This window comes from Topomyia yanbarensis, chromosome 3 (assembly GCF_030247195.1).
Source record: "Topomyia yanbarensis strain Yona2022 chromosome 3, ASM3024719v1, whole genome shotgun sequence".
In the NCBI taxonomy this organism is placed as follows: Eukaryota; Metazoa; Arthropoda; class Insecta; order Diptera; family Culicidae; genus Topomyia; species Topomyia yanbarensis.
Window position 1 is genome coordinate 108,648,261 of NC_080672.1, and position 288,358 is coordinate 108,936,618.

The following is a 288,358-nucleotide window of genomic DNA, read 5'->3' on the forward strand; positions in this document are numbered from 1 at the left end:
CCGATTTCGTAAAAGAGAACAGTTGCTCTTTTATATACTACAGCTGGTTGCCGAGTAAAGTGTGTACAATAACCAACGACAAAAAAGCTCCACGTGAGTGACGAAGATATAAAAATCCTTACTGCCCGTCTCATACCGAACGGAAAAGTCCATCCTCAAATGGGTGTTCTTTTTTGCTGCATCTCAGTCGCTGCTAGGTACCGCCAAGCACGGATTTGACGAAGTACATGTGAATTATTTTCTATTCTAGTAGTAGTCAGTCCCTATTGTTACAGTGGAACTCCCAGAAACCTCACTGCCACTACTGACTAGGGCAAGAAATTCTCTGGGAGTGCAATGACGGTTATATAAACTGTCCGCTTTTCCAGAAAGCGTGTTTTTCTCGCTTCCGCTTCGGAACTACGAGTTTATGGCTTAAAAAGTGTGTATGTGTGTGACGGTTGCTGATATTGTTCGGGGAGGTTGGTTCATTTTCGATCGGTCGTTTTATCCTGCTCTCGCTGTGCTAGACAAGAAGCTCCTGCTTTGTTGGTGCTGTTCGTTGCATGCCTGCAAGAGTTTTTGAACAGATGAACGAAGTTTTTGATCTGTAAGATGTATGCGAGGACAGATACTTTAAATGAGAACATGCTATTTGACTTGACACGGATAGATAAAACAGTTTGAACATTTTTGTAATTTCATTTCGAAATAGTATTTTTCATATATTCAAACATGAGACTGGGATCTGATACAGGCACGTGTCAGAAGGGAAACCCTTTTTAGCACAGTCATCTCATTTTATTTCGGATTCAGTGGTTTGTTGTACGCTCAGTTCATTTTGAAATATAAATAACCCATTTTCAAATTTACGATCAAATCATCCCGAACACTACTTTGCACATCTTAGAAAACATGCTCTGAATCCAATTGTTGTATGTACTCGAAAATAATACTACAAGCACTGATTCATATTTCATTTCACCATCCCATTTCAAGATTACACCATGTCTTGAGAATCTAGTAGCTTTATGCCACAACTAGGTCTGTAACTTACTTAAGGAAAAAACATCTGCCAACAAACAACCATGGTTTTGTAAGTCTCTATAACTATGTACTCGTGCCTGTATCATCCTGAGTAGCGTCGAAGCATATATCCTACAAATGTAGACCCCCAACAATAGCACCAAAAATGGCAAGAGTTGTGACCAGTGCCATAAACTAAATAGGATAAGCGTAAAAGTGATTTATGGTGCACACATGTGTTTACTCTACTAACTGACATTATCTCTCTTACTATGTACCGTTGATTCGTGTAGGCTGGTCTAACTGCTTCCGATTTCGCCTTTCCCTTGTAGTTGCTTACAACTTAGGAACTATAAGGTGCTGATGGAAAGTAGCACCGCAGAGGACGAGTGTTGCCCGTGTCTAGTCTTGTCTTGAACTGGAAACTCGTCTATTGCTAATGGACCCGACAAGGGAGTATGTATTTCTACATGGAAAGATTGACACTTATCCGATAAGTTACGATAAGATGTTGCCTCTGTCTTTTTGTCTGGATGCTGCCTGTGAGTGTTAATTGCTGGAATTATTAGTTTTTCAAGGATAAGAAAGTTAGCTTGAGAAAAGTACTGTGGTCAAAGTACGATTGACTATGCAGGGGTGGTTCGGAGTCAACGTCAGAGAAACAAGGTTTATTCGGATATTGGTGTTTTATTATGTGTAGGACGTAAGGAGATTAGTTTGATTAATATTCTTCTTATACTCTGATTTGAAACTTTTTACCTTTCCGGTATAAATGAATTGTGAAGTCTGCTGTACAATTTAAATTTCTGGATGGTTTGCGTTTCCATGCATTTAGCATTTTTTTTTAAAAGATTCATGCATAAATATTGAATCCAATAAGAACTCGATTGTGGAAATTTTTAGTTTCATTGAGAGAATAAACCCGATTTGGCAAATTTTTCAGAATGCTAACCGGCGGTATTCTCGCATGGTATATTAAACGGGAATAAGCAACTCTTAGAAAACAGTAAGGAATAGACAGGATGTTCAAAAAAATTTCATCTTGTTGTATGTTATGCTGCACAACTTGCATGATACTACTTTTAGAGCAAATTCTCTACTTTTAATGTTTTTATATTTTATCCAGTCCGTCCAAGATATCTTCGTTGCACAAAGCCTAGATAACGAATCGCATGTGCACAAACTCGTAAAGGGTTAATTATTAGGTATTTTACATCCACAATTCTGCCCATAAAAGCATAAGAGTCCCATATGGATTTTCGTCGAAAATGTGTTACCTGTTGGATTGTATTCTGTATCACCACTGAATCACAATTCGCAAATAAAATTATCAGGTTTGTTTAGAAAATATCGAAAAAAATACCAAAACACGTTTGTCCCATCCATAAGGCTCAATGAAAATGTAAATCTTGAACAGCGTTTTTCTCGGCTTGCTGTTTTTGAATATGGGACTCTTATGCTTTTATAGGCAGAATTGTACATTTACATTTTACATTTTCATTTTTTACCGCTTTGATTTTGCTACATCGTGGAAAATGAAACATGTTTTTCTATTTTTCAATGCCCCAGCATTTTCACTTAGGCGCGTACTTCATATTCAAAAGCAATTTTTCGAAATTCTTCAGGTGATTGGTCTAAGCAACTGTTCTTTGCATTGACGAGATACATAAGAAAAAGGTTTAACTTTTGTTCGGGGTTTAGGTATAATATCTATACGGATACTAAAAGCACTTTTTAGGCCCTATCGAACAATATAATCATTCGTTGAATATATTAAATTTCCTAATAAATATCACAAAATGTTTATAAAATTTTCTTTTTAGGCTCGAAAACACAATTTCGCTCAGAACTTGTACACAACAAAATCTTATGCAACATTAAGACACTGGAGAACATATTTCACATACACACCAAGAAACCATATTGCTAATAGAAAAGGAGGAAAAAAGGGACTCCGCCGGCTTACCTCTACCGCCAACTGATTCTGGGTTCCTATAATTTTAAATTTAGCGAAAATTTCGGATGAGAATATAAAAAATGCGTTTTCGCCAACATTGACAGCAGCTCTCATTCATCAAATCGTATGAAAAAAAACAGATTCAATTAGTCAAAATTAGAAAATTGAGAATTTTCTCCGTTGCTTTAAATAATAGTTAATAAAAGCAAAAAGTTATCAAAGATTTGTTCATGTTGGATTGAACATTCGTTTGATTTGGGAAGAGTACTTAACCCATTCATGCCCATGTTGTTTGTGGACAACAACGTTTTTAAACAGCTATAACTTTTGATTGAGACAATATTTGCTCACAAAAACAATAAATGTGACTATTGCCTTTCATTTTAGTACTAACAGTTACATGGATCAGCTCTAGAACTGAAGTTATTGCAGTTAGTCTGATTGCATTCCATAGGAGCAGTGTTGCCACGGACAGTTTACGTTGACGACGAAAAATGAATTTTTCATATATCTTCGTTTTGTTGCAATATTATTGAAAACTGACAAAACTTATCAATTTATAGTGCCTTTGGCTACGTTTTCCACACAAGTGGACTATTGTAAATATTCTAGGAGAATTGTATTGAACATTAGAAGGTAAAAATTGAGCAGCTTCTATCACTGCGTGGGAAACACCTATCTTTATGAAAAATGGCTTTTCGTGTTTCTTGACTCCACCGTTTGCAAGGAAAAATATTTTTAAAATCGTACATGCACTAGAAAAAAGTTGGGCATGAAAGGGTTAATAACTCTTGGCTTAACTCTTTTTTAACAGATTATCAAGTTCTTCTTTTTCTCAATTTCAATTTTTTTTCCAAATTTTATTTATTTTTTCCATTTATTTTCCCTGAATCAGTCTCTTTCAATACAGTAAGATTCCGTTTTTGGCACGTTCTGTTTTTGGCATGCTCCCATTTTGGCACACTCTGATTTTGGCAACAAAAGGGTTCCGTTTTTGGCAACATTCTTGTTGTGCATAATAAATCTTTGAAAAATGTGAAGTAGATATGTTTTTTTGTATCAATTGACATCACATTTGACTTTATTTCCAAACATGGGAATCATATCTTGACAAACATATGATTACGACGTATAAGCCAACTGTCAAAATTCACTTTGAGAGGAAATTCTGGACAAACCGCTACTCACCAAGCACCAATGGTGATAGTAAACGTAAGAGAAAAGTTTTCTCTTTCATTAACTGATGTGAACTGTATTCAGCCAGTAACGGTATATCCGGAATTACCTTTAAACGAGAATTTTGACAGTTGGCTTTTACGCCGTAATCATATGTTTGTCGAGATATTAACCCTCGAAGGTGCAATCATTTTTTTTTTAATTTTGTCAAGATTGTCTCATAGTTTCAATACATTACTGGGATAATTTTGAGATGTTTTTCGCAATGTTGTTTTAAAACAGCGCTATGCATTTAAGGTTTAACTATATTTTACAGTATACGTGTCCTATTTAATGATTACAATAAGTATAGAAAGGCATTATTTATGTATAATATAACTGGTAACAGTGTAACTAATGTCTGACGGAATCAAGTTTTATAGTAAGACCCAGAGTCTGTGCTTTTCAAGAGTCAAGTACAGAGGAATGCACTACACTGCATAAGACTAGTTCTAGAAATAATTGTCAATAGAACCTTAGTACCATCGCGAGCCTCTTTCTCTTTCGATTGTTACGACGTCACTACAAAACTTGGCACTAAATTTTCAGTACATATCGAAAACCCGTATTTAGGAATACAAAACTGATAGCTCCCAAATAGTTTGTTTTATCTTGATGATGTCTTTGGCAAATTTGTTTTTTTTTTGCGATTTTTTCAAATGAATGCAATTGGGGTGGTCCTTGTGGTTAGGGTGTTCAAAGTATCGGCTGTTTAGATGTGTGAAGTTTAGCTGTACAATGCCCTACAATATAATAACACAAATACATTTAAGCAAGATTTGTGAATAAACAAGGCTATCTATAAAGATTAATTTATTATGATTTTTTTAAAGATTTGGGGTAGGGTGGCTCTTGAAAAATTGTTCATTAATTTTCAGAAAGAAGAGATAACAGCCCCAGTAGCGAAATCAACACTACCACGCAGTAAATCGTTTGAGTTTTGACGTCCAGTGGACCGAAGAAATGCGTTTCAAATTAAATGATATGTTACACCTCCGTAATGAGAGGCATTTTACCGGAGAAGTGCGCAAAGATTGTGAGAATTTTACTGGATTACACACAGTGTCGCCTAGCCGTACAAAACCTCAAAGTTTTATTTTGGATTTTTCATGATTTAACATTTTTCTCTGTTTGTAAACATGTTTAATAGAGTCTTCTCAAAATATTAAGTTTTGAGGACAAAAGATAGATTTTTTACAGACCTTCAAGGCTGAAATAGATGATCAATTCTGGAAAAAAGGAGAACGAGACACATGGTAATGTTTGATTCCCCAAGGTTCGCAATATAACTTATAAATGTCTCTTAGTATTATCAACAATTGAAAATAATGTGCATTCTGCTAAAAATTCACTAAACCAATTTTTTTAAATGAATTTTTAGATACTGCACTTTATATTCGTAAATGTTGAATTTTCAAACTTCCCTAGGTGCCAAGATTTCAAGGCAAAAAAAAATAGAAAATAACACCAACTATGAATTCAGCGACAAAAAATTACCCCAATGTAAAGTTTTCATCAAATTCGTACCCCTTTTGAGGTTTCGTCCGACTTTTGTATGGAAGGTGCGACAACTGAATATGATAAAAATATGAATAAAATTTAATTTTCTTATTTTTTTCTTTCATCTCATTCCATTTTACACATGATTAAAAATCCTTGAAACATTCTTGAAGTCGTAAATTTAAAATCCAAACTTCAAAAATAAGGTTCCATTTTTGGCACGGTTCCGGTTTTGGCAACTGAAAAAAAAAATTGTTGCCAAAAACGGAATCCTACTGTACTAGTTAAATTGTGTTATAACTGTGTTCTCTGTGCCCTGTTTGGCTTCGCTGCTATAGCAGGGTATGAAATCAAATTTACCAGTGCAGCGCCACTTTATCTATTTGCAAAAGCAAAATTTGATTCCCTCTACCTAGTATGTGAAACGTGAACAAACAATGAGAGACAATGCAAAGCCCAGTTACATCCCGATGCGGTCAAACTGTGGTGCTGTTGACTTTTCGAAATGTCTGGTAAGTATATCGACGGAGGATTTTCTTTCCAATTGACCATTATATATAGTCTGCCAACATTGGTCACTGCCAATTCCAGCCGCTACACCACGATCAGTCGCTACACCACGGAAAACCTTGCGCAAAGGTTGCTAAGGAAATTCCGTCTGTTACGAGCAAGAATGATACACAGTCGTCGTATGCTAAACAACAATCGGTTGCTAAAGTAACGAGAATTAACAAAAACTAACTCAACAATGATCGTTTCCAGCATCGCTAAACCAACTGCCATTACCAACAGCGAAGCAACAACGATTACGCCAAATGCCTCCAAACTAATAATCAACACCACCAATATATGTACAAAATATCAAATTGGAGAGAAGACGGATTTACAACAGCGACTCGTAAGTAGTAGAAGATGGGGTAAAACGCACCCCCTAAGGAAATATGATCAGAACTAAGCTATAGAACATCAATTGGGAGAATTTAATTAATTTGTAATTTGTAATTTATTTAGCATTAACGATACCCTGGTGGTTGTACCATTTGTCAGGTCAAGGAAGCTACGATTGAGATACATACATTTTGAAAACTAGTGGTTACAAATGATATTAGTTTAGTTTAGTTTAACGCCTTCTAAGGGCAGTTTTGAACGCGACAGCGTTCGGTTGTTGCCTCAGGGCTAGAGGTAGTTCATTCCAGGCGATAGCACCAGCAACGAGCACGCTTTTTCTTCCCGAAGTGGTGTGTTGTGGAACGATGAAGCTTCTCGTACGGTTTTGTTGGCCTCTTTGCAGATGTTGTTGGATATATTCTGGTAGATTGCCGGAGTATCCTTGTAGCATAAAACAGAGGATTCGGTGTTGATAGTTTGTGTCGAGTTCATGTCCAAGTATTGAACTACGCACCGTGTCGGTAGATTCTCTTCGACGCAAGTTGTAAACAAATCGAACGGATGCTTTGAAGCAACGGTTAAGCTGTTCTTTTTGTGCTACTGATAGACCCGGATAGTACACGACATCACAGTAGGTCAGGAAAGGAACTATGACGGCTTGAACAAGTTTCTTCCTGGTGGCGGTTGGCAGAACGGGAGCAAATTTACGGAAAGTGTGCAAAGTCCCGAAAATTTTTGCAGTGACGCTGTTGACTTGAGACGACCAGCGAAGATTGTTATCTATATGCAGACCCAGATTTACAACTTTTCCTGCTATCTGGATGGTTTCTGAGCAAAAAACTATTTCAGTGTTCGGGGTTACTGTGCCTGTTTTACAGAAGATTATGGCCTGGGTTTTTTTCGGGTTCGGGAACAAAGCATTTTGTCTCGCCCAGCTCTCGATAATGTTCAGGTCGGCATTTACTGCTGCGATAAGCATATCTACATCTTCTCTTGGTCCAGAAATGTATATTTGCAGGTCATCAGCGTAAAGTTGATACTGACACTTCAGATCTCGTGGCAGGCTGTTTATATATAAACTGAACAGGAGGGCGCTCAAACATGATCCCTGAGGTGTACCGTCAGTAACGGGGTGAATATCGGAAATTGCATCGGTGGTTTTCACGACTTGCTTTCGGTCTGTCAGGAACGAGTTAATCAGACTGCAGGCGTTGGGTGTGAAGTGAAACTCTTCCCGAAGTTTGTTTTGAAGTTTGCGGTGGTTGACGCAGTTGAATGCAAGCGAGAAATCAACCAGAACCATCACAGTGCATTGGCCTCCATCGAACTTGTTGTAGATATCATGAGTGACTTTAACGAGGGCTGTAGTTGTGCTGTGTCGTTTGCGGTATCCGGATTGATTCCTTGCCAGGAGCGGGGGATTCGCATTTTCCGTATATTCAATGATCTGAGCTAACAAAATCTTTTCAAATATTTTGGAGATGGCAGGTAGTACAGAGATCGGTCTGAAGTCCTTAGGTTGCGTTGGGTTCGATATTTTGGGGATGGGGGTGACAATTCCTTTCTTCCATATAGCAGGAAAAATATTGGTGTCAATTATTGCATTATACAGATTCACTAGCGTCGGCAGAATGAACGGGCAGAGCAGTTTTATAAAAGATATTGGGATGCCATCCTCCCCGGTGGCACTTGATTGTATCTCTGCAATCTTTATGGAGACCTCTTGGCTATTGGTGTGTTGGAAACTGAATCGATTTTCGCCATGTACATTGGTTCTATCTACTACGTCGGTGTTGTGAGGTTGCGCTGAGTGTTTTAACCGACGATGGCCGTCACAGAAGAAGCGGTTTAGCTGGTTCGGCTCAATTTGTTCCGTTGGTGCGTTTTGCTTACTGTTGTTGTGGATGCCTTCGCGACGCAGATTATTCCACAGTTTATGAGCTGACAGGTTAGGCGAAAAATGCCGTTCTCCGTACTGCCTCTTCGAAGTTGAAATGAGAGTGGCGGCTAAGTCCCGCTTCCGTACGTAGTCACACCACTGATTGTCTCCTTTTACACGGTTGGGGTTGCGTGAGTAGAGGGTGCGAGCCAAATCCCTGATGTAGATGGCCTGTTCGATTTCTGCTGTGATCCATGGTGATTTCCTATTCTTGACTCTAATAACCCTTTCAGGGGCATGCCGATCCATTAGGTTTTGTATCTTGGAAGTAACACGCTCAGCTTTTAGATTGATATTTACGATGTCTGCAATATTTTCGAAATTGTTGCTCTGGAAGTCTGCCTGGAGTCTGGTGATATTTACGGCACGGAAATCTCTAACTGTGATTGGTTGAGCTGGGGGCCTTCTGATTTTTACGTCGGAGATGAGGAAAACTGTTTCGTGGTCAGAAATACAGTTGGTTATTGCTTTGGAGGTCACGATAGACTGCGGGTTGTCTGTCACCAGGAGATCTATGGTAGTGGCGGAGACATCGGTGATCCTTGTAGGGGAAGTTGGTTGGCATCGTGTATTCGATTTAATGCGGCATGATTTCCCACCGGATGCAGAAGAGACACATTTATGTTGTAGTCACCCAGTAGAAACAGCCTGTCAAAGCCGAGTTCTTGTATATCCAGCAGTAGTTTTTCATACTCTTGGGCAAAACTTTGATTGCTAGCGTTAGGGTTGTAGACAATGGCGATACCAACGTTGAGGTCATTAACTCGAGTTTGTACAACGAGGAATTCAAATCTTTGATTAATTGGTGTATCGGGGTTGAAAGTAGATTTCAGGATTGGTGTCGCTTTTATTCCTTTCAGAAAATACAGGCCGATTCCGCCGCAGGCCTTGCTGTGTCGACCTCTAGTTGATGGTAGGCTGTGTTTGATAAAGTTGTAGGATGGTAAACGTACTGGTCCGATTGGGCTGGATGACTTCATCTTAGTTTCAGTTACACCGAAGAAATGGTATTGATTTTTATGTAGAGCAAGTTTAATGCCGTCGATATGGCATTCCAGGCCACGCACATTAAGGTGGCCGATTCGTAAGTGGGAGTAGTTGTTTGGCATGTAATTGTTTTTATACGGGATCGTTAGCGCTTAGTTTTAGTTTGACTGCAGGGAACATTCAGCAGATTCTGCGTCAAAGAATATAGAAGACTCGTTGGTGCTGGGGTCGTGTTGGAGCAATGCGAGGAGATGATATCGATTAATGATATCGTTTAGCCAACATTTACTTCTGTTTTCAAAATTATAACGCTTTGCAAAGTATTCAAAAACATAAAAATAATTCAATTCTTCAAAATCATTAGAAATCACCTTTTGAAAAATAAGCGGGGCAAAATGCACATGTGCGGGGGTAAAATGCACCACAACAACGGGGCATAATGCACTACAACAACGGGGTAGAATTCACTGCAACAACGGGGCATAATGCTCGACGAACAAGCAAGTAGTTTTGTTTTCTGACGAGATTTCACAAAAGTGTGCCAATAAATAGCCTTAGGTTATGCAATTGGCAGATTTTTCTGTTTTCGATTAAAAAGCAGCAAAATCAGAGATGAGGCCATTCTGCCCCCGATGGAGCAGAGATATTAATTTAGGAAAAAGTGAATTATTTAGTAGATTTTTCATATGTAGTGCAATAGAATAATGAACAACGGTATAAATAGAACTGGAATGCTCTAATATAATAGTAAAACATTATTTATAACAGCGGAAAATCCTTGTTGCACGAGCCATAGTAATTACATGAGAAGAGCACGTTATTGTGTTTTGTTTATTTCTTGAGCTGCTACTGATGTACGTTTATCAAACTTTGACAGTGTATGTTTACTATGGCGCACTTCCATTTGATGTTACCGTTTTCTAGAAATTTCCAGCTGTTTTCGATATAAGCAAGGGGTGCATTTTGCCCTGGGGGTGCGTTTTACCCCATCTTCCCCCACAAGAAACAAATAAGAACATCCGATCGTGAGCTGTACCGTCCGGTGTGCTGTACCGATGACAACATGGACGTAAGCAAATGAGAATGAGAAAGCAAACCGAATGGGCAGACATTTTGAAAGCTAATTTTTATTTTTACTATTGTACAAATCATTAAAGAGCAACGGCTCTGTTATGCTAACGTATTGAGCTGTGTCAAATGAACAAAAGAAAAAAATGTCAAAGTAAACTCAGATGCCAAGTTTCACACAATTTGGACAATTTTAGGCTTTCGCCCACTTCGATTGATGTTGTTGCTGTTGCTATATGGGCAAATATGCGGGGATATATACTACCCATGCTCGCATAGTTGTCCCGTTTTCTAGGGGATTTCCTAAGATATATCTATATGGGACTGATATGCGATCATAGGCAGTATATTTAGAGTCAGTTTTTCAAAATTTGGCCACTGGTCGCATTGGGGTTCTCCGTTTTTGATGAAATCTTCAGCGTTTGTTTGTGCATGTGTGGGATGGACTTCGGTTAAATATTAGATTCCTATTTTGGCTGGAACAAGGGTAACCGGGCATTGAAAATCCGAAGAGATCGGTCGAAATTTTAAAATCATTCCAACTCTGGTTAAACTCGATGATCTAATTCTATTTTAGTTTTGCATGGATGAATTTTAGAGTCAACTTAGGGCTACTAAGCTTGTGGTAATTACTACACCTATTTGATGTAATATAATCATATGTTTTGTGGAAAAACTGGGATTTAGCATGATCAAAAAAATTTCCGTTGAAAAATGCACCAGAAGCGCAAAATGTGCCAAGCCCGATCGGAACAACTTCCAAGCTGTTCTAGCTTTGAAAGACAGAGTGGCTCAGCTGATAAGGCGAAAACAGAGAGATAAACTAATCTCTTTCGATTTTGATCACGCATTCGATTGAGTTCGGCATCCCTTCCTGTACTACAACATGAGAAGAGTCGATGAAGCTTTCAATTTTCAATCTTCTTGGTGTTTGGACACCCGACTCACTCTGGGATGAACTCGATGAGGAGGTGATCAGCAGGCAATGATGATCCGATCCCTAACGCTCACAAATCCTATCCCATACCACTGCTTTCGCCCAGCCATGCGATAGCGTGAACCGTCTGTCATTTGACAGACAATCGATCATCCGATCGACAATAGCGGCTTGGAAGAAGCCGCCGCAAGTGTGTTCGATAAAAATCAGAGGGCTTACCGGAATCCACCCGTTGACCGCAGCAGTCGAGCCAGCCGGAAGTGGCCAGTGAGCAGAAACCGAGCAGGGTAAGTTTGATCAAATGAGACTTTTTTCAGTAACGTGCGATAAGATGATTCCCTCTAACAAAATCATCAAAACAAAATATAAACCATATTCTAAACATGTTCAGCATGTACTGGCAACGATTATTTTGTCATTTATAGTACCTCTTATGAACATAAATTCAAATTGAAAATGATACAACTTTCACGCGTCGTTTCAATCTGTTCAAAGAATTCCTGTAAATCAATCAACTTTAACTGAACTAATCACTTTTTTAGATACCGTAAATATTTTTGTCCAATAATTTATCTGAAAAGTCCGAGATTTTTACTGCTAACTATTTAATTTCGACTATTTACTCGAAAAAGTTCGATAAAAGTCGGCCGCATCCTTCCAGGCAATTTTGTTTTCTTACGAGACGACACAATATCGGGCCCTAAAATTGCCTGCAGATATGCAATTTACATAACATTTGGAGCGTTATTTCTTATTTTGATGTGCATATCAAAGTTACCCCGAAAGCAACGAATGAAAATTTACAACAAATTTATTTTATTTTTATAGTAAAACGCAATAAATTATCAAACAATTTGGATGTTTTCAATCTACGGATACCAGAATTAGTTTTAAAAATGAAAACAGTTGTGTCTACCTGATTTGAAGAAAGTTATTCGGAAAACTGTAAAAAATTGATCAAAGTTCCCCCGTTTTACGGTAACCCACATTTTGCACATTTTTTAGAGTTATGGTGTCTTTGGCAAAGTTGTCTAGCGCTTCATTTGATCATTTAGTTCGGAATTCAGTCTTTAGTGCGGCGCTGCACAGTGGGACGAGCCCGGACTTAAGTCCATGTATGAAAGTTATGCGATATTCTCACTAGTATTTTTCTCGCATCAGCTGAGCCATCAGAGACATTTTCGCAAGATTTTAGGTGATTTGAATGGAAAATGAATTTTTGACAGCTTTTTGAAGGGCATAACTCAAGTGTTTTTGCATTATTTGACCATAGGAACTACATACGGTTATTCTCGGTTTTCAAAAAAACGGTTGATTTTATGAATTGCATTACTTCACCAAAATTATCCGTGTGATAAAATTACATCGTAGAATCGCCAAAAATAAGTCACTAGTTGGTTTAGTTAGTGTTTAGATAATTGTTTGTCATGAATTTTTATTGAAGTAGAACTTCCAAAGCGATAACAACAACGATGCCCGTGAATGCCCGCGATCACACTATGCTCATTCGAAAACTTTTCATTTTCTCTTCAAAATGAGCCTATGCTAGTTTTGCGAAAACTTCCGATAAGCAGTCAAAATTTGAAAAAACTGTGAATGGAGACGCTTGGTTCTTACTGATATTTAATTTGAATATTCACTTTATGACTAGAATAATGACACTAATTTATGCACAACTTTCAAATAGCATTAAGAGCATGATCTACAAGGGTTTTACTAGTGATCAAGAGTAAGGAGCCGAATGGGAAGTATGGTTTTTAAGTGGTAAAGGAATTAAGAATGTTTAAAACTTCAGTAAATATTTTCAACCATCTGAAATGTGTCATAAAATGTTTCATGAACTATTTTTGCTAACTTACGCAATAACTGTCAAATTGAGTGAACACAGTTGAGTTCTAGTCATTTGGTGAGACTATTTTTTCCGAGTTTGCATAGCGCTGATATAGCTTAAGGGTATGGGATATTATCCTAATAAAATGAGGCCATTTTTAAATGAACCATATACGCGAAAAAAGGATTTTGGATTTATTTTAATTTAAGGTATGAAATAAGCAATCTAAGCAACTTAAAACACACTTGCGAAAACAACATCGTTAACCATCTTGTTGATTAGTGAATGTAAATCAATATTCCACTAAGACGCTCAAAATGTTTGTTTTGAAAATGAAAAAAAAAATGTAGTTTTCATACCAAGTAACCCACTAATAAATTAAACTTTCCAAAATTAGTCAATCATATCTTATTTGATCCTTAAAAATAATATAGTCATTTCTAAAGCCACATAATGGGAATCAATTCGTTTCAATACGAAAAAAAAATTCCAAAATTACAATTGAAAGAAATCTTTATAAAAGACAAAATATTTACTTTTGGGCCACTCTAATAAGTAGTAAAATTAATTTCTATTTTCTATAACCAACATAGGAATTCAGCGCACGAAAATCTCTTTAAAATTGTTTGAACCTTCACAGCAAAATAATTATTTTTGAGCCACCCTAATGTATAATGAATTTTTTTGCAAATGTTAATATCAAAAACCTGTTTTAATCCACCTAGAGGTGCAATTGTGCCTTTCTCATTTCTCCAAACTATGATTTAATAGCTGGTTCGTAGAATATAACATTATGGAAATGTCTTTCATTCTTATTACACATAGTAAGTATATATAAGAGCACGTTTTTGCATTCATCGCGGTATCGGTTTGAATCGGAGTTTTCTATGTGAACGAACTCCACAACCCGTAACTCCGGAGCCGGAAGTCGGATGGAGATGGAATTTAATATCAGTTTCCAGGGACGCAACACCTTTCATTTGAGACTAAGTTGATCAAATCGGTCTAGCCATTTTCGAAAACCAATATAACCGTTATTCTGAATTTGCATACTTCAGGATCCGTCGATGGTGGCCAGTGTGGCCAAAGAGACTTTGAATGACTGTTGGTGACCTAGATCGACAAATTCAACAGTTGTGTTTACATTTTGGAAAAAAATTCACCTTTTTACATTCATCGCACCTTACATTCATCGCAGAATTCGTTAGAATCGGGATTTGCTGCGTGATCGTACGTATCACCCTGTAATTCAGGAACCAGAACTCGGATCTACACAAAATTCAACAGCAGCTGATGGACCTTTCATTTAAAATCAAGTTTGTCAAAATCGGTTCAGAAAATTCCGAGAAACCGATGTGGACAAATCAACAAATTTTGTTTTGTAACCATGCTCTTCAACTCGTAATCCGGAACAAGATGTCTGTTGAAAATGAAATTCAATAGCAACCTATGGGAATATTATACCTTTCATTTGAATCTTAGTTTGTAAAAATCGGTTCAGCCATCTCCGAGAAACCGATGTGGACATTTTGTTAACAAATCCGCACATACACACACATACATACATACATACATACATACATACATACATACATACATACATACATACATACATACGTACATACATACATACACACATACATACATACATACATACATACATACATACTAGACCTCTCCACATTTTGAAAAAGTTTTGAAATATACATGGGTCAGCTCAAATTTTTGTTCTAGGTGTGAATTTAAGAACTTTCGTCAAAAATGGCCTTATTTGGACATGATTTAGAGGTGTCTCCAATCCAAAATCGTGTTTTTGCTATGTTTCCATAGTAACATCACTTAAACTCTGATTTAATAGGCTTTACATGCCTGCATATCATCAAAGGTTGTTCCTTACACATATCTTAACATGTTTTAACAGGTGAACATAGCTCTAATCGCAGTAGAAAATTTGTTAACTGGATTTTCATGTAGAAAAGTATATCAAAACCAAGGAAAATTAGTAGTATTTTTTATATTTATATTTCAAAACTTTTTCAAAATGTGGAGAGGTCTAATACATTCATACATACATACATACATACATACATACATACATACATACATACACACATACATACACACAGATAGTGGACAATATATTCAAAGAATGTCTGATTGGCAATCAGTGATCTAGATCTGCGATTAGAAGTAATTTGGTGACCATTTCAATAGTTTTTAGCCTCTGAGGTATTACGATTGTACCGATTTATATGGGAAATTCCAGTGTATCCTTATTAACACCTATGTAACTCCGGAAGTAAAAGTCAGAACCGAATGAAATTCAGCAGCAGTCAATGGTATTACTGTATCTTTCATTTGAAATTAAGTTTGTAAAAATCGGTAGAGAATTCGTTAGGGAATGGGTGTGATATTAGCTTAGGAACTTGGTGGGTTCCCAGGGGGCGTCATGAACCGTCATAGGTGGCCAATGTGGTCAAAGCTGCTTGAGAATCGACTTTTTAACCGTATGTATGTATGTATGTATGTATGTATGTATGTATGTATGTATGTATGTATGTATGTATGTATGTATGTATGTATGTATGTATGAATGTATTAGACCTCTCCACATTTTGAAAAAGTTTTGAAATATAAATATAAAAAATACTACTAATTTTCCTTGGTTTTGATATACTTTTCTACATGAAAATCCAGTTAACAAATTTTCTACTGCGATTAGAGCTATGTTCACCTGTTAAAACATGTTAAGATATGTGTAAGGAACAACCTTTGATGATATGCAGGCATGTAGGGCCTATTAAATCAGAGTTTAAGTGATGTTACTATGGAAACATAGCAAAAACACGATTTTGGATTGGAGACACCTCTAAATCATGTCCAAATAAGGCCATTTTTGGCGAAAGTTCTTAAATTCACACCTAGAACAAAAATTTGAGCTGACCCATGTATATTTCAAAACTTTTTCAAAATGTGGAGAGGTCTAGTATGTATGTATGTATGTATGTATGTATGTATGTATGTATGTATGTATGTATGTGTGTATGTATGTATGTACGTATGTATGTATGTATGTATGTATGTATGTATGTATGTATGTATGTATGTATGCATGTATGTATGTATGTATGTATGTATGTATGTGTGTGTATGTGCGGATTTGTTAACAAAATGTCCACATCGGTTTCTCGGAGATGGCTGAACCGATTTTTACAAACTAAGATTTAAATGAAAGGTATAATATTCCCATAGGTTGCTATTAAATTTCATTTTCAACCGACATTTTGTTCCGGATTACGAGTTGAAGAGTATGGTTACAAACAAAATTTGTTGATTTGTCCACATCGGTTTCTCGGAATTTTCTGAACCTGATTCTGATTTTAAATGAATGGTCCATCAGCTGCTGTTGAATTTTGTGTGGATCCAAGTTCTGGTTCCTGAATTACAGGGTGATACGTACGATCACGCAGCAAATCCCGATTCTAACGAATTCTGCGATGAATGTAAGGTGCGATGAATGTAAAAAGGTGATTTTTTTTCCAAAATGTAAACACAACTGTTGAATTTGTAGATCTAGGTCACCAACAGTCATTCAAAGTCTCTTTGGCCACACTGGCCACCATCGACGGATCCTGAAGTATGCAAATTCAGAATAACGGTTATATTGGTTTTCGAAAATGGCTAGACCGATTTGATCAACTTAGTCTCAAATGAAAGGTGTTGCGTCCCCGGAAACTGATATTAAATTCCATCTCCATCCGACTTCCGGCTCCGGAGTTACGGGTTGTGGAGTTCGTTCACATAGAAAACTCCGATTCAAACCGATACCGCGATGAATGCAAAAACGTGCTCTTATATATACTTACTAAGTGTAATAAGAATGAAAGACATTTCCATAATGTTATATTCTACGAACCAGCTATTAAATCATAGTTTGGAGAAATGAGAAAGGCACAATTGCACCTCTAGGTGGATTAAAACAGGTTGTAACGATGTTACAGATAGAGCCTGTTGAATGGCTGAAGTTGCTCGATCACGCTAATGTGTAAAGCAGCAATATTTAGCCCTTGTGTGACGGTAGCGCTATATGCGACTAATAGTCGAACTATTGAACCTCTTAGTCGCGAGAAAAAAATGCATCAGGTGGTACTCATGGTCATATCTTTAAAAAAATCTTTGGACATGATGAGTCCGCGAATTGGTGTTGGTGGGAATGCGAATAGTTGATGGGTGAAATAGGAAAAGATTTCTATGGTCTGAATAGCTATTCTTTCTCGATTCGTTCGGCGTACCAGTAAGACGGCTTTAAGCTGCGAAAAAAGTGAAGTTAGGAGAAGCTATCGGTTAGAAGTAACGGAATACCGTTCGAATTCGTTACGTAAGTTCAATTTAAAAAAAGCAAGATTGTATCAAGTTAATATTTTGAAACTTATAGATCGAGAAAAAGAGAAAAAAGTGGAAGTTAACAGGCCCATGTGCGGGATAGTGTAGCTCCTTTTGTAAGTCGGTAAAATGTCTATAACAGTGGAAATCTCTAAATAAGTATTTATTTCAAAATGCTAGATGAAATCCTACACAGTGTTAAGGACCGCCAATTAAGTCCAGCACTTAATAGCAATTTTGCTCGAGGTTCAGGTAATTTAACCATCGTCATGTGTGATACGCCATTTTACCCTACCGCTAACTAATGCGCACATTATATGTTCTCGCTTGAAGGATCCTTCAAGCGAAGGTGTTCCGTCCGGGTGCTATAGCATCCAAGCAGGAGTAGGGGATAGCGACCAGCCACGCTGTCTCTGGAGACGTTCCCGAAGCCTGCCGGCTTGTAGCCTAGCTCGCCGTCGGGCCAGTGTTCGACTCCCTCGCCCTGCGGGCCACCCAAAGGAGAACCACGCCTTTGGAGCTGATTCACCGGCCACCACAAGTCGGGCATCAACCACATAGCCTCGAAGCAACACCCTCTCGAGAGGCAGGAATCAAGCGTCGTGATCACGATCAGCCGATTGAGCCGCCGGCACGGAATGATAAGTCGGTATTTTCGCCGCCGCTCAGCATAGCAGTTAGTCGAGACACTGACAGCATCGGTGTCAATGTGGTAACAACGATTACAGCCGCCTCGCCTCAACTCTGAAGGAAATCACCGTGGACGAATAAGGTCAGATCTGAACATTGTAAAAACTTTTGTAAATATAGCAGTAAGAAATATCAATGGTTTGTTAGAATACGTTTAGTGCCATAGAGAAGTTTAAAATCCAAGCGCTTGGAAATAGATAGTGGAATAGGTCGGTTTAGTAGAGTTCTACGGGTAGAACAGTGATCGATGTTAACCCCTTCAAGCCCAAATACAGTTTTATGGTATTACCGAGAAGAAAGAGAGAGTAGTTATTTGGTGGGGTGTAAATCGATTCATGATTACCGTCTTCCAAGGTTTTTTCACGATATTGGTGTTGGGTGTCAGCTGATGTGTTCGCGGAGTAACTAGGGAAGTAATTCGGGGAATTTGATGGACTCGCCCTGAGTCTCGCCGGGCAAACGGAATCTTGCTGCTTCACATACAATTGGGATTCATCCCGTTGTTTGGCGCGAAGTGAAGGCAGTTTCAACCCCTGAAACACGGTTCCTTTAGTGACCTGTTACATTTGGCGCCCAACGTGGGGCTGGGTAAAGTAAATCGTATGAAGAATTTTGCGGTTGTTTCAAATTCTTGTACAATTGGTAATCAAATTAAGGTTCTACTTACGTTTAGGATTGAGTATTAAGTTGGATTGAAATCTGAAATAAGAAATTTAATTGAATTATTCGGTGGGATTGGGTATAATTTAGATTTGTAGAAAATTAGTGGAATTGGATATAATTTAGGTTATTCGATTTTTCTTGCTCACTGCAGTACCGACATTAGTGTTAGGCACACGAGTTACTATTGGAATTGGTGTTTTTTTTCTTTCAAAATAAGAACTTGTAACTCACTTAATTTGATATTATATACATTAGTTTTGGAATTGGGTTTGGAAAAATGGCGTATGCTACGAATCAAGTAGGTCTGGGAACCTACCTAAATCCCAACGATTTATTGCCGGATGAGATCAGTTATGAGCTTAATCTCAGAGGCTTGAACTTATCGGCATATAGCTTAGATGATCAGAGGCAAGCCTTGCGAAAAGCACAATTGGATGAAATCCATAATTCGAAAGTCATTCACTCCAATAAAACCGTGATGGACGATCTTACCGTAATACAAATAAAACTTACTACAGTACGGCAAGAGCTGCAGATATATGGTCGAACGAGACAGCTAATGTCGAGACTGAGGCATGTGCGGTTACGTATTTTACGTTCAAATGCGATGGATAGCTACCAAGTTAAGGTTAAGGAGGATTTACTCGAGGAGGTGGAGCTAATTTACGATGTTTTTGCAACCTCGGAGGACCAAATTTCCGAACTCAGAAGATCAACTATAGGAAGGAGATCGTTACCGGTCAGTCTAGGAACAATTCCTAGAGACCCATATCTTGAGTTTCCCCCACCGCCACAGGTCCCCCGGTCCACGGAAGTCGGACCGATAGCAAATTGTGATCCAATAACATTCAACAGACAACAAGGTACTCCCACTGGCACATCGATGTCACCACCAGGGCAAGGACTGAGACAGCAACAAGTACAAGAAAATCAATCCAGAAGCATCCAAGGGCAACTGCAGAATCCACGACAACCACAACTACCGCTACTTCAGGATGGCGTGAAGGATCAGACACAACAGCAATCGATCCAACGGATACCCCATCTGCAGTATGAACAGGAAGCGCGGGACCGAAATCATCAAGGAAACGAGAATCGGCAACGACGACTACAGAACCAAATACCCTTACCAAGGCAGGAACAGAGGGGCACTCTAGCTGTAAACCAGCCTGGAGAGACTGTTTTTCGGGACTTTCGACAGAACCCATTATCAACTGCAGCGATAGGCGGTCAACGTCAGCTCGACCAAGACCTTGTAAGTGAAGGAAGCGCGGAGCTACCTCCCTTATCGGAAGATGTCGAACACGCCTTGTCTCGAGCCGACGTCAGCAGAATCGTAGAGGAGGTACTCTCAAACCAGTTGGGACAAAGGATGGAAGAACTTCGGCAAAGTATGCAAAACTTATTGACGAACCAGGGGAGACGTAACCTAGATGCACAAGAGAGAAACGATGGAGACCGATTATTTCTACAAGAGTGTGACCGAATGAATTTCTCAATGGTTACCAATCCGCCCGTACCACCGCAATTGGAACGGCCAATCCCCAATCCAGGAGTGGCACAGAATTTTCAGGGAAGCAGAGACGGGGTACCCCCTCGTAACGTAGGGGATTTTTTTTCAGGAAATGAGTCACAAACCCGGAATAGGACAAATAATCTGGCGGGCATGGAAATGAATAATTGCTTCCGAACCCCAATTAATAAATGGCAAATTCGGTTCAGTGGTGAACAGAGAGGTATGACAGTAGAAGAATTTGTAAAAAGGGTGGAAATACTAGCTAAAAACAATCAAATTTCTGATGCAGAATTATTGAGCAAGGCCAATTTTTTGTTTAAACCAGAATCGCCAGCGGAGATTTGGTATTACACATTTAGCAGCAAATTTACTTCGTGGGCAGTACTTAAGTATCATCTGCGGATACGTTTCGAAGTGCCGAACAAAGATAAAGTACTAGAGCGACAAATTAGAGACCGAAAACAGCTTCCAAATGAAACTTTCGTCGCCTACTTAGGCGAAATCGAAAGACTTTGTCAACAGATGTCACAACCAATAGATGAAAAGACAAAGTTGGACGTGCTATTTGAAAACATGAAGGACTGGTACCGTCCTCACTTCGCGTTTTTGAATATCGCTCAATTAAATGTAGAAGCACTTTGTAGTCTCTGCTACGAGCTCGATAAGTCGGTGTACCGATCTTACGCTCCGAGGATCAGACCCTATGCTGTTAACAATTTGGAAGGTGTGGATGGCGAAGAACAGGATGAGGACGAAGTGAACGCGGTGAGTAGATTCAAACCCAACAAGGACACTAAGATAGCTGATCCACCCAAAACAATTGCAGAGCCTGTTAATGACTCCGAAAATAATGTATTGTGTTGGAACTGTAAGCAATTCGGCCATTTTTGGAGAAATTGCACAAGGGGAAAAAGAATATTCTGCCATATTTGTGGATTAGCAGAGGCGGTAGCGTACAACTGCCCAAACAACCATAGAATGATGAGACCATTAAACCAAAAAAACGACTCCAGGGAAAGGAATTAGGGAGGATCCTTTCTAGCAACGATAATTTTACTCCCACATCAAACTACTACAGCAAATTCTCAGAGGTGATGAATATAAATGTCCGCGCTAACAGATGTCCACATGTGTCGGTAACAATTTTAGGAACAGTGATGGAAGGGTTGCTCGATTCAGGGGCGGCAGTGAGCATAATAAGCGATCGTAGTTTGCTTGAAAAGCATAACTTTACGGAAAACTCATCGAATTTACGTATCAGAACAGCTGATGGAACGACTCATAAGTGTGTCAGTATTGTATACATCCCGTATACGTTCCGAGGAACAACAAAGGTCGTACCGACACTGTACGTTCCCAACCTTGCGAAAACCTTATTTTGGGGAGTGATTTTTGGAAGACGTTTAGAATTGAACCGGCAGTAGAGGAAAATGGAAATCTAACCCGCCTAAATGTTTGTAGCATAGAAAAGGACGAAGCAACATTGGGCTTCGTTGAAGATTACTTCGCAGCCGAAACGACTGAGGTTAACATTATCTTGGAACCTACCGAGGAGGTTCTTAAACCAACCGAGACAGAAGAAGATGTGAGCCTAGAGTTGCCATCCGTAGAGAATCCATCGGTTAGAAGAACCACAGATATTGAAACCGAACATGAACTCTCCACAACAGACAAAGCGGAATTAGAGAAAATCATTAAAATTCTGGAAGGAAATGGCCAACTAGGAAGAACTCATTTATTACACCACAAAATTGAAATCATGGAAGGCCAAAAGCCCAAGAAACCCCCAAGATACCGATGGTCACCTGCAATTCAGAAGGAAATGGAGAAGGAGATTGAACGAATGAAGGAATTGGACGTGATCGAAGAATCGGAGTCTGATTGGTGCAACCCTTTATTACCGGTGAAAAAAGCATCAGGTGAATGGAGACTTTGTCTCGATTGTCGGAGGATTAATGAGGTAACCAAAAAAGAGGCTTACCCATTCCCCGACATGCACGGAATATTAGGGAGGATAGAGAAGGCCAAGTACTTTTCGATCATTGATCTGTCCAAGGCTTATTGGCAAATTCCGCTAGCGGAAGAAAGTAAGGATTACACCTCTTTTCGAGCAGGAAAATCGCTTTACCGGTTTAAAGTCATGCCCTTTGGATTGACTGGAGCACCGATTACGCAAACTAAATTGATGAACAAAGTTCTAGGATACGACCTCGAGCCTCAAGTTTTCGTCTATTTAGATGACATTGTCATTACATCTCGAACGGTGGATGAACACTTAAGGTTACTGCGGACGGTAGCAGACCGGTTGAAAGGAGCAAACTTATCGATAAGCATCGACAAATCAAAATTTTGTCAAAAGAGGATTGCATACCTTGGCTACATTTTGTCAGAAGAGGGACTATCGATTGATAGCTCGAAGTTAGAGCCGATTTTGAGTTACCCTTCACCAACCACATTGAAGGAGGTAAGAAGGTTAATGGGTATGGTGGGATTTTACAAACAGTTTATAGCGAACTACAGTACTATATTGGCACCTATTACTGATCTATTGAAGAAGTCAAAATCGAAACTTATTTGGACACAAGAAGCCGAAGCGGCGTTCAACAATGTTAAAAATATACTCACGTCACCACCAGTTTTGACTAATCCAGATTTCAGGCTAAAGTTCGTCGTAGAATCCGATGCATCAAAAGTCGCCGCAGGTGCAGTACTGGTTCAGTACCAAGAAGGAATTAGACGTCCAATTGCATTCTTTTCAAAAAAATTTTCGGCCACGCAAAAGAAGTACTCAGCAACAGAGCGTGAATGCCTTGCTGTAATCTTGGCGATTGAAAAATTCCGTCATTACATCGAAGGCACACACTTTACAGTCGTTACCGATGCCCAATCCTTGAAATGGTTAAACCAAGTAAGTGTCGAAGGAAACTCCGCCCGATTAGTAAGATGGGCGTTGAAGCTGCAGCAACATGACATTACCCTGGAATATAGGAAGGGTAAATTGAATATTGTGGCAGATGCACTATCAAGAGCGGTAAAAGATAAAGATATACTTACAATTGATCTGGATCTGGAGAAGTTACAGAGGAATATCGAACGGGACCAGGCAAAATATAAAGACTTCAAAGTCATCCGAGGGAACGTGTATAAATATGTTCCTAGCGTTAATCCAGCAGATCCTCGATACGAGTGGAAGTACATTCCACCTAAAGTTGACCGCATAAAAATCCTGGAGGCGGAGCACAGCATTGCGCATTTCGGGTACTATAAAACGCTGAAGAAGGTTCAGGAGAAGTATTACTGGCCGAGCATGAGTGTCGAGATAAAACGATTCTGTAGAGGATGTGACACGTGCAAAACGTCAAAGCACCCAAACACCAATCGTGTTCCTCCGATGGGGCGTCCGAAACTTGCTAGCATGCCTTGGCAAGTGATTTCGTTAGACTTTGTGGGACCGTTCCCAAGGTCCAAAAAGGGAAATACAGCATTGTTGGTCATAACGGACCATTTTTCCAAATTTGTCATCATTCAACCAATGCGGGATGCCAAAACAGTAGCGGTTGCAACGTTCATAGAATCTATGATATTCCTTTTATTTGGCGTGCCCGAAATTGTTATCTCCGACAATGGGCCCCAGTTTAAATCGGCCGTGTTTGCTTCATTGATAAAAAAATACAAGATTAACCACTGGAAAAATGCCAGTTATCATCCAGCCAACAATCCAACTGAGCGAGTAAATCGCGTTATAGTTGCAGCAATCAGAACCTACTTGAAAGGAGAAGAACAGAAAGGGTGGGATGAGAATCTGCAAAAAATTGCAATGGCTATAAGGACAGCGGTACACGAATCTACGGAGTTTACGCCGTATTTTATAAACTACGGAAGGAACTACATAAGTTCTGGGGAAGAGTACTCGCGAATTAGAGAAACAGGAGAAGAATTAGAATACGAACCGGGGAAACTGAACGAAGAAATGAAAGGAATTTTTGAAAAAGTGAAGTTAAACCTGAAAAAAGCGTATGAGAAATATGGGAAATATTATAATTTAAGAGCTAACGCAACATCGGTTCAGTATAAAGTAGGAGACATAGTATTAAAAAAAAATCATTTCCTATCGAACAAAGCAAAGGGCTTTAACGCGAAACTGGCTAACACCTACTCACATGCGAAAATAACAGAAAAAATTGGATCTCACTGCTATGCATTAGAAGATTTGAATGGGAATAAGTTGGGTATTTTCAGAGCCGCCGACTTACAAGCAAAATAATGCGGCATAATTTACAAGGGTAACAAACCAAGGAGCACAAAGCCGAATTGCTAAACGTGAATTGGTTCCACTCGCCTCGCTGTCTATGAACCATTTTACACACAGATTCGGAGAAATGCGCTTCGGCACATTGAGAGCAATCAGTAAATGGAATCCAGCGTGAGTCTATGTGAGGCAACAGATTATGACCGGGTTCAGATGGCAACCGAAACAATTCGACGGTTAGACAATTGCCTTTGTAGTTCAAAACCCAAATCGAGTAACTGCCAACTCGCCGATGTTGACTCACCATCGCATCTGGCTCGAGAAGCGGATAAAAATGTAAAAATGTCAAGCTATGTACAATAAACTAAGAACTCGAAGGAGACACGGAAACACAAAACATCGTTTTGGATCGCCGTTATGGCAATGTATATAGTGTAAATAAAATAGGAATAGTAATATTAGAATAGAGAAGGTAGAACAAATAGAAATCTGAGTCGGATCGTTTGAAATGGAAGAATATTTCGTGGCGCTTAGATTCATAAGTAAGAAGTCTAAGAAGATGCCAGTCAAAACAAACTTGAAGTCGAGCCAGACGGTTAATACATAACGAGATATTCGAATCCACGCCAGACACATAAGCACTTTCAAGTTCACTTGCGGTAAATAGTAAATAAGGTTCAAAACCGGTTTTGCTCCATAGTTATTAGTAGCCCGAAGAAGGTCACTAGCACATACAGAAAGCAACACACTAGATTTTTTTTCAACAAAGCCATTAAAAGCAATAGCACACACACATTCTGTAGGCAGATTTAAACATGTTAGCTACGATTATCATAGGATACAAAATCAAATCTACTATGCATAACATACGATACTTTGAAGATGCATAAACATCTCGAGGTAGTACAGGCGATGCAACATGATTCGTTGCATTTTGTCTATAAAATATCCGACTAGTTTTCGCGGAGCACACATTAGTTCGGTTTGGGTTAACCAAGGGTACAATCGAGTAGTAGTCGCGACGGGAAACTGAAAGGATTGTTCAACATTTCGATCATGTATTGGAACGTAGGTAGAAGACTAATCGTTTGATATCGGGAACAGTCAGGATTAGCAGAGGTCGGATCATTTTTCAAAGGGGGAATCAGCAAAATTGTAGAGGAGTTTAGGGATGCGATGTAGAGATCGGTTTGAGAATTCTGTTCGGGTTGTAACCTGAACGCGAGGAATAGTTATTTATTCCAGTTTAAGTTGGTTCGTCGGCGCGTTAACCACGTAGTGCGGTCGAATTGTTATTTGACGAAGGAAGCAAGGCTTCCGTTCTTATTGGTGTAATATGGCTCGAGATTGTTATCGTAGCAAGCTAAGAAGCGAAGAAGATTAAGAAGAAGAATAAGAAGAAGGAAAGTGGAATCGTACGGGGGAAATCTGTGGAAAAGTGATCCGATGAGAATAAAATAAGTTCATAGAAAAGTTTGTTTAAAATCATAACAAGCAAGGAATAAAATAATGATTTTGTGTAGTGAAATCAAATCACCTTCGTTCGGAATATATGATGAAAATGCAAAAAGGAATAAAAGTAAATGGAACGAGTTTGGATAATTAAGAAAAGGTAATTTGTTTTAATATAGTAAAAGCTAATAGCAGTAAGGAATAAAATATAAATACCTTAACAATATTTCGAAAAAACAGCAAAAATATAAATAAAAATATTGCCTTCGTCAATATTTTTTAAATTGAGTTGGGGGTAATGTAACGATGTTACAGATAGAGCCTGTTGAATGGCTGAAGTTGCTCGATCACGCTAATGTGTAAAGCAGCAATATTTAGCCCTTGTGTGACGGTAGCGCTATATGCGACTAATAGTCGAACTATTGAACCTCTTAGTCGCGAGAAAAAAATGCATCAGGTGGTACTCATGGTCATATCTTTAAAAAAATCTTTGGACATGATGAGTCCGCGAATTGGTGTTGGTGGGAATGCGAATAGTTGATGGGTGAAATAGGAAAAGATTTCTATGGTCTGAATAGCTATTCTTTCTCGATTCGTTCGGCGTACCAGTAAGACGGCTTTAAGCTGCGAAAAAAGTGAAGTTAGGAGAAGCTATCGGTTAGAAGTAACGGAATACCGTTCGAATTCGTTACGTAAGTTCAATTTAAAAAAAGCAAGATTGTATCAAGTTAATATTTTGAAACTTATAGATCGAGAAAAAGAGAAAAAAGTGGAAGTTAACAGGCCCATGTGCGGGATAGTGTAGCTCCTTTTGTAAGTCGGTAAAATGTCTATAACAGTGGAAATCTCTAAATAAGTATTTATTTCAAAATGCTAGATGAAATCCTACACAGTGTTAAGGACCGCCAATTAAGTCCAGCACTTAATAGCAATTTTGCTCGAGGTTCAGGTAATTTAACCATCGTCATGTGTGATACGCCATTTTACCCTACCGCTAACTAATGCGCACATTATATGTTCTCGCTTGAAGGATCCTTCAAGCGAAGGTGTTCCGTCCGGGTGCTATAGCATCCAAGCAGGAGTAGGGGATAGCGACCAGCCACGCTGTCTCTGGAGACGTTCCCGAAGCCTGCCGGCTTGTAGCCTAGCTCGCCGTCGGGCCAGTGTTCGACTCCCTCGCCCTGCGGGCCACCCAAAGGAGAACCACGCCTTTGGAGCTGATTCACCGGCCACCACAAGTCGGGCATCAACCACATAGCCTCGAAGCAACACCCTCTCGAGAGGCAGGAATCAAGCGTCGTGATCACGATCAGCCGATTGAGCCGCCGGCACGGAATGATAAGTCGGTATTTTCGCCGCCGCTCAGCATAGCAGTTAGTCGAGACACTGACAGCATCGGTGTCAATGTGGTAACAACGATTACAGCCGCCTCGCCTCAACTCTGAAGGAAATCACCGTGGACGAATAAGGTCAGATCTGAACATTGTAAAAACTTTTGTAAATATAGCAGTAAGAAATATCAATGGTTTGTTAGAATACGTTTAGTGCCATAGAGAAGTTTAAAATCCAAGCGCTTGGAAATAGATAGTGGAATAGGTCGGTTTAGTAGAGTTCTACGGGTAGAACAGTGATCGATGTTAACCCCTTCAAGCCCAAATACAGTTTTATGGTATTACCGAGAAGAAAGAGAGAGTAGTTATTTGGTGGGGTGTAAATCGATTCATGATTACCGTCTTCCAAGGTTTTTTCACGATATTGGTGTTGGGTGTCAGCTGATGTGTTCGCGGAGTAACTAGGGAAGTAATTCGGGGAATTTGATGGACTCGCCCTGAGTCTCGCCGGGCAAACGGAATCTTGCTGCTTCACATACAATTGGGATTCATCCCGTTGTTTGGCGCGAAGTGAAGGCAGTTTCAACCCCTGAAACACGGTTCCTTTAGTGACCTGTTACAAGGTTTTTAACTTTCCGACCACAATGTACCGTTTTTCTCTTAATCTTCTATTGCTCAGCAAACTTTCACTAGAATTTTCAACAAAATATGCTCAATAATACACATTTGTGCAAAAAATATATATTAGTTAGAAAACAGCCATACATAGCAAGTGTATGAGCGGCACTTACCTTCAGGAACGACTTTGTGGGCTGAAACGTCAACGTACAATGCAATCCAACTAAAGGCAGTATTATATCGAGCTCACCGATATGTGAGCTACAACACAAAATTTACTGATTGCGAATCGATTGACTACTTTTTTCTTAAAACATCGGAAAACGAACGAGAAAACTTGAATTTCCATAAGACTCAATGTGGGGGTAGCCCCTTTTGGACGCCAGCAATTATCTTAGTGTGAATGAATGAGAACAGCACAATTATAACATTTGGTTCAGTAGAAGTTTGGATAGTGTTTAAAATAATTGATTGCTAGTTTATCAACACTTTCATCCATGTTTTTTTTTTTTTTATTCATTTCGTTTATTTGATAGGCACAAATGCGTTAGCTTGGCGGTGCCAAATTCTTTTGTTTTTACATTTTGGATATTTTAAAACTAGGAGGTTACAATGGTGAAATATTTTTTTTTTTTTACATTTTGGATATTTTAAAACTAGGAGGTTACAATGGTGAATATTTTTTTTTTAAAAGAAAAATTTTACAGCTATCTTAAGACTAGAAATAAGATTCTATATACAAGAGAGGGAGCAAAAGATTTTTTTTTATGAAAAATTTTAAAACAAGGAATTCAATAGTAATAGTTTTTTAGGAAATATTTACAGTTATCTTAAAACTAACAATATAGTTTGGTACACAAAAGGGGGAACAAATGTTTATGAGAAAATTCACCGGTGTTTTAAAACTAGGGATACAATTCTATTTACAAGATGGGGGACAATAGTTTTAACAAAGAGGTAAAGTTACAACTATCTTAAAACTAGGAATACAGAATACAAATTTGAACTTTTTTAGCGGAGACTTATGCTTGGTCAAGATATTCAGAGGGGGCTGTAGAATCAGTTGTATCAAGGACAGGGGAGAGAAAGCGTAGATGGTGACCGGGAGAGAAGAGCAAAACTTGCAACTTTCGGGCAAACGGGAGATCAGCGAGACAAATTAGCGCCTCAGTCTAGTAGGTCGGATTGGCGGATGGTATTCTTCGGACCCGCGGGGAATCCTTCAAAAGTCATCGGACCTCGAGTCGCTCTCGCTTCAGTTTCCGTAGTGGTAAGTGCGACGGCGGTTACATAGTTGCAGTCTGGAGCTGATCGGTCCCAAAAAGCAGGAGAAAACTTCTAAAACGAGAAATAAAAAGAGAGGGGCTAAATTGGGATATTTATCGTTTTTATGAAAGTATAAATAAGGGACATATAGGGGAAATCACGATTTGCCAGCATATCTCGGACTGGGACATTGGGTGGTCTACCTCGGGCCCGAAGGGAATCCTTTAACTGAGACCTGGCGTCCAAATACCCGGCGCACACCCAGACAACGTGCTCGATGTCGTGATAGCCCTCGTCACAAGCGCACAGACTACTCTCCGCAAGCCCAATACGCCGCAAATGCGCATCCAAGGTGTAGTGGTTGGACATAAGTCGGGACATTACACGAATAAAATCCCGACCCACATCCATCCCCCTGAACCAAGGCTTCGTTGATACCTTTGGGATAATGGAATGTAGCCATCGTCCAAGTTCACCATTGCTCCACGAGGTTTGCCAACTGCTGAGTGTCCTCTGACGACAAATACTAAAAAATTCGTTGAAGCAGATTGGTCTTTCATATATGTCACCATTTAATGCGCCCACCTTTGCTAATGAGTCGGCCTTTTCATTGCCCGGAATAGAGCAATGAGAGGGGACCCAAACAAAGGTAATTTGATAAGATTTTTCAGATAACGTACACAAGGACTCCCGTATCTTCCCCAGGAAATATGGGAATTGCTTTTTGGGCTTCATCGCACGAAGAGCCTCGATGGAGCTGAGGCTGTCCGAAATGATGAAGTAGTGATCTGTGGGCAGAGTGTCGATGATCCCAAGGGTGTACTGAATTGCAGCTAACTCTGCGACGTAAACTGAAGCGGGATCATTGAGCTTGAATGAAGCGGTGATAGTATTGTTGAAGATACCGAAGCCAGTGGACCCATCGAGATTTGATCCGTCAGTGTAGAACATTTTGTCACAGTCGACTTCTCGGAATTTATTATAAAATATATTGGGGATCACTTGCGGGCGTATATGGTCCGGGATTCCACGAATCTCTTCCTTCATGGATGTGTCGAAGAACACAGTAGAATCAGAAGTATCTAGGAAACGAACACGGTTGGGAGTATATGAAGAAGGGTTAATGCTCTGTGCCATGTAGTCGAAGTACAAGGCCATAAATCGGGTTTGAGAATTAAGCTCGACGAGCCTCTCGAAGTTTTCAATCACCAACGGGTTCAGAATGTCGCATCGGATGAGCAATCGATATGAGAGTTCCCAAAATCGATTTTTTAGCGGAAGAACGCCCGCCAGCACTTCGAGACTCATCGTATGGGTCGAGTGCATGCAACCCAAGGCAATGCGCAAGCAACGATACTGGATTCTCTCCAGTTTGATGAAGTGTATGTTCGCAGCGGAGCGGAAACTGAAACACCCGTACTCCATCACCGACAATATCGTTGTTTGGTATAACCTGATCAGGTCTCCTGGGTGGGCACCCCACCATGTTCCAGTTATTGTTCGGAGAAAATTGATCCTTTGTTGGCATTTCTGTTTCAGATACCTAATGTGACATCCCCAGGTACCTTTAGAGTCGAACCATACCCCGAGATATTTAAATGTGAAAACCTGATTGATCGTTACACCCATTAATAGAAGCTGGAGTTGCGCCGGCTCACGCTTCCTAGAAAAAACAACCAACTCAGTTTTCTCCGTGGAGAACTCAATACCCAGCTGAAGAGCCCAAGCAGACAAATTGTCCAAGGTATTTTGTAATGGTCCTTGCAAGTCGGCAGCTTTGGGCCCTGTGACAGAGACCACGCCGTCGTCTGCAAGTTGCCTTAGCGTGCATGAATTGGCAAGACAATCGTCAATGTCATTCACGTAGAAATTGTAGAGCAGGGGACTTAGACATGAGCCCTGGGGAAGACCCATGTAGCTAAATCGCAATGTTGTTAAATCGCCATGCGAAAAGTGCATGTGCTTTTCAGACAACAGGTTTAGCAAAAAGTTATTTAAAATTGGTGAAAGACCATGCTGGTGCAGCTTCTCTGACAGAATGTTGATAGAAACTGAGTCAAAAGCCCCTTAATATCCAAGAAGACTGATGCCATCTGCTCTTTGTTAGCATAGGCCATTTGGATTTCTGTAGAAAGCAACGCAAGGCAATCGTTCGTCCCTTTGCCTTTGCGGAAGCCAAATTGTGTATCTGACAGTAAGCCATTTGCTTCGACCCAATTGTCGAGGCGAAACAAGATCATTTTCTCGAATAACTTCCGAATACAGGACAGCATTGCAATCGGCCGATACGAGTTGTGGTCGGAGGCTGGTTTTCCTGGTTTTTGGATGGCGATGACCTTCACTTGCCTCCAGTCATGAGGGACAATGTTACCCTCAAGAAACTTGTTAAATAAATTCAACAAGCGCCTTTTTGCAGTGTCAGGCAGATTCTTCAGCAAGTTGAATTTGATTCTGTCTAACCCTGGGGCGTTATTGTTGCATGATAAGAGAGCAAGTGAGAACTCCACCATCGAAAACGGTGTTTCGTTCGCGGTATCGTGAGGAGACGCGGCGCGGCACGTTTTCTGTACCGGGACAGAGTCCGGACAGATCTTCTTGGCGAAAGCGAATATCCAACGGTTTGAATATTCCACATTCTCGTTGGTACTATTACGGTTACGCATACGTCGAGCCGTACCCCAAAGAGTGCTCATCGCTGTTTCTCTCGTTAACCCGTCGACGAACCGGCGCCAATAACTGCGTTTTTTGGCTTTCATTAGACTCTTCATTCGCCTTTCTAACGACGCGTACTGTAGATAGCTAGCGGGTAACCCGTCTTCCCGGAAGGCCTTATATGCAGTGGACTTTTCCGCGTACAGCTCTGAGCACTCTTTATCCCACCACAGGGTGGGAGACCGTCCATGGGTATTCGCGCTGGGTACTGGTTTAGTCTGAGCTTGATTCGCACTGTCGAGAATCAAGCCAGCCAAAAACCTGTACTCTTCCTCCGGAGGAAGTTCTTGAGTGGATTCGATTTTAACGGATATCGCGGTCGCGTAACTCTTCCAATCAATGTTCCGTGTGAGGTCGTACGAGGCATTGATTGTTTTCGATGGTCTTGAACCGTTAGCAATTGAAATCACGATAGGCAAATGATCGCTACCGTGGGGATCAGGGATCACCTTCCACATGCAATCTAACTGTAGCGGTGTCGAGCAAAGCGATAAATCCAACGCGCTTGCGCGTGCTGGTGGTGTAGGAATCCGCGTCATTTCTCCCGTGTTTAAGATGGTCATGTTGAAATTGTCGCAAAGATCTTGGATTAATGTTGATCTATTATCATCATGAAGACAGCCCCATACCGTACCGTGCGAGTTAAAGTCTCCCAGAACTAGCCGCGGTGCCGGTAAGGATTCCGTGATATTACAAAGCGTTCGGTGCCCTACCGAGGCTCTAGGAGGAATGTAGATGGAAGCAATGCAAAGGTCTTTACCTTTGATTAGAACTTGACAAGCGACAATTTCAATGCCTGGTGTCGAAGGGAGGTTAATTCGGTTGAAAGAATAGCACTTTTTGATCCCCAAAAGTACTCCTCCATAAGGGTTTTCTCGATCCAGACGGATTATATTAAAGTCGTGGAAGTTGAGATTTATATCGGAAGTTAACCAAGTTTCACATAATGCGAAAACATCACATTTTAAACTGTTTAGTAAGAATTTGAAGGAATCGATTTTCGGGAGGATACTTCTGCAATTCCACTGTAGGACAGTGATCGAATCAGTGACCTCGTTTGATGACTTAGCCATCGAAGGATACGATCGCTGCAAGGAGGGGCCATTTAGCAGTCAACTGTTTCAAAAATGTTTGCACCATAGGGAGAAAATGTATCAGAATGCTTTTAAGAGGATCAGTAACATTGAAAGCTGTGAAAATTAAGTCCACTATGTCAGAAAATTTCATTAGTCCGCTACTGGACTGAGTATTTGTTTGAAAAAAGGGAACACTTGGGGTTTTTGGTGTCCCTGGAAGTGGTGGATACTCTTTGTTAGAATTAAAATTTCCAAGTCCTGGAGCAAATTGCTTCGGCTTTAGTGCATCACTTCCGTTGGATTTATTGATTGTAGTTGGCGCACTCTGAGTGGACGACACCTTGGCACCCTTACGAGGCAATCTAGGAGAAGCTTGATTTTTCCTCTTCCTGGACTCCCCTGGGTTAACCAAAGATGTTCCCTCTTGTGGGTCGTCAGATTCTTGCTCAACGCCAGCCAAAAGAGCAAAGGAATTTTCGGAAGGGACAGATGGCGAAGCATTCTTAAGAATTTCTGCATAAGAGCGCTTCGAGCGTTCCTTAAGGGAGCGCTTAATTTTATCCCCGCGCTGTTTGTACGCGGGGCATGATTTAAGATCATGCGGAAGGCCCCCGCAGTAAATACACTTCTCAGTTTCTCCACTGCAAGCGTCATCCTCATGTTCTCCCTCGCATTTGCCGCACCTTTTCTTATTGCCACAATAGGTGGCTGTGTGGCCCAGCTGCTTGCAATTGCTGCAGTTCATTACCCGCGGTACAAACAGGCGAACCGGTAGACGAACCTTATCCAGGAGGACATAGTTGGGGAGGGAAGACCCGGAGAAAGTCACCCGAATCGAGTCTGACAATGAATAAGTTGTCTTATTATTCTCAGTTTTTGCTGAATACAATTGCTTGCATTCCAGAATCTTCACATGTTCAAGTGAGGGGTCCTTAAAGCAACCAACTCCATACTTCAACACGTCTTCGCACTTCAAACCCGGTTCGGCAACGACCCCGTCGATCTCCACTGCCAAACAAGGTATATACACCTTAAATTGCTTTGTAAAGCGCTCGCTGCGAGCAATCTGGTTTGCCTGGTCGAGGTCATTCACTAATATGCGTATCTTATTAGCTCTAACACGTGTTATCTGAGCTACGGCCGGGTAGTTAGCAGTCAGCTCCCGTGAGATCTCTAAAATATTAAGCGATTTCGTAATGGGCCGGAAATAGACCACCCAGGGCCCAGTTGAACTGGGTGGGTATGTTTTAATACGAGGAGGACTGGGGGAATCAGGGGAGGGAGTAATTTCGGGTTTATCCGGTATATCCATGGGAATATCATTCCCATCCAATGTTACTTCGCCCTCGGCCATTTAGGCACGAGGATAGCACGTGGTGTAAACGAGAGATGAAACTTATATTCAGGGGAAAGGGATCTAAGAAGTAGCGACAGATCGGGGGAAAGGGAAATGAGAAAAAAAAGATACTTAGCTTATATAGCGGCTTGTCCGGTTATTGAACTATTCACTTCACCAACCTAGGCACCGGCGAACAAAGCCTGCCGCAAACAATGACTGGCCTTCACAATGTATATATTTATATTGATCCACTCTATGCACAGCACAAGAAAACGATCTGCTTCGATCGAGAGTTCAGACGATTGTGACTTTCATCCATGTTACAGCATACCTCTCTAGGAGGAGAGTTGAAGCAATTTGCAAACACTTTTTCAAAAATCTATGTATTGATGCTTAGTTATAGATATTTTGGCTATTCTGACATAACTTGATAAAGTGAGTGTTGAAGTGAGAAATTTAACCCTTTATAAGGCGGTGGAAACTATATTGTCACCTCTTTGTTTCGTTCATAACGCAGGAATATGAAGCGAGGAGTGTTCCAATATTATGAAATCTACTTGTTAGGAAATTCTTCTTATTACTTTTTATTGAGATACAGTGAAAAGATTCAGTTTGGTGAAGTTTTTTGAAAAAAAAAAATACGGTGATTTCCTTTTGAACAATAAAATTAGCTCGATTTTGAAAAAATACTCTAGACCCTATAAGTTGGTGATGCAAATTTGTAAATATATCTATTTTTAATCCGAAAACTTGGTTTATGAGTGGCAAAAATTACAAAGAAAAAATAAAATGAATAAATGAACGCCTTTAATCTGTGGTTTTATTTTTCAACTTATCCACAGAATCCATATGTTATTTACTGTTAATCAGGTAATAACCAGTAATCCACCTTCATTTCTTTCTGAATTTCTGATCCAGCTTGATTTGTCTTTATATTCGCACCAATCTCGTTGGGAATACATCAAACATTAGGAAGACTGACATTTTCTAACGGGTGGTAGCAACTATGTTCTCAAAACAGTTTTTATTACTAAATAAATGTAAATATATTCTAAGCTAAGTAAAAGATCCGTTTTTCTATTAATATAACATTCGTTAATAGCCCAAAACTCAGGGCCTTATGGAGAGTTCAAAGTAAAGTCGTCGAATAATAGTTAATATTACACACCAAAAAAATCTGAATTTTATCGTTGACGTAATTGCAAACATGACACAATTCAACAACTAGTAATTCACGAAATGACGAAACATTACCGTGTTCCGTTTAATTTTACATGCTACATATACTTTACATGCGCAATGACATAAAATTATACTTCCTACCATTCAGAACAAACGCTGTATGTGGAGTAATTTTACATGATTTACGAAATTAAACCTCATGTAAAATTAAAATCAAACGTAAAACTAAGTCATTTTTGATGCTGGTATTTGTCATGGTCAGGAGACGTAAATTTACACTATTTTTTCTAGGTGTGTATGTTTTGCTCAGAACTCGTTCTTGACGACATATTTGTAAGGTATGAATGAGAGGCTATTTTGCTTTTATAAGTGAACAAGGTATACAAATAATATAAAGTGAAACATGTCGTTCTAATGTTTCACTGCTTAAGCTCGATGCTGGAGTTGTATGTTATAAAGTCATTCTTTCAATTCCGCCTCCGCTTATGGAGAAGGTCACCGCGAATGATAGTTGACACATCGAATAACGAACTAGAACACAAACTCCATGAAAGAGGTGCCACGATTTTCACATTTTTTTCATGGAACATACCGTTCCTCACGCCATATATACATCAGCTAAGAAAATAAACGAGATGAAAGGAAACATGAAACCACTCCTTTTGTTTTCCTGAATGCGACGGTATTTGGAATGGGAAGACATGTTTTGTATCAGTACATGGAGATGCCACATTAAAACGGGTGCCATACCGGGATCAACGGGTTTGATTACGAACGTTCGCCTCCGTCGTTGTTATATTGCCGTAAGATTGAACACGACAGGGTTGTGCAAACAAACGTAGGTTTTTTGTGTGGTTCAACCTTGTTGCCCGAACGTCATTGTATCGAATTTTCCACAGGGCCACACTAACCATTGCGATTGCCAACAAATTCCTATTTTAGACCCATCCAATTGTACCATGTTTTTGCCACTTTTCTCGCTTTTGGTGGCGAAGTGAGATATGTGTGTATAAACATTTATAGCCTATCTCGTTTCGGTACATAAAGGCGTTTTATTGCTATTTTCCATCGCACAGCTTGTGCTGCTCCCTTCGCGCGGCCATATCGCTTTTCGGTGTACAAATAAGCAAGAAAATTCCGACTGTGGTTGGCAAGACCCGCACTACAGCATCGGCTATATACAGTAGCTTTTCCAACGATTTCAGAATTCACTCCACTGCCGTTCGTACTAATCCGGGTAACTTGTTCGCTTTGTCGGTATATTGATTCGGACTTCAGTTCTCTGGTGTTCTCTGCAAAATGTAGTGAAACGACTGCCACGACGAAATCCACGCAGCTGACGACGACCAGTTTGTTTGCTATGTACAGCCCCATATCCAACGGGCTTCTATGTACTCTCGCAGGCAGCGATGTTCGCACTGCTATTGTTAGATATTGGAAAATTTATCATTTCCCAAACTGTCGGTATCCACACTTTCCGGCAACTAGGAAGTTCAGTCACTTGGCAACTCGGTGGAAAACAAGCAAATAATTTAGTATTTGCTTTTGTTAGCCGGCCCGAGCTTTTCGCCATATGCGGACTACATATATTTTGGGCTGGACAAAGGAAATATGGTAGCCAATATGGCGGCGGAATTGGGTTGCTTAGAATCGGTTTGTGCTCCGTTTCGGGTAGGTATTTCAAGTAGTAGAGAAAATCGTTTGATTTGATTAGTGAAAGGGGAGCAGTTTCAAATCGATGACTATGATAAATTTATTAAACCATGTCTGAGGAAAATTGACAACGTGATAACATGAATTGTTTTCCAGTGTCCGTGAAAGCAAACATAGTTCACAAGGAACAAGTCGGCACGCCCAAACCTCCGATCTATCGATAGGGGCGGTCATACAAGAATTTAAAATCAAAGAAATTTACTGAATCTAATCGAATTCGGATCAATATAAACATTATTAATTTTCCCTGCTCCAATAAAGGAATCATGTTCCGACGGACACAAATAGTGGAACTGGTGGTAAAATGAACCCTTGAGTGACAGGAAAAAAATGACCCCTATCGGCCCACCTCTAAGTCGATTCCTAGTCCCACCTGGAGTACTTGCACCAAATTTGCAGCAAATCGGACAAGTCTAACTACCGGACCAACGTGCCTGAAGTTTGTATGGGATTTTTCAACAATTTACATGGAGAAAACCCACCAGCGCGCATTTTCGCCGCTAGGTGGCACTGTATGCATCGTATTATCATTATAAGTGAAAATAAGAAAGATAATTTAATTGTCTACAACTTTGTCGAAGACTGCTAGTAAATCCGGCGTTGCTAAAAGAAATTATTAATCTTTTAACGAAGTGATGTCTAAGTCAGTTTTGCATGGGGCCTAACAGTGCATGGTTTTGTATCAGTACTCGATTCACACGAACTAAACATTTTTGTGATATAATCGTTAGGTTTAGCTCAATGGTATGTTCTGAAGACCTATAGTAAATAATACGAGTCATGCTTTGATTAGAAAATTTTAGTTCTACATGTTACCGCATAGAGGGCGCCAACACTAACTTTTCATAGAAGAGAGATAGAGTATCAAGATGTTCGGAAGAAATCCTCAAAAATGCCTGTTCTACAACTTTGTAGAAGACACCAAGTTTATATCTCTCTTCGTTGAAATGTTAGTGTTGGCGCCCTCTATGCGGTAACAGGTGGATCTAAAATTTTCTAATCAAAGCATGACTCGTATTATTTACTATAATTCTTCTGAGCATACCATTCAGCTAAATCTAACCCTTATTTCACAAAAATGTATAATTCGCGGGACTCGAGTACTGATACACAACCATGCACTGCTAAGCTCCATGCAAAACTGACTCAGACATCACTTCGTTAAAAGTTTAATAACTTCGTTGAACAAAGCCGGATTTACTAGCAGTCTTCGACAAAGTTGTGTACAATTAAATTATCTTTCTTATTTTTACTTACAGTGATAATACGATGCATACAGTGCCACCTAGCGGCGAAAATGCGCGCTAGTGGGTTTTCCCCATGTAAATTGTTGAAAAATCCCATACAAACTTCAGGCACGTTGGTCCGGTAGTTAGACTTGTCCGATTGGCTTCAAATTTGGTTCAAGTACTCCTGGTGGGACTAGGAATCGACTTAATGGTGGGCCGATTGAGTTTTCAAAAATTCATCATTTTTCTGGGCAGTCTAATGAACACGTTAAGCAAAGTCATCTTTTTCTAACTAATAAGTGAATGAGATACTACAATCACCTTATATGTTTCTTGGTAGACATGTTTTGTACATATTTGGTGTAAATACTTCGGTGTAAGTTTTCAAACATTATTCTTGATTTCAAAACATGTCCAAAAAAGAGACAGTGTGTGGGTAAAATGAACATGTGCTGGTGGTAAAATGAACACCTAGTGACATGCAAAATGTTCTGTATGTATGCAATGCTTAGCGTTGAAAAGCATTTTCCAATGAATGTCACAAGCAAGAGGATTCAGCAATGAGAGAATGTGGTGTCTCTCTGCTCTCCTAGTTACTGGGCAAAAAATGAGCACCAAAATAAAACTCATGTTAGAGGGGGTAAAATATTTCTCTATCTCTTCGTTGCAAAGATGAGTAAAATGAAGCCTGGTCTAACTTGGCCCTAAGTTGGTGCTAGTTAATGACGAAATGAATTCGAAACAAAAAATCAAACCTAATATATTCTCATTTTTTTTGGAAAATTCTTCGAATCAGAACAAAATTTCAAATTTTTATTAAACCTATCAATAAAAATCGCAAGGTCAAATTCAATGTATATTTTCAAAAATCATTTTTCCGGTTTTTTCTGTTTGAAATGGAGGAATCACAGTGCTTGTTTCACTAAGAGATTTTTAGAGAAAGGTGAAGAATGATTTTTTTTAAATTATTGTGTAATTTTGCACGAAAAATATGTCCCACATGCAATAAATTGTGTACTTTGAGCCCTGAATTGTTTGGACTGTACCAAAAGACAGAAAAAAAAACAATTGAAATACACTAATACCTTAGCAAATTGGTAGCGTTTGAAAGCTGTACTGATTCCCCAAAAACTAAATTTCCGTTAAACGAGTTCAAAATGAGTTCTGAAACGATAGCAGACTGGAAAAGTTATTTAAGGGAAGTTTCTATTGATTTGACAAATGATGGTGACGTGGTGTGGTCATGCAAAAATAGTAGCAATAGACGAAACGAAAATGTGCAAAAGAAAATCGACTTGTCGAGGATCAATGGGTTTTTGATGGAATTGAACGAGAATCAATAAAATTTATGGTTCCTGTTCCAGATAGAACGCGTGCAACATTAGGATCATGAGACAAAATTCTCCCGTGCTCTGTGATAACGTCAGTCTGCTGGAAAGCATCTGATTGCTTGAGTGACGACGAGTTCTAACACATTACAATGAATTATATGTACAATTTTGTGGAGATAGATGCGCATGCGCATACACAGAATATTGAAAGAGTTTACCGAGACGTTAAATCGAATATTCCGAAATACTGAAGAAAACAAGAGAATTTCCACAATCGCTAAACTTTATAGCCACAATCGCCAAACTTTATAGCCATAAACATCTGGAAACAGCAGTATAAACTTTTCTACACAGTACCTAAACATTACTTTATTACTAAATAAAATGTACTCACTAATGTGGCTACGTCACGTCGCTCTTCGTGCGTGCTGTCTTAAACTGCATACTGAAGTAAACTAGGGATAGTCTCTATGTTTGAGTATACTGGGGTAAACGAGTGAATTACAAATTTACTTGCACTTACGGCAACAGGTTCGAATCCTCCTCATCCTTGGACTCGGTTATGCGGCCGAGCCTCATCGCACTAGATTCGCCCATTACGCCACTCTCTCGGCACAATAGTACTGTTAGGTACGATTTCTATTTTTCTAAATTAGATATGGAATTTGCGTTTCGACTTCATCTGATCAGAATCCGACACTGACTCAGTGACAGGACTAAGCTAGCGCCGGATCGTCTCCAAAAAACGAAAACACTATTTGTGTTTCTGAGTAGACCCCTAGTCCTGCGTGATGTCCAGCAAGAAAAAGAGTTCAGATTAAGATGATGAGAATGAATGAAATCGAAACTTGGTTTCGCTTATCAAGTCAATGTAATATGCAGTATGCTATATTTCTGCTTACTTGATGAGACGAAGTCGAGTTATTAGTTCAACAATTATATCATACTACTCGGAAAAAATTGTTCCCAAAATCGTGAATAAACTCACACAATTTTCTCAGAGATGGCTCAACCGATTTACACAAACTTAGTTTCAAATGAAAGGTATAACCCCCCCCTGCTATTGAATTTTTAGTTGATCCCTGCTATTGAATTTTTAGTTGATTCGAGTACAGGCCCGTAGCCAGGAGTTTATTTCGGGAGGGGCTTAAAAAATTATTGTATAAAGCTTTTTTATTTCGATTATACAGGTTTTAACCTTATGGTTATTCGCCTCTTTTTGGGTTAGAAAATTTCTTTAGAAAAATTTCTAACCCTACATGTGCGGGATTGATGAACGAACCGTGATGAGCTGCGTAAAAGGTAATCAATTTACCAACTACGCTTTACCCGCCCCTGCATAAAGCTTTTAGTTCTAATTACTTCATATTGTCACTAGAAACTAAACGAAATTTTGAAAAGTTCTTAATGAAAACAAAGCCAAATCTAAGACAATCCATGTTCTTTGTCACAAGAAAGGCTATAGTACATCAACGAATTATTGATGTTTAATTTGATTTTTATTATTTATTTTTATTTACAAGTTACAATTTACTCTCGTTGCAACAATGGATATTCTAGAGTTCTCAGTATTTATGCGCTAACCGAATATGACAATCCTTGACGGTGCTGGAAAACGCAAGGTGTTCTAAGCTACACGTTTAAAAGGTGTAGATGACGCTAAATCGAAATGAGTAGAAAAATATCCATAAAATGTTCGATCGAAGAGAATGTCGAAATTTGCACAAAATCTTCTGATTTAGCAAACGAATTGTAGATGGTTCAACTTCTATTTTCTTGATCTGGCGTCCTGTAACTATTACCAGTTCTAATGCATCATGCTAACATAATTTTTTGGCATACCCCAGTTAGGAAGGAGAATCTTTGGTGATCAATAGGATCAAAATATATGGGTCATTCCACGTCTGATTTACAATCAAAATTTGAATTCCTTCCATTTTTTTTTCTTGCGTTCATTAGTTAAAATAATTGACACGTATTTTTTATTTTGGCTAAATATGATTTTGAAGTTTATAACATTGAACATTTTTCAATCACTTATAACTCGGAAACGATTCGATATATGGAAAAAAATATTAAATAAAAAAGTTGTGAGCTTACTGAAAAAAATAGCAATTTCTTTTTGTTATATAACTTATGAAATTTGCAATTGTTTGAAACAAATTGAATTTTTTAAAGTTGGACCAATTTTTTACTTATTATTTTCTTTAAATATTAAAAATCATGTTAAAATAATTGTGCAAAAATTTGGGAGTGGATATCAAAATACTTTGCGAGATATTACAATTATAAACTTAAAACAAGGCAATTTTACACCAAACGCCTAGTGATAGGCCTATTGTAATTGAAATATCTCGTAAAATACTTCGAATTTCTTTCTGAAATTTGTACACAATCTTCTCGATATAATTATAAATTATTTGAAAAAGCTAAAAAAATTTTTTTGGCTCCACCCTGAAAAAAATTTGTTACTAATATTTGCATAATACATAAATTATTTAACAAAAACAAATATTACAAAAAAATCCGCCGAGATCTTCCGAAAACGCAGCTTTTATTATTTAATGCTTTTTTCCAGAAATCTAATAGTTTCTCAGTTATGAGGGAATGAAAAATGTCCAATTCTATTAAATTTATAAAACTTTAAAAAATCACTATATTATTAAAAGTCGATATTTGTATGTATGTGATTTATGGACTCCCAAACGGCTTAACCAATTGCCGTAAAAATTTATGCATAGTAGGAATTTGTTATGGAGCGTGTTTGTGTGCTATTGGTGGGGATTATCTGCCTACAAGAAGGCGCTTCGGAACAAATTATGGTTTCCTCCTATTTCGTTGAAAGTCGCATCAACGTGCGATGGGTATTAGCTAGTACTTTATAAAGTTCAAAAACTCATAACTTGAAAAAAAAATCAAATTCAGCCAAAGTAAAAAAATCGTGTCTATAATTTTCAGCTAAAGAGTGCAAAAAAATTGAAGGGAACTAAAATTATAGTTGTAAATCGTGGAATGACTCGCATTCTGCAAATTTAAGACTTTTTTGGGGGTATTCTCATGTCAAAAGCAAATATTTAGCAAGTCCCCCGAAATCAAATTTATTTTGATTACATAACTATATTAAGAAGATTATGTGAAAAATTCAGAATGGAACTCGAAGTGTTACGAGACATTTCAGTTATAACAGGCCTTTCGCTGGGCGTTTAGTGTAAAATTGCCATGTTTTATGTTTATAATTGTAATATCTCGCAAAGAATTCCACTGCCAAATTTTTACACAATCTTTTTAACACGATTTTAATACTTAAATAAAATAATAAATAAAAAATTTGGTCCAGCCTTAAAAAAATTCAATTTGTTTCAAGTAATTGCAAATTTCATAAGTTATATAACAAAAAAATTGTGATTTTTTTTGGTAAGCTTATTTGAAAACGCAACTTTTTTATTTAATATTTTTTTCCATATATCGAGTCGTTTCCGAGTTATCAGTGATTGAAAAATGTTCAATTTTATAGACTTCAAAAGTTCAAAAGCGAATAACTTGAAAAAAATATAATATTTAGCCAAACCAAAAAATACGTGTCAATTATTTTTAGCTAAAGAATGTAAGAAAACAGTTTGGAAGATGCTTGACGTTTATATTAAGCGCACATTGCTCTAATCTATTACAGAAATTCAATTTGCGTATGATTTAACTAACTTTCTTTATTCAGGCCAATATCTAGCATAAAAGGAGTTTTGTTAGATACCATTACTAGCGATAAATGTTAATTTTGGGACAGTTTTTGTACTCAGTTTTCTATGAAACTTCTAATTTTTTATTATACAATTCGTTTACTTGAGTCGGTTCAATGCATTAGCTAAATGAAGCCTTGAGTCTTTAATATATTTCCACGATGTAAACAATGAAAATGATAAAACGCTAATGGTTGTCCAACAGATCTCGTGCGATTGACCTGTTTACTGATTGAGAAATATTTTTCATAACCAACCGCGTCTTGGTGGTCGTTCATATCTATCTTGTACACTCCCGTATTATTATCGTGGTAACTGCTATGGACATGGCAGTTCGCGAATGTCTGATTTCATTTTTGTTTTGTCCCCTTACGGGCCACCAGTGTCGACTTCCTCAATGATGATGCTGACTGTTAATTTTGAGATACTGGACGCAGTTTTTGCCGTCAATATTATATGAACAGCAGCCACAAATTTGGCAATTGTTTGTTTTTCAGGTAATCGTATTGGAGACTATGGATGTGCAAAGATGTAACGTGTATGATGATATTATCGCATTGCGTTTTGTGCGTGCAGGGTCAGCTAGGACGAAATCCTAGCTGACCCTACCCGTCTAATTCCTAGATGAGTCCTTTATAATAAATTACATTTTTTCCAAATGTGACAGGAATCTTTTAATGGCCACGGTGCAAAGAAGTTAAGTTTGTTTATTGGGGCTTTAACCTCCTGGTCGTTCGCCCGCGGTTCAAGTAAGAGGTATCAGATCTTGTAGACGAACATTGATTTTCTCATCATCCATATATATGAGAATCAACCACGTATTACAAGTTGCAAAATGACTGGTTTCGCCTAGGCTAATTTGTTGAGTAACATAAGTACTGAATGCCTGACAAGGTAGAACTCGTTAAAGGCGATGTTCGTAAGCATAACCTCTATTTTCACCTTCAGCAAATATTCCCCATCATGAAATTCGGTTATGCAAAAATTCCAGAAGTCAATAGCCTCCACGTTTGGCTGGAGCACCACTTCTTGCTTCTACGATTCAATCATCCGACGGATCACCCCAGCAAGAATTAAAGTAACAGTTTCTTTTGTTCTTCCGACGAGTCACACAATATGAAAGGAAGTGTGTTATCAGACTCGGCATACTGAGTAGATATCGTGACCGATGTCTTCGGTGGCTCGAAATAGCAATCTTCCTCACCATTCTCCCATTAATTTGTTGAAACCAAACAAGATACAATTTTTTTACGAGTTACCGAAAAACATGTTGCTTCTTAAATTTATTTTTGAAAAGTTTCGGGGGGGGCTTTAGCCCCCTAGCCCCCCCTCTGGCTACGTGCCTGTTCGAGTAAATCCTTCCTTGAGCATGTTTTTCTTATCTCAGAGATCCGAAATACGCAAAAAAAATATTTTTTTTTAATTTTACACTGTCAGACTCCCTTAAGGGAAGTTTAAGCTAAATAATCAGGAAAGGTGATGAGGCTATATCTAGGGACTAAAGAAGAACATTTTAAGAACTTCGGATTCTTAAAAAAAGGAAAAATATATGTCCCGATTTTAACAACGTCTCGGTTTTATCAACCTAAAATTCACCAAGGGGCTGATAAAAACGGGTCTTCACTGCAATACATATTCAAGTGGATGCAACATTACATGGATTTGCAGGTCTAGATCACTTATGACCAACCAAAGTAGCTTTGACCACATTGGCCACCTAAGAAGGTTCTTGATGCCCCCGGGCAACCCGCCAAGTTCTTAAACTAATATCACACCGGACGAATGACCACCCGGTTAAAGCCCACAATAAACAAATTACAAATTACCTGTTTCCCAGCGAATTCTTGATCGATTTTTGCAAACTTGATTCCAAATGAGAGAAACAGTAATCTTATTGACTGCTATTGAATTTCATTTGGATCTGACTTTTGGTTTTAAAGTTACAGGTTGGTTAGTAAAACGGGGCCAGTAATTGAGTGGTAAGTGTGACCACCACTCATTCCAATCGGTCTGGGTTCAATCCCAGCCGAGGTCGTTGATATTTTTCTGAAGTGAAAAAATCTGTGGTCACGTATTCATGAACTGGTTCATGATACCTAGTATAAAAGCCACGTCGGACCATCCGTACTCGTCAAAGAGTTGACAAATTATGAAATATTATTCATGTATTCGTGATCTGGTTCATGATACTTAGCATTACAGTCAAGCCTTACCATTCGTGCTCATGGAATAGCTCACGATTTCATGAAATATTATTCATGGATTCGTGAACTGGTTCATGATATTCCCAGCACATGATTCACGATTTATTTTGCGTGCTTGTGATGTTTAGAAAATATCCAATTTTCATTTTCAATTTCATCCAAACATGGTAATGAAATTTTTTCGTGAACTATTTCACGAAATGTAAAGTACTATTCGTGGAACATTTTTTTCCATGCACATTTTTATGAAATGTCTAGCTGCTTGCGACCAGTAATAGAAATGATCAGTGGGTATAAAAAAATCTATTAGGACTTCGAACATCGTCATTAATTTGATAAGGTTCAGTGTGATGTCTGGACAAAATACGAGAACTGCGCTGAGCACCACAAATCGTGTTCGTGATATAGTTCATAGAACAAAATACCACGAATCAATCCTAGTGTCACGTTACTCCAAGTCAACAAAAATCGATAATAACCAAAAAGAAAATAACAGATCGCATTCAGGCAAAAAGAAATCACGAACACTATGATAAAATTGCTGCTGCCATGAATATAACACATTACTCCACGTGTCAAATTCGAAAGTATGCTCTAGAATAAAATGTCACGATAACGTGAACAGAAATTATGAATGTCGTTGCTGAGATCCTGAAATCATGAACATAAATCACACAACCCGCAATGATTTATCAAAAATCGTTACTAAGATCCTGAAATCATGAACATAAATCCCGCCAGTCTGACAGAAAAACTCATGAATAAAATAGCACGGTAACGTAATGAGATATCACAAAAATCGCGAATAAGGTCCTGAAATCATGAACATCGTTTAACTGTCGGGTGTGCATCCCTAAATTAAATACAAGAATCATAACACAAAACTAAACATGTTCAGGGAACAACAGTAACCCAACCAAACATTTGAATGTAACGTCATGTATATATCCGGGGCGAATGAGTTTTTGGAGTAAGTATTCAAGAATAAGAAGTATATATATAAGTTCATAATCTCAAGAACTTGGTCACGGTTTTCGTAAATCGTTCATGATGAGCTTTCAAATATTTATCCAAAAATAGTGGGTTTTGATAAGTTTACGGAATTTTGAATCAAGCATTTCTGGCAGTAAAATTTTGCTAAGTGCTTTTAGTGCATAACTAAACTGCATAACTACTGCTCATTTTGTGGTGATAATGGTTAACAATATTTTTGTTTTGCACAAATGCATGCACAGGCACACACCATGATGGCATAAGCGATTTAAGTGTGTAACACATGTAGAACCATTTTAAGATTAAAATCTAGCGATACATATTTCTTGAGCGTTTTTTCAAAAAGACATATCTACAATGAGTGACGGTGGTTTTGACTAGCATATTATGCAAAGAGTTGAGGGATAAATGTCAAAGCGACCGAATTATTAACAGAAGAGAAAGTAAACGAACAGAGTCACTCATTGTAGATAGGTCGTTTTGAACAAATGGTCTAGATTTGTTTTCTTTTCATATAATCAAAAATAAACTAAACCATGAATATCCCACGTGTACATTTGCCAATTCCACACTCCTCTCTCTTTTCGTACCCCTTACCCTCCCCGAAATTGTTCACGCGGTCTATGGATGGTTCCTAAAATGTTGTGGACACATTGGAAACTGATTTAAAATGAACCGACGGCGACAATCGGCAGTGAACCGCACACTGTCCGAGAAAATCAAACAAATCATCCACCGATGATAGGGCAGAAAAAATCCGTTGGAATTCTTGTTTGATCATCGCGTGGAAACATACCCCTGATGGATTCAGTGTCGCTTCCCCAATGTAGCGATTTTTTCATCAAATGTGTGAAAATTGGTTGACACTCGTCGCTACATTCCGTTCAACTTTTCCCAGATCAGCAGTCCATTTCTCCCTCTTCTATGGTTTCAGAATGGTGGAAAACGACAACTTTCCGATGCGCTTCATCGAGTGCTGGATGTTGTAAATTTAATTTGCCCAAACAAAGATAGGCGAAAACGGGACTTTCAGTTCTTCGGAGGGGGTGAATGAGACAAAGACAGACACCAAACACAAGCAAATATTCCTGTTTTCGGTGCCAGAAAATTGAAGAATCAGGCGAGCGAACATGCAGTCATGCCCCGACGAATCTATGTCAAACAGATATTTGGGTGGGACGGGAAGGGTTTTGTGTTTTCACACTTGATAAACGGAAGGATATGTGGTGTAAAAATTGAACCATGGGGAGAGGATGTGCATTTGAGAAACCTATTACGGGAAACAAAGCACGCGATAAAGTGGTAATTGGGCGACGCTGTGGACGCTCTTGTATAGTGATGGCATTTTACAAATTGGGACGGATCGAGAGCGGAAAATTTATCGCTGGCAATTTTTCCTTTTTAGGAAAGCTTTGCAAGCTGCACTGTAGATATGTGTATGTATATTTCATTGTCGCGATCAATGTGTTATACCATACAGGAAAACTGTAATTATTCTCTGGAACGGCAAAACAAAACATCCGCGATCCTTGCAATGCAGGAAATTTGTGCAAATTAAAAGTAAACAATGTAAATTAGCAAACTCGCATTCGGTCGATGGCAGGACGGTCAACTAAAACATGCCTAATTCGTGCAAACAAAGACCCACGCGGTTTGCCTATTCTTGGGTGGCCGTTCTTTCCAATCAAACCCACCAAGCGAATTCCCTCTTAGTAGCGACAGATTTTCAAATTGAATTCCTCGCGCTTTCCATTTTCTGATCTTTTGGTTTGAATCAACTGCAATCCCCTTTGTAAAGTGGCGACGGCTGTGACTGCCGCTCGAATGTTTTATTTACATACTCTGTTTTCACACCAACCAACCGCCCCACGGTCCATGGCCGCTGGAAAATGATAAATATTTATCAGAAGGACAGATTTCAAAATATTCAAATCGCTTGTTTGCATATTGTTTCGCGTTAACGAACGAATTTGCTTGCGATAATCCATTTTGGTCCACCGGTCGCATCTCGGTAGGTGAGAGCTGGCACACGGATTGGCTGGCTACTTCCAGGGAAGTAAGAATGTCAATATGACAAAGTGATTGTTTGACTGCAGGCATTGGGGCGAAAAATTGTGGACACACTTGGCCGAGCGAGACAATTTCAGTGCGCTTACTGCAGCTGGTACTAAGCTTTCATTATACCGCACACATAATGGCACTTTGAGGTGGTTGGTGACTGTTGGTTTTATTGATTTGCAAGGTATTGAATACAGTGAAGATCCGTTTTTATCAGCCCCTTGGCGAATTTTAAGCTGAATAAACAGGGACATTGACAAAATCGGGACATATATTTTTCTGTATTTTTAATAAAACGAAGCTCTTAAAATATTCTTCTTTGGTCCTTAGATATAGCCTCGCAACTTTTTTCTGATTCTTTACTTTAAGTTCCCCTTAAGGGGAACTTAAAGAGCAAAATTTAAAAAAAATAATATTTTTATTTTTGCATTTTCGGATCTCTAAGATAAGAAATATATGCACAAGGATTTACTAGAATTCAACTTGGTTCGTGTGCTAGAGCCCATCAAACTACCAACTATTAATTTTCATATGAAGCTGATGAAATCGGACGTAGATAAAATCGGGGGCTGATAAAATGGGGTGCTGATAAAATCGGGTCTCCACTGTATTGCCTTTCGTTTCCGATTTCTGAAATCAATATTGAGTATAACTAATAATTCAGTAGTGATTGTAGCGTTAGCACATACTTCCACACACTAACCCAGCCCAAACTTGTTCAATAATTTCTTTTGACGACTTGCTCAGTAAAGTGATATTTTTAAGGAGCTGTCAGCAAATTGTTTAAAAATTTGCAGAATAGTTTTCATTTTTAGCGATTTTCAGTATTTTTTCGAATAATTTACTGAAACCCGCAATATTTTTTACTGAATTTATCAGCTCTTCTGTTTTTTTCGGTACATAAACATTATCCAGTAAAATACTGACTGATTGTTCGGCAAAATTGTACCAACGTTACCGAACCTCGTCAAAAACTTACAAAACAGGTACAGCAAATCATCTGTCAAGTCGCCATTTTCAGAGGAAACTGCTGACTGACCACGTTTTGACGTTTGGATAGAACGGATTGCGCAGAGTTCGGTACCAAATTGTTTTACTGAATTGATTACCGAACGGTTTGCTGTTCAAAACCCCAGCAAAATTTTACTGTACCCAGTAATTTAAATTAAGTGTGCAGGGATAGAAGGAAGAGAGTAAACTGATTTTTTGATAAATAGACTCAAATCCGTTTATTTCATTGACTTCACCAAAAATCCCAAAATTTCAAGCAAATAGCTTTAGCGCTTACCGATATTCCAACATTTCTATAGCAGTACTGCCCTTGTATGCAAAAGTGACGTAAACGCGACTTTGGTCAAATTTCACTTTTTCGTATTTTGAAGTGCGCTACGAAAATCCGCATCTTTCAGTACAAGCGACTTCAAATAAAAATGAAAAATGACTTATAAAACGCGAAAACAATGTGATGAATGCATGCTCCAACCCGTACCATGTAAGACAAAAATTGATTTCCTGAAATATATACTCGATGGCGTTTACGTCACTTTTGCATACAAGGGCAGAGTCGAATTCTCATGGTCGAACTTAAATGAAAATGTCCTGCAAAAAATACTCAAACGATGTACCGTGGGGGATAAATTGAACAATGTTTCTACAAACCAATCAATTCTTGTGCTGTTTGAATCATGCTCGCAATGCTCGGTGTTGTCGTAAATCGTTGAAATTAAAATATCGCCTGTTTACTGTAAAACTCATCCGAATATTCATCATCTTTTGATCATTTTCGGCATGGCGTGAAGTTAGACTGGCACGGTTTACCAGCTTGGCTGGCTGATCCATCGAGTCACAGTGTAAACAAGCTCATAAATTTCAACTTCGATGAATTGGAAATATGACACGCGAAAAGGTCGACGGTTTTATGGTGTAATGTAACGTTCAGCGTGTGTGTCATCGACCGATTGACGAAAAAAGGGGAAGATGAAAAAATATTGGGGGAGACACACTCGAATCCCAACCCGAATCCTTCAGAAAGCGTATTTGTATTATGACACCTTATCAAATTGATACCTACCTTCAAGTTGCAACAATTTATTGTATTTTATTACCGTGCGTTTGACTTCTTCCCCATTGTGCACATATGTATGTACACAGGAGTCTGTATTTTGCTAGCATTTCATGAATTCGAAGCGCATCTAACAAGGAGAGGCGGTGCGTGGTAATTTTTTCGATACATTCAATTTACCTATGAGAACACACTTCTTTTCAGCAGTTACGAAAGAAGGGCACACTTCGAACCCGAGATTCGCCGGAGTTGTTTACGAATCAATTGGACATGGTTTACGGTGGATGTGAAAATATTTGCCGACAATGGGAGATCTCTGGTTGCACGAGGATAGATGTGAATGGATGGATGAAATATTTTACGAAATCAAATTATGAACGGTTGTATGCATTGAGAAGACAGGATATTGCAGGCCCCCTTCACGTTTTGGCATGTTATGGGATTTTGAGTATCAATTCAGGAAAGGTAATACAAGTCAAAGATTGACACTCGAGTGTTCTTGGGAATCGAGTTCTGTATAGGATGCAGGGATTTGTTTTTTTAGAATTTGATATGCGATGCCCATTTATTTTGATTAATAATTCCTTGTTATCATCCAGATGGTTTGTTCTCGTGCACTACTATAGAAACTTATTATTTGACCTCCTCTAATGAATACAAAATAGGGCAAATTTAAATATGAATTTTTGAAATATTCCGAGGCCAACAGATAAGTGAGCTTTAGTTCAGTAGCAAATTATCGTTTAATGTCCAATTACTTGTAATCCCAAAGTAATTATTGATCATTACTGGTGCCGTCACTTCAAAATTTTAACCGCGAAAGGAAAAGGAAGGAATGTTAGTCCAACACTTCTTATTGATAGAGGCTGCTGGACACATTATTTTTACCGTGAATTAGAACAAACTGCACATCTCTCATTTTAAATATGTATGTGTGTAGCATCATGCCGACTAGTTGATTTTAACATTGGATCTTCAATTGTGAAAATGGCATCGAAGCAAGAGGAAGAACGGAGTAAAATTTTGCTTGCGATTCGCGAAAATCCGAACTATTCGCACGCAAAGTTGTCGAAATGTTGTCAAATCAACTGTTGCCAAGGTAATAAAAGTGTTCGAATAATATCTGTCGACAGTAAGGTAGACTGGATAGCGGAGAAATCCAAAATCGTGGTCAAATAAGGTCCGAAAAAACAATGCTACATGAAGAGGCTGACGAGGATTGGTTTCGTTGTACAGGATGACGAAAAGTACGTCAAGGCAGACTTTAAACAGTTTCCTGGACAAAAATATTATCTGTTGACTCGAAGTGGAAAGGTGGCAGAAATTTTGCAAGTGTGATTTGGAGAAACGTCTGCTACCTTTTCTCAAGCAACACAATTGTTCCGTTTGTGCCATAATTGAAAAAGGCCATGGAGTGGTATGCTGCGAACAACGTCCATGTGGTGCCTAAGGGCATGAAAACTCCCAATACTAGGGCATGATGCTACACACATACATCGTTAAAATGCAGGTGCAGGTTTATCAATGCACGATGAAAATTATGCGACAAGGTTAGGTTGACCAATTTTTGTAAATTAACGCCCTTTATTTCCACGAAATAATTTTTTTAACGTTTGTTTTATCCTCAGAAAGTTTTTCGATTAAAATAAGTGTTCTAAAATACACGATTTTGAATGTGACCCATTTCAAAGCTAGTTTTAAGTACCCAGGCTTTACTTTTGATTTACTTTGATTTTATTTGTTGCGAAAATTGTGCGCGCGTTTGTTGACTGGTGCTCAAAAATAACCATTGTGCACAAAAAAAATATTTTGTGATTTTAAGTTTATTTTCATGCACATATTTGGAGCATGAATATAAATGTAAAATTAAGTTTTACCTCAAATACACACGATTTGTCGTGCTTTCTTCAACGAATTTTATTATAATTTTACACGTGGATTGAAAATTACAGTTTCATTAAACGGAAAACCAATGCACTTCAATGTATTTTTACTCGAATACTGCTGTAAAATGAGTGACATGTAATATTACGCGAATGAAAGTGTAAAATTGTATGCTGTTTTATGCTCCAATTGCTTTTAACGTAATTTTCAATCAAAGTTTTGATTCAATCTTTGTATGTTTACATTCGTATTGATTTACATGTCGTTTAAATTTCATTATTTTTTGGTGTGTGCTTTAGCAGAATTAGACTATGAATCCTTTTTATATGGCCTTTATGCTCTGGATTTGGTCCGGCGTGACTACTAAATATTTGTTTTCAAATCAATCAGTATTCAAAGAGCAGTTTTTCGAGTTTTGAAACATTTTCTTTGAATCAAAATTTCTCAAGCGAGCCACCTAAATTAGGTGATATCGCAATTTTGATTGAAGATCCATTTTTTGGTAGTATTTAGCATTGCAAAACCAAATGCAGATGGGTTTTTCCAAAAAAAAAATTGACATTTGATTGAAATTATCGTGAGTCACAGATTATTCGTGATTTTTTCCGATCCGAAAAGTTATTATTGAATACATTTTTTAAACAATTGTTCATAGATAAATGAAACAAAAAAGTGTTCTGTCATGTAACATTCGACTCAATTTATCGAGATCGGCAAATGTCTGTGTGTGCATGTATTTTTAGGGAGCAGAAAAAAACTTCCAAGAAGCCCTGAGATGGCAGGAAAAATGTACAAAACCCTAACGTCTCAGGGACCCGCTAAAACACTGCTCTTTTCCAGAATCTGATTCCTTTCTGGCACTACCTTACGGTAGTACGTCGGGCAGGGGTTTTTATGTACATAGCACCCACTCTAAATCAACTACTTAGTAGTTACTTCTTTCAGTAGGGATTCAGCACCGCTCCACGACACATCATCATTTCTTCACCATCCACAAAGGCTGGCAAGTTCTGCATGGCAGTCGGAAAGCTAGCTGTGGGTCGATACTTGGTGCTCTTCCCCTACGAAGACAATCTGGGTGGAAAACTTCAGATTGTCTAATATACCGAGCCCTCCGGTTCTTTTGTGCCATTCAGTACAGCAACTCTTTTCTCGTACCATTAAGCACCACTTACTCTTTGAGCTTCCGACTTGTTCGCGAGCTACTCGATCTAGTAGCCGACGATGGACCTACCAACTCCGACGGAGAATTCCTCAGCGAGAGAAGTTCCCCCGAAACCGAGTGAACCAACCAGTGTCGAGGTCAGTTCGGCGATTCCGATGGAGCGGTGATTCTAGTCCCCGGTGGTGAATCTAGCTTACGCCGACGGAGAGTTCCTCGACGAAGGAAGCTCTCCCGATATTGATTCTTCTTTGGTTTTAGTACCATAACTTCTCGAGCCCTTTGGTTCCCCGTTCGGTGCCATTTAGTACTGCAACTCCTTTAGGCCCTTTGGTTCCCCTCTCGTTCCATTTTGCCCCACTTTCTCGATGAGACATTCAGCTCCCGATTTTACTAAAATCTTGTTCGCGAACAACTCGGTCTTATCCCCGACGATGGATCTAGCCTACTCCGTCGGAGAGTTCTCCGGTAAATTTTTCCCGATAGCGATGTTCGTTTCCGTAAGTCATTTAGCTCCCCGATTCGTCCTGATTTACTCGATCTAGTCCCCGGCGGTGGACCTAGCCTACTGAACGGGTTAGCTGGTATCTGCTAAAGTTCATTTAGCGATTCCGAGTGGATCGTAGCTTCCGGTTCACAGGCGCCCCAACGACCCACTGCTAGCTATTCGACGCGGTCTACTCCGTCTAATCCACGGTGGTGGATCTAGCCTACTCACGAGCTACCTGGTATGGTGTCGAGGTCGGTCCGGTCCCGGCGGTAGGCCTAGTCTACATTGACGGAGAGTTCCCCGGCAGCGGAATTTCTCTCGAATCCAGATTTGTGGCTTCACGACGACTTTTTAGCCAATGGCGCTGCTTTGTTGGACCCTTCGCCACTTCCTGTGCAACTTGGAGAGTATACTCGTAACCACTCGGTCGCCAGCGTCTCAGATATACTCGTCGTGGCACATCTCTTCAACGATATCGTCCACTTTCACACCAGGCATACCCCTACGAACTTCTTCGAGCCTAGGGCATTCGAAAACCATGCGTTCCGGTCTCTCTTGCACGTTCACATGTCCATACTGATGCAAGTATTTCCGGAAGCATCCGTGCCCGGACAAAAACATCGTAAAATGGAACAACTCGTTTCAGTTTACCGCTCCATGTTTCCTATGCAGATAAGCCGACACATTTCGGATGAATCTGGGGATCCACATTCCTTTCTCCGCGTTATCCCACTCCTGCTGTCACTTAGCCAACGAGTCCGCACGAACTTGCATTGCGTGCATTTCTCCGCTGGTAGCATTTCACGTCCAGCTCTCCGTCACCGGTACTTCCAATTCGTCAAGTGTCTCACCCATCACGGCTAGTGACACGTCCTTCGCGAAACCCACGATTTTCACTTTCCTGGGGAGCCGCAGAGCTAAGACCCGTGTCGTACATCCCGTTCCAAAGAGTTGGACCGATGAGAGCTGCTCAGAGAAGCGCCCGCTGTGACTCGCATTGACTTGTACTCGTTGTTCGTCTCGTACAGCAGCAATTCGCTTTGGAAGTCATCGCTGCAGCGTTGCACAGAATGATGGTTCCCGACTATCTATGCCAGATCCTGAAGAGCTGGATCTGGCATAGATATTCGGGAACCATTATTCTGTGCAGCGCTGCAGCGATGGTTTCCCAGCTGGCGCTGTTCAATTCATTCTTCACGACTATCGTGACCACGGCACAGTATAGATCTCTTCTTCGTTTCTGTTTAACCCTTTCATGCCCAACTTTTTTCTAGTTCAAGTAGAGTTTCAAAACTATTTTTTCTTAAAAACGGTTGGGTCAAGAAACACGAAGAGCTTTTCTTCCATAAATATAAGTGCTTCCTTCGCAGTGTTAGAAGCTGCTAAATTTTTACCTTCCAATGCTCAATACAATTCTCCAAGAATATTTATAATAATCTAATTGCGTGGAAAACATAGCGGAAGACTTAGACTGATAAGATTGATCAGTTTTCAATAATATTGAAACATAACAAGAATATATGAAAAATTCATTTTCCGTCATCAACGTAAAGTGTCCCTGGCAGCACTGCTCCATCGGAATCCAATCAGACTAATTGCAATAACTTCAATTCTGGAGCTGATCCTTGTAACTATTTATACTCAAATAAAAGGCAATAGTCACATTTATTAGCCTTACTTGTTTTTGTGAGCAAATTTTGCCTCAATAAAAAGTTATAGCTGTTTAAAAACGTTGTTATCCACAAACAACATGGGCATGAATGGGTTAAATGCCTTCTCAGCACTCTCGAGCACTGTCCGAATTGCATTCACTGTAGATGCCCCTTTGCGGAATCCAAACTGCATCTTGGACAGCCCGCGCTCACCCTCCGTGCATTTCGTCAACTTTTTAAGGATGATGCTTTCTCGAAGTGTATCCAACAGACATATGGGCCTATACGAGGCCGGATCGCCCGGTGCCTTCCCTGGCTTTGGTAGCAACATCAGCTTCATAACCTTCCACATTTCAGGGAAGTTGCCTTCATTTAAACACTTCTACAGAACATGTCTGTATATACCAGGATCGCAGCTTTCAGCACCACATTGGGTATTCCATCTGGACCGGGCGCTTTCTTTGATTTCAGATGCTTCGATGTTCTGCTAGCTTATCGTTAGTCACTTGCCGATCGTCCATATTTGTACCTTCTTCTTCGTCGTAAGGTGTCGGTGGCACATATAGTTGGACCGTGCTTCAGTAAAAGACCCTCGACGATTATCTTCAGCTTACCCGGGCACATTTCGGCTGGCGTCGTCGAGTCCTCTACTTCTCGGCACAGTTGCTTATGGTAATCTGACTTGCTAAGTCTGATCTTCCGTTTTAAAGCGGCCCTAGCTTCCCAAAACGCTGCATTGTCCTCTTCTCTATCTGGCTCCGATATTGCTCTCTGAGCCCGTCTTCTGGCTCTGAGATAAGCAGCGCGTAGCGTATTAAGCGTCTTGTTCCATCAGTAAGCTAGACGCCCTCTATTGCATGGTTCCAGTTTTCGTTGGGTATTGTGGCGTCACAAGCTGCCGCAATCCTTCTTGTTAGGTCAGCCATGTTCTCGGTTCCGCCGTTCGGCCAAAGTGCCTGCGCGAAGAGGTCTTTGTTTAAGGCTTTCATCTTCCACTTTCGCTCGCGCGTCATCCTTCATCGTACTGTAGCAGGGTTCCGTTGATCGATACGGTAGCGAATCGCCTGGTCGCTATGCGTGTACGTTTCGCATACTCTTCAATTCATGTTTTCCGTCAATGAATGGCTACAGAATGTAACCTCGATGATAGACTACCTCCAGTCTCTCAGAAATGTGCCAATTTGCACAAACTTAGTCTCAAATGAAAGCTATTGAATCTTTTATTGATTGGACTTCCGGTTGGGGTGTGCGGCCACACATCAAATAAACCATATAAACTGGAACCACCATGATATCAAAATGATGCAAAACTTATTAAAATGGGTGTAAAATAATTCCGATTGGCAGTCTGGATCAATAATGACTAACCAAAGTTGCTTTGTCCACATTGGTCACCTACGACAGTTCTTGATTCCATATAAGCATGAACTGAAAAATGCTCAAAGGGAGGAGTAAAGGAAAAATTCAAAATCGAATTTAAAAATCTATTATGTTGAACATAATAACCCATGCAATCGTAGTTTGGACAAATGAGATTGCACCACTAGGTGGATTAAAACAGGTATGCTTATGTGTATTTAGTAACAAATGAGGCAACGAAAACAGGATGGGGAATCGAATGAGTTTTGTCGTTCAATGAATGGGTATTTCTGACGGCGCCGGTGGTTGAGTGATAAGCGTGACCGCCACCCTTCCTAGTCGGTCTGGGTTCAATCCCACCTGAGGTTGTTTAGATTTCTCTAAGGTGAAAAATTCTGTGCTTACGTCTTCCTTCGGAAGGGAAGTAAAGCCGTTGGTCCCCAGTCCATGAGTTGATAGGTCGATATCTAGTCCAGATAGTGAACACCTCTCTGGTGAAGAATTGCCCCCCTATACTTACTAAAATATATACTCCTCCCGTGATACTTGTGGAGTTCGCAGTAGTATATACGGCCTCTAGCAAAAGCAAGTGTCGGGCTAACATTGCTTCCCTTTCCTTCCGCGACCTACGTTCGGGCCGGGTCGGCGCCGGTATTGGTCAATAAACACTTTAAGATTACCAGGAGTTGCACCCCCAAGCATAATTTTCTACTGATTCCCTGTGCAACTTCAGCTAGTCCAGATTGATAACGGAGTAGCAGTCAGGGGTGGTCGCACAAGCTCAAGCTCAAAGCAAGTTCAATGAATAGGTATGAGAATTTCAGGTCAATAGCCATGAAATAATTTTTTAAAGTACTGTGGTAGAACACACAGTTTGCTCATGTTGGAAACTTCCATCAACTCCTTGCTCTTCATTGAGTACTACGGCTCATAATATTGAAAAATATGTAAATGTGAATAATTCAGAAGATCAACGGGTCGCAGTCGTAGCGTTCACACAACTCTATGGGAGTTTGCTGAACGAACGGTATGACGTAAGCAAGTCCAGTTAAGTTGATATCGCTTGTTAGTTCGGGTCTGCCACTACTTGGGTTCGAAATTTTAGCGGGCTAACAGACTCTTAATTAATTTTGCTGTGCTTATTCGTCTACAATTCTCCCAATGCTTCTGCTGCTGTATCGCCGCCTATTTGCTGCTACTGCCGGCGGAGAGGCGAATGGTTTTCCCAGCTTCCAAACGGATGGGAGTTCTCCCGGTTTTACCGTTGGCTGCTGTATCAGCAGAACTAGATTCGTTCGACTGATCCTTCATAGCGAGTGCGAAACGGGGCACTAGCTCTCGCACCACGGACCGGAAATATTCTTCCGCACACTACAAACAAGCTGGATTACTTCAGCTAAAAAACGTCCAACGGAACTTGCGGCTGGACCAAAACAAGCAATATATCTCGACCAGTCATCGCCGAGGTGTAGCCTAGTCCTCATAAATTTCACAGCAAGAGGGAAATTGTAACCTATCCAGCCATATATTACTTATACAAAACTATATAACAAAATTTATATATCCTATCTGGACGAATTACAATGTCCATGTGTACAAAATGAACGAGCATACTGAACAGTTGCGAGATATGTTTGCATTAACAACACACTCCACGAAGCAAATAATCAAACATAGGTATTTTTGTACTCAGTGCTAATTGTTACTTTTACGGGTTACACACTCACGCCGCTCATCTTGGATTTATTTTACAAATAGCAAAACATAACAGGCCACCACATCACCACTATGGTCTAGCCTATATACACTGCTGGTCAATAAAATAGGTGTGAGATAAAAGTACATGAATCTTGCTGAAACTGTCATGTAAAGACACATTATCTTTGGCATAGGACTGCATGACATCCTTTAGGATGTCCAACCTTTAGCCTTGCATTCGAAACTTGCCATTATAGTGGCGTTGCAAAGAATAGGACCTGCGCCATTCCAGGAAAAGCAAGCCTCAAACCTCATTGTTCTCGCCTCCGTGCTTTACCATATTTTGCGTGTGTCGCAGATCAAACTGTTTGCACTTTGGACGTTTAACGTTTCGTTGTGCATCGGAGGAAAACAGGTTTACCTTTGATTCGTCCCTCCGAAGGATATGTCGCCATTTTTTGATTCCTTCTGAACCAGGCCCATTAACGCTGTTGAAAAGCAAATTGCATTTTTCTTCAAAGGCTTTGGCTTCGAAATAGTGGAACCTTCTTAGTAATTCTTTCTGGAAAATTGAAATTTTACGGCCTACAGCGAACTGTTCTCGGACCTACCACTTTTCCAATTTGTGCTGAATTGGTCTTGGATGACGCGAATGGATCGGATTTCGCTAAAATTGCAATGCGAAGGTCAGCTGCTGTAGATGTCTTCTTGGGTTTTTTGCGTGTTTCCTTTTTTTAAAGGTTTTAAGGCATTTGTAACGAAGTTTTCGGAACGCCGCAGTGTATTCGCGATTTATTTATACGTCTTATCTTCTTGAACAAAATTTCTTAGCAAAACTCGTTCCACTTGAGTACAGTGAGATGCTCGACCCATTCTATAACAAATCTTTGACTTATGCAACATTTAAGTACATTTACTAACACGCAGAATTCAAACTTCACCAAATAAAACGTATAATGGAATTATGTAAAATAATACCACGTTAATATATTTCACACACCTATTATATTGACCAGACGAAAAAGCCTGCGGTAGTCTTGTTTTGCATCTTGACAAAGATTACAAATATAATCAGCGCCAACAACCCACTAGTAACTTGACAGATCCCAAGGCTTCTGTGTGCGGTAGGTGTGATTGAGACTGCTGCAACTTGGTATGCGTAATTAAGAGAAAAACAAAATAATCTATCACATACCTATTTTATTGGCCAGCAGTGTATACCAGATTGACCATTAGTAGCTAAGGTTCCACGAGTCGGGTCTGTTATTCTATCGAAAAGAAAAATTGCTCTGGTTCCGCAGTAAATAACGAAACAGACGAATTTATTTGAACAACAAATCCGATGTTTTTTAACAAGATGCTTCATGTCTACCGTAATATGGAACCATTCATGAAACACGTATACCGAAATTTGACACTTTTTGACATCTCCCTCCCCCTCGAAGACTTAAGTAGACTTTACCAACCCTCCCTCCCTCCACCAAAAGTGTACGTAGACTTTTCGATTTTTACTTGTGGAAAATGCGAAATTAACGACGATCATATTATAGTGTTTAAACGTGAGGCGTTCACATTTATTTCAAGTTTATTTCAACCCCCTTAATTGAAAAATTATCTCGAAAACTCAACATATGGGTTAGGTATTTTTTACAAAGTGTATGCAAAGTTTGAAAGAAATCGGTCAAACTGTTTTTGAATGGCTGGTAACACCGCAAATCGTGTTTTTTCCAGATACGTTCCACAAAAAGCTTCGCCACCAAGTCGCTTGTCGGTATTTTTGCATGAAAAAGTTACAGAATATTATTGAAATGATACATTATAATGTGCGAAAATTTTGATTAATTCGCTTCACCCAAATTTCTAAAAAATGCAAAGAAGTGTTTTTTTTCACGCTGAAACCCTTGCCCTTCCTTAAGAAAACGACACTATCCAAATTTAAAAAAAAAATCTATATTTTTCTTATATAATCATTAGTCATATTACCTGAGAATATTATAAAAAAGTATGAAGGGTTTACTCCGAATATTTTGGGAGATAGATATAGTAGAACTGATTAACTCGAATAAATATTTTGTTGTAAACGTTTAACTACACTGCTTAAATATAAAATTTTCAATAAATTAAACATAATAAAGTCTACTTAAACTTTTGCTAGGCCCCCCTGCCCCCGTGAGTCTACGTGGTTTATGAACGGCCCCAATGTAAAATCGGCCATCGATAAAAATGTTTTCCCTGTGGTTCAGGAAGTCAAATGGTTTGAAATCCCCAATTTTAAATCAATTCGAATTGCATTGCACCGATGTCGAAATGCGCTCTGCATTCTTTCGATCGAATAAAACAATTCGTCCACACTGTTTTATCGATGCGTTCTCATCGCCATAAGAAATATTAACATAAACCCTTTCGCGTAATGTATTCAAATTCGATACGATGTTCAACAACTTCTGAAACACTTTGCTTTCACCCGTTTACCGAAACCGGCCCGACCGACGGACGACACGGCGGAGCTCGGGAAAGCCAGCAGGCCAACAATGTGTAAATATTGTATCACGCTCTCCGGTAGCATGGGTGGGTAAACTTTTCCACACAAAGGCGCACTGCAGTATCTCTCAAAGTATGATGCTCCTGGTGTTGAAGCAAAGGAAACGAAACCCCAGGAGGGGGCACATGCTAATCCCAACTGTTTGCATGCTGAGCTATTGAATGCAAATTCTTTACAGTTTTCGCGCGCAGCATCCCTGATTACAGTGAAACCAGTTTGCTGGATTGGTATTGCACGTTTATTATTCGCATGGTCTTTCATGATGTAGAAATGACGTGGGGAAAATTGGCAGCACTGTACGCAAGAAAACAAGAACGATTCACTGCACCCCAGGTAGGCATAAATCAGGGCATCGGTAGAAGTATCAAAGTCAATTGTTCAACCTCTCGAAAGTGGAAACCGTTCAGCAGTTACTCCTCTTACGGATTGTTTGCCCATTGTTCGCTCGGCGGGCTGCAGAAGTGTGTAGAAATTATTCAAGGAATTATCATTTTGTCATATTGAGTAACAGATGAGAAGGGAAATCTCATTCCACACCCGAAAAATGATCCCATTCTCTTGTTACCTGATGGCACTTCAGCAAGCCATTGTTTCTTTCGGTGAAGTTAAGCCCTGCGAAAGGAGCAGAACGTGGTTTAATTCCTTTTGCGGCACTTCTCCGTCTTCTCAGGAGAGTCATTTTGCGGTTAATTTTGCCAAATTCGGAAGCATCAAACAGTCGATTTGGGTGACGACGTCATGAATGAAAATTTAGGTTACAAGGGTGTGTCAGGCTAATAAATTACTGCTAATTCGATTTAGGCAAACATGACGTTTCGTTACGGTGCCGTTTTTTGCCCGGACCGTGCTTTATTGTGGGGACGGCAAAGCGTGTGTTCTACAGCAGCAGCGTGTATCCCTGACCGAGTTTTGTTCGTCATCATTGCAGCATCCTTGACTTATGTTGCCGTTTGACTAACGAGCGTGATGATGTTTGAAAATGGGATCAACCCCTCAATTTAAACCGTTCAGAGAAGCCGGGTTTGGACTTGCGAGTAACAGCTGCTGTCTGGAAGTTGTTTTTGAGCATTTATGCGAGCATTTTGTAAGTTGGTGGTAACCTATACGGCGCCTTTGCGTATTACGCGAAGTGGAGAACATTGTGTTCTTTCTACCGATTGTTTATATGGGGTTAGCCGAATCAAGTTGGATTACGTCTTCGGTGCTACTACAGCTACTTTACGCTCGAATGATACAGCGTTGACAAAACAGATTTATTAATTATATAAAAAAACCACGACTGGACCTTAATATCAATATTTTTGGTTGAAAGATTATTTGATTTCCTATGTCTATACAATTATGTGTAATTGAATTAATAATGGAAACATTTTCATTTAACGTGAAATATTTCAATTTTTTGCCACGAAATTCCTATAAGGCAAAACCGCGAAAATCTTTCACGTTTCGCAGTTGTAAATGAACTGTGAGGAATATAAAAGCATGGTACGAGCAGAGCCGTACCGTGACCTTTCGGCGCCCTTGGTGAAGTCTTATTTTTGCGCCCCTTAACAACTTTGTCATTCTTGGACTTCTGAACAATAATTTCGTGGGTACATGAAAATGGCTCCGCTCTCCTAAGGAGGTGGCCACAAGGCCACAATTTGCCTTTGCCAGCAATATTTTCAGCTAATATGACGCAGTGAAATCCCTCCGAAGAAAGACTTCAGGTGTAAAGGTCTAAAGAATTTCACATAGACATGTGAATACAACACAACATGCATTTAATAACATTCCACTGACACAAACTCGAGGAACAGGTGCTTTAGTTTGATAACACAAAGTTTTTTCGTGGATTTGGAGGGTTAAAATAATGTCGTAATGCAGTCGGATGTTTCCTCGTCCATCATCACATAAATTTTATTACTGACTTAACGAAACAGTTTCGGTTAAAATCTGTTGGGATTTGTCCTTGCGGATCCCCAGACTTACCACATGTTTGCATTACTATGCTTTGACTTATTATATTTCTCGCGATTTCTGCCTCCGCCTTCGCATTCTTTAAGTTTTCACTTTTCGCCGGGCATAAATCAGCTTTCCTGAAAAGACCCTGCTTTCGACTTCCCGTTCAAAAACTTTGATTGAACTCGGATCGGATCATATTTGAATCGAAGATAATCTGCTAAGCATTCTGAAAATTTCGAAGGAACTGACGCGGACATATTCAACAGTGACAGATATCTCGAAAGCTCGGCCAGATAAGTTCAAACTTGTGATATCCGTTAGTAGTGATAAGGATTGTGTTGGTGCCAAATGCAGTATATAAATATAATTGTCTAAATTTATAAGGTTGAGCCCTAAAAATAATGTTTTTGTACTCTGTGCGTTAAATGAACTTTTTTTCATTAGGTCCAATCTGCAAATGAGAGCCCTCTTTTTTCGGTTTCTCTTTCGCTTATTACTGCGTAACCATAAAACTTTTTAAACATTTATCAGTATGTTTCGATAGACCAAGTTTTTCACTAGCTTATTATGCATAGAGTTGAAGGGAAATCAGAAAGGTGCCGAGTAATTCGCGGAAGAGAAAATAAACAAAGAGAGGCTCTTTTTTGCAAATTGGACCTATTGAAAAAAAAAGTCTTCAAATAATCATTGAACACACACATGTTTATGGTGAGGCAGTCTAGATTATTGGTTAAGATAGAAAAGTACTAAAACAAAAAGAATTAGGAAAAGGCCTCAATAGCGAAACTCGCCAGTTTTTATAATCGCAAAAATTGTCTTTTACGTTTCGTTCCGAAACATCGCGACTCCATCACCGTTCTTATCGTGAAATTATCATTAGCTCCACCGAATTGTATTGTGTTCAATGTGCAATCAGACTCTGCTTCGCCGGAAGTTATAAGGATGAAGAAAAACCTGTGTGAAATCGGCAACATAAAGATCCAGCATGATCAGCTTGTATGAAAGATTGCCGTGTCTACATGTCCACTCACAAAATTGAGATTGACGGTGGGGTCACCGATTCAAAATTGTGCGTGGATCTACTGAAGCACGGGGTTGGCTGAATCATGAGTATGATTCTCGCATTGAGAAAGTAGAAAAATAGAAGTACCTATTGTGTGGAGAGTTTATATTATCTATTCACATGCCCAGTGTACCAACCGCACCCTAGGAATCTATGGCGTTACTTTTAAATATGTTCTAAGTACATTAGCAGAAAAATCTAAAAAAAGCTACGCCACCCACCAAGCAAATCATTATGCTCTATTGGAAGAGTATCACTCTGATGATTCCCATGTGAGGATCAGTCAGTTCAAACATAAGTTGAGGTACCTTCTCAAGCAAAAACGGCATTAGTTTTGCAACTCTTTGGTGTTTACTTTCTTTTTTTATTTCGATTATAGAGGTTTTAACCTTAAGGTCATTCGCCTCTTCGGGTTAGAAAAATTTGTTTTGAAAAGTTTCCCTATGTGCGGGGTCGGGACTCGAACCCAGGTGCGCTGCGTGCAAGGCAATTGATTTACCAACTACGCTACATCTACCCCCTGTCTACTTTCTCTTCTTTAACAGTGTTCAGATGACTTAGAAATGGCACATTATCTTGACTTATCTCATGATTTATAGTCACTTATTATATAAAGCAGATCATGATTTCAGCGCCCCTCTGAGGCTGGTGCCCTTGCCGGGGGCCAGCCGCGCGTTCTGGCCTGGGTACGAGTTCAAGCAGTGTTTTTACAAAACTTCCAAAAAAGGTTTTCAGGTTGAATAAACGCTTAAGTTTATTTTCCTGAAGACAAAACTAGTCAATATATAAAAGCTTAATGTTTGGTGTGTTTGCTTTATTCTTTGCATCATGATTATAATATTATATGTAATGAAGTTTATTTAATGCCTTTCCATTTTAATGTTGACATTGTTAACATCTAACGTACTCCATTCACACACACCACGAAAATTTGCCATTTTCTTATGTTGCAGTTATAAATGTGCTTATGTGACACATAAATTACGTTTTTTTTCTTAAAATTGCAAAAAGTCTAACGATTTTTTTGTGAAAATAGACCTGAAAGTTGATTTTTGTTTGATAATTTTGGAGTTGCTTTTGTTTTCGGTCCAGATGACATATTTTTTACCTGTTTTCATAAAATTGAGTAGACTGTTTCTCTTCTATCCATCCTTTCTTTGCTGTTGTAAAGTTGCTTATGCCGGCATACTTAAATTCGAGTATTAATCTCCGGTTCAGTTTCTTTTCGGCAACTTAAATATTTTACAAAAACACGGCTCTGTGCGACACTGTTTACGTTAACATGAAAAATAGCAAATTTTGATGGTGTGAGTTCATGGAACATGGTAAATGTTTTCACAATCAGTACGCGCTTTTAAAAAAATGAATGAAAATTTTAAAAATTCATTCATATTAAAACGGAAACGGAAATTTTATTGACAATCATGATAGCGAAGCTCTTCTCAAGCGTCTCGCGGATTGCTTAGGGTTTTCATCAAACAATTATAATTTCGATATAATAAATCGATATAATAAATAATTAACAATTGGAAATTAAATAACCGCTCTTTATATTGGTGTCGTTGCGCTGCTAAGAGAAAAATTCTAACTGTCAAAAATGAAACTAAAATCATGAAGAGTAATTCATTAAGTCAGATCCCTGACTTGGTAAAGCTTACCAAAAAGCGCTTACCTAATCAAAACTACTTCAATAAAGCTTAACATGTTTTTCTAGAAACTTTCTTGAGTTTCGCAAAGCCTTGCGCACTGATAAAATACATTTGTAAATAGAACAAAAAATATTATGCAATGCACGAACTCATTCGTAATTTTCTGCAACGCAGCATTTTCGTGCATTGTAACCAAATATGGTTTTGAGTGTGTTGGTTTCTTGCTAGTGAAATTAATCATGGCGTTGGGCCAGCTGGAATAACATCAACAAAACAAACCAATCGAAACCAAGCTTGTAAGTACGTAGTGAAAAAAGTATGGCGGGCGGACCAACAAATAGATCACAAATCAACCCGAACGAGGTCAGGCGCCAAGTGATTGTTTTCTGCTTATCATTTTTCTGTTCATTCGAGAAAATATAACAGCCGCAATAGCACATAGAGATATTTGAACCCTTGATGGATATCTACTAAAACAACCGAGTTAAATGATTTCAGGGAAGTTAGTCAAGATTTTCGTAACTTTGTACTCAATAAAGACAAATCAGGACACTGTAGAGCGAGAGTGCTCGGAATCGGAGTGCAAGTTTGTAAAATAGCAGCAGAAAAAAGATTGTTTTGTGGTGAGAAAAAGTAGTTGGGCTTTGAACTATAGTTGCTGGAGAGTACACGGAAAAAAATTGTTCCCAAAATCGTTAATAAAATGCCATGAATTCTGGAACAAGTACGTTTTTACGTTACGAAAATAGGACCATGACCAAAAATCATGGCTTTTATAATTATGTTCAATTTCTTTTCAGTAACGCCCGCATAACGTTTTCATTTGTGGAAATATTTGATTTTGTTTTGTGAACTTCAGTCACGGCTTCCGCCAAGAACTAGTTCACAACTTTATGAACATTATTCATTAAACCAAAGGTTGACTTATGATTTTTTTCATAGTTATTTTTTTCATAGTCGCTGCCGCTCAGTCGGACTTAAACTAGGGATAGCCCCTATGTTTGAGTATACCGGGCAAACGAGTGGATTACAGATTTGATTGCACCCTTCGATAGCAAGACCATAACCACCTCGTCCGTCGGTTTCTCAGCGGCTTTGCACCGCTTCGAATCCTTGGACTCGACTATGCGGCAAAGCCGCATCACACTACCTTCACCCTTAACGTCACTTTCTCATGAGCAATGCCATTGTTAGTAAGGTAAGTGGGAACAACTTATTTTTCCAGTATAAACTACTTTAAAGCTTTCCCCCCAATTTTTTTCATTGCTTGTTATAAAATAGGCCATTTAGAACATTTCCAAAAGAAATTAACCCTTTTTTCGAAAAAGCCGCGATTCAGAACAATTACCATCAAAATATTATTCATGTATTCGTGAACTGGTTCATGATTCCTAACATACTAGTCACTATTCAATATCCGCACTCGTGAAGTAGTTCACGAAATCATGAAGTATTATTTATGTATTCGTGAACTGGTTCATGATTTCTAATATGTTAGTTACGATCCAATATCCGTGCTCGTGAAATAGTTCACGAAATCATGAAATATTATTCGTGTATTCGTGAACTGGTTCATGATACCTAGTTTAATAGTCACAACTCATCATTCGTTTTCGTGAAAAAGTTCACGAAATTATAAAATATTATTTATGTATTCGTGAACTGGTTCATCATTCCTAGTACATGATTTACGAACTATCTAGTATCTATTTGCGTGCTTGTGATATTTAGAAGATATCCCTAATCATTTACAATTTCATGCAACATGGTAATGAAATTTTTACGTGAATTCTATCACAAAAGTTGGAGTATTATTCGTGCAATATTTTTTGTTCCATACACTTTTAATGAAATACCCAGTTGCTAGCGACCAGTAATAGGTACGAGCAGTAGATATAAAAAAAAGATATTAGAACCTCGAACATCGTTATTCATTTTATAAGGTTCATTGTGATGTCCGGACAGAAAACGAAAACTGCACTGAGAACCTCAAATAGTGTGCGTGATATAGTTCACAAAACCAGATATCACGAATCAGTCTTATTTTAATGATCCAGTTCATATTGTCACGTTATTTCGACTAAAAAAAACCATTAGTAACCAAAAAATGATAGATCACGATAAGGCGAAGAGAATTTACGAATACCATGATAAAACCGCTGATATCATAAATATTAGTTACATTACTCTTTGAAAGTAAGCTCTAAAATAAAATATCATGATAACATGAATATATATTACGAAAATTGTGACTAAGGTCCTGAAATCATGAACATAAATCACACAACTAGTGACAAAAATATTTAAAATCGTGACAAAGATCATGAACTCATGAACATGAATCACTCTACTTATGACTAAAATATCACTATAACGTGAATGAAAATTACGAACATCGCGACTAAGATCTTGAAATCTTGAACTTTAATCCCGCTAACGTCATGAGAATTCACAAGAATCGCGAATAAGCTCTTGAAATCGTGAACAACGTTTGACTGTCGACTGTGTATTCCCAAATCATGAACAATAATCACAACAAAAACTAAACAACAACAGTAACCCAACCAAACATTCCAATGTAACGCCATGTATATATTCAGGGCGAACTGGTTTTTAGAAAACACAAATAGTATCATGAATACGAGGTATATTCATAATTTCAGGAACTTTGTCACGGTTTTCGTAAATTGTCCAGTTAATGAAATCGTGACCTTTTGTTCATGAATTTATGAACGGATTTTTTCCGTGTAGGAGTATTATTTAGTGGCAGAAAAAAGTTATTGGAATTGTTGGAGTTTTAGAGAATGAAATTAGGAATAAAAATAAAAATGTCGCCGAGTGGCGAAGCGCTAGGCCCGGCGGGAATATTATAATGGTGAAGCGTGAAAGTTCTTCAGCAGACGAGTGTACCGAAAGAGAGAACAGTTTGCCATAAACAGGAGGAGATTGGAAAAGAGAGAGAAAAAAACTGTATGTATCTGGTGTCGGTTTTTGGTAGGAGCCGAAGAAATTTATGTGCAACTGGTAGATATAGAAAAGTCGATTCGAACAAGAAGAGTCGGTTCGTCGTGTGAAGTATGTATCATCAGGAGAGAAGGTAATCGAGTCGAGCGAATACATCTCCGCGCCCTCCGCTCCTCACTTCTGCGCCGAACACCACTCATATTTTATGCTATTGTATTGGTGCATTGGGCGTAGTGGTCTGTTCACTGGTTGAGTGTTTACTAGAGGTGTATTAAATACTTCACGCTGACGTCACAAATGAACAAATCTCGAGTACTTTTTCAAATGGACGTATGTAACATTTGGTGGAAATCGAGAAAAACGGGTTTGAAGTTTCTAGCGGAAATTTTTTAATCCTATTTCAAAAATACTGGAGAAATTCCAGCATCGATTTTATATATAACATTGTTTGCTACACCTTTTTTATGTATGTAACATTTCTACACGTTTGATGCGTGTATCATGTAAAAACTAAGAAAATAAATTGATACGCCTTTTCGATTTCTTGACTGTATCATACACCGTCATAATCGTCGTCTTGAAATTTGTGTTGTTAGATACGTCAAGTCAGATTAGACTGTTCATAATTTCATTTTAATAAAGCAGTTACGTCGTTTGGTTTTCACGATGAGCGTTATTTTTATCAAATTTGAACAGTGTTAAATATAAGCAAATATCGAGTACTTTTTCAACTGGACGTATGAGATTTTGGGTAAAAACCATGAGAAATGGAAAACATCAGTTTCTTGCGTAAACTTTTAACTCTTATTTCAAAACTACTGGCAAAACTCCAACATCGATTTCACATTTACATTTCATTTTCACTCCATTTTACGTAAAGCGATCGTTTTAACTTGTCGCGAGTATTATGTTGAAATTGAGAAAAAATCATGATACGTCATTTTGATTTCTTGATTGTATCATACACCGTTAGATTCGTCGTTTTGATATTTATGTTGTATGATACGTCAGTCGCATTATACTGTTAGTAAATTCTAAAAACAGTTACGTAGTTTCGTTTTTGCTATTCTTTGAGCGTTAAAATTATTAAATTTGAACATAGTATAAATATGAGCAAATATCTGCCACAGTTACACTAGTTGATTTGCTTGCTCAAAGTGCACAGGAATAATATCCGACTTGAATAAGTGACGCTCTCACATTCACAACAACATAAGTGAGTTTATGATAACATGAAAACTACCTTGTATATATCCAGGGCATAGCTGACCGTCATTCCGTAGCAACATCAACAATCTTCCCGTTGCACTCTGGATGCACATATTCTTCAGAACCTAAAATCAGTTAGATGGTGTTGAGCATCTCACCTGCATCCTTCTCGTAGTAAATAATGCGGTGTTTCAATTTGGCAATAACCATTTTCGATCTTCGGCACGGCACGGGAACAGTAAGTCAGCTTACGAACAAAGTGCATATGTGGACAATTATCAGTGGAGAACAAAATCGTATTACCCGTCCTCGCGGTCATCGGTCTTAGCACCGAACATTCGCTTCAACTCCAGCATGCATGCGTACTACTACGGGTACTCGTACGGAAAGTACTGACGTAACAGAGCACAAAATACTTGACTCGCGTTTGTAGAAACTGTCTTGACGTATGTCGACATTGTGAAAAACTGTTTTTCCTTGTTACTTTCGTCGAATTTGTGAGAGCGTATGTGTGCTTTTCGTATTGCTGGTCAATTTGACAGTTTCGTCGGTTCGTTTTCCATATGGTGTATCCGCAAAAAAATCAGAAACGTGTGAACATGGAAGTTTCGTCGTTTTAGCTTAAAACACTTTAAATGAGGGAATGTCATAATTATCTGAAATTAGTAGTGTTTTGATGGCATTTGAAATCACATACAATGAAAATCAGCTTTGTTTACATTTTGTGACTTACGTCCATTTGAAAAAGTACTCGAGAAATGAAACATTTTTGACAGTTCGCTTGTGCTGTTTGTATGGACTTGGATTTTTTTGCGATTCGCTACGAAGGCATCTAGTGCTGGTGAACTGACAAGAGGAGTGAAGTTAACTGTGGTAGTAATGAACCTAATTCTGGTGGTGCATGTGAATCGTGGCGGAGTGTAGGCGACGGGAGTGAGGGCTGTGTATGTGTACACTGAGAAACAGAATGCACAATTTGCATGCTTTTTTTTCCGTCTCATTTATTCTGCTTTGATTTTTGTGCATTTTCTGGAGTGTTCTTCGGGTGAGTATTCGGCGGGTGGATGGACGGAGTATGTTCAATGGGTGCGGTTAGCAGGTAGGTATGCGAGAGACTCTATGTATTTTTGCTAAACTGCATCGGCATGGGGAAAGCGGGAAAGAGAAGGAATTGTTCGGGCTGTTCACTACGTGCAGGAAAGAAATCCGTCTTAGGTTTTGGACTTTTCAAAATAGAAAAACTGGTATATTTCATATCAATTAAATACGTATCGATTTCTTACCTCATGTAAGGAATCGAATGTCTTATTATTCGGAGTTTGAACGATGAACTAAATATGTCGTATAGTGTAGTTATAATTTCTTTTTAATCCTACTTGTCCATGGTGGAAAGTCTTGCTTCTAATCCTAGTAATATAGTTGGCATAATAACAAACGACGCGCGCGTTAGATAATTGGTGTCGGCATTTTACATTTTTTGCTTGTAAAGTTATCACGATTTCACCACGATAACTGGTTATCATATTGGGTAAAATTTGTACAAATAAATATTAGCAACACTCCTGGTAGCCGGCTGTCCGGAGCTTAAGATACATATTTACACCGCGAATATCAGAAGTAATAAAACAAAGAATAAATCTATTGAAAATTCTCGGTAGCTGGCTGCCCAGAGCAATTAATACATGATAACACTTTTGAGAGTTGCATAGATAATATCACTTATCAAGGTGAATCCAGGTTTATGTAACTATATATCCATCCCACTAACACAAACTCCTTCCCGAGATAAACGTGGAGATGCAGAGGTATACACGGTCTCCATAACAACGGTTGACACACTAACATTCCCTTCCTTCCCCAATGACTGTAAGGGCGTGGCCGGCGCCGTTATTGACACTTCACTATTCTGAGCTCTCGAAACGTGCACATTAAGAATGACAAGCTACTCCCAGGCTCCATTTGTTGATTCTTTGTGCAATTTCGCTTGTTCTCGTCAATCACGGAGTAGCAACTACGAATTGTATAGTCATCATGCTCATGCTCATGCTCATTTTCGTAACTTTGTACTCAATATGTGCGTTATATTGTATACTTGAGGTTACTATCGGATTGTCACACAAAGAAACGTGACTCATGTTTATGATTTGGGAGGCTGAATCACGATTTCAGCAATGCAACAATATTCGATTCTTGACCTTTCTTGCTGTTTTCTCACGTGTACTAATGTGATTCAGGTTCATGGTTCTAGGAACTTAATCACGAATTTCGTTATTTCTGTTTACATTATCGTGGTATTGTAGTTTATCTGGTATTTTTTTATATCTGCCGCTCGAATCTATGAATCAGAAATAAGTTCACGAAACAAAAATAAATCCATAAATTTAAAGCGATATACTCCGGAGGATATTTCCGGCACTCGGCTGGCCGTTAGCGCCAAAGGCTGATGTTTTCTTTTGACCAGCGTTTCCAAAGATCGTTGATGTATAGCTGAGTCGTCTGAAAGTGGAAGAGCTGATTAATGGAAATGTTTGAATGATCTGGTTCGGGGAGGCAAAAGACAGATACGCCCAGGATAAGGTGAGCTGGAGTGAGATAGATCTACTGGATTATTGAAAAGCGGTGTTAAGAGTCGAGCGTTCAGGATGCTCTTGTTCTGAACGACAGTTGGGCTTAGATCGTCCATTATAGTGCTTATCTAATACAAATAATTCACCAGGATTAATAATACTGGTGACACGCGAGCTTTGAACAGAGATGCAGCCTAAAATAGTTCGCAAAAGCAACTTGTTATAACGTCGCTACAACCGTCGTCAACAAAAAAAAAAATTCTTTCTCTCCCACCAAAAATGGCTCATCAAAGAGCCCATAAAAAGTACCAACTAAAAACATCTCAATTTCGTTTCATGTTTTCTTCCTCGATTGTCCACAGATTACCTTTGCTGATGACGGCTGATGACCGAATGTATCACGCGTGATACAGAAATGACCGAACAAAAATGTGTTTCCCGAAGGTGATATGTTTTGCGGTGATGAACTGAAAAAATTCGAAAAAGCCCAAAAAGGACTGACGTGTGCAATGACAACAACAGCCGCAGCGAAATAACATTCAATCATCCTAAAAAAATGGAGCAATTATTGTCCCCAAGTGGTCTGGACCGTGGACTGAACTGAACCGGCAAAAGCAATGCTACCATTTTTGGAATATTGACGGACGCAGGCATTCCTGGTGCAACGATGCCGTTAAAAGGGGTTATTTGGCGGGAATGTCCTCCGAATCTTGAGGTGAATTTGTGAAAATGGTGTTAAACTCAATCGAACAACGAATAGAGTAAGAGAAACAAGGTGTACATCAGTTTAATTGGCCAATTTCCATTTCGCCTGTCCGCGTTGCGATGTCCAGCGGCTGTTCGAAATGACCAAAAAAGTACCGAACTCGCCTCGCCTATTTCAAAGCGCGTACGCTGTTGCTTTAGCACACATCTCACGTAGTTTAGCCATATTTATGTATTTAATAAAAAACCCATTGAATGAAAAATTGTACCACGAACTCGTCCGTTCCGTACCTACTCTAAATTGATAACCGTGTGTGCGGGCCGGCCGGGAAAACGTGCGCACTTTTGCATATGTTACGCGTCACGTGGTGCTTCATTCGCAAAATTCATTTTTATGCGGCTGGTTATGCTTGTTATTGTACTCCTACCCGGAAATATTTGCAGCAGTGTTACGTTCCAGCCTAGCGAATCTGCAACAGTATGAAACGGTAGTTTTTTTTATTTCCAAAATCAGCCACCAAATTTCCCACTCCATAAGATTCCCGCAAAACGTAGCTACAACCACGTTTGGGTGTTTGATTTGTTACGTGCTGTTCGGATCCTGTAGCGGACTGACCAGAACCGATTTAAATTTGAATTAATTTAATTGCAATTATTATCATAATTTCAGCACATAAATTCATTTATATTTTTCTCAGTGTGAGTTTTACTGGCGCTACGTGAGGATTTACTTGGGACCTTATCTTCCTATAGTTTAAAGCTAACAACCTGGCCTGGTTCCGCTATAAATTACTGTGGTTGTATTTAAATTAAAATCTGAATTTTAGCATGGATTTTCTAACCATTGTACGAGAATGGTTAGTTTTGGTTTTGGGATTATGATCATTAATAAGATATGCACAAAATGGTAGCCTAAAAAACTATCAATTTTCTTAGGGGTTTGATACTACGATTTATTTAACAAAATTGTTGAGTAGTTAGCGGAATGCCACTATTTGTTAAAATGGGTTTAAATTGTTCTCTAGATTAATTAGGCTATTTTCGTTCTGTTTCAATAATTACTCTTCCTATTTGAAACCATTAGTTAGAGCGGCGTCTGCCACGCATTGTAGCGGTAGAAATCGAGCATTCAACGTTTATGGGTCATTTTTGCTATTGCAGGTCCGACTCGATAATCCGGGGATTTCAAAAAAATCTCACCCCGGATAATCGAATCGAACTTTTTCTTGTGTTATTTCATTAATTTTAGCTTCATTTTTTCTGCCGCGTATAGGGTTTCAAAACTATTTTTCCTTAAAACTGATGGCGTAATGAAACATTGCCATTTGCTCCGACATCTTGTTATCAGATGCCAACCATTTCTCTCGACGACGACGATAGTCGTATTTTGTGGCGCGACGCAGTTGATTCGGGATGCCTCGAATCCCTCACCACAGTCGATCAAGCGACCGTGAACCGTTCCGATACTGTTTGTGGGATTGACGAAAGGACCCCTACCCGGCAACATGGCTTCGCTCTCTGCTGTACCTGATCCGTCCTCCAACAACATCGAGGTTCACTACCAAAATGTTGGTGGCTTAAATTCATCAACGGACAGCTATTTGCTCGCGACCACGGGTTGCTGTTACGACGTTATCGCCTTGACCGAGACGTGGCTCGACAACCGTACTCTGTCTCGTCAGGTCTTTGGTTCAACATTCGATGTCTATCGCTGTGACCGCAATGTCCTCAACAGCCACAAGACATCAGGTGGTGGTGTGCTTATCGCCATTCGCCATGGTAAAAAGCCCGAGTGATCAACGATGACTGGTGGGCGAGCTCCGCGCAAGTATGGATATCAGTGAAACTTGCCGATCGCAATCTGTTCCTGTGTGTTGTGTATTTTCCACCTGACAGAATTCGTGATTCCAACCTGATCGATGTACATCTTTCCTCCGTTTCTTTTATCGCCTCGATCGCCGCCCAGTCTGATGATATTGTTATACTGGGTGACTTCAACTTACCTGGCTTGACGTGGTGCCAGGCAAGTAATGGTTTTCTACGATTGGATATCGAAAAATCTGCGCTTATTAACAATGCCAGTTGTATTTTGGACAACTACAGCAGTGCAACTCTTCGGCAAATTAATAATGTCTCCAACGAGAATGGACGCACATTGGGCCTCTGCTTTGTAAGCGCCCGGGACTACGCTCCGTAGCGTTTTTTCCAACGAGCGCCTGCCACCACAACAAGTTGCTGCCGCCGCCAATTTAACTCCTTCTGTAGGACGAACCATCAACCGAATTTGTGTCGATAATGCTGCCATTCTTGCAGCAAATGCCAAAATGAAAGCATCTTGTTCCCCGGGTCCAGATGGTGTTCCATCGTTTTTTGTCAAAAAGTGCATCAGCGGGCTTCTTGAACCACTTCGGCGAGTCTTCGAGCTATCACTCACTACTGGTACATTCCCTTCCTGCTGGAAATCAGCGCACATGTTTCCAGTTCATTAAAAAGGAAACAAATCGAACATTGACAATTATCGGGGAATCTCATGTTTAAGTGCCGTATCAAAACTGTTCGAGCTGGTTGTGTTAGATCCTATTTTCTTTCACTGCAAACACTACATTGCAGATAACCAACACGGTTTCATGCCTAAACAATCGACAACGCCAAACCTGCTCTCGTTCACAACATATGTAATAGATGGATTCGCTGACGGATTGCAAACCGATGCTATTTACATGGATCTATCTGCGGCCTTCGACAAAATCAACCATGATATCGCAATAGCGAAGCTGAACAAACTCGGCATTCATGGACAACTTCTGCGCTGGTTTCGTTCCTACCTCGATGGAATGCAACTCCAAATCAGCATTAAGGACTGTCTATATGCACCATTCTTCGCTACATCCGGCATACCACAAGGAAGCCATCTCGGTCCAGTAATATTCCTCCTCTACTTTAATGATGTCAATTTCACATTACAAGGACCCCGCCTTTCTTTCGCCGACGACACGAAAATTTTTCAACAAATACGGGATAAAACCGATGCCGAGCTTCTTCGGACGGAACTGGACAGCTTTAGTACGTGGTGTGATCTAAACAGAATGGTTTTAAACCCGAGCAAATGCTCAATCGTTACGTTCACGCGGAAACGCCATCCGACTAAGTTTAACCACAGACTAACAGACATAACACTCGAAAACTTCGCCCGCTTTAACAGTCATTTTAAATATATTTGTAGTTGGGACTGTGGCCACATTTGAAATTATGGCGCCACTCAAATATGAACAAGCATATGGGGGATAGACCACTAGTGAAATAATTGTTCCCAAAACTGAGGGGTAACCCACCAGCAAAAAAGTGTTTGGGACTGTGAATAAAAGGTGGAGCTAGTGTTCTGGGAAAATTGCCGGATCGATGTTTTTTGTGGGAATTCCCACAGTGTTATGTCTGTTAGTCTGTGGTTTAACTACCATTTCTTCGGCTCGAGTATTCCAAGACACTCTCACATCAAAGATCTCGAAGCCATCATGGATTCGGCACTAACATTCAAACCACATACTTCATACATCGTGGATAAGCCATCACGACAGCTTGGGTTCATCTTCCGAATAGCGAAAAACTTCAGGGACGTAGATTGTCTTAAATCGCTTTACTGTGCGTTGGTCCGCTCAACGTCAGAATATTGTTCGGCTGTTTGGAATCCGTACTACCAGAACGGGATTGACAGAATCGAGGCTGTTCAACGCAGATTCACACGCTTCGCCCTTCGGCATCTCCCATGGCGAAACAGATTTCAGCTGCCGAGCTGTGAAAACTCTTGCCAGCTAATACACCTCGATATAATCAGCATTCGGAGGGACTGCTCTCGAGCCTTGTTCGTCTCGGACTTACTCTCTGCCAGAGTGGATTGCCCTACAGTCCTCGGACGTCTGGATCTTCAAGCCCGCGTTCGAGCTCTACGTAATAACTCTCTTCTGCGAGTTCCGTTCAGGAGAACCAACTATGGTTGCCAGAGCGCTGTTACTGGACTCCAGCGAATTTTTAGCAGTGTGGCGACGGCCTTTGACTTCAACCGGACGCGGAATGCGATAAAAGCGAAAATGTTGGCAATTTTAAAATGTAATTAGTTTAAGAAACCACCATTGGGGCCAAGGGGCCTGTTGGTGAAGGTAATAAACATAAACATAAACATGAAAAACCTGGTTTAACAAAGATAGGTACTTCTTCCGCTGTGCCAGAAGCGGCTCAAAATTTACCTTCTGATCTAGTCCAATTGCATGAAAAAGGTAGTTGAAGGCAGTCTAAATTAGAAAATTTTATCAGTTTTCAAGAATATAGCTAGGGTATGAAAATACTCCATAATTTCATTTTTACCATTAATAGTTTCTGGCAGCACTGCTTCAGTGGAACACAATCAGATTAATTGTAATAACGTCCGTGCTACTGATAGTATTAATAACTGTTAGTGCTCAAATGATAGATATTAGCACCAGTTATTAGCCTTACTTGTCATTATAAACATATGTTGTGTAAACCAACAGTTATAGTCCTTTAGAAACGTGGTTGTTTGTCAACAACATGAAGCCACCAAATGAAGAGGTTAAAGATGCCATTGGAATTCTGAGCAGGAATCAATTCTTAAAGGGAATGATGGGAGAAGAGCAATATTGCGATATCAATATATTCAAAGAAAAAAGCCGAAATACGGATAGGATTAAATCGAAATGGGTTCCATTGAAATGATAAGAAAACTTCGATCAGAATCCTATAAAGTATTCAAACATAATTCTGAGAAGCATGTCATCATTATTCAAAGAGAGTACCAGAGTGTGTTAAAAAGGCCTGCAGTAACCGATACAGCAATGTTTCGATTATATCACGGTCGGTCTTTATTTTAGCATGATATACAGTGAAAACCCGTTTTTATCAGCCCCTAATTTTATCAGCTTTTCGACCTGATTTCGTTAACCAGCCAGAGTTATGAGACTATGTATACGGAATAATGTTAAATATTTTTACAGCTTCGGTTTAAAAAATAAAATAAATAAATATGTTTTGTCATTGCTCCCATTCTGTCAAGCAAAGTTACACCAAAAGGGCTGATAAAAACGGGTCTTCGATGTATTTGAAGCGTGATATATTCAAAACAAAACAAAAAATTACATTCAAGCAATAACCCATGTATTTCTATAAACAAAAATTCGGTGGGGTCAAGAAACACGAAAAGCATAAAGATAAGTGTTTCCCACGCAGTGCTAGCAGCTGCTCAAATTTTACCTTCCAATGCTCAATATAATTTTCCTACAATACTCACGATAGTTCAATTGCGTGGAAAACACAGTCTAAATTGATAAGTTTTATCAGTTTTCAATGATATTGCAACGTAACGACGATATATGAAAAAAATATTTTCTGTCGTCAACGTAAACTATCCCTGACAGCACTGCTCCATTGGAATCCAATCAGATTAATTGCAATAACTTCAGTACTAGAGCTGATCCTTGTAACTGTTGTTACTCAAATGAAAGGTAATAGTCACATTTATTAGCCTTACTTGTTTTTTTGAGCAAATCTTACCTTAAGGGGTTACACCACTGTAGATTCGATATCTTGTAAAATGCGTTTTATAACATACGTAATGAATCACAAACATAATATTTTTAGGGCAACTTCATCACAAGATGGCGGCGGTGGAGCATTTCCCCCATGCGCGTTTTTTTGGAAGGGGCCAACGGCCGTAATTTTTGACCTAGAGCCAAAAACTAGTTTTTCTGTTTCCTAATGTCAATGGCAAGCGACGTACGTAGAATTTTTTCGATATTTTGATTTTACGCGAAATGGCGCATTTTTGAGTGAAAAAACCTGTTTTAATCCACCTAGTGGTGCAATTGTGCCTTTCTCATTTGTCCAAACTACGATTATATGGCTCATTATGTTTAATACAATGGTGGAAATGTATATTACATATTCAATACGATTTGCACATAGTACATACAATGGATCGACAGCCACGATTTTGAGATACTATGTGTCGACACTGAAACATCGCTGGAAACCAGCGACGAATCCAGGAGGAAGATCCGTTAAGAAATTTCAAACTAGTATAATTTTAAAGCAGCAACCCTTTACTGCATATTCTTATCTAAGCCTTTACAAGCCAAAAAATTAGGTTGATGATTTTTAGAGCGATTGCATAACCTTTATACAGGTATACCTCGATAGTACGTACACCTTCGCTTCGTTTAGTGTACGTACTATCGAGACGTACGTACTATCGAATCACGAAAATAAATTTCAAAATATTATTTTTGTGTTGCATAAAATCTTACAAAAATAATATTTATTGCTAAATAAATCCTCATATTAGTGATAAATTGTTCTATCACTGGGTATTTAATTTAAACATGGTTTCCTACAACCAGAATGGTGAAAATGGCATTTAAAAGCATTTTCTTAGACTCGTACAGTTGCTTGACGTATGTACGATTTTTCTGAAGTTCGTACAAAATATTCCGAATTTGTAATGAAAATTCGAAGGCAATAAGACGCCCTGAATATTGCAGGATCTCTGAGATTTTCTGATAAATTCCTTGGATTTGGTATTCTTTGGATAAATTCTTTGGATTTGGTAATTCTTCTCAGAACAGGATTACATATTGTTTTCTATTCCTTATATTTTTGGTTGAAAAACGTTTAATTAATTATATTTACAAAGACTATTTGATTTCAAATATAAACTATGACAACATATGAGCTTATATAAACCATTGTTTCGTGTCACACCTTAATCCTTGAACCACGCCAATATGTTGAATACTTTTTTAATTACTAGCACAACATTCACAAAAGAGGTATGGAGAAAATACGCTGCGTTTATCTATATCTGTAAGTCATACGAGCCTCCATCGAAGCCGCTAGGCGTGATTGATCCGAATCTCATCCATTTCATTCAAAACATTGTGGCTCTTAGAATATAATGAAGCACTTACATTTTATGTACATAATATTTGAAAATGTACTAGGAAAAAACTTTTTATCATTTTTATTACCTTCAAAGTTGCTAAAATCTTGTTTGATGTTCGGAAAAATTCTCTGAATTTTACAGGTTATCTTGAAGTTAGTAATACTTCTCTGATACTTTAGGAACATACCGTGCATAAAAGCATGCAAAAGCTTTCGGTTAGACTTTCCCAATTTTGTTAGTTTTACTTCATTGAAGTTAACTGTAAGTTTGTAAACCTTACAGACACTTCTTGATGTTTGAAAGATCTTCCAAAATTCTTTTAAATATCAGCTTCGTGAACTTTTTAGAGATTCTAAAGATTTTATTCAAGATTGAAGGATTTTTTGTTCGCAGAATTATCTCGAGTTTGGTAAAATATGCGTGAACATCGTGAAGACTCTGTTGTTTATAGAATTTGTTTGAGCGCATAGAAATTCTCTGTAGTTTGAAGTAATTTCCTAAATTGTATGCAACCTTCGAAGTGTCAACCTTAAAGATAATTGAGATTCTCTGAAGTTTGACAAACAAACTATGAATGCTCAGAATTTCGTACAAATTGTCTAAAGTTCTACGGATCTCCTTGTAAGTTAGCAAGCTCCCGAAGCTTATAAGACTTTTAAGATACTTGTAGGACGTCCTTAAAGCTTGTAGGATTCTTTTCATAGTTCATAATTTTTCGTGATACATTTGTGGTTTACTTAAACTTTGGAATGCTTTGTTGGAGTTTGCAGAACTACTCTGAGTAGCACAGAACTCTTGACATATCGGGTAAAAAATCTATATTCGCAATTATCGTGGAATTGCCATTCTGTCTTGCTTTCCCAAACTTTTCGAATCCATCATAAATAAAACCATTTTCAACCAAGTCAAACATAAAATAACAAATTCACAACATGGGTTTTTTAAAGGCCGTTCAACTAGTACAAACCTTTTAGAATTTGTTGATTACTCGTTAAATGCCATGGATAAAGGAAATCATATAGAAGCTCTTTACACTGACTTCAGCAAAGCTTTCGATAAGCTGGACATTCCCATGTTAATATTCAAACTTGAAAAATTGGGAATCGAGATGAGACTCCTCAATTGGATTAAGTCGTATTTAACAGATCGTCAGCAAATAGTAAAATTCCATGAGATGAAATCTGATATCATTAAAGTTACTTCGGTGGTTCCTCAAGGTTCACACTTAGGACCTCTTCTTTTCATTTTATATGTCAACGACATCTCTCTAATTTAAAAAAAAAACATTAAAATTCTCATATATGCGGATGATATGAAGCTATTTTTGGAAATTAGAAATAATAATGACTATAATGTTTTTCACAATGAAACACAAATCTTTTAAACATGGTGTTGTAAATGTTTACTGGAATTAAATGTTAAAAAATGTTATCTCATGACTTTTAGCAGAAAACAAATCACGGCTTCCGTGTCAATTACATTAGGTAATCAAACCGTTCAGAAATGCGATAAAATAAGAGATTTAGGAGTTATCTTAGATAAAAAATTAAAATTTGGAACATTACAACACAATTGTTCATAGAGCTAGTAATACGCTTAATTTTATAAAACGCCTCGGATATCACTTTCAAGATCCTTACATAATTAAAACTCTTTACGTAGCATATGTTCGGTCTATTTTAGAATATTGTAGTATTGTTTGGTCACCATTCATAAAAAAAACACGAAGTGAGAATTGAGTCAATCCAAAAACAGTTTCTATTATATGCACTACACGAGTTAAGATGGACAGCATTCCCTCTTCCATCTTATGAAGCACGTTGTATGTTGATAGATATTCAAAAATTGAAAGAACGTCGGTACTATGCTATGATCTCGTTTCTAAACGATATCGTCATGCAGCGTATTGACTCATTTTACATATTGTCAAAATAAAATTTATATGCTCCTACTCGTCAATTATGCAATAGAAATTTGTTCGCGATAGGTCATCACCGTACAGACTATGCTAAATTCGGACCACTAAACCAGATGATGGCTGTGTATAACGAGCGTTGTGAAAGTATTGACCTTACCAGGCCCCTAACAAGTTTAAAACAGTTTTTCTACTCTTTATGGCATCATAGTACATAGAAATAGTATATAGGATAGTATATAAGCAATTAATATTTGTATAATGTAGTCTACAATTGATTGACATAACCTTTCTAAAGCATGCCGAAGTAACATGAAACCCGTAAAACTTCTATAAAATGTGTCGCATTTTGTTGAAGTTTAGAAAATCAAACGAATAAAAAAAAATATTGGTAGGTGTATGTACTATTGAGGCAAAATGTGCGTACTATCGAGGGTACGTACTATCGAGGGTGCGTACTAACGAGGGTACGTACTATCGAGGTATACCTGTATATGAGAAAGGCAAAAATGTGCCAAAGTCAATTTTCGTCAAAAATTTTTTTTGAGATTACATCAAATCTCAATGTTTCATGCATTTTAAAGTCATTTGGCATCCAAAATACAAATTCGATTTTGAAATTTTCCTCTACTTCTCCCATTGAGTATTTTTCATTTCTGTTTATACGGGAATTTGCAGTGTGGTCGCACTCTTCAACCCGTCACTCCGGAACTAGAAGTCCAATCAACAAAAAAATCAATAGCAGCTGATGGGAAGGTTGTACCTTTCATTTGAGACTAAGTTTGTGCAAATCGGTTCAGCCATTTCTGAGAAACAGAGGTGGCATTTTTTCCACATACACACACAGACATTTTCCGATCTCGACGAAATGAGTCGAATTGCATATGACATTCGGCCCTCTGGGCCGGGATTCGGTTGACGATTTTTGGAGCATAACCTTTCTATATGAGAAAGGCAAAAACGAAGAAAATGATGTATTATATTTATATTATATTTATTATTCTATTATTATTTTGTTAACATTTTTATCTGCGAAAACTCGGAGTACATTTGTACCCCAGTGCAACATTCTAGGGTGGAAAACGCAAGAGCAACGTTCTAGGGTTAAGTTTATTCAAATTAGTACACTACCTATGATTACGTTTTCTATGGGATTTTCTTTATGATATGACTTACGATCATAGACAGTACAGCGATCTCCTAAAAAATTATATGGATTTGTTTGCTAGAGACAGATTTCGATCTAGACGACACTCGACCGTCTGGGTCGGGGCTAGATTATCAAATTTCGAAGTGCTTGCATTACCTTTCTATGAGAGACAGGCAAAAACGAAATAAAAAATGGCGAAAAAATAACTCACTTTAGGTCTGGTGCCTCGATCGCTTAAAATAAGAAATTATAGATTTTACTGACCTCGTTGCCCTAAAAAGTCATCAACATTTTCGACGCCGCAAAACGATCCCGAACCTCAAACAACGAGCGGCATTTTGAGCATTCAGTGCAACATAATAAAGATATCACTTCAGGTGAAAAATTTCGTAGGAATCAATAAATAAAGACGCTCTGGACATATTTTCGCTGCTTGATCTGCTTGTTTTTGTGTTACTTTCCGTGCCATCTCAACATTGTTCAAACCTATCGCCAGTGTCATTCAGAGAGAGAGAGCAGGCCGAGGTCGGTTCCTCTTTCATGTAGCCAAGATGAAGTGTCTTAAATTTTGAGCTATAAGTCATCCATATAGCGATCGAATGGAAGATTCGCTGACCAGTACAATGGATGAATATGGAGTAAAAAGCTGCTGTAAAATTCATGAGCCCCGCTATATTGCATTTTAAGATCCATCAGCTAAAACGGCTGAGAAGTTCCATTCTCTCATATAATTTCGTCGTTTAATTTTAACATTTTAGTTCGGACATCTCCAACAGATTTTTTATTTTTGTTTTGCCCGAACTGTGCTCTTACTGATTCTCGACTGCCCGTTCGGCAGGAAAGCGTGTAGAACGTGTCACATTGAGTGCAAAATCGGAGACCCCATCAGCCAAGTGATGGGCATCAGAATTTACAGCATCCCGCAACGCGTCAGTTGCCAGCACCGTACCTGCAGTATCCGAAGCGACCCATTCCAATACATAATTCAAAGGAAATTCCTTCTGATTGTAGCAGCAAGTTGAGAACATCATCAATCAGTATCACGACAAGTTTTTATCAGACAAAATAATTCTGTCCACTGCTTTGGAAATGAGAGTTGCGTTGGATCGCACTTTTCAGTTGTGTTCCTGAGTGATCTGCTATGGTAGTAAACACACTACACACTAACTTCGTTCACACTTACCGAAAGTTGCAGTGCATAGAATACTTTTTTTGCAGTATTGGAATGCATTCGCAATTTCTTTGCTGCTGACAACGCACTCATAGGGCTACATCCATAAATGACGTAGCATTTTTGAGTGATTTTAAAACACCCCCTCCCCCATCGTAGCATTTCGTCACAAACATCTAAATACCCGCTGGTAATTACGTAGCTTGACGGTAACCCTCCCCCCTCACTTGTCACTGTAAAAAATTTAAAAAAATGAAAGAAAAAAAACTATGTTAGATGAAACGGGTAAGGGGCCGTTCATATACCATGTGGACAAAAAACCTTCGTTTTATCCCCCTCCTCTTCCTCGGTGGACAAGCGTGGACAAATGCTGTACCCCTACCGTCCCTCTCTACGATGTCCACGTGGACCCTCCAATTTTTTCGGTTAGTTTCATAAAAACTGGGTTTTCAGAAAATTTTCCTATGTGTTAGACTACTATGGCGAAGAAGGACTTTATAAAAATCCTTCAAACTTCAACCATAAAATATCAAATACTTATTTAGTCTTTCGTGAAATTTGCATGAAAATATCTCATTTCTGAACAACATTATGATTTTATATTTACGTTTTAAAGATCCATCAAACCCAAAATTAGTGGTATTTGACTAAGTTATAGAAGATTGAATGAAATGAGCCAGACAGAATTTATTCTCAGATTTTCGCATGATTTCCTCTGATTTTTTGATGATAGTCACCATTATACACTACACTCAGGTTTTTTTTTACGCGGGGGATACGAGCCGCGTAAATGAAAACCGCGTAAATGAAAACCGCGTAAATTTCAAAATCCGCGTAAATGAAAACCGCGTAAATTTCAAAATCCGCGTAAATGAAAACCGCGTAAATTTCAAAATCCGCGTAAATGAAAACCGCGTAAATTTCAAAATCCGCGTAAATGAAAACCGCGTAAATTTCAAAATCCGCGTAAATGAAGACCACTTAAATTTAAGAATCCGCGATAAAGGGAACCTCATTAATGGATACCGCGTAAATTCCAAAATCCGCGTAAATGAAAACCGCGTAAATTTCAAAAACCGCGTAAATGAAAACCGCGTAAATTTCAAAAACCGCGTAAATGAAAACCGCGTAAATTTCAAAATCCGCGTAAATGAAAACCGCGTAAATTTCAAAATCCGCGTAAAAAAAAACCGCGTAAAAAAATACCGCGCAAAAAAAAACCGCGTAAAAAAAAACTTGAGTGTATGCTGTTATAAGCGCTTTGACTATTTCAAAAACTTCAAACAATTTGAAGGTAAGCGCTCACACCAATAGCCTCACCCCCCTCCCCGTAGCGTGGACTTTCTCGTGACCCCTACCCTCCCCTAAATTGTCCACGTGGTATATGAATGGCCCCTAAGATTGTCGTGGTATCAGGTCAACTCCTATTCCCCTTTTAAAAAGCTACTTAGTATGACATGACCCCCGACCCCCTGTCGTCACACATCATTACAAAATACAAAACTCCCCCCTTTCCAAAAATACTACGTCATTTATGGATGCACCCTAGCCTTGGAATAAGAGAATATCTAGTTGCGCTAGTTGTTCGGATTACTTAAGGTTCCATTAATTCAATAATGTCGATAAGAATTGCACATTCAATAACCTCTTCAAAATGAGGTGCATGCAAGGGTGAATGGTAAATTCAAACCGAGAATCTAAGCTTAACATTGGTTTCAAGCATAATAACAATTAAATTAGAAACAACAATTTTGAATATTTTACAAAGTATTAACTGGGATTCTGTGCTAAGTAAGGATGATGTGAACTCCGCCGCTGAAACGTTCTGCCATATAATGAGCTACCTTATCGATCGTCATGTCCCAAAGTGTAATCAACGAAGTGATCAATCCCCCTGGCAGACAGCCGAGCTACGTCAGCTAAAAACTGCGAAAAGAGCTGCATTACGAAAGTTTACCAAACGCCGTACCTTGTCACTGAGAGCTTATTATGTAAGGCTCAATAACGATTTTAAAAAACTGAACAGTTTTTGTTTTTCAAACTATCAACGAAAAATGCAACGTAAGCTTAAGTCGGATCCTAAATCGTTTTGGAGATACGTCAATGACCAGCGGAAAGAAACCGGCTTGCCTTCTGCAATGTTTTTGAATGGCGAAGCTGGTCATGATTCACAAGCCATATGCAAATTGTTCGCCTCTAAATTTGCGAGTGTGTTCGTCAGTGAGACATTGTCCTCGCAGCAGATTGACGTTGCAGCTAGCGGCGTGGCCCAACTCGAACGGTCAGTGAATGAGATTCGTGTAGAGCACTCGGATATTGTATCAGCAGCATCCAAGCTTAAAGCATCGTCATCTCCCGGGCCAGATGGTGTCCCTGCTGTGTTTTTGAAAAAGTGTATATCTGGTTTGGTGGAACCACTCTGTCAACTATTCAAAATGTCACTGACAACCGCGATTTTTCCTCAATTGTGGAAAGCAGCTTTCATCTTTCCTGTCCACAAAAAAGGTGATAAGAGGAACATTGACAATTATAGAGGAATTTCTGCGCTCTGTGCCATTTCCAAGCTCTTTGAGTTAGTCGTGGTGGAGTCAGTGTTTTTTCACTGTAAGGAATATATTTCTAAAGACCAACATGGATTCATGCCGAATCGATCGACGTCGACGAATCTACTATCTCTAACCTCTTTTGTGTCCGAAGGGTTCGATGCGAATCAACAAACTGATGTTATATATACTGACTTATCTGCAGCTTTTGACAAAATCAATCACGATATCGCAATCGCTAAATTGGAAAAACTTGGCTTCAGTGGATCACTCCTGCGATGGTTCCAATCCTATCTCGTTGGCCGTCAACTCAGTGTGAACATAGGTGATGCATACTCCAAACTATTCTCCGCAACGTCTGGAATTCCGCAAGGAAGTCATCTCGGACCTTTGATATTCACTCTCTATTTCAACGATGTAAACTATCAGCTGAAAGGGCCACGGTTGTCGTATGCAGATGACCTGAAAATTTTCAACAGAATTAAGAGCCGAACGGACGCACTTTATTTGCAGCAGCAATTTGACACTTTCAGCAGATGGTGTGAAAACAACCGAATGAATCTGAATCCGGCGAAATGTTCTGTGATATCGTTCTCCAGAAAAAAGGATCCCATTGAGTTTGAATATAACTTGTCTGGAGCTCTTGTTTCCCGGGTGAGCTGCGTTAAGGATCTTGGAGTGCTGTTAGATTCGAAACTTACATTTAAGAATCACATTTCGTATGTTGTTGGTAAAGCATCGCGAAGCCTGGGCTTCATCTTCCGTACGGCTAAATCCTTCACAGACATTTATTGTCTCAAAAGCCTCTACTGCTCTTTAGTGCGCTCCACGCTGGAGTATTGTTCGTCAGTCTGGAACCCGAATTACATGAACAGCAGCGATCGAATTGAAGGCGTTCAACGAAAATTTATACGGTATGCTCTTCGACGCCTGCCTTGGCGCGATCCTTTTCGTCTACCAAGCTACGAGAGTCGGTGTCAACTCATCCAGCTCGATACCCTTCAGCGCCGTAGAGAAACTGCAAGAGCCTTATTCATCTCTGATCTTCTGTCAGGACGCATCGATTCTCCAGATTTATTAGAGCGAGTCAACATCCAAGCAAGGTTCAGAACGTTACGCGGAAACGTTCTTCTGAGAGTGCCGTTTCGACGAACTATTCAAACAGCTAATGCCGCTATCACGGGACTACAACGCCTCTTCAATCGTGTGTCGCACCTGTTCGACTTTCATTTGTCTCGGATAACTTTAAGAAAGCGATTCCTGCAGTTTTTTAAATGTAATTAATTTAAGTTTCCATCATTGGGACCGAGTGCGGCCTGTTGATGCGTGCGATAAATAAATAAATAAATAAATAAAGGCAACAATGAAATATCTTTTCTGTGTTATAATCCACGTATACAAACCGAACAATATTTAATAAATGTTGCACCAGACTTCAAATGAAATTCTACTCACACTCTACGTTAGAGGGAGATGGGGCAAAGTTGTTATAGTAACTAACCTATGTAGAAAAACGGCTGCTGTCGGCAAACGCAGACCCATTCCAAAGCATAGGAAAATCCCAAATTCATTCGTTCCTCTAATTGTTTTCATATTGTGGTTTAATGATTTTATATTTCAACAACTGTGTTTTCTAATGGCTTTTGGTGGGGGTGAAGCTTTGAGTCTGAACGCAACACTCACATGTTACCCTTTTGCCCAAACGAAATGCGAAGTGCCGGGTAATATTTGCTACGTTTTTGGTTTCTCTTCTCGGGAGGAAAAAAATGAAAAATGGGAAAATTATTCCGAATTCAATATCTGCTGCCCGGGGGAGTGTTTTCTGCGCTGAGGGGTGTAATTTTGGTCCAAACGAAAACAAATGGAAAAACCAATGTGTAGCAACACTAAACATATTCCATTCGATGTTCAGCATGATACGCGGTTTGTGCAATCTGTTTACACATGTTTTGGAGCGATTTTCACACTAAGATATTAAATTATCGTAGATTACTGCGAAAATCCCAAACAAACTATTGGGTGAGGGATTTACTAGCAATATTTGCACGCGAGGGATTCAACTGCACAGTTATCGGTGCTAGGACACCTGAACCCATTTTTCCCCCACGGGGCTTACCTTACGGTGGGTGGAATTCGTTAACATTCAAAAAAAGTCCTGCGAGTAAATATACACAGCGGATTCGACGCTGCTGCTAGACAGGATGCTACGCTCAATCGCAGGCTCAAGTACATTATAACTGGGAAAATTTAATTTCGGCGAGTGTCGTTAAATTTTACGATCTCATCATTTTCCCTTCAAAGGAATTTGATTTGCAAGTACCTTTCCGAAAGAATCGCCCCAAAACGTTGAGGCGTTTATCGTGTGCTAAGATGCGAACGTGAAGCTCGTTGAAAGGATATAATGTTGTGATTATTAAGCTTGATTGAGGAGGCGGATTACGGTTAAATGTTTGGGAAGTAGCGTGGGTTGACGATTTGCTTGCAATGGAATTAAGGAAATTTAATTAATTTAACAGTTTGCGGTTGTCCAATTATCTAGTGATGTTTTGTTATATTTTATCTAATCAATTGATCGATTTGACAAAAATGATTATGATAAATAGCTAACTTTCCGGCCTGATTTTTGGCTCCAGTTTAGGGCCACCTAGGAAATTTTGCTCGAAATGTAAACATATGAATGCAGATTTATAGTTCAAGAACCACTATTAATTTGCCACTAACAAGCAGGAATATAGTAAAGGGTGTATGAAAACAAATTGTATCATGTATTCCGGTGCATTCGGAGGATTAAGATCCTTTGGCACGAAACTGACCTCCTTAGCCTTGCACCGCTCCAGAATATCTTTCAACTAACGGCGCAAAGCTAAGTCCGGCGAGCAAAGCGTAGGGCTATTGTGAGAACTCAGAAGTGGAAATAGACGCTTTTGGAGGCATTTTTCAAGTAGACCTGTCCATTGACCGTCCGGTTGCACAGTGGTTTTTTGTCAAGAACATGCGAAAACGGTAAAGCGTACAACAATTATGTCCTCTGGAATGTTTTATGACGATCCAAGACCTTCGTTTTGATGCTATAGTTATAATGATTAAACCCCCTTGAAGTGAGATTTTTGACATAATTGTTTTCAATAGGTGTTCGATAATGTTGTTTGTATTATCAAAATACATATCATTGCAGAAGAGATCATCGGTCCATCTCTTGCGACTTAGAAATTATTGAGTAATTTTTGGTAAATTAGCAAAAGTTTTCAAGGTAATAACATTTGAACGGGCAAAAACAGTTAGCCAGCTCTAGTTGCCATTAGAAGTGCCGTATCAACACCATAAAACTGAATAGAGTTTCCTTGTCTCTCGTTGTCTCCAGTAGAGTTATAGATGATTTGAAAAAAAAACATTGTTTTTAAAAAACGTCCAATATCTCCGAAGATATTCGAAATAAGAGATATTATGCGTTAATAAAATTTGTGTATTTTGGCGAGAGAAATAAATTCGTAGAATAAATGAAATCTTTAGGTATAATACTTGAAAAGATATCAAAAAAACATTTTTGGGGCCATCCAAATTTAACGAGCTATAACTTCTCCAGCATTTAAAGAAGACACTTCATGTATTCAGTAAAAATATTCCTGAAAGTAATCTCCACAACTTTTTTAAAGACGTTAGATCATTTCTTTCGCCAAACAAAAAAATTGTTGAGAAATCTCACTTATAGGAGGATTAATCACGAAAATCATAGCAGCAAATGACAAATCTTGCTATTTTTGATGAGTTGTCAGAGAACACTATTGACGAAAACTCAGCCGTTTCCTCGTTAATAACCAATCACCATTTGAAACACTTTATTTTTCAAAAAATACTAAACTATTTGAAAATACACTAGACAAGCCATTGTTGTTATATAGAAAGTTTTTCATTTTGATAATTCAAACCTTTTTACGGAACATTCAGAACTTGTCAGAATGATATTTAAAAAGTTTTATAATTGAATTGGCTTCATAAGATGATCCACAAATAACCAACAATAATGTTGAAGATATTAAGAATAAATACTTCGTGTCTTGAGCAAAGTTGTTGAAAAAAGCTTGCTCTACAACTTTACTTAAAACATAATTTCAATATATGCGCTTGCACGAAAGTTGGTAAATATATCTCACTTTTACGGAGATTAACCATTAAAATACTAACACCATATGAAAGGGCTTGTCATGTTTACAAATTACTCCGAAGATGTCATTGACCTAAATTTAATGATTTAGGCGTAATCAATAGATCACACGATTTTGGCAAAAAATCACTGTGGGTTGTTAACCCTTAAAGGCGCAAAGCAATTTTTTTCAAATTTTCTGAAAATTGTCTCACAGTTTTAATACGTCATTATGATAATTTTGAGATGGTTTTCACAATGTTGTTTTAAAACAACATTGCGCATTTAAGGGTTAAGAACGGGGTACTTCACGTTCCACCCGATCAAATTGCTTGCCAAATCATGTATTTTTGGCACACTTAAACACCTTATGCTTTCTAACTTATTGACGTGGAACTTATAACACGCAGACGTGCTTTCACATAAGTCTCGTCAATAGCTGATTGTCATTCGTTCGGTGACTCTCAGACCGATAAGTCGATCATCCCAGCCCGTGCAGTGTAATGCAACAAATAATAGTACTAATCCACTTTAAATTCCTTTTCGAAGTTTCGGAATGTTTTCTCCTTTTGCATAAGCGTTGATCTTTATTCGGCCAGCAGAGCAGTGAAGCAGCAGCGTTTCTTTTCTTATAGGCCGCTTGGATACCGTTACATTTACAAGTTAAGTATCGCAATAATACTACATTCTGCATTCTTGTCTCTACTACCATCCCGCACTGGGAATTCGGCCCATGCAAAAGTGGCTTCCCCTGACAGTGATTTGTCGTAGGGCGAGATAGACAGTGAAATAAAATCGAAATAAATAGCTTGAAACCAGGCCCGTGCGTATAAAATTCTCAAGGGGGGGGTTTGATTTTTTAACGTTTATTTTAAAAGAAACGTACAGAAACCCTCAAACTTTGAAGATTTTTTCAGAGGCCTGGACCTAGTCTTGTGAACCAAACGACTCTGCTCAACAAATTGGGTAAATGTTTGTTATCGAGAAGGAGTCATCAAAAGACACCGCTGCATAGTGGTCGGAAACCCCAAAAACGTGAACCTTATTCACTAGAGGCCAAACTATCGAATATATTCACAAGGTATCTTTGGACGAATTGTTCGTAAGAATATTCCCCACAACCTGATAAAAATTAAAATTAGACATGGCTTACTACGATCAAATTAACAAAATTAACTTTTTATGCTGACGAGGTAGAAAGTTGGTGTATTCGACAAAGTTTTAGAAATGCTCGTAATAAAGAATTTTGTTGAACTAGTTGAACTTGTAGGATTTAATGTTATCGATTTGTAAAGCGTTTTCTATGGCAACACCCTCAAATTTAGTATATAACTTCTTCCACTGTGACTTTTCGTGCAAACCGTGCTCCAGACAAATGTGGAGGCATTAAAACCACATAATTTGATTGAAAACTGTAAGTAAAAATACCCAAGTAAAAAAACATTACAAAATGAGCTTAAAACCTTCTTACCTTTATTATGCGTAGTACGGACATTAAAAAAAGTGCCTGCTCGTCCATTTTGGTCTGTACCTTTCTCTCTTATACGCAATTGAACTTAGTGTAAAAAAATTTAAAATTCTTCAATAACTCTAAAACGAATGAGTATTTTTACAAGAGGTGTGCACCGCGCCGCCGATTTAAGGTAAAAATTTATATGCAGTGTTCAAAAATATTTTTAAATGTAGTCTTCAACAATAATTTAATTTCTACATGCAGTCTTCAACAATATCATATGGTTTTAATACCCCAACATTTGTCTGGAACATCGTTTGCACGAAAAGTCACAGCGAAAAAAACTATATTAAAACCTATTTTAATCCACCTAGCGGTGCAATTGTGCCTTTCTCAATCATGAATCACGAGAATGTGTGCGTTGTTTATATTCATTAAAAGCTTTTAAATGCATATATTACATTTTATTATTATACATCACATGACAACTATATACAGTAAAATAAATCATTATTCGAGTTCTAAAATTTTGAAAAAGAAAAAACAGCCACGGTAATATTGAACTAAAAAAGCTGCAAAATCGGCAAAGTCCCAAAAAGTCGATTTTTATAAAAAAAATTTTTCGAGATAACATAAAATCTCGACGTTTCATGCATTTTAAAGATGTTTGGCATCAAAAATACGAATTCGATTTCTGAAATTTCATGAGGTCCCCCCTTTGAAAAAAAAAATTTGAGTTCCGGCTTATATGGGAATTTCATATGTGACCGGACGGTTTAGTCTATATTTCCGGAACCATATAAGCGATCCGTACGAAATTTTATAGACATCTATGGGGATATTATAGCTATCATTTGGGACTAAGTTTGTGAAAATCGGCCCAACCATTTCCGGGAAACTGATGTGAGTTCGTAAATTTTGAAAGATGGCCGCTTTTTCGGGCACTTCCGGATCCGTTTATGGTGGTCAATGTAGTCAACGAAAGTTTGGTTGGCCGTCGGTGACCTAGAACAGCAAATTTAAGTTGTTTGAGAGACATTTTAGCGAAATTTTTACCTTTTTTGCTTTCATCGGAGTATCGGTTTGAATCACAATTTGCTATGTGATCGCACGCCACAACCTGTAACTCCGGAACCGGAAGTCGTATCGGGATGAAATTAAATAGCCATTTACGGGGACGCAATACCTTTCATTTGAGGCCAAGTTTAGTCGAATCAGTCTAGCCATCTCCGAGAAACCGATGTGACTGTTATTCTGAATTTAGATACTTCCGCCGGGGCTTCCGGAACCGAGGATGGTGGCCAATGTAGCCAAATAGACTTTGAATGGATGTTAGTGACCTAATACTACAAATCGAAGCAGTTGTGGTCGTATTTTGGAAAAATTTTCACCATTATACATTCATTGCAGAATTTATTAAAATCGACATTTTCTGCGTGTTCGTACTCATCACCCTGTAAATCCGGAACCGGAAGTCGGATCCATTAGAAATTCAATAGCAGCCTATGGGAACGTTGCACCTTTCATTTGAGACTAAGTTTGTCAAAATCGGTTCAGCCATCTCTGAGAAAAATGAGTGACATTTTTGGTCACATACACACACACATACATACATACACACATACATACACACACAGGCATTTGCCGAACTCGACGAACTGAATCGAATGGTATATGTCACTCGGCCCTCCGGGCCTCCGTTAAAAAGTCGGTTTTCAGAGCAATTGCAATACCTTTCTATTGAGAAAGGCAAAAAGCTGCAAAATCGGCAAAGTCCCAAAAAGTCGATTTTTATAACAAAAATTTTTTTTCGAGATAACATAAAATCTCGACGTTTCATGCATTTTAAAGATGTTTGGCATCAAAAATACGAATTCGATTTCTGAAATTTCATGAGGTCCCCCCTTTGAAAAAAAAAATTTGAGTTCCGGCTTATATGGGAATTTCATATGTGACCGGACGGTTTAGTCTATATTTCCGGAACCATATAAGCGATCCGTACGAAATTTTATAGACATCTATGGGGATATTATAGTTATCATTTGGGACTAAGTTTGTGAAAATCGGCCCAACCATTTCCGGGAAACTGATGTGAGTTCGTAAATTTTGAAAGATGGCCGCTTTTCCCGGGCACTTCCGGAACCGTTTATGGTGGTCAATGTAGTCAACGAAAGTTTGGTTGGCCGTCGGTGACCTAGAACAGCAAATTTAAGTTGTTTGAGAGACATTTTAGCGAAATTTTTACCTTTTTTGCTTTCATCGGAGTATCGGTTTGAATCACAATTTGCTATGTGATCGCACGCCACAACCTGTAACTCCGGAACCGGAAGTCGTAACGGGATGAAATTAAATAGCCATTTACGGGGACGCAATACCTTTCATTTGAGGCCAAGTTTAGTCGAATCGGTCTAGTCATCTCCGAGAAACCGATGTGACTGTTATTCTGAATTTAGATACTTCCGCCGGGGCTTCCGGAACCGAGGATGGTGGCCAATGTGGCCAAATAGACTTTGAATGGATGTTAGTGACCTAATACTACAAATCGAAGCAGTTGTGGTCGTATTTTGGAAAAATTTTCACCTTTATACATTCATTGCAGAATTTATTAAAATCGACATTTTCTGCGTGTTCGTACTTATCACCCTGTAAATCCGGAACCGGAATTCGGATCCATTAGAAATTCAATAGCAGCCTATGGGAACGTTGCACCTTTCATTTGAGACTAAGTTTGTCAAAATCGGTTCAGCCATCTCTGAGAAAAATGAGTGACATTTTTGGTCACATACACACACACATACACACACATACATACATACACACATACATACACACAGACATTTGCCGAACTCGACGAACTGAATCGAATGGTATATGTCACTCGGCCCTCCGGGCCTCCGTTAAAAAGTCGGTTTTCAGAGCAATTGCAATACCTTTCTATTGAGAAAGGCAAAAGGTGCAAAAGGTGCAAAAGTCCCAAAAAGTCGATTTCCAAAAAAAAAAAAAATTTCGTGATAACATAAAATCTCGACGTTTCATGCATTTTAAAGATGTTTGGCATCAAAAATACGAATTCGATTTTTGAAATTTCATGGGGTCCCCCCTTTGAAAAAAATTTTGAGTTCCGGCTTATATGGGAATTTCATGTATGACCGGACCGTTCAGTCTATATTTCCGGAACCATACAAGCGATCCGTGCGAAATTTTACAGACATCTGTGGGGATAATAGAGCTATCATTTGGGACTAAGTTTGTGAAAATCGGCCCAACCATTTCCGAGAAACTGATATGAGTTTGCTAGTTATGAAAGATGGCCGCTTTTCCCGGGCACTTCCGGAACCGTCTATGGTGGTCAATGTAGTCAACGAAAGTTTGTTTGGCCGTCGGTGACCTAGAACTGCAAAGTTAAGTTATTTGAGAGACATTTTAGCGAAATTTTTACCTTTTTTGCTTCCATCGGGGTATCGGTTTGAATCACAATTTGCTATGTGATCGCACGCCACAACCCGTAACTCCGGAACCGGAAGTCGGTTGGGGATAAAATTTAATAGCCATTTACGGGGACGCAACATCTTTCATTTGAGACTAAGTTTGGTTGATTCGGTCTAGCCACCTCCGAGAAACCGATGTGACTGTTAGTCTGAATTTGGATACTTCCGCCGGGGCTTCCGGAACCGATGATGGTGGCCAATGTGACCAAAGAGACTTTGAATGGCTGTTAATGACCTAGTACTACAAATCGAAGCAGTTGTGGTCACATTTTGGAAAATTTTTCACCATTATACATTCATTGCAGAATTTCTTAAAATCGACGTTTTCTGCGTGATCGTACTCATCACCCTGTAATTCCGGAACCGGAAGTCGGATCCATTAGAAATTCAATAGCAGCCTATGGGAACGTTGCACCTTTCATTTGGGACTAAGTTTGTAAAAATCGGTTCATCCATCTCTGAGAAAAGTGAGTGAGATTGTGTTCGCGTACACACACACAGACGCACATACACACACACATACATACACACACACAGACATTTGCCGAACTCGACGAACTGAATCGAATGGTATATGTCACTCGGCCCTCCGGGCCTCCGTTAAAAAGTCGGTTTTCAGAGCAATTGCAATACCTTTCTATTGAGAAAGGCAAAAAGCTAAATTTAAGGGGTTTGCCTTAGAAAACGCTTTACAAATCGATAACATTAAGTCCTACAAGCTCAAGTTGTTCAACAAAATTCTTCATTATGAGTATTTCTAAAACTTTGTCGAAGACACTAACTTTCTACCTCGTCAGTATAAAAAGTTAATTTTTCTAGTTCAATCATAGTAAGCCATGCCTCAATGTAATTTTCATCAGATTGTGGGGAATATTCTTACGAAAAATTGCTCTAAAGATAGGGGAGCCCGGGGCTAGTTGGCGGTTGGGGTAAGTTGGCGGAATCCCTTTTTCTCTGTTTCTCTTAGACATATAGCGCTGCCTCTTCTTGTGTACCTCAAGTTATGTGAAACCCGTTATCCAATGTGGTTTTGTTGCAAAACGATTTGTTTGGTGGAAGTTGTAAGTGATATTGTGTTTTTGAGCATATCAAGTAAATTTTCTAAATTTTAAATACTTTGCGTTATTTAGGGTGATTTTCATTTTATTTCCCGAATGTTTATTTTTTTCGATAGCGCGTGAAAAGAGCATTCAGTATCCGTATAGATATTACATCTATCCGCAAACAAAAGTTATTTTTTAAATAGTTTTTAATAAAATATGCGGTTGGGGTTAGTTGGCGGTGCTGCACGCGGGGCAAGTTGACGGTACTATTTACAGTGCAAAAATGTCATCAAAAAATTTTATTTCTGGAATCCACTCCAAAGTAAGAAAATCTTTTTCTTGTGTATCTCGTCAATGTAGGAGACATTTATTCCAGCTAATCGCATGAAGCATTTCTTACGAAACGACACGGTTTACACCATAGTTAGTGATCACGTTCAAATTATATCTTCATATAAACTTGCAGTAAAAAGAGAACCCGTTAATTTGACTAAATCAATAATCAATCATGAAAAACTCAATAACGACTTCCAAAATTTCATAGAAAACATCGAGTTGATTGATGATGTAGATGTATGTCTTACAAATATCATCACAACCTACAATTCTTTACTTGCGGAAAACACTAGAACAGTCTCCAAAACTTTTAAATGTAAAGGCGTTTTTTGCCCCTGGATTAATTTCGATTTGTGGACACTGATTAAAATCAAAAGTAATTATCTGAAACGAGTAAAAAATAACCCCAATGATGAAAACCTCAAAGCTCTTCTGCAACACATAACTAAAAAAGTTAATGTAATGAAAAAGCGGTGCAAAAAGGCCTACTTTGAAAACCTTCTATCCAACACAACTCATTCAAAACTTTGGAAAAATATTAATACCATTTTTGGTCGTTCAAAGTCGGATGTTCCCATCAGCCTAATTTCCAATGATATCAGAGTCACTGAGACTAAAGAAGTATGTAATGTTTTCAACGAATATTTCTCTAGTATTGGCAAAAATTTGGCTGACAATATTCCCACGAGTCCCAACTCAAATCCTATTACAAATATACAACACGTCCAAGAAACAATCTTCTTGCGTCCTGCAACCATAAACGAAGTGATCCTTTTGATTAAAGACCTCGAAAAAAATAACTGTTGTGGTCCTGATAAGATCCCCGCTAGTGTTCTTAAGAGTAACTGTACCACTTTTGCAAATATCCTAACCAAAGCTTTTAATTTAATAATTCAAACCGGCAGATACCCAGACTGTTTAAAAATAGCCGGAGTAATTCCAATTTTCAAAGCTGGTGATCCAAACCAACCTTCCAACTATAGACCAATTTCAACATTGTGCGTTTTCAATAAAATTCTTGAGAAATTGCTCATCACTCGACTACTCGAGTTTTTGAACAAACACAACATAATTTACAACTACCAGTATGGGTTCAGACAGGGCTGCAGCACTTTAATTGCAATGACCGAACTAATTGACTCCATCATTAGTCAAATTGATAGCAAAAGAATTGTTGGTGCCCTTTTTCTGGACCTAAAAAAAGCATTCGATACTCTGGATCACTCAATCCTGCTTAAGAAGTTAGAATGCTATGGTATCAGGGGATTAGCAAATCATATTATTCGTAGCTATCTGTCGCATAGGAACCAATTCGTATCTATTGGAGACTCGTGTAGCTCTTATAGACCAATAGAAATAGGAGTGCCCCAAGGCAGTAATATTGGGCCACTGTTATTTTTATTGTATATCAATGATCTAGGTAGACTCGGGTTAAAAGGGACTCCTCGTCTTTTCGCGGATGACACCGCGTTGTTCTATCCGAACAACAACTGCCTGGATATTGTACGCGACATTGAATCGGATTTAAAAACACTAACGACGTATTTCAACGAAAACCTTCTTTCCTTGAACCTATCAAAAACTAAATATATGCTGTTTCGTTCATCTAGAAGAGCTATAGGCGTGCATCTAGACCCAAGAATGGGACAGTCTGTAATTCAGGAAACTAATTGCTTCAAATATTTAGGACTTCACTTAGACCCCACACTCTGCTGGATTGAGCATATAACATCTATAGAGAGAAAAGTTGCATCGTTTTGTGGGGCTATGCGTAAAGTATGCTCTTTTGTTCCCCAGCATGTACTTCTAAAATTTTATTATGCGCACATCCACTCATTGTTGAACTACCTTGTATCTGTGTGGGGCCGTGCCAGTATTTCGAATCTGAAAAAGCTACAAACGCTTCAAAACAGATGTCTTAAAATTATTTATAAAAAACCATTTATGTACCCTACTATTTTGTTATACAATAATAATGCCCATAACATTTTACCTTTGCTTGGGTTGACTAACTACCAAACAATAATGTACATCCACAATGCTTTGCATAATACTATTGCTCATAATAATCTAGAATTTACGACAGGAATTCGAGCTTACAGCACCAGACAAGCCAATCATTTATTATACTCCAGAGTATCCACGAACCTTGGTCAAAGACGCATTACTTTCATCGGACCTAAGTTATTCAACCAGCTTCCTACTGATTTAAAGCAAATAACATGTCGCACTCGTTTCCAAGCAAAATTGAAACTAATTTTCAAAAATAAAATAGGAGAACTTTTAATATAAACTTCGTTCACCACCAATCGTGCTTATTCCTTTAGCTATAATTGGTTAACATTTTTTTTAATGAAAACAATTGATAAATGCATTTTTTATAGCAATAAGTAATAAATAAATTTAAATTATTATGAGCTTCCTGCAAAGCTACGATGGGACCCTTAAAAGGATTCTTTTCCGCTGGGTACTCGCCGTAGCTTCTTGTCAAATTTTGTGTTTTGTCGGTCTCGTATTGTTTTTTTTGTTCTCAGCGTTTCCGCGATTCGTAACTTTGTTTTGTTGTGCTGACCTTTTTTTTGTACGCTGAGAACTGATGTGTCCACTATCAGGGGGCTCCGTTTGTGAGCTTTTTGGTGTGGGGGTAAGAGGCGGGCTATTAAAAAAAAAACCTGTTTTAATCCACCTAGCGGTGCAATTGTGCCTTTCTAATTTCTCTAAACTATGGCACGGAGGCTTTTTATATTCAACATAATTGTGGAAATGTCCATTACATTCTTAGTACACTTTGCACTTATATACAATGGCATGCCAGCCACGAACTTGATGAGCTACATTACGACGGTGAAACACTTGAAATAAAAAAAATATCATACTCCATTAGCCTAATCAGCATTAGATCAATGTTATCTGCTTGCTAACTCATTTTGTCATGCGAGGGTGGGTATTTGAGGAGGGCGAAAGTCCCATGAACGAACGACTCCCCAGCTTAAATTGGTATGAGGGCTGGATGGGGTGGTGGTCTGAGGGGTGATTTAAAGAGATTTTTAAAGGAGGGGAGTGAACAGTAGAGGGGGGGGGGGTGTAATCCCTCTCCGTAAACCATCAACTAAGCCCTTGTTAAAATCCAGAAACCCTAAACGAGTCGAAAAAAAATTAGGTTTAGGGATTAGGTTGACGTTTTTCAGAGTGATTGCATAACCTTTCTATATGAGAAAGGCAAAAATGTGCCAAAATCCAAAAAAGTGAACCGTCGTCAAATTTTTTTTCCAGTTTGCATCAAATCTCGACGTTTCATGCACCTTGAACACATTTAGTATCAAAAATAAAAATTCTATTTTTAATTTTTCCTATAGTTTATATGAGAAATTTCTGTGTGGCCGCGCTCTGAAACCCGTAATTCCGGAACCAGAATTCCGATCGATCCAAAATTCAATAGCAGCCGATGGGAAGGTTGCACCTTTCATTTCAGACTAAGTTTGGGCAAATCGGTCCAGCCATCTCTGAGAAAAATGAGTGACATTATTTGACACATACGCACATACATACACACACACATACACACACATACACACACATACACACACATACACACACATACACACACATACACACACATACATACACACATACACACACATACACACACAACTCCGCTAGCGAATGACGGATCTCAATAGTGGCATGTCTGTAATAATATACGTACATGGAACAATTGAGAACCAGAGCTACAGGTCCAAAGCCCTGGTAAAGGAGGATGGTTGTGATGATCTGGGCCGAGGTCACCACGTAAAGCAAGGTAGGTCATAGCCCCAATTCCAAGGCGTGAAGTGACCCGTGCCGAGGGATGAGTGATCGAGGGGGTGAAAAAGATGCTCGATCGTTAACGGAGCCTGTGGAGTACCTGGGCAACCCCCACAGTAAGCGTCCCTTACCACGTTAATGCGGAGCTCTGGCGTGGCGGACATTTATTTCTCGCGCGACTCGTGGGATTTTACATGGAGTTAACAAAAAATAAAAATAAACAGTCGGAGGTGCCAAACCCCTTCGCTAGAGGTGGTTTGGCGAGGTCTCCCCCCCATGGGGAGAGTACTGGGGCGATGAGTGCTGCATCTGAAAGCACCAGTGACCCCCCAGCAGCGGTAGGCAATAGCCCTACCAACGCACCGGACGGGCCATTATCGGCGATGCGCAAAGTGGTGGAGCAGCTCGATGCAATAATGGAGTACACTAGCGCAAAGCAAAACATAAGCAAGGAGTTAAAACAGAGTCTCCTGGAACTCCGAAAAACTGTTCGTGTCGCAAGACAGAAACAGCAGGCTTATGCCAAGAGGGTGGAATGTCGGGAGAAGTCCGACAGAAAAACCCAGACAGTGGCCTCCAAGAAGAAGGGAAAAGAGAAGGTCGATACGGGCACTCAGACAGTGCCCTTCACCTTCTATGGAGCAGCCACGTCGCTTGAAGCGGCGGCCGAGTTCCCCTCGAAGGGAAAAGGCAAGGGCAAGGGCAAACGCAAGACGGCGTCGAATGCGAAGCGCCTTAGGAAGTCGCCAGGCGAGGGTGTAAAAAGCGACACCACACGGCGTGCAACCGTTAAGGTCAAACGCCGTTTGGGCGAGGTAAGCGAGGGCGAGAGTGACCTCGCTGAGCAGAGTGTTGGTACCAGCAACCCGGCGCGACCGGGGCAGGGGGGCCCAAACCCCTGGACGCTGGTCACCAGGAAGAAGCCGGCACCGACACCGGAGGCATCGCGGCCCGCGAAAAAGGCCAAGGACAGAGGCGAGGCCTTGTGGTTGAAAACCGACAAGGACAAATATGCCGATGTCCTAAAGTCGATGAAGGCGGCCGAAAGCCTTTTGGCCCCTGGGCAAGATGTGCGTAGCGTGAGACGCACCAACACGGGAGAAATGCTGCTGGTGCTGAAGCGAGGCGCACAATCTAGTGCGGTATACAAGGCCTTGGCCCAAGAGGTCCTTGGAGAGGGCGCCCAAGTCAGGTCGCTAGGGGCGGAAATGACTCTCCAGTGCAAGCACTTGGACGAGTTCACGACCGCAGAAGACGTCGTCGCAGCCGTTAAGGAGCATTGCGACGTCACAATCGAGCGGGCCTCTGTGCGATTGAGAGATGGACCCTCTGGCACCCAAGTAGCCTACCTCAGGCTACTGAAGGCGGATGCCAAAAAGGTAACCAAGAAAGGGAAGCTGAAGATCGGCTGGTCGGTATGCCCTATTAGTATACCCCAGCCGCCTTCAGTGGATAGGTGCTATCGGTGCCTTGAGTCCGGCCACAAAGCATACGAGTGCAAAGGCATAGATAGGAGCAAACTATGTCGTCGCTGCGGCGAGGAGGGACATAAAGAGCGGGGGTGCACTAAGGCACACAAGTGTCTTATCTGCACCGCTAAGAAGCAAGCCCATAAACATGCTATGGGCGGACCTTCGTGTCCCTTCGGTGAGTTAAATAAGAAGAAGCCGTGAACGTCACACAGCTAAATCTTAACCATTGTGCAGCAGCCCAACAGCTGCTGTGGCAGTCGGTCTCGGAGTCGAGGACATATGTCGCCCTCTTATCAGACCTGTACCGCATCCCTGCCGGCAACGGCAATTGGGTGTCGGACGGGTCTGGAATGGTGGCAATCTGTACAACGGGACGGTTCCCGGTTCAAGAGGTAATACACCCCTCCGCCGAGGGTGTGGCGATTGCCAAGATCAATGGTGTGTTCTATTGCAGCTGCTACGCCCCACCAAGGTGGCAAATAGAACAGTTCTACCAGATGATCGACAGGCTCTCGTCGGACCTAGTGTGCCGGAAACCGGTAGTCATAGCGGGAGACTTTAATGCTTGGGCAGTGGAGTGGGGCAGCCGCTGTACAAATAGCAGGGGTCAAGCACTAATGGAAGCGCTTGCGAAACTCGATACTGTGCTAGCTAATAATGGCTCCGCTAGTACATTCCGTAGAAACGGAGTGGAGGCGTGGATTGACCTAACATTTGCCAGCCCGAGTCTGGCTCCAGGCATGGAATAGAGGGTAGACGAAGGCCACACCCATAGCGATCATTTAGCAATCCGCTTTATAATCAACTATGGTGTGCAGCATCCGAGGGCGGGAGATCCCTGTCAAGTACGCGGGTGGAAGTCCAATCACTTCGACAGCGAAGCTTTCACCGCGGCCCTGGGACTGGAGGCCAACACCGACAGTCTAAGCGGGGATGCGCTGGAAGCTATTCTATCACGCGCGTGCGACGCCACTATATCGAGAAAAACACTGCCAAGAAACGGTAGATGCCCGGTATACTGGTGGAGTGCCGAGATTGCAGCTCTACGGTCAGCCTGCCTTAGAGCTAGACGTAGGATGCAAAGGGCTCGCACCGAGGATGCAAGAGAGAACCGCCGTGAAGTGTTTCGAGCTGCGAAATTGGCCCTTAACAAGGCTATTAAAAGCAGCAAGAGAGCGTGTTTCGACAACCTGTGTGAGAGTGCCAACGCGAATCCGTGGGGTGACGCCTACCGGATTGTGATGGCCAAGACCAAAGGGGGCTCCTCACCCCCAGAACGGTCTCCGGACCGGTTGGCAACGATTATCGAAGTACTCTTCCCGTCTCGAGCCACAAGCCCCTGGCTACCTGCACTACGAGACAGTGCGGGCACGGTCGAAATGGTGGCTCCAGTGACGAATGAAGAACTACTCGCAGTGGCTAAATCCCTAGCAATGAACAAAGCTCTAGGGCCGGATGGAGTTCCAAACAACGCTCTCAAGGCAGCGATCATAGCGAACCCGAACATGTTCAGGCTAGCTATGCAGAGATACCTTGACGAGTGCCGTTTCCCCGATAGATGGAAAAGGCAGAAATTGGTGCTGTTGCCGAAGTCCGGGAAGCCGCCAGGCGACCCATCGGCGTACAGACCAATCTGTCTGATCGACACGACTGGCAAACTGCTTGAGAGGATCATCCTCAACAGGCTCACCCCGTACGCGGAAGGTACGGACGGTCTGTCAAGCAACCAGTTTGGCTTTCGGAAGGGTAAGTCCACAGTGGACGTTCTCAACTCAGTGATAAATACTGCCGAGATAGCGGTCCAACGAAAAAGGCGAGGTATTCGATACTGTGCGTTAGTGACACTTGACGTGAAGAACGCATTCAACAGCGCAAGCTGGGATGCCATCGCGCTCTCGTTACACCGGCTTAGCCTACCGGTGGGTCTGTACCGGATCCTGGAAAGTTACTTCCAAAACCGCGTACTGCTATACGAGACCGATGCCGGTCAGAAAAGGGTTCCGATTACCGCCGGAGTCCCGCAGGGCTCGATCCTAGGCCCGGTGCTATGGAACCTCATGTATGACGGGGTTCTGAGACTGAAGTTCCCTCCTGGGGTCAAGATCGTCGGCTTTGCCGACGACGTAACCTTGGAGGTCTACGGGGAGTCAATTCCTGAGGTAGAACTAACCGCAGAACACGCGATTAGCACGGTGGAGGAATGGATGAGCGCGAGAGGCCTGGAGCTCGCTCATCATAAGACGGAGGTAGTTATCGTCAACAACCGCAAGTCGGCACAACATGCAGTTATCCATGTGGGAGAGGTCGCGATCACTTCACAGCGAAGTCTGAAGTCTCTCGGAGTCATTATAGACGACAAGCTGACCTTCGGTAGCCATGTCGACTATACGTGCAAGAGAGCGTCGACTGCTGTTGCGGCTCTATCGAGAATGATGTCCAACAGCTCAAAGGTGTCGCCAGTAGACGTAGGTTGCTGGCAGGCGTTGCCGTATCTATCCTCAGGTACGGCGGCCCGTCATGGTCAAGAGCACTGAGGGTAACCAGTTACCTACAGAAACTGGAGAGCACCTACCGCGTGATGTGCCTCAGAGTGATATCTGCCTACCGCACGGTATCACACGATGCATCCTGCATGATAGCGAGCATGATGCCAGTCGGGCTGGTCATTCGGGAAGATGAGGAGTGCTTTGAGCTACGTGGAAATAGGGGAGCACGCGAGTGCACCATGGTGACCTCGGTCGCCAGATGGCAGCGTGAGTGGGACAACTCCTCGAAAGGTAGGTGGACCCACCGGCTGATACCTAGCATATCGAGCTGGGTGGGAAGACCCCATGGGGAAGTTCACTTCCACCTGACACAATTCCTGTCAGGCCATGGCTGCTTCCGTCAGTACCTCCACAGGTTCGGGCACGCGGAGGTCCCAGTCTGCCCGGACTGCCCAGGTGTAGATGAAACTGCCGAACACATACTGTTCGTATGTCATCGGTTCGACGTCGAAAGAAGAGCAATGCTTGACGTCTGTGGCTGGGACACAACCCCTGATACCCTTATTCAGCGGATGAGTCAATCGGTGGAGAAGTGGAACGCAGTCTCGGCTGCTACCATCCAGATTGCCAGTAGGCTACAGGTAATCTGGCGAACCGAGCAACAGACGACGGGCACGGCTAACTAGTGATTGGTTAGCTGGAGCGAAAAAGGCCAAGCGAAAAAAAGGGAGTGAATGGTCTGTTCATGCCGAGGCAGGTTTGGCGCAGCGAATGGCAACCGCGTAAGGGGTAAACCCAGCCACCCCGAAGCAAGACAGAAGAGTGAGTGTATAGGCGTATAAGTGGACTGCCTCATGCCAAGACGGGAGGGTCGTAGCGTAGTATGTTGGAACTTAGCTATCGATGCCTCATGGCGTGGCAGAGGAGTGAAAGGGTGAGCATCCAAGTCAGTCTCACACGGCATGTTAAGGGTGAGCATAAAAGTCAGCCTCACAGGTATGGTAGAGGCTAGCACAAAATTCAGCCTAGCAAGGAATGAAAAAGGTGAGCACCCAAGTCAGCCTCACATGGTATGGGTGGGGCGAGCACAAAAGTAAGCCTAGCAAGGAACGAGTAAGGTGAGCACACAAGTCAGCCTCGCATGGAACGTAAAAGGTGAGCACAAAAGTCAGCCTCATGTGGGAGTGTTTGAGAGTGAATCAAAGTGCGATTGAGAGAGCACCCAAGTAAGCCTCATACAGGATGTATGAACGCGTGAGTGAGAGTGAATGAGTACATTTAGTACAGCCATCCCCCCAGAAGTAATACCGAGAGGTAGTTCCTGGGAGGAATGATGGCGGAGCCCAATGGAGTTTAGTCGGTATTAATGGCTGGTCACCATTCGAGTCCGACACGCCCCCAGTGCACCCCGTGTGGTAGATTGGACCCTACCAATAGCACGTGTACTGGGCTAGCACATAAAGGTATTCTCCATTGTAAAAAAAACACATACACACACATACAGACTTTTTCCGATCTCGACGAACTGAGTCGAATGGGATATGACACTCGGCCCTCCGGGCCGGGATTAGGTTGACGTTTTTCAAAGTGATTGCATAACCTTTCTATATGAGAAAGGCAAAAAGGCGTAGACAATTGTACGTACATTAATTTTAATTTTTGTTGTTCAATTACCGTATTTTATACAGCAAAACTTTCTGAGAATGAGTTATAGGGAATGAATATTTCTGTACGAAAAAATATGCACTGAAAAAAGTGTTGTGTTATTTTTTACAAATACCAAAATTGCAAAAAAAAACATTTTTTCTATTTTTTTATATTTTGTCAACAAAAACCTAAAGAGAAAATGAATAGTTTGAATATGATAATATGAAAAAAACCTATTTTAATCCACCTAGCGGTGCAATTGTGCCTTTCTCAATCATGAATCACGAGAATGTGTGCGTTGTTTATATTCATTAAAAACTTTTAAATGCATATATTACATTTTATTATTATACATCACATGACAACTATATACAGTAAAATAAATCATTATTCGAGTTCTAAAATTTTGAAAAAGAAAAAACAGCCACGGTAATATTGAACTGAAAAAAGGTGCGAAATCGGCAAAGTCCCAAAAAGTCGATTTTTATAAAAAAAAATTTTTTCGAGATAACATAAAATCTCGACGTTTCATGCATTTTAAAGATGTTTGGCATCAAAAATACGAATTCGATTTCTGAAATTTCATGAGATCCCCCCTTTGAAAAAAAAATTTGAGTTCCGGCTTATATGGGAATTTCATATGTGACCGGACGATTTAGTCTATATTTCCGGACCCATATAAGCGATCCGTACGAAATTTTATTGACATCTATGGGGATATTATAGCTATCATTTGGGACTAAGTTTGTGAAAATCGGCCCAACCATTTTCGGGAAACTGATGTGAGTTCGTAAATTTTGAAAGATGGCCGCTTTTCCCAAGCACTTCCGGAACCGTCTATGGTGGTCAATGTAGTCAACGAAAGTTTGGTTGGCCGTCGGTGACCTAGAACAGCAAATTTAAGTTGTTTGAGAGACATTTTAGCGAAATTTTTACCTTTTTTGCTTTCATCGGAGTATCGGTTTGAATCACAATTTGCTATGTGATCGCACGCCACAACCTGTAACTCCGGAACCGGAAGTCGGATCGGGATGAAATTAAATAGCCATTTACGGGGACGCAATACCTTTCATTTGAGGCCAAGTTTAGTCGAATCGGTCTAGTCATCTCCGAGAAACCGATGTGACTGTTATTCTGAATTTAGATACTTCCGCCGGGAACCGATGATGGTGGCCAATGTGGCCAAATAGACTTTGAATGGATGTTAGTGACCTAATACTACAAATCGAAGCAGTTGTGGTCATATTTTGGAAAAATTTTCACCTTTACACATTCATTGCAGAATTTATTAAAATCGACATTTTCTGCGTGTTCGTACTCATCACCCTGTAATTCCGGAACCGGAAGTCGGATCCATTAGAAATTCAATAGCAGCCTATGGGAACGTTGCACCTTTCATTTGAGACTAAGTTTGTCAAAATCGGTTCAGCCATCTCTGAGAAAAGTGAGTGAGATTGTGTTCGCGTACACACACACAGACGCACATACACACACACATACATACACACACACATACATACACACACAGACATTTGCCGAACTCGACGAACTGAATCGAATGGTATATGTCACTCGGCCCTCCGGGCCTCCGTTAAACAGTCGGTTTTCAGAGCAATTGCAATACCTTTCTATTGAGAAAGGCAAAAAACATTTTGAAAATTTGCTTTTGAATAGGGAGTACGCGTCAAAGTCAAAATGCCGGAGTATTGAAACTGAAATATAATAGCAAATGTCGGTTAATATACAGTTTTCTCGAAAAGACATTCAGCACCTTCCAAAAGGACCCTTGAAGTAATTGAGTCTCCATTTGATTGCTTAGTTTTTGGCGTACAGTCGCAAACCGCCAACTTACCCCGGGGCCGGGGTAAGTTGGCGGGTTTTCCGCGTCACATATTTTTGTCTCTAAAAATGCACACAATGCATCAAACACTTAAAAAAAATCAGAGATGTTGCCAACAGTCTGCTCTTTCATGTCGCGTGTTCTATTTTGCAAGATCTACCTACATCAAAGCGATAAAAATTGAAAACTGAAAACACCGCCAACTAGCCCCGGTCTCTCCTACCCTATGAATATATTCAATGGTTTGGCCTCTAGTGACGCTTTTGGCATTTCCGACCACCGTGCGTTGCCTGCTGGCTCGTGGTGGATTCGGATTGGTTTGTAGTAGTTGTTAAGCCAACCGACTAAACTTAAACCTCTTGTATCCCGTAATCCTCATCCATCCGGGGCAACCGTTAAGTACTACTTTAGTTGGGATTGTGTTCATGCTTATTTTGTTTTGTGTTAATCGTTATGTTTTTATCCATAGCTACTTTTCCTTACTTACTGTCAAACCTTCGCGATATATCTCACCTGCTCAGGTCTGCTGCAAATATCGTACCCTGTTGGTACAAGAACCGATCCGGGTGTGTCGACCATAAGGATTTACATCTGTTTACAACCACCTTCACCGGGTTTCTTATCCTTCTTGGTGCTAGTCGTTCCTATTTATCTGCTAGCTGGTGCTGAGAACTTCTTGGCTGCAGTATTTCACCCTATACCGATGCCCATTTTCGCGATCCATTTCGCTGCCACTCTAACGGAATAATCATCGGTGGTAAAAATTCTCTAGGCAACGATATCCCGATTTTCTCCAACTTCGTGTTCTGCTGTCTACTCACTACTTTTGCTAATATAGAAGCTTGTCGAAACGTTAACCGATCATTCAGAGAAACCGTCCAACTTGACATACATCCCTTTCCAGCCACCCTCGCAAAGTTGCGTCCTTCGTTTCTTCATTGACTTGTTTCTAGAGTGACAGAACTCAAATGACATTTTATGTGTCCAAATTTTTAAAAGTAATTCAAAAAGTTCTCCCCCCCCCCCCCCCCGTGCGCATGGGCCTGCTTGAAACAGGAAAATTGTATTGCTAGCTACAGGCCTTTTACGAGGAAGTACAGAGTATATGTACTAACAAATCGGGTTGAATGTGACGGGGTCGTCACCGATTCTTTTTTGAATTTTCGAGGATCTCCTGGAACGGTCCGCTACTGTTTTCAATTTTTATAAACGATGTCGCATCGCTACTACCATCGGACTGTCGTCTGTTTTATGCACACGATACGAAAATTTTCAAAATAATTAAACTGTCTGGAGTTACAAAGAATGTTGCATCTGTTTGAGGAATGGTGCACAAATAACTTTATGGGCTTAAGTAGTGCAAAATGCAGCATAATTTCCTTCCATAGGAAAACTCTGCCCATTATTTATGATTACCAAATCTGTGGCTGCTCTCTCACAAGGACAGAACGCGTTAAGGACCTTGGCGTTTCTTTAGATTGTGAAATGACCTTCAGACTCCACTATGACGATATCCTGTCAAAAGCCAACCGACTATTGGGTTTCATCTTTAAAATTACTAGACAGTTTCGTGATCCGTTTTGTTTAAAATCATTGTACTGCTCGCTTGTACGCTCATTGCTGGAATCCAATGCCGTAATATGGAGCCCTTAGCATGCAAACTGGATCGCCAGGATTGAAGGCGTTCAACGAAAATTCGTAAAGTACGCTTTGCGGTTTCTGCCGTGGCGGGACCTAATTAACTTGCCGCCATACGAAGAACGCTGTCGTCTGTTAAACATCGAGCCGCTGGAAGTACGAAGGATCACTTCACAGGGATTATTCGCTGTAAAGCTACCCACAGGCGATAGTGACAGCTCTGATCTGTATACTCAGCTGAATCTGTACGCTCCTGAGAGACAACTTCTTCGTCGTAACTTCTTGTTCCTGGAGTCACGAAATACACAGTATGGATAGCACGATCCGCTTCGATTCGTTTGCTCGTGATTCAACGAACTTGCTGATTTCTTCGATTGCAATGTGTCGACTAATGTGTTTCGTCAACGAGTTTTTGATAATTTTCGTGTTGTTCGTAATGTTTAAATTTTTAATTAGTTTTAACTTTTAGTTTTAAGTTTTCATTAAGACAATCTATGTCAGATGAAATTATACCAAACAAATAAACAAAATAAATAAACACGGGGTTGGTGTTTTAAATACACCATGCTTTAACCAGTGAAGAAACTGGACTGCAAACGTTTGTATTCAGCATCAGTACTGGCTGACGGGAAGAGGACATACGTAAACTCAGACTCTTATCAATGACCTTCGCCGATTTTGCTCTACAAAACTCACACCTATTTGACAAAGTTCTACCTGATCGTCTTTTTGTCATAAACTACACTAGCTACGTGGGGAACGTGCCATTTAAGCCAATATATTCTGATTCTGATTCTGAAGAGTAGAAGTCCAAGCATTTCCACGTCGAGGAAGCCCGCGGCGATAAAATTGTCTGACACAGAAAATTCAATGTGATTTATAAAGCTTAGACTTACAATTACTCGATGAACCAAAAAATAGAAAAAAGTTCAACTTTTGAAAAATGGCTTCATGAAAACTTTTCTTCAAAATAATAAGGAGAAAAAATATGTATCTGCGCTTCATCAACAGGCTACATATATTGTGCATTCTCATACAACAAATCATGTCATTTCTTTGATCAGTTTTTGAGTTATCGTGTTCGCCAATTTAAAAAACACGGTTTCGAGAAAAACGCTATTACGTTGCAGATAGATCTGCGTGTGTTACAGCAAACACGCGCGAGGAACGCATGGCTTTTTTAAACAAAAGAAGTTCAGCGTGGTCACCAAGATTGCGGGAGACTATTCTAGAGGTTCAATACTAATAATTTAGCGAATATATAAGAAGTCGATTTTTTTTAGCCCACTACACCACACGCCCCCCTTAAATATGACTATTTGGAACATGGGTATAATATCATGGATTCCTGCCCCTCCAGCTCGTCCGAGCGCACATTGGTACCTGTTCATAGAAAGTTGCGACAAAATTATAAAAATTGGTTTATGTGGCTAAAAACTGGGGCTGAATCCATTTCTGCTATCAGTTTTGAAATCCCATATTTCTTTTTTTTCGAATACTTTTATGTAATCATAGTAGCCAATCACACCAGATAGCAGAAATGATTGACAAAATTAGTAAAAATCACAATTTTTTAGTAATATGATGTTTATTTTTTTATTCAAATCGTTTATTTGATAAGGCACGTTGCGTTAGCTTAAAGGTGCCAATTTTGTTTTGTTTTACATTTTAAATTGCTTAAAACTAGGGGATTACATATTGATTTTTTAAAAATGAAACTAATGCGATTTTATAGCTATCTTATATATCTACACAAGGGGATAATATTGTTTTCGTAAGATTAGGGGGGTCATTTAGTTTTTGTGGCAATATGGTTTGACATTTTTATCAGTGAGATTATTGGAGCAAATAATGTTTAAGTAAGGGGGACAATTTTTTACGACTAACTTAAAACTAGGCATAACTAGAGGGCATGATTGAATTTTGTAAAGATTCGTAATTATAGTTATTTTTGTGGGTAGTAGAGTTGGGCAATTTCAACGAGATTATATAATATAATAGTTAAAACTAGAAGAGACAAGAAGAGCTAAATGCTTCGTGATGATATTGGGGGGGGGGGTAGGGGTGTTACTTCTGGGTATAAGAGTCAGGGGAGGGAGGGTAGACAAAGATGGCAGGGAGAGAAAATTATTTCAGTTTCAGGCATCGTGAGATCAACGGATGGATTACAAACTCGGGTGGCCTTCATCAGGGGAATCATGTACTGGGACGCCGGGTGGTCCTCCTCAAGATGGCAGGGGTTTTTCCAGACGATTTCGTAGTACGGCTCAGATGTGGATCGGCTACATTTCGAGTTAAGCGTGTTATGTTCGTGCCGTAGGTCCCGTGCTTGTTGGCTCATTCGATACAGATGGTTTGATACAGGTGGAAGAGCGTTCTGAGAATGATAAGGAGATAACAAGGGGCAGTTAGACTTGTATATTGATGGTTTTCACAAAGGTGTATATAAGGGACATATAGAGAACATCGCGGCTTGCCAGCACATCTCGAACCGGGACGTTGGTTGGTCTTCCTCGGGCCCGCAGGGTATCCATTAGCCGAGACCTAGCGGAACTGTACTCGGTGCACGCCCAGACAATGTGCTCGATGTCGTGATAGCCGTCGCCACAAGCGCAGATACCACTATCCACGAGCCCAATACGCCGGAGATGTGCATCCAGCGTGTAATGGTTTGCCATGAGTCGGGACATCACACGAATGAAGTCACGACCCACATCCATCCCCTTGAACCAAGGTTTCGTCGATACCTTAGGGATTATCGAATGTAGCCACCTTCCCAGCTCTCCACTGCTCCACGAAGTTTGCCAACTTTCGAGGGTTCTCTGATGAGTAATACTGAAAAATTCGCTGAAGCAAATTGGTCTTTCGTAAACGTCTCCTTCTAAGGCACCCACCTTAGCTAAGGAGTCTGCCTTCTCATTGCCCGGAATGGAGCAATGAGAAGGGACCCATACCAAGGTAATCTGGAAAGAGTTGTCAGATAAAGCACTCAGTAGCTCCCGTATTTTCCCCAAAAAATACGAGGAGTGCTTGCCTTGTTTCATCGAGCGAATAGCGTCAATGGAACTGAGGCTATCCGAAACGATGAAGTAATGGTCTGCGGGTAATGTTTCAATGACTCCAAGGGTATACTGAATGGCAGCTAGTTCTGCGGCGTAAACTGAAGCAGGGTCACTGAGTTTGTAGGAGGCGGTGAACTTTTGATTGAAAATACCGAAGCCAGTGGATCCTTCGAGGTTTGATCCGTCAGTATAAAACATCTTAGAACAGTCGACTTCTCGGAATTTATTATAAAAAATGTTTGGAACCACTTGTGGGCGTATGTGGTCCGGAATTCCACTAATCTCGTCTTTCATGGATGTGTCGAAGAAAACAGTAGATTCAGAAGTATTTATGAAATGCACACGGTTGGGATTGTAAGAAGAAGGGTTAATATTCTGCGCCATGTAGTCAAAGTACAGGGACATGAAACGGGTCTGAGAATTGAGCTCAACAAGCCTTTCGAAATTTTCAATCACGACCGGGTTCAAGATATCGCATCGAATGAGCAATCGATATGAGAGTTCCCAAAATCGATTTTTCAACGGGAGAACGCCCGACAGCACTTCGAGACTCATCGTATGGGTCGACTGCATGCACCCTAAGGCGATACGCAAACAACGATACTGAATTCTTTCGAGTTTGATGAAATGTATGTTCGCGGCGGAGCGAAAGCAGAAGCTTCCGTATTCCATTACCGACAGTATCGTTGTTTGATACAACCTAATTAGGTCTCCTGGGTGGGCACCCCACCATGTTCCGGTTATTGTACGAAGAAAGTTGATCCTTTGTTGGCATTTCTGTTTCAGATACCGAATATGGCATCCCCAAGTACCTTTCGAGTCGAACCAGACCCCTAGATATTTTACTGTGAAGACCTGAGCGATAGTTTGACCCATTAATAGAAGCTGTAGTTGTGCTGGTTCACGCTTCCTTGAAAATACAACTAGCTCAGTTTTCTCCGTGGAGAATTCGATACCCAGCTTAATAGCCCATGCAGACAAATTGTCCAAGGTATTCTGTAATGGTCCTTGTAGATCGACAGCTTTGGGTCCCGTAACAGACACCACGCCATCGTCTGCAAGTTGCCTTAACGTGCAGGAATTGTCAAGACATTCATCAATGTCGTTGACATAGAAATTGTATAAAAGGGGGCTTAGACATGAGCCCTGGGGAAGGCCCATGTAGCTAAATCGTGATGTCGATAAGTCACCATGCGAAAAATGCATGTGCTTTTCCGACAACAAGTTTAGTAAAAAGTTGTTTAAAGTCGCTGAAAGACCATGCTGGTGCAGCTTCTCTGAAAGAATGTTGATCGAAACTGAATCAAAAGCCCCCTTAATATCTAGGAACACTGATGCCATCTGCTCTTTGCTAGCATAGGCCATTTGAATTTCAGTTGAGAGCAACGCAAGACAATCGTTCGTCCCTTTGCCTTTGCGAAAGCCAAATTGTGTATCTGACAGTAAGCCATTTGCTTCGACCCAATTGTCGAGGCGGGATAGGATCATTTTCTCGAACAACTTCCGGATACAGGATAGCATTGCGATCGGACGGTACGAATTGTGGTCGGAGGCTGGTTTTCCTGGTTTTTGGATGGCGATGACCTTCACTTGTCTCCAATCGAGTGGGACAATGTTAGCCTCGAGAAACTTATTAAATAAGTTCAACAAGCGTCTCTTGGCAGAGTCAGGCAGATTCTTCAACAAGTTGAATTTGATTCTGTCTGGCCCCGGAGCTTTATTGTTACACGACAAGAGAGCAAGTGAGAACTCCACCATCGAAAAAGGTGTTTCGTTCGCGCTATCGTGAGGAGACGCGGCGCGGTAAATCTTCTGTGCCGGGGCGGAATCCGGACAAACCTTCTTGGCGAAATCGAATATCCAACGGTTTGAATATTCCACGCTCTCATTAGTACTGTTTCGATTTCGCATACGTCGGGCTGTTCCCCAAAGAGTGCTCATCGATGTTTCTCTCGTTAATCCGTCGACGAACCGGCGCCAATAATCGCGTTTTTTGGCTTTCATCAAACTCTTCATTCGCTTGTCTAACGTCGCGTACTGTCGAAAACTGGCGGGTAACCCGTCGTTCCGGAAGGTCTTAAACGCGGCGGCCTTCTCTGCGTACACGTCTGAGCACTCTTTATCCCACCAGGGATTGGGAGAACGTTTTTGTATGTTCGCGCCGGGTACTGGCCTAGTCTGAGCTTGATTCGCGCTGTCGAGAATCAAGCCAGCCAAAAAGCTGTACTCTTCCTCCGGAGGAAGTTCTTGGGTAGATTCGATGTTGTCGGATATCGCGGCAGCATAGCTCTTCCAATCGATATTTCGTGTGAGGTCATACGAAATATTGATTGATTTCAATGGCCTTGAACCGTTATTGATTGAGACTACAATCGGCAGATGGTCGCTGCCGTGGGGATCAGGAATTACCTTCCACGTGCAATTTAACCGCAGCGATGTTGAGCAAAGGGACAAGTCTAAGGCGCTCGGGCGCGCTGGAGGAGCAGGAATCCGTGTCATTTCACCCGTGTTTAAAATTGTCAAATTGAAGTTATCGCAAAGATCCTGAATTAAGGAAGACCGGTTATCATCATAGAGGCAACCCCATGCTGTACCGTGAGAGTTAAAGTCTCCTAAAACTAGTCGCGGTGCTGGCAGGGATTCTAAGATGTCTTGTAGCCGTCGGTGCCCAACCGCGGTGTTGGGGGGAATATATATGGAAGCTATGCAAAGGCTTTTACCTTTGGTTGTTACTTGACAAGCGACAACTTCAATACCTGTTATCGAGGGAAGGTTAATTCTGTAGAAGGAATAGCACTTTTTGATCCCCAAAAGCACTCCTCCATAGGGGGTGTCTCGATCCAGGCGAATAATATTAAAGTCGTGGAAGTTGAGTTCTATGTCGGAAGTTAACCAAGTTTCACATAATGCAAATGCATCGCAACTCAAATTATTTATTAAAATTTTGAAGGAATCGATTTTCGGGATGATACTTCTGCAATTCCACTGTAGAACAGTGATCAAATCCGTGACCTCGTTCGATGAGTTAGCCATCGAAGGATACAATCGCTGAGAGGAGGGGCCATTTAGCAGTCAACTGCTTCAAAAATGTTCTCACTGTAGGGAGAAAAGCTAACATAAGACTTTTAATAGGATCAGTAATATTGAAAGTTTTTATTATCCAGTCCACTATGTCCGAGAGTTTTATAATTCCAGTGCTGTGATTACTCTCGAACTGAAACAAAGGAACACTTGGGATTTTTGATGTTCCTGGAAGTGCTGGGAACTCCTTCTCTGAGCTTAATCCTCCGAGACCAGGAGCTAATTGCTTCGGTTTGGTTGCAACACTTCCAATAGATGAGACTTTCGGAGCCCCCTCAAGGGACACCTTCTGGCCTTTACAAGGAACTTTACGAGAGGAAGTGTTCCTCCTCTTCCTATAAATTCTAGGCACCCTAGTAGATGTTCCCTCTTGTGGGTTATCAGCCTCGCCCTCGTCAGGAGGCAAGTGAGTATAGATGTTTGCTGAGGATGGTGGCGTAGCATTCTTTAACATTTCTGCGAAAGAATGTTTGGATCGTCCCGCAAGGGAACGTTTCAGTTTATCCCCGCGTAGTTTGTACGCGGGACATGCCGAGATATCATGCAGACTCTCCGCACAGTAAGGACACTTTTCGGCTTGCTTACTGCACGAATCATCTAGATGATTCTCCCCGCATTTTCCACAGCGGGCCTTGTTGCTACAATGGGTGGCTGTGTGACCCAGTTGTTTACACTTTGTGCAATTCATGACCCGCGGCACAAACAGACGCACAGGCAGACGAACCTTGTGCAAGAGGACGAAATTTGGCAAAGCGGTACCAGCGAAGGTCACCCGATAAGAGTTTGATTGGGGGTACGTTTTTGAACCATCCCCCGCAACTACTACTGAGTGCAAACGTTTGCACTCAAGTATTTTAACTGGCTGAAGTAAGCGGTCTCTGAATCGGCCAACCCCGTACTTCAGCAGATCCTCGCACGTCAAACTCTCATCGGTTACGACGCCTTCGGATTGTACTCTTACAGCCGGAATATACACGTTATAATCCCGCGTAAAGTGCTCACAGCAAGCAATATCGTTTGCCTGCTTTGAGTTGGCTAGCAACACCCTTATCTTGTCCGAGCGGACCTTTGAAATTTCGGTCACAGCCGAGAACCGTTCCGTCAGGTCTCTAGAAATCTGAAGAAGATTCAGTGATTTAGTCTTGGGCCGAAAGAAGACCACAAATGGACCAGTTGAGAGTTCTGGATAGCATTTGGGCCGGGGGGGAGCCTTAGAAGTTGAACCCGATTCAACTTCCATTTGACCATCCGGAGAGGGAACCATAGAAAACGTCAACGCACGGGGTCAGCGCCCGCGCAGACGGAAGAAAGCAATAAATGTGTTACAAAAGACAAAAACCACTTAGCTTTAAACTGGTGTCCAACGACGAACCGATCCAGCTTATACAGCTGGCTATTGTTTAATCCTCACACGCGAACAAAAGACTGAGGACCGAACCGAACTGGCAAAATAACCTTGAATGCGGATTAAAACTATTCTTTATCGCCTCACACAGCACTACGGACTAGAAAAAACAACCTCTGTCTCGATGGAGAGCTCGAAAACGAATGAGTAATATGATGTTGTTTAGGCAACCAATTTGTAAGGAGATTTATGAGCTACAGGGCGTCTTCATATGTGTATTTTCAAAAACATAGATATAATAACTTCGGCGCAAAAAAATGCGCAAGATGAGGCCTGTATATCTTGAAACTACACTAAATTTTGAATCAGATTCATGATAAGTGACCCATGGGAGACCATCTCAAAAATTAGAAGACGTATAAAGATAAATTACTAATATGGTATTGAATTTCTTAATTGCTTTTTCTAAACTCAAAATTACTCCAATCGGCCGTGTAGTTCTTGAGATCGCCATTTGAAGTTCTAAGATACTAACAATTCTAATGAATTGAATTGAACAGAAATCACTTGCTTCAACGTCATGTTAAAAATTCATTTTTCATCCGATTATCCTATTTGAGATAATTTTATTTAGACTGAGAAAAAAATAAAATAAATATTTATTAAAGAACTACAAGACTTTGATTTTTGAGGTTTTGTCACTCGTCGTGCCACTGTGGAGCGCCTTAGACTTGCCCTTTGCCCAACATCGCTGCGGTTAGAATACACGTGGAAGGTAATCCGTGATCCGCACGGCAGCTACTATCTGTCAACCGTAATTACTTTTACAAACGGTTCGGGGCAACCGAATACAATCAATGTTCCGTATGACCTCACAGAAAGTTTTGATTGGAAGAGCTACGCGTCCGCGATTTCAAAGTCGAGTCCACACAAGAGCTTCCTCCAGAGGAAGAGTACGGGTTCCTGGCTGGCTTCATTCTCGATACCGTTTAGTCAAGCTCAGACTAAACGCGTACCAAACGCGAATTCTCGCGGGCGTCCTCTTTACCCATGAGTACTCAGACGTGTACGCGAAGAAGGCCGCCGCGTATAAGACCTTCCGGGACGACGGGCTACCCGCTAGTTATCGGCGCACAGTGATCACCTTCCATACAAAAGTCGGACAAGACCTCAAAAGTGGCCTGAATTTGATGGAAACTTTACATTAAGGTAATTTTGTGACGCTGAATTCATATTTGATGTTTATTTTTTGTTTTTTTTATTGCCTTAAAATTTTGGCACTTAGAGTAGTTCGAAAATTCAATATTTACGAATATAATGTGCACTACATCCGAAAATTCATTTTCAAAAAATTAGGTGCGATGAATTTTTTAACAGAGTACACATTTTTTCAATTGTTAATAATGGTAAGACACATCTATAAATTATATTACGAACCATGGGTAATCAAAGGCTACCATGCGTCTCCTTCAGACACATAATGAAAAATCACTTTTTTTCATAGCTCGGGGCAGAAAGGGGCAAAACAAGATATTTATTTTCGGAAAGTACACTAATTTTCAAGTATCATGAACAACAAGCGATTTTTCTGAACTGTTTCAAAAAAAAGTACAGCCACTTTGAATATTATAACTTTAATTCATTGCGTGATTTATTATTTGTTCCTCATGTCTGAGCGAGAAGAAAGGCTTGTATCAACTAAATCGAATGGCAACTACAAGTCCAGTGAATAACCTTTAAAATGAAACCAGTTCAATTCTAATTGGAGTCTTAACTAAAAAGATATATTCATTTGAATAACTTAGGCTTGAATACAGTGTTTCTCAGAATTGATCATCTATTTCATCTTTGAAGTTCTGTAAAAAATCGAACTGTCGGCCTCAATACTTTATATTTTGAGAAGACTTTATTCAACCTGAAACAGGGAAAATGTTAAATCATGAAAAATCTAAAATAAAATTTTGAGGTTTTGTCCGGCTAGGCGACACTGTGCGGCGGTACGCGATATTAGAAACACGAATGAAGAGTTTGATGAAGGCCGAGAAACGTAGTTACTTGCGCTGGCTCGTTGCCGGACTAACGAGAGAAAAATCGATGAGCACTCTTTGGTACACGACCCGGTGTTTACGAAAGCGAGACAGTACTAACGAGAGCGTGGAATATAACCTAGAAAACTCATTCCATATATTCTGGGGAAAGAATGGGAGCTCCTATGTGCTTTGTCTGTAAGATCGTACAAGACTACCTTAGTTTGGGTTCCTTCGCATTGCTCCATCCCAGGTAATGAAGAAGCGCGGGTGCTTAAGAGGGTGTCATCTACGAAAGACCATTCTGCTTCAATGATTTTTTTAATATCTTTCATCAGCGGACGATAGAAAGTTGGCAGACACCTTGGAGCAATGAAGAGTTAGGATGATAGCTACATTCTATCATCCCGAAGATATTAATGAAACCTTGGTTCAGATGAATGGATGTGGGTCGGGATTTCATTAGTGTGATGTCTCGACTCATATCCAATCACTACTCGCTAGACGCTCATCTTTGGCGTATTGGGCTGCGCTTGTGGCAACGGTTATTACGATATCGAACCTATTATCTGGACATGCGCCGATTACTGTTCTGCTAGAGCTCAACTATTGAACTTCCTTCGGGCCCGAGGCAGATCACCCCATATGCCGGTTCGAGACATACTGCAAACCGCGATCTTCTCTATATGTCCTCTATATACACCTTCCTAAAACCATCAATATACAGATTCAACTGCCCCTCTTATTTTTCTTACTATCCTCAGAAGTGCCTTCTTTCGCCTGTACCGCACACCCATGATGGTTTGATGCGACTTCAAGGCGACATAAAACATCGCTGTCGAATAATATAACAAACACGAGACCTGCAGCACAAACATAACACGCGCAACGGCGCAAATCGAAGTCCCCATTTGATCCATACTACGAAATCGTCTGGGGGAACCCCTGCCGACTCGAGGAGGACCACCCGGCATCCCAGCCCATGATTCTTCGTGCTGAAGGCCGCCCGAGCCTGTAATCTATCCCGTTGATCGCCTGATGCCTAAAACTGAAAGTTTATAATTTTCTCCCCCTGTCGTCTTTGTCCACCCTGAAGTATAACCTCATACCACCCCCCCCCCCCCCAAATATCTTCCGAAGCATTTTGCTCTTCCTGTCTCTTCTAGTTATAGCTGTCATATTAGATTATCTCGAAAATCAACCACGCCCTCTAGTTATTCCTAATTTTAAGATGGTTGTAAAATTGTTCCCCTTCGCTTACTAATTGCTTGTTCCAATAGTCTCCATGCTAAAAATGTCAAACCGCGATACTATGGAAAAAAAAACTAAATGGCCGCCCTAATCTCACGAAAGTTATATTAACCCGGTGCAGTACGTATAAGATAGCTATAAAACCTCCTTACTATCATTACAAAAAATAACGATTTGTAATCCCCTAGTTTTAGGAAATATAAAATGTGAAGCAAAAAAATTGGCACCTTTAAGGTAACGCAAACGTGCCTTATCAAATAAACGAATTAAATCAAAAAAGAAAATAAAAAAAATGTTTTAAATATAATTTCAAATAAACAAAATGTACAAATTATTATGAAGAAAATAACAATAAAAGATTTTCTAACAAAAACTTTAAACATATATTTGAAATTCATTTAATTTGCAAAAACTTTACTTATAGAATTTATTTCAAAATGTTATTTCAATTTAAAATACTCATGGAAAATTGTCCTTCAAAATGCAGCCGCTTTCAAGTTATTTTAGATTTATTTCGAAAATGCTTCATTTTTTCGAAAAATTTAACCTTTTTATTTCTTCATCAAGAACAATAGGTTTTTCAAAATAAACATGAAACTTCCAGTAAATATTCCCCGATCAAGAATTTGATGTGTCCGACTGCACTGACATCCTTCCTTCAATAGAAATATACACCTGTAACGTGACAGAGTGTGGTTGTAACGTGAAAGGTCATTAAGAATACTCCATAAAATCTAAAACAAAAACTTTATTCAGGAAAACAATGTTTCAAACTCTTCTTAATTCAACTTAGAACTGTGTTCATGCAAATTTGGGAGCCAACGGAACAGACTTTTCAACTTTGTCGTGTAACCGAGTTTTGAACTCACTGCAAAAATAGCGTAACGTGACAGACGTATCAAAATGTCAATAAAACGAAAACCGTTTATGGTAGTAAAAAAAACTCTCTATAGACAAACTGTAGGGTTTAGGGATCCTTATAATGTGCAATTATGATAGAATCTGATTTTATCGTTTTTGCAGAAATATGTGTAATCTTGTAACGTGACAGACAAAAGCCTTGGCCAGAAAAGCTTTTTACCACACTATTATTATAATTTAAAAAAACATTGGGATATTTTTTTATGAATAATAGGTCGTTGGATGCGGAATTAAATGTTCTATTTTAAATTTTATTAAAACAAAGACACTTATTTATAGAAATGTTGAGAAATTTTCTTAATTTTAATGGCAAATTCGCAAAATAATGGTTGATTTCATATCAACCGCATAGTATTGTTGACAAAAGAGCATAACCTAGTATACCGTTGAAAAGGTAATTTCTCCTTCTTTCAAAAACATCCAAAAATTTGAAAATCGGTTGAAAAAAGACAAAGTAGAAATTTTTTTAGTGCCGAAAGTCCTGAAAAATAATTTTTTGTTATAAATCAAGATTTTGGGGGTACATTAAATTGATCAAACGTGGTTTTGTGTTGTATTTCACCAGACCTACAACCTTTAACAGATCACTTGAAAGGTACATTCAACTTTTTTTAATTTGTAGCACCGTGTTATTTGCTTGATAACCCGTTCAGCCCACGAACAAGATGGTAATTGTCAGAACAATCACGATAATTCAAAATAGCCAGCTCAAAAGCATAGTGATATGCAAAAGTGATTATCACAAAATTTACAGCAGAACTCATTAATGAGAAGAAACTTTCTATCTCATTAAACTTAAACAGCCATGAAATGTCGCTATACTGTCAATATAACCGCATTTAGTCTCGAATGATTAGCGCAAAATTTTTGCTTTTATTGCTCGATGCTATTTGCTGAGTTCTGCAAGGATGGGAGGGCTATGTCGATTCGTTCAACCCAAGCTCAATTTCTACTTAAAACACACAGTTCTCGTCCCTACGCACGATGGTTACACGGAGTAGAAAATCAGTCAGTCAGGAAGTGGGCTAGCAGGAAAAGACCCATCGTCAAAAGTTGTATAAATGATAAGATTACGGAACGAGTATTACAAAGATATTTTTCAGGGGATTTTTATGTGTCGTTTTCCGCTAGTTATTAGCGCACTTCTTTTCACTTCGGTGGCATCCAGTAGGGTGGGTGATTTTCTCGCCTGTCTGAGGACCGCAACGCGGAACACGGCAACGGACTGTTGTTTTTCGCTGCTCGTTAAGAACTGATGCCGTGTGGGGGTTGTGCGTGCTAGAGAGAGAGGCAGTTGGCCTATAGCGTAAGCTACGAGTGCCAGGATTCTAGCATCGCAAACGAAGAGGGCCGACTGTAATGAGTGATTTCGAGCTATCAGGCTAACGTTTTGCGGGGAATGTCGTCGTTCATGAGGGTCGCATCTTCACGGCTGATGAGCAGCAAACCTCGGGAAGATGTTTTATTAAATTAAATTCTTGAAAATTAATATCAGAACAGCTTTGAAGGTAGATTTTTTTACGACAGTGAGGAAAGGTTGTCCGTTATCTAGCAGGGTGTAGATTGATGGAAAGAATGGTGGTTAATTGGTAAAAGAGAACATTTTTTTTCTTCCATATCATCATCGGAACTCAGAACAAGCACTTCATTACTTCCTTTTTCTTTGTGTAATTAGAAGCTGATTAAACGTTCGTGATGAAATTATTGACATACAGCAGCCTCGCCCTTCAATGACGGAACATGATATTTATTCTGTCATTTCACCGTCGTTTTCACTTGATTACTTTAAGGGAAATTAAACAGATTATTTTACTAGCGATTTGCCTACCAGCTGCAGCTCTGAAATTCTTGATGCTATTTTCACCCTCAATGAAGCAATATCAAAACGGCCAACACTAAAAGGGCAGCCTCTAGGCAAAAATTCCTTTGAAACCACCGAAATCGCTCCCACTACTAGAACAGCATGACATAGAGAAACATATTTCACACATGATTAAGCTACACATAAAATATAATTGTTGCTGGCAATAAGCAACCCCACTGACTGGCTGGCTGTCAGAGTGAAGCAAATCTCCTAACTCAACGCTCCGTGTACCGTACAGTACCAAGTTATACACATAAAAGAATATCATGTTCGATTTTAAGTAAAATAAGTTCACTTTTCTAAACAATGAATATGAAAATCTATTTGTTCTGTTTTCTTTGCTCTTGTTTACAGCTGCGCACGCTTATTATTTTATTTTTAAACATGTTTCGATATTTTCCGCGACATAGCACGGACTATGGTACCTTGACGGTATGTACCTTCATAATGCAGGCAACAGCCAGAGGAACGCGTGTATGCCAGTTTAATTTAATAATAAAAGTGTACATAAACATGACTATTAAATCTTGTATCCCACTGGCACTTCGGTTTTGGTCCTTGTGTAAGCTTCTGCACACATGGAGGTGGATGGTGTTGAAATATGAAAGATGCAATAATTTTCCTTTTGCGAATTTTCCGCCGTGAAACTGTTGGCAGCCGCCGGGTGGTTTGCGAAAAGCCTTATTTTTTCCGGACCGTTCATATGTGGAAATGAAGATGGAAGACGGCAGTTCAGTTGTGCCTGCAGTTGCGGTGAAGGTATTTTGGGGAATTAAACGAAATTATGTTTTATTACTAGGAAGATTTATTTAGTGGTCTACTGCTGAGCTCGGTTATTGCATAAAGGTGAAGCCGCTAGTGGTACGGCAAATTAAGACTTGTCATGATTCAATTTTCATTCCTCCTGGTAATATTTCTCCCCTTAAAGTGGAAAGTTGATCTTGCTCGATCAGCTTTACCTTTAATTAAATTTTAATTTTATTGTTTTACTTTTCCTATTGCCTCTACAATCCATACTAGAGTGCCCAGAACAATGATGAATTTTGGAAAGCTCTATCGGCCCACCTCTGAGTCGATGCTTAGTCTCACTAGGAGTACTTGCTCCAGATTTGAAGCAAATCGGACAAGTTTAGCTACCGAACTAACGTGCCTGAAGTTTGTATGGGATTTTTCGACAATTTACCTAGGGAAAACCCACTAACTCGCATTTTCGCTGCTAGGTGGTACTGTATGCATTGTATTATAACTGAATGTAAAATTAAGAAAGATAATTTAATTGCCTACAACTTTGTCAAAGACTGCTTGTAAATCCGGCTTTCTTAGAAGAAGTTATTAAACTTTTAACGAAGTATTGTCTGAGTCAGTTTTGCATGGGGCCTAGCAGTGCATGGTTGTGTATCGGTACTCGAGTCCCACCAACTATACATTTTTGTGTGATAATGGTTAGATTTAGTTGAATAGTACGTCTAGAAGAATTGTAGTACATAATACGAGTTATGTTTTGGTTAGTAAATTTTAGTTCCACCTGTGACCGCATGGAGGGCGCCAACACTAACTTTTTATAGAAGTGATATAGAATATCGAGATGTTCGGAAGAAATAATTAAAAATGCTTGTTCTACAACTTTGTGGAAGACACCTAATCTCTTTCTCTTTTCGGTGAAAAGTTAGTAGTGGCTCCCTCTATTCGGTAAAATGCGGTTCAAGTACTGATACACAACCATGCAGTGGGTGGGTTTTCTCCATGTAAATTATCGCTAAATCCCATACAAACTTCAGGCACTTTGTTCCAGTAGCTAGACTTGTCCGATTTGCTTCAAATTTGGAGCAAGTACCCCTGGTGGGACTAGGAATCGACGCAGGCATGGACTGACAGGGGTCATTTTTTTCCTATCTCTCTAATCCATACGCTATTTGTATTTTAACTCTAGCGCTACATTGTTTTAGAGATGTATTTATACCACTCGAGATGCCTGGGAGCAATCAAACAAAAGCAATTCTACCCCACAAAGCCGATTTTCGACTTATTAATTCCGAATTGCAGTACCCCTAATGATACATATCCGCGAATTCTTTTACCCTGAATGTTAGTATTTCGAAGACCCCGAAACCCAGTATTTGAATTCCATCACTTCGAAAGCAATACTCCATTGGTCCCACAACTTTGAGATTGATTTTTTGTTTATTTTCCGTTTTGTATATAATCTCGCAGAAAGTGAGGCTATTTAAAAATAACAGACCAACAACGGACCACCAGGGCAAATTTAAATGCGGGGAAAATTGAAACGAAAACCGGAACCACAAAAGAACAAGCGCTGGGATTATTTTTCTTCCTGGATACTCCATGATGAGGCAAGGGGGGGAGTGGAACCAAAATAATTACCAACTGGGGAAAACAACCAGCAAATCATTGTTGCTTTATTCCGATCGGGACATTATTATATTGGTTTTTGACAAACATCATTCCGTACAAGACTATTGTAGGAATAGTGCAACGATCCAATCAGGAAACTTTCCTGCAGCGAACAAATTTTAGAAGATTGGCTTATGAGACAATTTGGTAAAAAAAAATTGTGAAAATATCTGAGTCTCATTCTGTACAAATTAATCATCGCTAAACACTCTCTTTGGTTTTTAATGTTTTTTTTTGAATAACTGATAAGAAAGTTATCCAACTTAGGGAGATTTTTTTCAATGCTATCATCGCTGTAGGACAGTCGGATATTCTTATTTGCTTCTAGCGCTTCGTTTTTCATAGTCATCCATAGAGTCCACTCAACGAGCTATAAGGACCGCTGGGATCTTACGGACTGTAAGATGCTACCGAAGCAGTTTTCTGTTACAGTAACGGATTGATTGTGCAGATCTCCTGCAGCAAGCGGATTCAAAATGCCTTTTATCAGTAGTAATAATGCTAGTGTTAATTTGTACGTGTTCAATATGTTTCATTAGTGACACTTATAGAAACTTGTCTTAGTTTAGGAGGCCTATGCGAAAGCACTATACTATATTTCACCACCATAAAGAAAAATTTTGGTGTTTACCCAATTTTTCTCGTTAGAGGGGAATATAGCATAGTTCATCAACTTGTCGGAAATGCCTCAAGGGAGAAATATAGGACCGTTGTTTTTTCGTTGTTCTTCAATGACGTTTGTAATGTTATGTTATGTCTACGGTGAAAACTTATATACGCTGATGATCTCAAACTATATCTCATTGTGCGGTCAATATAAGATGTTGTTCCAGCGACCCTTAGATGCTCTTTGTAATTAGTGTAAACCCAACTTGCTGGCTCTCGGCGTGTCCAAATGTTCCATAATATCTTCAACACGCAGCAAAAATCCAATACTCTGGAGCTACACCATCTCAGGGGAATCGCTAAAGAGAATGATAGTTATCAAAGAACTCGGAGTACTCCTGGACTCACAACTGACATTCAGAAATCGTTACTCTCATGCTATAGCACAGTCAAATAGAAATCTGGGCTTCATTATAAGAATCGCCAAGGAGTTCACTGATCCATATTGTTTACGTGCACTCTATTTTTCACTTGTTCGATCTGTCCTATAGCTTTAGCACTCATTTGGTCTCCTTATACGAGCATTTGGATCAACCGAATAAAAGCAGTGCATGCAAGATTCCTCCGTTTTGTTCTTAGACCTCTGCTGTGGTGTAACCCAGCAGAGCTACCACCGTACATCGATCGCTGTCATTTGCTCGATTTGTAAACTCTAGCGAAAAGGCGAAACACATTTAGAGCAGTATTTGTTAGGAAGATAATAACTGATATCGCATAACTTCTTAAGACCACAATTTCAGCGCACAGAGTACGGTCAGAACGAACCCAGTAGGGCGATATGTAATGTTTTTAAAAATGTTTATGACCATTTTAACTTTTCTGTATCTTGCGATGTTTTCAAAAATAGACTACAAAGATTGATTTAAATTTTAAGATTAGTTCTTGTAAAATTTAAAATTTTTGTTCTTGATATACTGTGTACTATGTGATTATGTTTAATTGTACTGTAAAACCATTGTAATCAGGTTTGAAAAATATATCCTGAAATGGGCTTTTCCCATTCAAAAATCATTTCATGTAAACCAACACAGGTCAGATAAAAAATAATAAAAAAAACAAATAGATAAACCTGAAAAACTCCCAGCTTATTCCAAACTCTTTCAGAGCAAAGCGTTATGCCTAACACCTCCTTTCTCCCAAACCTCGCAAAAATTGGTCCTACATTCAGATCATGCAGATTTGTACTACTAATGTACACCACTAGTTCAGAGTCACTCAAATTAATGCCTGAGCTGCCCCAAATTATGTGATGAGCATTTGCATCACTGGCCATAATGAGCCCATTTCTACTACAATGAGATATAACGCTTTTGAAATTATCAGAAGGGAATGACTCGCTGTGCAGCAGGTATGCCGAACAAAATATATACATCCGGTCTATGTAATCAAACGTCAAAGTAACAGGGACAGCAAAAATATTGCAATTTGAGAGTGGCTATATGAGACACTCGCCAGAAGCCTTTTTGTAAGAATGCATGCACGGGGCATTTCAGGATTAGTAGGCGAGATCTGATTCGAGACAGTTCATTTTTTCTGTCGACAATTGTTCTCGCGATATTTTCTACGATTTTGATAGTTTTTTCTTAGTAACACCGGTTTAGATATTTTAATATAGGTAGTGTTTTGCTGTTTATTCTCGGAAGAAGTGGAGGGACTTTCCGGAAGAGCTGAAGAGGCAAGCGATCCAATACGACAGGCGTTCCGCAACATTACAGGAAGGCCCATGCAAGATATCAGGATACAGAAGTGAAGAAGAGTTTGAAGCCGCCTGGTTTGAATAGCTATGGACCACAAGTCTGTTTCCGGTGAGCCTGTTCCGGTTATATTTTAGGTTCCATGTAGTTTCTATTTTGTATATTTCTTTGATGGTCAATTGAGTTTCACTGTGTTTTTATTTATTTAAAAACTCCACTAATGGCTTTATAACGTCAGCTTAAATGATGTAAAATATCGGACGGCTGCAATCCGCTGATGCAATGAATTCCTGCTTCCATGTCATGGGAGATGATGGGATCATTCATTTCTTGCATCATCTGAATTTTTTGCTTTTCGGACAGTAAATTGTCAGATCCGAATTGAAAATAACATAATTAACAAATGGTATTCGAACTAACGGTAACTTTTCAGTTACCAAAATTATTTAAACTTTCCTTTATTTTGCTGATGAAATAGTATTGAAGCCCATATAAACCCATATACCAAAAGTTATTTTCTTTATCCCTTAACTGCGCAATGTTTTTTTAAATCAACATTGCGACAACCATCTCAAAATTATTACAGTAACGTATTGACACTGAGATGATTTTCACAAAGTTTGAAAAACAATGGACGCCTTTAAGGATTAAATTAATTAATTTCTTGTTTCAGAGAGCGTGAATAGGCGCTTTAACCTAGGCTCATTAGTCAGGGCAAGGTGTAAATACCTCTGTCCCATCCAAAAGGACCAAAGGAGTGACATTAACCTTCTTAGCCAAGTCACTCCCAACGATTTAACCCAACCCCCTCTAATCTGAAACGGTCGGTACGGTTGCCCTCGTTTCATCCGCATTCAAGTTTCGAAACAATTCGTTGGTTGAATTTTTCATTAAATGAATAATTCAATTGCCGGATAATATTGAAACAACTTCAAACCCAACTCTGCACAGTAGGCCTGGCCGTTTTAATATTAATATGCTTCAAATATTAATGTAGACAAGAGAAACACTAAGGTATAATTGCAGTGTTTTCCAGGATGCTTTTCAATACTGGCTGTGTAAGGGTTAGAATAGAATAGAAGAATAGAATAGAATGCATGCACGGGGCATTTCACTTGGATTGCTGATACTTGTGTTGTTGTAAGCAATAAAGGTAATATTAAGTAACTTTCCAATACAAAATCTTCCTTTAGAGAAGTCGGATTTTTTAACCAATGCTATGGAAGCTTTTCCTTCCTGCATGAGTTGAGATATATTCATAGTTGCTGTACGCTTATGCTGGATATTGGTTTGTGCTATTGTATTGACTCCTTCGTGACGTTACAACGATTTGACGAATCTTCATTCCATAAATATGTTATAATTTTACCAAATGAATTCATCAAAGCTTATTACAGATTCACCTCGAAGGACATGGAAGCTTAATACTTGCCGGATACCATACGGCCTCTGGACAGGTTTGTCTGTACACATTGAAATTTGATAATCAAAATCCAACGAAACTTCACCAAATTTCCAGCCAATAAAAATTCGGCAAAATGAATTCAATTATTGGTGGAAAAATCAGTGTGGTAGAGCGAAAATTGCTTTGTGTTATGTGGAAACAATTTTAACACTATGGAATAGGGATTCCTTGTTTGGTGGGATTGTAATTTTAGCCGATTGAAACAACCAGTACCGACACTGCACGGCTTATCTAGGCTTCTCGGAGAAAGAAGCTAACATTGAAACGGACAGCTTCCGTAAATGGCCGAACAGCCATCCCGATAATCCGGTATTACTGATAGGGGGAACTGGGTCAATTCGGATCTAGTAAGGGTTTATGAGCTGTAGAGCTGGAACGTGTCAACCGATTCACACATATATATTTTTTTTCCTGAAAACCTGATCAACTGCGAATATTTTTTCAAAGGCGATTTTTCCGGTCTTTTGCCGTATTGTGTTAAACGGTTCTGCGCAAAAGTACATGAATGGCACGAATTACCCCAACCCTGTCCCAATTCGGACCACCCATTTCTTATCGATTTTTTTTGTAATAGAAATGAATTTCTATTTCGGCCTAAGTTATTCCTATCTGATTTTCACTAAATTTCCAATTGTGAAATGAAAAGATCTCTTTGATATATAAAACTTTGTAGTAAATATACAATAAAAAGTAAGAGATGTGGCCAAATTACCTAAAAATAGGTTATGAGCTATACGTCAAAATCTGTCAACCGATTTGCGAAAACTAATGTTTTCCTGAAAGCTCGACCGACTTCGCACACTTTTCTCTCAAACGGTTTTTCGCGATCCCGTATATACGGCTGAAGGTCCGAATTGAACCAACCCATTTTTAATTATTCACACACCGATTAAATGAAAGCGGTTGATAGTCTCGCCCAAAAAAAAAGATATTAAATAAAAGATATTATCCAGCAGACCCAAAATCATGATAATGCACATGATTTAATTAATTGTTGTTGCCAACAAGAATCTTTTTTTCGGCTTACACATTTTTTAAAAAGAGCACTCCGAAACAACATTCGCCCCTAGCGCAGGCACACGAAAACTGCGAACCGCCAAATTTTGTGAGATAGAACAGAGTTACATGACAGCCATGAAAATGATATATACACTTTTCATAATATTATCATAGCTGATAAACAGCTGGGTGTCCGAATTGGCCAGCTGCCCGGATTGGTCCACTTCCCCCTAACTCTAGTTTACAAAAAAACTTAAGTAGCGTCAAAAGATATTTTCTAGGCCCATATTGGGTCGCTGAGCACGAAAACAATACTCATTATTTTTTTCAAAAAAGCGTTTCAGAGATTTTTTCGAAAAACATTTTTTTTCGTTTTCTAGTTATTGGTCAATATCTCGTGCGAAAATTACTCTTTCATTACAATCAATAACCAATTTAAAAGGTATTAGTATGCCTTTTCCAAAAATACACAATATGTGTGGATCACATCTATATTTTTAGGGTTACATGTGACCAAAATCGAAATAGTTTTTTTTTAAATTGTCGAAAATTATTCTTGCTAAGCTGATCGCTTGAAACATTAATAAATTTATATTCGATATTCGAATTGCAGGTCTGTTATGTCGACTGGATGTTTATACGAGATATTGACAAATACATAGCTGCAAAGAATCTCCAAAACACCAAAAATAAAAGAAGAAAAGTTTAATTCCACCAGGTACTCATTAAATTAAACACTAGACTGCCCAGAAAAGGGATCATTTTTTCAAAACTCAATCGGTCCACCCCTGAGTCGATTTCTAGTCCCACCAGGAGTACTTGTACCAATTTTGAAGCAAATCGGACAAGTCTAACTACCAACGTGCCTGAAGTTTGTATTAGATTTTTCGACAATTTATGTGGAGAAAACCAATTGCACATTTTCGCCGCTATGTAGCACTGTATGTATCGTATTATCACTGTAAGTGAAAATAAGAATGATAATTTAATTGTCTACTGCTTTGTCAAAGACTGTTAGTCAATCCGGCTTTGTTAAAAGAAGTTATTAAACGTTATTAGCTGTGCATGGTTGTGTATCATTACTCGATTCTCACGAACTAAACATTTTTGTGAAATAATGGTTAGATTTAGCTGAATAGTATGTTCCATTGTTGGTCGTATTTAGCGACTTAGAAAACATTTTTCATTAAGCTTATCGTGATTACCCCAAAATTTGAAAAATAGTGTAATTAATAGGTCGACGAATTGGCCACAGCAGTCGCAAATATAGAGTTTGTTAGTATCCAGCCCGCTTTGCCAATTTCAACAAGTTCGATAAAGGAAAAGATCCACTTTTTGGCTTCAGCTGAGCGCTGTTCGTATTGGCACAATCTACAAACTTGCATTTTAACAAACACTTTTTGGGAAAAGCGCGCCTAGCAACTTTGAAAAGCCTCTCCAACTTTTCGAAACAACACATGCCACGATGATTAAGGCTTTAACTGGCTACTGCAAACACAATTACTACAGCTACTATTCAGCTACTGCCAGTAACGCAATTGCGATGTTTGTTGTTCTGTAACCCGTCAGGGTAACAATTTAGTACAGGGTGGAAATATACCTATTCGTGCGTACTCTCTCCGTAGAGTGTATTGTTTACGTAAAGTTATGCTCACCGCTGTTTCGATACCGTTCACATTTAGTTTGTAAATTTTTGCATAGTTTCGCGTTTGTGAACGGTTTTGTGCGTTCAGATAGGTGTAGTAATTTTTGTTTTATATTTGTATATAAATAACATAGGGTTTAGATAAGAAAAACTAATTGTTCAGTCGGTTGCTTCTCCTATTAAGTTACGTGTTTGTAGGTTGAAATATCTCGAGAAGAATATAAATTTCCGTAGTGATTTTAACGTATCATTCCAATAACTTTCCCTTACACGTGTGTGAGAGGAGCTTCCGAAAAATATACCATTCGCTCCACTTAGCACCTGCAACGCCATCTAAACCTGACTAGTTGATGCAACGATTTTGCTGACTCATGGTAGAGAATTCTTTGCAGAAATGTCATGAAGTAATTAATTCATGGAAAGACGGTAGTGCGACAGTTTTGTAGAAAAATCAGTTCTTGAGTGTTGTAATTTAGTTTTTTTCTGGTGCTGAAAAAATAAACCGTTGATTTCGTAAACTGGGAAGTAATTTTGCACGTGTATGAAAGTGTTAAGTCCGCAAACTAATATATTTGGTCGCTTGGTGGAAGCGTCAGCTCTAGTCATTGAAATCGTTATTCTACTGATTGTGGAATCTTACCTTTCGGAAGTAGTATTCGGGTATAGATAAAAAGTGTTTGAATCGTTGAATCTTCTATTGCAATATATCAGTTGAAATGAGATCCCATGAAACTGCTGCGCTTGGAAGAGCTGCGGCATGTAAGCAGGTGCATTGGCGTGAAGCAGTTGGCTGAAGAGTAATTTGCGGAGAAGAATTCCATGTCCGCCTTGGAATACAGTAATCAACACCGCCAGCGAAATACTTGGAGGAGGTGGTTGAGCGGTGGTGCCTGAAGCAGGTGCCTTTGCAGCCCAGCCCTGCAAATTTGGTGAGATCAATCCAGCTTATTTTTTATTTTTTACTTTTTATTTTCTATTACGTTGAATATTATATAAACAGCACCAATTCCACAACCCAAATTCCTTTCCTACTAACAATATCTAGCATCCGTAATACCTATGGAGATTGCGTGGGTTCCCCGTGTCTCCTTAAGTAGGTATTCAACTAATATTCCCTTCCCTTTTGCGATCGTAAGGACATGGCCAGGTGTGCAGTGAACTATACTATTGTATAAAAAGATTTCACTGTATCAGCCACCCATGATGAGTGCGGTCGTTTTTGCTATGCTATGCTATGCTATGCTATAAATAACATAGGGTTTAGATAAGTCACCGCTCTCCTCTCGCTACAAAAGTGATTGCTAACTATGCTGTACCATAGCAATAACAGCTATGCGGCGGTGTGTTTTTGGTAGTTGTTTTATGGAGTGAAAAAGGCGGCCATCGTGAAAGAACAGAAAGTGTCGGACCACAGCCAAGAACATACGTTCGAAATTATTTCTTTTTTTGACAGTTTTGCGCCACCGTAATAGAAGTGCAGTGCGCGCGTGCGACGGCAAGTTAAATCCGTCAGTATATCGGTTTGTGGTCCGGGCATTCAGAAAAGTCCTAACCATCAAGGGGCCACTTACTTCCTCGGCTAAACAAAAAGGACCCAGGTAACACAGTGTTCTCACTGTGGAGGATCAGCCAAACGAGCCTAGCTCTCCTCCACAGTTAATTGTAAACGAGAACGAAGCAGGGCGGACAAAATTTTCCCCTGAGGTAGGTTACTGCGGAGCCTACCTGAGCCATTCTCGGGGAGTGACTGGGCCCGGTGATTATTCCTCCCGTCGCTAGGGAGGTTCCAACAAAAGAGCAAAGCTCACCACCCTAGCTAATTATCAAGGACCGCTGCCGGAGCAGCGCTCTAAAATCGGGGAAACTTGGCCGTTGTGTTCCCGGCCGGTCGGACGCAGCAGAGACCATCCGCCTTTCCGCCAGCGACAGCAGAGCATCCAGTTTCAGTAGCAAAGGAGAATCGGAAAATATAAAGTCAGTAAATTTAATTTATTTGTTTTCCCTTTTTGTTTGATGTGTTACGAAAATCCGAAATTCCGGTAGAAGCACCTAGGCCGCCCTGAAAAGACTGGTCCGCCGGGCAAACAAGAACCCGAGTAGTGGGCAAACATTAACTTACAGTTCTTACATCGTTGAAAATATATTTCAAACGCCATTTTGGGGTAAACTGAGTTAGATATGCACCATTACTCGTCTAACGAATCTCTACAAGATGGCGTTTTCAGAATTTTGAAATTTTGCTTGGTTACTGAAATATAGCGAGAAAAGTGATTAGAAATTGTGAGTTTTTTGCTTCAAATCATTATATCTTGGGATTGGCTCAAGTTATAATAAAATTTTAGTTGCTTTTATGTGTAAAAATGTCGTAGGAACACAATGGCATAATAATTTTCAAAAGAAAAATACATGTTTTGGGAGAAAAACGCAGTTTTAGCTTTAAACTGGAAATATTGCCTATTTGGCAACACTGTAACTAAAATAACTATTTTTTCTAGATTCCCTGACTCATTTTCTTCAAAATGCATCCAACCGATTGTTTATAGACTAAATGAAGCCAAAGATATGAATAGAAGTTCATAATTGGTGATTTTTTTCTTTGGAAAATTTTCCATGCACGATTATGACACGTCATACAATTTTTTTCATCAATAAACACCTATGACACGTGTGAGTGCGACTTTTGTTTATATTTTTAGTGAAAAATCGCAACATAGTCAACCGATCTTCGTAATATTTGAGAGATTAGTACATAATAGGTAGAAGCATCAATTGTCTTCTCTGAATTGTTTCTACCATTTATAAGTTTCATGATATTCGATCTCAAACTTTAAAAATCGTTTTTCTCGAAATGTGCAAAATGGCGCTTGTCATAAGATAGCACAACAGCGACGACTTGTGAGTTTTACTAATCTCCTGTATGTTATTTTGCTGTTATTTTTCCCACCTTTCCCATCTTCCCTCCTCCCTCTCCTTTCCTACCGATTAGGGAAATGATGATAAGACACGGAATTTGAGCCAATCTATTCTGATTCCTGATTCTTCAAACCTACTCTATCTGCAGTAATAAAAATGGGATCGATGAGTTGATCGAGGATTAAACAATCTTGATTTTTTTTAAGTTTGATGGTGCCACGTGGCTCGATACTGTTGGTGGCTGTTACTATGCTGGTCTCCAGGGTGTGGCTGATCACTAGTGATGGTCATGCGTCTGATAATGTATAACGTAGAATGAGCTATCACGTATTAAAATAGTTCTTGTCTACCAGAGACAAATGAACCCAGTGAAAAAATATAGTCCAAAATTGAAATTTGAAATAATTTTGTATTTTGCGCATTTCATAATCAACGCGAAATCGACTAAATTTAGCCTTTTGTTCTGGTAATATTTGTTCATCAACTATTCCCCCTAAAAATGAGATCTCTTTTATGACTTGTGCATTGGAAGACATATTTAAAAATTAACATCAAAGTATTAAAAACTGTGCTTGATCCCTTGATAGCACATTTCAAATTTAGTCTCATATGACAGAGGAACATTTAAGCTTTCGATTAATGAGTATTTCAGCTATACTGATTTTTTAGGATAATATTTTTCTATTTGTTATTCCATGACGAACTTTTGCGCATAAATTATTTTTATTTTCTCATTCAAATTTTAATATTTTACTCAATACCTCCTATCTCTATTCATCTCGCATGTGAATCCCCTCAAACGATCCTTCGTTTTTCGTGAGGGCTCGAGATTTCTAATCGTGTAAAATTTACAATTCTCTGTGACAAATTTGAGCAAAACTCAAGCACTACCAGTTGAAGAGCTCACCCAACACAAAAACACTATTGAACCAAAGAGGCTTGCCAAGCACTCGGCGATGTCCTTATCCTGCCTGTCGGCAGACTTGATGGCGAACGAAGAACGGACGGATGCTTCTGGTTTCGTGTGTGTGTGCCTGCCGATATGAATGTTGCATTCACCCGTCGACGCAGTGCAGCGACATGAAAAGGTAAATTTAAATCTTGTATGAATGAATGATGCCCGAAAGTGAAGGGTGCTCCGTTTTTTTCTCTCGACTCGACTCTTTGAGCTTCAAGCATAAACATTGACGGAAGAATCACTTGACAGTGATGGGCTGCTATCATCACTGTCATCGCAGTAGCGCAAAGTTGTCGCAGCGAATCAACTGCAGCAGCGCGCAGGGTCAAAAGGCTACAGTTCTCGTTGCATCGAAAACACAGTATTAAATGTTTGTTTTAGTTATTACATAATCCTGTGTCGCTGATCCTAATTGAACTAAGCGAATTTATAATGGCGCGCAAATGTAACTGACTTCCTTTTATTTCTTTTCATTATTTTGACATGATTCATACTATCTCTAATGCATTCCTTCATTGCTTACTTTAAATATTTGATGAAAACAGTTAAACGAATGAATACTTCTATTTCGCTATGTTAATTATTGTCCAATTGTTTGACCAAAAATTCCAAAGGAGACTCAGCAATTTGTTGTACACATTTATTCGTCTAGTGTTCAAATCATTCGTTCCGAAGAGAGATTGCGACTATTCAAGTTGCGTAGTTGTCGAAAGAAATTTTTCTGTTATTTTTCCATAGTGTCCCACTCGAATTGCTTTTCTTCAAGTACCCACGCGAAAGACTGAACCCCAAAACAACCAATATTCATTTATGCTAATATGTATGTACTTTTGTTTTCTCGCTCGCCCCGATCTGTCACATTGATTCAAATTCGCCACGAAGTTCAGGACGACGGTGAAAATCGCTTCGCACTGAGCGGAAAAATTTAACGTCATTGAGTGAGCAGCTAAAACTCCGAGCAGGAACTGATTGACGAATGGCTGCCACATTCCTCCATCCGCCTCCTCCATCGTTGTCCATCAACAGTCAGTATGCCAAGTGGATCGTTTTATGTCAGGCATATTTATTCATGCATTTAACAGTGTTTTGGCTTAGGCAGGCACACGGTGCGTTGCGTATACAAACATCCCTCACTAGCGAACGAGCCAAGAGACTTCACCAGCAACGACGTATTCGTTTCTGTTCGGCATGAAAATGGCTATCAGACAAATGCGATCTAATTGAATATAATTTTATTGAATATTTTGATAGATATATGACAAGACGATACGACATGGACGGGTGGAGTCTGGAGTGCGGTATGCGCTTTGCCGTCCCGTCAGGCGATACTTATCTACTCGCGTACATCAAGCGTTCGTCAATATGGTCTGGCTGTTTTGTGGAGGGGGTGCATTGAGCAAATGTTGCTATATCGACTGGCCCAATAATGGAGCAGCCGAGTATGGGTTTTTTTTCGCGAGATATTTAAATCACCTATTGTTAGCTTCCCTGGCAAATGGGCCCGAACATCCGTTCAGCCATTGTAAGCAACGATTAATGCAATTGTACACCTTGTAATCTTTTGTTTATTACGCGAAGGAAATCGTTTTGTTAACCAGCTGCTGTTCGAGCGACGAATTTGCATTTTAGCGATGCCATGTTGGATCGTTGAATCGATATGTAGACAGACATATGCTAAACGAAATCAGGCCAAATTATTCGTTCTGGTATCGTTAAATAGCAAAGCGTACGGGCCATTTTGTTTTGGAACAATTGAATAGAAATGTGTTCGGAGTTCTAGACCGTTTCGATTACAATAATATTGCTATCATTACTATCATAGTCCAGCTTAGGAATTGCTTAAAACTTAAGCTTTTTGGTGGTATCCAACCGGGAAAACAGATCGAAATGGTGAGCCAGACGATAGCAATTATGTGAAAAAATCCCCCCCACCGGCAGGATTCGATCCTGCAACCCTTGGGACTCCGGCACAATGCACAAACCCTTCTGCTGATCGTACCACTGCCTTTACCTTTACCGATTCCCAACCCCGCACATAGGGTTAAGAATTTTTCTTAAGAGATTTTTCTAACGTGAGAAAATAGGCGAATGACCTAAAGGTTAAAACGTGTGTAATAAAAAATACGCAGCGGAACGTTCGATCTACACACTGATTTTTTCCACAGATGGACGGCGTCATTTATTTTTTAAATTTTTATTGGTTGGAGGTTTGGTAAGGCTTTCGGCTGATGGTAGTTCGGTGTAGTTTTACTTGATTTCGATTATCAAATTTCGATGTGTGCAGACAAACCTACCCAGAGGCAGTGTGGCATCCGGCCAAGAATTGAGCCACTGCACTGGATTCTTGCTCTCATGTCCTACGATGCGACTGAAAACAGGACTGCCGAGTACTCAAGAGCTGGAGGGTTTAAAATATGCCAGTCGTGCACAAAGAATTTAAACAATTTTAAGTAATTTAATTTTAACAATTTTTATTTAAAGTAATGTTGAATTCCATGGATAATGAATTATTAAATAAATCAGAGACCTGTAGTTTCCGCAATGCATCCGCATGAATAGCAAGAACGAAATCCAGAGCGATTATTTAATGTGAGGTGTGTCCTCGTCTGTTGACAGCTTTAATTGGGAATTTCACTGATCCAGAAAATTTGTGTTATGCCATTACATCTTATAAGAATATATAGTGTTTACTGAACGAAATTCAGTAAACACAAATATTCGTTTCGGTGTTCATTTTAATTTATTCACCAAACCAAATCACCTTACTCCTAATCCTATCAAGCCAATTTATCTGCAAAATTCGAACGCATCTCCAAACAACCTATGCACGTATCGCCAAATTTAAATCTTTTTCATCTCGTAAAAACACACACGCATCGGAAGTAACCCCGAACAGCATTTTTAAACTGCTATGCAAACATGTAAAATTGATCCCTTAATTTTGAAAAGGATCAACCGAAGAAGCACCAAGCATAGGAAAAAATCAAATAAATAATGGCACACACGCGGCAATATCCTTATTTCACACACATCACTGAACTTAGAAAAAAAACTCGCCAAAACCCCCCTCTCTCTCTTTGTGTTGAATCAGCAGGGCAAAGAACAGCAGCGTCGGTCCCGTTTATGCAAAACCGAGCGCGATAAACGGTTGTGTAATCGATGGTCTCGTTTAAAATTTAAAGTTAAGTACACACAACATGGAAAGGATAGGCAACCTTATATGTTACCGACCCTGAGCAATATCTATCGTCTAGTGTCGTACAGGAAAAGGAAGAAAGCCGAAATGAATTGCATATGAGATAGTGATAAGTTACTTCCGTGATTTTGGTTCGACGAAACGACTTCCCTCACGGAAGTTTGGTGGCTTTTGTGGTAAAATCGGAGGCAGGTACGTGACAGCACAGGAAGATTGCCAAACTGTAGCATGTGTTGTGGTGGGATGAGGAAATGATGAGATTAGAAAATACGATTCGATAGTGGAGATTTTTTTTAAATCAGGTGATTTGTAAACAAGTAAAGTTTAGCCGCAAATTGTAAACCGCTTTTGTTGCTATAAATGGGTAATTTCGAGGGATATTTTCCTAATTATTAAAATCATTCATAACGTGCTAGGATATAGCACTTATGGTTAAATTTGCATAATACCAAAATACATTTAAGGGTATATATAAAATTTATTTTGACGGCTTTGTCAGTCTTTTGAGAAATAATAGATTTCTCAAAACACTGACAAATCCGTTAAAAGAAATTTAATATACACCATAACAGTCGAAATCTTCATTTACACTTCAAATAATAGATTTCTCAAAAGACTGACAAAATCTTTAAAAGAAATTTTATATACACCATAACAGTTGAAACCTTCATGTACAGTTTATGGGCATAGAAAAATATAACACTTATGTCGTACATTTGATCAAACCACCTGAGAGCATGAGAAACCGGCAGACGACAAATTATGACCATCGTCGATTCGAACAAAACTTTGAAGTTGTGTTCGGTTTATGAATCTCCAATATTTTCTCTGACAATTGCAATATTTTGATTCAAGAGCAATTTTTCAAAAGGGCGTAAACATTTGTACGTGCATCAATTTCAATTTTTTTTGTTCGATTACTGTATTTTATACAGAGAAACTTTCTGAGAACGAGTTTCAGGGAATGAATATTTATGTGCGAAAAAAATATACTCTGAAAAAAATATTGTGTCATTTTTCACAAAAACAAAAATTGATGTTAAAAATATAAATTGCATAAAAACCCATTTTTTCTAATTTTTTATATTTTGGGAACAAAAATCTAAAGAGAAAAGAAATATTATCGGTAAAAAAGTTTTTCTAACAATAACTTTATACATGTTTTTAAATTTCATACTTATTGATATACAAAACTGTAATTTTATTACAGAATATAATTCTTAGTCTTATTTTAAATCAAAATGTAGGTATTTAACAAATATCTTCCAAAATGCGATAGTTTTCGAGATATTTGGAATTTTGCTTCAACTAAAACAGTATTGTAATTCATATCAATTAGCATTATAGTAGACTATATTGAAATGAAATTAATCAATAGATTCGTTACCTTCTTTTGCATTCTCTCTTTCTTCAACAAAAAGAGAATAAGCTTCTTTCATAGAAAGTACCATATGCCCGAGCAAACGGAAAGTCCATAATACCCCTCATGCTCATGCGTGTTTGAAATGGGTTCAACCCATGAAAACACCATTACCATGGTCCGGTAGATCCCTTGTAAAATACCATATGTTGGTGTATTTATGAGTTATTGAGACACTTTTAAGGTGTCTTTATGGTTGGGAATTTTGGCACGGACCATGTTTAAGGTCTTTTCAAGGGGCTGTGTGGTGTTTGAACCCATGAGTATTTGCTCGGGTGTCTTGTTGGTACGAAAATTTCAGTTCTGGTTGTCGGACAAATGTGCGTTCGTACATCTCTCGTTTTTTGGGGAAATTCGTGAAATATCATCGCGCTACAGAAACTGGCTGACATTATATTTATCAATCTGATGTTGAAGCTTCTTTTCGGTCGGTACAAACTTCATTACATGTGCTAAATCATTTTTGTTGTTGTTATCCATGTCGAAAACGAGCTTTGCCAAAACAGCTTTCAGGAAATGCCCGAGAAACTTTCTTGACAGCTTTTCCAAGCGTTTTTGTATTGCTGTAAACTCCGGATACGATGTCATTTAAACAGAGTCGTTGTCCAATACTGGAACCATGTTTTCGTTCAATTTTACGTTGTTTTATTTTCTCTCTATGTTTTTTCACTCGTTTGTAGGTAACTTGACGTTGCTTAATAATAATATTTTCACGCTTTCTTTTCGGCAATTTGTTCACCTCATTTTTTTCTCCGAGCGATACTTCTTCGTGGCTAGTGCCCTCTTCTTCCTGTATTCATCACAGTTTAACGATTTTTTTAGCTTTTCTAAGTATCTTCGGTTTATTTGGGATTTGTTTCTGCGATATAATAATGAATTTTACTTAAATTAACAATTATGCTAGTGGGAGCTATTCAGCTTTTTGTTGGTGGCTGCGTCCCCAAATGCGCACCCCACTTTGACAAGTCCTCCATCCAATGTCAATTTTGACAAATCAACAGTCTTGTCAAATATGACAAACCGTGCTTTAGATTCAATTTTCTGATCGCGGTAGGCGTTCACTTCTGCTCTCAACTAAAATTGAACGTCAAATAAAAATATTGTTTTTCAGTTGAAAAACTAAACTGATTTCGGTACGGATCCGCACAGTCAACTGTAGTCCCATTCAACAGCGGCACTCAACTCGAAATATGGATACAGAACATCTGCTATTCAAAACTAATGCTACTCTCAATCGGCATACAAAAATCGGTCGACCAATAAGGCAATTAATCAGTCTTATAATATAATTGGGCGATTGTTATGCAGAGTAAAACCAATTAGCGATACTCAATCTAGTCGAAACTAATAAGTCAGGTGAATTGCAACCGATTTCTTCGGTAAACGCAGCTGCAGCCAATTCTTGGTGCTAAATTTTTCTACAAATTTGTATCCAAAATCAGATGCGAACAAACATTGTTTAGGTCTACTTTTAGGTACTGTATCGTTAAAGATGCTTTTCCGGGTGGTTTAAAAGCAAGTTTTATGTGCTATTATTAGTCATTTCATGTGTGATGAATTTAGGTAAGAGCAGAGGTTCTAATCGCATAATTCTCTCGACACTTTCCAAAAGCTGAGAATCTGCTTATAAATAAAGCAGGATATATGATAGCCATGAAACTCAAGGCTGATGAGACCGCTTGTCAAAATTGACACTGCTGACGAGTTGTCAAAGTTGACACTGTACAGACGACTTGTCAAAATAGAGTGCGCATTTAAAAACGCAGCCACCAGCAAAAAGCTGAATAGTCTAGAATGGAATCACCAAGCACGATACGTTTCCAGACAACTTACCTCTAGGATGGTCGATAGCGAAAAGAGGCAAAGTCAAAGGCTACTATGATTACGTCTACGTTTTGGCACTCAGAATGAATATGAGTGCACTGGATTACACCGCTGATGTTCAAGACAACACACCATATATTTGGTATTCATCCGTAGCCCACACTTCTCTGTTGCACAAAATGTCTGTCACGTTACATAAATTTGACTGCTTATTTTTCATAGTTCAAAGTTATATATTTTTTTTACAATATCCCTTCAATAAGTAGATCCAAAGTAGTAAAAGAAAATGTAGGTTATATATTTTATGAAACCAATCTATGTGGTTCAAAAAACTTTATCGAATTTTGGATCCGTCACGTTACAACTTATTTGTAGGGTAAGGTGGGGCAAATCCGACCGTTGGTTACACCAGACCCCCTCTGTTATCGAAAATCGGAAGTACTACGCGAACTAATATCAATGTTGTCAGGTAGAGCATCGAAAATAAACCATTATGATTATGGCTTGACATCATTTTATTAGTCTACATTGAGATGCTCAAACGAGAATAAGTATGTTTTTAAAACCTTTGATTTGATTTTTGTGCATCATTGATTTCAAGATATTTCTGTTTGTTAAAGTGATTGCATAAAAATATAAGTGGATTTAAATTCTTTGATTTAAGTCCTACAAAGTGCATAGATGAAAATAGTCCAACTTTTCTCATATATTTTTTTAATCGCGTCGTAATGAAAAATGACGCGGTTGGGCAAATCCGATCTCTAAATAGTGGGGTAATTCCTCCCGCTTTTGACGTAGGACTACGTCTTTGTTTTCGATATGGGGGTGCACTCTGCAAATTCTACAAAAATGGTATGTAACGAAAAGTGGTCCAATTTTAAACGCATATAATTCAGCCATCTCACGATAAATTTTCAAATTTTTTGCGCAAATCGCCCCGAAATACTTCTAAGAATAGATTCCAATAGATAAAACCAAAGATTTTTGATATCATAGCATTAAAAAATTAAATAACATACCACCTTGTCAAAATATCGCGCATTAACACACAGAAGATAGCGCTTCCCAAGCCCTGTACGACAGATTGGTGTACCTAGCGCGCTACGCTTCTATGGATGACGTCATCATCGACTATTTAAAGAACGGACTTGGCCAGACACGCTCAGTTCCCTGTTGAGCGACTGGCGAAGCAGATCACTGCGCTGTGTTTTTTACAGCCAGTGTAGCTGAGTTAGAAGTCCGTTACACTGGCTGTGGAGGTACGCTACCTTGTGTCGTCCAACAGGCGACCGCTCCAACTGCTTCCTAAATGCCGCTGTAATGTTGCCAGTAAATTTTTGGTTTAACTAGCACATGTATTTGCTATTGAAATTATTTGCGCTTGAAATTAAGTAATGTAGTGGTAGTAATAAGCTTCCCATTTTGGTTTAAACCCAAGGATAGTTTTTAAAACAGGATTTGATTAATTAGTTTAGCTCATCTAAGCAATTTTATCAATTCTGTAATTTAAAAGGAATTTTACGGAACTTGGTGAATTTGGCCCCACTTGCAACTGGTGTAATGAACCTGCACAAAGTGTTGCATAACGCAGGGCTGTTTTTTGGAACAAAATGTGTTATCATTCAGCCCTTCGCTATGCAAAATCACGATATTATGACAGATGGGCTAAGCGCGGCCGTTCCTTTCAATCGGGAAAGGCCGTGTGGAATTTTGGTGAAATGCGCTAATAGTGTCGTGGTGGTACTAGTTGTCTCTTTCGCTCTACCCATCATCATCAGCGTTGACTCATTTTGCATTGTACGCTTGGGTTCAATGTTTGGGGCGAATGTGTTGGTAGGTAGGGGAACTGGCGGTAAAATGAACACGTTAAGCAAAGTCATTATTTTCTAACTAATAAGTGAATGAGATATTACAACCACCTTATGTTTCTTGTTAGAAATGTTTTGTAGATATCTGGTAAAAATACTTCGTCATAAACACATTTTTTCAAACATGATTCTTGATTTCTAAACATGTCCAAAAATGAGACATGTTTATAGCGAGTGGGTAAAATGAACATGTGGTGGTGGTAAAATGAACAGCTTCTGGTGACCTGCAAAATGTCCTGTATGTATGCAATGCGCAGCGTTGGAAAGCATTTTCCGATCAATGCTAATATCCCAACAAATCATGAGCTTTGCACAGGGCATTTTGCAGGCAAAAAAAAAAATTGTCACGGAAGAATTGAATTTTCATGACGTAATATTAACCATTTTACAATCCTGTGGCATTGAAACACATCTACAAACTTGGGGTTATCCATGGGAGTTTGAACTTTTAGGATCTGTTTGAGAGCAACTAGAAAGCTTGGTCTATACATGAGATGTGATTATACTGTCTAAAATTTGATTTTTCTTCACCGGTCCGGGTGTTTTTTCCCACACACTAAGTACTAAGAAAATAAATATTTTACATTAAGTAGTATAGTCCTACGTCTACAGTTCGTGCAACCCCATAGGGCTGCCCCTTGTAGTTTTTTTGCTAAAAAAATATTTATTTATCAATTTGAATTTTTTTTTTATTTTCATTATTTATTATTTTTTTGCAGAATGGTTCATAATTACAAACGAAAAACACAAAAGAGTGATAAATATAGTATTGCTCCGATGCAAATGGGAATATTTTTACGTGCTACTGCTCGTGATTTTGACATTCCCAGAATGACTTTGAATTCCATTTTCTTCATGTTACAATTCAATAACATAACATTCATCGATTTATCATTGAACAACCATAAAATTTGGGTAACATCTGTACTAAATCAACCAAAAACATCGTCGGGTCGGGTTTACCTCACCATTTTTGAAAACAGCAAAAATGAAATTTTTCGCAAAACGCTTGTATCTCCAAATTTTCTAAAGATACGAATAAAATGCTATACACGAAAAGTTGCTCAGAAATCTAACCTTTAAGTCAGACCGGACTAAGTGACAAATTATTGATTTCGAGAAACACGAGTTTAAAGTTTGAATCGCAGCATCCTTTACATTATGATTGAAAATTAATTTTTGCCGTAATTCTTGTTTATTGTTACATATTTCAAATCTGGCAAGAGTCGAATGTAGCTGACGAAATTCTTTATCCATGGCTATAATTATCTCATTTTTTGATGTTTTGCGACTTAGTCCGGTCTGACTTAACACCGATCATTTGGTATATAAAACGACTTGATTCGATGTAAAATGAGCATTTTACAGCCAAAACTATTTACTAGGTCGGATTTGCCCCACCTTACCCTATCCATTACCTTCTAATGAAAAAAAACCCTTTATCAAAATTCCTCTCAATACTTTAAGTGATAGTGTTGAGTTTAAATTAGACTATGATGGGAAAATGTGTTTTAAGATAAAAAGCTGAAAATATAGTTTTTATGAATTTTTTCAACCACTTGCGATTTTTTGATCATCTACAGGCCGTGTAAGATGTATCGACAAGCATCAATCAATGACAAAGATAGACAATTTTTTATGCTTGTCATTTATCTTTTCAAATATTGGAGGTAATGAACACACGAGAAAAAGCTTTTTGACGAGAAATTTGAAAAAAAAAACTCAGAGCCTTGACCATATCTTTTCATTGAACGATGAAACCCACTGGATTTACTTTCGTCTTTTTGTTGCCTCCTTCATTACTAAATACATACAAAGCAAAACAAAAAAGACATACTGCTTCTTCTTTCGATTCTATGAAAGCGAGTAGCAGAAGCAGCGACTTTCGTTTTCCTATAACAATACTAAAATTCAATCTCGTTTTAATTTTAAATCAGCAATTTTGATATTCATTTTAATTTTTATTAAATGCAATTATAGCAATGTGCATCATAGAACTGCAACTAGAACGAGGCAACGACGGGAAATATGCACACCAATAGTGCTTCAGCCGTCCAATATCATCGCTAGCTTCTAATTCCACGAAATAGAACAACGACAAGTAAATATCGTTTATAGTGTATTTTCGTTCGCCCAGCACTACGTTCAATATCGAAGGGACTAATGTCGCTCTCAATTTTAAAGCGAAAACGAGTGTGCGTAGGAAATAATGAAATTGATCTTACTCGTACGCTTCGCCCTAGGCCGTTGTCTCATTTTCGTTTTTGTAAAGTTCCGATGCTTTAGAAAGTAGCGTCGCTGTCTCGTCATTTTCGCCTGATTTTGGTAAATGAAAAAAAAACATTTTTCGACTCTGAGTAGGATATTAGATCTAGGTTTCGCTCCAAGCAAACGATGTGACCTGTAAAGCCTAGTTTATTATGTAGTTGTTATATATCGATATATCGATCACTCGAAAAAGAAAAGATCTTGTCCAGTTTTAGATTCCTTTTAAACTCTGGGTAGCCGGCTACCGATAGTATCCTATGTTTCCTAAACAAAAGCGATTTGAACTCAACACAGCAGACCGTGGGATTATTGTCTAGAAAAGCTAAACTTATCTGCGTAATATAGGATCACTATTTATTGCAACAGCATTTGGACAGATTTCGCTATTTCTTCTCTATGATATATTTATTGGGTTGAAAACTACCGAGTTATGCAGAAAAAAATTATGATAGGGCGAGGTGATATAAATCAAGGAAAGTAATAATTTGCAAAATACACGTATACGAGCGATAATAACGAACATTGAAGGGACATACAAAGGATTGTTAACCTGCTATACGGGCTTGTTAACAATAACGTAACTTGAAATAAGATTCATAATAACAGACGGGGAAAATTTTCAGTGCGTATTGACCCGTGATCATCGATAGTATAGAATATAAAAATAAACACCCAATCAAAATCAAACAACTATTCCATTGGCAAGTCGTGATGTCCCGTATATGTCTCTTATCTACCTGTTTTTAAAGTCCGTTGATGCCCAGGTTTGGACCTCTTTTCATTCACTTTTTCAGAAGTTGCTAATCCCTATCGTCTGCGCCAGATGTCACCGCGGTCTGGAAACCTGGTCCAAAATGTTTCCCTGCGGACCCAAGAAGGACAGGCCGGCGTCTCAGCTCAATTCTCCGGTTGCCATGGGGCTGCAAGCTCGTCTTCTTCGTTATTCCCTGTCGTCGCTGTCTGCGCTCTACTTCATACCCCTCAATAGTTTGCCTTTTCCTAGTGTTAGTTGCTGAATTCATTGCTCATTTCTTGTTAAAAGTACCGTACCGCATTTCTCTTACAAAAAATGCCAATTTTAAACCATAGCTCTTTAAAAGTTGTTTTGTAAAGTGATATGCTTTCCTAGTTCTAAGATAGATGTAAAATTTTTCATAAAAAATATTGGTTCCCCTATTGTATATAAATTGTTTTCCTAGTTTTAAGATAGTGTAAAAATTATATAAAATTTATTGTCCCCTCTCTTATGTCCTGAATTGTATTTCCAGTTCAAAATATCTGTAGCTTTCTCCGTTAGATATTATATTAAAAAAATCAAAATTGTATTCTCCTAGTTCTATGACATTTATAATGTAAAAACAAAAATAACGTATTCGGCACCGTAAAGCTAACGCATTCACGTGCACTGGCTGAGTAAAACGAGTATTGACGATTTAACATAATAAAAAATACCTGAAATCATTAGGTAATTATTTGCATAGAAATGCAATCAATAATCATACAAACTCCAAACAATCGTCAATCGAGTCCCGGAATCGTCATGTAGAAGTTTAGAACCCGTTGTCCGAAAACAGTCATCCCAACCCACCGACGGTCACGAAGCATGACATCCATCTGTGCTCTATGAATATCAAAATCCCGCGAAAGCCCCTCCTCGTTAGCGAAGGCGACTGGCAGTTCGGGCAAGGCATCAGTTTTAATTGCATTGCTGTCTAAACAAGCTCCCGGTTTGTTTGCCGCCCGATCAACCAGTCAGCAGTTAAGCAGCGGCAGCAGCAGCAGCAGCCGATTAGATAATTTTGAATATGTTATTACCATTCAGGGTGACAAGCGGTAATAACTCTTACTTGGCGAATCGTACTCATTTGCTGGCTTTAGCGGCGTTCGATGGGGTGAGTAGAAGCGAACATCCGATATGAACCAGAAACCGGCACGAGATAATGATATTCGGTGTTTCTGACACGTTTATTCATTCCACCAAGCCGTCAGGATTTCGGATGTTTTTCACACCTCCTTTCGTCAGGCCCCACAGCATGGGGTGGGGAAAGGGGAAATGCTAAGCTTATCGTTGTCATCGGGTTTATCATAGCGGGGTTACACGGATATGTTACAGTTGCAATTAGAAACGATAGGGGGCGGGTGCTTTCATATTGTAGGTACGTATTCATGTTGATGGCTTAGCTTTATTAATTCAGCGCTGGAAACTTGTCCAATAATTCTGCGGTGTGACGATGACGGTGACGACGACAACACTTGGTGACGAGATTACAGCGTGATGAGAAAGTTTCCAAACGAGTACAAGCGGTGCATATTGAGTTATTCCATGTACCACGTGTCATCGTGGGACAACTCAGTGAAGATGAGGAATTTTGTTTGCCCGTTCTTGGCAGAAAACTTGTTCTCACTGCTATCAAAATGGTGTGAAATGCAAGGCCACAGCGGCGGTGACGACATATGGTTTTTCTGTCGACAGCCAAGGTTGTCGTTACCTTTATCATGTTTCTCGCCCTATCGTGCCGGTAATGATGTCAACGACTAGACAAAATAAGTTAAGAAACTCATCAATGCCAGCTGTGTCTTAGGGCATCATTTATCAACGATTGTATCAGCGTGAGTATTTTTATCAAGAAAAGTTTATCAAATAACTTGTGGTGTTTGAATTATGGTGTGAATGTGTTTACCGTCTATAACTAATGACATAGAGATTTGTTTTTCTTCACCTGGACTAGTTACAATTATATTTTATGTTACTATCAAACTACGAGTTAAAACGTGCTTCATGCTATTCGAATGACATTTTTCTTGTTGAGCTTGAGCTTGTCTAAAAACATACTAGAGTAAATAATATTAAGTGGGACAAGCGTGCCCATGATAAAGCGCGCGAAAATTGGAGTTTTATATATTTTAATGTAAGTAAACACCTGTACATTTTTATTTAAATCGATTGGAAATACTATAGAAAACACCATGAATTAGGTTTTAAATAATGTATGATTATGGTTTTTGATAATGAATCGCACTAAAAATAATCATTATTGAGACTACCAGTTTTTGCTATTAATTTCTCGAGGATCTATTTTTAATAACATTTTGCAGTTGAGTTAATGAAAAGTCCATCCCACTTGTTTTAGAATTCTTATAAAAAACGTTTTTAATCCACCTAACAGTGTGATGAGACATTTCTTATAACTCTTATCACTCTCTTCGGATATTATATCGTTTGAGAACATTTAGAACTTGATGCTTCGCGATGTTTTTGATAACACATACTACATGGGATAGTGGCAGGACTCAGAGAATCGCTCAAATCAGCATAGGACAACATCAGTGCTAGAAATCTCAAACCAAATCAATGGGAAAGCGAAAAAATGGCCCATAAAATAGACATACCAACGAATTATTGTTAATGCTCTGCTAATAAAATATCTTAATTGTGGTGGGAAAACTGAATTTTCCTAAAGGGGTTATATATTGTACTGAGCCAAAAAAATTTTTTTTGAATCGATTTGAAGTTTATACTTTACTCAAATTTCCAACGCGACTGAGAACTAAGAAATCAACGCTTTTTCTTGAAAAGGGCGATACTAGCAGTGATACCATGCAAAGAAAATCAACAGTGAATATTTCCAGACTTGGTTTTATTTCCTATTTAAGAACTATTGTGTTTTTTACATCCTAGATTGCATGATTCAGTGATCGAAACCCAAAACTTCATAAAATATTTGAAATTATTAAATTAAAATTTGTTTTTGCTATTAAAATTGACAAAATGATAGTATCGCCCCTTTGGCGATTGTTTACTTTTTCGGTCCCACCTATCAGCATTGAAGTATCGCCCCTAAGTTTTTTTACAATAACTGCCGTTCTACACCACCGATTTCGTCCGTGTTTTTTCAATAACGATCATTGTTACTATTTACAGCTGGTATCAGCTTGATAATCCTACAAAATACGAAAATAACAGCTTCGCCACTAAACTGCTAGCAAAAAAGTATCGCCCTGTTTGTTTGCATGGAGCGTGGAGGGCGAAACTTTAAATAAACAAACAAAAATACAGTTTCGCCCGTTGTATTTTTTGCTGTAGTTTAAGAAAGCAATATCGTAGAATCAAAATTTTTAGGTTAATTTGTTGCGTTTCAAAGCCCTCATTCGCATGTATGAAAAAAGCCATATGATTACATTTGTAAGTATCGCCCTTTTCACAAAAAAAAGCGTTGAAATGAAATCGCAGCTCCTGATATCACGCTATCTCTGAAGTGCATGCGTGCATAGTTCCAAATTTTACTTCGACATCGACTTTTTCTAAAGGTGACTTCCCAGTAGTATCCTTGATTTGAATTATTATCGCTAATCCTAATTCCAAAGAACAAATAAAAACCTCTCGAAAACGAACCGTTTGTGAAAATCATCATCATTACTGAAATTTTCATTTTCACGAAACTTTTCGATAACCTTCCGTTATTACGTTAATGCACTGGGTGCACAGTGCTCTGAAAATCTAGCGAAATCGTCTTAGGGCACCAGCGGGTCTAATTCAGAGCTGTAAAGAATACAAAAAATTCATTTCTATTCCATAATTTTCAGTTCAGCAATTCGAGAGATCGTGCTCACCGCAAGCCATGAAAAATAGACTACGTTGTGAAGCGATGGTCACTATTTGTTAAAAAATCACGGTTAAATAAAAAATAAAACTATTAAAAAAATTCAAATAGTTTTTAATTTTCACAAACTTTTAGGAAAAATTGTTTAATAAGCTTTCGTAATATTGTGTAAGAAAAAAGCTGAAAATTTCAGTATTTTCTCTATCTGCAACATATAAACCCTTAAGTATACCAATTAATTGGTATACGAATTGGAATAGGTTCGCCAAATTTTGGAAGAAGTCTATAAAATAACCCCTTGAAAACTACCTAAAAATTGTTGTAGTTCGAAGCAATAAAAAAATCTCCAAAAATGAAATGTACCTATTAATGTGAAACACAGTGAATAATACATACAATAAAGACCCATTTTTATCAGTCTCATGGCGTATTTTAGGCTGACAAAATGGGGACATTGACTAAAGCGGGCAATTTTTTTTCTTTATAATAAACTTAAGCTGTTAAAATATTCTTCCCGTCCCTTGATATAGTCTGATAACTATTTCTGATTATGATGAATTTTTCATTTTTGCATATTTCTATCTTCATGATCAGGAAAACATGCTCAAGAAAGGATTTACTCGAATTCAGTCTTGTTCGTCTGCTAGAGCCCATCAAACATATGTTCATATTTGGCTGATAAAATCGGGGTTTCAATGTATTATAATAGATATTCTGCATTCGAAAAAGTTTCTTGTGAACGAGTGTAGAACGACTTTGTTTCTACTTGCTTGAAATCAGCGGCGTAGCCAGAAATTCGGTTTGGATGGGGTTTGGTGAAAATCGATAAGACTGTCCAAACGGCATAATTCCGAAACCGTAATTTTTGAAGTTTTAAAATTATGCAGAATTATTTTTTCATAAAATAGTAACAGAGTGTCTTAAGCGAATTTGTTGAGACTTTATTGTAGTCATGAATATTAACCTGACAAAATTCACCATAAATACTTCTTGGACGATATACCGTCAAAATTATTTTATCAAATGATGCGCTGTTTAACGTTTGTAAAACTCATTGAAGATACTAAGCCTTCGAAATTGGCGGTTTCAAAATGATGCTATCTTGACCTTAAATTACTGTTTTTAAACATTTGACCTATACATATAATACATACAACAAAAATCAAATGCTCATCAAAATCGATCAGGACCTGCTAGAGTCGAATGCAAATCGTCATTTTTCATAAATTTCTCTCTACATTCGGAAAGTGCTATCCTCGTTATTAATCATATTACGTTTTCGTCTCAACTCGACGCATTCCCAAAATAAAAACCTGTTTTAATCCACCTAGTGGTGCAATTGTGCTTTTCTCGTTTGTCCAGACTACGATTCCATGGCTGGTTATGTTCAATACAATGGTGGAAATGAATATTACATGTTCAGTACGATTTGCACATAAATACAATGGATCGACAGGCACGATCTTAAGATACTATGTGTCGATACTGAAACATCGCTTGAAACCAGCGGCGGATCATGGAGAAAGATCCGGGAGGTTCAGGTCCTTCCGAAAATTTTCAACTTGTTAAGAAATTTTAAACTAGTTTTAATTTTAAAGTAGCAACCCCTAACTGCATACTCCCTCCGGGCTGGTATGATTGACGATTTTTAGAGTGATTGCATAACCTTTCTATATGAGAAAGACAAAAATGTACCAAAGTCAATTTTTGTCAAACATCTCAATCTTTCATGCATTTTAAAATCATTTGGCATCAGAAATACAAATTTGATTTTGAAAATTTTTCATTTCAGTTTATATGGGAATTTGCTGTGTGATTGCACTCTTTAACTCGTAACTCCGGAACCGGAAGTCCAATCAATAAAAAAATTCAATAGCAACCGATGGGAAGGTTGTACCTTTCATTTGAGACTAACTTTGTGCAAATCGGTCCAGCCATCTCTGAGAAACAGAGGTCACATTTTTTACACATACACACATACATACACACAGACATTTTCCTATCTCGACGAACTGAGTCGATTGGCATACGACACTCGGCCCTCCGGGTCGGGATTAGATTTACGAATTTTAGAGTGAATGAGAAAGCAAATGTTGAAAGTTATGCATTTTTTTGGTGAGTAGTTCTATGTTTCATAGACATTAAATCAATTTTAACTTCGCTTCCTATTAAATAAAGACCGTTATTACAGTACATTTCTACAAAAACGAGCTCAATTTGAAAATAAATCTGAGGATTATGATTTATTACAGAGCTCTGGAATTTTCTATTGGAATGTTTTCAGACAGGAATTTGATATTGATGCTATTAGACAACTGTGAAACCAAGACCAATAGATCAGTTACATAGCAGGACCCCATTCCGACAATTTTTCAAAAGTCCTCATGACGTTTACAACAACAGGTTATCAATCTACAGATCAGATAATTGTTATTGTAATATTGAATTAAATCAGTCTGCATCAATAAATTTTCAACTTCAATCCAATATTTTTTTTGGGTGTGGTGGGGGGGTTGCATGGTGTTAAACCCCAAAACTTTGTCTTGGCTACGCCGTTGCTTGGAGTTATTTTTTTCGCTTTTCATTTTCCGATATGTTTCAGATCGATCCGATGGTTATAAGTTAGAAAAATTGCAGTCAGAAGGTACGCACAAATGAACAATTTTGTACTGATAAGTTATCAGGTTCCTTCCAGACAACTTGGATGTGTTCGGTGATTATTTCTAGCAGTTGTAGATAGTAAAATGAAATACAAAATTCGTTTTATCGAAATAATGTTTGGCTTATTTCAATGGATTATAAAATAAATAGGCGACAAAGAGTAATCCACAAACAACAAGCCATAACTTTTAAAGTATTCAAAATAGATATTTGAAGTCTTCAGTAAAGTTATTCGCAAAAGTAAGAGCTACAAATTTGCTGAAGACATCATTTCGATATAATCCAAGAAAATTTGTGAAAATATCTCACTCATAGGGGGATTAATCAGCAAAAGCACAATACCAAAAGAAAGGGCATATTACTTCCATTAAATTCTCCGAAGATACTATTCACCTAAAATAAGCCGTTTTGGCGTTAATAATAGATTACATGTTTTTGGTCATATTTCAAGCAATGGGAAATGATAAAAATCTTTCGTCCGCATTTAATGTTAAATATCTCTTTTGATAATAGTCCGATTTCAACAATCTATAGCTTGTTTGAAAGGTATTCGTTGAAGCTGTCTAAAATATAAATTTTTAATCTATATTGTCAATTTCGGCAGATAATTTAAAAAAACTGCAAAAAACGCCATTTTTACGCATTCAAACATTCATATCTTCGAAACTAAACATCAGAATCAAAAACAAATTAATAGCGTTTATACTGTTTTTTAGTTCTTTCATTTAAAATTGGTTTGGATAAGATCGGTTCAACCATTGCTGAGAAACACGAATGAGAATTTGTCCGTTACACACACACACACACACACACACACACACACACACACACACACACACACACACACACACACACACACAGACATTGTCCCAAATCGTCGAGCTGAGTCGATTGGCCTCGGAAAAAATCTTGAAAGTTTGAGCGAATTCTATACATTTCTTTTATAAGAAATGTAAAAAGATCAAAATAATATAATAAGAAAAATATTCAAATGAAAGATGTAACAAAATAGAAAACATGGAATTCAAAATGGTTTAAATGGGTAAAAAAGGAAAATACTTAAAGTAATGGAACATACCAATATACAAAAATGGGAGAATTTTGAAAAAAAAATCCATACCAAAGAAAAGCATATATTTCAAACCTGATAAACGGAAAACAGAAAATTTCACAAAAAAAAATAAAATTAAAATATTTATTAAGCAAATGAGAGAAACCTAAAATGAAAAAGGTGGATAGAGAAATACTAAAATAAGTTTATTTGAAGATATGAAAATATACAAAGAAATCATAGAAAATTAAGGTATAGTTAAATAAATTGAATAAATTTAATGAAATCAGTTAAACAAACAAATACAAAAGAAACGACTAAAACGATACAAAAAATGGAACTAAACGCGAAAAGCTGAAACGAATTAAAAAAATGGGACAAATTTTAAAAGGGAAGCAAAAATGGTAAAAACAGTTAAGGGAAAATATGAGGCAAAATATACAAAAAAGGAAAATAAGATTAAATTAAGAAAATAGAAAATATGCAAACCCTGGATGAAATGGAAAAGGAAAAAATGCAAATATTAAGCAAGAGAACAAAGATTAACATTTAAATTGAGAAAGTCAGTTAAAGATGACAAAAACTTTTGGGTTCGCGTTTTTAAATAAAAAAATGCCAAGTGAATACGAAAAACTACTATGGATTGTTTTCTTCGTGGATTTTCATGTTTTGTCTTGATTTGTGGAGTTATTCATAATTCGTTTCACAAATCCTATTTGAACAGTTGAGCATTCTAAATGAACGTTGCTGAGTTTATTTCTTTCTAATAGTTTCTTTTGTGATTCCTTTAGCAGCCACGACAGATTGAAATAAGTAGAAATATAAGTCACTTATCGTCCTGGAAACATAAAACGCAATTGGACTAATGATGAAAATCTCTTTTTTTGAAACCCATCCACAGGTTGAAAGTTTCAAAATTAGTTAGTAAAATACGAATCAAAATCCGTTTCAACATTAATTGTCTCTATTTTTTAAATAGTTTGTTAAAATCCATAAAATAAATGTTGTAAAATATGAAAAAGAAAAATAAATTTCAGTTTCTTTAATACACAATTTACAAAAAGATCTTTTGTCTTTTGCCCACTGCGCGTTAAAATCGTTTTTGGGTTCTAAGTTTCAAAGATTTCTTTTGACTAGTGTTTCATACAATATAAACTTTCTAATGTAATGTACGATTAACTTTATAATATAAATTGGAGGAAATTAAATCATACCAACATTGGAACTCTTATTGAATTTTCCAATAAATTGTTATTGAAATAATATTTAACAGAGTCATTCCTCCAGTTCAAAGTCCGGGCCCCCTCCACAACTCTGGGTCCGGGCGGAGGCACCTTGTCTCCCCACCCCTCTCGACGGTCCTGCCCACACTCCTTTGGGCAGGGCCTTCGAGAGGGTTATAGTCTATTTCAAAGTGTTCCTTCTCCCACATGTTGTCCACAGATCAGAACTCTCCGGGTCTTTGCAATTTCTCGCCTGGCATACTTGAAGCATCTCTCCATTTGTTCGGAAACTCTAAGGGCAACCTTTAGTGAACACACTGGCCACCAAACCTTGATTCGGCCTTTTTCCTACAGTTAATTAGCTACTGTCTTGGAAAGCCGTATCGATGTCGTCTGTTTGCCGCCGTACGCCTTCCTCATCCGGATTACCATTGGTGTATCTCCCAGATCACATTGTTCCTTCAGCAGACTTCTTAGCTTGTCTCCTGTTGTTATCTCGTGAAGGTTCCTACACTCAATCGCTTTCTCGTGGGATAGAACCAAAGGAGCTCAGCGTACGTGAATTCTTCATTCATCTTGACGATTAATGCTTTGTCCACTTTGCCTTGGAATCTCTTTCACGGCTCAAAAATTGTCAAAATGAAGTGAAATTTGGCATCTGAGCTTACTTTGACATTTGTCACAATATGAAGGGGGAATGTGATGCAATGCGCTAGTGCAGCTATTCATTTGATCACTATTGTACGGTACTGGCACAAACGCTGACATTCAATAATAGAAAACGTTTTGCAAAAGTATGCTGTCTATTCTTAGATATTTCTGATAAAAATACGGTGCCAACAATTTCATGCGCATGGTGTGGCGTTTTTGATTGACCACTGGATAGTGAAAAAATACTCATCCAAGCACTCATTGAAATACGCAATAACGGTATATCTACTATTAACTAAGATATTTTTACAGGATACAATTGGCATGAGATGAAAAATGGGATTAAAAATGTCTAAATGGAGTTTGAAAAATGCGCCACATAGCAAGTCAACAACCCCGACTAGACTTGTCCGTGGTTTGGCAGTATTTAATTACTAGATTCAATTCTTCACCCTTGTGAAACAATGCTGCACCTAATTTATTTAATGCCAAAGCGTAACAATTATGCTTGCAGCGTTGGGGAATCTCGTCTCCCATGGTAAAGGGTTGACTTTTCTTCTACCGCCCTGCGCTGCGTGTCGGGCCCGCTGTAATTTTTCAGCATTAAACGAGTGAAATTGATAAGCTAATTTGACGGTAGACAGTCAGTCAGTGGTGGTAGCATCCTGTGCCTGAATCGAAATCACTGGAAAAGGTCGAGAGCAGATGTCACCTACACAGGCCACAGGCATTGATGGGTTCCGCTGCTAAATCCCTCCAAGGAAACCGGGAACTGCCGGGAGAATGGATGTTGAATTGTGCTAGCTGGAATGCGTTGCAAATAGGCAATTTCCGAGGTGAATGAGACTTATGACTGAAATAAATGATGTGTAATTTGTACGACATTTGGACCTAATTGCTATTTGATAATCATTGGTAGATGTGTTGGTACAGTACTCGAATACAGGTTCGGTTGTATTTTATATTAGCGATTGATTGAGTATTGTTGGTCGAAATTTTGACGATTTAGATACCAAAATCCACACATTTAGAACAAATATTTTGTTGACAGCATCAAGTTAAAATCTTAGTTTGAATATAGTTCAGAAATTCGCTAACAGGTTTTTTTTACATCTGATACTGATTTGTAATTTTCTCTTGAAGATTCCAGCATAAGTTTCCCTTTTGATATCGTAGAGTTATGCTGTTCTCGATTTTGATATATAATTCGTTTAAACGAACAAACAGGTTTAGTTTTTAAATTGATCTCAAAATTATTCAAATTGTTAGTTATAAATTAGAAATGAGTCTTACTGTATCGTTACAATGTTTGATTTTTGCACCTTCTACTTATCATAACATCAAATATTCTGAGAAAATTTTGAATCTGTTCTTAATTAGTTTAAAAAAATTGAATCGTTTTCCAACTTTGAAAAGAAAACACCAAAATGTGCCTCAAGTTTGAATGCATTTCAATATGATTTACAAATGACATTGTACAAATGGTTTAATGAATTGCGAAATGCATAAATTCTAGCACCTCAAAGTTCCCGTTATGTGGTGTACTACCTTTTTTTTAATCAAATGAATCAACACATTAATTTAAGGTTGAACAGAGAAAGGGTAAAATTCGCAAACGAAAAAAAACAGTTTTTTTCCACACCGTATGTCAGATCTTCATAAAAATCAATCAGCAGTACTGTAACAACATTCTACATACGCTGATTGATTTTTATGAAGATCTGGCATACGGTGTGGAAAAAACTGCCTTTTTCGTTTGCGAATTTTACGCATTCTCTGTCCAACCTTAAATACATTTCAGCCTTATTAACTAATAACCTGTTCTGGCACATCATAACGACGAAAGCTTGTTTTCGATTGGAACCCTTTTTGTAAACATAAATAAAAAAAAGTTCTGATTAAACCTTTATAATTGGATTGTGTTCTGCATTGATAACATTCTCAGAATTAGAATAACCAAGATAACATAAATAAGTTGTTACATTTCATCTACTGACTATTTTTAATTTCCATCCTCCTTCTTAATAGTCACTTGCGAGGGTGAAAAAATGTTGATATAGCCATTGCCCAACAAGTCCAATGAAGCCGTTATAGTGACAATAATCACGTTCGAAATCACTATCACTCTATGAAAATATTTGTTTCGCTGCCTATAAATTCCATTTTTTCTAAACCCTTACCCTTCGCAGAGAAAGTAGTCTTCAAATGAGGAACACTTCATTCTTTTATCTTAATGTGGCGCACAGGGAAAAGATGCTTCCCAAAAAAGTCAGTAAATCGTTTTAACGTTAATCAAGATAATTAAAAAGCGGCATGAAAATGTTGGGAATGCTCATACTTTTTTTTCTGTCCGCACCGATTCAGAGAAGGAAAAAAATCCCCAGGAATGATACTTTTCTCATTAACGCCAGCAAAGGTCGATTATCACTTTTTTTCGCTAGCCAACAGCGTTCCTTAGATGAGTATCGCAATTTTATTGCTTCCAGCGGAACACGGTTGCTATTCCTTCGTGACCATTCATGGAGAAATGAGAAATTTGATACCATACTGGGTGGAAGGGGTGCGACCCGTTAACCCGTTGTTGTCGAAACAACGTTCGTGAAAGGGGGAGGCGTCTTAATACCGAGCATTGAACATCACGGAACAAACGAATGAAAAGATTTTTTTGTGAAAAGGAAGCAATAATTTTGCAGGTTACACGGCTATCTAGGTAACCTTTTGAGTGAGAGATTGCAAGTGACCCTTTTAGGCACGTTTAAAATATTATGCATTCGATTTTTTTTATATTTTCTACATTTCTTACGAAAGATATGCGTAGGATTCGCTCCAACCTTGAAAAATTTTTCCGAGACCCGAAGGACTGAGTCTCATATACCACTCCATTCAGCCCGACAAATTCAGACAATGTCTGTATGTGTGTGTCTGTATGTATGTAAACTAATACCATGTAATTATCTAAACAATGGCTGAACCGATTTTAACGAAACTAGTTCAAATGAACCAACTGACAGGAAAACTCGACATTAGTACAGCAATTGAGTGGGTTATTGAAAAGACAATAAAATCGAATGTTCTATGATAACGAATGAGCGTTTTGTGACCAAATCAGTCACAAGAAGTACGATTTCAGCGAAGATCTACCGGATATCGGCGATGAAACTGTGTAGTTATGCTGCCTAAGCTCGACCCTCACCAGCAGAAGACAAAAGCTAAGCCCGTCAGATATTAAACCTGTTTTAATGACCCTGCCCTTTCTAGTTTTCCGATCTGTATACTTCACATCCTTGCTCTCACTTGTGTACTATGGCTCTAAATTTTCATAACTTTCATAAATTTCTAGCTTATTGAATGGCGTTGAAATGAAAAAACTCATATCTTTTGAATAATAGAAGCTAGAGTTTTGAGGCATTAGAAGAAAATATTTGTCTTCATAAACGCTGAACAAGATAAAAACTGAATAACTTATATTTTAAATTTTGGATTTTCATGAATTGACCCTTGATGGCATGTTTAAATTACTTTTGCGGTGGACAATATAAAAGATGTAGTTTCGTTTTCATGATAAAAATTTGCACTTTACAAGACTTTTCCATTATTTTAAATAGTGGGTAGGGCAGGGCTGCAGAGAGAATTTACTGGCCCTGGGGGGGGGGGTCCTGCATAAGCCCCCCTCCATCATTGTAGATTTTTCGAGCACAGAAGCGGTTAAGCTCGAAATCATTTAAAAAAATAGCAGAGAGGTTATTGTAGAACCAGATATTGGTTCATTTACACGTGGACCGATACCAACGGCTCTACTTCCCTTGCGAAGGAAGATGTGGAAGATGTGATACAGAGTTTTCACAATTTAAGACCGAAGAAATGATAACTAGAATGAAATTAGTTAACAGAAATAAAATAGCTATGGTAAAAAATGCACAATTTTATTTTTAAATTAAATAATTTAGAACTTAGTAAGTGCAATGGAATAATAGAAATAAAAATAATGGGGAACAATTGGACGAATGGATTAAATACAAAAAATAGACAACAGAAACCATTGGAAATAGCCCAAAAATAGACAAAAGTGAAATCATAGAAAACATGAAAGTCAAAATGGTTTGAACGGATAAAAATGAAAATGATAGACGAAATAGGAAAAAATCAAAACATTAAAAAGAAGAAAAATAAGAGAAAATTAAAAAAATAAATACGTTGAATGATAAATGATTTCATATAAAGTAGAGCTTAAAACTAAATGAAATGCAAAGCAGAAAACATTCACAAAACAAAACATGAAAATAAAATATTGGGGGAAATGTGCGAATTATAAAATGGAAAACATGTTTAAAAAAGGAAAGTGCTAAAGGTAACACAACAATAAAGAAAAATTGACGAATATTGGAAAAAATCCAAACAAATAAAACCTTAGATTTCAAAACTGATAAATAGAATTCACAACAAAATAAAAGAACTATAATGAAAAATAGAAAACATATTTTTTCAGAAGATGAGAGAAAATACTAAGGGAGACTGAGGAGACTTGATCCCCTTTTTTATTTTTCAATCCTACTCCGTGGAATGATACAAAAACTATGTATTTTTTGTAGTTTTATATTGTTTCTAGGGTTGACTGATAATCATAAAAAAATTACATGGAAATTTGGAAATTTTTGGAAAACAACAAAAAACTGGAAAAAAAATTTATTAGTGGAGACTCGATCCCTAATTTTGGGACACTTGATTATTTTTTGAAAACGTGTTTAAAAGAGCATATAGTGTAATAATCCTATTTTTACCCTTTTTCTGTTATCATTCTACCCATCTTACGCCTTTAGTTAGAGCAGCGTCTGCCATATTTGCTCAACGCATTGGCTCAAATGGTGTTGCGATAAATGGGGCATTCGATTAGAGTTTTTGCTGCGCTCAAACAGAAGATTTTCACCATTCTCAAGACAATTTTGTTATTATATTGGTTCTTAATAAGAGGCGAATGACCTTAAGGCTAAAACCTCTATTATCGAAATAAAAAATGGCTCCTAATAACAAAGCAAAGAAGCTGAAATAATAAAATTAATAATGAAATAATGTGGTACCCTCCCTAATAGGACAAAAATAGGTACCTAACCCCATTCAATGTTATAAATGTATTGTGGTATTGATTAAATTGTTGTGATTACATATTACTATTTTTGTTACTACATATTACGCATCTCTCACAAGATTTTTTTACGAATTCCCCAAATCTTTGTGCAATTATTTGAAAGCTGTCGTCATTATGGTTGAGGAACGTCAAATGTGGGATGCATGGTTGCTACGTATACTGTAGTAAACAATTACAGTTAAGTTTCTGTACGATGAAGCGTTCATTTTTGAATGTATTTTTTGTTATTTTATGGCAACAATTGTTTCAATTATTCTGGTGTGAATTTGGTTATTTTCAGTGGTGTGTATGAAGCATGGCGAAGGGGATCAAATCTCCACGAATTTGAAGGGATCAAATGAACCCATAGTATCTATTTCAGCAAACTTTAGTACAAGTATAGTTGAACAAAAAAATCAGCTCAATCATAACGTATTCATATAATTGACATTCTCCTGTAATTCTGTATGCAAAGTATAGTATGTAGTGGGTGACTTTATCAATAGTATAAAAGTTTGAAAATTTAGAAAATAAATCTTTTTCAGTTCTTCTGAGTTGTTTTTCTTTGAAGCGGTAAAAATTCGGTAACACATGTCCAATTTATTTTTTGTGTTAAAGAAACTTATGTTTAGATAAAGCTGCGCAACTTTCTAGTATATTCGATTAATGTATTCTGATCCGCCTTTGCGTTACAATGATGGGATCAAGTCTCCTCGGGGATCAAGTCTCCCCGGGGATCAAGTCTCCTCAGTCTCCCCTAATATTTCAGTTTATTGGAAAAAACAACAACAAATAAATAAAGATTAAAAATAAGTGAAAAAAATTAAATAAATTTAACGAAATCAATTGAGCAAACGGGTGTAAAAAAGTAAATAGATAAAATGCAAAAATTAAAAAAAATATGAAAAGATGAAATGAATCTAAAAAATGGAACAAATTTATAAAAAATGGCTGCATTAAAAAAAGATGGTAAAGATATAGAAAGGAAAATATGGAGCAAAAAATATAAAACAAAATGTAACATAAGAATATATGAAAGAATATAGAGAGATTAAAAGCCTGGATAAAATTGAAAAAGAAACAACAAAAAATGAAAAAATAAAAAATAAAATAAAATAGGAAACAGTATAGTAGAGAAAAAATGGAATGAATGAAAATCCTAGATTATATGGAAAATCTAGAATTTCTCCGACGATGTCCCAAGAAATGGAAAAATATATTTAAATTGAAAGGGTTAGTTAAAGATGAAAAACCTTTCGATATGTACTGAAAATTTAATGCCAAGTTTTGTAGTGACGTCGTATAAATCGAAAGAGAAAGAGACTCATAATGTTACTAAGGTTCTATTGAAAATTTTCTTCAGAACTTTCATGTACCTCAAAGACATTACGAATCAAAAATGAAAATTCTGTTTTTTATTTTTCCTATAGTTTATATGGGAAATTTCTGTGTGGCCGCACTCTTAAACCCGTAATTCCGGAACCAGAAATCCGATCGATCCAAAATTCAATAGCAGCCGATGGGAAAGTTGTACCTTTCATTTCAGACTAAGTTTGGGCAAATCGGTCCAGCCATCTTTGAGGACATTACACACATACAGACTTTTTCCGATCTCGATTAACTGAGTCGAATAGGATATGACACTCGGCCCTCCGGGCCGGGATTAGGTTGACGTTTTTCAGAGTGATATATGAGAAAGGCAAAGGTATGGTTCTCGTTTTTAAATAACATTTTTTCAGTGAACGCGAGAAATAATAATGCACAATTATCACAAAAAGATCTTATGCATTTTTGCGCCCTGCATGTTAAAATCGTTTTTGAGATCTCGAAGTTTTCTTTTGATTAGTCTTCCAAACTTTATGGTATAATTTACGATCAACTTTATGCTACAAATTGGACCATATTTGGAAATTTCTGTTTTTGTCAGAATAAACCATTGACCACAGTTCAGTTTGGATCTATCAGTTGCAATATCTTCATTTAGTTTCGGCCATAAATCCACTTACTACCTCGTCATAATTTCTACAATCGAAAATACATGGTTTTAGAGAAAAATGTTTTTTACCATTTACAAAATTCATACGAAATCAAAAAAATCTCGTGATATTTTACCAAATCATTAATATTGTGTATAAGATGAAATATTTGATCTTCTAATTGAGAAAATGATATATTTGTTTTCCAACATACTGCAATTTAGAATTTTGCTAAACTATCCTAATTAAATCATGCCAATACTGAAACTCTAATTGCATTGTCAAATAAATTGTTATTGAAATACTATTTGTCAGAATCATTCGTTCTATTAAAAGTCCGGGCTCCCTTTATAATTCCGGGTCCGGGAGAAAAATCACGTCCCCTCTCTCCTCTCGGCGGCCCTGGTGATTTCAAATTTATTAAAATCAAGAAATTAACTTTAAATGGTTAGTTTCGCTGTCTTTTATGAAATTGAAGAAAATAAAATTAAAAAAAAACTTTCTCGAAGACAATGGAGTCTTATACTTTACACTTACAATAATTAAACCGAAAAAATAGTGTCTTTCTTCAAAAAACAGTTTTCTTTACATAACTTTTTCAGCTTTGATTTTTAATTAAGATGTCTTTAGAAATACTTTCAGATGTTTTGAAGGAGACCAATCTATCTCAACATACCGAACCTCTATCTTCTTTCGTTAGAAAGTTATATATGTAGAGTAGGGTCAATCAGGCCAATTTTTTTTGGCGAGCTCGTGCGATGGTATTTTGCACTGATTTTAACAAACAAGCATTCGTTTAACTTTTATTTGAAGGGTATGAATACTGCAGATTATTTAAAAATTAATAACACAAATAATAAATGCAATTCATTGACGTCATTCTGGTATGAAAATTAGAAAGTGGCAAATGATGTGAAAATCATGAAATCGCGAAAGGAAATGTTGAAAAACATGTTTTTTCAGCAGCAGCGTCTGGTTTGTATTTGCAAATGACTTCTTCGGTGTCCTCGTCGTCGTCAGAGTGTGGAATTGAAGTTGTGCATTCCGGCCCACGTGGTTGCTTAGTTGTGCGACGATCACGTTTGCGCTTCGGAGCATTTTTTACAATCCTTTACCTTCTTTTTTTCGATTATCGTCTTCAACAATCTCAAATTAATATATTGTTAACCCACGCGAAATATCTGACGCGCTTTCATTGAAACGCAGCACATTCCTTTCACACGAGCACATAATGTTTCGAAGGGACCCTGAACTGTTTAGAGGCTGATCGAATACTAGCGCCATCTTGAACAGATGAAATTGCGTTCTTTATGTCTTCTCTACTTTATTTTGGCATTTTCGCACGAAATTTCGCGCAATTTTACTGTCAAAATAATTCAAATTTACATTATAGTAGTGCCCTATAGTGCCCCAAGCGGCTAACCTGTCGTGTCCCCAAGCGTATGTTTTATGTTGATGTTCGTATTTTTTCGTATTGAGCACTAATTTTTACGTAAGAAAAATTCCCTTAACATTTTTTTACATTGATTAAATGTACTGTAATGAGAATGAAAGATAATGCGTCTTCGCAGAACTACACGCTAAAAAATAAACGACGCCATAACTAATAGAGCTGATCCACGGTAACAGCCGAAATGACAGTCAGCAACGATGATCTGTACCGTGTAACTAATTCACGCAACACGAGCGACCTCTGCAATAACATAGCAAAGATAATGCCCTATACCTATTGTAGCCTAGACTGCCCAGGAAAATAATGAATTTTTTAAAACGCAATCGGCCCACCCCTGATTCGATTCCTAGTCCCACCAGGAGAACTTGCACCAAATTTGAAGCAAATCGGACAAGTCTAGCTATCGGACCAACGTGCCTGAAGTTTGTATGGGATTTTTCGATAATTTACATGGAGAAAACCCACTAACTCGCATTTTTCCCGCTAGGTGGTAGTGCATGTATCGTATTATCACTGTAAGTGAAAACAAGAAAGATAATTTAATTGCCTACAACTTTGCCAAAGACTGCTAGTGAATCCGGCTTTGTTAAAAGAAGTTATTAAACTTTTAACGAAGTGATGTCTGAGTCAGTTTTGCATGGGGCCTAGCAGTGCATGGTTGTGTATCTGTAATCAATTCCCACAAACTATGCATTTTTGTGAAATAATCGACAGGTTTAGCCTAATAGTATGTTCAGAAGAATTATAAGACATAATACGAGTTATGTTTTGGTTGAAAATTTTCAACCAACTATGACCGCATAGAGGGCACCAACACTAACTTTTCATAGAAGAGAGATAGACTATCAAGACGTTCGAAAGAATTATTGGAAAATATCTGTTCCACAACTTTGTGGAAGACACCTAATTTCTATCTCTTTCCGTTGAAAAGTTAGTGTTGGCGCCCTCTACGTGGTGAAATGTGGAACTAAAAAGTTGTATCCAAAACATGGCTCGTATTATTTACTACAATTCTTCTGAATATATCATAGAGCTAAATCTTACGGTTATTTCACAAAAATGTTTAGTTCGCGCAAATCGAGTACTGATACACAACCATGCACTGCTAGGCCCCATGCAAAACTGACTCAGACATCACTTCACTAAAAGCTTAATAACTTCTTTTAACAAAGCCGAATTCACTAGCAGTCTTCGGCAAAGTTGTAGACAAATAAATTATCTTACTTATTTTCACTTACAGTGATAATGCGATACATACAGTGCCACCTAGCGGCAAAAATGCGAGTTAGTGGGTTTTCTCCATGTAAATCGTCGAAAAATCCCATACAAACTTCAGGCACGTTGGTCCGGTAGCTATACTTGTCCGTTTTGCTTCAAATTTGGTGCAAGTACTCCTGGTGGGACTAGGAATCGAATCAGGGGTGGGCCAATAGGGGTCATTTTTTCCTGTCACTCTATTGTAGCCCCATACCTATTTGACCCTATTCTGCTATACTTTTAAAAACAAACTAATTTTTGAGTAAAGTGATATATGCTACAAAGCATGGTATTTCATATGACAGCAACGGTATGTAATGATAACTGCCCTAATCGCAAATAATGCAATTTGAAAAAGTTATATTTTTATATATAGTTCTCATAACTTTGAAACGAAAAAAATTTAGTAGTTAGTGTTTTAAAGCAAATTATGCGCCAAAAAATAATGTTCAAGTTGTCCAAAGGGTACTTTAGTGTAAAGTTAAAACTACAAAAGTTATAGAAATAAAACCGCTCTTGTAAGGAACACCCTGAAGCTTACATTTGTATTTTTTGTGCAATGGAAATTATAAAAGCTAGTGCTTGCCTGTCTTCGGCAGTTTTGTCTAAAATGTGTTGTTCTACAACTTCATCGAAGACAGTCAAGCTCTATCTCGATCTGTTGAAAAGTTCAATGTAAAATCTTGCTAGAATTAGAACCACCCTAGCTTCTGTTTAAACGAAAAGAAGGGCCTTGCAAAGTAAAACAACTTTCCTGAACACATTGTAAGGCGAAGGCTCGATTTCTTCACTCTCTCTTAACGCTTAAGCCAGGTTTAAACGCATTGGTTTAAAAGTTAAGCGAGGGTGAAGAAATCGGCCTTAAGTCATTTACTTCAGCAGAAGGTATAATTTCTCCTAAATTTACATTCCGGACCACTGTGCAATGGGCGCTGCAACATAGTCTTTTGGAAGAGACACAGTAGAACCTTGCGGCAATTGAAAACATAGTAACACAAACAAATCAAATGCAGTGACAGTCGGTCATGTCATAGGGTACGCTAAATTTTCACATAAAATTTTATTGAATTATCAGTGGAAAAAAACTTGCACCAAGTGTATATTATTTACAGTGCATAAAAATATTGCCGCAAAATTCTGGCATCGCTGGCTCTAGATGTGCAATATATTTCTTACAATACGAACACTCTGATATTAGCACTAGGAACTGATGCCAAATATAACAACAGCTCCGAAAGGGTTACACCCTCTCCAACGTCTTCCACCGTAAACCCTTTCTCCGTCGACGATGGTTGTTGTTTACCCTCGACCAGAATGTAATTGTCAGAAATGCCACCGTATTGCGAAACTTTGTCACCGTGTTTAATTAAATTGTAAAATTCATTCTCCGTTTGAATAATAAAATCGTCTGCCAGGCTACAACCGCCCGTTTACAGCTCTAAGTAACGATATAATTTCACAAACATTAAAAATTATTAGCTTCATAAAATTTTAAATAAAAAGAAACATTCTGCGAGGGGGTAGGTTTTTATGGATAGTCTGATTCTTCGAGTGGTCCATCTATTGGAATGTTGCGGTGTTCTTTCGTTCATTTACACCCGCAGAACAAACTCCATTCATTAGCCTCAGTCTTGCTCACACCAAATAATCCCATGCGTGTTGGGACAATTTATGTGATCATCGATTTTTCCCCGTCGTCATTTCCATGCACCCACACCGGTCGATGGGTGGACACAGCTCTCGGGACTTCAGTGCAGCGTATTGAGGCGAAAAAAAAACGCGTAACTGAAGAGTTAAACGACAGTTCGCACCCACCAAATATATTGGCCATAAATTACAGGATGTGTCGAGTTGTGCATTCGGCAGCCATGTGTCAGTAGCGAGCAAAGAACATTTCGAAAAAGCCGATAATTGTGTTCCGAACTGGGAAGTGGTGACAGAATATTGAGAGCACCCGGAATCAGCAACGTTCCGGTACTTATTCATGTGGGATTTGCGTAGAGCTTGCTGCTGTTGGCTCTGCTGCTGCGGGCTGGCCACGACTGGGTGCCCTGCGTGTATTCTGTCGAACGTTCTGCTATGTACTCAGCTATTGTTGACTGGAAGCTCTGGAATCGGTTGGTATTGACTGAGCGTTGAGCTGTGGCTGTTCAGTTAACAACAGCGGGACTGCGTTTTGAGCTGGAGGCCATTCCAATCGGATCGGCAGTAAATTTTACCTAAATGCCGGACCAGGTATTTGCGGTCGGATTCGGGTTTTGTCAATCAACTTAAAACTCTGGTCCGAGAAGGGTACAATGCAAAAGAGGATTTATAGTAGGTTTTCGTGTAGGGAGCTGGGAGTGAACAATTTATGCATTTTTGGACGGTTTGATAAGGAAACTAATTACTGAGTTGCCACAGTATGATAAAACCTTTAAATTCTATGTATGTATCAGCATGTTTTTCTTTCTCAAATAAGTATGTTAATGCAAACACTGCAGTTTATCGAAAAAAAATCTGAAAGGAATTTATGTGTAGAAAGCGCCATTGGAGTTATCCTAATTGAATCAATAAACTATATTAAAATGAATTCTAAATGCACCCCCAATTGAAAATACAGTAAATTGAAAATAAAGAAAAGTTGTTATTTTTTCCACCTAATCTTATTATTTTTAACCCAAAACAGATACTGGTATTCTAAATTGAATCGCAAACTTCTAGATTTCACTTCAACTTGCATCATGCAGATGGAGAAAAAGGCACAGATGCACAAAATGACTTAAAAGCTGCTTTCGAACTAATTGACCATCGAATATTATTTCAAATAATGTCACGACTAGGTGCATCACGGAATTTCGTTAAATGGTTGGGTTCTTACTTGTATGATAGCGTCTTACGTATACAGCTCGTCTCTTGTGTCTCCTCTCAATTTACGAACAAATCTGCAGCACCTCAAGGCTTCTGCAGCAACATGGAACCCATACCGTTTGTACTGTTCTTCAACGATGCTGCTTTGCTGCTTGGTGAGGGATGCAAACTGGTTTACGCCGATGTTTTGAAATTGTACCTCGTAATACGATCTATCGACGACTGAATCCATCTTCAAGAGCGCCTGGATACATTCGTTAACTGGTGTCGTAGTAACTGGCTAACTCTTGGCATTGCAAAATGCCAAGTTACAACTTTCCATCGCATGTTCAGTCCGATAGGTTGCGTTGCGACTACCAAATCGAAAAATAAAGGCTTACTAAAGATGATTGTGTCAGCGATCTCGGCGTCTTGTTGGGTGCGAAGCTAACCTTCAATCAGTATTCAGCATCGGTGGTCAGCTTTAATTTCGAAAGCAACCCGACAAGTTGGCTTCATTGCTAAACTTGGCCGGAACTTCAAGGATCCGCATTGTATGAAGGCGTTATATTGTTCGCTGGTTCGCCCACTACTTGAAAATGCTTCACCCAAAATCTTGGCAGATTTCATTTTCATATTGTAATAAAATCTGTAACTTATTGTTTTAACCTTGATACAAACTCTGTTATAAAGTACCACTTGCAGTTGTAGAAACAGATGCATTCAAACCAGCAACATTAACGCATCGTCTGAACTGGTCTGAGCATGATTTTTTTTGATAGGGGTAACTTTGCCACTGCGACCACTTTTCAGGTTATTTTTTGTGGCTGCCCCTTTTTGCTCTACATATTACAAATTGCCCGAATCTAATGTAGTTGGAAGCGAGTTGTTTGTTTGTACACATGTGTGGATAGTACATCATTAATGTAGTTGGGGATCCGTTTGCGACGCGTATGCCATACCTTACGAAGTATCGCTCCAATCGAAGAAATATTACTGCACAATGGCAGAGAATATGTTCCAAGCTCTCGGGCTCGTAGTTACAGAATCGACAAATGTCATCTTTACTTTTGTCAATTTTTTTCAGAGGGTAGTTAGCAGGACAATGTCCCGTAAATAAACTTGTGATTATACGTAAATCTTTTCGTTTTAGATTCATTAGTTTTTGGCTCTCGTTGTATCTGGATGAATGAATTTCTTGTCTTGTCTAGCGCCTACTACGTTACCCCAGTCGTTTAGTAGTTGTTCACTTGCTTAAGTCGAAAGTTCTAGTTTAATGGCACAGGTAGATATGCCTAGAAATGGTTCTGGCCCTACAAACATGTTTGATGAACCACGCCTGGCTATTTCGTCGGCCACTTCGTTACCATCGATTCCTTGGTGGCCTGATACCCAGAATATCATTACTTTATTCCGCGTTGACAGTTGCGGTAAAGATGTGATGAACTCCCAAACCACTTTGAACTCACGTTTCGACAACCTTAATGCCAACAGTGCTACTTGGTTGTCCGAAAAGCTTGCGATTTTTGCATGTCTGTAGTTTCGTTTCCTATAGACCTCCGAGCAGGTGTATATTGCAGGCAAAGGTGGCTGGAAAACTGTAGGCCACTTTCCCATTGATATCACTTCTTTAATTCTTGGTCCGTAGACTACCTAGCCAGTCAGCTCACCCATTTTAGAACAATCCGCAAAGAATGATATTGTACCTTGAGGTAGTATAGGACCCCTACATTCCATATCTGACGATCCACTATGTGGACCAAATATGAGATATCGAAGTTCGGTTTAGCCTCCATTTCATCTTGAACTGTAGTCAAGACAGGATTTAGTTTGAGTTCCTTTATGATGCTCAGGTGACCATTTAAATCCCTATCAAATAGTGGTTCACCCTTTAGCAATCTCAGAGAGTAGGACCAATAAGCCAACCTCGGTTTGAGACCCCAAATTTTCCCGAAGAGTTTACTGCATATCGCTGTTGTGGTTTTATTAACGGCGTATGTCAGGTGCGAGTTCCAACTCAGTTTTTTGTCTAGGATAACACCTAGGCGTTTCGCTACGTTTCTGCGTAGTTGATTGTAGTTCCACTGAGCGTTGGAGGAACCAACTTCAGTTCTTTTCCTATTGGAAAACGGTACAATGACTGTTTTTGCACGGTTCACGTTGAGTTCCTCTTTGAAACACCATGATGAAGTTCAGGGCTAATTGAATCCGATCATTTAGTACAGATTGTTTTCATGTTTTCTCCTCACAATTAGGACAATGTCATCTGCATATCAAACAATCTCGAAACCCATTTCATTCAGATCGTTGAGAAGATCGTCCACCACTAGCGATCAGAGCAGGGGTGATAGCATACCTTCCTGGGGATAAATTCTATTGGCTGTTATAGTTGCTTTCGTGTCTACCAACGTTGCTGTGATCTCTCGACTCTTGAGCATTTCAAGAATCCAGTCCCCTATCGATTTTTCCACTGCTCTTTCTGCCAGGGCCTTGTGGATTTAAATATATTGGACGTCTTATTAAAAGCACCCTCGACGTCAAGAAGTTTTCTCAATAATTGTCACTAAGGTATGTCGGACTGTTTCCGTAGATATGCCTTTTTAATTTGCAAACTGGTACTTTCGATAAGTGCTTCGTTCGAATGTAGTGATCCAGCAGTTTTTCCATCAGTTTCAGAAGTGTTGATGTCAAACTAATAAATCTAAAGACCATGGTTTGACACTCCTTTTTACCTGTTTTGGAATAAATATTACCCTGACTTCTCTACAGCTTATAGGTGTGTGCCCAAGCATGCGACTGGATCTAAGGATATTTAGTAGATCTGGAAGAATTATGTCTGTCGATTTTTGTAGAAATATTGTGAGAATGTTATCAGGGCCGCGGGGTTTGTAGGGATCGAAGGTGTTGATAACCAATTTTATTATATTTGGTGTGAAAATCTGACAGGCCAGTTTCTGTGAAGACTCACAAGTCCTGTTAGGACGGAGTCCATCACAATCCTGTCGAATTCTCATCTTTCGAAGCCGACCCAGGAAAGTGGTTATTCATTAGAACATCCGATGTTTCACTATTGCCAATTGTGAGAGAACCATCGCTTTTCACTTGCCATTTGTGTGATCCTTTGATAAGGCTTTTTGAAGGCGAACTACCTCTGGAAAGTTTCCGATGATTTCAAAAAACTCGCGCATTGATAGTTTTTTGGCCTTTCTCAACTCGGTGTTGTATTTGGTAAGAGCGGTCCTGTAGTTTGACCAGTTACCAGTAATCTTCGCTTTATTGAACAGGCGCCTAGCTTCCTTCCTAAGTGTTGCTAGATTTTCGTTCCACCCAGGAACAACACGACATACAGACCTCGTTACAAGAGGGCAACTGTTATTATAGGCGGTTATGGTCTTCTTTCGTAGGTCATTTGCCGAATTATCTAGGTCTGCCGTAGATTGGATCCTACTCCCCGTTCTTTTCGACTGTTTTCAGGTATGAGCGGAACACACACACCAATTTGTTTTCTTTATTTCCCTGTGTTTTTGCATTGTGAGTTTATTGGCTTCTATGTGTCTGTTATCCCACAGACTAGGTTCGTCAGAAACGTGCCAATTCTTTATCTTTTTCGTTATTTGAGCACTGCATAACGTGAGGTCCAGTACTTCGCATCTAACTGCGTTCATAAATGTAGGCACAACTCCTTTGTTATATACATTTACATCATTTGACGACAGGTATTGTAGTAAGTGCTCACCTCTGGTATTTATATCCATGCAACCCCATATTGTGTGATGTGCATTGAAATCACATCCAGTGATAAAGGGCTTGTTTATGCTTCTGCAATACTTTTGAGGGCATCTATTTCAGAAAGTGGTGTTGTATCCGCATCCCCAGGGAAGTAAGCAGATGCAATCACAATATCCTGCTTTCCCCTAGCCGTCGATGCCTCCACTGTTATTGCAACGACGTCTCGTTGAATGAATCCTGTAATTGGGAAGAATTTTACTGCTATGTTTCTTCTCTAGAACTTCCACGTTCAGCGCAGACCGGGCCCTCTCCAGCTGGCGCATTCTAGCTTTTCCGAATACGTAGTTCAGCTGGTTGTGTTGGGAGACGACCTTCCAGAATTCTGTGCAGAAATTGTTGTTCTGATTCTGCACCAGGTGGAGGATGTTCCCGTCGGACCATTTGATGCTGTCGGAGAAATACCCGATGAAAGGCACTCCAATGAAGCACCTTCTCAGGGCTTGATCGCAGCTGTGCCATCCTGCAGCCACTTAACTGTATCTTTGGCTACACGATTTCAAGATACCCTTGTTTGAAGGTGCACTTCCTAAACTTGGGTCTCGTATTGTTTGAGCTCTGCTCGATGACGCTATCGATCAGCGCTCATCGAGTAGCATTCAACTGTTCATGGCTATTCGCAGGGTACCCAACTGGAATGATGGCCATTTCGTTGAAGGTTGGGCGCTGCTGTGGATCCTAACGGTTGATCTTTTTCTGTTGCGGTTCCTTCCTGTACCCATTATTGTTCGGCGACTCCGTTTTCGCCGAAAGCTGTCGCTTGGATGGTGCCTACCCTATTGGGATTTTTGCCAACTCTAGCGCTTCAGTGGGTTTGTGGCCACCCATTTCTTCGCCGCTCCGCTTAAGTGACGAGTTCTTCCTGTTCCTCTTGTTTTATTCTCGGAGGCCTCCAACCCACCGGTTGCTCCGCCGGACTGGTGTGTGTCCTCCCTGTTCACTGTCCGATCCTCGTCTCTATCTGGAGAGTTGAGAATGGACGAAGTGCAGGATACATCATCCTCCAATGAGCCACTATTCAGCAGCTCTCCAAGTTGGCTTTCCGCGCAATCCTTCTCCTATCCCACCTCCATCGCCGCAATCTCCTCCAAACTCATGTTTACAGTGTTATTAGTGTTTTCCGCTTTGTCCCCACGAATGGCTATGGAAAGAAAGTCAATCCTGTCACAGCCCCGCTTTACAGAGTAAGGGCAAAAATATTGTGGGGTGTGCCCTGGTGACCCATAGGCTCCGTGCGTGGCTTGGTTTTGCTCGAAACTTCAGATCCCAGTCCTAGTTTCACGTAGGGTTGGGGTTCGAAGTGCTGATGTCCCCGCAATTCTTTTCTCGGCACGGGTCGCGTCTGGGATTGGGACATAAATTTTACGGTTCGTGTTTTGAGGCCCGCCCATTGTCACCATCTCATTCCGATGCTACAGCAGAAGGCTTACGACCAAATGTCATCGATAAACTCACGTGGACACATGAGATAGCAAACTTGTGAGTACGATGTAATCTTACCATTTGACGGCACATCTGTTGTTAGTCGCCTCTTACGACATGGAGAACAGAAACCCAGCGGGTCAATTCTTTGCTGAAATACTGCGAAAGATTTCAGTTACCACCGGATACCACACGGCTGAGCAGAGCATGCATATATTTGTTGTATCTTCCCAGATCCCAATTGGTAGTTACTTAAACTAATTTTATTTCAGTATAAAAAATATTTTAGATTTTATCGAATTTCTCGTCATGTTGGAGTCAAAAGCCGTCGCCATACTGTTAGAAATAGGCTGCAGTCCGGTAACAGATCTATGGCGACCATAGTTGGTTCTCATGAACGGTAATCGAAAGTTATTGCGTAAAGCTCGGAAGCGGGCTTGAAGATCCAGGCGTCCGAGGATCGTAAGGTAATCCACTCTGGCAGACAGTAAGTCCGATACGAACAGGGCTCGAGAGCAGTGCCTCCGGATGACTAGAATATCGAGCTGTATTAACTGATAACGGTCTTTGTAGCTCGGCAGCTGAAATCTCTTTTGCTAAGAAAGATGTCGGAGTGCAAAGCGTATAAACCGGCCTTGGAATAATTTGCTATAGAATATGTTTGTTCCTCTAGTTTTTTTTTCATTTCGCTTATAGAGGTTTTAATCTTATAGTCATTCGCCTCTTTTCGGGTTAGAAAATGTCTTTTAGAAAAATATCTAACCCTATGTGCGGGGTTGAGAATGGAACCCAGGTGAGCTGCGTACAAGGCAATCGATTTACTAACTGCGCTATACCCGCCCCTCCATAGCAATTTTTAATGTAATAAATTTTTCTTTACAATGTTCAACATACTGTGCAATGATTTATTCTAAACAACATCATCATCTACATGTTGAAAAATACTGCATAAAACTACGAACAATCGCGCAGATGGGTACGGCCAACCAACCGAACCTGGTAATCTCACAACCTACGCCTATACGCCCAGTTGTCATCAATCAACTTTCAACTAATCCCCAACTCATCGACGCAGCGTCCTCTCGATATCACCAACAAGTTTCAACTTCAACCGAGATCAACTCGGCATCCATTAAATTCTATCACAGTCGACTAAATAGCATAATTAACTAAATCCCGGAACGATCCGTTGCCGTAAAGCCGTTCCATGGTTGGGCGTAAAATTAAGGCAAATTCATCCTAACCGCACATTATACCGCATTAATTACAATCCAGTTAGGGGCAATGATCCAGTTAATAGTACAAACAAGGATTGTTTTAACTACATCATAAGCGTGGTCCATACGATACATGTGTGTAGCCCGCTGCACAAAAGAAGCACCCCTTCGTTAGCTTCACACCCTAGTCATAAGATGGTTCCAGGGCTGAGTTGAAATTACAAGGGGCCCTTACACGCGCAATAAAAGTGTCATTACTAAGTAGTGTCATTACTGGAATTGTATGGAAATTCCGTCATTACTCGCCTTACACGTTCATTAAAAGTGACATTACTGCTCAGTAATGACACTACTAGCGCCTCGTGTAAGGGGCCCTACAAGGAAGTCCCTCTGTTGTTATTGCGCTAGCTCACCCCCGTCGGTTTGCTTGAAACTGTTACACCAAGACTCGGTAAACCACTTGTTCGTAGGGGTTTTATCGTACGAGCGCCACTTACATGCGGGTATTTCGTTTGACATCACGAGTATCATATGAGATTTTTTCCAGGCAGAGTTGAAAGAAGGGAAAGTCAATTTCGCAGCTTCCGAGAAGAGACAAAAGAGAGGTGAGCCCCAAGCGAATATGTGTAAGATGGTATTAAGTAATCTTAATTCCTTTTCATTCAACTTATCCTTTCAGAAATGTCGGGATAGGGGATGTCGAGGGGTTGCAATTTGAAGGTAAACATATCAATTTTACAATTCTGGATTTTGACATTTTCCAACGTTGATCGTTATAGTGTGATCTGATTTCTGTATTGATTTTCTGTGCTGTTAATTACGATGACACACGAGTACCCCCTTGTTAACTGCGTTCAACCTGTAACGTTTTCCAAGAAAATGAATTAAGAAAACATGCAAGTGTGGGTAAATGAGGGAATAATGATTTAAGACAACAACGCGATGAGTATCGTTCTTGCGGACAAGATAGTCCCATTAATATCCAATGAGTGTCGCGTGTATTCACATGTGCTGCCAAGCTTGAGCCGTCACCCTATAGATGCGGGCTCGATGATAGGTACATACATATTTGTAAATCCAACACCCTATACCAAGAAGGGGCGTACGCAATCTTTGCTCAATCTAGCAACTGTATGTCTTACAAGAAGGAACCACTTATGTGCGTTGGTGAAACCGCTTTTGACACTGTTTTAATCGTTTTACTGTTTTACATTTATGCGTGTGACGTGTTCGTTTTCCCTTCTGGCGTAGATGGTTGACATTGGCCGAATGCGATGGGGGCGCCTTATGCTTTCTGTGGTTTTCTAAAGACGAAACTTTTCGATTTGGTGCGTAGTAGTCGAACGGTTGCGGAAATTATACGATGTTTGAGGCGTGGATAGGAAGCTAAATGAGCCGTTTAATTTTTATTGAGCTACTGGGGAAGTACGTGGCGGTTTTGTTAGCAGTTGTAGTAGAAGTCGTTGAAGTTGTGATTTATTGACTTGCGATAAATAGATGGTAGGGGATGATTGGTGACGTTAATTAAAGCTACTTGCGATTACTGAATACGGAACTTGGCTTCACTAAATTGTATGACACGTAAAAATCGCGGGTTGTTAAAATATAAAAAATTTAAAAACAGCAGTAGTTCAACAAATACTTTTATCTATATTCACGCTACCCCAAACGAACGAAACGAGTAGCTGCCAACCGATAAATGATTTATGACAGCCAATAAACCGCGACAGTCAGTGGCTTCTCCGACAGGTATCAAGTACAAATATTTATTGTTACGCGACTGATAAGCATTGAAACTATTTCGAGGAATAACGGGAGGATGAGAGTGTTACCGAGTTGTTCAGATAATCCTCTACAACCAATCACATACTTATTGTTACTCGAGTTTTTTTTTTGCTTTTTGCGTTCTGCATGTCTCTGACGTATTTAGTAGATTTATGGATAATCTGTTTGCATAGCTGTTATTGGTAAAGTATTCGGTAGAACAGAAATTAATATCGCATATGGCTCACAGTATCGTGCGCAATTAGTCAATGATTTATGATAATATTGATTAGGACACACGCGTAAGTTGATGAGTGTACGTTACAAGCCGACATATTATCTAAGTGTAAATATTGGGCCCTGCTCTTGTTGGATGATAGTACTACCTTCGTAGGGTGTAGGTGTTACTCGTAAGTAATTAAAAAAATGTTTATTTATAGTAAATTTAGCTCAAATGTAATTGTTACAGGCTCTCCAAAAAAAAAATTTAAAAGTACGGATTGGATCAAATTTTGGCAAGGTCTATTTGAAGCACTGTAACACATTCTCTATATTATCTAAATTAGATAGTTCCAATTTATTTAAGAATATACCTTACTGATAGTATGTAAAGAAGCATGCGGAACATTGCACTTGACTAGGTGTTTGCTCAGGAACACAAATCGTGGATGTGGCTTTTTGAGCTAGCGTCAATCCGGCGTTAATTTTGTCATTTCATTAAGTTATTGTCGGATTCTGAGCCTGCTTGAGCTTGAGCTTGTGCGACCATCTCTGGCTGCTACTCCGTTATTGATCACTAAGTTAGTGTCGGATTCTGATAAGACGAACTCGAAACACAAATTTCATAACTAATCTAGTTATTAGTTCTATGCCCTTCGCTTGCCAGATGGTTCTATCAAATTTTCATGTTAATGGACAAAAATTTATTTTCAAACTAAACTTTTCTCTTTAGGAAGAAATGTGGCAAAGTATATAATGCATGTTTTAGCGTCCTTTTTTACTGAAATAAAACACACACGAGTTCGTTGACAATAATTGTTTGATAATTCTGGTAGCAATTTAATTTTTGACAAGTATTTCAAATAAAAATATCGTACGAGAGCCGTTTATCTGCGGGTATTTTTTCGAAATCACGAGTATCGTATGAGATTTTTCCAGACAAAGTTGAAAAAAGGGAAAGTCAGTTTCGCACCGGGGTTCGACCCTTGCAGTTCTTTGATTCTGGGCTACTGTGTTGCGTTGTGTTGCGTAAGCACGGTATACTGCGTAGATTGGAGACTGATGACTCTCATTTCCACCCAGACTATTTGAGGGGCGTTGTTTGGGAAAAACAATTGATCCAGTGCAAGCGAGCATTTCGCCTGAGATGAGAACCACCATTGCAGGCCACGACAATCTTTCCCGATACGAGGAAGGAAATGTTGATGTGGTACTTACTTAACGGAAGGCCCCGGTACCTCGGATTGGGTTTATTAGTCAGGATTCGCCTCAAGCAAGCGATGTGATTGAGAATAATATATTTTCGTGCATAAAAAGTTTGAATAGTTTATTGACTGTAGGATACGTCAATGTTCTAGATGTCAAGGCGACTAAACTCTGGGTAACCGTTTATCGAGAGTTTGTTTCATCGAAATCAACTTAAACTGTTGTCGACAGTATAAAATGGATCAAAAACAATGAGTTTAAAAGTTGTGTCGTGGACCATTCATAAATTATGTCACGCAAAGATTGCCCAATACTAACTTTCTCTCATATTACCACGCACTTTATCCCCGGAATTTTCTATATACATCGTGCAATCGTGCGTAAAACGGCCGATTGCGTCAAAGCACATAACGTGCTCCCCATCCGATTTATGTCACTATTTGTCATAGCTCTTTCCCGTAATTTCTCGTGGCATAATTTATAAATGATCCTTTATCGGTATTATCACAAGCATATTGAGATTCCGTAACTTGAAATTTTCCACCTCGTTCGAGTAAACGTTGCGATATTACAAGGAAGACGCGAAACAGAAAAAAGATGCAGCGTTCCTAAATGATTTTAATATCATGCACGAATCAAACATACCCCGTTTCCAAATAGTAAGTAGTGTTTCTTAGCTTAGTATAATTAACTGACCATTTAATGGACTAAAAGTAAACCATTAAATATGAGAATAAAACATTAGTTCCTCTTGCTGCAACGAAGGCCGCAACTTGGTAATTGGTTTTGAATTTTTCTTGCGAATTGTCAATTCTCAACCCTTATACATAATTCAAAAATCATCATTCACTCAGACAAGACCATGCGTTTTCCCCACGTGCATTAAATACTCAGTGGATTCGTTTCCTAGTTGGTCAAATAAACACTAAACAAACAAATTAATAAACTTGCTCAGTTCAAAGAAATGTCAGCTCGATTGACATCAACTGGCGGATACGTGTTCCCTTGCAATGCCATCAAATCAAAGAACATTAAAAATTACATACGACAAAATATCTGCAATTCAGATTATAACTAAATCAAGACTGCTTAATTATACAAAATAACAAATTGGATGAAATGAATAAAAGGAGTGACTGAACAGAACCATTAACATAATAATACGAACAAGGGGGGGGGGGGGTAATTTGGACCTCCCTACGGAGTAATCCAGACCGTCATTTTTTGCATTTCTTATATAGAATGGTTGTGCAATCACTCTGAACATCCCGGAGGGCCGTGTATATCATTCGACTCAATTCGTCGAATTCATCATATTTCTGTGTGTGCGTATGTATGTATGTATGTGACCAAAAAATGCACATCGGTTACTCGGATTTTCTCAAACTTAGACTTAAAAGAAAGATACATCCCCATAGACTGTTATTGAATTTCATTTAATTTCATTTCATGACTTCTTGTTCCGGAGTTACGGGTTCAAGAATGTGGCCATACAGCAAATTTGCCATTCCCATATAAAAAGGTTATGCAATCACTCTTAACATCCTCAACCTAATCCCGGTCCCGAGGGCCAATATAGGTTTTCTGTATTTTAACATAGGTGAGGGTTTTAGCACCCCCCCCCCCTCATTCATCACACACCACCCTTACCTCAACCCCCCTTCCATCAACCCCCCTTCCCCCATCAAGTCCCCTCCCATCAAGTATTTTCTTTGCTCTGACGTGTACAATCGTGTGTGTAACCGCAAGCCGCCGAACGGGTGTTGATGGAATAGGGGATACGAATAGCCCCGTACGCTCATTTCGCACACACGTGGTGAGCGTCTTGAAAATATCTGTGTTTTCACCCAAACAAAAATCAAGGTTTCAAAAACACATACGTGTTATTTTTTCACCTTTAATTGTTGCTTTAACCACGGTTTTACCATTATAATGATTTTTGTTTCAAGGATGGCAAAAGAATGAAACATGTTGTATCTCCTTTCCAAAAAACCTGTTTTAATCCACCTAGTGATGCAATTGTGCCTTTTTCATTTATCCAAACTATGATTTAATGCTTGGTTACGTTCAATATAACATTGTGGAAATTTCTATTACATTCTTAAGCATATATAAATGCACAACTGCCACGAACCTGATAAGCAACATGTCGACACTGACACACTTGAACCAAACAAAAATATAATATTTATATAGCTTAATCAGCGTGAGTTCAATGTTATCTTTATGTTAACTTCATGGTGGAGAAGGGAAGGGATATAATTAGTGGGAGAGGGAGGATGCATCAGGAATCAACTTATTTTAGTATACGGGGTGGATGAAGGGAATGCAGAAGGGAGGTTGGTCTAAGAGGGGGAGGTGAGAGAACAGATGGAGGTTGAGAGGTAGGAGGCGAAGGGGTAGATGGAGGGTTCAACACCGAACTTCATATCGTACCATCAATTTGGCACTAGGTTAGTGAAAATTGGTTCAGTCATCACCGAAGTGGCTTATCGATAGTGGACAATATATTCCAATAATCTTTGATTCACCATCAGTGATCTAGGCCTGCGAATCGAGGTAATTTGATGTTCATTTCAATGTGACCGCAATAACCAACTTGTAACTCCGGAACCAACAGTCAGAACTGGATGAATTTCAATTACAGTCAACGGGAGTATTATCTCTCATTTGAAATCAAGTTTGTAAAAATCGGTTAATAGTTTGCTTGAAAAAAAGGTGTGGCATTAGCTCGGGAAGTTAGCGAGTTCCTAGGGGGCCTCAAGATCCCTCATAGGTGACCAATGTGGTCAAAACTACTTTGATTGGTCATTAGTGATCTAGACTCGCAAATCCGACTAATGTTGAACGTACTTGAATATGTATTACATCATTCGAACATCATAGGGTTACCAGTTTATATGGGAATTTCGGTGTTACCACACTCTTCAACCCGTAACTCCGGAACCGGCAGTCCGATCAACTAAAAATTCAATAGCGTCTTATGGGAACGTTGTACCATTCATTTGAAACTAAGTTTGTTGGAAATCGGTTCTACCATCTCTGAGAAAATTGAGTGACTTTATTTGACACACACATACATGCACACATACATACACACATACATACACATATACATACACATATACATTTTGCGATCTCGACGAACTGAATCGAATGGGATATGAGACTCGTCCCTCCGGGCCTCGGTTGGAAAATCGATTTTTAGAGTGATTGCCTAACCTTTCTTTATATGAGAAAGGCAAAAACCCAAGAATTAGATTCAGCTGTCAAAACTAATGTTTTAGAATAACGGTTCCACGAATATGCACGACAATCAGAAAGTCTGACGATTTTCTGTGAAGTCGAGGGGGTCCGAATAACCCCCACGGTTTTAAAACAGTTATAAAATTAAAACACGTTTAAAACAGTTATGAAATTAATAGAATAAATTAGTTTGCGCCAAATTAATAATTTGGATGAAATGAATAAAATGAATTAATAAAAATAATCTGACAATGAAAATGAAAAAAACTGAATAAGATATACACTGGAAAAAATGAATGAAATCTAAAACAGTAAATAAAAGAAGTTACCTGAATGACATACATAAAATGCACGAAATGAATAAACTGAACAGAATAACTCCAAAAAATGAATGAAATAGGTGAAATCAACTCAAATGAATTAAAAGAATGTTGAATGAAAGAAATAATTAAAATGAAATGATCATTTACTTAAAATTCGTCATATATTCTCAGCATAGAGCAAATATGGGCAACTGAAACCTTTGCTATAAGTTGGGAGGATAATTATACTTGCATCCCCAATCGAGAATTCAGGGACTTTTTAGGCGGATTTAATTTGTGGATATTTTTGGACTTTGATTTGTTATTGTTCATAAAAGTTCATGCCAATACAATGAATATGCAATAATAGCAGTACAAACAAGTAATATTAGTTTTCAAATGGCATACTTGAACATATGTTTTATTACATAAAAATGAACATTTTCTTTTTGGAACATCCATATTACTCAGTTAATTCGAATATTTTTTCTGACATACCACAGGTTTTTCTTAATTATAGTATAAATAAACGCTCATTATAATATTGAATTAAATTGGAGTTGATGTAGGTTTTGATTTTTTGGTCACATAGCTTCTCATAATGCAACGTTTCGAAGGGATGTCGCTTCATCTTCAGGAGAAAGCAGGATTTGAACATTAATTCGATATTATATTTTCATAACACAGATTTTCGCAGCACTCATATTTTGTTTGCCAAATAGGATTATTAAATATTAAATTTTGTTTTCGTGAGATACTCTGTTGTATACTAAATTGAAAAAAAAACAAACTATTTTCAGGAAAACAGCAGACAAAAATAATTTTGTTTTCTGACACCTACACAATTACATCGCGCACATCAAATTAGCTTGACATAAACAAATCTTTCAGATTAGTAGAAGATTTTATGACACAACTTAGAAACGGATAGGAAAAAACCAAGAAAGATGGGAGTCGTAGTAGTTGTCGCGAACACGAAGGGATAGAAGGGGTTTAGGGAATGGTAACTGATGGTTAGTGTCGTGACATTATTTTAATAGGGTACTTAGAGAGATTCCGCATATTTCTTAAAATCGATCCTGCATCAAAGTAAATTATTCAATATTTGATAAAACCATTTTTATCAATTGCGATGAGTTTCGAAAATACTGTGAAATGGTTTTTGTCATGAAAAAAAATTCTTCAAAGTTTCAAGAACATTTTTTAAAAAAGGTCATTGCGGGAGAGATGCCGCACCATGGTCACAAACTGGAAAATAGTGAACAAAAGTATTTTTTAGCTATCGTTGATATTTTTGTGATTAGGGGTCTTCAGCTGAGTTTCATGAAGTTTGATAACACCTATGAATCGGACAGTACCTTCATTTTTGTTATGGGGTAATATCATTTCTAGAAACATTTTTCATTCAACATTTTATAAATGTTTTTCTTCTGCAACCTTGTGTAACGGTTAAGTTGGAGTAGCGCAATTAAGGGTACTATTTATGTTGCTGCTACGGTGTGCTATTGGCTGATGGTGATATGCATCGCTTCTAGCAGTTTCTAATACTGATTCGAGGTATTTCGTGATGGCAATGGAAAGTGCTGGAATTTCCCGGAGCTGGCGCGAACACTAATAGAACCGGAAATCGGATCAAATTAAAATTTAATAACAGTTTTTGGGGACGCAACACCGTTCATTTGAGACTAAGTTTGGTCAGTTATCACTGAGAAATCGTTGTTATTGTTATGCTAAATTTGACAACTTCCGCCGGGGTTTCCGGAACCGTCGCTGGTGGCAAATCTGGCCAAAGGGACTTATAATGACTGTTAATGACCTAGAACTACAAATCCAAGAAGTTGAGGTCACATATTGGACATTTTTTCACCTGTTTACATTCATCGCCGTATACTTTGACATTGGTAGTTGCTGCATGTTCGTACTCATCACCCTGTAATTCCGGAAGTCGGCTCAACTAGAAATTGAATACCAGCCAATTGGAAAGTTATACATTTATTTTGAGACCAAGTTTGTAAAAATCGGTAAATAATTCGCTGAGAAATAGGTATGACATTAACTTAGGGATTTGGCAAGTTCTCCGGGGTATCAAGAACCGTCGTAGGTGGCCAATGTGGTCAAAGCAACTTCGATGGGTCATTAATGATCTAGACACGCAAATCCAAGTAAGTAGCACAAATTTTGATATGTATTGCATCATTTGAACATCATGGTGGTACCAGTTTATATGAGAATTTGCTGTTTGATTGTACTCTTCAACCCGTAACTGCAGAACTGGAATTCGGATCAATGAAAAATTCAATAGCGACCGATGCGAAGGAAGAGGATACGGAGATAAAGGAGGTTGAGGTTTAGTCTGAGGCTTGCTGGAGAAAGAGCTGCAGTAAGAATCCGACAGTACCACGGCCAAGTCGGTGGGCCTCGGTTAAAAAGTCGAAATTCCGACCGAAAGCTTGACCTTTCAATGGACCCGCTAACTTCACTGATTCCTTCATTATCTGTTGTATCATTGTTTTTTTTGAGTTCATTGTTTTTATTATTAAACACTTTTATAACTTCTTGACTGTTAGTTATTACTAACAGTCAAGAAGTTATAAAAAGTGTTTAGAATTAAGAAACCATTAGGGCTTTGAACTGCTTGTTGGTGAAAATATGACAAATACAAAATACAAATAACACTAAACCGAAAGCCGCCATCTTGGATTTCAAAATGTAGTCAAAAACCAAATTCTGGCACCCACTTGTCAAGACCATTCCGAAAATATCCATATTGATTGGGTTATAGAGAATTTCACTAAAGCGGAAGTCGCCATCTTGGATTTCGAAATGGCGTGAAAAATCAAATTCTGGCACCCACTCGTCAAGTCCATTCCGAAAATACCCATATTGTTGAGGTGCGGACCATCTGGAGTTTTCCAGACCCATCTCTTCTATCTTTCCGAAAGTCTTTTCAAAAGGACTTGGAATATTTTTGCAAAAACCATGGTTAATGTAAATATTCTAAGTCTGCTGTTTTTTATGTGGAATTTTGTTTAATATAAAATCATATCACGAATTCTGCATTACTTCTACAACTTTACAATATTCTCTCTAAATTATATTAACAGTTTAATAATTATACTTAAAAACAAACTTAGATGTTTTCGTGACAGTATTTTTTGTCGATTTTTCTAGAAAAGCAATCAAAATATTTATTAAATATCTGTAATCGTAATCGAACATTTCTGGTTAATTGCTACTGTTTATTATGCAGGTGCATGAAATCACGTAAAAATAAAATACGCATTGATCTAGCGTTTGAAACTTGTATTAGCCGAATTGATTTTCTCGTGAAAGAAAACGCCAGTTGATTTTCTCGTGAAAGCAAAGAATGTTTTTACCATAAGTTACCGAACGAAGTTACCTAGTTGTTACCAAGTTGTCGAATAATAAAAAATGTTCTTTTAATCGTCTGCTGCCAATATCTGTTATTGTTTCCAATCTTGTTTATCATTATAATTCTAATCCTGTCGAAGTTACACCCGTACTTAAGCTCTAACTGCTGAAAAATAACTAAAAGAATGTCCTGAAAAATCACGTAAGTTTAACAGTTGCCGAAAATTGCCTACAAATCCAGCACTTCGAAAAAAAAATCGTTTGTGATTCCACAAATTGCAACATGTTTGTTCACCCTAGTTTTCCTTATAAACAATAAAAAAGTTGTCCATAAATTCATCTGTTTTACTGCACTCACTAAATTCTCCAACCGTCCCGTGCCAAAAAGGAAGGGATTTATCTCGAAAATCTTGTTGTTATAACCATCACCGTCGCAAACAGGTCTTTTCCGGATCTGGATCGCGCCCTGCCGTTTATTCGTCCTAGATTGGTTTAGCTTTGGTATAAAGCAACCCAGAGGCTAGCCAAAGTCCATTTGTTAGAGATGAGAAAAATATGATGATGATTATGACGATTACCAGCAATAGTATCTTCGCGTTGTTCGATGGAGGGGCAGGTCAAAATCCAATACGCATTGCTGGGTTTGGTCAGCAAGCCGTAGTTTTGGAATGTGATTCTCCCTCTGCTTTCCCTTGATCCACGCAATTATCATATAAATTTGAAAATTATCCAATAAAACACGACTGTGGGCTGTGGCCTGTCAGCGTGCGTGAAAGGTTCGGAAGGGAGACGAGGGCAGTTTTGTTCGGGTTCAGTTCGGAGATTATGAGGTTGTGTTTTTTCGGTCCAGGTTATGCCCACAATTCGAACTCCAATAGCGATAAATCATATTTGGAAATGGTTCGGCTGCAATAATCCCGTCATGTAATCAGGGGATTTATCTAGCTTGTCTACTTTTCGGGGCGTTCTGTTCATAAACCTAACTGCAACCTGAGACAAAATGCTCATGTTGGCAAGTTGTTCTTTTTGGTAGGAATTAAAACTGATTGGGATTGAAGTTTTACTTGCCCAGTTCGAGGGAAATCGGGGGGTTTTACCGGTGGCTCTGAATGGTCAGTGTGAATAATTGTCTTGGTTCACGACTGGTGGAGTTTTTCGCACATAATTCATGCAAAGCAATCGAAATGGAAACATAAGGGGGAAATTGGTACGAACGAGTTGAGACTGCGGAAAATATATCAAAGGGGATCAACTTAAATGGGCTACGTTATTGAATTTAAATTCCTTTGTCTTATAACAGGGGAAAATAGTAAGAGTTATATACCAATGATTTGTTATTCTATTGTAAGTCTTTTATCATTTGACAAATAGAAATTGTTTTTTGTTATATTTGAATTTTTATTTACGATTCCAAACACTAGCTAGCGAAAGAAAACTTATATTTTGCACCAGAAATATAGCAAAAAAAACAATTTATGAATTTTCCTGCATTAAAGTTGATATGTAGGAAGATTAACCCTTTTACACAATGCCTTCTAAAGCTTAATGGATCCAGGATGACAGTATATTTCGTACTTACTTACACACCTAGAAAAAATCGTGTAAATTTACGTCTCCTGACCCTGACACATACGAGCATCAAAAATGACTTAGTTTTACGTTTGATTCCAATTTTACATGACGATGAATTTCGTAAAGCACGTAATTTTACTTCACATATGGCGTTTGTTCTGAATGGTAGTAAGTGTAATTTTATGTCATTGAGCATGTAAAGTGTATGTTTCATGTAAAATTAAACGGGACCCGGTTATTTTTCGTCATTTAGTGAATTGCAGCTTGTTAAATTGTGTCATGTTTGCAATTACGTCAATGATAAAATTCAGATTTTTTTGGTGTGTACGTAAATTTTCAGTTAATATGCAATTCTTTTTGAATCAGCACCACTGATTTCATCACAATTCTCCTAAGAGATCGTTTTGCAGTTCCCAAATTCGACTCAGTTAATACAGGTAAGAAAATAATTAAAAACTCCCTGTCAAACCCAAATGGAATTTGATTCGGAATTCCGAATGACTTCCGCCGAAATTTTGCTTCAACTGAAGCAACCGATCCGTGTCGGGATTGGTTCTATCATTTGACCCGAATTTCTGGCAGAAGCCAGTCAATCATAATCCGACTATCTTCAATGGAGTGTATTGAGCTTTTAACACATATGTAAAAATTATTGGAATGATTTTCGATAGGGCCTATTACAAACTGTAGTTCCGTTGAGTGGAGAAATCTCGAAAGTTACTTAATCCAGATCCAACGTCATGAATAAACCAGTCGCTGATCCGTCGTTTTGACATTCTCAAATAATAATCGTTAACTTTACATACGGGCCGCGATTACGTGGTTTTTCGTCTGTTATGAGATCAATAGAAATAAAATTTAAAATTAAAATCTCCTCTGCTTTAGGTTTATATCACATCAGTAGTAGTAAAATTGGTAGAAATATTTTCTTGTTTGAAAAATTTGTGCTAAGAATGTGATGTCTGGAATTTTCATCCAAAGTGTTGTACACTTTATTGGTTTTTAAATAAAGCAAGTAAGTTTTTTTTCATCTAATAAGATAATAATAAAAGACATCCATACAACACATGATCCGCAGAAGACATAGTTTTCGACTGACTTAGGATTAGGGCTTGAAGCCAACTGCCAAATGTCATAGCGTATCGTACATCAGATTTGAACACCCAGCACACTATGCTTCTATGAATGTCGTTATCCTCGGATATTTAAGGAATATCATTCCTCGGGCGAGTTCATTCTCCCGTCGAACGTCGGGTCGTAAAGAACAGCAGTAGCAGTCAGGCATGTTAAGACAATGCACTGCGATGAGTGCTGCATTTGATCACTGCTACCATTGGGGACGACGACATGTCTCCTTTCCATGGCTCTTGTTAGGTATTTGATTTTGCCGATGACGTCATCTTAGGATATATAACTTTCAGCATTGCTCGGGCGAGTTCATTCTCTACAGCGTTGCCAATGTTTCAGATTTATCTGGAATCTTCTAGATTTTTCCCAACTGAGCAGACATTTGTTCAAGCCAGGTATTTTGCCAGATTTTTTTAAATTTTGCCAGATTTTTCCAGATATTTTAAATTCTACGTTACACCCCAAAGGGAATCCTATTACGCCAGATTTATCTGGCACAGCTAGAGTTTTTTAAAGTTTCTAGCAAAAAGACAAACCTCTCATTCTATCAGATTTTTAAATTATAGAGATTGCTACGCACAAATTTTGGAAATCTGGATCATATTTTCCCAAACAAAAATCGAATTCACAATGTTACTGATCCTCTTAAAAGTATTCTGATACATTTTCTCCATATAGTGCAAACATTTTTGAAGCAGTTGACTGCTAAATGGCCCCTTTTTGCAGCGATCGTATTCTTCGATGGCTAAGTCATCAAACGAGGTCACTGATTCGATCACTATCCTACAGTGGAATTGTAGAAGTATCCTCTCGAAAATCGATTCCTTCAAATCTTTACTAAACAGTTTAAAATGTGATGTTTTCGACATTATGTGAAACTTGGTTAACTTCCGATATAAATATTAACTTCCACGACTTCAATATAATCCGTCTGGATCGAGAAAAACCCTTATGGAGGATTACTTTTGGAGTTTAAAAAGTGCTATTCTTTCAACCGATTTAACCTTTATTCGACACCAGGTATTGTAATTGTTGCTTGTCAAGTTCTAATCAAAAGCAAAGACCTTTGCATTGCTTCCATCTACATTCCTCCTGGAGCCTTGGTAGGGCACCGAACGCTTTGTAATATCACGGAATCCTTACCGGCACTGCGGCTAGTTCTAGGAGAGTTTAACTCGCACGGTACGGTATGGGGCTGTCTTCATGATGATAATAGATCAACATTAATCAAAGATCTTTGCGACAATTTCAACATGACCATCTTAAACATGGGAAAAATGACACGGATTCCGACACCAGCACGCCCGAGTGCATTTGATTTATCGCTATGCTCGACATCGCTACAGTTAGATTGCATGATGAAGGTGATCCCTGATCCCCACGGTAGCGACCATTTGCCTATCGTAATTTCAATTGCTAACGGCTCAAGACCATAATAAAAAATCAATGTCTCGTATGACCTAACACGGAACATTGATTGGAAGAGTTACGCGACCGCGAATAAATCGAATCCACTGAAGAACTTCCTCCGGAGGAAGATTACGGGTTTTTGGCTGGCTTGATTCTCGACAGCGCGAATCAAGCTCAGACTAGACCAGTACCCAGGGCGAATACCCATGGACGGTCTCCGACCCTGTGGTGAGATAAAGAGTGCTCAGAGCTGCACACGGAGAATCTGGTGCATATAAGGCCTTCCGGGAAGACGGGTTACCCGCTAGCTATCAACAGTACGCGTCGTTAGAAAGGCGAATGAAGAGTCTAATGAAAGCCAAAAAAACGCAGTTATAGGCGCCGGTTCGTCGACGGGTTAACGAGAGAAACAGCGATGAGCACTCTTCGGGGTACGGTTCGACGTATGCGTAACCGAAATAGTACCAACGAGAACGCGGAATATGCAAACCGCTGGAAATTCGCTTTCACCAAGAAGATCTGTCCGGACTCTGTCCCGGTACAGAAAACTTACCTCGCTGCGTCTCCTCACGATACCGCGAACGAAACACCGATTTCGGTGGTGGAGTTCTCACTTGCTCTCTAATCATGCAACAATAACGCCCCAGGGTTAGACAGAATCAAATTCAACTTGCCAAGAATCTGCCTGACATTGCAAAAAGGCGCTTGTTGAACTCATTTAACAAGTTTCTTGAGGGTAACATTGACCCTCATGTCTGGAGGCAAGTGAAGGTCATCGCCATCCAAAAACCAGGAAAACCAGCCTCCGACCACAAATCGCATCGAGCGATTTCAATGCTGTCCTGTATACGGAAGATGTTCGAGATTATTGTTTAGCCTCGACAATCGGGTTGAAGCAAATGGCTTACTGTCAGATATACAATTTGGCTTCCGCAAAGTCAAAGGGACGAACGATTGCCTTGCGTTGCTTTCTACAGACATCCAAATGGCCTATGCTAACAAAGCCGGCGCAACTCCAGCTTCTATTAATGGATGTAACGACCAATCAGGTTTTCACATTCAAATATCTCGGGGTCTGATTCGACTATAAAGGTACTTGGGGATGTCACATTAGGTATCTGAAACAGAAATGCCAACAAAGAATCAATTTTCTCCGGACAATAACTGAAACATGGTGTCAGGAGACCCGATCAGGTTGTACCAAACAACGATGTTTCTGTTTCCGTTCCACTGCCAACATGGATTCCAGATCAAAGGGAACAACAGATTTCGGCTCAAGCGGTTGATGCATTTGAGGTGGTATCCATGCCGAATCCACTCAGAATTCCGAACCGGTTCTGGAAAGGTTTGACTGGGCAGAGGTATAATTATGTCGGCCATTTTGAAATGTCTACAGCGAAGATCCGTTTTTATCAGCCCCTTTGGTGTATTTGTTGACAAAATTGGAACAATGACAAAACAATTTCAGTTATTTTCTCTACTATGAGTCGCTGTCAATTCAGTCCCAGAACCCAGTCACCAACCGAAATGACGATACTAGCGTGATGATATCCCAACTACATTCAAAAATGTCTTCGATTTTTGCACAACTTTAACGGCTGTTATTTGTAGTATATCCATCGGATCTTGTGTAAGTGATTTGTCACTTCCGGTAACGGTCTTCTTTCTTATTAAATCCATTAGCTGAATTGCCTGCTGTTGCTTGGGGATCACTTAGTCCGCTTGCTATCGGTTTATCGTTTTCGTCCATGCTGTCCTTGCTATTGATGTTGTGTGGGTTTTCACGATTACCTGTTTTGAGTTGTTTGTGGGACCTACTAGGGCATCGCAAATAATTTTTTTTTTAATTCTCAAAGCCCCCCCCCCCCCCTCTCATATTGTGACAAATGTCAAAGTAAGCTCAGATGCCAAATTTCACATCATTTGGATAATGCTAGACTCCCGCCCACTTTGCTTGAAATTTTTGAAATTGGTACTATAGGAAAATATGGAGGAAAAATATATTAAATGCTATAACTTTTGAAATAGCAATCAGAAAATTGCAATTTAAACCTAAACAAGGGAAAGTGGGGTACTGGTTCATTTTGGCCCCAAAATCCCATAATTTGAATAATTTTTCTGCGTCGTGATGCAAATCGGACATATTTTGCAGTTTTTCTAATGCGAAAAAATCTCAGAAATCGAACGGAGCCATTTGTCCGAAGAAAAACTGCAAAATATGTATGATTTGCATTACGGAGCAGAAAAAATATTCAAGATAGAGGATTTTGGGGCCAAAATCGCCCAGTACCCCACTTTCCCTTGTTTTTCAGAAACAGAAATATCTCCATTCAAATACTAAGGTTATTTCCTTTACAAAGAGGTATAAATTGTAATTTTCTGGTTGCTATTTCAAAAGTTATAGCATTTAATAATTTAAAGCATTTAAAAATAAATTTCAAGTGAAGTGGGCGGGACTCTAGAATTGTCAAACTGATGTGAAATATGGCATCGGAGCTTACTTTGGCATTTGTCACAATATGAAAGGGGGGGGCCTTTGAGAATTCAAAAAAAAAAATTTTTTTTTGCAGTGCCCTAGGACCTACCTACGGGTCGCGATCGTCTATCTGTGTTTTTTGTCATTTACTCTATTATCGGTGATGCTGGAAGTTGATTTAGAAGTAGTAAACGCGTCACAATGATCGGACACGCTTTGCGTAGGTTCTGCTGTTTCAGCATTCGTTGGTGCCTGAGCTGCAACTCCGATTGTTTGTGATTTGGTTGATATTGATGAGGGCTGTGTGTTGGTTTTGGTTGCCGTTGATGTTGTTTCGTTAGAGGTTTTTGTACATGGTTTCCCGTAGTGTGTCATTTTGTTCCAGAACTGGCACGTTGGGGTCTGTCCTTCATATATGTACAGCGTGATTTGAGATTTGGTTAGGCCTTCAATGTCGTATTGAAATTTGAGGTATGAAGGAATAGGTTTCGACACTCACCTTCTCATGACACGAACATCGTTGAAAATTCATGGAAAAAATTCTCTAGGTTTCAAACTTAACGAATTACACCGTTACGTATTCTGACATGATGGTTGTAATAAATTTATTGGTAGTACGCGGGGATAGATCGCGCAGACGCATATCGATCTTACCATCGTCAATTTAAGCGAATATCTTGATTCTAACATTGCCATGCTTTTCGACTTGCTGCATGTTGGTTTCCATAGCAAAACTTTCTGCCATAGCCAAAGTTTTATATGTTATCAGTACAGCATAAAGAGTGTGGTGGAATTGCATCACGACGACTTTCGTATGTCTAAGCTACATTTGCACCTTTAACAACTCCACTTCACTATGCTATATTTCACCCTAAGGAGGAAAATTTGGTAAAAACCAAAATTTCTCACTAGGGTGAAAATTTGTTGGTAAAAACCAGTCTTTGTACAGGAGGGCACAAATCCTTATTTCATACTATGTTGCGTTTCGGCTTCGCCTCTTCAGAAACCGACACTAACGTATTGTCGGACTCCACTTCGCGAACACTAGGGCGGATTGGGTAGTACTTAAACAGACGGCCACTGTATTGCACCGAAGATTGTTCAAATTTTGTTGGCTTGGGACGGCTGTCATTTTTCGATTGCTTTGCTTACTTATAGCACCGGCACTAGCATAGCACTGGAAGACTGAAGGTAGAAACGTTCGTTTGATTCACTGCACTTGACAAACAGAGCAATTTCAGCTTTCGATCCGATCTAGATGAAATAAGCAGACTGATTAGGTAAAGAAAGGGCTCGAGAGAGTGCTCAATGAAGTTATTCCACGATAGTTATTGATGTTACGCCATTTTCGTTTTTATGGAAAGGATTTCCAGTAGGACGAAAAAATGCCACTAGCAGGATAACTCAAGAAGAAGCAGAGTCACCAAAACGTCGAAGTGTCTTCTCAGATGTACCAATGTGTATTCTTCGGGTCCCGGATTGAAAGACGATTTAAGCCAAGAAGAAGTTCTGATAATCATCGATTCATCGACATGGATAGCGCCCAGAGTTTGGTCTACAACTGGAATCGGTTCGATTCGTTCGGTTGCCAAGGAAATTTGGCACGAGATTAAAAAAGAAATCGAATGGTACAATTGGGATATTTGAGTGTACTAAGTTAAGTTTGTCGTACTCTGATTAAGGATACGTTGCAGTTATGGTTGCAATCGGTCGTAACTGCGATCTCAACGAGAGTGAATTAAGCGAAGACTCGATAAATAAAAATATATTGGGCTTACAGGAGAAAAACCAGGACAAATCAAGCGTTTTATTCCACTTCCCTGGACAGTCAGCAAAAAACCAGGACATGTCCTGGGAAACCTGGGCGTGTGGCCACCCTACATTTGTAAATATATTCTGAAAAGATAACTAAAAATATTTAATTCGGCAGACTACGCTGGTACGATTCAGACGACGGTGGGGTATTACTTAGCTCACTTCAAAAGTATTACGGAAATATATTTACTAACTCCGCAGGTGTCGTTGAGGTCCTTCCACGGTAGTTGACATTTTCAGTAATTCCACGGGTGGATGTTTTGTTCCGCAAATAAGCTCAAAATTACTTCGACTTGTCCTTCATGCTACTCTCAAGACGATAAACGCATGATCGAAAGCATTCATCAAATCTGTCGTCCCGGGATAAAGATATGCAATCTTGTGGATGGAAAATCTACACATTTTGACTATTTTATGCATCATTAAAATTTTAGTACCATAATATCAAAAATCTATAGAATTCTTTCTAAGAAAAGTTTTCCGATGCATGGGCAAAAATTTTGAAATTTTATCGTGAAGTGACTGAATCATCAGCGTTCAAAACCTAACTACTTTTCGTTACATATTATTTTATTGAATTTGTAAAGTGCACCCCCATATCGAAAACAAAGAAGTAGTCCTACGTCAAATGTTGATGCTATGTAGTATTCGTCAATTGTGATATTAATATATTTTGTGTAGCTATAAAAATTTATAGTCCTAAATCCTGGATTCCGAATGTTGTGCAATGCAAACAACTATAGCTTGCGTGAACACCAGTTTTCTCGAACTCAAAATGTTGGAATATTATTATCAACATTATTCTAATAATAAAACTTAGTTTTGCACGAAACGGTTCACACAAAACATCTAATTATTTTTAAGAGTCAAAACAATCATGGAAACAACACGGTTCCTTTGATCCTACTCCGTCAAGAAAGCTTTTCTTCCTGAATGTACCAAACCTTATCTGCAGGGCTGGGTAGCACACTTCTTCGTAGGACTCCAAATGACTAGATTTAATTATATGAGGGGGTTTATATGTAATTACACTCAAGTCACTTTTTACGCGGAGGATACGTACTGAGCAATTCGAGAACCGTTTAACAAAACGTTAATTTTTTGTTGACTTTAATTTTCATTAAACGAAAAAATAGGTTAAGAAATTACCGCGTAAAAATAATCGGCGCAAAAGCGACTTTAGCAACACTATTACAAAGTAACGAACATTATCTGTCTACATGTTTTCTCCTCATCTGGTCCTTTAATGTTCATTCAACTAATTAACTGCCCATTTGACGATCCATTCGCTTTTGAATTTCAAGTTTTGCAGCCTCCCCCTATACCAGAGAAACTTGCCAGCTTAACTTGATCGCTGATTTATGTCCTTAAATGCGAACCGTCGACTTTGACGCGCACGGGAATCGCTAGAGCGGAGTCAATTTATTTAACGATCATTTTCATAACGGTGCTAAATCATATTCATTTTGAAGCCAGCCCAAGTTCATATTTAACTTTTTCGGGATCTTGTGTACACAACCCATCGGGCTGCACCACCACAAATCGGTGGCCACAACTTGAGGTTACTGGGAGCGAATAAGTCCCGGGCAACATTGTAACCATTTCTCATAACTTCTTGCCATTTTTGAAGAGGCAGTTAAAGGAGATTGTCAAAGGCGTTGCCACAACTTGAACACCGCAAAATTGCCTTAAACTTGTCTGGGCAACTCTTGTGCACATATCTCGTCTTGAAGTAGGGGTCTGCCTTGTGTGTTGGGGTAATCATAAAGCCATTATCTTCTTTGCATTCTTCACATTTCAAATGCTTAATCTCAGTCTCTGCACTTCTTCGTTCGAGATGAGTCCAGGACTCTTTCGAAATAGAAAATCTTGTTGGGGAAAAATGTCTCATCTTCAGAAACATCATTTGTTAGGAATTATCTGTATTAAGAAATCTAGACTATCCTTTGGGCAAACGTTTTCCCCATACCTAATCACCACCTTCACTGCCAGAAGTGTGAACATTTTCTCATCCACATCATCATCGCCACTATCTTTGCTACTGCCCCAAGATGGCATGAATGCGTAATAAGTTTGGAAGGCACGCATCCAGAATGAAGAATGAATGGGTCTGTTGACCTCTGGTCTCGCACTCGCATTCGCACAGGACGGCCGGTTAAAAGTTTCCGGGGGTGGAATTACGTGTGACATTTTGCTTCCTGGCCCGAAGACGGCACAGCACAGGGCTCGTCTTAAGTGAACCGTAAGTAAGCGGTGTCAAGTTGTCGGGATTGTTTGCCGACAAACTAACTATTCCGGCCGGAGTTTCCCATTCCGGTCAGCTTCCGCTTCGGTTTGAAAGGAAAATACCCTTTTGTCAGATTGGGAAATCGGAATGTGATACATATGTTGGGAAGATGTTTATTTGCATAAAGAGGTGTTAAATAACCGTAGCAAGATAATGTTGCTGAATTATTAATGATTTATATTCTAGTTGGGATAGTTGATGTCAGTAAGGCTAAAAAAAATCTGATTGCGGTACCTGAATGTAAGTTTTAAAGAATATCAAAGTTTTATATGCGAAATAGAATTGCCACCTTTAAACTATTGTAATATATCCATGAATCAATTATTTACTTCTGGCTTATTGCGGCTTACTTATTGTGTGTTGCTTTTTGCTTTCTACACCTCTTTATGCGATAGAGGGCGACTATAGAAGAGTGAGAAATGACAGGAGCACCAAAAAGAATAAGCTTCACTAATAGGTAATTAGATTTGAAGGATAAAGAAACAGTGAAACATTTGGGATGCTACCATCAAAGTTCTGCGTTGGTGAATCGGTTAACAAAACCAACTAGTATCTTGCTTGATGATATATCTGTTCCATTTCCAAATAATCGTTTTCTAGCTTCAAATGTTTCAAATAGTAAATAGAATAAGTATCTCTAGAAAATATATTTCAAAAAAACATTTGTTCCCTTCCTGCGATAACATAAACGATCAGTGGTATCCGTATTGACGAGTTGATCTGCTGCGCTGTAAAATTGACGATTTCCCTATTCAATGTTGAAAGAAGCTGTCAATCGAAAGGAAACCAATAGGACTTACGATATATTCACATGTATCGGTTGTCTGATAACCCGCAGAGTGACGTCTCAATCGAATGCCGGCGGATATTACGTGGTCTCACAGAAGAATTTAACCCAGCATCCAGGCTATCAAAAACGCAACCGCACATATCCTTTCCTGTAAAGCCGGATGAATGGAAAATGCTATCGTCCGGAACCGTATGTAAATTTAGTGTGAAAAAGGAAAAATCATAAAATAAGAAAACTACCTCCTTTCTGTTGGGGTGGCATCATTCATTGGGTGCGACGTATGACTAAAAATGTTCATGCTTGAAGGGAGCAAGTGATAAAGAGGAAACCAGAAATCACTCATTCGGAAGCTGTAATATATGTTGTGTGATACCCTTCCAGGTCTGTACTGATGGTTGACGCCGAGTGGCAGGAGCATTTTTATAAATAAATGTTTATAATACATTCTGGACGGTAGCTGCATAGGGGGCAAGCCGGCTAAGCGGATGTAGTCCAACGAGTGAAAGTACATTAAATATTATGGCTATTACTATTTTTCACACGTCATAAAGTTTGCCTTCAACCGTTGTCGCTGGTGAATTCTATGTAGTTTTTTTTTGTGTGAAATGCTTTTTAAACCCTTCATGAGAAAATCGCAGAAATGATTCGGCAGTTACGGGATTATGGGAATATGTTTGGTTTTGCCTTTCTCATATAGAAAGGTTATGCAATCACTCTAAAAATCGTCAACCTAATCCCGGCCCAGAGGGCCGAGTGTCATTTGCCATCCGACTCAGTTCGTCGAGATTGGAAAATATCTGTGTGTATGTATGTGTGTGTATGTGTGTATGTGTGTATGTGTGTATGTGGAAAAAATGTTACATCTGTTTCTCAGAGATGGCTAGACCGATTTGCACAAACTTGGTCTTAAATACAACCTTCCCATCGGCTGCTATTGATTTTTTTTATTGATTGGGCTTCCGGTTCCGGAGTTACGGGTTGAAGAGTGCGACCACACAACAAATTCCCATATAAACTGAAATGAAAAATTGTCAAAGGGGAGGAAGGGAAAATTTCAAAATCGAATTTGCATTTTTGATGCCAAATGACTTTAATTTTTGACAAAAATTGACTTTTCTGGACTTTGGCATATTTTTGCCTTTCTCATATAGAAAGATTACGCAATCACTTATGGATGGGCCAATTTTTTTACCTATAAAGGCGTAGGGAGGAGTATGCAATTAGGGGTTGCTACTTTATAATTAAAACTAGTTTAAAATTTCTTAACAAGTTGAAAATTTTCGGTAGGGTCCGGACCCCCCGAATCTTCCTCTTTGATCCGCCGCTAGTTTCAAGCGATGTTTCAGTGTCGACACATAGTATCTCAAGATCTTGGCTGTCGATCCATTGAATGTATTTGCAAATCGTACTGAATATGTAATATACATTTCCATCATTCTATTGAACATAACCAGCCATGGAATCGTAGTTTGGACAAATGAGAAAGGCACAATTGCACCACTAGGTGAATTAAAACAGATTTTTATACGTATCGCGGCTGTCGTGCTCTCTTATAACAAACTTTATTAGATATGCCATACTTCTGAATTTTAAAATCACTACAAAATGGCGTTTTCAGAATATTAAAATTCTACTTGGTCACTGAGATATAGCGCAACACGATTATGACAAGCGCCAATTTCTCGATTGAACGAGTTGTGCTATCTTGTGCCATCAAAAAACCAGACAACAATCCTATAAGTATTTATACAAACTGACATGGAAGGGGGACAAACGGCGCACGAGTGAAACAATGTTTTATTGAACGGAACCAGCTATTAAATCATAGTTTGGATAAATGATTTAAACAGGTTTTGACCTTGGGTCTTTGTTTTTGTGCACCTTCGCAAATTCTACAAAAATGGTATGTAACGAAAAGTGGTCCAATTTTAAACGTATATAATTCAGCCATCTCACGATAAATTTTCAAATTTTTGGCACACATCGCTCCGAAATACTTTCTAAGAATAGATTCCAATTGATAAACCCAAAGATTTTTGATATCATGGCATTACAAATTTAAATAATGCACAACCTAGTCAAAATATCGCGCATTTACACACGGAAGATCGCGCTTCCCAAGTCCGGCACGACACATTTGTGTACGTAGCGCGTTACGCTTCTATAAATGACGTCATCATCGACTATTTAAAGAACGGAGCTCAGTTGCCTGTTGAACGGCAGGCGAGGCAGATCACTGCCCCCCACCCTCCCCTCTCGTCGGGCCTGCAACGTAAACCAGGATCCTGGCTCGAATACTAGCCGAGAAAGGAAAATAATTATCTTGCAAAAAAACGGAATATGAAACTGAGCGGCAATATGGGCGGTCACGGTACAGGCGTTCGACAGTCCCGAACCTGAGCTACGTGTGAACGCTGAAACACTTGAAACGAAAAATGTAACATTTGATTAGCTTAGCATTATGCAAATTTTGCCTTCATGTTAATCTATTTTGGTATGCACGGGCGGGTGATAATGTAGGCGATGTTATAGTGGCGGTGTGGGAGGGGGTGTAACCCCCCGTCAAAGTGGATTAATTTTGGGGGGCGGGGAGTTACGTTGACGTCTCTTTTTATGGATTTCAAGGTTTACTCACCTTTGTTGGAAAACTCCTGTAATGGTGATTGTGGCGATGCTGGTTCGGATACTTGGGTGTAAAGCACGCAGTATTCGGAAGATTCGTCAAATAATTCACTTTCTTCTGTGCCCATGCATTCCAGGTCGCCCATACATACTGGTTCTTTCGACCCTGTTTCCGACTCTGAAATTATATAAAAGTAGCAAAAAATATCAGAGAAAATTTGTGCTGCGCTTTGAAAAATCCGTTTCAAAATCTGATTCGGATTTAGTTGAAGCGAAGTTGCAAATACAATTGAGAAGTCTTACCAAGAGTGATACTCTCGTCCATCATGTTGACCATATTATTTGATATAACATTGCAAGAAAGCATTGATCGTTTCAAAATTGGTTCATGTGGATCGCGATCCTCCGGACATTCCCATTTTGTTCTTTTCAGATCTGAAATAAATAGCATCAACGTAATTTATATATTTGTCAAATATTGGAAAATTTTAATGAACTACCTGTATTTTTTGGACAAATTGTGGATTTGGGTGCGCACTTCGTTTGGCGTCAAGTGCATGTCGTGTGGGAATTTTTGCAGGTACCTCGCAAAGCTGCTACATTTTCGTTCCACACATCGATCACTCGAAAAATTTCGCGGCCACTTAATATTTTACAATTTTTTTTTACCGGTTTTGTTTTCACTCATGATGCGTGATAAGTTCGGAGCGCGAAGCAAATTCTTTTTAAAACAAAATTTATCTTTGGTCATGGCTTACTGTTTCAAACGTCAAAGTAATGGAAAGTAAAAGCTCTGGAGTTCACCACTGTCTGGAAATAGCGCTGGTAGCATTTCCATTGGTCGTATTTTGAGGCAGTACAACGGTCGGATACCATGGTACTGAAATCAATGTTGAATCAAGATACTTGCATGATACAACCGTGATTCTGGGTGACACACATATGACTTCATGGTGTACAGTGATTTTGATATCACATGTGTGTCATAAGGGGCCGTACACAAATGACGTAGCTTTTTTTTCTGTGATGTTCGACCCCTCCCTCCCCCTCGTAGCATTTGGTCACAAAATTGTAACCTCCTTCTTGTAAATAACGTTGCATTTCCCTACCCCACCCCCCCTGCGCAACGCGGCGAGGGATGAAAAAAATACATATGTTTATCAATTCTTTTAAATACATGTCCTTACAAACTTTAATCAATATTTTCATTTTAACAACAAACTGCGTACAAAATAAGTCCGTTCCATGACAAATATAGTGTTAATAGTTTTGTTTTGAATTTTATGTCATGGAGCATGAAATTCTAAGAAGCATAGGTTCATCTAAATTACTAAATTTTGTTTGGTTGAAACCGAACAGAAAATTTAATTCAGCTACCAAACTAACTAGTTAACAACATTAGCTAACTAATGTAGCAAGTTAAATCCGCATACAAAATCTTTTTGTTTTTTGCGAACTTGCAATTCTGCGCATTGTAAAATTCACCACATGAAAAACCGCGTGAAAAGTTACTTGTGTGAATTTAAATTTATTTATCTTGGAAACGGAGGAACATTAAATTGTTTTCTCTAATCAATAAGTTTTTTTTCAATGCTACGTTGCACAACATTTGACCCTACCCTCTCCCTCGTCACTTCGTCGCAAATTTCATATAGCCCACTACCCCCAAAAATGCTACGTCATTTATGTATGGACCCTTTAATATGTGCTTCTTATCCACGTATCCCATTATAGCGTTTAAAGCTGCATAGAGCAATAAAGTTATCAAATTTATTGTATACAAGGGCTTTATAGCGCTCTCTGCAACCAACAGCGGCGACACTATGCACTTTCAAAACCCACCTCTGTAAGTTGCTAGGGCGCTATAAAGCTCTTGTGTGCGATATATATTAGGAAGCTTGATTTTGAATGCAACATATATGAGAAAACTTGTATGCAACAAAATCTCTGTTCTGGTTGGGATACGATAAGCGTACAATTCTTCTTCAATAATTCATTATATAGACTTCCATCGGTGGTTGGTATTTAACCGTTTTGATTTTTGAATTTGGAGGAAAATAAATCATTTACATGATTAATTTGGAGGCAAATAACCCCACTTCAGGACTTACGAGAAATTACGAGTATAAAAAAATCGAGATTTCAATGTGCGTATTTTAAACATCAAATCTCCAAATGCAAAGCTTCGAATCACAATTTCTAAAAAACGCCAAAACAGTAGCTTTCTTGTGTCAATTTTCACTTTTCAATTTCGATCGAATTCGAATTTTCAATTTTCAATTTCGATCGCATTGAAATGCTGTATTCATAAAGTTGAATTAAAGTTAACGTTTTGTTGCAAAGATGTTCTATTGTCCCATGAAACTCAAACCTATTAAAAAATCCTTTAAGTGTGAAAATTGTTCAGAAGGGATCCACGCATTGGTCACCTGTTGACCGTGCTGAACAAAACGCTGTACGCCGTAAGATGCTGAAATTCGATGATTTTGCAACACCGTATGTTTAGGGGAAAGTCAGCTCAGTAGTTAAATCACAAAACTGTTTAATATCCTAGACTCTAGAGTAACATTAGTAGTATCGTAGTTATTTGATATTTTTGTGTACTACATATCAGTAGATACTAGAAATGTCGTTCTTGTGCGTTGTTAGAATTTGAAGTTACAGTGACACAATCTCATATTCGTACACCTATAGTGTATATGTTTAATATTGTTTCACAAACGTTTGCGCTATTTAATGTAGGTATTGTTTTGTAAATGTGATAGTAGAATCATCATCTGTCATTTTCTTATCATTTGTAATCTAATGTGTGCAAGTTTCCGCACACTACACATAAAAAATCATTACTTGGTGTGAAAATGGCACAATTTCATATTCGTACACTTTTGAAAAGTCATTTAATTTGTAACTTAAGACCTGTCATTTCTTTATGTTTTTTGTTTTACTTTGAAAAATAGATTTTATGACTACATGTTCAATGGGAAAACGTTCATAGCAGCAGTTTCCTCAACACTAGTTCAAGAAATTCTCTCAAATTAACGTAATGGTTAAAAAAGTAAACTAGCTGCCATTATGGGACGGAAACTAATTATTATTCACCAAAATGAAGCTAAATTACTTCATAAAGTCTTTGAAATTGTTCAAAGGTTGCGTCCAACTATTAAACATGTTGTTAAAAACTTTGATTTGGCGAAATGCATAACAGATATAGCGGAAAACTTGAACTGTAAAAAAATTACGATGAGGGATAAACAATTTTTAATAAGAAAAATTTGGGAAAATTGAGTAATTAATGTTATATACATGGTAAATAAATTGAATCATAGCATTTAAGTATAAGTCTGCTCTGGTACGGCTCGTAATGGACGGAGAACGGACAATTACAATGACTGTGTTCTGAGCAAGAAGCTGTTCATCAATGAGAAGAACAAAGAATTGATTTTTATACACTAAACAACTTTATTGGAATATTGGAAAGATGTTAAACTTTGTCTACGAGTCCAAATTCAACATCTTTGACTCAAATGGCTGTTGTTTTAGGTGGAGAAAATCGAACTCAGACCTGGACGTAATAGTCTTATAACAGCAGCTAAGCGCAGGACAGTGGAATTATTGTATGGGGTATTATATGTCCACTAGAAGTGTTAGAAATTTGGTCTTCATTGATGGAATGATGGATCAGAATGTGTATTTTAATATGAATATCTTAAAATAAATTTTAAAGCAAAGCTTCCATGAAACGATACTTTTACTAAAAAATGGTGGACATTGAAGAACCTAAAGCATAAGGCGTGCAAAAAACGTTTAGAGGGAATTTATAATTGTTTAAATGTTATGGATTCTCCACTGCAGACCCCGTTTATTAAATGATTAGAAAAATAAATGGGAGTATTTGGATAAAAAGTGCAAAACTATCCGGATTATAATGAGAATGATCTTAGAAACTACTATTTAGAAGAATGGGATAAAATTTAAGTTGAATGCACACAAAAACTAGTGGTTAGCATTCCAATATGATTGAAAACTGTAATTACAAACAAAAGGTACCATATTGAACATTTATTATAGAAATTTCAATTGATTTTTGAAAAAATATGTGTACTGTACGAATATGAGATTGCGTGTATATTTGACTATCTTTAGAATTATGATTTTTTGTGAAAAAATGAGCATTTGTAGTACAAAGATAATTATTGTATCTTTCTTATGCTGTCTAGTAAACTATTTCTACATAAATAAAATGTCTCGTGAACTAATTTTTTACTTGTAAAATGCAGATAAGCATTCCGCACAGCGGTGTACGAAAATGAGATTGTGTCACTGTATGTCAGTTATGCTTTCGCTGTAAGCAGCATGTAGAAATATTTGGTGAATCGAACATTAATTAGTGTTCTCATGAAAGCCCTAGTAGTCGCTTGCTTTCAATTTGATCCTTCTAACGCAGCAGCATAAGATAAAAAGTAGGTATCCGTTTCCTCTGAAGTTTTTGATGGAAATTGGATGAAGTTTATTCTCTGAATATTTGCATTTATGGAAAGCATGTAAATAAAGGAAATTGTAGCCTTTTATATTGCTTCGGGCAACTTGTTTCCAATGTTGCATCCAAGAGTAATTTCTTTTTCTTTCTCACATTTGTTAGCCAAGCAATCAAGGACTTAAACCATTATCACAGCGCCACCTATTTGTCAAGGTCAAAACGAATATGCCACCCTTCAAACGTTAAGTTAAGAGTCTGTATGCAGTGAGTTATCTTTATTTAAAATTTCATCATTCCAGTTGCTCTACGCTAATCAAAATGAATAAACTATTGCGAATTGGACCCCTAAATAGACTCACAGCAAAATAATTTTGTCAAACGAAACATCCACAGATTGGTTGTTGAGGTGAAAAACAAAAACAATATTGAACGCACTTTCTAGGATTGTGCAATAAGATGTTCGGTTTGTTTATTTGCTGTCCCCGTGCAGTTTGGCGTGAGGATTTTTATTTTGCTGCTTTTAAAAATTTGCACGAAAGTCTATTTACGGACGAAACAGGCAATACCACAGATAACAGACGTTTAGGCTCGATTTGAATTGTGTGTAAATACCCGCTACTGAGATTCCGAATAAATCAGACGTTTGAAACACGTTTGGCAAACGTTTGTAGATGGCGCAGTGATCGATACAATGCAGTTAGAATGCAGCTGTCAAACACCTATAGCAAACAGTTGCGCAGATGGCAATAGTGAAACAAGTTCCAACGTTTACCAATTTGAAAGTTTACACAGGTTTTTGAAGAAATTTTGTTCTAGCCTAAACGTCTGTTATCTGTGGCAATACTCTAATACGCAACACTTTCCTTAAGCGTCAATCCCGCGCTAGCTTATCCGTGCTAAAGACGCTGAAATCCTCTGGATAAAGACTCGCCCCATCTCTATCTTATTCTTATTTATCTGTAAGTGTCATTCCAATCGAGCACGAGCAGGCATTGTAATTCTCTCTCACTCACGCGAGAAGAAGCTTATCCGATGTCCAACTTTTCCGAGATAAGATGAGTCGCAAAATTCTCCGCCTCCACACATAGCGTGAGAATGATTTTCCGGATAAAATTTATTTGACTTTTTCCTTCTCACCGGAGAAGGTGATAAAATTTTAATTTCGTGGAAATCAATAAAAACTTCAAAAAATACACTCAATTGCAAAGAAAAGCGGCAAAGAAGTATGATAGACTTGTTTTTTCGTGTTTTGGAATAACGACAGGAAAGCATCGAGCAAAAAAAGGATACCATGATAAACTCATTCACTCATTCTCCGACTGTTTTATTTATCCGGAGAAATAACACGTTTTATTTATCCGGAGAAGTTGTGTGAGTGCCAATAACTTTTCGTGTGAAAATGTGAGTTTTTATTGTCGCAGTAGCAAACTATCCGGGCGCATTTACTCATATGAGCGATAAATGCAATGCCTGAGCACGAGACTTGTCAAAAACACTCAATCTGAAGAAAATCGTTTCGAATCCTACTGGAACGAGGGCCATTGACAGGTCTCGTGCTCGATTGGAATGACACTGACAGATATTTGGTATACAAACGATAGACGTGTCGAGTCTTTATCCAGAGGGATTCAGTGTCGTCAATTCGTGCCATCACCTTAGTGTCGGTTTCTGATAAGACGAAGTCGAAACGCAAGCTCCATAGCTAAATTTGGAAAGTATTTTGTTTCATTATTTATAACAATAACCACCTATCGGGATTCCAAAATAAGCGAAATAAAAAAAAATACAGATAAATATTTTGGTGTACGTTTGAATGCTGAGTTGAATAGCAAAAATTTAAATTTTGTAAGCTATTATATATGGAGGTTTCTAATATTGCAAGAAGTTTTATAACGTAACACAACTAATCATTTGAAAAAAAAAAGTTGATTAACCCTTTAGAAATAACAATACAGAATCAAATATTCAAACAATATTATTTAGGAAATCAAGTTTTCAGTAAAATTGTTGAGAATGAGATTAGAAATCAAAAAACAACTTTGTTGAAGGCATAAGAGCTCTATGTATATTTACGAAGTTTGATCAAATCCAATTTTCTTCACAATAACTTTTTACTGTAGACTCATACTAGGCTTAAAATGTGTAGTTTACTGACTTAAACAACTTTGCAGCAGATGAAACAACTGCAAGAGTTGTCGTAATATTGTTTATTACAACAAATTGATATAAAGGGGCTTTTACCACAAATAACTTATTGTATCTTGAATTCTTGAACATTTTGTGCAATAATGTCTTTTACAAAGTTGTTTGTAACATATTTATCAACAACTTTACTGAAGATACCAGGTCTCTAAATACACTTTTTGAAGAGCTGATTTTCCATTAGGGTTATTTTAATCATTTGAAATAAGTATTACTATTTTTCACAAAAAATCCACCATTATATCAGTAAAAACCTCCTCATTGAACCCCTCATTATCTCGAAAACTTAACATAGGGGTTGGGTATTTTTCATATTTTTTTAAATAAATCAGTCAAGTAGTTTTTGAATAGCAGTTAACACCGCAAATCGTGTTTTTTCAGAGACTTTCTACGGAAAGCTACGTCACCGAGTCGCTTGTCGATATTTTTGCATAAAAAAATTACAAAATGTTATTGAAATGATACATTACAATATACAAAAGTTTTGATCAATTCGCTTCACCCAGATTTCTGAAAAAACTCACAAGAACCCTTACCTCCCCTTAAGATATCTAATTAACACTTTCTTCAAATATTGGATATCACATTCACATATTGATGCAGTTAATTATATTACATTCAAGCGCTACGAAAACGGCGAACGGTGGGTAAAATACCACCATTGTCTAAGGCTTTCCTTTTTACTATCGCTTTGACGTCGATAAAGTAGTTTTTGTACACTGCTATTAACTAAACCAGTGGGTTTCAACCTTTTTAGTTTCATGTACCCCTTTACGAATATTCATCCCCATGATGTACCCCTTTCTGAAAATTGCTTACAACACACAGAAAAAATGGTAAAAGCTCTTAGCAAAACACAACCAACGCCTACTGTTAGTTAAAAACATAACTTTCAATCTAATCAATAATAAATCAAGAATCAAATTAAAAGTTTTACTTTTAAATTGATACTGTGTGCATTATTCTGCTATCAGAAAAAAATTATCTTCAAATGGATGTAAACCATAATTCTAGATAAACATGTGAAAAGGGCCTAAGTGCAAATGAGAGCCTCTGTTTTTCTCTTCCATCATTAACTCCGCTCGCTTTTACGATGGTCTCTTAATTCTTAGCAATTGATGAGCTAAACACAGAGAGGCTCTCATTTGCATTTAGGCTCTTTTCACGGGTTTGTCTATAATTTTCCAATTCGAAACCTGTTCCTGAGCACGCTCAGTAACTCAGTAAGTATCTTAATACACACAAACTGGAATAATATACTTTTTAATGACATTCTATTACCTAAAGATTACTGGGTAGGGAAAGTTATGAAAATTTAGAGCCATAGTACTCAAGTGAGAGCAAGGATGTGAAGTATACAGATTGGAGAACTAGAAGTGACTACCCTACCCAGTAATCTATAGCTATTTGAATGTCGTTAAAATGTAAAAAAGAAAATGTTACTACATATAGTCGAAATAAAAAAAAACGAAAAAGTGAAAAAATATTTAAAACAAACTTCCGAGGGGAATGTTAGGATAACAATTTAAAATTTATCCAGCATAATTCACCCCCTAATTTACTTCTATGGGTTTAAATAGATAATTTTAACCGAGCTTCGTTATAACAAAAAGTTTTATTGTTGAGTTATTGTACACTAATGATAAAATGATTATCTAGGTATGGTGAAATAATTTTTAAGTAGAGTAGAGTGGGGTCAAGTAGGTCAGTTTTTTTTTTGGCGAACTCGTGCGATGGTATTTTTGCACTCGTTGGAAAGGTTATACATCTGGCAACGTTTTGGCAATGATTTCATGCCTGGCTAATTATTTTTCAAGCTAAATACAATAAGGGTACGTTCACTATATTCGAAATTAAATAAAATAATGTACACGCCTAGAAAATCAGCGCTTCAAATTTTATTAGAAGAGTATGAATACTGCAGATTATTTAAAAATTAATAGAACAAATAATAAATACAATCCATTGACGTGATTCTGATAAGAAACTGAGGAAGTGGCAAATGATGTGAAAAATCATGAAACCGCTGAAGGAAATGTCGAAAATACATACTTTTTCAGTTGCTGCGTCGGGTTTTGTTGCGAATGACTTCTTCGGTGTCCTCGTCGTCACCAGAGTGTGGAATTGAAGCTGTGCATTCTGGCTCACATGGTTGCTTAGCTGTGCGACTATCACGTTTGCACTTCGGAGCATTTTTTTTTTATTCCTTCCCTTCTCTTTTTCGATCATGTTTTTTCGATTATCTACACGGTGCTACTGTGATTTTGTACTTTTCAAGAGACTTAGTATAGGTTGTAGCTCTCATTAAATGCAACACAAATCAATGTATGAAAAATGTTGTATACCTTCAAAATCCTGATCTATAGCAAAAAAAGATTTTTCGAAACTTTCGGCCCTAAAAATTTTCTCAACCGATTTTTTGAGTGATTTGGAAAGAAGAAGAAATTTCCTTTCCAACGGTATGTTATGTTTTTTTGTTAAAAGAACTATGCAATTTTAGGATAACAATATGAAAGTTACCATTATGTTGCGATTTTTTTATTAAAAATATAAAAATTGCTCAAAAAATGGCTGAGTTATTAATTTTATTTCCAAATTAGGAACCTGCTCGCATGAACTCTTAAGGGATTAGTGAGGTATTCTATCTTCCGATATTTTATCCAATTTCATGTTCAAAATTCACACACATACTTTTGAATGTATATTTAATCGAGCAAAAAGATCGTTTTTTGACAATTTTCTATGAGACCGTTTATGCGAGCAAGTTTCTAATTAGGGAATATAATTAAGAACTCTGCCATTTTCCAACCGATTTTGATCATTAATAGGTCGTTGGATACGGAATTAAATGTTATACTTAAATTTTCATTAAAACAAAGACGCTCTCTAATAAAAGTGTTTAGCAATTTGCAATTTTAAATGAATATTTTTTCTATTCATCACGAGTCGCATCAGGTTCATTTTCAGCCGTCAAAAAAGAGCTTCGATTATTTTTAGCTTTGCTTTATAGTAGTGACCAAGATATCGAAAAACTAACACAAAATTCGTGTTCACCATTACTTTTTACGTAAGAAAAACTCGCGTGAAATGTACTGAGGACGTTTCCCAGAACAACACACGAAAAAATGAACGGCGTCGTAACTAATACAGCTGATCCACGATACCAGCCGAAATGATAGTCGTCAACAATTTTCTCTACCGTGTACATAATTCACGTAACACGAGCGACCTCTGCAATAAGATAGCAAAGACAATGCCCTATATCAATTGTCACCTCATACCCCTGTGACCCCATTCTACTCTATATAAAAATCACTTACACGTACCATTTTAAACATTACAATAACCATTGCCAGTATAATAGAAAATAAACGAACTATTTTCAGTATTGTTTGTCGGAAATATACCGTAGATTTTTCTTTGCATAGTTCTTCGCTAGAAAACTTTATTTAAACTATACAATAAATTGTAGATGCTCCGAACTAAGCGACTATATGTGGCAATGTAGGATAAAAAGCCTATTTTCACCATACTAAGGAGGGTACCTCACTAACTCATTAATTACTCGGCCTACAAGCAATGGAATGCGTACAAAATGGCATTAATAGCTTTGCTTCGTTGATTAAATCCAAGATAATAACACAAATGCGCTGAAAACAGTGAAATTCTCGTGTTTGAGCGCAACGAAAACTCGAATCGAGTGCCCCTATTGTTGCGCTACCATTTGACTTGCGTTGAAGAAAGATGGTAGTCACTGCTCTACCCAAACGGCTTCAAATGGGTAGGGTGATAATAGAAACATGGCGAAAATAAACTCATCAACCTACATGTATATTTCACAATTTTTTTTTTGAAAATCGACGTTTTTTATTGTATCCGCCGTCATATTCCTTAAATGGTTATCGGAATGTAATAGAATACCCCAAATATTTTGCGGTATGGTGTGTTTATTGTCAACTCACAACATGACAAATGGTAGAAAAACAATAAACAAATTTTTCGTTTATGATTCTCATTTATGCGGGTGGTCTCATTAGCAAATCAGACTTTTGGATCATGCGGGACCTCGACTAGCGAGACGTTTGACCAATTGTTTGCTTTAAAGCTCAAGTAGTGGTTTAGCTGTTGCTCTAGCGTCAATCCGCTGCCAAGTCAGTGCCAGATTCTGATGAGACGAAACCGGAACACAATCCATGTCGTACTAAGTAGTAGTACTATAGTTGATTCGAAACGGAATATACATGCATACTTCTTTCATATAGAACACATGTGAGAAGTTGCATCCGAATCAGAAAATGTTGTGGTTAGCCTTCTACTGTTCTAGTAGTACTGCCCCAAGCCGATAACTCAGTTCGGTAGCATTCCGACGCAATTACTTGTGCACTCTTGCATGGTTCCCGGACTCGCTGGCAGTGGCTGTGACAATTTCGCCAGCTTCTCCCGATGCCAGACTGAAAACAACGAAAACTTTCCTCATGATGTTGAGTTCGAAGCCACATTACACAAGTTTTCCACGGACGAGCTTTATCTATCCACTCTACAGTGTGGTTTGTGTGTGTGTGTAGTTCGGGTTTCGAATCTCGAACGGACAAACTTGCAAACTATTTGCCCACAGAAACCGACGACACTCTTCGAGTGAGTCTGGTTTCTATCGACCAAGCACATAGCACGACCGTTGAAACCAGACACGAATAGTAAGTGTAAGGAAGTGCGTGTCTTTCGAGCTGAGGGTGGCAGAGGAAAAACCATTAAAACACGAAGAAAACTTGAACTGAAAGTTGCTGATGTATGAATGGAGAAACTTCTCTTTCTTCTACTCTGTAGAGTTTTTACTTTTGAGCATAAAATTTCGACATCGGCTGCAGCAGAATGAGTGTAAACGCAGCGCGAAGTAACAGGTTGGAATTAGGTTTGTAGGTGTAGATGTACAGTCCAGCTGGTAGGAAAAATCGATCGCCCAGAGAATGTGGGTGGTATGATGGAAAAAATAATACCCTACTCATGGTGCGTAGACAAACCTAAATATCTATAAAGCTTACGTACGATGTGAGAGCCAGCCAGCTATCGGTTTACTTTATGTGTCGAATGGTAGCCAGCCGCATGGACTAAACACTGTTGCGTATCCCGAGGTTGGATTATTTATAGTTTCTTTTAATAGGCCTCGGAAAGCTGCTTTTATGGGTTTAATTTTGCAGCTCACTTGATTATTGATTATCACATTAGACGAATGATTAAAGTTTCGGAACGCGACTAGAGGTGGTAAGGTGGGGTTTTATTTATACTTAATATTCGTCCAAAAATAAACAATTGATGGCATTGTACTCTGGGTTGATAGAGAGCCAAAGTTAACCCGCAAACGCTGTTGGATCCGTCATGAGGTGCGAAATAGTATTCCATCTTACTAAGAATAATTGGAGTTGGTCTTGATGGATAGCAGACATCTGCTGATTGAATGCTTATTTCCAAATTACCACCGTTGTTGTAACAATTATCAGAATAAAAGCTACACAGAAAAAAATCCGTTCATAAATTCATGAAAACGAGATCACGATTTCGTGAGCTGAAATATTTACAAAAACCGTGACAAAGTTCCTGAGATCATCAATAATAATCCTCGTATTCATGAGACTATTTGTTTCTAAAAAACTAGTTCGCGTCGAATATATACATGGTGTTACATTCGAATGTTTGGTAGGGATACTGCGGTTGTTCTCTGGACATGTTTAGTTTTTGTAGGGATCCTTGTTCACAATTTGGTAATACACAGCCGACAGTTCGCGATTTTTGTGATTTCTCATCAAGTTACCATTATATTTTATTCATGAGTTTGCTATTGGACTTTTCTGTCGGAGTAGCGTGATTTATGTTCATGATTGCAGGATCTGTCACGGTTTTCGTAATTTATATTTCGTGGTATTTTGATCAGATTATGATTAATGCTCTTGATTTCAGAATCTAGTCATGATTTTTGGGTGAGCAATGTGATTTATGTTCATGACTTCAGAATCTTTGTCAGAATTTTTATAATTTCTATTCATGTTATCGTGATATTTTAGTCACGCATAGTGATTTATGGTAATGACTTTAGGATCATAGTCATGAATTTTCATATTTAAATCACGAGTAATATGTTTTATATTCTTGATTTCAGGACCTTAGTCACGATTTTTGTAGTTTTTATTCACGGTATCCTGATATTTTAGTCACTAGTAGTAATTTTTGTTCATGATTTCAGGATTTTTAATATTTTTGTCACGAATAGTATAATTTATGTTCTTGATTTCAGGACCTTAGTCACGGTTTCCATAATTTATTAGCTCGTTATCATGATATTTTATTCTAGAGCTAACTTTCGAATTTGACACGTGGAGTGACTGAGAATATAAAAGTTTTGTATTTACTTATGTCTGAATCAGTGTTGCCACAATTAAATCTGTACCGGAAGTTTTTCTTTTTTTATATCTGTACTCTTCTATAAAAAAATCTGTACTGAATTCTGTACCCAAACAATAACAAGGTTGTTTTAAAAAAATAATTTTTCTTATACATATTTTTCATTCGGGAAAATCAAACCAGACATTCTGAATCGGTTGTTTTATTTGAGATGGAATTCCGCAAGAAACGAGTAAGAATTTCGGATGAGTTTGACAGGGTAATGTTAATATCAGCTCCAGCCAGGAATGTCAGGTATATATTTCAAATGTCTTCACATTTCATAAAAAATGTCTTCATTTGTCTTCAACGGCCAGGATTCTGAATCGGTTATTAATTTTGAGCCAGGATTCTGCCAGAAATCAGTCAGACATGCGAAAAAAAACTGTCAACGAAATGAAAAACTCCCATTTCAAACGTCAAGACAAATCTTCAACCTGGCATCTCTGGCTCCAGCTCAAATTCTCGCTGCCACTTTGTTTGCCCCCAAAGGTGGTCCACAGAGTGGCGGCGAGAAGCTGAAATGGGGCTGGTAATATCAATAGGATGCGAGAAACCTGCTTGCAGGAATTCAAATGGAGCAGGTCAGGGTAAACGAATGCTTTACTTTTTACAAAAATCTGTGATCTGTGCCGTACAGAATCTGTACCAAAAATGCTTCTAAAAAATCTGTACCTTTCTAGATAAATCTGTACTTGTGGTATCACTGGTCTGAATAGTTCATCGATTGATTGGAACAAATATTGGCAGTTATATATAAAATGTTTAGACTCTGGATAATCGATTATCGGGAGTAGATTCCATCAGAATCAACTTGAAATCCGGCTATCGGGAGTGTCGGAACTGTTTTAAATTTTATTGTTTTAAGAATGCATGTATTTGTTGGGAATCTATATTTCAATTTTTCATTACCTGTGATGATAACACGTAATATGGACATATATTTATGATTGTGTCAATTATTGTAGATCTGGGAAAGTATTTCTTATTTTTTATGTAGGATTGTAGAATACGCTAATACGAGCGATAATATCGAAAGGAAATTCAAGGTATTGGTAATCTAATGCACAGGGTTGGTAGCAATAATAGAACTTTAAATCAGATTCATCGTGATCATCGATACTAGCTTTCCTAAGTATCATTTCAAGCTAAGCTTTAGACATTCTCTATATAAAAATGGTAATGTTGCTTAATTTCCTGGAATACATCACTAAATTTTTGGAATTTAGAAACCTTTTCCGTTAATAAAAAACCGACTTAATCCACCTAATAGTGAAATGATACATTTCTTACACATATCACTGTGGGATCATTCGTTCGTTTTCAGAATTCATGCGAAGTAGACACCCAACTAGTGATGGGATGAACACTGCTTCGAATTCAGCACGAATAACACCTCGAATAAAATTTAATAAACTATAGAAAATTAATAAAACAAATGAAATCAAAAAATATTTAGGTAAAATTTAGATGAAAGTTTGTTATCAAATTCATAAAATGAGCAAAATGATTAATATAAATCAAATCAATAGAATGAATACATCAAATTTATTCAGCTCATTGTGTGAAACATTAGGCAATTTAAAAAAGTTTTAAAATTAATAGAATAACTTAAATTGATTCAAACTAACAAATTGGATGAACTGAAAAGAATGAATAATATCAATAAAACGAAAAAACTGTATGAAATGAATGAACTGGAAAATTATTAAAATTAACAAAATGAATCGGTCATATCAGTAAAATAAAGAAAGTACATAAAATGAATGAAATTAAGAAAGTGAATAACATGAATACAATGAATAAAATGAAAATATAGATGAAATGCATAAAATGAAAAAATAAATAAAATAAATACAATAAAATAAATAAATAAAATAAATGAAATAAATAAAATTAATAAAGTAAATAAAATTAATATGATAAATAAAATAAATGAAATAAATAAAATCAAACCAACAAAAAGCATGGATTAAATTATTAAAATCGATAAAATGAATGAAATAAACAAAATAGAAATAGTAAAATGAAAAAAGAAGAAAAAATAAACAGATCAAATTAAAGTCAATGATTAAAATTAAAAACTAAGCGATATTAAACCATTTGACTTTATGTGAGGAAATTTAACCTCAAAGTTGTAGCTGTTAGAAAACGTTGTTGTTTATAAACACTATAGGCATGCAGGTGTTAATAAAATCAGTAAAACTAATAGAATAAACAAAATGAAAAAAAGATTAAGGGAATAAAATGAAAAAGGAACAATAAAAGCATTAAAATGAAAAATTAAACGACATAACACAAAAGCCTTATAGCCTGCGAAGTGTTTCATTCGGAATTCCAGTACCGTAGAGTCGATTAATGAGTCCTATACAAACGAATACCATGAAAAAAACTACAATACACTCAGGTTTTTTTTACGCGGGGGATACGAGCCGCGTAAATGAAAACCGCGTAAATGAAAACCGCGTAAATTTCAAAATCCGCGTAAATGAAAACCGCGTAAATTTCAAAATCCGCGTAAATGAAAACCGCGTAAATTTCAAAATCCGCGTAAATGAAAACCGCGTAAATTCCAAAATCCGCGTAAATGAAAACCGCGTAAATTTCAAAAACCGCGTAAATGAAAACCGCGTAAATTTCAAAATCCGCGTAAAAAAAAACCGCGTAAAAAAATACCGCGCAAAAAAAAACCGCGTAAAAAAAACTTGAGTGTATGTGACTGCCATTGAAACTCCAACTGAAGCGTTCTCAGCATAGAGCAAATATCTCCTGTGTGTGCGTCGAAATGTTTCAAAAGTAAGAGTTTTGATTCAGACATCGTGCGAGATAGACGAATTTGAAAACGTAATCGATAGGAAAACCTGACTTGGCAATCTTTGTGTGTTTTCTATTGTATTTTTTGTGGGCAGCACTAGTGCTGCCTCGTCGAGCACTTATTGTAGATCGAATCGGAACTTGTAAAAGCAAGGTTAGGATGGAGTTGCCGCGTGCTCGAGTATATTCCATGCGCATTCAGTTCGGGAAGGGTTCTTTGGAACCAAAGGACGATGAGATTTTCTCATTTTTAAAGACAACGTTAAAGTTAACATGCGAGAATCTTCTCTGCATGTACAGAGACCAAATTGAATTTAGCATATACGTGATGTTCAAAACCAACGATTTGTTTCAAGCTACCTTGGATCGATATCCGTCGACAGTTACGTTCATGTACCAGAATGGAGAAAAACTCACTGAAGCTGAACGATTTATCTAGAAGATAATAAAATATAATTAAAAACCACCTTACATACCAATATTTGGAAACGGGCCCCGCACATTTTTCATAAAAAACGCTTTTAATCCACCTAACAGTGTGATGAGACATTTCTTATAACTCTTATCACTCTCTTCGGATATTATATCGTTTGAGAACATTTAGAACATGATGCTTCGCGATGTTTTTGATAACACATACTACATGGGATAGTGGCAGGACTCAGAGAATCGCTCAAATCAGCATAGGACAACATCAGTGCTAGAAATCTCCAACCAAATCAATGGGAAAGCTAAAAAATGGCCCATAAAATAGACATACAAACGAATTATTGCTAATGCTCTGTTAATAAAATATCTAAATTCCTCAATAAATGCATTGTGGTGGCAAAACTGAATTTTCCTAAAGGGGTTATATATTGTACTGAGCCAAAAAAATTGAATTTTTTTTAATCGATTTGAAGTTTATACTACTCAAATTTCCAACGCGACTGAGAATTAAGAAATAAACGCTTTTTCTTCAAAAAAAGCGATACTAGCAGTGACACCATTCAAAGAAAATCAAGAGTGAATATTTCCAGACTTGGTTTTATTTCCTATTTAAGAACTATTGTGTTTTTTACATCCTAGATTGCATGATTCAGTGATCGAAACCCAAAACTTCATGAAGTATTTGAAATTATTAAATTAAAATTTGTGTTTGCTATTCAAATTGACAAAATCCATATCAACATTTGAATAGGGCTAATAAGATTTGTAAACAAACTTTTGTTTTGCTGATTTCTCCTAATTTGTTAACATTTCAACACAGAAAACATTTGAAATTGATTCTACTAAGGATAAAGATGTTGATTCGTGTGTATTTTTCATGAAATTCAACTCGGTAGCGGAATAATGAGCGAAATAAGTTTGTTTACAAAAGTCTCATTAGCCCTTTTGAAGAATTACTATTGAAATGATAGTATCGCCCCTTTGGCGATTGTTTACTTTTTCGGTTCCACCTATCAGCATTGAAGTATCGCCCATTAGTTTTTTTTACAATACCAATTTTACAATTGGTGGGGGTTTGGTGAAAGTCGATCTTACTGTCCAAACGGCATAATTCCGAAACCGTAATTTTTGAAGTTTTAAAATTATGCAGAATTATTTTTTCAGAAAATAGTAACAGAGTTCGTGTCTTTAGCGAATTTGTTGAGACTTTATTGTAGTCATGAATATTAACCTAAGAAAATTCACCATAAATACTTCTTGGACGATATACCGTCAAAATTATTTTATCAAATGATGCGCTGTTTAATGTTTGTAAAATTCATCGAAGATACTAAACCTCCGAAATTGGCGGTTTCAAAATGATGTTATCTTGACCTTAAATTACTGTTTTTGAACATTTAACCTATACATATAATTGGTCATACAACAAAAATTAAATTCTCATCAAAATCGATCAGGACCTGCTAGATTCGAATGGAAATCGTCATTTTTCATAAATTTCTCTCTACATTCGGAAAGTGTTATCCTCGTTATTAATCATATTACATTTTCATCTAAACTCGACGCATTCCCAAAATAAAAACCTGTTTTAATCCACCTAGTGGTGCAATTGTGTTTTTCTCATTTTAATTTTAAAGTAGCAACCCCTCACTGCATACTTGCTCCGGGCCGGTATGATTGACGATTTTTAGAGTGATTGTATAACCTTTCTATATGAGAAAGGCAAAAATGTACCTAAGTCCAAAAAAATCAATTTTTGTCAAACATTACGAGTTTACATCAAATATCAATGTTTCGTGCATTATAAAGTCATTTGGCATCAAAAATACAAATTTGATTTTGAAAATTTTTCACTTTATATGGGAATTTGCTGTGTGATTGCACTCTTCAACTCGTAATTCCGGAACCGGAAGTCCAATCAATTAAAAATTCAATTGCAGCCGATGGGAAATTTGTACCTTTCATTCGAGACTAACTTTGTGCAAATCGATCCAGCCATCTCTGATTAACAGAGGTCACAATTTTTTCCACATACACACATACATACACACACAGACATTTTCCGATCTCGACGAACTGAGTCGATTGGCATATGACACTCGGCCCTCCGGGTCAGGATTAGATTGATGAATTTTAGAGTGAATGAGAAAGGCAAAAACATTTTTGGCAAATGTTGAAAGTTATGCATTATTTTGGTGAGCAGTTCTATGTTTCATAGACATTAAATCAATTTTACCTTCGCTTCCTATTAAATAAAGACCCTTATTACAGTACATCTCTACAAAAACGAGACCAATTTGAAAATAAATTTGAGGATTATTATTGATTACAGAACTCTGGAATTTTCTATTGGAATGTTTTCAGGCAGGAATTTGATATTGATGCAATTAGACAACTGTGAAATCAAGACCAATAGATCAGTTACATATCAGGACCCCATTCCGACAATTTATCAAAAGTCCTCATGATGTTTACAACAACAGGTTATCAATCTACGGATCAGATAATTGTTATTGTAATATTGAATTAAATCAGTCTGCATCAATTAATTTTCAACTTCAATCCAATATTTTTTTTTTGGGCGTGGTGGGAGGGAGGGGGGGGGGGTTGTATGGTGTTAAACCCCAAAACCTTCTCTTGGCTACGCCGTTGCTTGGGGTTATTTATTTCGCTTTTCGTTTTCCGATATGTTTCAGATCGATCCGATGGTCATAAGTTAGAAAAATTGCATTCAGAAGGTTCGCATAAATGAACATTTTTGCACTGATAAGTTATCAAGTTCCTCCCAGACAACTTGGAAGTGTTCGGTGATTATTTCTAGCGGTTGTAGATAGAAAAATGAAATACAAAATTCGATTTATCGAAATAGTGTTTGGCTTATTTCAATGGATTATTACTATATTGAACAATAAATAGGCGATAAACGGTAATCCACAAACAACAAGCCATAACTTTTAAAGTATTCAAAATAGATATTTGAAGTCTTCAGTAAAGTTATTCGCAAAAGTAAGAGCTACAAATTTGCTGAAGGCATCATTTCGATATAATCACTTCCAAGAAAATTTGTGAAAATATCTCACTCATAGGGGGATTAATCAGCAAAAGCGCAATACCAAAAGAAAGGGCATATTACCTCCATTAAATTCTCCGAAGATACTATTGACCTAAAATAAGCCGTTTTGGCGTTAATAATAGATTACATGTTTTTGGTAATATTTCTGGCAATGGGAAATGATAAAAATCTTTCGTCCGCATTTAATGTTAAATATCTCTTTTGATAATAGTTCGATTGCAACAATCTATAACTTGTTCGAAAGGTATTTGTTAAAGCTGTCTAAAAACATATAAATTGTTAATCTATATTGTCAGTTTCGGCAGATAATTCAAAAAAATTGCAAAAAACGCCATTTTTACGCATGCAAACATTCATATCTTGGAAACAAAACATCAGAATCAAAAACAAATTAATAGCGTTCATACTGTTTTTTAGTTCTTTCATTTAAAATTGGTTTGGATAAGATCGGTTCAGCCATTGCTGAGAAACACGAATGAGAATTTGTCCGTTACATACACACACACAGACACACACACACACAGACATTGTCCCAAATCGTCGAGCTGAGTCGATTGGTATATAAGACTCGGCCCTCCGGGCCTCGGAAAAAATCTTGAAAGTTTGAGCGAATTCTATACATTTCTTTTATAAGAAATGTAAAAAATGTATGGTGCCGAAAATACCGATACTGGCTTTTGCTCAGTACCGATATTACGGTACCAGTAATAGGTCGGTATTCCCGAGATTTTCAGTACCGGTATTACTGGCACCACAACCCTATTCTCATATTATATTCTTTTAATTTATTTAAATCGCCTTTTTCAAAGCTTCATTCTGTGTGCTCATTTTTTTTCCAGTTCAACCTTTTCATGGATTTTATTCGTTTTGTTTATTTTACTCATTTTAAATATTTGACCAATTTTAAATATATGTTTTTTACATTTTAACGACATTCAATTAGCTAGAGATTACTGGGTAGGGAAAGTTATGAAAATTAGAGCCATATTACTCAATTGAGAGCAAGGATGTGAAGTAAACAGATCGGTAAACTAGAAGTGGCAGGGTCATTAGAACAGGCTTAATATCGTACGGGCTTAATCTTTGTCTTCTGCTAATTAGGGTCGAGCTTAGGCAGTATAACTACGAACAGACTTGTTATAAACACTTCAACATACAATGAGGGCTTATATCCCTCCCTCAGGATGAGGTAGAAAAGAATGATGAAACGGGAGCATCTCTACCGTTGTGTGTGAGGATCCGAAAAATGAGAGAGTTCCTCTCTTGCTCAACGATATGATGTAGATAAATCTAGAGAAAATTTAGAATAGGACGTAAGTAACAATGAGAGATTCTCTTTGGGGTCTTTCTCTTCTGTTCATTACTCGGCCATTTCAACATTTACTACTCTACTCTTTACATAATATTCTAGTAAAAACCGTCGGCTTTCGATAGGTACTGGAAAATTGGTACAAAGTGTTGTAATGACGTCGTAATAAACTAAAGAGAAAGTAAACAAAGAGAGGCTCTCAATGTTACTTACGTCCTATTGAAAATTTTCTCTAGAAATATTTTATTACGCATGGGATATTTGCTCCGTGGAGGAGAGTGAGCTACACCTCATGATGATTCAAGAGGAGTTTGTGATGTGGTAATGATTAGTTGCTATGAGGTTTTGTTATATGGGATTGATGCGTGTGCAAAGCCTATTTCTGATGTATATTTTTGTTTTTGAAATGAATGTATAGTTAAGCGTTGTATGAAGCAATCCAACTGTTTAAATATATACATAGTTTTCAAATATGTATAGGGTCATGAGCCTCTTTTCGCCCTATTACAATTAGCACTTAACCCGTTTGAAACCATTGGTTAGAGTAGTGTCTGCCATATATTTGTACTATCTTTTGACTTAATTGGTAGTATATTTTGGGCACCCGATTAGAGTTTTCGTTGCACTCAAACAGAAGTATTCCACCATTCTCGGGCCATTTATTATTTTACTAGTGGTTCTTAGGAACAAAACAAACGTGTTGGTGTCAATTTATAGCACCATAAAATTAAACTTCCTAAACTTCCCAAACGAGTTTTATTAAACATAATACTCGTTTAGGAAGATCAGGTAGGTAGGTTTAGGTAGGGTTCGTCGCGGTGCGGTTGTGAGCGGTAAATGTCCGCACCACAACCGCAAAAAAATAATAAAACCGCACCGTTTACCGCAACCGCACTTTATTTACCGCACCACACCGCGCGGTAATGCGGTAAAATTTTCATATTTTTAAAAATAGTGTTGAAAAATTGTACATTTGTGTAACCTTATACAATAAAATGTAATTCTTATTCACACGAAATTTAACTTTAAGAGACTCCTCAGAATGAAATGTTTATGAAAAAATCAACTTTTGCATGTTCTATTAATAAAATTCCGTACATTTTAAACAATATACATTCAAAAACGTTCTACTGTAGTAATAGGAAAACTTTTATTTTAGCAACCCTTCAGTTAATTGAAATTTTTTTCTTTAAATTTTCATATTTCGAATGTTTTTGACATATGAAAATGAAACGGATGATTTTCGCATTTACGTAGTAAACCACCTTTCATTCTTAAAGGAACTTCACAAAAAAAAATTTAAAGTCGAAATACCAGTACTTCTATATAGTAGCGCATATATTCCAATACATACAAACATATTGTATTTCATCAATAAGAACGACGCCATATTTGACAAAAAATTACTCTATACATTACATCTAATCAGGAGTCCGGTCTCAATCGGTACAGAATTATTGAACATTAGAAAAACTGCAAAAAATGTATGATTTGTAGCATACAGCAGAAATGATTTTTAAAAATAGGGGGTTTAAAAAACAAAATATCCCAAAACTATAACTTCCGCATTCTTCAAGAAACAGATATACTCTCATTCAAAAACTAAGATTGCTCCCTTCTAAAATGTATGTAGTGTAATTTTCTAAAGGCTAGTTCGAAAGTTCTAACATTTAATGTATTTTTCTCTAATATTTTCCCAAAGAGCCATTGGCAAAACCTTCAATTGAAATGAACAGGAGTCAAACTATGTGGTATTTGGCAAAAAAGCTTCAAACAAGCTACAAAATAGTCTTAACTGAAAATTATTAGGACTTAATTTGGTAGAAAATAATAATAAATTTGAATGGAAGTACGCGAAAAAAAGTGATGTAGCATACTTTTTGAGAAAGAGTCCAATAAAATTGACTGCAGAAAAAATAACATTTAATTTACACAACAATCAAAGAAGATAGAAATACTATGTTGATGAACGAATGATAGAATAATCATCCTAATTTGGACCCCTCCTTATTTTGGACGCTGTCATACATTTGTATCCTTTAATGCAAATTACTCCAAATTCTTTTGGTTTAATGAAGATAATTATATTCTTTGGGTTGTGTTTAAGTCCCAGCATAGTTTTATTAGTTTATTAGTTCATCTCTAATTCCTTTAAATTAGTCAAAATTAACAGTTGAAAAATTGATATCGAAAACGATTCATAATTCCACGATTTCCAACAGGAATCGGGAGAAGTGATGCACTTTTAAATTGGATTTAGGAGTAAAAATTTATTATTTTTAAATGATCTAATAATTTTGTCTCTATTTGGATCTTGCATTTTATATATTTGAAATGGTTAGTTTGTGAAGTTTTACTTTCGGACACAGCTAGATTTTCTTTCGTTATAGCAGTCTGTTTATCAATTTAGAATAATCAAAATTATCACTTTATAATTTTTTTTGCGGTGCGGTTGCGGTAAAACCACGCGGTAAAAGCTCTTTCCCGCACCGCATCTGCGGGAAAAAGTGTCTCACTGCGCCGCTGATTTTGCGAGGTTGCGGTAATTATCGCAACCGCGACGAACCCTAGGTTTAGGTATAAAAAATTACGACGTTTTTTGACGTACGGCACCCATAGCTAAGCTAAAACGTGACACACATGTTTCTATTGAAGCAAACCGTTTATTCGTAACGCACTGTCCAGGTGGATTAAGAATTTGTTATTAAAACTTCATCATAACTCATTTCACGGTGCTATAGTGATTTTTTAACTTTTCAAGCGAACTAGCATAGGTTATAGTACAACACAAAAAGTTTTGAAAAATGTTGCATCCCCCAAATTGATTTATAGCAGAATTAAATGCTCTTCCGAATTATTATTATATGACGTACCTTTGGAAGAATGTTGAACCATTTGCATATTTGTCATGAAAAAATGCAAAAAATGACAATTTTCTTATTATTGTAGCAATTTAGCACAATATTTCTTTCATATCAGAATAATACAGCATACCTTTGGAAAGGTGTATTTTTTCTCTGTCTAGAACTTTCTAGAAATCGGCTAAGACGTAACTAATGTTTTGGTGCCAAAGGTCCCAGAAAATGTTTTTGCTATAAGTGAAGATGATAAGGAGTAATGAGAGCAGCCTTAATTTTTTTCGATTTTTTCATAGCACTTTGAAGCCAATACATTCATTAAAAAATCGGCTAACATGTTGTTTTAAAAATAATAATGATGTTGTAAAGCACTCCCGCAGGTAGAGGGGCAATGATGTGAGAAAGAACTCTGCGAAATGTCTAAACGATGAGTATAGGAGGTTTTAAGTTAGTGTGTACACCGCATTTTTTCGAGTTTCCTCCTGAAAATTTAATGTTACCCCCCCCCCCCCCAATTTTTAATATTTTGCAATGAAAATTTGAGAAAATATTGTACAAATGTTGAATTCTTTTGATGGAATTGATTGAATAGGCGAAGGCTAACGTATATTCTACATATTTCATGAACTCATCATTTCATTATATTTGCTAAACAATCTGTTTAAAACATTATTTCACTTGTTGGGGGATTATTTAGTGAAATCAGTATCAAAATAAGAAGCTTCGTCTTCTCCTCCGAATATAGGGTAAAGAGGTAACCCTCTTACATAAAATAAACCCTATTATGGTGGGTGTATCACTAATTTCTTGGCCTACAATTGATGCAATGTGTATAAATTGGCATCAGTAGCTTTACTTTGCTCTTAAGAACCATAATAATAACACAATTGGCATTATGCTATATTTATCCGTATGGAGAAAAATTTTAATTAAAAACTATTTTCCTCCACTAACGAGAAAATTGATTGAAACCACCTTTGCGCGTAAAGGGCACAAAACCTATAACTAAACTATTTATGGAGATACGTTTTCAGTCCGAAAACAAAATTTGTGCTTCTGATTGTATTGGTATGAAAGCTGTAAAATGTTCGTATTTAACTTTAAGCGCAACGAAAACTCGAATCGAGTGTACCAATTATTGCCTTACCTTTTAAACCAATGCGTTGAACAAAGATGGGAAAAGCTGCTCTAACCAGCTTCTACCAAATTAGTAGGGTGATAATAGAAACAGGACGAAAATAGGCTCATTACCCTAGCGTTTAAAGTAGATAATCAAGATAGTATAAAATTTTCGACTATGCATAATTTTAAATATCGCTGTCGATAATTATCTCATTTTAAAAATGTATTGCCCATTGGAAATTTATCCGCATAAACTTTCTACTTTAACATATAGTAACAAATAAACACAAACAACTATTTTTTTAAACTTCATTATTCATGTCTTGGAAACTAACCAGCCAAAACAATCTATAATAGAGATAAAAACATTTTTTTAAATTTTATTGAGAGAGAACGCTAGAATAGAATCGAATATTATGCACCCATTTTACTTGGAAGCGATTTCATGTTGTATTAGATATCAACATTAAAATATTTATCTTCTATGATGGTGTTATTGAGTTTGACGAATAGGATTAATTTTAAATTTTCCGAGCTTAGTTTTGTCTGATCGTTAGTTAGTATTTTCCCAAGGCCACTGAATCCTCGCTCGATTGAAACCTGTGTACAAGAAGTGCTCAAGGTCGTTTGGCACAGTAGAGTCAAGTCTGGGTCCTCCAGCCTCTTGGATTCCCACCACATGATGATATCCGTATTCCACGAAGCACTGATCTACACCACGAAAATTATACTTATATCCGCATCCTACGCAGCAGACAAAATTCCCTTAAAACAAGAGAGGGAAACAATCACTCTCGCGCTCCGCACTCTCAGCATTTTGGAAGAGGAATTCCAACACATCTTCAATCAATTTTGCGCTCTTGCCTTTCCTGTGTGATGCACATAACATCCTCTAATCATTGAATAAGTCATCACCTCTGATGATGAGTTTGCTTCTTGAGTGGAAGAAGAGTTTTTTTCTGCTATTGGAGAGGTGTGTTAGGTCCTCCTCAGAATGTTGATACCTCACCTCATTTTGGCATCATGAGTGATGCTCCAGCAAGCCTGACTACGAATCACCCGAGTTCACTAGCATGTGTCCTGGTATCGATAGACGTGTCCATCTTTACCGTGACAACCGACGTGACAAATATATGATCAATTCTTTTTAATCATTTTATGCGTTCAGCATTCTTTTGATTCATTTTGTTCATTTGAGCTCATTTTATTTATTTTGTTCGTTTCATTCTTTTAATTCATTCAGTTTATTCATTTCATGTATATAATTCGAATCGTTCATGTAACTTATTTTATTCACTTTTTCGTATGGTGCATTTTATTCATTTTTTCAAGTTCAAACATTTTATTTACTTTCTTAATTTTAATAATCTGACTAGTTTTATTCGTTATATCTAGAATATTCATAAGTTTTATTCAGTTTCTCCATTTCATTAATTCTGTTTTGTCATTCTTTTTATTCATTTCATCCGATTTGTTAGTTTGAAACAATTTAATTTACTTTCTTAATTTTATAACTCTTTTTATATTGTCTAATTTTTATTTGAGATGAACCAATTTGATGTATTTTTTATTAATTTGCATCCTTATAATAATCCTACCCATTGTACGAATTTGGTAACTTACGTTTTATTTTTTTGACAATAATTTTATTGACTTTCTATAGTTTATTTATTATATACAAGATTTTTTTTGCAGGACTCGAAAATATGTTAATCTCACCTCTAGTTGGGTGCCATTCGCGTGAGTTCTGCAAACTAATGAATGATCCACACACCAAAAAATAATGAAATTTAAACGACATGTAAATCAATACGAATGTAAACATACAACGATTGAATCCAAAATTTGATTGAAAATTACGTTAAAATCAATTGGAGCATCAAACAGCATACAATTTTACACTTTCAATCGTGTAATATTACATGTCATTCATTTTACAACAGTATTCAAGTAAAAATACATTGAAGTGCATTGGTTTTCAGTTTAAAGAAGCTGTAATATTCAATCCATGTGTAAAATTATAATAAAATTCGTTGAAGAAAACACGAAAATTCGCGTGTATTTGTGGTGGAATTTAATTTTACATTTATATTCATGCTCCAAATATGTGCATGAAAATAAACTTAAAATCACAAAATATTTTTTTCTGTGCAGTGATATGTGTAAGAAATGTCTCATATCACTGCTAGGTGGATGTTGTTGTGTTGTGTTGTGTTGTGTTGAACTATTTACCTATTTCGCACGAAAGAAATACGAAAAGATGGCAATTTTTGTATTGTTGTACCCAAATTGCTCAATATTTCTTACTAAATAGGTAAACAACCTACCGTTCGAAAGGTCTTTTTTTCCTGATAGAACTGCAATCGAAAATTGGTTGACGACGTAGCTATTTTATTGTGCTGAAGGTACCAGAAAACAGTTTTTTTTGCAATAAATCAAGATTTTGAGGATGCGCACCAGTTTTTAAACTTTGTTTTTTTTTTGCATTTGATAAGACATACAACCTATACTAGGCCACTTGAAAAGTTCAAAATAACTGTAGCAACGTATTATATGACAAAATGAAAGAACCTCTGCGAAGAGGAGATAACCAAACCAGTAAAGTTTCGATGAAGAAGTTGATTCTAAAAGTTCTATAGTGTAGAACTCTTTTCAAAGTTTTCTGCAGAATCGATTTCCGATGGTCAGGAAACACGTCAGTTCAATTTAACGCTTCTGATGCTGATGCTTCTTCTGGCATCCTTCTGGACTGACCACAGAGCCGAAGAAACGAGTGACAACGACGTAACTTATTCAAGCACTTAGGAAATGCAATGTCTCAAGCAATAATAAACTTTTTCGTTTTTCACCTACCATAAAAAATTAAATTTTATCTGTCCCCGAACTTGAGATAATATGCTAGAAAGGATATGCGAAGATCTGTCGAGGAGATCTGTCCAAAGCGAATGGCAGAAGCGGCACAAACTTTATGAAAACTTCCATTGAAGCATTTACACATTTACAAGATTTATACGAAAATAAATACTTTGCACATTACACTTTAGTTCTTTCTCTCACAGCTTTTTCTTCTGCGGCAACCAACTCTGTCTACGGAGAAGTCCTCTTTGCTGCTTGCTTTCGAGAGTTTCCGGCTACCTACCGTATCACCAAATCAAGTGGGCTGGAACAGAAGTACGGACTAAAAGTGGCTGAAAGCTGAAAACCGAAGCATATGTTGCTTGCCGGATGCGATGTGGAGATGAGAACAAAGTTTTGTTCAGTTTTTCTTCGTGTACCTACCGTGTACTCTCCCCTGCAGCAGTACACACTGCCCACCCCGGCTAAGCGATCCTGGATTCTGCCGCGGCTGTTGGGATTTACGTCGTCTTGCAGTTTACCAGCTATCCAGCAACAGCCGCATTCGCCGACTCCAGTAGACAATTGGTTGAAGGCAAAACTTTTCTTTTAAAAAACTTTTATGTTCCTACCACCCTCTGCTTTCTACCAAGCTATCGCTTGTTGGCCATATTGTTGTGTGGGAGGTGGAGAATCCTTGGGGGCTTTTCTAACTGGTTGTATGGCAAAACTGTTCCATCTGATGATATGTATTCGGCTGACTGTCATTTGTGACATTGAATGAAGATAGAATAGTTGACGTGGTACAAAAAAGTCGGTTAATAGTAGTTAAGCCAGTCATAGTCGGTGGCCTTGAAGAAATAGTAAAGTATTAACAATAAGCTAATATAAGGCAAAAGTTTGGTTTCAACGTTTCGCGTTCCACTCATCAGTATATAACAGCCGTCGTTACAGCCATCTAGACTTTAACTCCCAATAGCTAATGTTACTTATGATCGCATAAAACTGCTGAGTCAAACCACGTCAAGTGAGCTTTGAAATTCCCATTAAACCAGCGATTTTCATGAAAAAATATTTTTTAGGTAAGGGACATATAGTGTAACTTTTGGTATGAATATTTTACTAAAACTCCTATTTTTGTTTAAATTATGGGATTTATCACTACAAGTGTGAAAAATTCTTTTATTGTATTTTATTGTATAGACTGCGAATTAAGCCAGCTTTGGTAGGGGAAGTCATTAAACTTTTAACGAAGTGATGTCTGAGTTAGTTTGGTGGGGGCCCAAGAGTCTTTAGTACGGAATTCAACGAACTTTTTGTTTGAGAAATAAGGGTTAAGATTAGCTAAGGGGCCATTCATATACCACGTGAACAAAAATACCTGGGCTTTTGACCGTCTCCTCCCTCTACGTGCAAAGCGTGGGCAATCTCTGCACACTTACCCCCTGCCCATGATGTCCACGTGGACTTTTCTTCCAATATTTTGTTAGGTATTTTGATAAGAGTTGCAAATTCCCGGAAATCATGGATTTTTTCAATATATTGGACTATGTTGATGCTGAATGTTATCCTAAATACAAACATTTCGTTTAAACTTTGTACATAGAATTTAACGTGTTTCTATTTTGGTAAAAATCATCTTATATTTTATCAAAATTAGTTAAAAAAAAATTAGTATTTATAAAACACATTTTTGCATTTATAATAATGCAAAATGAAAATAATATATCATTTATTGTATTAGATCGTCTATCAAGTCATCAAATCCAAACACATTATTTGGAATTGACGATATTACAGAAGATTGGATCAAATGTTTCTGGAAGCAAAACTGTTTGATATTAGTTACAGAACTGCATGTACGATTTAAGTGTTTCTCACTATTGGGAAAAATTGGATTGAAAAAAGCAAGCGCCTATGCCAATGGTGCAAATTTATTTTACCTCCTAAAAAGCAAAAAATAATCAATGTCCATATGAACAATTCTCATACCCCCGTCTCTCTCCATGGACAAGCGTACCCTCCCTTAATTTGTTCACGTAGTATATGGACGAACCCTCAATAGTATGGTCAGAAAAGGTAGAGCATATCATAGTTGGTAAATCGATTGCTTTGTACGCAGCGCACCTTGGTTCGATTCCCAGCCCTGCACATAGGGTTAGAGATTTTTCTAAAGAGACTTTTTCTATAGAGATATTTCTAATCCAAAAAAAACCTCTATAAACGATATAAAAAAAATGTTCAGAGGAATTATTGTACATACATAATATGAGTGATATTTTAGCTATACAATTTAAGTTGAATAGAGGGCGCCTTCACTAACTTTTTAAAAAAGAAAGATAGAATATGAATGTGAATATGGATGGGCGATATTGAAAAAAATTAACTATACTTCGGTATCGAGATAATTCGGATGATTACGATACTGAGTATTGATGTAATGGAGGAAAAGTGTTGAGTCTTTCGATACTATCGATCGGTATTGAACCTACACGAATTTAAAATTTGCTCAATCCTGTAATAAAAATTTCAATTATTGAAAAAATGAAGTCGTCTTTAGTTACAAATGCGAATTAGAAAAAACAATAGTAATGTAAAATGATAATTTGTTCTAAAATTAAGAAAATTGGGAAAAATCAAATTTAGAAAGTGGAATGATGATAAATAAATGGAGATATTAAAATAAATTTAAACAATAAAAATAAACGAAATTTGAAAAATGTATGAAGAGTCAGAAAAACAAAATCAGAAACTGTAAAGAATTCACAATGTCATCAACAGAAAAGAATTTATTCGTTTAAGTCTACCTAGTTGTGCAACAGCGTATTATAGTAAGATTCCATTGTTATTTATATTCCGTATAATTATAAAACATTTCTATTGGACAGTGCGTCACCATTTTACTAGTCAACAGTAATTGAGGGCTGCAAAGCCAAGCAATGAAGTATTGATTTCAAATGGTTTAATTACAGAAGAATAACTTGAATTGCCCTGCTTTTATGGTGCCTCTTGTGCTATTTTTATGAACCAATTATCTGATTTTCGTGTCCGTAAGGTAAGAGTAATAAGATTGTAGAACTAGGTCAACTAAGCAAATCGAACTGCCAAAATCGGTAACTGTGATTTATGGCATGGATTGGCTATCGTGGTATTGCTCGTAACTCACACTCACTCGCTTAGCATTGTGCCTGTGGTTGCTCTAAACACCAAATATCGTTGGCGCTCAATATTTCCAACACCGTCACCGGGGATTAGTTTACGCCATGGGGGCTACTTTACGCCCAATTAAAGATTAATACTTGAGCTTCTAGATCAAATTTAACGTTATATTTTGACAAAAGCAAAACAAAGCTTTATTCGCTGGTTCCATATAAAAATTGGATATAGGTTTAAGAAAATGCTTGCTAGTAATCGAAGCAGGCGATGAAACTGAAACATAAAATATGCGCAAAAAACATTGCAACTTATATTCTCATGGAAAAGTGTGATACACTAATCAATTTATTAGACACGAGGATAGAGATTATGTGATATTAACCTGGCAATGCATAGTGGAAGAAATCCGACCAAAAAGGCAATTAATTGGAATCCGTTGAAAAAGTTTGACAATATATACACCAAAAGCTGCGGAAAAAATTTTAGGAATTAAAATGCAATCAAATTTGTTCACCGCACGCACCTGAGGCCGGAGATAGGGGGTTTCGAAGATCTGGAACATTACCGGTTTTCATCAAATCAGACTCCCAATCAGAAGCCGCAGCAAAAAGACCAAAATCTATATACCGAAAGTTCCGAAAAACTCAACAAAGTCAAATTCACTAGCAGTCTTCGACAAAGTTGTAGGCAATTAAATTATCTGTTTTATTTTCACTTACAGTGATAATACGATGCATACAGTGCCACCTAACGGTGAAAATGCGAGTTAGTGAGTTTTCTCCATGTAAATTGCCGAAAAATCCCATACAAACTTCATGCACGTTGGTCCGTTAGCTAGACTTGTCCGATTTGCTTCAAATTTAGAGCAAGTACTCCTGGTGGGACTAGGAATCGACTTAGGAATGGGCCGATTGAGTTTTCAAAAATCCATCATTTTTCTCGGCACTCTAATGTAGATACCCGAGGACCGCGTGTCGCTTCCAGAATAGACTGGAAGGACATATTGTCAAAACACCTTAAATATCTAGGAATACATCCTAGCTAGATTGCTTAAGCGAGTTTCTATAAATGTTGTAAACAACATCGGGAAGTAGAGTGATCTTAGATTTCCCACTCTGATATGCAACTTGCATTTTCAACTAAACTAACTTTCCTGAAGTGATGATCGATTATCGGTTCCAAAACTTTTAGAGGAATAAACTTAAGCTGATACGCCTAAAACAGTTGGTTTATTCGTAGATTGAGCACCCCCTTTTGGGAATAAATCTAACAGTTCTCCTCATGTTTTCGGGATATATCCGGTAGCAAGACTGGAAAGCATGATCTTTTCAAGACATGTTTGAGAATATTAGCACGGGAAAGAGTCTATTTTTTCCAGGCGTGCAACTTATGCGTGCAAGCGCCCACGACTCCGAATCACAAGTTTGAGAAAAGTTTAAGGAGTGAATTTGAAATTCTTTCGATTTTGAGATTATTTTATTTAACCTGCTAGCCTCGTTCAGACAAGGGACAATAGCGCATAGGTTTTGTCAGCCATCCCTTTCTGCAGATTTAAGACATTGCTTATATGTACTACGAGCTGACTTGAAAGCGCTGATGTCATCACGATTCCATGCTCTTCTCATATTCTTCTATATTGTTTCAAGCTCAGCGCTCCACCAAGGGGTTCCCCTAGTCGATTTAACAGCACGAAGTGGACAAGCTTCTTCGTAGTCATCCGAGTCGTCTAGTTGTATGATTGTTGGGTAATATCCATGAAATTTAGTCTCCAAGTTTTCCAAAATGAGGTCCCAGTTTGTAGATCTAGGATTACGATAATTACCATATTGAGGGTAACATCTAGATGATCGAACGGATAGAGACGGTTCAGTTTGATTTGGAACCTGCCAATTTCCCAGTTCATGCGAAATTCTTTCAGAGCAAAGCGTTATGTCTAACACCTCCTTTATCTCAGACCTCGCAAAAATTAATCGGTCTCCGACTTTAATAATATGGAGAATTGTATACAGACTTTCAGAATATGGAGATTTGTACTACTTATGTACTCCATCAGTTCAGAAACATAATTCTGATTCTGATTCCTGAGCTGAGTTGATTGATTCACAAGACTTGGCCCTCCAGGTCTTGGAAATTTTTTTCGAAGTTTGAGGGTTTCTATACCTTTCTTATATAAGAAACGTAAAAAAAAATCAAAACCTTCCCCTTGCGAATTTTCTGCGCCCGTGTGAGATTGTTTTTAGGGTAATTAAAGCGTCAAAGGAAACGCCCACAATATCACCGATAACACGAGCCAATAAAAAGACATCCTTGGATGAAGATGAAGATGTTTTTTACAGCATAGATAAAATTAAGTTATCAACCAACATTCACATTAACGCTGTATGAAGGGTCAACATTGGGAGGATCCATAAACATAGTCATTTATGCGCTATCCAAAGGGACAGATAATCTCCTTCCAACGAAAAGATCCTGCCAGTTGCATAACTCAATTTCCAATACTTGTTAAGGCACTACCTGATGGTTTGTGTGAGAAGGGCGCGTCAATCTTATTACCACGTGTCAGATAAGAAAGCAACAGCATCATCCCGAAGCATTATGCAATCAATGGGAGCATTCTTATTTTTTGACTAGAAGCTGGCAATCCACGACATCTAGTCCAAGTTGCAACTTGAATGATACCCTGATGCTCCCTCCCAAGCTATTGGAATATAGTTTTTATAGTAAATAGTATAGTAAACATTCTGTATATTCTGAGAGAATAATGTAATAATAGGATATATAATAGTCGCGTGTATCAAGAATCCAGCATGGTCAACGACTTGGTTATGCATATTTCCATTCCGCGCTGGAATAACATGTTTCCTCTTTATAGCCTCAATGTTGCATGCAATATTACTTCCTAATGAATTGGTCGCTGTTAAGTCAGACCGGACTAAGTCGCAAAATATCAAAAAAATGAGATAATGATAGCTCTGCTTAAAGAATTTCGTCAGCTATATTCGACTTTTGCCAGATTTGATATATGTAACAATAGACAAGATTTAATAATTAAAAATAAAATAAAAAAAAATAAAATAAAAAAAAAATAATTTCCAATCATTATGTAAACGATTCAAACTTTAAACTCGATTTTCTCGAAATCAATATTATGTCACTTAGTCCGGTCTGGCTTAACAACGACCAATTGTGGAAAATATAATGCATAAATACGTGAATGATACACAAAATACGATAAGGAATATGATAATATAATATATTACTATACAATATAATATAATATAATATAATATAATATAATATAATATAATATAATATAATATAATATAATATAATATAATATAATATAATATAATATAATATAATATAATATAATATAATATAATATAATATAATATAATATAATATAATATAATATAATATAATATAATATAATATAATATAATATAATATAATATAATATAATATAATATAATATAATATAATATAATATAATATAATATAATATAATATAATATAATATAATATAATATAATATAATATAATATAATATAATATAATATAATATAATATAATATAATATAATATAATATAATATAATACAATAAAATATAAAAATGCTATAAGTATACAACCAAATACAAATTAAATACGCCAAGGTCCCATACAATCGAGTCGTCAATGTTTGGCTCACCGAACAAACAAATTACACAACCCAATTTGTCTGTTTCGTTTTGACAGCTTCGATATTCAGCTTTTTGTTGGTGGCTGCGTTCCCAAATGCGCACCCCACTTTGACAAGTCGTCCGTCCAATGTCAATTTTGACAAATCATCAGTCTTGTCAATTTTGACAAGCCGTCGCTTGAGTTTCAATGTTCACATCACGGTAGGCGTTCATTTCTGTTCTCAACTAAAACGTTAAACGTCAAATTAAAATTTTGTATATTTTTCCGTGAAAATAAAAAAACCGATTTCCTTTCGAGTCGGCACAATCGAGTGAATTGAGGTGTTTGTTTTGTGGATCATCTCTAATTCAATTCGCCGATTGATATACTGAGAAAAACAATTATCAGCGACACTCGATTTAGTTGAAACAAATAAGCCGGTTGAATTGCAACCGATTTCGTCATTACAGCTGCAATCGTCAATTTTCTATGAGATTGTTTTTATCGCTTTTCTAGTTTGGCTTTATTCTTTTTTACGACGAATGCAAGATTCGTTCGGGCTTACTTCGAATAAGGGTGGTTGTGATAAATGGTTAATTTTGATCGAAAATCGCCCATCTCTAAACAAGGTTTGCAAATTTACTGTATTAAAAAAGATGGAGTGCTTTTCCGGGTGATTTTGCACCGAGTTTCGTTGGTCATATCGTACCAGTGGCGTAGTAGCGGGGGGGGTTTTGGGGACCAAACCCCCCCCGAAATATTTTGGAGAAATTTGAAAAAATTGAATATGTTAAACAAAAATATGCCTAATATTTTAAATGAAATTCTCAAAGTTTCATTTGCAAAAGTTATCTTGTAAAAAAAATTTCTTGTAGTGGAAATTGACTGCAGACTCGACACCTACCTGTCGGTACGTTGTGGAGGCTAGCTCAACCGCCGAGGACTATAACGAGTAGATCGCGGCGAAGCGAGGAGCTGGGAGCTTAATGGTTCACGAAACGGATATCGGTACCGAGAGAAATTTCTCCACATTCTGTACTCCTTGACTGACGGCGAACATGGACTGGTGAGTGTGAGAGAAGTATCCCCATAGAGGCCACCAGGCGATTCGCTACCGCATCGGCCAATGGAACCCTGCTGCAGCACGAAGAAGGACGGGCGGCAAGCTAAAGTGGAAGACGATAGCCTTTAACGAAAACCTCTTTGTTGAGTTACTTCGGCGAACAACGGAATCAAGTACGTTGATACGGCTGACGGCTAACAAGAAGGATTGTGACGGCTTGTGACGTTACAATGTCACGAAAACTAGGGCCATGTAGTAGACGGCGTGCAGCTTACTGGTTAAATGAGTAACTCAGTATGCTATACGCTGCTTGTCTTAGATCCAGAAGGCGGGCTCAGAGCGCAAGATCGGAGAGTGAGAGAGGAGCGCAAGCGACGTATCTAGAAGGTAGGGACTTTTTAAAACAGGAGATCAAGCTTAGCAAGCCATTTGCCATAAGTAGCTGTGCTGAGAAATAAACGCCAGTCCCTGGGGGACGCGTACTGAGTCGTCATGACGAAGACGAGGGTCCGTCGACACCAGCTGAAATATGCCCGGTTAAGCTAAACATAATCGTTGAGGGTCTCTTCCCGAATCACGATTCAACTACCTGGTCACCGACGCCGTACGGCGAAGAAGAAGGAGGTAACACAATCGAGTGGCAAGTGACTAACGACGAGCTCAAAGACGCGTCGATGTGACGATGTGACGAATCAAAGAAAACCCCCGGTCCGGATGGAATACCAACAGCGGCGCTGAAAGCTGCGATCCTGGCATATCCGTACATGTTCAGGATGCTACTGCTGAAGTCTTTAGACGATAGTAATCCCCGAAATGAGGAAGGTACAGAAACTGATGTTGCTGCCAAAGTCAGGGAAGTCACCGGGCCATCCAGCCTCGAATAGACCAATGCCGCAGCGTGGCATAAAAGAATGACCCAGATCCTGAAGAGCTACTTCCAGAGTAGAGCACTGCTGTACCAGACGAACAAAAGGGCAGAAGGCAATGCGAGTCGCAGCGGGCGTTACTCAGGGCTCCATTCTCTGTCAAACACTTTGGAATGGGATGTAAGATGCACTGATAACATAAATTCGTGAATAAAATAAATCATGCAATGCACGAATTCATTCGTCGTTTTCTGCAACGAAGTATTTTCGTGCATTGTAAATAGTAATTTTCGTTCATTTCATGAACGAGAATGGCCGTGTGGTGAACGAAAGCTTTCGTAAATTTTACACATTTAATGTACACTGCACGAATGATATCGTTGATAACGACATTATTTTTCGTGAATGAAATGAAATGTTTTGTTTATTTTAATAAACGTTTGTGTATATGACGAACGATTTCGTCGCACGAAATCTTTTCGTTTATTTTAGAAAAGTTTTCGTATTTATTGGCCTCTTATTGTTTTCAGTCGATCTTTTAAGATCGATGTTTTTTTTTATTTAAAAAAATCGATCTGGCCAATTCGATTTTATTGTGATTCGAGGAAATGGCCGCTTGATGAACGAAAGTTTCGTTTATTTTAATAAACGTTTATGTATAATACAAACGAATTCGTTGGTCGCATTCGATCTTTTAGGATCGATGTTTGACAACACCGATATCGCTCTGGCAGAGAAAAACTCAAAATTATTCATACAAATTCAACGAGCAGTTCGCGACGGCTCAACTGATTCTGTACTGCTCCAGATTCTGAATCAACTGGAAGCGAAAGAGGCTCAGGAAATCTTCCTGCAACCGGCGGACACGGATACGACTACTAAATAGTCAGACAACAACAATTATCTGACGAACAGCAACAATGGCTCCATATTGCTCCTTTGACGTGGACGGTTTGACGAATGGTGCTCGTAAATATTATAAAGATATTCGTATATAACAGCGAACGACTCGTTTGCTGAATGAAGCTGTTTCGTAATAAGCTAACGAAAGTCATTTCGTGGTTTTCACGAAAAACTCGTAATAAAAAACAAAAGTGTTTCGATAGAACTACGAACGATTCATCATATGTACGAAAATCTCGTATATTTTATGGAAGTTGTTTGTACGAAATTAATTCCTAGAGATTTACGAATATATTCTATCAGTGTGGGATCTTTACACTGCGGCTGCCCAGGAAAGTGAAAATCGTTGGTTTCGTGGACGATGTGTCAATAATGGTGAGACACTTGAAGAAATGGAGGTGTCGGTGACGGAGACAATAGATGCGATCAAGAGCTGGATGAACGGGTCAAGCTGCAAATAGCTCACCACAAGACGTTGTTGTTGGACAGCAACTGCAAAGGGGTTCAGCGGATACAGATCACCATCGAAGGGCATGTGATTGCATCGAAGCGTGCACTGAAGCAATTGGGAGTGATAATCGACGACTGATTGAGCTTAAACAACCACGTTGGTTACACATGCGAAATGTCGGGTCTTTATCTAGTGTTTAGTCATCGATACTGCTTGGGGTGCGGCGCTGAAATCCAAGTGAAACCGCGAAAAGCTGAACAGGACGCTTCGACTACTGGTCGTACGAGTTGCGATTGCGTACCGGAGACAGTATGCCGTGATGCCGAGATGATCCCCATCTGCATTACCCTGACGGAGGATATCAAGTGCTACAATCAATGAAATGTCAGAAACGTGAGGAATATGATGAGAATCGATGATGACGTAGCAGCAGGAATGGGATAATACGGAGAAAGGAAAGTGGACCTACTGGCTCATCCAAACCTGTCGACGTGGGTCAATAGAATGCACGGAGAGATGACCTTCAACCTGAAACAGCTTCTACCGAGCCACGGCTGCTTAAGGAGTATCTTCATCGGTGTGGGTACGCAACGTCAACACTGTGCCTAGAGCGTCTTTGAGTGTCCGGGATTTCAAGTATTTGAATGTCCGAGGAGAGTCTTTGAATGTCCGAGGTTTGAAGTGACGTGCTACTTAAAATGGGAGAACCGGACATCAACCCGGATAATGTACCCTACAGAATGACAATCGACGTAGAGACGTGGAACGCAGTAAACAGAGATATGATGTAGATCAGTGATTCTCAACCTGGGGTCCGCGGGCCCCAGGGGGCCGCGAAGTCATTGCTGGGAGTCCGCGAAGAAAAATATATTTTCCGAGTGCATATTGAAATTTCAAATCTTGTTTCCTAACAAATTGAAAATAACATATTGATAGCATACAAAATTGATGTTTATCTGTGGGGGTCCGCAGGACCCAGTGTGATATCTAAGGGGTCCGTGGTACGAAAAAGGTTGAGAACCGATGATGGCATTACCGTCTTACAGCGGAATAGACCTCGAACAACGATTTCGGGAGAGCAATCACCGCCAGGGAACTCTCCGCAGGTATAAGCTAGATCCACCGCCGAGGACTAGTCGAGTAAACCGCAACAGAGCAGCGAGTATGAACCGTCGAAACGCCAGCGAACCAGACGTCACGCTCCATGCGAATTCGCCGGACAGACCACGGCTCCCCAGAATCGATATTGGGAAAACTTTTTTCGCCAGGGAACTTTCCGTTAGCGTAAGCTAGATTCACCGCTGGGGACTAGACGGATTAGACATCAATGAGACACCACTAGTCGCGGGTCATCGGCGCACCAGTGCACCGGATACCCAGCTTCACCAGAATCGCCGAACTGACCTCGGCACCTAGCTGATTGGCTTGATCTCGGGAGAACTTCTCTCGCCGGGGAATTCTCTGTTGGAGTAGGCCAGGTCCATCGTCGGGGACTAGACCGAATTGTTCGCGAACAAGTCGAGGACTGAATGGACCATCAAGGAAGTAGTGTTAAATGGCCCAAGAAGAGAACTAAATGGCTTAAAGGAGTTGCGGTGCTAAATAGCACCGGTTACGGAGCCAAAGGGCTCAAGAAGTTGTAGTACTGAAACCAAATAAGAATCGGTATCGGGAGAACTTCTTTCGTCTGGGACCTCTCCTTTAGCTTACAGTCAGATTCACCGCCGGGAACGAGACCGCGTAGACCGCTACGATACACCACCAGCAAACCGGATGCCCCACTCTACCGGAATCGCCGAACTGACCGTAGCACATGGCTGGTTGGCTCGAACTTCTCTCGCCGGGGAACTTTTCGTCGGAGTAGGCTAGATCTATCGTCGGGGACTAGACCGAGTAGTTCGCGAACCAGTCGGAAGCTCAACGAGGAAGTGGTACTAAATGGCACAAGGGAACTGAAGGGCTCAGTAAATTAGACAGTCTGAAGTTTGCCGCCCAGATTGTCCTCGTAGGGGAAGAGCATTTATTCTATACCAACAGCTAGCTTTCCTACCTTGACTACCCAAACCTGTTCCGTGAGTTGTTGGTTTTTGAACATTTTTTCCTGCTCAGAATGTTTTTGAACATTTTTTCATATATATACAAAAAAAATTTCATATCCCCCCCCGAAAAATTTTCTTACTACGCCACTGTATCGTACGTGATGAATTCATGTAGGAGCAGAAGCTTGAATCCCTTAATTCTCTCGACACTCATAGTAGCATCCAAACAACTGAGAATATGTTATAAATCTATTAACCAGCCTACAAAAAGATGCGCGAAGCGATTGATATCAACGGAAAAGATTATTGAAAACAAACTAACAAATTTTAAATTTGACGTTTAACAGTTGAGAACATGAGCAGGGTAGGTTAAAGTTTGTGACACTGAAGGCTTGTCAAAATGGACACTCCTGTCGATTTCTCAAAATTGACACTGGACGGTCGACTTGTCATAGTGGGGAGCGCATTTGGGAACGCAGCCACCAACAAAAAGCTGAATAGCGAAACAGAATGAAACTGGCAACGTTACCAAATCAAAGTGTGCTGTTTCCTTCATTTCCGAATCACTAATACACAATCGGTATCCTTGGTACCCGTTTGCTCTTATTAATAAAATAAAAATTTGAACTTACAAAATCCTATCGAATAATTTTATAAAACAACATGCTGCTGGATTGGTGCGACGGAGAAGATCGCGATATTGTTGTTTTACGCAAAGAAAATAGTTCGTCTGGATGATATTCGGTAAATATTAAAATTTTTAATAATTGGAACTATATTACAAAGTTTTATTTTATTAGCAGAAGCGAACATGCGGGTGTCCGAGGTTTGACAACGTACTTCGTTATGAATACAGAGCGGAGAGAATCATGACCATTATTCCTGCGCTGTGGTAGCATTTTTCGAATTGTTTTCCAAGTGTAATGTGGAACCCTTTGTGTTTCTGAACGGCGGCTATGAAAAGAACAAACCAAAAACCGTGTGCCACCGTTTCCTGGGCAGGATTCAAATTATCAAGCACGTGAAAGCTATTTCTAGTCGATAGATTATTCCGTTGTTGATTAGGGAAGTTTTTGTGGATGCACTGCTAGTGACAAAAGTTCTTTCATGCGGTGTCTTTTTGAAGCGGATAACTAAATTGCGGTTTTGGCTAGGAAGCGCGATTGGCCTGTACTAAGCTACGATAGCGATTTCTATATTCGCAATGTTAAGTATATACCGTACGTAACGGTGACACAAGATCTATCGAAAAGTTATTGAGAATGATCAGCATTATGCGATAGAGTTTGTGGGTCGTAGGAACAAACGGAAGCATCGATTTCTGGTTCTTATTAAAGAGTCTACTGCTACCTGGACTGCAGTCTGTACACAATTGTTAATTTGATCGGTTCTATTGAACGCTTCAAACCGGGGTTGCTACCATTGTTTGCCGCCGTGCTTGGTCAAAATTTCATCGAAAGGCGCGTTCTGAATTCTACACTTCAATGAACCGAAAAGTTGCCCCACAACGATGGACTGCAGTGGCTGCAGCATCATTCGGTAAAGTCAGCCGCTAGAGCCGTACTCAGTCATGTGCGGGGAAAATAATCGTGAAGGTTTTACGCGACAGCTTCCAGGTGCGATGTATGGGTATAACTACGAGAAATGCTTCTGGTATGAATTTGGATTCGAGTAGTACTAGGAGGAGATAGCCGATTGTGTTTCTGAGAAATTTCTGTAGTACCTGGAAACGATAATCTTCTGAAGAATACTGTGATCGATGAGATAAATTCAAGCAACGACGAGGAAAACTCCGTAAGTGGTCTGACGCGAGCTTTGCTGCATTTAGTATTTTATTTTTACTAATTTTCTTCAGGAAGAGGTAAATGAAAAATCAACCAAAGAGCAAGAAGAAACAGAAACTGATGAGAAGTTGATCAGCTCTACTTCCTTCAAGCGGGACCCTTGGTTACGGGAAATTTTACAATACGTTCACTATGACGATGTACTCGTCATTGTTTATTTCATAACACTCTGCAGTTTTCTGCATGCATTATCGCATAATTTGAATCGGTAAAATTAAATTTTGTACTTTTCGACAGCCTACTAACTGAACAACGCACTGAAGATCATTGGGATCCTATTTTGTATACCGTATTTGTTAAGGATTTTTGACTATATAGCTTTCAAAATACTATTTGAGGCGTACAATTGTTTTATTTTTTTGTATCTAAACAGCAACACATTAACTATGTTCGTCCACCATGTGAAAAAAAATTTTTTACCCTTAAATCATAGACCATATCAAAACTGAAGCAAGCAGTTCAAATACGAGTTTATAAGCAAAAACTTATACTTAAGTTAATCGTAAATATTATACGAGGGTTGCTTTTCCTCGCTGGAGATGGGCTGTCAGAGCTTCGCGTCTGCAGTTAGTTGTACGTACAGTTACGTTTCTTACCCTCGCCGCGTTTGAGATCGGTTTTGGTAGCCTGGTTAGTGGCCAGCTGAGGGTCATTGATGGCCTCCTTCACGAAACGATCGCGCAAGTTTTTCATTTCATCACTGGTCATTTCCTCCGGAGTCATTTTTGCAAAACGTTGGGCAGTGATGGCTCCGCTAATGAAGTTACTAGGATTTTTGTGATCCTTCAAATTCAAATTGAAAGACGTGAGCGGATTCGGTTTGTGTACTTCATGTCGGTGTTTCTAAACTCTTCAAAGGTGACTTCTTCCAGTTCGTCACGCAGCTCCTCTGGAATTTGGCAGCCTTACGGAGGTTCTCCATCCACTCGCAGTGCATAGGTCAACGTTGCACGACCCTTGAGGCGTACAGCATCGGTACTATTGCTGGAAGGAGCTGGGAAACTATACTGAACAGGTTTCTTGGAATCCTTTTCCTTCTCGGATTCTTTTTTGGCATTGCTGATGTCCGATTTGCTGCTATTCTTGCTGGATGATTTGATGCTGCAATTCCCTTAGCAAGTCCAGTACTTGCTCTAGACACGTCCCCTCAGATACGGTCATTTTTCCGAGCTTCTTCTGGATCTTTAGGACCATTTCCTCAACGTTCATACTAATTCTGGATTAGGTTTAGTTAAACGGAGCATTTTTCAGAAACCTTCCTTGCGCCTTTCTAATTGAAACACTGTGCAAATTGTTTCATACAGATATCTAACGCGGTAATTGTTTACTTTAGCTACTTTTCCCCCTGTAAGTGGAAAACATGTTTTTCTTTCGTGAATATGCTAGTTTAGTGTTGTAGATTCATAAAAAATAGGCGGAAAGCGAATTTTTTTTAATAATTTATTAATGAGACTAAAAATAAATTCTACCTACTAACCTTGCACATAGGGTTATTGTGCTCCCAAAAGTAAGGTTTTTGGCGAAGCTAGTTTAATGCGGCTACGCCGCATAGCCGAGTCCAAGGATCCGAAGCTGCGCAAAGCCGCTGAGGATCCGCTGGACGAGCCTTCCTTGTACTTGTCATCAGAAACGCAAGCGAAGCTGTGATCCACTCGTTTGCCCGGTATTCTCAAACATAGGGGCTATCCCTAGTTTAAGTCCGACTGAGCGGCAGCGAGGTCGGACAGCACCTAATTGAAACGATGTGGCGTAGCCACATTAGGCAGTGACAATAATTTATTTTTTGCCGATAAATACAATCCTATTGTTACTAAATAAAACATTGTTAATGCCTAATGTGGCTACGCCACATCGATTTTTTCCCATGCTGTCCGATTTCGCTACCGCTCAGTCGGACTTAAACTAGGGATAGCCCCTATGTTTGAGTATACCGGGCAAACGAGTAGATCACAGGTTCACTTACGTTTCCGATGACGAGTACGAGGACTACGGCTATGCGGCATAGCCGCATTAAACTAGCTTCGCCAAAAACCTTACTTTCGGGAGCACAATAACCTTATAAACAAAGCTATTAGGTACAACTTACTTTAAAGCTAATTAGTGAATTATTAAAAATTTTCGCTTTCCGCCTCATTTTTATGAATCTACAACACTAAACTAGCATATTCACGAAAGAAAAACATGTTTTCCACTTACAGGGGGGAAAGTAGCTAAAGTAAACAATTACCTCTAACGCTTCCACAAGGCACACACATCGTAAAACGTCCCCATTATATTTCGGTCGTTATTACAAATTACAAATCGTTAACAAGTGTATTTTTTCTTGAACAGGAAAAATCAACATTTACAGATGTCAGAAAACAATTCGATCAGTGCAGCCAGTTTGAGTCCTATTCATCAAAGTACACTGTCACTCTGACAGTGTACCTTTTTCGCTGTACCTGGGTTATAAAATGTGTCCTCGAAAAATCATCAGAGCATTCCGTATTAACATATTTGTATTTGATACAACGAACGCCATAAATAGCATTCCAATGATGAACGGTATGGTTAACATATAATGAATATAACTAGAGAATATGTTTAGTAAAACTAATAAACAATTTTAAAGAATAAATGTAGTAAGAAAATATTATAATAGCTATTGGTACTGCACTTGCTGATACGAAAACAAACCTAACGTCAAATGCAGCTTGGGGGAGCTGTCAGCCAAAAGGAGTGAACCCATAAACAGTCATTTATGCGCAATCCGTAAGGACAGCGAAGCTCCTCCCAACAATAAGATCCAGCCATTTGAATAACCCAATTTAAGGCACTGCCTGTTGCTTTGTGTCTTCCATCCTTAGAGAATCCTTATCTTGTGACTAAAAGCTGGCAATCCACGACATCTAGTCCAAGTTGTAACTTGAATGATACTCTGATACTCCCTCCCAACCCATTGTCAATTAAATAATATTGAATACAATGCAAAAATAAATGTAATAAACATAAAGCATATAACGAGAAATGCATATGATGAATAGTTCGAGAAATATATGGCAATATTAGAATATAATGGATATAGAAAATTAATAAATGATTGAATATAGATGATATAATATAACACCTGCAATACATAATTGAAAATACTAAATATAATTTGCATGGATAAAATGGTACGCAAATAATTTAAAAATAATTCCATTGCCATGAAAACGATCAGTGCATTTTAAATGTGCTAAAATGCACGTCAGCCATTTCGGGAGTGTCCACTGCGATTGTGACTTGGATGTGTCAGATGATTCATCTAGTACCATATTTATGCTTGTTATAAGCTCAGAATATTAATATAGGATATTAAATCATGAATCTGCATAGGATTAACTTCGAACGTTTCCATTTGTAATGAACTTTACCAGTTGCTGATCTCGTTTTTAGATCAGAGTTGCACTACACTGAAAAAAATCCAAACGTTTATTCTATTTGCTTCAAACCACTTAAAATTCATATGAAGAAGGAATGCTAATGTTATCACGCGCACATATACCTTCTATGTGTCAACTGTATAAACTATGTATGCACAATTGCACACACATAAGTTATATGTGCGTATTGTTATAGAATCGGGTTTAATGTGCCTTATAGTTATGAAATGTGAATGTAAGATTAATATTTTCTGTTAAATACCCACATTAGGGTTTTGTGCCAGCAAATAGTGTCTATCTGCCTCCGCTAATTGCAAAAATCTATGTGTAAAATCGATAGGCAGATCGGTTACATTTTTTTGATTGTAGGTTCGGTCGGAACTGTCACTTTTGCATGAATATTGTAAACATTAGCGCGAACCTAGGGCAACTCGATTCTAAAACCGATAACAGTTTAGGAGAACCATATCCTTGGCAAAACACAGAACCGCCACTCGATCGTGTCGTGCACAAACAGTTGGCTATGAATTTCCAACCGTGGCATAAACAAACTTTTCTAGCATTTTTTTCTAGTGGCGTAGTGTTGACAGAAGGAATGTCACATCCGTATCCGCATTATGATAATCGGCCATCAATGCACTCTTCGCCATCATTCCGCAACGCACTTGGCCCCAGTACTGCCCGGAACATCGAGATGGGTCAAACTGAAGCGCTACGTCCGAACCTTGATGCTCGTGGACCAGAAGCATCCCGAAACGAAGAATTATCTCAAAAGCTACGCCCAGATATGCAACGAAAACAAACGCCAGGTAGCGGGTTGTCCGTATGTGATTCATCCGTTTAGCAGATTTCGGAAGCACTGGGACTTGGTTGTGTTCCTGGCGTTAACCATGCACCTGCTCATTTTGGTGTTTGACTTCACCTTTTTGATCTTCAATAGTGTCAGCTCTTACGAATCAGCTATCATATTTGATTTGTTCCTGTGCGGGGTTTTGGCAGTTGAAATCGGGTTGAAATTTATCACCGGATTTGTGGTGGAAGGAACGAACGAGATCGTGCTGGAACCGAAGCGAATTGCCTTAAATTACTTGAAGTACTGCAGAATGATCTATGACATGGTGGCCGCGTTGCCTTTAATTTTAGCACTGGATTACTTCAACCGCAGTTTCTACACGTACCACACCGACGGTTACTTGATATTTGTGCTGTTTTTGTATGCGGCAAATATTTTTAGATTCCTCGACATTTTTCGGTATTTTCAGGTTAGTAAAAGTCACTTGGTGAAACAGTGCATTTTCAAACACATAGTTTTTTTAGACCTTGCCCAGATCGTTTCGAGTTAGCGAGAAAAAGATGCTGATTATGAAGGTGGTGATGCACACCTTCTACGTACTGCATTGGAGTTCCTGCTTGCGGTACATACTGCCTCAGTTGGCAATCGTCGTGGAACCCAATCCGAATGATTTTCTGTCACTTGGAAACCCATTATTTCGCACGGATAACTTCTCCGTTGGTCACTTTCTGGTGGATGTTTATTGGAGACACTATCGAGATATGGACAGCAAGCGTTATCCTGTACCGGGGCATCGAATAATAATCGAGCCACCAACCTTTCAGCAGTACGTGCGCTTTTACTATTTCAATCGTCCCGTCGATGATCGGGTTTACGATCGTAGCTTTGTGATTATGAAGCTGGATGCTGTTCGAAAGAATTCGACAATTTTAGATAAATATCTCGCCAGTATGATGTCCACCGTGAAACTCAGCCTACACGCAGGAAGAGACGAATGTGCAGGGCTGCATTTCGTCAATAACCTGTTGTCGACGTTTGTGCTACTCGGAGGGTGGATATGGTTTACGTACATTATGCTCATCATGATACGGACGATTATTTCAGCGGAAATTAGTCAAACACGGTATGAGGAATTCGTTAACGAGATCAAAGCATTTGCATTCAACACACGATTGAGCGATCTTGTAAAGTGGAAGATGCTACGACACTTTGCCTTCCGGTTCAGAAAATATTATTTTAATGAACATGCAATAATGAAAATGATGTCCGACAATTTGCGAAGGAACATACGGATGGAAATTTGTCATAATCTTTTGAATAATGTAGAGCTGTTTCACGGGTTGCCACAAGCCTTGATGGAAGATATTGTGGATAAACTAAAGTACGAAATTTATTTAGAAGATGATGTAATTATAAAGGCCGGGACACTGGGTGACTCACTGTACATGATTGCGAGTGGTACTGCTGCCGTGTATTCCCGTGGAGGAACAGAATTGGGACATCTGATAGATGGTGCCCACTTTGGAGAAATTTCACTTCTTAGAAAAGATCAGCAAAGAACGGCTACCATTGTCGCACTGGAGGATTGTGAAGTGTACAGGATATCATTCGCGGACTTTCAGAATTTAATTGAACCTCATTCTCCATTGCTTCTAAAAATGCACAAATTAGCCGATGACAAGATAGTGATGGAGCAGAAAAACAGAAACAGTCTGTCTGAAGAAGAAGCTTACGACAATTTTCTGCAATAAACTTGTTAACTTGAGTAGCGCGCTATTCATTAATCATGTAGACCGCTATTTTAATTTTTTTAGAACCTTCTTGTAGACTTGAATAGACTTTTCGAAATCTTCTCGTATCTTTTCTCTCAGTCCAATAAGATATCAATTTATATTAAATTTGTGGGGAAATTGATTAACCTGTTAAGGCCCAACCTACATACATAGTAAGTAATTAGCTTAACTCTAATTACTAATGTAATAATACAGAACAGGCATTATTAATATTGTGCATATCTTATTGCTGAATACATTTAGGCAAGCTAGCCTGTGTTTATGTTTTTTTTGGTTAATTTTCGCTTAAGAGGTTACAAATTTTTGCCAGAGTGAACCAAACCGAATTTTTTTTTCGATATTCTAAAAGTTCATGCGTTGAAGAAAATTATCCTTAAATTTTTATAAAGATCGGAGCACTACAACTTGAAGTAAAAAAATCTTTATTTGCGATAAAGCAATATGTGATTTGAAGCTGACCATCACCCTAATATCAACCGCCACTTCGATTGTGTGTTGTCTCGATTCGAAACCTGTGTTGTACATTAACAGTGTAAAAGCTTCGCTTAAGAGGGGAAGATGAACCAAGTAGTTCACTGCAAAAAGCTCGCTCCCTCCCGAAGCATAAATGCTTTGTCAGCATTCATCGCGACATACCATGAGCGAATTCGCCAGCATGGCTCTCTCGCCCTCTTCTCATAACGATGGGCACATTTTTGCTTCAACCAAATCCGGTTCCTTCGCAAAACCGTGAGCAATGCTCAGTCCTTTTTCGTCGGTTCGAAAGTACTGATACACAATCCTTAACATGCTTCCCTACAAGTTTATCATAGGCGGGCTGCTGAAACCGAAAACCATCCATCAAATTAGCTCTTCTTTGCAATATGCGTTAGGTGGAACGACCATAAAAGACACTGGACAGCCCACCTTGTACCATTACTTGAAATGTCCAGTAGCATATTTATGTACAATGCGAACGAAAACAGTAACCCTATGACCCATTTGAGCGACGAGCTTTTAGCATGACAAATTACTGATCTTTTATCATATATAAAAATTCCGGTGGCATGTTTGCCCGTAGCTTACGTAGGCCGGGCCCAGATTCTATACATGCTTGTAATTCGTGTCATTCACGAACAAAGAATACGTGGGAGCTGCTAATGTGCGCTGATTTGCCTCGTTTATCGATCCGAGCTCAGCCTGGAGCATGCAAGAAGTTGCCTCATCCGAACGTCCTTTATTCAGAGCTTTAATTCTGCACGAGTAATTTTACCTCCTACTGTATTTTATCAATATTTTAACCTCGGAGTGGATGAGATTTAATGAGGAAGTGGTTGCTGTAAGACTATACCAAACTCGGGTATTATGGTTGTGGGGGAAATACCGAGTTGAGAATGGGTACCTCGACGGGAGATTTGTTCGGTTTTTGTTTGTCAATAACGAAGGCAAACATTCTCTCAAGTTCAAATTATGAAAAGAGTGGAATGCAATGTTTTCGCTATTTGCCTTGAGGCCACTGGTGTACAGATAGGGAAGGTATATTGTATCGGGTGGTAGGAGTGGAGAAAACAACTTGACTGACTGACAAGAGGCTACGTTTTGGTTCTACTTGGTTTATTGGTATGATGTATCGGAAGACGGACAAAATCGGGATATTCAAACTTTTTAACAAACAACGCTGTTATAAATTTTTTGTTCCTAGGAAATACCGTCATAACAATTTCTTATTTTTTTGTTGTCCTAAAAAAAACTAAACTAAAACTTGTTTTAATCCACCTAGCGGTGCAATTGTGCCTTTCTCAATCATGAACACGAGAATTTTTTAGTTGCTTATATTTATTAAAAGCTTTCAAATGTATACATTACAATTTTATTATACATGACTTGACAACTATATACAAGAAAAGAAATCATTATTCGAGTTCTAAAATTTTGTAAAAGAAAAACCAGCCACGGTAATATTGAATTGAAAAAAGGAGCGAAATCCCAAAAAGTCGATTTTTATAAAAAAATTTCGAGATAACATAAAATCTCGACGTTTCATGCATTTTAGAGATGTTTGGCATCAAAAATACGAATTCGATTTCTAAAATTTCATGGGGTTCCCCCTTTGAAAAAAAAAAAATGAGTTCCGGCTTATATGGGAATTTCATATGTGACCGGACGATTTATTCTATATTTCCGGATCCATAAGTAAGCGATCCGTACGAAATTTTATACACATCTGTGGGGATATTATAGCTATCATTTGGGACTAAATTTGTGAAAATCGGCCCAACCATTTCCGGGAAACTGATGTGAGTTCGTAAATTTTGAAAGATGGCCGCCTTTCCCGGGCACTTCCGGAACCGTCTATGGTGGTCAATGTAGTCAAAGAAAGTTTGGTTGGCCGTCGGTGACCTAGAACAGCAAATTTAAGTTGTTTGAGAGACGTTTTAGCGAACTTTTTACCTTTTTTGCTTTCATCGGAGTATCGGTTTGAATCACAATTTGCTATGTGATCGCACGCCACAACCTGTAACTCCGGAACCGGAAGTTGGATCGGGATGAAATTAAATAGCCATTTACGGGGACGCAATACCTTTCATTTGAGACCAAGTTTAGTTGAATCGGTCTAGCCATCTCCGAGAAACCGATGTACAGTGGGAAAAAAGTATCAAAAACGCGACTTTACTCAATAGCTTAATAGAAGGCTAAGTGTTGTAATCAAAGATGAATACTTCTTATGTAAAAATGTCTGGGGAGTCGATTGCAGGTATTTAAAATGACCGTACAATACGCTATCATGCCCGTTTTGCTCCAATTCTTCTTTTCGTTTGAGTTTATTTTCAAAACTTAATATATAACTCGGAAGAAAGTTGGAAACGGCTGACAAAAATTGATATTTCTTATGTAAAAAAGTCCAGAAAATTGATTGAAGACATTTAGAATCATCTCACGAAACGTATACACCCATTTTACCCCAATTCTCCGCAAAACTAAAGTTTGAAGTTAATCCTGGCTTTATATTTCGGTAAAAGGCTATATGCGGCTGATCAAAAGTGATGATTCTTATGTATAAAAATCCAGGTTTTCGTTTGAATATAGTTAGAATGGTCGCCCGAAACGTATGTACCCGTTTTACCCCAATTCTTCCCATAACTCAAGTATAAAGTCAAACCAGGCTTCCAGAAAGAGGCTGAATGCGGTTGATCAAAAGTAGTATTTCTTATGCAAAAAATTCTGGGAAATCGATTGAAGATAGTTAGAATGGCCGCACGAAACATGTGTACCCGTTTTACCCCAAATCTTCCCATATCTCAAGTGAAAAGTTAAACCTGACTGTGCTTCTCGAAAAGAGGATGAAGGTGACTGATGAAAAGAAGTAATTCTTAGATAGAAAAATCCGGGGAATCGGTTGAAGATAGTTGGAATGGCCGCACGAAACGTTTGTATCCGTTTTACCCCAATTATTTACATAATACAAGCGTGGTGATACACCTTACTCAATATTTCAGAAATAAGCAGAAAGCGGTTGATCAAAACTAATATTTTTATGCTAAATAATCCAGGAAATCGATTGAAGGTAGTTCGAATGACTGGACAAAACACGTGTATCCGTTTTACCCCAACTTCTTCCCATAGCTCAAGTGTGAGGTTAAACCTGACTGTACTTCTCGGAAAGAGGCTGAATGCGGCTGATGAAAAGTAGTAATTCTTATGTAGAAAAATCTGGAGAATCAGTTGAAGATAGCTGGAATGACCGCACGAAATGTTTTGTATCTGTTTTACCCCAATTATTCACATAATGTATGCGTAAAGTCATGTCTTACTCGTTATTTCCGAAACAGGCTGAAACCGGCTAACTAAAAGTAACTTTTTTATGTTAAATAGTCCAGGGAATTGATTGAAGATAGTTCGAATGACTGGACAAAATATGTGTAACCGTTTTACCCCAAATTTCTCTCATAGCTCACATGTCAAGTTAAACCTGGCTGTACCTCTCGGGAAGAGGCTGAATGCGGTTGATGAAAAGTAGTTATTCTTAGGTACAAAATTCCGGGAAATCGATTGGAGATAGCTAGTATGACCGCACGAAACGTGTATACCCGTTTTTCCCCATTTCTTCACGTAATGTATGTGTGAAGTTATACCTTACTCATCATTTCAAAAACAGGCCGAACGCGAATTTTTTGTACATAAGAATTACTATTTTTCATCAGTTGCAGTCAGCCTCTTTCGGAGAAGTACAGTCAGGTTTAACTTCATATTTGAGTTTTTAGAGGAACTTAGGGTAAAACGGGTACACATGTTTCATGCGGATATTCTAGTTACCTTCAATTGATTTCCTGAAGTATTAAACATAAAAAAATACTTTTTATCAGCCGCTTTCAGCCTCTTTCTGAAATGTTGTGTAAGTATAATTTCACACAAGTGTAAGGGACAGAATTGGGGTAAAACGGGTCAACACGTTTCGTGCGGTCATTCCAAGTATTTTCAATCGATTCCCTGAACTGATTTACACAAGAGAAACTACTTTGGTGAGCCGCTTACAGCCTCTTGCTGAAATAATGAGTAAGGTATAACTTCACACATACATTATGTGAAGAATTGGGGTAAAACGGGTATACACGTTTCGTACGGTCATTCTAACTATTTTCATTCGATTTCCCGGAAGTTTTTACATAGGAATTGCTACGTTTCATCAACCGCATTCAGCTTCATTCGGAGAAGCAGAGCTAGGTTTAACCCCACACTTGAGCTATGGGAAGAATTGGGGTAAAACGGATATACACGTTTTGTGCGGTTATTCTAACTATCTCTAATCGATTGCCCGGACTTTTGTACTTAAGAATTACCATTTTTCATCAGCCGCATTCAGCCTCTTTCCGAGAAGTACAGCTAGGTTTAACGTCACACTTGATCTATGGGAAGAAGTTGGGGTAAAACGGATAGACGTGTTTTGTCCGGTCAGTCGAACTACCTTCAATCGATTTCCTGGATTATTTGGCATAAAAATTTTAGTTTTGATCAACCGCTTTCTGCTTATTTCTGAAATATTGAGTAAGGTGTATCACTACGCTTGTATTGTGTAAATAATTGGGGTAAAACGGATACAAACGTTTCGTGCGGCCATTCCAACTATCTTTAACCGATTCCCCGGATTTTTCTATCTAAGGATTACTACTTTTCATCAACCACCTTCAGCCTCTTTTCGAGAAGCACAGTCAGGTTTAACTTTCCACTTGAGATATGGGAAGATTTGGGGTAAAACGGGTACACATGTTTCGTGCGGCCATTCTAACTATCTTCAATCGATTTCCCTGAATTTTTTGCATGAGAAATACTACTTTTGATCAACCACATTCAGCCTCTTTCTGAAATGTAGAGCCTGGTTTGGCTTTATACTTGAGTTATGGGAAGAATTGGGGTAAAACGGGTACATACGTTTCGGGTGACCAGTCTAACTATATTCAAACGATAACCTGGATTTTTATACATAAGAATCATCACTTTTGATCAGCCGCATATAGCCTTTTACCGAAATATAAAGCCAGGATTAACTTCAAACTGTAGTTTTGCGGAGAATTGGGGTAAAATGGGTATATACGTTTTGTGAGATGATTCTAAATATCTTCAATTGATTTTCCGGACTTTTTACATAAGAAATATCAATTTCTGTCAGCCGTTTCCATCTTTCTTTCGAGTTATATATTCGGTTTTGAAAATAAACTCAAACGAAAAGGAGAATTGGGGCAAAACGGGCATGATAGCGTACCGTGCGGTTGTTGTAAATACTAGCTATCAATTTTTCAGCCCTTTTTACATAAGAAAAACCTTACCTGGTAAACGACATCCAGCCTTTTCAAAAAAAGTCGCGTTTTGGGTCCATTTTTCCCACTGTGCGATGTGACTGTTATTCTGAATTTAGATACATCCGCCGGGGCTTCCGGAACCGATGATGGTGGCCAATGTGACCAAAAAGACTTTGAATGGCTGTTAGTGACCTAGTACTACAAATCGAAGCAGTTGGGGTCACAATTGGGAAAAATTTTCACCATTATACATTCATTGCAGAATTTATTAAAATCGACATTTTCTGCGTTTTCGTACTCATCACCCTGTAATTCCGGAACCGGAATTCGGATTCATTATAAATTCAATAGCAGCCTATGGGAACGTTGCACCTTTCATTTGAGACTAAGTTTGTCAAAATCGGCTCAGCCATCTCTGAGAAAAATGAGTGACATTTTTAGCCACATACACACACAGACGCACATACACATACATACACACATGTATACACACACAGACATTTGCCGAACTCGACGAACTGAATCGAATGGTATATGTCACTCGGCCCTCCGGGCCTCCGTTAGAAAGTCGGTTTTCAGAGCAATTGCAATACCTTTCTATTGAGAAAGGCAAAAAACGATTTTTTTAAATTTAGCATTTTTCGTAGATACATGAGAAAAATGTGGTCAAGGAAGGGTGAATCCTTTCCAGCCATACTGACTCGGAATTTTCAATCACTAATCGCTTGATAAAGTAGCCAAGGTTTGTTTTAACACCCCAGCGGTCTGAATACGTCTTCACACCAAACATATGTTTTGAGTACGTTCAAGATGGCGATATCCGTGAATATACGGTCATCCTTTGCCGGAATGATAACTTCTTCAAAGGAGCTCAGAAACTTACCTGTACCATGGCCCTTTCCGAACATATATGGCAAAGGGTAATAAGGCGACTGTTAAGGTTCAACTGAAACCATATTGGAAAAGGAAAAAAGCAGTTTGTTCCCAAACTGTAGGAAAAACTACAAGGGGCAGCCCTATGGGGTTGCACGTACTGTAGACGTAGGACTATACTACTTAATGTAAAACATTTATTTTCTTAGTACATTTAGAGTAATAATAAATCAAATATATTTCTTACGTATAGTTTAGGCACAACCAATCAACTTCCAATGTTACATATTGAACCAAACCTTCTTGGTTTTCTGGTCATTTCATTTGTAGTAGGTAATCGAATCCGATTAAACTTATTTGAGAAGATCTGAAGAAAGAAGACAGAAAACCGTGACCGAACTAATATCTGGAACCGTTTTAAATCTTTATAGCACAATATCAGCTTTTAAAAATTGTCAAAACCTTTTCGATTGTGTGTGGTAAAAAATACGTACCGACGAAGAAAAATCAAATTTTAGACAATATTTAATCACATTTCATGTGTAGACCTATCTTTCTAGTTATATTTTGCCATTATTGTAACTTTCCTAAAGTACGCATACAAATGTGGCGAATGCAGTGGTCTTAATCATATATCGAGTGGCAGTGTATTCATTTATAAATAGGCTTTGTAGTATGAACCTATTAGCAGAATCAAAATAAGATAGGCTGAGTGGAAATGAATCACGTGAAGTGGAAATGAATCATGAAATGAACTTTTGTTGTGCTTTCCATCGATCCGCGTAAATTTGTTGCTAAGAAAGTTTTTGTCTTTGCGCAACGAAAGCACAGATTGCTATCATGCAGGTTACGCATGCGACCGCTAACAAACAGGGATGCTACATTGAAATCTGTGTTTCGGTCAAAAATATTTTTTTACCATCTGTGATAACTGAAACAAGAAAAAAATGTGAAAATCTGCGATAAATTCCCGACAAATCTGTGAAAAATCACAATATTTCCAAAAATCTATGAAAATCTGATGATGATAGGTAGAGCGAAAGGGACAACTAGTACCACGACACTATGTTAACCGTGTTTGCAATAGAGCTCGAATTTACAAGTGAATTTGTGTACGAATAATACAATTATTGTGTTCGAGATTGTACATAAAAGTCCACAGCCAGTGTAACAGACTTCTAACTCAGCTACACTGGCTTTGAAAACACACAGCGCAGTGATCTGCTCCGTCTGCCGTTCAACAGGCAACTGAGCTTGTCCGGCCAAATCCGTTCTTTAAATAGTCGATGATGACGTCATTCATAGAAGCGTAACGCGCTGCGTACACAAAAGTGTCGTGCCGGACTTGGGAAGCGTTTTCTTCTTTGTGTAAATGCGCGATATTTTGACTAGATTGTACATTATTTAAATTTTTAATTGCATATCAAAAATCTTTGCGTTTATCTATTGGAATCTATTCTTAGAAGTATTTCGGGGCGATATGCGTAAAAAATTTGAAAATTTATCGTGAGATGGCTGAATTATATGCGTTTAAAATTGGACCACTTTTCGTTACATACCATTTTTGTAGATTTTGTAGAGTCCTACGTCAAAACCTTCATGAAAATGAATCAGTAATACATGCAGTTTTACAATATGGCCGCTCGTTGAGGCATTCTCAGTTGAACCTTAACTATCCGTTTTATGATTTTGCTGTAGGCGGAAAGACCGCAGGTGTTATCATGATGGTACCCTAGCCTATTGAAGCTGCACAGCGTTGACCCTCCTATATACCCCCCAAGTTGATGATTGAGGGCTTGTTCCATCATACTCGATTTCCAAGACGGTCAAATTAGTTGGAAACAGGTATCTGCTACGCCGCCATGATTTCAAAGCCAACATCTAAAACGTCGCGTTAGGATCGATCCACAATAAACAGAATCAATTTCTTTCGACACAATTTTGTGATAGTCGAGTTCGTTCAATTTGTTGGTGCACCATGGAGTAAAGTTTTTGTTATTCATCGACGTGTCCAATACAATACATTTCTTCAATTAGCTGTCCAATATTTTTGCTTTTTTACAAATGTCTAACTATTGAGTCATGCCGTACGGTATCTTACTACTGAAAATCGAGCTTCGAGAAAAACAAGCAGAACAATTCGAACTGTTAGTGGGGCCAATAATTTGTGTGCCCGCTGAGATGTTGACTTATGTCAGTTCAATACAAAAGGGATAGGGATGCCATATACGTAGTTGGAAAGCATTTCGCATCGCTGTTGGTATAGAGTTGTTCTCCGTAGTCCTTAATAGTGGGATGGGTTATTTGCGTACCTTGACTATCCGTGCCATTATCTGTTTGGATAATTATTTTTAACTCTCATGTATGTCCAACGAAAATACAGTAATTTCAATATAGTAACAAACGATGTAAAAATGTTTGAAGTATTTAGAATATATGCTTTATCCTTGTCATACAGTCTGATCAGATGGTTGTCTTAGTGTGACGGTGGAGGTCAAATTAAATAGCGTGGTTTGAGTTGGGTTTAATTTTCTCTACTTACACATTCTCATTCCATCTTGATATATAAAATAACACTTAAAATCAGCATGCTTTTGATTGACGTTAAATAACTCAATTGATTTTTGGAAAATCAGACCGTGTGCTTCAAGAGAATGAATTAATATTCCGATAAAAGCTATACATTCAAATATAACAAAAAAATAATTAATGTTATAATCACAATATTTTACCTTTAGAAGTGCATTTCTACGTCAACAGTTCGTATAACTCCATTGGATTGTCTCTTGTTGAATTAAACTGAAAACATAGGGAAGACCGGGGCTAGTTGGCGGTGTTTTTAATTTTCAATTTTTATCGCTTTGATGTAAATCTTGCAAAATAGAAAACGCGGCATGAAAGAGCACACTGTTGGCAACATCTCTAATTTTTAGAGACCAAAGTATGTGACACGGAAAATCCGTCAATTTCCTCCGCCCCGGAGTAAGTTGGCGGTATGTGAGTATACGCCCACAAGTAAGAAATAAAATTTTTTGATAACTTTTTTGCATTGTAAATAGTACCGCCAACTTGCCCCAACCGCATATTTTATTAAAAACTATTTAAAAAAGCTTTTGTTTGTGGATAGAAGTAATATCTATACGGATACTGAAAGCTCTTTTCACGCGCTATCATTCGGGAAATAGATTGAAAATCGCCCTAAATAACGCAAAGTATTTAAAATTTTGAAAATTTACTTGGTATGCTTGAAAACACAATATCACCCACAACTTCCACCAAACAAATCGTTTTGCAACAAAACCACATTGGATAACGGGTTTCACATAACTTAAGGTACACAAGAAGAGACGGCGCTATATGTCTAATAGAAACAGAGAAAAAGGGATTCCAACAGCATATCAAGCTACTTTTAAACGGCATTGCGTATATTTTTTAATAAAAAAAATGTTGAAACATAAGTGACTTATGCGCTGTCTTCGGAGGCACAAAGAAATTCGTTTACTGCTGTCACGGTTCCGGCCAACTGAGTAGCACAAAAAAAAACTATAAGGCATTTCGTAAACATTGACATAAATTTAACGAAAAATAGCAAAATTTAACATAACTGAGTGCTTATTAAAGGTAATGGTAGTTTTTAAGGGGTTGTATTCCTTTTTATTTCTCGAAAACATTATTATTGGGATTGGCAAATTTTAGACACGCGTTTTCTTACATACGTGGTGAGTGGCGAAGGATTTGGTCAATCATACAGTGATTGAAATAAATGACTTCGCTAGATTTAGTGTTAACTCCTCGCATGAACCAGGACCGAAATGACTGTTGTCAACGATATTTTCGAGCAGTTGTTCTCGCTATGAATATTATTTTCCATCATTTTCATTTTCTTTATACAGGGTGTTTGGTTCATGGTTAAGAACCTCTCGAGGGATGATTAACTGTCATATTTGGAGAAAAAAATCGTTCTACACATACCTTCAAATCTCAACCATTACTAAGTTATTGAATTTTTTGTGTTAAAAACTTAGTTGTCTTAAAATAGCTCTAACTCAAAAAATGTACTTTGTATTTCAAATCTTTTGCATCCATTGGATAGGTGAGAAAATTTTCCATAGAAAAATGTCCTCAAATGTTTCAGCTAATGAGGTTAAGTAACCTTTTCACAGTAATTTATTTAAAATTTAACAATTTTGATCGATTTTTCGTTCATTTCGCGAAAATCTTAATAGTTAACATCACCATTTTAATAATTCAAATTTTTAGCTTTGAAGAGTTGCATAATTTTTTCCTTGACATGATACACTTATCTTTTCTTGTTTTCATGTGTTTGGGTTATTGAACTTGGATATTTTTGTCTCATATTCACTTATGCCAGCTCTTATTGAAAAAGTATGGCACTTATTGCACCTTTTCTTATTTTTATTCGAAAGCCAGGAAAATTTTGCATAGAAAAAGGCATAAATACCTTTCAGTTGAGTGAATTTAGTATTCTTTTAGCTGTTAATTAGTTTAAAGTTAGTGTTATTATTAGCATTTTCGTTATTTTCTTAAAATAGTAAATAAGAAACAGCACCATTATTATCATGGAATTAATGCATCTCAGCAAGTTCTACAATTCTTTCTTTGGCTCCATTCATTTATCTCTTTTAGTTTCGAAGAAAAATCATTTTTATCTCCTCGTTTCATATGCAAAAACAACGATTTCGAATCACTACATTTGTGATGAGGTTATGCTGTGTTAACTATTAAATTGCAGCGAAATGAAAAGCGATAGGGATAAAGTGTCAAATAACAAGTTGTAGAGAATATTAAGGGTCATCAAATGAACAATATTGATGATAAATTTAGTTGATTAATAATTAGAATAATTACAAAAATCTACAAAAACGCAAATTTTAAGTTATTTTACTAGTAAACAGTCATTTAGTACACTTAACTAAAAGATATCTGTACATACATCGAAAGGAAATTTTCTCAACTTTCCAATGAAGCCCTGGTAATAACGACATTAAGCATATTTTTCAGATTAGAGTCTTTTAAACACTTGCAGGTCGATTACAGGAAAAAATTAGAAGAGAAATTACAAGGAACCGAGAAGAGATAGGAATATCATGTTGAAGAACAAATTATAAATCGTTCTCAAACCCATCTTTTGGATAATAGATATTGCTAAAATCATAATTCATTATTTTGAGAAAATTAACAAAAACCTCATCAAAACATAAACTTTGAATTACTTTACAACTAAAAGGTAACTAAAACTAATTGACTGAAAGATATGAGAACACCATTCAATAGAAAATTTTCTCACCTTTTCAATAGAACTAAAAGATTTAAAATACGAGGTATACTTATCGAGTTTGAGGTATTTTAAGATAAATAATTTTTTTACACAAAAAGTTCAATAACTCTATAACGGTTGAGATTTGATGGTATGTGTAAAACGATTTTTTTCTTCAAATATGACAGTCAATTACCTCTCGAGAGATTCTTAAACGTGAACCAAACACCCTGTTTTAGATCTCAATGTGTAAGTTATAATCTTTCGAATGAAACTTATGGCTTAATGATCATATACCTGAATCTGATACAGACGGGCCACCCTTGTAACAATTTTGGTTATATTTAAGTTTTATAGCGTTTATTACAACCAATGTTTAAAACCTTCCATGCATACTTCATGGTTTTGACACCTTTCTACAGGCCGCTATAAACCCGTGTTATGACAAGTTGGCCCAGATGTATTGCTACTAGTATAACTTGATATTCCAACCACCATAGGAGTAATCGTTTTATTTCAAGGTCTTTAAAGCCTCTTTTGCTTTCCATGTTAAAGCTTTCAGTTCTAGCTTGGCTTTTCTCCATTGATTGTATATTTTCAATAAAATTTTATCATGGTTTTATTCATTCACACCTCATAACTTCAATCATCGAACGAACTGCATGATTGTTAGGTATATAATATTTCCCAAAATATTAAATATGCGAAATCTTTATACTTGTTTACGACCCATTTTTACTTGTTTCAAAGGCATGTCGTTAAATATTTACGGTGAAATATAATGCAAAAGTTACGTAAAATAAATGCGCCCCATGAATTCGGCCGAAAATGGGTTTTCTATGATACTTAAAATGTCAGAATTAAAATAACATTATACCAAATTCTGATTAAAAATGTATTATTTTGTTAAAAGTGCATAGATTTTTACTCGATAAACGCCTTGAAACGTATAATTCTCATTCAAACGAAGTAATAAGCATGTATTTGAGAAATTTTAATTTGCGTTTTTTTGCGTTTGCATGATCGACATTTTTTTCCGATGAAACTTGATATACCTAAAAATACTTCCATATGACATGTCCTCCTGGGTTTGTTATAACATAACAAATCACATAGCTAGTGGGGTTATCATAGCGCTTTTGTAGCTATGTTATGATCGACAAGTTTTATGGTGGGCTGTATCGCTGCTTGCAGGTTATAATTATTTTGACAGCGACTTCGACCAAGATGGTAGATAAAAAGGTAGGCGTTTTTTGTATGTAGCGGTTGTCAAACTTGAGTTATCAAAGAAAAAAGCGATTACGTCCATTTTTCGTTTTGAATAGCATAAAATATCAATATAGATACAATGGTTATACATTTCGCACTTACAGCTAATACTATAACATGTATCGAAACTACTATTTTAAACTATATTCAAAAATGGCAGCCTGTTGCTGAGACCGCCGTCAAATAAATGCAAATGTCACACAATGTAATGTCCTTCTAGTAAATGTCTTGATTAATTAATTTGAAGTAACCAAATTAGCAGGAAACTTCCGTATTCATGTGAACAAAGAATCTTGTTTTGGATTCTCATGTAGGAAGCATTGTGGTATTAGCTGATTGTACTTTTGAGATCCGATTGGCTCCTTAGGAATAGAACTGAAAATGCCACACTTACCGTTTCGAAGAAGGATTGTAAGCGCAGAATTGTAGTACTATCCATAAAATTGTTTTGTTCACTGAGAATTGGCAACGAAGTCTTTCCGAACAGAAAGGAAAAAATCCTCTTTACTTTGAACAGACAATTTATTTCATCGATCAGAAAATAAAACGAGTAACGAGCGGAACGTTTGTGTAATAGCGTCACTAAGCTCTACGTTGATTTTTATGCTTTTCGATGCAACTAACGCCAAAGAAATTTAGTCAAATTTCTTTTTAATATTGTGTACGTGAAATGACAAAACAAATAAATTGTAAAGTTGAATTAACAGGTCAACGAGTCTAACTGCGGGTGAAATGTCTGACAAAAAGGCTGATAGTGTGAAACAGCGACCTGTTTACATTTACGTAGAATATAAATAAAAATAGTAAATTCAACCGCAATCTCCACAGGCATAGCATTTAAGCTCAACCATCGCACTATTTCAATGGGTGGATTATTCAAATATTGCAATTTTTTGCATCGGTAAACAATATTTACTATTCTACTGATAAATGCTAAAGTTACCTTATTATTTAACTTCGCTAGTCCTGGTGTCATATATTAGTCTTTTTAATTTGCTGACGCTATATGTATCCTGCATTTCTTAAGTATGTCCACCAAATCGTAAAATTTATTCATTAAATTCCATTCTATTTCGCTCCTCAAGCTGGACAACTGCATCCATATAAAAGCTCCCACCATTTATTTATTTTATCTTGACAATCATTATAGCTCCATAGTGCATATTATACCTTGCGTAAGAATAATTGTTTTGAATAGGTTTTATTAAAGAAATTGATCAACTTCAAGGTTTGCAATAGTCTACAATAAAACTGTCTTATGACTTGATTGTTTGTTTTATGCTAGTTTTATTCTAGGTTTAAAATAGTGCACAGAACCTTTTTACAACCACACATAAAACTTAAAAGTTCAAGTTATATTGTTGAAGTCATAACAATGTTTTATAGACTAATTACAGAGCAAATCTAATGATAGTTATTTAAAACCATAATAAAATCATCGGCTTCGATGGTGCCTCCTTAGAATCAAGATAAAACAATGGTAAATCCTTCAAGCATTTCAATTGTTACTTGGGCAATTAGGTGTTTTATTTGTTTGAATTAAGTTCCTGAAGTCTAGTGAGGTTCACTTTCACTAGTGTTAGAATGATATAGTTTTCTTTATATTACTCGAGGCAGGCCCGTGACCAGGATTTTGTTTCGAGAGGGGCTAAAACTTGTTGCATAAACATGATAATTCTGGTGACTTCAGATAGCCAATGGAAATTGAATGTATTTTGAAAAGTTTTTAGTGAAAAGTTTATATGGAAATTAGTATGGAAAATTGGTTAAAATCAAAAATAAATTCTTAAACAATCACCTTATCAATCAATTCATGAGAAAACTATATATTTCAAAAGGTATTCTTCTACTGAACACATTCGTGGAACATTGTAAGTTTGTGAAAATTCGCTGAGAAAAGTTATTGACTAAAGATTTATCATAGCAACCCTAAAATTTAAATACAACTACAAATGCAAGAGAATGTCGAAATTCGCAACAAATCTCCTGATCAGGCAGGCGATTTGTAGATGCGGAGAAACGGTTCAACTCCTATTTAACTCAAATTTTTATAATTGAAATAATAATACAGATAAATAATCTATTTACGAATTGACATTTTTACACAGATCCAATTTTTATGAAAATGATACTTTTTATATCATTAGGCAGACTGATTTTTCTTGTTAATTCTTCTACGAGATCCTTGAATCTATGTCAAAAGGCAGACCAGTAATTTTGCTTGTTAGCATGTAAAGTGTGTGCAAAAAAAATTCTCTACATAGCATCAATATGAAATTTGACTTGCAATCTTGCAAAACCGTTGGAACTCGATAGGATTACCTAGATTAAGCCTAGAATATTATATTTGAGCACACGAAGCTTATTGGTTTTATTTTTGAATTCATGAACTTTTGTACAATTGGAAAGATAGGTATGTTTTAATGAATTAATCTACTGAACTAACCGGAATTCTATCTGCTGAAGGACTGTTCACTAATCGAAAGGAAATCCCTTGGTACTAATAACAGTTATCTCTTAATTTACAAATTTTTTGTTAAATGTAACAATAAATATCGGTGAGCTCATTAATTTTTGCATACTTTCTTCCGAAAAAATCAAAGAGATCACGTCACACTTGCTTCTCCTGTACCGAAGATTTTCTTTTAGATTTCACTGTTTTTAAATTACTGCAATTTATCCGATTCTTGTGAATATTTTGTAAATTTTTTGCCAGCGAGAGTTTGAATGGCCTACTGTTTAGTTCCTTCAGGCAGTTGGATTTGCTATGATACTTGCAGGTTCACATTCTAAGTCGATTCAAACATATTGACACTAATCTTCTCAGTAATTGGTTCGTTTTTAATTAGCTCATGTGTTATCTTGAAGAAAGCTGTAATAATTTTAGATTACAGGTTTGTATTACCAAAATTTGGGAAACAATTTCAATTAATGCTACGTTGACACGTCAATTAATGCTACGTTGACAAGCGGCTTAGATTAGCTTATTCTTTTTTCCTCAAGGAAGCCACTAACAACTACTCGCGTTTGTTTTTTCACGAATTATATTAATTCAATAAGCTACAATGTATTAAATAAATTCATTGAAAATCATTAATGATTTACAAAAAGTAACCACAACAGAGTTGTATTCAAACGCTTTTCTACCGGTACGCTTTCTGGTTAAACAAGGGAGGCACGTTCCACCCTCTCCGTGCTTCATACTGGAGTGGTCAGTGTCGAAAACGGCAATGTCGATTGGCTGCCTCGTTCTTGCGATTTGACGTTCTTTTTTCAGATCAGTACTAAACCAAGTGGTAATTAGTTCTACAAACCATATGCCAAATGTGAGCCTTTTCCTTTATCTCAAGTTCACACACAATACTTTAGAAGTTTCTATGCGGAAATATATGTAGAATCGCAAATAAAAACCTGTTTTAATCCACCTAGTGATGCAATTGTGCCTTTCTCATTTGTCCAAACTACGATCCCATGGCTGGTTATGTTCAATACAACGATGGAAATGTATATTACATATTCAGTGCGATTTGCACATACATACAATGGATCGACAGCCACGATCTTGAGATGCTATGTGTCGACACTGAAACATCGCTTAAAACCAGCGGTGGATCAAGGAAGAGGATCCGGGGGATCCGGACCCTGCCGAAAATTTTCAGCTTGTTAAGAAAATTTTAACTAGTTTCAATTTTAAAGTAGCAACCCATCACTGAATACTCCTACCTACGCCTAAAAAGTCAAAAAAAATCGCAGCCGGGATTAGGTTGATGATTTTTAGAGTGATTGCATAACCTTTCTATATGAGAAAGGCAAAAAGGTGCCAAAGTAAAAAAAATCAATTCTTGGCCAAACTTTTTTTTCGAGATTACATGAAATCTCGACGTTTCATGCATTTTAAAGACATTTGGCATCAAAAAAAAAAAACGGATTCGATTTGGAAATTTTCCTTTGAGCATTTTTCAGTTCAGTTTATATGAGAATTAGCTGTGTGGCTGCACTCTTCAACCCGTAACTCCGGAACCAGAAGTCCAATTAATAAAAATTTCAATATCAATATCAACCAATGGGAACGTTGTACCTTTCATTTGAGACGAAGTTTGTGCAAATCGGTCCAGCCATCTCTGAGAAACAGAGGTGACATTTTTTTCCACATGCACACATACATACATACATACACACAGACATTTTCCGATCTCGACGAGCTGAGAGGAATTTAGGATATCTAGGATGATAATGGCATTTTTACAGAATTTATTGTTTCCATTGCTGATATTTCATATATTTTTACATAAAAACTTAAAAATTCTTGTGTATAAACCAGAAGCACCCGAAAAAGTTTTTGGAATAGGGCTTCTGAAGCCAATCACCATTCGATTGTATAATGTTCCGAAAAAAGTCAATTTTTGTGCCGGTCTAAGCTATATTTATTAAATATAAATTTATATGAAATTGCACACATGTTGTACCAGGTCACCTTTCTACACTACCTTTTAGCCGGACACCACGTTGAAAGTTTCCATGCACATCCGACACCGAGTCGAGAGCAATGTCAATCTAGAACAGAACGCGATGGCACACCATCCGGAAACAGAACTCAACCTGCTGCTGCTGCTGCTGACCAACCAGCATGAATCCGCTTCTCGATGATAATTTCGGCATGGTGAAGGACCGCCTGTCTGATGATACAACACCACTTCACGTAGCAGAAGGACGAAGCTTGATGAGTTTTATGTCTGGCTTGAAAGAGACGCTCTTTTTTGTTTATTCTCAAAGTTTTCCTCACTGTTCGGTTTAATTTATGAATCCTTCCCACTTCCAAGGAAATGAAGTTGTACCTAAATTCTTCACCGTAAATTGAGCCCGTAGGGTGACCGTTCCATGTGAGCGACAGTAAACCCCGATGAGGTACCACTTTGCCAACCCTATCCGAAAGTCGTAGCTTCCCAGTCCTTAGCTGTCTGCCTTAGATTTTTTTCTGTATAGCTTTTTTATCTTTACGGTAAAATGAAGTTTGCCGTTCGACACTTGATACAAAAGTTTTCTATTTCCCCAACTTTCTTGGTAGACGTCTGTCGAGGTTGTAGGGCGAAGGAAAAAGGCCGTTTTGACAGCGTAATGATTTTAATTAGCTTCAACTGTAATTATAATTCGGAATTAGTGAGCGTATTTATATTGTAAATGTACCTTACAATTTGGTGGGCTATTCCTTTTCTCCGCCCTAGATAGCGGTTAGCTTCGTCCGCGAGCTAAAGGGGTTAAATTAGATTTCAATAATTAAAAATATTTCTTCTTTCTTAGCTGCTTACTTACTTTCCTTCTAGCACAGTTAACTCACTTCTATCTAATTCTATACTTTACTCCTAACCTCGCTTTCACTCTTTACTATCTTTACTTTTCTTCACTTTAATACTAAAATTTTCAATTTGTTTAATTTTCAGCACTTTGCTAGTTCAGTCCTGTTCTCGTTCACGGCTAATGTGGAATAGACCGATTACGAGAACACGCGGTCTTGCCGTTGACAGTTCGGTGACGTATCTCCACTGTCATCAAATGACGTCTGTCACCCACTGACGCGGCGCTTCACTGTTGTGTTGCTTTTGAAGCGGACGCGTTGCCTTTGTCAGGCAGTGTTGCCAGCTCGACGGTTTCTGCGTTGACAGTCTCCCCCGGGTGTAGTCCGGAGTCCGCCGGAGCTCCACTCTCCTTGACGTCGAGCAAAGCCAACCGCGTCACCGGTCGAATACAAGTCTTGTCGCCTATCTTCACGACCGCTCGTCGATTTCTGCCGTCCGCATGCTTCTTCAGGCAAACTATTCGCCCTCGCTCCCAGCCACTCCGTCTCGTCGGCTCCGCGACCATTACCAGGTCGCCTGGTTTCAATGATGGTGTCTCGCTGAACCATTTCGGTTGTCGGCGGATCACCGGCAGATATTCCACCAACCAGCGCCCCCAGAATACATCTAGCTGATGCTGGATGTGCTCCCAGGAATCCCCCAGGATTCGACACCGAACTGATTCGCTGAACTGTCTCGGTCCTTCATCTTCGTCGTTCATTTGCTTCATCCCATTCGAACTTAACAACAGGAAGTGGTTCGGGGTGAGGGCCTCGGTCTCCTCGCTCTCCAATGGCAGATACGTCAGAGGCCTTGAGTTCACGACACTTTCAGCCTCCACGACCAACGTCTGCAACCCCTCGTCGTCAAGCTTCCCCTCGGAATACGCTTCTTTCATTGCAGCTTTAACGGACTGTACTAGGCGTTCCCACGCTCCGCCCATGTGTGGCGCTCCTGGTGGTATGAAGTTCCACTTCGTGTTTGCACTGGTAAACGTTGCGGACAGTCCCTGGCTTATCTGGTGCTGCAGTACTCGATCGGCTCCTTGGAAATTCGTTCCGTTGTCGCTGAAAAACTCGGCAGGTGGCCCGCGCCGTCCAACGAATCGGCGGACGCACGAAATACAGGACTCTGTTGATAGTGTGTAGGCGATTTCTAGGTGTACGGCACGAATCGTTAGGCAGGTGAACAGTGCGACCCATCGCTTTACATTGGATCGCCCCAACTTCACCAGCAATGGTCCGAAATAATCCACCCCTGTGTAGGTGAAAGCTCGCTCGTGATGGGCTAAGCGGGCAGATGGCAGTGGTGCCATTGGAGGGATCATTGGTCTGGTTCGCCGTATTTTGCAGGACGGGCATTCTCTGCCCACTTTCTTGACCACCAATCGAAGCCTCGGGATAGCGTACAATTGTCGAACTTCGTTAACGACCGTTTCAGCATTGCCATGGCGAAAGTTGCGGTGGAATCGATGCACCAGAAGTTCCGTGACGCGATGCCTTCTCGGTAGAATCACGGGATGGCGCACGTTGTAGGCGACGTTCTTAACTGCCGCGATTCGACCCTGTTCACGTAGCAAACCCTTCTCGTCCAGCTTCGGCATCATTTGGTAGATGCAACTGTTTTTCCCGATGACTTCTTGACCGGTCTCATTGGGCGCTTTGTTTGACAGCGCTGCAACTTCGTCCGGGTATTGTTCACGTTGCACCAACTTGAAGATGACTTCTTCAGCAGCCTTCAGTTCCGACTGTTGTAGCTGTCCACTATATCGTGGCTGTTTCTTCGATGCATTGTGCAGAAAACGGAGAACGTATGCGGTCGCACGTTGCAACCTGTCCCAGGAAGAGAATCGGTCGAAATCGATCGTTGGTTCAAACGAACTGTGATGTAGTGTCGATACACGCATTTCTTCCACGGTAACCATCACCGGTTCTTTGCGACAGGTCCAATCTGCTTCCAGGAGATTCAGGAAATGCGGTCCTTGGAACCACTTGCTGTCGTGGTTGAAGTACGGTCCACTACCCCATTTCGTTGCTTCGTCCGCTGGATTGGATTTGGAAGGCACCCATCTCCAGTCGCTTACCGAAGTATGCTCAAGTATCTCACCTACTCTACAGGACACGAACTGTCGATAGTTTCGAGGGTCAGCATTAATCCAGGATAGCGCCGTTCTGGAATCGGTCCAGAAAACCGTCTTGGAAACTGGGACGTCGAGGTTTTCCTTGACAAATTTTGACCACCGTACGCCCAGTACACACGCCTGCAGTTCCAGCCTGGGAATAGACCACGGTTTCAGGGGTGCGACCTTTGATTTTGCCGCTACTAAGCTGCACTGTGGTTTACCATGTTCGTTGAAGGTGCGTAAGTAGATAGCGCACGAATAGGCTACTTCGCTTGCGTCGACAAACACATGCATTTCAGCCCTGAGGTAGGTCCTTCTCGTGGCGTTGGGGAAGTAACATCTGGGAATTCGGATCTCTGCGATATGGTTGATCATCTCGATCCACCTCTGCCACTTCGCATAGACTAAATCGCCTACTTGTTCGTCCCAATCCGTGCCTTCGCGCCACAGGTCCTGGATCAAGACCTTTCCGTGGATGATAAACGGCGAGAGTAACCCCAGTGGATCAAACAACGTCATGACGCAACGTAGAATCTGCCTCTTCGTCGGTCGGGTTACCATGCGAATCAGTGTTTGTACCTCGTCGCTCATTTGAGTAGAGAAACTCAGTTCATCGGATGATGGGCTCCAAAGCATACCGAGCACTCTCTCGATTGTCGACCCGTCGATCAGGTTCAGTTGCTTCTCAGTTCCATCTGGTACTTCGCCCAGTTGCTCGAGGACCGTGCTGCTATTTGACCGCCAGTTGTGCAATTTGAAGCCTCCTTGGCCGTGAATGTATCGCACGTCGTTTGCTACCTTTGTCGCCTCTTCTGCGGATCCGAAACTCGACAGGTAATCGTCAACGTAGTGATCGTGGACGATCGCTTTCGATGCCTCAGGAAACAGTTCAGCGTGCTGTACTGCGTTCCGATTTTTGACGAATTGTGCCGAAGCTGGCGAACAGGTGCTCCCGAAGGTAGCGACATCCATCAAGTAGATCGTAGGTTTCTCCGATGGACAAGCGCGCCACAAGAAGCGCTGGGAATTCTTATCTGCCTCTCGGATACGGATTTGGTGGAACATTTCCTGAATATCCGAGCTGACCGCCACCCCATACTGTCGAAAGCGGAATAGCACGGCTGGAAGTGACGAGAGTTGATCCGGACCTTTGAGAAGAGCGCTGTTAAGTGAGACTCCATCGACTTTGGCGGCTGCATCCCAAATTACTCGGACCTTTCCTGGTTTCTTAGGGTTTATTACCGCTCCCACCGGGAGGTACCATACCCTTCTTGGGTCCGCTGCACCTATCTCCGCTTTCGTAGCCCTGTGCGCGTAACCCTTTGCCTCGTATTCGCACATCTGTCGATGGAGGTTCTCTTTTAGCAGCGGATCGCGATCCATTCTGCGTTCGAGACATTCTAGACGACGTACCGCCATCGTGTAGCTGTTCGGGAATTCTACATTGTCTTCTTTCCACAACAAACCCGTTTCGAAACGGTTCTCTACTCGTCGGGTTGTAGTTTCCAGGATAGTTAGCGCTCGTTGTTCTTCCTTAGACATTGGAATGTTTGACGGGCGCACGCCTGCTTCTTCGATGGCAAAAAACTGCTTCACCGTATCGTGAAGTTCTTCGTCGCAATCGCATCTGCTTACGTGGAAATTATAAGCTTCGGTGTCACCGCTTTCTCGCGGGCCGTAGACACACCAGCCCAATCTGGTTCTCGCAGCTATAGGACCGGTACCATCGCCCTCTCTTACTTTAAGTGGTAGCGCAAGTCGTAGGTTGTCGATTCCTATGAGGATCTTAGGCTTTGCGTTATGGTAGCTGCTAACCGGAATCCCCCTAAGGTGCGCGTGTTTTGTCGCTGCTTCTTCCACCTGGAAACTCTGACTCGGCAGATTGAGACATTGAACCGTTCTTGCGTTCACTATCTTGTGCCGTTTGTGCTGTCCTTCACCTGCGATCTCGAAAGTGATGCGTTGCGATTCCTTTTCCATGCGGGAAGTGTTTCCCGTCCAGCGTAGACACAAAGGCTGAGGGCTACCTTTCAGACCCAACGATACAGCCAGATCATGTTCCATTAGTGTCAGATCTGATCCCTCGTCCAAGAATGCAAAGGTATCAATCGAGACGTCGCTTCCATGTAGGATCACGGGAATTATCCGAAACAGCGTCGACGAAGTCAGAAGACGGTGGGTGTGATTCTCCGCCACTAATGCATTCGATGCTGGAGCCTTTGGAGGCCCACGTAGAGAGTGAAGCAGTGGATGATGGCGGAACTGACAACCCTCGATGTCACAACTACTACGAATCCGACACGCCCTGCGTCCATGGCTGAATAGACAATTCTGACAAAGACCTAAAGCTCGGACTCTTCTCCAGCGGTCGTCGACGTGCAACGCTTTAAATGCAATACACTCGCGCACTCGATGACCAGTTTTGCTGCAGTGTGCGCAGTCAAACTGTTTCGCTGCGCCGGTTGGCACATTTATTGATCGTACAGAACTGACTGCTCCTTCCATCGCGTGAGTGTTCACGAACGCTTTGTTCTTTGGACGATCGCGTGGGTTGTTCCTTCTGGACTCAGGTTCGAAGGTTACTACGCTCGACGCGTCCTGCACCACCGACGTCATGTAATCGCCGAAGGTTTTTAAATCGACGACTTGAAAACTACGCTTATATCCTGCCCACATCATCCTTTGATCTGCGGGAAGCTTCGCAACGAGTTCCTGTAGTAGTGAAGGATTCGATAAATGAGCGCGTTCGTTCGCCGCTTCGATGTGGTCGCATAACGCTTGCACCGCCATCCCGAAATCGATGAGACCTTCCAATCTGTCGGACCGTGGTGCTGGGATGTCTCGCACCTTGCGTAGCAGAGCGTTGATCAGCAACTCAGGACGTCCAAATCGCATACGAAGTGTCTCGATCACTTGGGGCACCGCTGCTGGTAACACCAGCCGACTACGTACTGTTTCAAGCGCAGAACCAGACAAACATCGTTGCAGGCGAAGCATGTTCTCACCATCCGAAAAGCCGCAGGCTTCTGTTGTGTATCGATAGCTTGAAATAAAGATCGGCCAATCCGCTGGGTCTCCAGAGAATCGGGGAAGTTCCTTAGCCAGGGACTGCCGTGCTGCTAGCTGCTGCTGCGTTGGACCTCCTGGAGCTCGAGGGGGAATCACTTGGTCTTGATACACATTTTCTGACAGACGAGGGGGCAGGGGAAATTTATTGAATTCAACCGGGTATGTGGGGGAATCACGCATTCGTTCATCGGTTTTATTCTTATATTGACTCTTGGGCAGAGTTAGTATTTGTGTTACACCCGGGCGCGCGTGAAAAACTTGCTGCTGCTCGCGGGGAACTTCAGGAGGCATTTTACTATTTCCCGGATGCGCGAAATTTCGCGACTGTTCACGGGAAATTTCATACATATTGGTCGTGGGGCAATATTGAGAGGTGTATTCGTTTGCATTTATTGAATAATTACTCAAGGCTTGACGCTTACCTGGGGGTTCCATATAGCTTGGATTGTTTTCCGTTGCTGCGATTGTTTGACTTACCGCTGCCAAACTAGTATGGCTTACCGGTTCCCTCACAGGCCAGCGACGATTTATTGGGTCGATTCCACCTACTGCTTCAGCTTCGGAACCATTTTTAGACCGAATTCGTTCGTACTCCGGGACAGTTGCTAACGTTCGGCCCGCCTTGGGAATGGCGCCGGTCTGCTTCTCCATGCGCGGCTGGCTTGCCGCTGGCTTTGGTAGCTGCTCCGTCACTGTACTGCTTGCTTCCGGTTGTCCGACTCGTTCGCACATTTCCGCACTGGATTGAAATCCTTCAAGTAGGTTGCGGCACAGTTCCAACTGTGCTTGTAGTGCTGATAGCTGTTCGTTTGTCGGTTTTGCTCGCCTTTCGCATTGCTCCACTCGGTTCCTGAGTTCCAACAATGCATCCTCAGATTTCGTTCCCTGTGGTGACTGAGACGCAGACGGCTTCAACACTGCTAGGGGAATGGTTACCATCGGTGGCGCTACCGATCTGGGTGTACCCGGCGCCGGTACCGAACGACGAACAGATGATGCTAGTCGGGCACCGGGGGGAAGTGGAGTAGAAAGACGCTTACTTGAAGTAGGTGAAGCCGCTTCATTGGTAGCACTGCGCGCTGAAACACCACTGCGATGGCTGCTATTTTCTTCTCCTTCCAGCACTTTGTCGATGAGTTTTTGTTGCTCATCAAGATGGCGGCGTTGCAGCTCTATTTCCGCACGTTTTCGTTCTAGCTGCTGCCTTTCCACCAGCTGGCTCATACAGACGGAAAGCGCCGACGCTGCACTGGCACGACTGGAACCGCTCTTCAAGGAAATGGCATCCTCTTGCATGGAGGTGCAATCACCGCACACCCATGACCGGTTCATCACGCTCGCATCCACCCCGGCGCATGTATAGTGCCGCCATCCGTCGCATCGGTCACACTGGACCATATTGTCCGCACTATCCGGACGTTGGCAGGCCACACAATTGGATTCCTCTTGTTCCAACTCCGTTGTATCTCCAATTGGCGTCTGTTCGGCCATCTTACCACAAATTTTGAAGATTGTCGAGGTTGTAGGGCGAAGGAAAAAGGCCGTTTTGACAGCGTAATGATTTTAATTAGCTTCAACTGTAATTATAATTCGGAATTAGTGAGCGTATTTATATTGTAAATGTACCTTACAATTTGGTGGGCTATTCCTTTTCTCCGCCCTAGATAGCGGTTAGCTTCGTCCGCGAGCTAAAGGGGTTAAATTAGATTTCAATAATTAAAAATATTTCTTCTTTCTTAGCTGCTTACTTACTTTCCTTCTAGCACAGTTAACTCACTTCTATCTAATTCTATACTTTACTCCTAACCTCGCTTTCACTCTTTACTATCTTTACTTTTCTTCACTTTAATACTAAAATTTTCAATTTGTTTAATTTTCAGCACTTTGCTAGTTCAGTCCTGTTCTCGTTCACGGCTAATGTGGAATAGACCGATTACGAGAACACGCGGTCTTGCCGTTGACAGTTCGGTGACGTATCTCCACTGTCATCAAATGACGTCTGTCACCCACTGACGCGGCGCTTCACTGTTGTGTTGCTTTTGAAGCGGACGCGTTGCCTTTGTCAGGCAGTGTTGCCAGCTCGACGGTTTCTGCGTTGACAACGTCGATTTTTTTTACTCAAATATTGCACAGCATCGGGCGCAATAAAGTGGTTTATCTACCATATTAGAATTCACCGTCGAGTGGAACTTTGGTGCTGCTTTTCATCAACAGGCGCTCAATAGTCGTTACATTTCTGTTTTGTTTTCGGCAACAGACAGAAGCAACTTTCCAAGTCGACCTGACACATCCCAGAGTGCTAAAGGTGAGTCGGGTATCGGATCTGAGCAATCAACAGAAACAAATAAATCTGCCCCAGCCAACCCCTACCCATGGCAACGGGCAACATTCTTGCTCCCGGTTCGAGACTGCCGTTTGGTAGAATAGCGAAAGGTTGAAATAAATTCTTATCGAGTTTATTTGTGCGAAGTTCGCTGTTTCCCAACAGGCTCATCTTAACGCACTGGGACTAACTTGGGACAGCAAACAAGATGTTTAACTTACAACTTTGAAACTTTGTACTCTGGTTGCGAAGGAGGAGATTATCGGTTGATAAGAGTTCTATGCAGTGTTAAGTCTACTGGGGATGATGGCAGACTCGGTTGATTCACTAGTTAGTGAGTATAAGTGTTAGAGTAACGTTTATGAATTTCTCAAATTTTCTTCGATCTTATACAGAATAATCAAGATAAAAGAAATACATCAGTGAAAATGCGATTACTTCCTATTCCTAATCGACACAATGATCGAGCTTTGTTTTGAGTAAGATCAGCAGTACGATATAACAAATTGAAACGTAGAGTCGATTTAACTTCTTGGAAAAAAATCATCAAACCGTTCGCGAAAGGATTTTGTTCACCAACTAGCAAAATCCTGGGTTGTCGAATCGCACCTTGACGAATCTGACGAACATACATTATTCGACCGTCTCAAAGGTCTTCCAAAAATTCCAGGAGCGGATGGCAGTGGACCAGAAGCCCAGAGCTGAACGAAAACCGAGAGCAACGCGCAAAAAAACCTAGATGATGAAGATGAGATCTACATCAAAGCGGATATTAAGCAGTTGCTGAGACAAGAAGATTTCACAGGTAAGGACAAGCTTGCGCAGGAGTAGTACGCGTCATATTCTGTGAATTTGGTAGCGGAAGAAAACTGTCCTGAACTCCGTCCGATCGAAATCTATTGAATAATGATGATGCGGGAACTTCAGACGATCAAAGGATAGACGAAGCAATATTTGAAAAGGGCGCATGAGTTCTTGACTGCACTATCTTTCCAAAAATATTGCTCGAGCGTCGCCATTTTTACAGCGTATATATCCGAGAATTAGTTGCAGGTTGACTCTAATGGGACAATAATTAAATATATAAAATATATTTAGTAAAGTATAAGTAAATATAAAACATAAATAGCATAGCAGATTATACATAAAAGATAGAGTTTGAATGAATGGTGAGAAAGAGTTTTTTTGGAGGCGGGTTGAAATTTAAACTTTATTAATAGTTCGACGGAGGAAACAAAGTTGATTTATTAAAAGTGTGTCAGAGGCTATAAAATTCAAAGAGTTCGGAATGATAAAAATTGAGAAAAATGCATTTAAGATCGAAATAAATATACTTGCGTTGCGTTGCAAAGCGCGGTGCTATTCGTAGATTACATAATAACGATTATCATGTTGCCTATAGGTAGTTTAACTCATCATGCTTGTGAGATAAATGATCGGGAATGAACTTTATCTCTTTTGAGTTCAGTAAACTAATAGCATGATAATCGTCATTGCCGACCACGACCATCTTCACCGATACTTAGGATAGGGTAGTATATGTTGATGTAATACCTACTTAAGGAAGGCCCCCGACTCAGCGACGCTTCCATAGGTTACGGAGATGGATTGAAGGACAGGTATAGGTCTAAGATTCGCCACAAGCAGGCAATGCAATGACCACGAAATGAATATGTTTTATGCAGTGGGATGGTTAGTCTCCGAGTACACGCATACTCAGAGCAAAATGATATTTAATTATGTCTTGTGTTTAAACTCTGTATAGCCGGCCATCGAGAGTGATTTACTTTTCTCCTGAACTACAGCAATTTGAACGCCAAACAGCCGGCTGTGGGGAGTATTGCCAAAACTATGAGCTAGTCTGCTATCTACAATCGTTTGTGAACTGGGTAGCAGGACCACAAGATAATCTTAACTCTATGCACGAAAGTCATTCGAGATCGATTTTCGAAATTTTCAAATCTTTGCAACTTGAATAACTTATGATGGTACTGTGGTTTCTACTTTATACTTAGTCCGTGTGTTGCAACTTCGTTATAGCTTTGGACTTATTGATATTATTGAAAACGTCACAGTTAATAACGAGAAAATGCCTCAATTGAAATTTCTGTTCTTCAAATATTTTTACGGACGTAGAACTAGCAAAAGAGAAAAAATATTGATCGAAATCGAATCTACAAAAGAAAACCAGGAAATAATTTTGAGCTGCCCAAAATATTCATTAGTTGCACTGAAAGATTCACTCTAAATGACGGATACACTAGCAGCCTCAGACGCGCGTCGTTTGTTCCCCTTCCCTGTCAGCATACGACCACAGATCCTAGCCGATCTTCACTAATGCCACTCCCGCTCAAAACGAAACTGAGGTAGGCTCCCAATCCATCAACCTGTCGAAGTCAACGAACTGATAGCGGTTGGGGGTAGAACCCGACCCAGTCCCGAGTTTAAGCAAAAACGGCATAAGGTGTGGCCTGCAGTTTTGCCAACCTTAAAATCGAAATAAATATACTTATAGTGAATAAATAAATTATTTTAAAATAAATTTATAAATTCAGATTTAGAAGGCGCTAACGAAAGAAAATCTAAAATTGGGAGGATTACTCAATGTTGAAAATGTGAAAAATATTATGAGAAACTTAGTTTTTGCTTGAAATTAGGGTTACCACCTCTGGTGAGGCTTTCACCCGAAGATTTTTACTGACTTGGAATGGGATTCAAGCGAAATATGAGTAAACGCCGAAACCAGACCAAAATTTTAATCAAAGCGATCACTCGATATTGTAGAATATTTTAATTTTTTTATTACCTACTGAGTTGACCACAAACAAGTTTATTTTTTTTGAAACCAACTCCTCAGGTTATCAATTTACCTATGGTTAGAAAATCACCAAATTGACTCATATTGACCGTTGAATACTCTGTTTTGGCAAAGCATAATGCGCACCACGTATGTGTACCGGTCACATTAAGCTGTAAATTGTCCGCGTATTTAGATAGGCGTAAAATTTGACTGCTACGGCTAACAGTAAAGAATCCGAAAGCACCAGCCACTCTCGCTGTGGAGCATAAGCCAAACGAGCATTGTTCTCCTCAATAGCAGTGTGGGAAGTACGCTGCGATGTCCCGGAGGGGTTGCAATCCTACTTGAAATTGGTGTACCTTGGATTTGGATTTCATATGAAATCTTCTATGCCAAATTGTGACACGTCATACATATTTTGACATCAAAACACATGATGACAAGTGATAGTGCGACTTTTGTTTACATAATTTGGGCCACCGAACGGTTGGGGGGGGGGGAGCAGGATGGGGTGTTTCCCTCCGGGCTTGGAGTTCGGAAGGGGCCCGAATTATTAAAAGAAACTAAAATTTTGACAAATACATTTCCGACAAAAATTTATTTGAGAACGCTATTAAAAAATTTATATCTTGTGCATGAAGTAACTAGAATAGCGAAAATTCTAAACTAGTGCATATTTGATATCAAATATACATTTTTGTACCCATTTTTTCCTTTTTTGTTGCGACTAATATGTATTAACATTTTCTTTGTTGACTTTTTAACGACATTTAGTTAGCTAGAGATTACTGAGTAGGGATAGTTGTGAAAATTTAGGGCCACAGTACTCACGTGAAAAATTTAGGGGGAACTGGACCAATTTGGACCTAGTAAGGGTTTATGAGCTATAGAACTGGAACGCGATCCAGTTTCACCTTTTTGCCTTTCTCATATAGAAAGGTTATGCAATCACTCTGAAAAACGTCAACCTAATCCCGGCCCGGAGGGCCGAGTGTCATATCCCATTCGACTCAGTTCGTCGAGATCGGAAAAAGTCTGTATGTGTGTGTGTATGTATGTGTGTGTATGTGTGTGTATGTGTGTGTATGTGTGTGTATGTATGTGCGTATATGTCAAATAATGTCACTCATTTTTCTCAGAGATGGCTGGACCGATTTGCCCAAACTTAGTCTCAAATGAAAGGTGCAACCTTCCCATCGGCTGCTATTGAATTTTGGATCGATCGGAATTCTGGTTCCGGAATTACGGGTTTCAGAGTGCGGTCACACAGAAATTTCTCATATAAACTATAGGAATAATTAAAAATAGAATTTTTATTTTTGATGCTAAATGTGTTCAAGGTGCATGAAACGTCGAGATTTGATGCAAACTCGAAAAAAAATTTGACGACGATTCACTTTTTTGGATTTTGGCACATTTTCGCCTTTCTCATATAGAAAAGTTATGCAATCACTCTGAAAAACGTCAACCTAATCCCGCCAAATTTTTTTTTTCGACTCGCATAGGGTTTCTGGATTTTAACAGGGGCGTAGTTGATGGTTTACGGAGAGGGGTTACACCCCCCCCCCTCTACTGTTCGCGCCCCTCCTTTAAAAATCTCCTTAAATCACCCCTCAGACCACCACCCCATCCAGCCCTCATACCCCTCCCTTTCAACCCCATCATCTTTAAACCACCACTATATCACAAAGCATACCAATTTGAGCTGGGGAGTCGTTCGTTCATGGGACTTTCGCCCTCCTCACATACCCACCCCCGCATGACAAAATGAGTTAGCAAGCAGATAACATTGATCAAATGCTGATTAGGCTAATGGAGTATGATATTTTTTGTTTCAAGTGTTTCACCGTCGACACGTAGCTCATCAAGTTCGTGGCTGGCATGCCATTGTGTATAAGTGCAAAGTGTACTAAGAATGTAATGGACATTTCCACGATTATGCCTGCGTGTCATAGTTTAGAGAAATGAGAAAGGCACAATTGCACCGCTAGGTGGATTAAAACAGGTTTTTTATTTTTACATAGATTTTTTTTTATAAATTTTGTGAAAATTTCTTTGGTTTGTTTTTTTTTTAAGTTGTGGATTTTTTGTGTTTCTACTATTTTAGAATCCTGCGTTTTTATCTGTTCTCATTGTTACTACATTTTTATTTTATCTACCTTTTTCTCCAATATTTATTTTTTTTTCATTTTTATTGCTACTTATTTAATTTATAGTAATTTCCCTGTAATTTCATGTTTTGCAATTTTTTGCAAAACATGGAATAACAATTACATTAAAAATGAACATTTTCAATGTAATTCTATGATGGAGAACTTATCGGTAAATAATTTTATACATGTTTTTAAAATCCATATTAATTGACATACTAAACTGTAATTTTATTACAGAATATAATTATAAGTATCGTTTAAATCAAAACGCATTTAACAAAAATCTTCCGAAATGCGATAGTTTTCGAGTTATTTGGAATTTTGTTCCAACATAAAGAGTTAAATCATGTGATTATGCCCTTTTTAAAGGTAATCGTGTTACTCCATCATAAAATGTGAAAAATCTAATGTTTATCGTTTAAAAGACGTAAAAGAATCTTTATCAGTGTATTTGTATCATGGAGAAGCTATCAATAAAAAAAGTTTTCCTAACAACAACGTTTGACATGGGGGTGGAGATAGCGTAGTTGGTAAATCGATTGCCTTGTACGTAGCTCACGTGGGTTCAATTCCCAACCCCCGCTCATAGGGTTAGAGATTTTTCTAAAGAGATTTCTCTAACCCGACAAAGAGCCGAATGACCCTAAGGTTAAAACTTCTATAATCAAAACAAAAAACTTTTGACATATTTTTATAATTCATACTATTTGCAGTTAAAAATACAATTTTATTTTTGAATATGATTCTAAACGCCATTTTAAATCAAAATGCATATAACAAAAATTTTCTGAAATATAGTAGGGTGATGAGCCCATTTTCGCCATGTTTCTATTTTCACCCTACCCATTTGAGGTCGTTCATTAGAGCAGCGTCTGCCATCTTTGTTCAGTCAAATGATAGCGCAACAATAGGGTCACTTGATTCGAGTTTTCGTTGCGCTCAAACACGAGAATTTCACTGTTTTCAGCACATTTGTGTTATTCTCTTGGTTCTTAACAACGAAGCAAAGCTGTAGATGTGAATTTTTACGCATTCCATTGGTTGTAGGCCGAGAAATTATTGAACTAGTGAAGCACCGTCCTTAGTATGGTGAAAATAGGTACTTTACCTTATATCTCGAGATATTTTAAAATTTAATTCAACAACACAATTATTTTGTTTTATTACAACCTTTTCATAAGTTATTCCCGTTTCTTCATCAACAACAATAGGTTTTTCAAAAGGCCCATAAAATTTTCTATAACTTTTTTTGACATCAAGGCGATATTGTAAACCATATATATATATATATATATATATATATATATATATATATATATATATATATATATATATATATATATATATATATATATATATATATATATATATATATATATATATATATATATATATATATATATATATATATATATATATATATATATATATATATACATATATATATATATATATATATATATATATATATATATATATATATATATATATATATATATATATATATATATATATATATATATATATATATATATATATATATATATATATATATATATATATATATATATATATATATATATATATATATATATATTTTCATATTATCACATTCAAACTATTCCTTTTCTCTTTAGGTTTTTGTTGACAAAATATAAAAAAAATAGAAACAATGTTTTTTTTGCAATTTTGGTATTTGTAAATTATGACACAACACTTTTTTCAGTGTAAATTTTTTCGTACAGAAATATTCATTCCCTATAACTCATTCTCAGAAAGTTTTGCTGTATAAAATATAGTAATCGAACAACAAAAATTAAAATTAATGCACGTACAAATGTCTACGCCTTTTTTAAAAAAATGGTCTTGTTTCAAAATATTGCTCCTTCTGGATTCGCCACTGGTTTCAAGTGTTTCAGCGTCGACACAGCATTTCAAGTTTGTGGATGTCGATCCATTGTATGTATGTGCAAATCGTACTGAAAATGTAATAATCCTTTTCACCATTATATTAAACATACCAAACCATGGAATCATAGTTTGGACAAACGAGAAAGGCACAATTGCACCACTAGGTGGATTCAAACAGGTTTTTCATTTTTTAATTAATTCAATCAACTTTATGTTTTTTTTTTTAAATTTCTTCTTTTTCTTTTCTTCATTTTCTGTGTTTGTATAGTATACAACCTTGGTTTTCTACTATTTTGTGTTTTCCATTTTGTCCGTTGGCTCCATTTTTTGTTCAGTCCATACCTTCCAAATTTCTTTATTTGATCGCCATTTTATAATTCCAATTTGCCATTTTCGTCTAATTTTTCAAAATTTTCCGTTTTGTTATTTTTTTCTTTTCCTATGTTCATTTTATTTGTATCTTTCATATCTATTTCTCTAATTCTATTCATTCTTAACGTTTGATTCAATTTGCAATTTTTTTAAAAAATATTTCTTGTTTTTAATGTAAAACATATTTAATTAATTTTGATTTATCGAATTTTTTAGATTGATGCATTTTTATTATTGAAGTTTGTATTCTTTTATTGTTATCTTTTTAAATTTAGGTCATTCTCAAAATTTTCCTACTGTTACCGATTTTTTATTATTTTCACCACTCGTTCAATAATTTTGTACTTCTTTAATCTTTGCGGTTGATTATTATTAAGATATAATGTGCTTTCGCAGTTAAAAGATTTGTGCAGTAGGAACTTGACATTTGAATAAGGAGCTAAACAAATCTTATAAACTAACTTAAAAGCTATAAAAAGAGCTAATCGTTGCAATTGGTAATTATTACGATTTTTGTCCGAAATTGCTTATAATACTGTTCGTCATAATTTCTAAAGTTTCTATGTTTGCGAGTCTGTGTAACTCGTTGATGCTAAACCAGGGAGGACGCTTCCAAATCATTTTTAAAATTTTATTCTAAATCCTTTGAACCGTTTTTGATACCGAAACTATCGATCACTTTGGTGTCAAGAGACGGTATAATGGAATGTTTAATCCTGCGATTAATCTTTACTTCGATTCCTCCGCCGAATCCAACATCATTCGATCTAGTCGATGAATAACAAAAATAACAAAATTAATTTAATATTTGATTTTAAATGAAACTTTTTAATTACATCACAACGGCTATATGCACATTATGTACCCTCAAGAAGTTGAAGTCGTCTTCGAACGTTTTTAATGAACGAGCATTCCAATTTAATAAATTTAAATGATTATTTAAAGTCATTATTAAAAATTAATTTCATTGTATTTTTGTTAGAAAATTCCCACCCAGTTTGAAAAGCTTCAAACAAGGAGATAGAATTTAACATAGCAATCATCAGCTACAGTACAGATTCTTGAAGGAAATTCACTTTTTCTTCCGTTACGCTACCTAAATCCTTTGGACTAAAGGAAGCGTTGGGTGCAAACGAGATTATGGGCGGGGTAGCCGTTATTTTTGACATGTTACTTGCTATTGAAGCATAAGATGACAGACCATTATAGGAAGATGTGACGGAGATAGAAGATCCTTGTATAGGTAGAGAAGTTATTCTATTTGGAAGTGGCTTGGTACGTTTAAGCTTATTTCCCTGAAGTGTACCTGAAGTAGTAGGTAAATTTTTTATTTGTTGTTTTTGTTGCATTGAACGAGAATTTATATTTTTCTCGATTATAATAAGCCCAAATATTCGATTTATAATTTTCGTTACAGTAGCGCATTTGAAACTTTTTCTCACCGGTCAAGTATCTTTTGTATGCGATTTATCACCACAGATCATACATGTGGAATCCAAATGACAATTTTTTGTGCCGTGCCCAAAACCTTGGTATTGGATATTGAATTCTTTCCCCATGTCGTCTATAATGTTCCCACTTTACTCGCACGTGGAACAAAAAACGTGCTTTTTCAAATACTTTGAAATTATCAATCTCATTAGGTTAAAATGAATTAAATAAAGCTCCTGGATAATTCCAGAGCGTACTGGCGTGTTATCGCCGCTAGCATTTCTCTTCATAAAAATAACTTGTGAAGGAGAAAAGCCAAGTAAATTTTTCAATTCATTGTATATTTCGTCCAAACTTTGACTTTGTGGTAGCCCTTTCAAGGAAGCAAATTTCGTCAGCTTCGCATTCGGATAAAACATTGAATGAGTTTCTGCAATCATTTCAATTTTCGGGTGTACCCTATTTCGTTTATTTTTAATATTTGGCACATGTCTTTTTTGGGGGACCCAGACATGTTGGAAGAATTAAATATTTCTTTAGGTTGAATTATTCTTGAAAAATGTTTTAGTCTTGAAAAAGGCTGGTCGAACGATATATAGGTAGTCTTGAGAAACACTATTGCTGTTGAAAAACTCTAGAAACCAGGAGCTACCAAGATTTGTGACCGGTTCGAACGAAAGCTCAAACCGGTATGAACAGCCCTACGCTTATTCTCTCATTTATATTACATACAACTAGAGCAAAAAACGTGTGCATAACTATAAATTTCAGTGTATTATGCATAATATCAGTGAACTCCAATGGATATCAAACGTTAACTTTTTGGTAATCGGGCAATATACTGTGGTGGAAGCCCGTACGTTGGACACCCCGGGCCCGTATTTTCTCTCTACGGCCTTGCATGTTATAGTTAAAAAGTCTCAATTTTCAAGATATTCAATCTCAAGCTTTGAAAATAGTTTTTCTTGAAAAGTGTTACATGGCGCTTTTGATAATATAGCGCAACAGTAATGATTTGTCAAAAAAGCTCGTAGTATTAAAGTTTTCTCTTCTCCGGGATAAATTTTTTTAAACGTAGTTCAAAACTCTCTAGCTTACTCAACGGCTCTTTTCTCGCTTTCAAGCACTAAGTGATTTCGGTATCATCCTTAATAAATGTGGGGTACTTATTGATTTTCAATGAACGAAGAGCCCCTATTGTAATCAGGCTGAGAATGTGAAACAAAACCTAGAAAAAGCAACCAATTTAACACAAGTTTAAATTGGACGGATTTTAGTTTGTCTACATAAACCATAGCTTTACCCAAAAGCTAATTACTGTGGGGGAAAGGCCGAGATTTTCTTCATCCCACCTCACCTCAGTTTCGTCGGTGAAATTTTCTAATGATCAAGTCTGTTAGATTGCCAATGTGCCTTATGTCGCTGAAATTTTTTTCTGACCACAATCACTCTCAATTTAGTGCCTATCATCAATCACTTACACCATATGTAACCGATTCTACTGCTTAACTCAACAGAGCCCCAGACCTTTTGGCAGCAAAGAATCTACAAACTAACAGTCAAAAGTACTTTTTTACACAAAAGGGGGAAAATCACTTACCGCCAGTATTGATCGGAATAACATCAGCCCCGAAACACTGCTTGTCGGAAAGAAAGGGTTCACTTGTTCCTGAGCATCGGTCAGTTCGCAAAGTGCAAAAAACCAAAATCGTCCATCACAGCCCCCGCGCTGAAGAGGAGGCAGGGGGCTAGAAAACTGGCTACCGAATTGAAGGGGATTAAATTTCGGCACATTCGGTTATTATCAACTTTTTCGATTTAACTTGGACCGGCTTGTGGTGCTAGATATAGTCAGGAGCAGTCCCGACAGGAAATTTCGAAGGATGAAACTGGTCAGTGGAATTGATTGGGGAAAAGTAGATAGGAACAGGTTCGTTTGTGGGGATTCAACTATTTTCAATTGGATATTCTATGTCGTGGAAGGGATGGCTTGAGTGCAGTATGTTCGAATCATTTGTTGAAACTTATTTAAATGGGACTGGAAGTTAGTTGATGCGGGACGGCAGTTTTGTACCACCGAAGGTTGGTTTGCAAATACTGATTCTATTCGTTTATTGGTCAATTTATCTAACTAAACATACATTGGGGCTAGTTTCGTTTATTGGTCAATTTATCTAACTAAACATACATTGGGGCTAGTTTTTTGTACACTTTTGGTTGTATTTTCCGACTAAATGATTAAATTGTCATTGTTGAAGCGGTTATATATTTAAGGAAGCAGTAACTGTTGTGCTATCAAATACATTCAGAGCGATAGGGATAGGGATAAACAGATCTTGATTGAATTGGGATACTGTTCGAACAGACTTTCATACGAAATATTAAAATACCGAAATAATACTCCAGATACAATGGAACACAAGCACACATTGCTAGCCTCAATATAATGAAAATAAAGAACTTTTGATTGAGTAAATATCCAGGTTTGGTAGTTCAAAGAGCGTTCCGTTGATATCATATGCCACTTGCCATGTGCTCGAGCCTCAGCCATAAAGGATTCGTATTACCCTGTACCTTAAGAACCCGCGGCAAAGTCGGTAGAAATTTAAGTCAATTTCTCCAGGAAAATATAGTACCAAGGCTTTGTTTTGTCAACAAAGCAAATAAATAAAACCAACTTTAAACCATTACACTCAACCCGCAAAAAGTTTTGTCAGAGTTGAGTCAAATTATTACTATCAAACACGCATATGACTTCCCGGAAGAAAACAGTCAGACAACAGACCGGAAAAAGGGTGTGAGCGTTGACTTACTTCCTCGCATTTCAAATAACGTAAACGGGGGACAGCACGCGTCGGGACATGAAATATTTCAACTATCAACCGGTTTTATTTTAGTTTCAATTACAGCTAAACACAGTTTTATCATGCGAGTGCCTTCTCCAAAACAGTAAGATAAAATAACCAGTATGGAACCACTATTGAAATTATAAGTATGGAAGTTCGTGTTCTCAGTCTTCTTCAACTGATACTATTTAATTTCATTTAGCAATATTAGTATTATTTGTTTCTGCACACAAGTGGATAGATTTATGACCAGGAATTCGACAAAACCAACACCATTAACTGGACCCATCCATCCATTAGCTGGATTGTCGATTGATTTCGGAGAACCTAGCCAGCTGTTCATCACCTCATTCAAGCGAACAAGTTAATGTAGATATTCATCAGATTGCCTTACTTCGGGTACACTGATGTTTCACTTATCTTTTTATAGGGTGCAAAGACTTGGTAGATATTGATCCAGTTTTCACGTACCGCACTTTCCGATGCACACAGTCCGGTTTTCCATGACTATGCAAAAAAGTTAGGCAGAAGAAAGGATATTTCCATGCGTGTGTGTCCTTTTGTATGAATAAACGTTGGTCGTCGGCAGTCCAAATAAATAAATATAAAGTAATTTTTTATACTATTTTCTTCAGGAGCTTTCATCGTTTGTTCGGTTGAGTGGTTCCATACTTCGGGGAATGTCTCTTTTTTGCGACAAAACCATGCCTTGTCCCAGCGGCCCGTTCAACTGTGAATTGGGAAAACACTTGGACCAAAGAACGCACACGTATATGTATACTGAAAGGGTATTCGATCCCCTCGGAAAAACGACTTGCGTGCGGCTGCGGATGTAAAGCATTCACAGCACCGCATGGATGGACATGACGCCTGGACGAGAAAATGTTCCTTGGGCAACACGGTCAAAATGATGCTTCGGAAGCAATTTCGACATCAAGTCTGAATGTAGCATAAGCTGGGTATTCGAATTTTTTGGAATTGTAAATACAGCAGTTCATTATTAATCAAGTTTCAAATTATCGTAATACAGGAAACAATTCGGTTGACGGATTCTCATAAAAAAAATTGGTACTGCAATCCATTCTAGCTTTAACCTGTTCATGGATGTGCCTTTAGCCCTATATGACTCCGGTAGCTTCACTTTACGTGTAGATCCAGCCGACCGTTGATCCCCGGAGCGTGCTCTTTGTTCTAACTTTGTTGTGCAAGGGTAGCAACACGCAAGCCGGATGAGACCGTACAGTTCCACGGTGAATGCATGGGCACATCAGTCTTTTTTATAGTCGGTGTAAATACTATTTACTGTCTATTCCAGGTAGAAAGAACATAAAGACAGCGTTAAACGATCCGAATCGTCACAAAGTTTATAAAATAATTGATATGGGATACTTAAGTGACTAATCCTCGTTGATTAATTTTAGTTCCTCATTCAGCAGTGACAAGATGTAGTGGCCCGTTTGGTCGTGTTAAAGTTTTGTTAACTTTTCACCCGACGTCGATATAAATGAAAATGCTCTTTCAATAACAATCAAGACCAATTTCATTTTGTGTTTTTCGTCTTTTGTCTTTTGTCTTTTGTCTTTTGTCTTTTGTCTTTTGTCTTTTGTCTTTTGTCTTTTGTCTTTTGTCTTTTGTCTTTTGTCTTTCGTCTTTCGTCTTTCGTCTTTCGTCTTTCGTCTTTCGTCTTTCGTCTTTCGTCTTTCGTCTTTCGTCTTTCGTCTTTCGTCTTTCGTCTTTCGTCTTTCGTCTTTCGTCTTTCGTCTTTCGTCTTTCGTCTTTCGTCTTTCGTCTTTCGTCTTTCGTCTTTCGTCTTTCGTCTTTCGTCTTTCGTCTTTCGTCTTTCGTCTTT

At 38.4% G+C, this 288,358-nt stretch overlaps 2 protein-coding genes and 2 pseudogenes across 2 annotated transcripts; 1 reads left to right on the top strand and 3 right to left on the bottom strand.

Annotated features, from left to right (window-relative positions):
- Positions 1-58,860: 58,860 nt before the first annotated feature.
- LOC131687132 (uncharacterized) lies at positions 58,861-225,066 on the bottom strand (annotated as a pseudogene).
- An 18,370-nt stretch (positions 225,067-243,436) lies between these two features.
- LOC131687133 (transcription elongation factor S-II-like) lies at positions 243,437-244,174 on the bottom strand (annotated as a pseudogene).
- A 2,763-nt stretch (positions 244,175-246,937) lies between these two features.
- LOC131692238 (uncharacterized) lies at positions 246,938-248,927 on the top strand. Its single transcript, XM_058979169.1, has 2 exons — positions 246,938-247,631; positions 247,687-248,927. The coding sequence occupies exons 1-2, from the start codon at positions 246,987-246,989 to the stop codon at positions 248,911-248,913; spliced, it is 1,872 nt and encodes a 623-aa protein (XP_058835152.1). The 5' UTR covers positions 246,938-246,986; the 3' UTR covers positions 248,914-248,927.
- Positions 248,928-267,226: 18,299 nt separating this feature from the next.
- Positions 267,227-273,969, bottom strand: LOC131687134 (uncharacterized). Its single transcript, XM_058971183.1, has 2 exons — positions 267,460-273,969; positions 267,227-267,395 (listed from the first exon to the last, which is right to left on the bottom strand). The coding sequence occupies exon 1, from the start codon at positions 273,967-273,969 to the stop codon at positions 267,730-267,732; it is 6,240 nt and encodes a 2,079-aa protein (XP_058827166.1). The 3' UTR covers positions 267,227-267,395; positions 267,460-267,729.
- Positions 273,970-288,358: the final 14,389 nt, after the last annotated feature.

Coding starts and splice junctions, on each gene's coding strand:
- LOC131692238 (XM_058979169.1), top strand. CDS start 246,987: ATGATAATCGGCCATCAATGCACTCTTCGCCATCATTCCGCAACGCAC. Junction 247,632..247,686: donor ACATTTTTCGGTATTTTCAG/GTTAGTAAAAGT, acceptor TAGTTTTTTTAG/ACCTTGCCCAGATCGTTTCG.
- LOC131687134 (XM_058971183.1), bottom strand. CDS start 273,969: ATGCAAGAGGATGCCATTTCCTTGAAGAGCGGTTCCAGTCGTGCCAGT.